This window comes from Crocodylus siamensis, chromosome 2 (genome assembly GCF_052110815.1).
Source record: "Crocodylus siamensis isolate JL-2025a chromosome 2, ASM5211081v1, whole genome shotgun sequence".
Lineage (NCBI taxonomy): Eukaryota > Metazoa > Chordata > Crocodylia > Crocodylidae > Crocodylus > Crocodylus siamensis.
Genome location: NC_143396.1, coordinates 170,442,511 through 170,645,067, shown reverse-complemented (window position 1 = coordinate 170,645,067; position 202,557 = coordinate 170,442,511). Strand labels below are relative to the sequence as shown.

General features: G+C 51.0%; 11 protein-coding genes across 34 annotated transcripts; 5 read left to right on the top strand and 6 right to left on the bottom strand.

Annotated features, from left to right (window-relative positions):
- Nucleotides 1-12,524: 12,524 nt before the first annotated feature.
- On the bottom strand, nucleotides 12,525-14,447 carry LRRC10B (leucine rich repeat containing 10B). Its single transcript, XM_090034908.1, has one exon. It carries the CDS (start codon nucleotides 14,445-14,447, stop codon nucleotides 13,548-13,550), a length of 900 nt encoding a protein of 299 aa, XP_089891034.1. The 3' UTR covers nucleotides 12,525-13,547.
- Nucleotides 14,448-17,037: 2,590 nt separating this feature from the next.
- Nucleotides 17,038-58,244, bottom strand: SAXO4 (stabilizer of axonemal microtubules 4). Of its 8 annotated transcripts, none has more exons than XM_090032263.1 (14): nucleotides 58,107-58,244; nucleotides 51,000-51,138; nucleotides 50,245-50,362; nucleotides 49,847-50,000; nucleotides 47,246-47,377; nucleotides 46,488-46,551; nucleotides 44,010-44,098; nucleotides 43,398-43,457; nucleotides 42,603-42,671; nucleotides 42,363-42,494; nucleotides 42,155-42,249; nucleotides 41,450-41,614; nucleotides 41,275-41,362; nucleotides 40,060-40,289 (listed from the first exon to the last, which is right to left on the bottom strand). In XM_090032263.1, exons 2-13 carry the CDS (start codon nucleotides 51,103-51,105, stop codon nucleotides 41,275-41,277), a joined length of 1,272 nt encoding a protein of 423 aa, XP_089888389.1. In that variant the 5' UTR covers nucleotides 51,106-51,138; nucleotides 58,107-58,244; the 3' UTR covers nucleotides 40,060-40,289. The 8 variants fall into 8 exon arrangements, with proteins under 8 accessions (XP_089888387.1, XP_089888389.1, XP_089888388.1 ...); XM_090032262.1 differs by having other exon boundaries at nucleotides 58,005-58,142; XM_090032258.1 differs by lacking the exon at nucleotides 58,107-58,244 and adding an exon at nucleotides 52,396-57,993.
- Nucleotides 58,131-61,597, bottom strand: SDHAF2 (succinate dehydrogenase complex assembly factor 2). The gene is made up of 4 exons (XM_090032265.1): nucleotides 61,465-61,597; nucleotides 61,200-61,396; nucleotides 58,837-58,946; nucleotides 58,131-58,414 (listed from the first exon to the last, which is right to left on the bottom strand). The coding sequence occupies exons 1-4, from the start codon at nucleotides 61,483-61,485 to the stop codon at nucleotides 58,284-58,286; spliced, it is 459 nt and encodes a 152-aa protein (XP_089888391.1). The 5' UTR covers nucleotides 61,486-61,597; the 3' UTR covers nucleotides 58,131-58,283.
- CPSF7 (cleavage and polyadenylation specific factor 7) lies at nucleotides 61,563-91,368 on the top strand. Of its 3 annotated transcripts, none has more exons than XM_090032256.1 (10): nucleotides 61,563-61,663; nucleotides 62,051-62,153; nucleotides 68,857-69,075; nucleotides 69,863-69,966; nucleotides 70,448-70,593; nucleotides 72,590-72,998; nucleotides 73,263-73,381; nucleotides 73,496-73,664; nucleotides 73,898-74,071; nucleotides 81,336-83,578. In XM_090032256.1, the coding sequence occupies exons 2-9, from the start codon at nucleotides 62,100-62,102 to the stop codon at nucleotides 74,064-74,066; spliced, it is 1,389 nt and encodes a 462-aa protein (XP_089888382.1). In that variant the 5' UTR covers nucleotides 61,563-61,663; nucleotides 62,051-62,099; the 3' UTR covers nucleotides 74,067-74,071; nucleotides 81,336-83,578. The 3 variants fall into 3 exon arrangements, with proteins under 3 accessions (XP_089888382.1, XP_089888381.1, XP_089888380.1); XM_090032255.1 differs by lacking the exon at nucleotides 81,336-83,578 and adding an exon at nucleotides 91,279-91,368 and having other exon boundaries at nucleotides 61,603-61,728; XM_090032254.1 differs by having other exon boundaries at nucleotides 61,603-61,728.
- On the top strand, nucleotides 83,733-93,455 carry LOC149871291 (fascin-like). Its single transcript, XM_090032266.1, is given in 7 exon segments — nucleotides 83,733-87,710; nucleotides 89,508-89,757; nucleotides 90,221-90,502; nucleotides 91,279-91,394; nucleotides 91,839-91,995; nucleotides 92,516-92,689; nucleotides 93,033-93,455. Coding segments are annotated over 7 exon segments (1,779 nt in total). The 5' UTR covers nucleotides 83,733-87,110; the 3' UTR covers nucleotides 93,233-93,455.
- Nucleotides 93,456-93,710: 255 nt separating this feature from the next.
- On the bottom strand, nucleotides 93,711-97,795 carry TMEM216 (transmembrane protein 216). Of its 6 annotated transcripts, none has more exons than XM_090032249.1 (5): nucleotides 97,694-97,785; nucleotides 95,906-96,007; nucleotides 95,407-95,499; nucleotides 94,831-95,032; nucleotides 93,711-94,423 (listed from the first exon to the last, which is right to left on the bottom strand). In XM_090032249.1, exons 1-5 carry the CDS (start codon nucleotides 97,704-97,706, stop codon nucleotides 94,408-94,410), a joined length of 426 nt encoding a protein of 141 aa, XP_089888375.1. In that variant the 5' UTR covers nucleotides 97,707-97,785; the 3' UTR covers nucleotides 93,711-94,407. The 6 variants fall into 6 exon arrangements, with proteins under 6 accessions (XP_089888375.1, XP_089888373.1, XP_089888374.1 ...); XM_090032247.1 differs by having other exon boundaries at nucleotides 95,960-96,007; nucleotides 97,694-97,721; XM_090032248.1 differs by lacking the exon at nucleotides 95,407-95,499 and having other exon boundaries at nucleotides 97,694-97,795.
- A 556-nt stretch (nucleotides 97,796-98,351) lies between these two features.
- Nucleotides 98,352-102,007, bottom strand: TMEM138 (transmembrane protein 138). Of its 3 annotated transcripts, none has more exons than XM_090032251.1 (5): nucleotides 101,837-102,007; nucleotides 101,331-101,563; nucleotides 101,084-101,255; nucleotides 98,881-98,956; nucleotides 98,352-98,598 (listed from the first exon to the last, which is right to left on the bottom strand). In XM_090032251.1, the coding sequence occupies exons 2-5, from the start codon at nucleotides 101,459-101,461 to the stop codon at nucleotides 98,486-98,488; spliced, it is 492 nt and encodes a 163-aa protein (XP_089888377.1). In that variant the 5' UTR covers nucleotides 101,462-101,563; nucleotides 101,837-102,007; the 3' UTR covers nucleotides 98,352-98,485. The 3 variants fall into 3 exon arrangements, with proteins under 3 accessions (XP_089888377.1, XP_089888376.1, XP_089888379.1); XM_090032250.1 differs by lacking the exon at nucleotides 101,837-102,007 and adding an exon at nucleotides 101,712-101,806; XM_090032253.1 differs by lacking the exon at nucleotides 101,837-102,007 and having other exon boundaries at nucleotides 101,331-101,693.
- Nucleotides 102,008-102,040: 33 nt separating this feature from the next.
- On the top strand, nucleotides 102,041-108,570 carry CYB561A3 (cytochrome b561 family member A3). The gene is made up of 6 exons (XM_090032243.1): nucleotides 102,041-102,353; nucleotides 106,343-106,549; nucleotides 106,639-106,847; nucleotides 106,990-107,144; nucleotides 107,661-107,817; nucleotides 108,453-108,570. The coding sequence occupies exons 1-6, from the start codon at nucleotides 102,269-102,271 to the stop codon at nucleotides 108,474-108,476; spliced, it is 837 nt and encodes a 278-aa protein (XP_089888369.1). The 5' UTR covers nucleotides 102,041-102,268; the 3' UTR covers nucleotides 108,477-108,570.
- A 6,242-nt stretch (nucleotides 108,571-114,812) lies between these two features.
- Nucleotides 114,813-135,227, bottom strand: TKFC (triokinase and FMN cyclase). Of its 5 annotated transcripts, XM_090032237.1 has the most exons (17): nucleotides 135,090-135,227; nucleotides 131,037-131,226; nucleotides 130,642-130,752; nucleotides 130,069-130,250; nucleotides 121,881-121,959; nucleotides 121,050-121,139; nucleotides 120,554-120,588; nucleotides 120,393-120,477; nucleotides 120,187-120,276; nucleotides 119,752-119,868; nucleotides 119,111-119,230; nucleotides 118,389-118,526; nucleotides 116,807-116,913; nucleotides 116,275-116,378; nucleotides 116,079-116,112; nucleotides 115,717-115,806; nucleotides 114,813-115,079 (listed from the first exon to the last, which is right to left on the bottom strand). In XM_090032237.1, exons 1-17 carry the CDS (start codon nucleotides 135,093-135,095, stop codon nucleotides 114,918-114,920), a joined length of 1,740 nt encoding a protein of 579 aa, XP_089888363.1. In that variant the 5' UTR covers nucleotides 135,096-135,227; the 3' UTR covers nucleotides 114,813-114,917. The 5 variants fall into 5 exon arrangements, with proteins under 5 accessions (XP_089888363.1, XP_089888366.1, XP_089888365.1 ...); XM_090032240.1 differs by lacking the exon at nucleotides 118,389-118,526; XM_090032239.1 differs by lacking the exon at nucleotides 119,752-119,868.
- A 114-nt stretch (nucleotides 135,228-135,341) lies between these two features.
- DDB1 (damage specific DNA binding protein 1) lies at nucleotides 135,342-165,748 on the top strand. The gene is made up of 27 exons (XM_090032236.1): nucleotides 135,342-135,499; nucleotides 135,641-135,789; nucleotides 137,164-137,280; nucleotides 138,654-138,875; nucleotides 148,788-148,902; nucleotides 149,012-149,109; nucleotides 150,602-150,760; nucleotides 151,194-151,277; nucleotides 151,432-151,548; nucleotides 151,975-152,077; nucleotides 152,276-152,351; nucleotides 152,431-152,539; nucleotides 154,148-154,326; nucleotides 154,421-154,584; nucleotides 154,679-154,786; nucleotides 156,143-156,350; nucleotides 156,884-156,979; nucleotides 157,257-157,368; nucleotides 159,178-159,301; nucleotides 159,673-159,837; nucleotides 160,692-160,786; nucleotides 160,938-161,108; nucleotides 161,817-161,926; nucleotides 162,151-162,320; nucleotides 162,601-162,703; nucleotides 163,377-163,500; nucleotides 163,718-165,748. Exons 1-27 carry the CDS (start codon nucleotides 135,439-135,441, stop codon nucleotides 163,799-163,801), a joined length of 3,423 nt encoding a protein of 1,140 aa, XP_089888362.1. The 5' UTR covers nucleotides 135,342-135,438; the 3' UTR covers nucleotides 163,802-165,748.
- Nucleotides 165,749-174,563: 8,815 nt separating this feature from the next.
- Nucleotides 174,564-191,669, top strand: VWCE (von Willebrand factor C and EGF domains). 4 transcript variants are annotated; one of them, XM_090032234.1, is made up of 20 exons: nucleotides 174,566-174,866; nucleotides 175,665-175,759; nucleotides 176,120-176,209; nucleotides 177,224-177,352; nucleotides 177,801-177,917; nucleotides 178,049-178,165; nucleotides 179,065-179,193; nucleotides 179,575-179,954; nucleotides 180,040-180,133; nucleotides 180,618-180,700; nucleotides 183,551-183,638; nucleotides 183,960-184,045; nucleotides 184,504-184,621; nucleotides 185,098-185,163; nucleotides 185,939-186,031; nucleotides 186,803-186,885; nucleotides 187,753-187,843; nucleotides 188,880-188,962; nucleotides 189,382-189,472; nucleotides 190,152-191,669. In XM_090032234.1, the coding sequence occupies exons 1-20, from the start codon at nucleotides 174,757-174,759 to the stop codon at nucleotides 190,730-190,732; spliced, it is 2,724 nt and encodes a 907-aa protein (XP_089888360.1). In that variant the 5' UTR covers nucleotides 174,566-174,756; the 3' UTR covers nucleotides 190,733-191,669. The 4 variants fall into 4 exon arrangements, 3 of the variants coding, with proteins under 3 accessions (XP_089888361.1, XP_089888360.1, XP_089888359.1); XM_090032233.1 differs by having other exon boundaries at nucleotides 185,098-185,183; nucleotides 185,935-186,031; XR_016440191.1 differs by lacking the exons at nucleotides 189,382-189,472; nucleotides 190,152-191,669 and having other exon boundaries at nucleotides 174,565-174,866; nucleotides 185,935-186,031; nucleotides 188,880-188,927.
- Nucleotides 191,670-202,557: the final 10,888 nt, after the last annotated feature.

The following is a 202,557-nucleotide window of genomic DNA, read 5'->3' as shown; positions in this document are numbered from 1 at the left end:
CCAGCACCATCCATAAGACCTGATTTTCTGACACAGGCCTCATCACAGGTGACTGGTAGGGGTGGCCCGTGCCCCACTCCCCAAGATTGTCTCCCAACTTGGCACCGCTCAGGACAGAAAACTGCAGCCCTGCATAGCTGGGCACAGAGGCCGTGACTCTTCCTGCAGGACCTGTGGCAGCCGCAGTTGAGGGTTGGGCGGGTTGGGGCCACCCCCCCACGCAGCGGGTGGAGGTAGCTTTACCTGTGTTCTGGCCAGTGGTCCACAGTTTTCCGGGCTGGCCACTTCTAGTCCGCAGTGTGCTCCCTCTCCCCCACCCCCCGGATTCAGGACACACCAGTCACCCCTGGCCCTCACTGCCTCATTTCTTGGGCTTGACCTATGAAGAGCAGGAGAGGGTGGGTGGATGGGCTTTATTTCCTTAGTACCATGACTGAGCAGAGTGATAAACCAGTGGTACTCAACCTCCAGCCTACAGCCCAAATCCAGCCCACAAGAGTGTGTCATCTGATCTGCAGAGCTCCCCCTGAGGCCAGAAATTTGGCAATGAGGGAACAATGGCAGCATTAATTTCCATGGCTTCTGGAGTCACAGCAATTAATACTGACACCACTCCCCTGTTGGCCAACTTCCAGGCCAGTGGGCCAGATGAGAGCCCTGCACCATTTATCCACCATGCAGATGGCCCTGTGCCATGCATCCGGCCTGAGGGGACAGACAGTTGAGCTCCACTGGTATAGACATAATCATACGGCCTCGAACCTTGGCGGAACAGCCATTCGTCAGTCTTCTAAGCCCCTTTCTGCACCATAGAGAGAAATATTTAGGGAGATGGAAAGATGAAAAATGTTGGAGATAGCTTAAGACGCTTTAGAAGAAAAGCAGGATAGCTGGGAGAAGGAGCAATGATTGGTTTGGGGAGCTGTACAGAGGGAAAGGAAACCGCTCTTCAGCCTGTGGGACACACTCTGAATGCCTGTAGAGAGTTCAGCATATTACTAACGCTATATACAGAGCACTAGTAACAAACAGGAGCAGCATTGGCTGGAAAAAACAAGTGTATTCCTCCTGTCCTTTGTTTACCCTTGCCAAGCTAGGTTTTTATGTTGAACTCCAGGGACAAGGAAAGCTTCGCTCCTCAATTCCACTGGGTACCAGCGAAGAGCAAGCTTAGTGCAGGCAGAAACACTGAGACCTAGTGCTTAGCCCACAATCTACTGCAGCAGAACAGGCTGCCCTCGTTGGCACAGCAATTAGCAATTTTGTTTCCACTTAGGCCCCTACTAGACAACCGTATGTTTGCAAGGAGCAGATGGAAATGACAGTGTGCTCCAAACAACTGTGCCCCTTCTCAGCACGCTTCAAACAGTCCACAAAGCAAGGCACCGTGTCAATAACAACCATCAGCCCAGCAAGCTGTAATGCAGATGATTTGCAGATGATTTTATTGGCTTTCTAGCACCCAAAATAGGCTGGAAAACTGCTTGTAGCTCAGGAGCATGAAAGATTCAGAGAACTTGTAATGCTGCTGCTTTCTGGGTTCAACAGAACAATACCTGAAGAGGAAAAGCGCTGCTACTGTAGATGAGACAGAGATGGAGCGAGTGTCGAGGTAACAGAAGTTATTGTGATTAATGTGAAGCATATGTTAGATGTAAAACAAACCCAGTTTTGTTAGACTACACCCAGTGGTGCTCAATGTTCTGGCTCTGTGGGCCAGATGAATGATACAGGGCCTGATCAACCCCCGTTCACCAGGATTAGGCCCTGCACTGCCTCCACTTGGCCCCACATGCTGGGATTGGAGCCCCACACCACCTCTATCCAGCCCCACATGCTGAGATCAGGCCCCAAGGCCTTGCACTGCCTCTGCCCAGCCCCAGGGCCCTGACTGGGCTCCAGGGCCCTGCCCAGCCTCCACATGCCAGGATCAGGCCATGCACTGCCCTGCAAGTCTGATCTGGTGCTGAGGGCCAGATCTGGACTACACAAGAAAAGAGGAAGAAACCTGAGGCACGTGAAGAACATGCAAGTAAATTCAAGCAGTTAAGTGCTCAAAGGAGAAAGAGGTAAGTTAGAACACAGACAAGTGTTCATTGCCAAAGACATTTAAGCAAGGCACAGCAACTTCATCCAAACCACTTTTCCTCAGCACAGAAATTGTGCAGGAAGCAGCCACACTAATGCAGAAATTATGCATGGTGTAATAAAAGGAATTGCTTTTCTCAGGCCTGCAAATCTGACACAGACAGAGCCAGGCTTGTCATTAAGCCACAGGTGACGGAACGGCATTTCTGACAGCAATGAGCTTTTGATTTATAGTCGGCAATAACAGTGCTTGAGAAACAAATAAATTATGTCCGAGCCAAGCATCTACTGATCTCTCATTAGGCTCAAAAACATAGTACGTAAGGTTTAACCTTTGTGACATAGCCCAGTAAATTTAAAATCCTAGCATACACTGTAAAGCATCATCCAGCATCTGACAGCTATGGACGACGGCCTTGTCCAGCACAAACTACCGTGGGGACTGTACCTATAAGTGAACCTTTGTGACGGATAAAGTAGCTTCAAAACATCAAGATTTTATTTTCTTTAAGATTTTTTTTCTGCTTGGGTTTTATTTTGGGGGAGGGGTGGGTTTTTTTGGAGGTTTTGCTTATTTGTTTTGGAGGGCATTTTTTTTTAATATTAGGACTTCAGACCTATACAACTCCATAGTGATTAGAAAGTAAACTTAGGGAGTGAAAGGTGAGAAAGGACCTGATCCAGAAATCACTGAAGTCATTCTTCTCATCTGAATGGGCCTTGGATCAGGCCCCCCAGTAAGAGAGGAATGGAGGATATTGAGTTAGGTTCTTTAAAACATTGTAGTTCTATTACTACTCCAATGTCTAATGAACAGGCTGGAGAGAGGGCGCTGTTGAAGATTCCCCTTTCATTAAAGTGTGAGAATGAAAAATAGACATTCTCTACCTAATCTCCAGCAAGACCAGAGTTGGCAGTCCTGGTACTTCACATATCCAGCATCAGAAGCTAAAAAGTACAGAAGCCCGATGTGTGTGGAGTCCTTTGCAGTTCCTTTAAACATAGCAGTGCGAGCAGCCACGCTTATGCCTGTTGTAAGAATTCAGAGGCAAGCAGTTCTGGGCCTGGAATCAAGTTTGAATCTGAGCCCAGACTCTCTGCTTCACTGAGCATCTGCTCAGCCAGGGTGGGGAGGAGATAGCTCTGGGAAAGTAGTTACAGCTCCATGATTGTCAGGAGGGGAAAAAAAAAACTACCCATAGCTACAGGAAGGGCTGATCTAACCTGTACCAGCTGAGCACGCTCACAGTGCAGCGGGTTCAGGCCAAGCCTTTGCACTGCCTCTCCTCTCTCTAGCACACCTTCTTCACTGGGACTGAAGAGCCCCTGCCAGCTGAGAGGTGCCCCTGCTGAAGAGTTTTGTCAGCTGACAAGACTGGGCTGCTTTCCAATCCCTTGAATGTATCAAATTGGTGCTATTTGTAGATCCAGTCGGGCTCCACTAAGGTAAATATTCTTTTCATCTTGATCCAGCAGTTGGCCCTAGTATTGGCACACCAAGAAAAATACCACCTACAGAATGAAATTGCCTCCAGTGAGAATTAGATCCCATGGGAAAAAGGATTGTCAGTGCAGTGCCCAGAATTACTACTTGGGTTAATTTACCAGCGAGAGGAAAATCCCGAAGAGGAAAACACAGGCTGAGTAGTCAAAGCTATAGGTGAGCAATACAATGTCTACCTCATGCTAAACTTTGAAAGCAATGGGCCACCTCGTCAGCTGGTGTAAGTCAGCATAGGTCCACTAAGGGTTTGACATGTGACATTATGCCCACCAGGTCTCATTCATTCAAAATACCGAGATGCCAAACCACTGTATTAGGCACCATCTAAAGAGTCATCATGATTTTTTTTCAATAGATTTTGACTAGTACAAATTCTTTTGCCCATGTTTTGACAACGCCATAGCATAAGATGAATTTCCAGACCAGACTGATGAGACACTTGGAAGACTCAACAGAGCTGCAGTCACTGTTCATGCCATCTGAGTGTTTGGGGAGTTGAAGGAGCTGCTGAGATCACATGCCAAAGGCACCCACCTCATCCCAATGAGAAATATAATCTGTGTTCCAGAAAATGCCATCCTGCAAGTAACATCAAGCTGGTTCTGGCCTAAGTCACGACAGCGATGAACAAGGAGCCAGCATAGAACTACTGTAGACAGCAGCCACATCTATGCAAGACGCTGACTGTGCAGTCATTACTGTTACAGTTGTTACATCTTTATGTCTTTTGTCACAGTTGTTGCCACACAATGCTACTGCACAATACTATTAGGCTACTGGGCACTCAGCATCTTGTGTAGACACAGACAGTGTGAATTAATCCTTGGTCTATTAAGCCTAATTTGTCCAAGTCTGTATAAATCTCTCATGAAATTAATGCACTGCTCTGGTAGCTACCAGCCAAAGGCAAGTCATTAGTGCAGACAAAGGAACATAGCTTATATACACAAGGCAAAAAAGTATTTGAAAATGGAAGAAATTTGTGTTCACAGATACCAGATAAGAATCAGACCCAGGGCCTACTGACTTTTATCTACAAATAGAGGCATTTAAGAATGAATCCTGCTCTGCTCTTCCAGAATGGAAGTCCTTTCCTCAAATATAGATAATGATGTCCATGTTAAGAGTTAAATCCAGGAAATAAACACTGTCCAATGTCAGGCTTGACTTCCACTTTATCACCCAAGTGAAAAAGATGCCTGTGGAAAACATGCTGTTAAGAAAAAAGCACCACTGATAGTAGGGATAACATTAGTGAAAGAAATTGATATTCAAGGCTATATATTAAACACTGAGAATCAAAAAGTGATCAGAAAATGACAGGCGACTAACAGGGATGAATAAAATAAACCTTCAGAATTAGTGAGAGGGAATGGACTGCATGCTAATAGAAATGACCCTCTTTCATCCCAGAGTAATGGAACCATGTACATGAATTCTCAGTTGTGAATGGTACAATCTGTAAAAGCAAGAAAAAAGGAAATGCCTTATCTACAGTTCCCTCAAGACACAGGGACAAAACATCAGCTGATGTAAATTAGTGTAGCTCTACTGAAGGCAGTTAATACCAATGGAGTCACTGGCCCATATAACTGAGTGGATTAATGATCCTGTGTGTGTATATCCAACACAAAGCCAGAAGGGAAGTCTCCTAGCTTTGAAGTGCTGAGAAGTTAGGTACCTGTTAAAGGATACTCACACGCCATGCACCCATTTGAAACACACTTACTGCTTAGGCTGCTTCTCCCTGTTTCCTGGTCAGTTCCTTTTAAAGAAGGAGACAAAAATAATCCCAACAGCCAATTAAGAAAACCAATACAGACCTCTCACCATTGTGAGGAGGAGGGGTGAGCAGTAATCCACTTCACTGAGAGCAACAATTACAGGCAAGTCATTTCCTATTCTCCAAAGATACCATCTCATTTGATTCCCCTTTTTGGATACTAAAATAAACTTACCAGAAATTAGAGGATATAATAACAGAGTAATAACAAAGGATGTGTGTCGTGAAAGGTAATAGATTTTTACACATGAAAGAACAAGACATGGCTGAAAAATCCAAGTGGAGGACAATTTTGAAAGAGATCCAAATGTCAAGAAAGGTCTAGGTAGCCAGAGGTTCGTGGCATCCCTAGCTTGGTATTGACTCGTAGGTCAGAGAAGGGCTGTTGTGAAAAGCCAAGCTTAGCAATACTGCTCAGTAAATTATGTGGAGAAGGCTGTGGATTGATGATTGCTTTCAAAACTACTTTTCCCAGAAAGGATTGGGCTTTGACAGGTCATAGCAGAAAATCCATCAAAGCCATTCAGACACATTCTCTTGGGAAAAGCAAAACCTGTCAGACCTACATGCAAAGAAACCTGTTGGACAGGTGTCCAGAATAAAATCCAGAGAAGAGAGAGCACAAAAGCATGATGCCAAGAACAGTAATGCTGTAATGTACAGAAGGACAAGTAGAGGTAAAGAGTTCTGAGAAATGTCTTACTCATGCACCCCCCAAAAAAGATGCCCTGCAAAGTGGTGGAAATAGGCCCCTCATCCTGCATGGCCCAGGGATGCAGACAACCAATCTGCCTTTGCCTGGATATTCCAAATGGAGCAACACCACAGGAACTGAATCTCCAGTTGTCTCAGCAACACCAGCATGTGAACACAAACATTCATTTCAAGATAAAAACAGCAAGGAGCATTCATCCAAAGAACCAGTAAAATATATTGGACCAGAGTAGCTCAAAACTGCTGCAGCCTCACTAAGAGCCAGGGCAAATGCCACCAAAGAGGCACCAAGTCCTCAAGCAGACATTTCAGCATCAGTGAAGGCAGTCAGGAAAACCATGGAATGCTAAGAAGGAACTGGGCACTATGAACTGGGGTCTCAGCTGCTGGTAACATAATCTCAATGGTGGCAGGGCACCAAGGATACATCTACACTGCAGAATGCAGCACAGCCTCCTGCAGAGATTCATAGGCTAGCTGGCTGCACATGAGCTGGCTCATGTATTGCATGGCAGCAGGGAGCCCTATACAGGCTAATTTACCCACCAGTAAGGTGAAGTAACCTACATGGCACTCCATGCTCCATAGCCAGACTACTTTGGGACTACAGCTAACTGAAGTAGCTCAACACTAGGGGGTAGACATTCTGTGAGATGTGTTATTTAGGGAGAACAGTCATTCCATATGCATTTGAACAAGCTGTCCTACTGAATTCATGAGTAGACAGAAAGGCAAACAGATATTATGACCTACTTGTTCATGTGGTACATGTCAGCAAGTGGGCCAGTTTGTCCAATATATCTTTAAGATAGACAACAAATACAAAAGTGGCAATGATACCACATGAAAAGCCAACAAGATTACAGTAGACTATCGGAGTTGTTTGCTTATGTGGAACATCACGGGCTATAAATATGCTGTGGATTATTATGGTGATGTGTTGGAACCAAAATCCTTACCCCTCCCCAATCAAAAGTATCATAACCTGAGAGCCATATTTGCTAGACATGGAATCCCAGAAGAGAGTCACTAAGACATCATCCCACATTATTCTGGAAAGGAATCTACAAAACTTGTCAATTCATGAGACTGTAAAAATTTTGCATTTAAACTGTGTGATCCAAAGAACAACAGTGTTGCTAAGGAACCTGTTCAAATTACATGATGTTGGTCAGAACCAAAGTTGATGACAAAGACCTCTTCTTTGATCTACTATCAGAACTTGCCTATTAACTTTAAAGCATGATTCTCCTCCTGAATACATCTGGATTGTTTCTGTGTAAAGGGCTGAAACAATCTGTATAAGGGATGGTTGTATGAAACCATTATATATGTTATATATGAAATAAATCAGTGTAATGGGTGTTTATCTCCAATTCAAATAATTGTTACAACAGAAATTGTATGTATAAGAGTCTGAAAAGAGATGTAACAAAATGTGCTACTCCTCTGCAGCAATCCTGTTACTTATGTTTACACTAAGTCCTTCCGAATCATGCCCTTCTAGAGAGGCTTCCTTTCTGCTAGGGAGCCTTATGTTTGCAGTCAGCAGGAGCAGATGGAAATAGAAACGTGCTCCTAACTGTGATTAAAACAAGACACAAAACACTGCATGCTGGATAGCTGAGAATATGCTGCTTATATATATGCAAACCCTATGCTATATACCGTGACCCACAAGATGCCCAGATGCCAAAGATACTTGTAATTACTGGCAAGGCTGTTGAGTTTCACTCAGTTTACAGAAGTGCAAGATCATTTCAGACCAGCTACAGATTCAATAGCTGTGTTACTGATTCCTATTACAAAATCACTCTCCCTGAATCGCATCTCATTGCTGTTCTTTCTGGATCACCTCCAACTGATGGCCCCTCAGGCCATGCAAAATCAGCAGACTTATGTCTCAAGGGAAGCACAGTGGCAGTGACAGATAGGAAGCAGCCCCAGACAGGAGAAGCATGGGGCGTACAGGCTAAAAGCCTGTCTAAAGAACTACAGAAAAAATGTGGCCACCTAGGAACCTGGTGGTTGTCACAACATTAAAGCCAATTAGACCTTCTAAGCAATTGCTGGACAGAATTCAGATGTTCTTCTCCAAGAAGCATAGGCCTCTTAGTGCCTTGCTACAGAGTAACTTTAGGTGGCTTCTGGAGCTCTTAACCTCTGAACTGATTGCACATTAACAACTTTAAGTGGCTTTAAGCACGCATTATTCATCTTAAAGTTACACACTCCAGGGCAGGATTATCTCTAGTCCACCTATTTTTGCTTCTGTGCAATGCCCCTTCCCCACTCTGAACTCTACTGTCCAGGGGGTGGTTCTGGCACCAAATCAGTTCCCTCCGCCCAGGGGTGTGACTTTCCCACCCCCCAGAGGGGCAACCCAGTGCAAACACTCAGCAGAGCACATGCACCTTTGGTGGAACTAAAAGAGAGCTTCTCCCAGATGTCTGCAGTAGAGTGTCAATGACTCACAGATGAGCATTTGTGTTTTCTTTCAGCAGAGGGCAGCAGTGCCCAAACATGCCAATTTCTATATATGCATATACATGTGAATGCTAGTGCCCTGTATTTCTAGAACATTTCATCCCAAAGACCTTCACAAATAATACAATACACACAACAGCAATGAAGCACACCCACCTTTCAGGTAGAAGTTAGAAGCCAGCACACTGGAGTATTGAGAAGCAGGACCAAGGACCTAATCCTACAATAAGGATGGTGGGAGCTTTAGTGTCCTATCAAAGCAGTCCTTGGTTTTCAAGGTCTGAACTGAGCCACCCACTCAGACTACTACATGTGGTTGGATTTCTCCAGTTTAGGGTTACCATATGTCAGGGTTTTCCCAGACATGCCTCTTTTTGGGTCCTCCGATTTCTATCCAGACAGTTTTTTGAAATAGGAAAAAACGTCTGGGATTTTGCTCTGCTCAGCATCAAAGTTTTTCCCAGTACTTCCTGGACAGCTAGGAGATGCTGCAGGGATGCGGGGAGCAGAGGGATGTGGATTGGGAGTGAGGGGCACCAGCAGAGCTGGGAGGCAGGGCCTGCAGGTCAGAGTGAGGGGCATTGGCAGGGCTGGGCAGGCTGTGGCCTAGGAGTGAGGGGCATGGCGGGGGCACAGACTGTGGGATTGGAGCATGGAGCACAGGCAGTGCCAGGGGGTTGCAGATTGGAAGTGAGAGGTATCAGCAGGGATTGTGGGGGTGGGGGAGGTGGGGAATGGACTGTGAGGGGGCAGGGTACTGTGGGTCAGGAGTGAGGGGCATCAGCAGAGCTGGGAGGACTATGATTTGGGAATGAGGGGCAGGGGTAGGGCACGAGCATATCACTGACCCCCCACAATCATGTTACCCACCCACCCTCATGCCCCGACAGGTGTCCTCTTTTTTGAAAATGGAAATATGGTAACCCTACTCCAGCTAGGATGCCAGCCTCTAGTGCTGGTCCACCTAACTGGATTGCAACTGACACTTAGACAACAAGGTCAGTGTTGGAGAACCTCCCCCAAAATGGCTGGCCAGACCCTAAGTATGGAGTTTCACAGTTCAGGAAGGCTGGACTGAAAGAGAACATGGAGGTCATGGAGTCCAGTCCCTTGGAACCACGGGCAACCAAGGCATACAATCCCTTTCACCAACTGACCAAGCTCCATCTTAAAATGAGTAAAATCTTGAAACTATTCTATATTGTACTTGACACAGTTTGCCAACTGCTGTGGGGAAATGGAAGTAACAGTATACAGAAGGGTGAAGGGAAGGGGCAGAAAGATTCCTGAGCTCAAAGCAGCACTGTAGTAAGACTCAAGAGAGCCGAACTGTCAGGAGTTACCCCCTGCCCATGCTTCCATTTCAGTATAACAGTTAACTTCTTCTTCTCCCAAACATAGTTTCAACCAGATTCTCTCTCCTTCTTTATGTCTGCCCCCTCACCTGACTTTCCAACCTCCCCTCATGATTTTCTGGCCCAATACCATGGGTACACAGCTGTGATGTCACATTCTCACATGCTTTCATAGCATCTGATGAAATGAGCTTCAGCCCATGAAAGCTTATGAGTGCACATATGTTTACTCTCTCTATATATATTGTAGATAGATAGATAGATAGATAGATAGACATACATAAACACACACACATACTCTCTCTCTCTCTTTGGTTAGTCTGTAAGATGCAAGTCTACCCTGCCTTCTACATCCTCAGGGGCCATGAGGACTTTCTTAGTGATCCAGAACAGGGGAATTGAGAGCATCATAATAGAAATAGTAAGCAATAAGGGTCAAAAGAAAATGGAAACTGGGAACTCAGAGAGAAATAGGCAATAGTTTTTTGAAAGGCCAAAAAACATGGCTCCCATTAAAGGCCAGCTATAGACTCAAAGTGATGTAATTTCTACCTCTCCCATTTAGGGGCCACTTCAGGCCAGGTCAGCCTCCACTGAACCCCACAAGGGTGTTCTCAATGGTGCCTCTTCCACGATGGCCTGTAATGGCAGCATGAAATTGTCAGGGCATAAAGACACCCCTCCCACTGTCCATAAAACAATGCCCTGCCTACCCTGAAACTTCTGGAGCATGGCAACAGTTCTACAGCTCCTGCACTGAGGGGTGTCCTTTGCAGGGGTACGCAGTGAAAGGATGAAAAGAGGAGATAAAATGGTGTACGAACAGAGACACAGAACAAAGCTGCTCCTCCATACCTCAGGGACTTAGGCACAACAGTAATTAATAATTATAATAAACCCCCAAAAGTGATACAGACACAATGACAGAGCAAGGCAATGAGCAACCCTGAGAAAGACATCCTGTTCCTGATACCAGCACTGGTCTGATGAACCTGTGCCCCATGTATCTGAACCTGCTCCAGAGACTTATTACTGCAGTACACCTAGAAAAGAGCAAAAAGGGATTAAATTAAATCCTAAATTAAATCAAGTGTTACTGTGATCATATGGAAGCAGAACACACACTGAATAATAGATACGTTGGTCTCACACTAACACAGTAAAAAGGTTTGAGTTGCCTACTGAAAACTCTACAGGCCTCTAAAATTTACTAGCTACTTTTTTCACATTACTAGAGCTATATGGGTGTTGAGGCTGGGGTCTAGTGTTTGTTGCACAGACAGTATACTGAATGGTTGAAGCATGATGGCAGGGCCATCAGAGCATTTTGTTGTGACTTCAGAAACATCAAATCAAGGACTCCTCCCCAAAGCTGGCCCCAGTCAAATCACCTGGAAAGAAGTCATTGAGGCTGGGGAGTCAGGGACAGCCAAATGGGGTGTTATCATATACTTCCTTGCATGCCACTGGCTATAAAAAACATGTCCTTATCCACAGCAGCCTGATGGGCAGGCTTTGATTGCATACAGCGGGGCATGACCCCTACAGAAACCTACACCACAGTCCATCCTATGCAGACAGCATTCCTGCATTTTGTAGACACTAGACAGAACTCTAAAAGACAAATCTATCGGCTACTGAGAAGAGAAAAATCAAAGCACGTGCAGCTAGATTGCTCTAAATCCCATCATGCTAGCAGAACACCTACAGTACAATATGTAACACAGACCCGAGATTCTGCCAAGTACTCAATCAGTGATTTCAGTGTGGAAGTAGACACCAGGACACATTCCACTGGAAACCCAGGCATGGGCAATTTTGTAATGGCCAAGACAGGGGAGCCTGAAACAGACAGGCACTTTTTGTCCTGCTGCATGAAATCCAAAGAGAAAAGGACTTCCTCAAGCAATCAGCAATAACCAACCTCTTTGCTGCAAAGCAAAGAAGAAAAAATAGCATAACTTTGAGTGAAAAAAAGAGAGATGGCAGAAATGCCTTACCAGCACATGGCTGCCACCACAGCATCCAAAAGGGGCTGGAATATAAAGTAAATGCACACTATAAAACCCTGTAACTGCTCAGAAACCACATCCAAGATGAAGATACTAAATGTGTATTCACTTGAGTGATGCTTGTGTTCTTTGCCAGGTCAATAAAGTTACTGAGATGGAAGGTGGTCTAGGAGTGAATGGAGCAGAGAAAGGTGAGGAGGGGAGATGGAAAGAATAAGGGACACTGAATTCAAGATCATGAACACAGGTAGTGGATTTTAGCGCAGGGAGAGGGAGGAGGAGCAGAGGTGACAGAAGACGGCAGAAGGAGATGCGGAGGGGAATGGAGGGGAAAGGAAGTGTGGTAGGAGGAGAGCAGAGTCCAGAGCTGGGCAAAGGAAACAGGATTCCCTAGAATGTTAAAAATAACGCAGTTGTCTGAGAAACCAGTTCTTTCACCAGGAAATATCATTCTGTTTACAACACTCTTTCAAAATAAACCACCCCAGCTAAGCTGGTTTCCTCCTCCCCAAACAGCCTCCCAAAGAATCAGCCTGATAGCCTCTTTCTCTCATACCGTATCTTCTCAGTTTTTGTGCATTTTTATTGCTTAGATTTGGTACAAATCTAGCTCACGGGGCGAGGCAGGGGAGATTGAGCCTGCCACCCCCAGGAGGAAAGGGAGAGAGTCCTGCTGCTGCCACCCCATTGCCCCAGACACACACAGTCCTGGTGGCCCAGTTCATACCAGCTTTTCCTTCTGTGCCCATTTAAGGGAATGGAAAGTCCAGGCAGCCTGTGAAGCAGCACACGGAGGCTCCTTTTCCCACCATACAAAGAGCAGAGGCAAAACCCTTTCCAGGACAGACAGTGAGCTCTGCGCACAAACAAGGCTTTTACATCAGCTTCTTTTCAAACCTGACAGCTGGAAGGAGCAGCTCGGGGGAGGTTTCTCTCCAAGTCTAATTCCAGTAGCAGGGTAGGAATCTCTGGGACGAGAAAAGGTTTTACATTTATATTCAAACCCTGCAGCCCTCCAGGGCAGAGAGTCCAAGGGAAATAATTTTAAAAAGCATGGCTTTTTCCTATAATGCATCCAAGGCCCATTGCGATGGGCCAGATGCTTCAGAGCAGGATTCACGTTTAGGTACGTAGCAGGCAGCCGCCATTTGTCATATCAAAGTCGATTCAGAATCATGCTTCCACCACAGGATGGCTACTTGGAGGAAGCCAACACAGCTCGATACCCCATCTCAAATGGGGAACATCCTTCCAAAGAACTGCACTACTGGGATTATCCATCGCTGCAGCATTGTGTGTTCCCCTCCCAATCCCCAAGCCCTGTGGGTAGGCAGGATGTCTAAAAGGGTACAGTGATTTCCTTGGACTCTGGTACACAGACAGTGGCCCTCTCTGCTGCCCTGGTCTGAGCAAAGAGACGGTGACCCCTTTGATCAGTGGGATGTCACTTGAAAGGAGAGAGAGACTCCCTGGACTGGTGGTCCTAGGTGGAAATTGGTGGTGCCCATGGTGGACCCAGAGAAGGTCCCAGCCCCTTGCAGGTGCACATGAGTGGATCCCACCAGATATTCTGAGCCACAACCCTGTTTTCAGAGGTACTCAGCTCAGGTCTCCTCTGGAGAACACTCCAAGGCAGAGAAACTGCCCTCAGCATCCTCCAGCAGAGAGGAGTCATTCTTCAGGGCCCCCCGCACAGCTTCTGAGCCATCCTCCTCCTGCTCCTCCTGCTCCTCCTGCTCCTCCTGCTCCCGGAGGCTCTGGAGACGCTCCTCCCTGGCCTCCATCAGCTCTTGGGCCCCATCGCCCACCAGGGTGACAGAGTCAGCGACACTGGGCGGCGCTTTCACCGGATTGTGGTCATAGGAAAAGAGCCGCAGCTGTTGCAGGTGGGCCAGGTCTGGGAACTCGACGATTTTGTTGCGGTCGAGGTCGAGGATGTGGAGCTGGGACATGCGGAGCAAAGGTGGTGGGAACTCCTCAAAGCGATTCCCATAGAGCCACAGGCCCCGGAGGCCAGACATCCGCGGCAGGCCGCTGGGCAGGGTTTTGAGCCTGTTGTCGCCCATCTGCAGGGACTGCAGTGCTGGCATCTGGAGCAGGGCCCGGGGGAAATGGTACAGATAGTTGCTCTCGATCCACAGGCAGCGCAGAGTCTGCAGCTGGGCGAACTCTGCCGGCAGCCCAAAGAGGCGGTTGCTGCCCAGGTAGAGGCGGGTGAGCCGAGGCAGGCGGCATAGCCCCTCGGGCACCTCCTCCAGCTTGTTGAAGTCCAGGGCCAGGATGCGCAGCTCCCGCAGCTCCTCGATCTCCTCGGGCAGCTCGCGCAGCCCCGTGCCGCTGATGTACAGCTTCTGCAGGCTGACCAGGGAGCACACGGGGCCTGGCAGCTGCTTCAGGTGCCGCCCGCTCAGCTCCAGCATCTGGTCCCCGCCTTTCAGCTGCTCCTCGGCCGCGGAGGGCAGCCGCTCCTCCCTGCCCGACGACCCCGCGCTGCCCATCCTCATGGCCCGGCGCTGCGCGGGCCGCCCCCGCCGCCGGGGCGCCCCCCTGGGGCCATGGCGAGCCCCTCGGTCCCCCGGGGCCGGGCCCCGCGCCCCCGCCCCCGGCCCCCCGCGCCGGCCTCGGCTGCGGCTCCGGCTCCGCGCTCCGGGGCTCCCGGCGCGCTCTGAGCGCGGCTCCCACACACCGGCCGGCGCCTAGCGACTCGTCGCCATGGCAACCCCCACGCGGGGCAGCCCGCCTATGGCGGGGCCGGGCGCGCCGCAGGGCGGGGCCAGATCGCGGCCACGCCCCGCCCGCACCTGCCGCCTGCGCCCCGCCCTGCACGTGGCGCCCGCGGGACCTGCGCGCACCCACGGGTACCCGCCCCGCCCCGCCGCGCGATGGCCGTCGCCGCCTGCGCCTCGCTCCCACCAGGGGTCCGGGGTCTCTCCACTTGTAGGCCCAGACAAATGCACACACCCACACACACCGCCACGCATGCACCCCCACGCAGGCACACACCCAGCCCGACACGGGTCCTCCCGCACGCACTCCCACATACACACGCATACACCCACACATACACCCTTACCCATACACCCACATATACACCCCCCCACAGACAACTCTGCCCAGACACCCCCATGCAGATGCACCCCCCCCCACAGAGACATACACGTACTTGCACATACACACACATACAACCCCACCCATACACCCACCCCCACGCAGACACACACCCTGGCACATATGCCCCCCCATACCACACCATAGACTCCCCCACACATACACCCACACATACACCCCCCACAAACACACACACCTCCACACATAAACACACCCACACAGACACCTCCCCACACCTCCCTGGAGGGCCCTCCTAGAAACAGCCCCAGCATCTGGCAGCGGTAAAGGACACTGTGGATGTCACTGGTGCTACGTTTGGTAGTTGTGTGCGTGGGTGTGTTCCTCAGGTTCATAGGAACTAGTGAGACCAAGATCTGTCCAGGATGGATTAGATAGGGATGATCCTGCCTTGAGTGATTTTCTGTGATTCTAGGATCTCCTGGCACAGATCTCCCACCCTCCACATGCCCATCACAGAGCCAAACACACCCCCATTACAGCCAGCAACACATACACACCTCTGCCTACGCCCAGCACAGTTCTAGCTACATCTGCTCTCTCCCCCACGTGCACCTTGCTACAGGCCCTTCCCAGATCGCATCCCCATCCCTTTTGATTTGTCAAAAAGCCTTTTGATTTGTGAAAGCTGCAAGGAGTTGCTCTTAAAATACTGTGAGGCAGAAGCAGGGCAGCATGATACCTTAAAGCAGTGAATCTCAACCAGGGTGTCACAGCACCCCAGGGTGCCACACAATTCTTTTAAGAGTGCCTCCAATATTAGCATTGTGATGTAATGCAAACGCCTACCTGTGATTCACAAAATAAACCCGAAGATTTCAAATAGAAATCCGTAGTGTCCACAGCACTCTCACCTGTTCTGGTTATTCTGAGTTCTTTGAAAGGGAGAATTGCGCTACAATTTCTCCATCATCAAAAAACAAGTGAAAGCTAAGAGCTGGCATTTTCCAAAGGGTGCCTTCAGCTTAATGAGGGGTGCTTATGAAAGCTTATGCTTGTCTGAACAAGGTAGCCTCTAAAGTTGCCCTGTCTTCTACCTGACTTTAGCTAACACAGCTAAAATAACCTAACTACGCTTGTGATTCATATAGTGATCTGGGAGCAGCGTGTCTCAACTCATGGAAAGTGGATAGCAAGAACAGGGCTGCGAACAAAGTGGGTCGCAAGAATAGAGTTGTAAGTGGGTTGCAAAAAAAGGGTCGTGAACAAACTTTAAAAATGGCTTCTTCTTTAAAGGAGAAAAACCCAGGAACCCGGGGCTTTTCCTTTGCAGGCTGGCAGAGTTCCAGCCTGCGAGGGGCTGCTTGGGGCTCCCCATGCCCCACACATCCCCCTCCCACTGAAGGCGGGGGGCAATGGGTCAGGAATGAGGGGTACTGGGTTAGGACTGGCCATTGAGGTTTACAAATGGATCCTGGTACAAAAAAGGTCAAGAGCTACTGATCTAGGAGTACCCCCAAATTTGTGTCTGCTTTGTCTGACCTCTGTTTATAGACTATTATCACTTCTGCCACTGCCTCAAAGCATTTTCCTTTTCTGACTAATATATCTTCCCTGGGGTTAACTGAAATGACCTCCCTTTTATCCACATTCCTTCAGACACAGTAGTACCACCCTCCATATTGTTGGCAGTAAATTCAGAAGGGGTCTAGACCTAGGTGTCAGCAGCCCATTATTGGCATTGGACCACACTGGTTCTTGAATATTCAGAACAATCTTTTCTCCTTTACACATCAAGCTGCTGGGCGCACATCAAATCATATCAACAGTCCCTGCTCAAACAGGCAGGCACATGAAAGGTCCCCCCTTCAATTTAATCTTGACTCTTCAAATATACATAAAGCACATTGGTGTTGTCCTCTCTACCCACAGGCAGACAGTGTGCATGGCTTGTAATGGATTTGAGCTTGTATGCAGCAGTCCCTTTTATCAGGGGAATAATTCCTTTATTGGTTAATGCTTCAATTCATTAGCATCATGATACCTTTCTAAGGGCACAGGCAAATTAACAAATTAAAATTAGTGCCAGAGAGTCAACAGTAACTTACCTGAGTGCCTGCACATTACATGACAGTCCTCTCCAAGGATCGTCACCTTGTGGTGGTGGAGAGGCTTGCATGTTCCTATGACCCTGAGAGTGTTGCGGTCTGGAGCTTGCACTCCTGGTAGGGTGACCTATGGTGGCAAGGTCAAGGGGGAAGTTCCAGGCAAAGAATGATCCAAGAAGTCCTCAACGATGGAGCAGGCAGGGGAAGGCTCCAGCCCCAACAGCTGTGAAGGTAGAAGAAGACTGCAACGGAGAAGTGGCCCCAGTTGTCATGGTTTGCCATGCCACTGAACACAGCCACCAACTGCCAAGACTGTGTGGGCATGACTGCACACCAGAGTCCCCACACTAAACATGCCATGTGCAGTCTTCTGTCAGGTCCAAAAGCCCTGTGGCGATGGAGGACTGGTGACAGGGGCAGGCCTGTGATACCTGGAGGGCCCCAACCAAGAATCTGCACACAGACGGTGGATGCATGATGGTCATCAGGCACCTGTGTCGGGACAGGGGTGTCCTTTGGCAGATGCATCTGTGACTAAGCAGTCCTTCTTAGGATACCCTCTTCTCACCCTGATGGGGAGGGGGCTAGAAAAAATGCCCCCAAAATAGGCTGTTCCATCTCTCCTGGCTGGGAATCCGCACCCAGCGGGATCACCATTCCTGCGGTCAAAATAAGAAAAAGTTAAACTTCAGACCCTGGAATGTGAGAACACTCAACAACCCAAAGAGTGATTGCCTGGAAAGATGAACTGCCATCAGGGCTCAGGAGCTAGTGAGGCACAACATCAACATTGCTGCTTTCAGTGAAACCTGGCTCACCAGGGAGGGACAGCTGAGGGAGGTCAGTGGAGGGTACACCTTCTTCTGGAAAAGGAAACCAGACTGCGACCCCCCGTATCCACAGAGTTAGTTTCGCCATCAGGAACAAGATTGCTGACATGCTCCCCGAACTCCCTTCAGGTGTCAATGAAAGGCTGATGACCCTTTGCCTGCACCTCTGCCAAAACCAGCATGCCACTGTCATCAGCACATACGCTCTAACTCTAGATTCCAATGAGGAAGTCAAGGAAAGGTTCTACTCCGATCTCAACAATGCCCTTGCCTCCATTCCCAGGGACGACAAGGTCATTCTCCTGGGCGACTTCAATGCCCAGGTTGGGCATGACCACAAAATCTGGAGCAGAACTATCAGCAGGGAAGGTGTGGGGAAAGCCAATGCCAGTGGTATCCTGCTCCTGACCAAATGCACTCAACACGGCCTGATCGTGATGAACACCATTTTCCACCAGAAAGACCAGCTCAAGACCATGTGGTGGCATCTGAGGTCAGAGCACTGGCACCTCTTGGACTACATCATCGTCCAAAGTAGAGAACTGAGGGATGTGCTTGTCACGAGGGCTATGAAGGGATCTGAAGACTGCTGGACAGACCACTGACTCGTGCGCTCGGTGATGAACACCTGCCTGGTGCCAAGACACCAGAAAACCTAGAAGGCTGCCCAGAGATGGCTGAATGTTAAAGCTCTGAAGGACCCTGGACAGTGGAAGAAATTCCAGGCCCAGTTATAGAAGATGTTTTGGATGGGGAATCCAGGAAAAAGATGACAAAGCTAAGATGAAAATACAAAGCGCCCGAGTGAGGGACTAACAATCAAGGGATGGGGGAGAGGAGGGGAACGCGACTAGGTTACATACGATACAATGTTAGCCAACTGAGCCCGGGGGTTGGGGGATGTGGGAAGGGGGGAAGGGGAGTCCGATCACGGGGGTCCTCTTCGGGTGGGGCGGGGTCGTCCGTAGCGGCAAAATCCTCTAGACGCGAAGCAAAGCGGGGGGGTTCAGGCGACGGCGTCCTCCAGGTCCGGTCCGGTGGCAGCTCGTCTGGTGGGGTCGGTGTACTGGCAGTGGCCCATGATGTGCTCCACGTAGATGTCGTGGGACCAGCAGATGGTGTCGGACACCATGAGGCAGTGCGTCAGCTTGGCATAGCGGCGGGAAATGCGGCAGGTGCAGAGGACGCTCTCGTTGCTGGGGTCCCAGGCTCCGAGCGTCCCCACGATGAGTGCGTCCACCATTACATCGTAGCCGCGGCCCCTCAGGGTGTCAGCCAGCGGGGCATGCCTCGCCCACTTGCGAGCCCAGGTGTCGGTGAAGGCTTGGCGCCGGTTCTCGAAGGGGATGGTGACGTCCACCATCGCAATCTTCTTGGCCTCGTGGTCTGTGACGACAATGTTGGGGCGCAGCTGGCTCTCGCAGCCTGGGACAGTGCAGTTCACGGAGATCTGCCCCGCCCCGGCTGGGATGGCCCGCGCCAGGTGGTCTTGGACAGCGGTGTGGCGCAGCTGCCAGGCTCTGGCGTGCGGCTTGCAGCCGCACAGCATGTAGGGGAGGGTCTCTGCCGCATAGCCGCACCAAACAAGTCCCTACTGCTGATGACATCTCCATCCATGTACACTGGGAGCAACCCAAGTCTGTTGTCCAAGATGCCTGCGCCCAGACTATTGGGTTTGCATCATGATGGAACCAGGACTGATTTGACGCCAATGATGCTATGATCCGCTATGTCCTTGAGCAGAAGTGTGCAGCCTTCATAGTAGCCAGGGTCAGGAGGGACCTCAACAGATCATCTACCCTGACCCCCTGCCACAGGCAGGAATGAATGCTGGGTTCACAAGACCCCAGACAGGTGATCATCCAACCTCCTCTTGAATTTGCTCAAGGTAGGGGCAAGAACCACTTCCCTAGAAAGTTGGTTCCAGATTTTGGCCACCCTAACTGTAAAACATTGCCTTCTGATCTCTAACCTAAACCTATTCTCCATCAGCTTATTACCATTGTTCCTCATCACCCGAGGTGGTGCTGGGGAGAATAGGGCTCTTCCTATTTGCTTATGATCTCCCTGATGAGTTTGTAGGCAGCCACCAGGTCCCCCCTCAGCCTCCTCTTCCCAAGGCTGAACAGGTTCAGGTCCTTCAGCCTGTCCTCATAGGGCCTGTCCTGCTGCCCTCTCACCAAGCGGGTGGCCCTCCTCTGAACCCTCTCCAAGCTGGCCACATCCATTTTAAAGTACTGTGCCCAGAACTGGATGCAGTACTCCAACTGCAACCTGACCAAAGTCGCATAGAGGGGGAGTATCACCTCTCTGGACCGGCTTGAGATGTATCTTTGGATGCATGACAAGATATGGCTGGCCTTGCTGGCTGTGGTCTGGCATTGGTGGCTCATGTTCATCTTGGAGTCAGTAATGACTCCAAGATCCCTTTCTGCCTCTGTGCTTTCAAGAGGGGAACTCCCCAGCCTGTATGTATGCTGTGGATTCCTTCTCCCAAGGTGCAGCACCCTGCATTTGTCTACATTGAACCCCATCCTATTCTCATCTGCCCACTTGTGTAGTCTGTCTAAATCTAGTTGCGGCCTCTCTCTCCCTTCAAGTGTGTCCACCTTGTCCCACATCTTAGTGTCATCAGCAAACTTGGACAACGTGCTTTCAACTCCCTCGTCCAAGTCACTGATGAAGATGTTCATCGCCTGGCAAAGCCATCCACAAACTCGACAAAAGACAGCAGTGTACCACCAGCTGCAAGCTGAGATCCAGCAACGCATCTGTGACATGAAGAACAATTGGTGGGTGGAGAACACACATGATCCAGGGCTATGCTGACCAGCATGACTTGTGTAACTTTTTCCAGGCTACCAAGACAACCTACGGACCATGCTCCATTGGACAAAACCCCCTATGAGCACAGGACGGCTCCCAGCTCCCCAAGGATGATAATGCCATCTGTCTGCATTGGAAGGAGCGTTTCAAACTCCTCCTTAACTGGGAGTCCACTGTAACAGAGGAGACCCTCCAAGCCATCCCACAATGCCCTGTGGTGGATTCCCTTGGTGATCTACCAACTATCAGAGAGCTGAAGTAGGCCATCCAACATATGAAAACCAACAAAGCTTGTGGGTCAGATGGTATACCCGCAGAGGTCTACCATGCTAGCAGCTTCTGGCTCACATCACGACTCTACCAGCTTATCCTCAACCTTTGGGATAAAGAGGACATCCCCAGGGATCTCAAGAATATGACCATCATGACCATATACAAGAAGGGGGACAAATCTGACTGTGGGAACTACAGGGGGATGTCCCGCCTTTCCATTGTGGGTAAGATCCTGGCCTGCATCCTCCTGAACCACCTTTGTCCCGTAGCCGAGCAGATGCTTCTGGAAACCCAGTGTGGCTTCCGACCATCCCGGGGCACTGCGGACATGGTTTCCATTGCCAGGCAGATCCAAGAAAAATGTTGGGAGCAAAATCAAGAACTGTTTCTCACCTTCATTGACCTCACCAGGGCATTCCATTCCTTAAATTGTGAAGCTCTGTGGACCACCCTCCAACGCCTTGGCTGCCCGCTGAAGTTTGTCACCATGCTGAAGCTCCTGCATGATGATATGACTGCCACTGTCCTGAGTAGAAGATCTGAAACTGATGCCTTCTGCATCTGGACTGGGGTCAGACAAGGTTGTGTGATTGCCCCCACCCTGTTCACTGTCTACCTGACCATCATCATCCACCTCATCTGAGATGATCTACCATCTGATGTCAGTGTCCAGTATCGACTGGATGGGAAGCTTTTCAATCTTGGGTGCTTCCGGGCAAAAATGAAACTCACTACCAAAGACATTCACGACCTTCAGTTTGCAGACAATTGCTGCACAAAGGCTCACTCTGCACAGGATGTGCAAGCAACCTTAGATCTCTTCAACACTTCATATATGAGACTTGGCCTGTCCTTGAACATCGCCAAGATGAAGGTTCTCCACCAACTCTCCCCAGGCCAGCTGAACATCCCTCACACTTTCTTTGTAGATGGGGAGGCTCTGGAGTACGTGGAGCACTTTCCATATCTCAGCAGCCACTTCTCTCAATGAGCTACCATTGATGAAGTCCAGCACTGAGGCCAACTGTGCCAGTGCCACATTCTTCAAGCTGCAACATCGTGTCTTCAAAAACAGAGACCGTGGGAAGTCGATGAAGGTCCTGGTTTACAAGGCTGTCATACTGACCACCCACCTCTACTGCAGTGAAACTTGAACTGTCTACCAATGCTACATTAAGACCCTCGAGAGCTTTCACCAGCGGTGCTTGTGTCAAATCCTGAGGATCAAATTGGAGGACTGCCAGACCAGTGTGAGCATCCTCCATTAAGCTGTGTCCACCAGCATTGAAGCATTGCTCTTGAGAAGTCAACTTCAATGGTGGGGCCACTGTGTCCAGATGTTCGAGAACTGCTTCCCTCTCCAGATTCTCTTTTCCTAGCTCTCCATTGGCCAACAGCCAAAGGGCGGCCAAAGAAAATGGTACAAAGGCACACTCAAGGTCGCCCTGAAGCATGGAGGCATCAACACCAATAGCTGGGAGGAGCAAGCTGCTGACCATTTGGTGTAGCACCACCTGGTCCATCAAGGCACACACCACTTTGAGGCCCAACGACTCGATATTGAGGCAAAACAGTGGCAATAAACAATAAACAGAGGAGAGAAAGGAGAAAGAGACCAACCCGGGGCTGTGAATCCCACTCCCCCATGCAACAACATGCCCCCATTGCTGAAGAATGTGTGTATCCACAGTTGGGCTCCTCAGTCACTTGAGGACCCATCAAGCCTGATGGATGTCATCCTGGACTCCAAGGGACTGCCAATGATGATATGAGAGCCAAACTGCGTTAATTTAGTTTTGTTTCACTGTGCATGTCTACACATTCATTAATGCACCCTAATTCCTGCACATTTAGTTTAGTACTTGTTTAATGAAGTACTAACTAAATGTGCAGTAACTAGCGTTATTGCGTAGTAGTGACGGCACATGGTTTTTTGTGCCACTTACTGCACAGCCTAATAACACTGCGCAGTAGGCTATTAGCACATTTTTAACTGCCACACCACTGTGCACTGTTATTAGCAGAGATCCTGGTTTTCTCTGATTTAAAAAAAATCCCAATTTTCAGATTTTAAAAAGTAACCTAAAACCCACATTTTTTCCATGATTAAAATAAAACATCACTAATATATAGATATAGTGGCATTTAATTTTAATCACAGAAAAATGTGCATTCTGGGTTACTTTTTTTAATCTGAAAATTGGGGATTTGTTTATGAGAGAAAACCAGGATCCTTGGTTATTAGGTTAATATGCAATAAGTGTCTGGTGTAGACACGGCCACCTGGAGAGGTAAGTGACTGTGGTTTACGTTTTCAGGGAAGTGCAGACACACCGATGATTACAGCAGAGCAACTGTCATGCAGTAAGTCCCTACTCCTTTTTAACTTGCTGGCATTTGTTCACTTGTCCATATGTTCAGGGGCGGAGGCTGTCTTTTTCTTGGCTCTTGTATAGTGGTGAACACCTGATCATCAATTAATTAACAGACAAATAATGAATGATGTTAGCCCTATGCTCTGCAAGAACTTCTTGTTACAAAGGAAGGAATAAGCGGGAATCCCTGCACAACTCTGCAAAGGCAGTTGGTTCCATCTGTAGGTCTGGTAGGTCTGTTGTGAACTCCTGTGACGGGAGGAAGAGATGTGTGTTGGCAAAAGTGTATCAGTTTCCCATCAGAGAAGGCCATTACTCAAGGCATGACCACATGCACATGCACACAAAGCTTATATACCTTCTAACACCCACTCACCTTACATATCTTCCTACACACACACAAGCTTATATACCTTACCTTTCTACACACACATACACTAAGCTTACATGCCTTCCAACACACACACCCTCTTACACACACACCTTACACAACTTCATACATACACAAAAGCTTATGTACCTTTCTACACAGAAATACTTGGCTGACATACTGTTCTACACACATACACACACTAGTCTTACATACCTTCCTAGAAACATACACACACTAAGCATACTTACCTTCCAACACACGGTAAGCTTACATGCCTACCCCCCCACACAAAGCTTATATACTTTCCTACACACACGTGCATGCACACACACGCACACTAATCTTACTTACATTCCTATACTCACACTATGCTTACATACCTTCCTACATATGCACACTAAATTTACATGCCTTCCTACACACACATACAAGCATACACACATACTAAAATTATATAGCTTCCTACATGCACAGACACACTAAGCTTATGTACCTTCCTACACATACATACACACCTTGGTACACATGCACACTAAGCTTACACACCTTCCTACACACACACAGACACACACACTAAAGCTTACATAACTTCCTGCAGACACACACGTGCACTAAGCTTATATACCTTCCTACAGACACACACACTAAGCTTACACACTTTCCTACACACACACCCTTTGTACACACACACTAAGCTTACACATGTTCCTATACACACACACACAAACACTAAGCTTACATACCTTCCTCCACACATAAACACACACACACACAACCCTTTGGCTTCTTTGACCATGGCATGCACCTCAGGGGCTGTGGCCTGCTAGGAAGATACAGCATCCACCTCACGCCAAAGGGGAAGAAGATCTTCTTGGCTAGAATGGCAGACCTCCTGGATAGACTTTTAGACTGAGATCACTGCGGGATGGGCCATCAACTACTAGCACAAACCAGAGAAATGGCAACCTTGAAACTAGCATCCCAAGGTACAATAGGAAACATTCTCTGACACTGGCCAATGGATAGGTTATTCCACAGCTCACCAGGAAGCCTAGGGCCTCCAATGGCAGCCTTAGTTGCCTGTACACTGTGACGGGCTAGCTGGCAGTGACCTAGCCCAAGAGGTTTTGAAAGGGCAAAAGATGATTGGAGGACTTGGGATTTCCTTTCCTCACCAATCTGGTCATGATTTCGCCCAGGGGTTTTGAAGGGGTAAAAGATGATTGGAGGACTTGGGAGCAGAGCTGGGAACCTCTCAGGTTGCTGCTCAGATCCTTGCTGGAGCTGGGGAACCTCTCCTGCTGGCCGCAGCCTTTCCTTGGGGATCCTCGAACCCAGTGGGGAGCCTCTCCTGCCAGCCGCATGCCATGCTGCTGAGGAACCCCGAGGAGAGGCTGCAGCCAGCAGGAGAGGCTCCCCCTGCTCCAGGAAGGATCTGAGCCACACCTGAGAGGTTTCCAGTTCTGCTTCCAGCTCCTCCAATCAGAGGCCAGGCAGCAAACGAGAGGCCGGGGCCCTGGGAAGGTCAAGACCCCTAGCAGGTAAGAGCAGTGCCACCAGCAGTGGCTGTGTCGCAACATTCCTGCCTGCCACATGTGAGATGTGGATTCAAGTCCCAGCTGAGGTGACTTGGGATGAGTGAGCTAACAATAAGCAAATCTTCTTGCAGTGAAAAGGGGTCATTGTGTTTTTCCCCCTCCAGATACCTGGGCCCTATATTTCCCTTGTCATTTTGTATTTTGTGCCTTTTTATATTTCACCAACCAATATTGTTTGCTCTGCTGTTTGTATTTTATATTTTGTTAACCCTGTCTTTTGTCAATGATTGTAAGTGTCTAACCTTTGTTGAATCCTGCCCCCTTGGGGCACTGTAGTGTCCACTATACCTTCTGATTTATGCCTGTTATGTTCCCAGTATTGTTCCCTCATTAAAAGGCATATGGTTAAGTCCCCATTGGTGGTCTGGCTCTGCTCTATAGGGGGAGGAGAGTCCCTATACCTCCCACAGCGCTTGTGCACCTGCTTTGATCCCTTCAGTTGGTGGGAGGGTACCTCTTGAAACACTGCCTGGGTTACAACACTAACACCAGAAGCCTGGGAAACAACCAGGAGGAACTGGCTCTCCTGCTAACCAACAACCAATATGATCTCATAGGGATCATGGAGACCTGATGGGACTCCACTTGTGATTGGATCACATAGGTGGATAGGGGGATACACCCTGTATAGGAGGGATAGTGTTGGGGAGAAGGGTAGAGGAGTTGCTCTCTATGTGAAGGAACATTACAACTCCATAGAAGCAAAGATTGGAAGCAAGGAAGGGCAACTTGAGTCCGTCTGGGTCAAGATACGGGGAGAGCATGGAGAAAGGGATTTGACCGTAGGAGTTTACTTATAGACCTCCAAACCAAGAGGAAGAGCTCGACTGGGAATTCTCTGGAGAACTGGCAGAGGCTGCACACTCTCAGAGCATGGCTGTCATAGGTGACTTCAACTACCCAGACATCTCGTGGCATGAGCACTCAGCAAGATCTGGTCACTCACAAAGCTTCCTCCCTTGCATTGAGGAACTCTATCTGGCTCAAGAAGTCAACCAGGGGCCAACCAGGGGCAAGGCACTCCTAGATTTGGTTCTGGCCAAACAGGATAACCTAGTAAGCAATCTGAAGATAGAAGGGAAACGGGGTAACAGTGACTATGAGATGATCACTTTCACCATCCAGTGTAAGTTAGGGAAATCAGCTAGTAGAGTAGAAATCCTTGTTTTTAGGAAAGCTGACTTTCACAAGCTCGGGAGACTAGTTGTTGAGGTCCTGCGGGACCATGATCCAATGAGGAAGAGAGTACAAGGAGAGTGTTCATTCCTCCAGGAAGCAATCCTAAAAGCTCAAAGGAAAGCCATTCCCTTTTGTAAGAAAGGCATCAAAAGGACTGGGAGGCCCCCTTGGCTCAATAGGTAAGTTATGGACCTCCTGAACTCAAAACAAGAAGCCTACAAGGGATGGAAGTCAGGAATAGCTACCAAAGAGGAGTACACAGCAATAGCCCGCACCTGTAGGGAGTGGATCAGGACACCAAAAGCACAAACCAAATACAAACTGGCCACCAAAATCAAGGACAACAAAAAGTCCTTCTTTAGCTATGTAGAGAGTAGGAGAAAAAATAAGGAAAGCATAGGGCACCTGATGACTGAAATGGAATGGCTGATAACCGACGCCCAGGCCAAAACCGAACACGTGAATGAATACTTCATGTCGGTATTCCACCAATCCAAGGGTGTTAGCCTGCTTGACAGGATATAGGATGATCATGGTGGGAACAACCACCCTGCCATAGTTGGTGTAGATCTTGTGGGCGGACCACCAGCAAAGACTAAATATCTACCAGTCAGCAGGACCAGGTGAACTACACACAAGAGTGCTAAAAGAACTGGCTAATGTCATCGTGCAACCTATAGCTAAGTTATTTGAAGATTTGTGGTGCTTAGGAGAGGTCCCAGGAGACTGAAAGAAAACCAGTGTGGTTCCTATCTTTAAGAAAGGGAGAAAGGAGGACCCCAGGAATTACAGGCTAATCAGTTTGACTTCAATCCTGGGTAAAATCCCAGAAAAAATTACCAGAGTCCATCGCTAACAGGCTAACAGAAGGTAACATTCTGAAGGATAGCCAACATGGCTTCATTATGAGCAGCTCATGCCAGACCAACCTCATCTCCTTCTACAATCAGATAACTTGCCACCTGGATAGGGGAAATGAGGTTAATGTCATATGCTTGGATTTCAAAAAGATCTTCGACCTGGTCTCCCATGATGTCCTCATGGTTAAATTGGAAAAATGCAGCCTCAACTACTTTACAGTCCAGTGGGTAGGTAATGGGCTCCATGGTAGGACCCAGAGAGTACTGATACACAGGACTGAGTTATCATGGTAGGTGACCAGTGGCATCCCTCAGGGCTTAGTACTCGGACCAATGCTTTTCAACATGTTCATCAATGATTTGGATTTGGGTATTAAAAGTGAGCTGGCAAAGTTTACTGACAACCCCAAACTATGGGAGGGTGTGGTCATGCTCCAGGACAGGCTGGCAATACAGGCCAACCTGGACAGGTTTGTGAGGTGGGCAGACCTCAACCTGATGTAGTTTAATACAGAGAAATGCAAAGTGCTCCATCTGGGGAGAAATAATCTGTAACACAGTGGCAGTGCTTCATTTGCCAGCACCACAACTGAACAAGACCTGGGTGTTGTGATAAACAACAAAATGAACATGGGCCACCAATGTGATGCTATAGCTGGCAGAGCAAATCAAACACTAGCATGCATCTACCGAGGCATCTCAGATGAGGCTAAGGACGTCATGCTCTACTCAGCCTTGGTGAGACTGCAGCTGGAGTACTGCATCCAGTTCCGGGTGCTGCACTTCAGGAAGGATGTGGAGAAGGTTGAGAGAGTCCAAAGGAGGGCTACACACATGATTAGAGGCCTGGAGGGCTACACACATGATTAGAGGCCTAGAGACCAAGTCATATGAGGAGAAGCTGAAAGACTTGGGACTGTTCAGCCTGGAGAAGAGATGATCAGAGGGGATTTGGTGGCAGCCTATAAGTATATCAGGGGAATACAACAGGGCCTGTGGGAGCAACTATTCACCAAGGCCCCCCAGGGGAGGACTAGAAATAATGGGCACAAGCTGATTGAAGATTACTTCAGACTTGACATAAGAAAAAACTTCTTTACTGAGGTTTTGGAACAGGCTCTCCCCAGAGGTGGTAGTCACCCACCCTGGCATTCTTTAAAAAGTGCCTTGATGCTCACCTTGCTGGGGTCATCTGACCCCAGCGGTCTTTCCTGCCCAAGTGTAGGGGGGCTGGACCCAATGATCTGTAAGGTCTCTTCCAGCCCCAAAAAGTATGAAACACACTAAGCTTATGTACCTTCCTCCACCCACCCACCCACACTAATTTTACGTAACTTCCCCACACACACACATGCGCACACACAAAGCTACATACCTTTCTCCATACACACACGCACACTAAGCTTATGTGCCTTCCTCCACCCACAGACACACACTAACATTACATACTTTTCTCCATACACACACACTAAGCTTACATACCTTCTGCTACACATACGCACACTAACCTTACACACACACACTTACCTTATGTATGTTCCTCCACACACATAGAGCTTATGTACCTTCCCCACCACCCACTAAGCTTATGTGTGTTCCTCCACACATGCGCACACACACACGCACGCACGCACACACACACACAGACTTATCTTACATACCTTCCTGAATGCAAACTCTGGCTTCCTGGGCAGACCTGTATGTATACCATATGAACTCACTCCAAGGTTGTTGGACAAATGTGCATACACCAACACACAGGCACATACAAGAGTTGTGCACTAATATGCACACAAAAAGCACACATGCTCACAGTGAATTTAGAGCCACACACAAATAGTGAGGTCAGCAACATACTCAACCATTCATCAATACACGTAAAGATACATGTGCATACACGTACACATGCTTAAAGACCCAGCACAAGTGTGTACAGCACAGATATACTACATTTCTCTTTTCTGATAAGGTTCAGATATCCTTCCCCTGCAAGCTGGCACGTGAAGGCCTACGCAGACCACAAATACTAATGCACACACACAAATGCACAGGTATCTGCTGTGACATTCAGTAAACTTCAGAGTATCCCAGCCTCATTTCTTTCAGAGACCAAAGCATTCTTTTCCCTTTGGAGATGTCAGATTTTTAACTGCCCTGGTGTGACCTTTGGGTTTAATGCTTTTTGAGAATGCAGCACAATATCTCTCCTAGGAAGCTGGTATTTCTGTTAAAAAATAGGGAGGATCCTGAGCTGATGCTCAGACAGAGTCAATTAATTTAATGGACTATGCTGATGTACACCAGCTGGCCTTTTCTTTAGTGCCTTCCTTGTCATTCTCAGTTCTTTGCTGCCTCAGTCCTTTTTCTTCTCACTTACATGTTCTTCCCTGGTGTCTCATTCATCTTCAGGGACCAAATCCTGTCTCCTCTTCTGTATCCAGGTTCTATCCAAAGAGATCTTTCCACCTCATTTTTTTATGTTCCTAATACCATTCCTAGTGGTACAGCAGAGATGCCAGTCTGCCTCATCCTCAGTTGGTGACAGGGTTTAGTAACCCCAGAGGATACCAGTTAGGGGACTTCATTGTCACAAAAGAGGACTGTGGGTAGAACCAAGACCCTGATCAGGCACCATAGCTAATGGGACTTCTAAGCCTCTGTCTGCCTCTATCTTTGCTCTTGCATCAACCCAAGAAAAATGACATGTGTGCCATTCAGCAGCTGCCCCTTCACTGACTCTTACTCATTCTGCCAGACTTTTTGTCCCTAGCTCCTCTTGCCTTAGTTGCCATTTCAAATCAGCTGCATTATCCAAAAGATCTTGCTCCAAAATTTATACTTGGACAGCCCTCCAGTGGCTGATGTCCAAATGACAATCTTTCACAGATCATTTAAGGCAGGGGTGGGCAATTATTTGGGCTGGAGGGCCACTTAAGAAGTTTCATAGACATTAGGGCTGGAAGGGACCTTGGAAGATCACCGAGTCCAGCCCCCTGCCCAAAGGGCAGGAAGTCAGCTGGGGTCATAGGATCCCAGCAAGATAAGCATCCAATTTACTCTTGAAGGTGTTCAGTGTAGGTGTTTGAACCACCTCCCATGGCAGGCTGTTCCAGACCTTGGGGGCTCGGACAGTAAAGAAATTCTTCCTTATGTCCAGCCTGAAATGGTCTTGCAGTAGTTTATGACTGTTCGACCTCGTCATCCCTTGGGGCGCTAGGTGAACAAACATTCCCCCAGATCCTGGTGGTCACCCCTGATAAACTTATAGGTGGCCATCAGATCACCCCTGAGCCTGCACTTTTCCTGGCTAAAGAGCCCCATGGCTCTCAGCCTGTCATCGTAAGGTCTGCTTTTCTGACCTCTGATCATGCGCATGGCTCTTCTCTGGACTCTCTCAAGCTTCTCCACATCTTTTTTGAATTGTGGAGCCCAAAACTGGACTCAGTACTCCAGCTGTGGCCTCACCAAGGCCAAGTACAAGGGGAGAATGACGTCCTGGGATTTGCTTGAGAAGCATCCATGGATACAAGCCAGTGTTTTGGTCGCTTTACTAGCCGCAGCATCGCATTGCAGGCTCATGTTCATCTTGTGGCTAATCATGACCCCAGGTCTCTTTCTTCCATAGTGCTAGCCAGCGTAGCACTGCTGAGCCTATAAGGATGCTGCAGGTTTTTTTCCCCAAGGTGGAGAACCTTGCATTTGGTGTTAAGCACCATCAGGTTCTCGTCCGCCCATATGCTGAGCCTGTCCAGGTCAGCCTGGATCACCCGCCTGTCTTTTGGTGTGGATGCTTTGCCCTAAAATTTGGTGTCATCGGTGAACTTGGCCAGTCCACTTCTGACTCCAATGTCTACATCATTAATGAAGATGTTGAACAATATGGGTCCCAGGACAGAGCCTTGAGGGACCCCACTGGTCACAGGGCACCACGATGAGTGACTGCCATCAATTACTACCCTCTGGGTCCGACCACGGAGCCAATTTCCCAGCCAGCGGATCATGGTGGACCCAAGGCCACAATTGGCCAGTTTCGCCAAGAGGTGATCATGAGATACCAGATCAAAGGCTTTTTTGAAGTCAAGATATATGACATCAATCCTTCTCCCTTGTCCAGGTGATAGGTCACCTGGTCATAGAAGGAAATGAGATTGGTCAGGCAAGACCTGCCCACAACAAACCTGGGCTGGCTATCCCTTAGGATGTTGGCGTCTGCCAGTCCATTAAGGATGGCCTCTTTAATAAACTTTTCTAAGATCTTCCCCAGGATAGAAGTCAGGCTGATGGGCCTGTAATTAGCTGGATCCACTTTCCTCCCTTTCTTGAAGATAGGCACCACATTGGCCTTCTTCCAGTCTTTGGGCACTACACCAAGGCACCAGAGATTTTCAAAGATCCGTGCCAGGGGCTGGGCGATGATGCTCGCCAGCTCCTTGAGTAACCTGGGGTGTAGATGGTCAGGGCCAGCTGACTTGAAGGTATCCAGCTTCTCAAGATGTTCCTTCACGAGGTCAGCATTAATGGAGGGCAGGAGATCTCCCTCACCCAGACCTCCCTGTGCATTGAGGATCACTCCCTTGAGGAGCAACCACTCTTCTTCAGCTCCCCTCTCCCTGGGGTTATGGTCCCTTAGGGCCTCATTGACAAGCCTCCTGAGCTTGTCAAAGTCGGCTTTCCTGAAGTCAAGGACTTCCATGTTGCTGACTGACTTGCCAGCTTTATGGCAGATGGTGAAGGTGATCAGCTCGTGGTCGCTGTCACCCAGCTTCCCCTCAATCACTAGGTCGCCGATTAGGTCATCCCCAGTAGCCAGTACCAGGTCGAGCAGTGCTTTGCCTCTTGTTGGACAATAGATTTCTTGAGTCAGGTAGAGGTCATCCATGCATGACAGGAAGCTTTGCGACCACTCGGATTTTGCTGAGTGATCCTCCCATGAGATGTCCGGGTAATTGAAATCATCCATGACAACCAAGGTCCTGGAGCATGCGGCCTCAGCCAGTTCCCGGGCAAACTCCTGGTCAAGCTCAGGACTTTGGGTGGGAGGTCTGTAGGAGACTTCCACTTGTGTCCCCTGTGCCGTGTTCCCCACGGATTTTAACCCAGAGGGTCTCCAGTCATCCACCCTGGTTGCCAATATTAGCTTTCAGGGACGCATAGCTTTCCTTAACATAGACAGCTACACCCCCACCCCTTTTATCTACCTGATCCCTCTTATACAGGGTATAGCCATCTATACCTGAGGTCCAGTCATGGGTGGAGTCCCACCAGGTCTCCATTATCCCTATGACATCATAATTATTTGCATTGAGCAGGAGGACGAGCTCCTCCTGCTTATTCCCTAAGCTCCTGGCATTTGTGTACAGGCAGGCAAGTGTCCCCTTGGGAGCTCTTGCCTTGCCCACAAATTGTACCAGGGCTGGGACAAGGGTGGGCTCCCTTAAGTGCCTTGGCCCACTGGCTTTGCAAGGGTTGCTCAGCAGGCCAGCAGTGGCCCCCCGTCCCCCAACAGGCTTAGTTTAAAGCCCGGTGGAGCAGGTCACCCAGTCTAGCTGAGAAGAGCCTCCTCCTCAGGGGAGAGAGGTGGAGGCCATCTCTTCCCAGCAGCTCGCTGCCTCTCTCACCAAAGAGCGGGCTGTGGTCATGGAAGCCAAAGCCTTCCCGATGACACCAGCGCCACAGTCTTTGGCTGACTACATGGATCCTCCTCTCCCTCTTCAGCCCATAGCCTGAGACTAGGAGGATTGATGAGAACACCACCTATGTCCCGAGACCCTTTAGCCCTGCTCCCAAATCCCTGTAGTGCCTCATGACCTAGCTGGGAGAGCTCTGAGTTGTGTCATTGGTGCTTACATGAATAAGGAGCATAGGATAGTGGTCTGTGGGCTGGAGGAGCTTTGGGATCTTCTCTGCAATATTCCCGGGCCCCCAGGGAAGCAGCAGACTTCCTGGACTAAGGGGTCGGGGCGGCAGATTGCCCCCTCAGTCCCCCTCAGGATGGAGGCTCCCAGAACAAACACCTTACGTCTTGGGGAGAGCAGGGATGGTAGCTGCAGTTGAACCTGTGTTGCCTGTGGGAGCTGGCAACTCAGCAGGCTCTGCTGGAGCAGTAAGAGGTGCGTACCTGTTGCTAAGCTCCGGCGGGGCAGGGGCCTTGGTGCGGCAGGTCTTAAGGCCCTTGACCACCTTGGTCCATGCCCCTGACTGGACAGAGTGGGAGGTCCCGGAGTCCTCCTTTGTCCTGGAGGGAGATAGTGGTCTACCCCCTGGCTTCCGGGGAGAAGGGCCTGGCAGTAGGAGTCAATCTCCTGCTTACAGTCCCTGATGGCATGCAGTCTCTGGACTGTGGCCTGGAGCTCCTCCAGCTGGCACACCAGAGACCCCAAAAGGGAGCAGGCCTCACACAGGTGAGCTGTTGCAGGATGGGGGGGTGAGGGCGGGAGGGAGCAATTGATCCTATCTGACCCCAGCACGGGCCCCCCACAGGCAGGACACACTCAGCTGGGCAGACAGGATGGGGCCACAGGCAGGTGGGGAATGATGTCCAGGAGTTGGACAGGTAGGAATTGCCAGGCCTGGGATCATGGGGCAGTGATAGCATGGGGCCAGGATTGTGGGCAGAGACATACAGGGGGTGGATTGCGATTCTGCCTTGGGCTTCATGCCCTGGCCCTGTGCTGTCACCACTCTACAATGCTGCCTGCCCGTCCTGCTCCCAGATGTCAGTCACTCCCCACCCAGAAGGGTCCCAGTCTGGTCTCCATGGAGATCCCACCTGCCCACCTATCCCACTCCTGGATGCCACTCCCAACCTGCTTGTAGCTCCATCCCATCTGCCCAGCCGAGCGCACCCTGCCTGTTGAGGTCCTAGATGTGTCTCCATGGAGACCCCACCTGCCTGCTCTGTCCAGCACCCCTGGCTGTGGGTGTGGGTTGGGCAGGCTGGGATGCCCAGGCAGCCGGGCCAGGTCTAGCCGCAGCAGTGGCAGCAGGGCACACATCTGCTCCCAGGTGGGGGCTGCCAGGAAGCCAAGTCCAACCGCCAAGCTGCCCCAACCCTGCAGCCCTGTGGACTACAGATCCTGGTGTGTCCTAGAGGTGGCTCTGGGATGAGGCAGGCTGCACTAGACAGCATCTCTGCACCTGAGGATGGCGGGACCAGTGCACGCACCACAGCCCAGGCTGTCTCGTGTGTCCCTTGGCTGGGTGGGGCCAAGGGATGCACCATGAGCCAGGCAGAATCCCTTGGTGGTTCAGATCAAGCCTGCAGGCCATATTTTGCCCTCCTCTGGTCTGTGGGCTGCCCCATCCAGCCAAAGTTCCCACTGATGTCAAGGGTGTAGGTTACAGCTGTGTTGGTCTAAGGACATAGGCATTCAAGGCTCTTTGGGTAAATCCAATATCTTGTATTAGACTAACTCAAATAGTTGGAAAAATTCTTCTTTGCAAGCTTTCAAGTATAAACACCCTTTGTCAGGCTGAGGAAAGGTGTTTGTACCCAAAAGCTTGCAAAGAAGAATTTTTCCAGCTATCTGAGTTGGTTTAATAGAAGATATCAGATTTACCCAAAGAACCTTGTCTGTCACTGATGTCAAGAGAAGTTTTTCAAACTATAGACCAAGGAAGGCCTTCTGACTTTTGCCAAAGGAAGGAAAATGTAAACATCTGTCTTGACATTTTCCTGCACAACTGCAGATGGGCATCCTTGTCCTGCACTGGCGATACGTAGGGGGTGCATGTGCACTCCCTGAGGGTGGCGGTGCACCCCCTGCAAAAAGGGAGACAGTGTCAGCAGTGCCTGCGGGTGGTCGCTGCTCACCACCCCCGCCACCAACACTGCCAGCAGCATCTGTGGGCGGTCCGCAATTGCCACCGGCTGCTGCTGACCCTGCCAGTGGCATCTGTGGGTGGTTGCTGACCACTGGGCAGCACTTGCCACACACCCTGCCCCCCGCTGCCAACAGCGCTGTGGCCACCTGCAGGAGCTCCCCACTTGCTGCCACAACACTCCTGCCACCGCCATCCGCAGGAGCTTGCCGTGCCCCACCAGCCTCCAGGAGCATGCGGCGTTCATGCTGCCCTCACAGGAAAGACCCTAACTCCAAATGCCTCACATCTTGTTGCATCAAATGTGATTGCTAACAGAACAGTACAGGACACACATAATACAGCCTTACAGGGACAGGGAATAGCCTTGTTAGGCAGGGTTTCCCAGCCTGCTTTTTTTCTCCCTCTCCCTGCTCCCCCTTCTGCCCAGGAGCTGGGCTTTGTCTCGCTCAGTCCCTTCCCCTCAGCCACACCCCTGGCCCCCTTCATGCGCTCCCCAGAGCCCTGCTGTCCTCTTGCAAGGAGAAGCCCCTCTGCTGCTCCCTCGCTGACCCCTTTCCCTTCCAACTGCCAAGCCCAACTGCCATGGAAAGTTCCGGCCCCAGTGTTCCGCCAGGGCCGGCCCCTTGCTCCAGGGGGCACAAGGCAGCACCTGCCATTGCCCATTCGCGCAGCCAGATGGAGGCAGGGAGCCTCGTGCCTGGTGTAATCCAGTCACCGACCAGGTGATAAGAGCAGCAGCTCTAGAAGAGCCCCGTTAAAGCCAGCGTTGTGCACAAACCCATGCGGACCCTAACCACCTCGTGACAAAACCATTGGCCCTCCCAGTCTCTAAACCCAATGATTCTCAACCATGGTGCCGGGGCACCCCTGGGTGCCATAAGGTCCTTTGAGAGGGGTCATAGGACATGTGAGGAGATAAACAAAAAAGGGCAGGCTTAAGGTCAAGGTGACAAGCAGAAGGGTTCAAATTGGGGAGGACAGTACCATAGGAAGGGGGGGGCAAGCCCTGGGTGCCAAAGTGAAGGGGCGCCAGCTAGGGTGGCCATCATAGAGGACAGACTGGTTGTCCTCTACTGATACAAAACCAGATGCCTTTATGTCCTCTATTTTTCTCTTGAAGGTAAATAGAGGACATAAAGGTGCATAATGGGGCAAAAGGGAAGGGAGGGGGCAGATCAAGGCAGAGGGAGAAAAAATTATTTGGTGGCGCGCCTCCCCAGCAGGTAAGTCCCACCCAGCTGGAGTCCCACTCAACTTACCCCAGCTCCTACCTCTATGGCACTGTCCCTCACTGCGGGGGCCTCAATCTACCCCCCGCCCCTCCCTCACGGAAAGACCTGCTGGGCTGGGGTGCACATGTACATGTGCATGGATGCGGGCATTCAGCCCCTGACCCCAGCGCCTCAGATCAACTCCAAGAGGCTCCAAGATCTACTGCAAGAGGCTTTGAAATCTACCGGTGAATCGAGATCCACTGGTTGGTGACCACTGCTCTAACTAGACAAAGGAAGGGTTCATAACTCCAGCGAACACAGTGGAACCTGAGGCACTGACAGATCCAGGACTGGATCCAGACCTATAAAAGGGGTACCTACATAGGAATTAGATGGGATTTAGGTACCTGTGTTGCAAAACGGCAGCCTATATCCCCACAACAGCCTATAACTCGGACTTCCCTGGTGAATAGCTACTGGGCTATGATGTCCCACCATCCCCCACCACCTGGCTTTGGATCCTGAGTGGACAGTGGTGCTGAGGCTCTGGAAAGCAACAAGGAGTTCAGACAAACCTGTGCCTAGCATTTTCTAGTGCCAGGCTCCAAATGACTCGGCCTTTCCAAGCAGTTTGAAGGATCCTAACTCTCCTCATGAGGGCCTGCCACTCACCCTTGTTTCTTTGAAACCAGGTGCCTAATTTTTAAGTATACCAAAGTCCAAGTTGGAGGCACCAAGGAGCGAACTGTGGATTTTTCATCAAATGATTTGCTCCAGGTCAGAGAAGGTATCCATGGAAAAAACAGAAATTACATCCACCTGCCCAGTATGCAGCAGCCAAAGAACCCTAGCCATAGGATGACCCCCTCAGGTCCTACTGATTTCATTTGGGGTTGCGGGTACTTAGAACCTCCAAAACTCAGACCCAGAAACCTCGGCAAACTGGGCCTGCCAATAAGTAATAAGGCCCAATTTTTAAATGCAGGAAAAAATGCAGAGGGAGAAACAACTGCCTCACCAGGTTGCCCGCCAGTACCCCACACCGCAGCCACCCTCGATATGACTGATTACAAGGACATAAGCACAGGCTAAGACAGTAGTGGTGAAAGCATACCATCTTTCCCAGTTCTTCTGTGCATCTAGCAAATGGAGCAGCAACAGCTCAAGTTTACTCCAAGCTTACCCTGTATGTATCAAGGGTTCAGGCATTAATCCTTTATGCACAAGACAGAAATATAAAGCATGCTTACTTATGACATATGTCTGTCACATGACCAACACTGAATCACCCATGTCTGCACATGCATATGTGTGGTACATAGATGTATGTGTGCAGGCACAACTAACACCTCCCAAATTTGTGCTTTAGGAGACACTGTTCCTTCCTGAGGACACCATCCAGCTCCTAGAGAAGTTGACAGCTATCTCTCTGTTAATTTCAATGGGAGTCAGAGCAGGGACTTAACTCCTGGCCATGCCAAAAACTGTGGAGCCACGAGGAACTCAGAACTCCCCCGTGTTCTCCCTGACCAGCCTGCTTTGATCCAGCCCCTTCCAGCTCTCTCCTTATCCCATGCACTCTGTGGCTGCCTCTCTAAGCTAGCTATTTTGGTACCAACTCCTCGGTCCTTTATATATCGTTGTCATGAGTAACACTCCTTCTGAATGACTCTCGCTCCAGATGGTTGTAAAGGTAACAGAGATTTTTTTTCAGTGCTATGCACAGCCATGTCTTTCTTCTCTGAGATTAAATCAACAGCCAGCATACGTTTCTGTTCCACACCCATCTGCTCCATTCACACGAGGAAGGCAGCTCCTGCTCCATGCTATGGATGGCCATGAAGCAGTGATCCGTCACCAAAAGCATCATCATTAGCCGTAGCAGAATGCGCAGGTGTACACACAAACATGCACACACGCAGTTGGGCTTCACGCCCCCATACATGCTGGCAGAATCTCCGCTATAAGCTAATGCAAGCAAACAGAATGAGATTCATCTTGGGAAAGCAGTTAATCCATCTGGAGAAATATAATCTTACGGACAGCACTCAGTTGGAAGGAAAGATGCCAGGAGCAGTAAAGCCAAGACAGAGATTGCTTTGTAGTCTTATGAAACAGCACTTCAGAATGGGCAGCAAAAATAAAAAGTTGGTGTAATTTGGGGCCATGTAGGCAAAGGAAGGGCATTGGACTGGGATTAGGGAGATCTGAGTTGTACTCCTTTGCCACTCATGCATGGCCTTGGGCATGTCACTTCACCTCTCTGTGCACTAGTTTCGTCATCTATATCGTTTTGCTGACATTCCACCCAAAAGTTTGTAGGTTCAGGGGTCTACATTCTCAGAGAGGCATTAACACAGGAGATAAGGGAAGCATAACATCAGAAATACAGGTGTACTGGAAAGAATGATTTATGAAGAGAGAGGAAAGGAGTAAAGGTCATATAGTCAGTTGAGTGATGTCATAAGTGAGGGATGGGATAGCAGGTTGGCAGTCCCCCGAAGGGCATGAATCTAGAGAAAGAGGAACTGCAGAAATCCTGGCATCTGGGGTGTGGAAACTAAGCTAAATTGGTCCTAGGAGGAGAATACAACATTGGTTGTGTATATCCAGACTCCTCCTGGATATAACCCCACTCACACTTTTCCTTATTATCCATGTGTTATGGGTGAGGCTGCAAGGCTACCATGACCAGTGAAGTTGCGATGTAGCAAAATTGGTAGGCAAAATAACACACCCCAGCCAGCCTCCCCACTCCAGGGAAAGTGAGAGATCAGGTGTCCACAGGCTGAAAGTGTGAGCTGCAGCCAGGTAGTGTTAGGTGTAACATGAGGCCTGTTCAGCAAGTGCTTGTTCTCAAAGCCACTGTAGCCCTTGTACCAGCTCATGAAACATTCACAAGGAAAGGAAAGTCTTCCTTCAGAGAGAAACATGAGAGCTGGAAAAAGGGTGGAGACATATCATAGCAAGCATTAGATGAGGGGAGAAAATTGAGACTGAGGACAGAGGTAGAGAGGAGGTGTATTAAATTCATAGGAGGTGAGCAGTCAATAGGACATTGAGCAGGGAAAGAGAGGCCTTCATCCTATGTCACACTGCTATGTGCTTGTTTCATGCTGCACTGGGGATGTGGAGACCCTACAATGCATGTGTGTGCACATACTACACACCATGCATGGAGTGTGGAAATCCTAGAGCGTATGAGTGTGCGCAAACAACACACCACACCTACTATATGTGTGCCTCACACTGTGCTGGCTGCCTGGATATCCCACTGTGCATGTACCTTATACTGTGCTGGTGCATGGACATCCTGCTGGGGTGTGCTTTACACCCTGATGGTGCAAGGACACCCTGCTGAATGTGTGTCTTACACCCAGCAGGAGGTGTAGGAGAACAGACCACCCTCCTGTGTCCATTCATGCTCCTCGGGTAATGTGTGCATGAGTCTAGGTTAGGCTGAGAATGTGAGGATCTAGCTACTGCATGTTAGAGCTGGGGAGGGCATCAATCACTTGGTCAAAAGAGAGCATGGAAATGCAGTGTGTATGCAGCTGTGCAATAGAACAGAACCAGGCAGAAACACAGGACTGTCTTATACTGTCTATTAACTTCTTCTACGCCACTGCCTCCTCCCTTTGCTGTTACCCAACCCCCAGGAGAAGGCAGTTTTGCAGCTCAGTCAAGCAGGGTTCCTTTTACAGTAGAAGGATCAGCTTGTTCATCCGACTCAAAAGGCATGGGGTGTTATTACTGCACAGGGGCACCTGAGTCAGGTAGCATCGGTCCCACAGCTGCAAACACTGGCGTGGAGCTCAAGCTGTGAACAAGAAAGGGAGGGGGCCTGAGCTGGAAGCAATTCAGCTGGAGCCAAAGTAGGGGCCTGGATTTACCCCAATGGTCCAAGAGGAGGGACTTAGTGAATGCTGAGGCATTACACCATGAATGGCTCTAGGTGCAGAATCCCCTCCCCTGCTCTCAGACCTCAGCCTCCTCTGCTGGCTCTCGCGTAACCACTAGTAACTCTGTTATGTTTCAGATGTAAAGTCTGGGTCCTCCAGGAAATGGGCCAATGGAGGCCTGGGGGTTGGGGAAGAGGAATTTCATGCAGTTAGAGTGGGAGACAGGCTGCCCTACTGACCCATTGGAAGAAGAGCAAGCCCTAATGGATCACCAACACTGAGCCAACAAAGGGGAAGTGACAAAAGGGGTGGCAGTGCGTCTAGGCCTGCAGTGTTAAGAGGAGCCACTGGGCCCTTGGAAAAATAAAGCCAATTGGGAATCTCTTGCCTCAGTGGGGGAATCCCAGCCCCAGAGCTCCTTGCCTCCACAGGGGACCCTGGCCCCTGAGTCTCCACTCCCAGTGGGAAGTCCTCCCCACCAAGTCCCCTGCCTCAGAGGGGAATCCCAGCCCTCTGGCACCAATCTGCAAGGAAGCAAAGATGAAGTGAAACAAAATCAATGAAGCCAGGCAAAGACAAGTTCCCAGAGTGACATGGAGAGGGCAAAATAGCCTTAAGTAATCCACAATGCCCCTCTTAAAGGCCAGGGGTGGTTGGAGTGGGGAGTGGCAACCTTTGCTACAACCATTTTGCTTCCCACTGATCATTAGGGTCCAGAATTGAAGAGAAAGCTGTAGGCTCTGCCTCTGAATTAAGTCCTTGATAAGGAAGGGTCCCTGGACAATTTTCCTCCCAATGGCAGTGCCTGACCCAGGACCCATGCGGGCCCCAGGGCTGAGAGCTCACAGGTCCTTGCTAAGCACCCCATTCCTCCTCATGCCCACACTGCTACATGTCTCTTACCTATTCAGGTACTGCAGTTTGGTGAAGAGCTGAGAAACGATAGTCATGAGGGCTATCACGATAAAATGGGTCCACTGTTGTGATTACCCTGGGCATAAAGATGGGAAGTGTCACAAAAAGGAGAAGAGGGCAAAGAGGCAGCATGAGGGAGAAGCACCCAGCTAGGGAATGGTACCTGCCAACGTGGGGATGGACCCGTCTCAGGGTCTCTGTAGGATTGGGGTCACTGCCCAGGTCAGTGACATGGTTGTTAGTGGTGAAGCCACCTGGCTGCTGGGGCTGGATCCCTCCCTGGGTCCATCCTTCTCTGTCTATCCCCTTCAGCGTCTTCTCATAAAACCTGCCCAAGACCAAAGAGGAGCAATTAATGTCCCATTCTGCTGGGTCTGTTTCCTCCTTGAAAACTACCCCCTTACACACACAAACACTGCAGAGCTGTGTGGGCAGCTCCCCTACCCCAGAGTATAGAAAAGAGACATATCACCACCTCCCACCAAAACAAGAGACACGCAAAGTCAGGTGCATGAAGGGAAAGGAAGCCTCCCAGGAGCAGAAGAGCCCAGGGAAATGCTTCCCTAAAGAGAACAGCTGGACAGAAAGAGCCAGAGGAGCTGATCTCAGAGGGAGTGGGAGGAAGCCAGAGACAGCTCTTTTGGAGTGAGGCAATGATGGAAGAGAGTCAGGGAACAGCACCCTTCAGAGACAGGAGTGGATCCAGGGGAGAGCTCTCCCCTGGAAGTGTGTGTGGAGGAAGTAAGGGCTCCCCATGAAGGCACAGCATAAGGGGAGGTGAGGAAAGGTCTCCCAGAGCCAGACAGTAGAGGCGAGACAGGTGTAGAGGTCTCCCTTGGGGAGAGCAGTGTCAGTGCTTCACACTCACATGGAGTTGTAGCTGGTCAGGTACTGGTTGGGCATGTCCGGATCATAAGGAGGTGTCACATACTTGCCATTGTTGATACTGAACCCTGAAAGCTCCTGTGAGGGAAGGTGACACAGCTGGGTTGAGCAGCACAAAGCTGGCCAGGCCTGAGGGACCAAGGGTGACTGCAAGGGGCTCAAGCCACATCTGCACTCACACAGTTACTCACCTTTTTTCCCACGTACTCCCGGCCCAGCAACTTGGTCTGGGTCTGCAGGGGCCTTTGGAGCCCCTGGAAATGGGAATGGCTCAGGGGACCAGAGTCTTCCACCCTTAGAGAGGGCACTGTCCCCTTTGGGTCCTGGAAGGTAAGAGAGGATCAGGTGAGTGAGACACAATCACAGGTTGGAGTGGAGGCATGGGGAGGGGTTTCAGGTGGGATGGAGGGACCAAGTAGGGAATCACTCACTATGACGCCCCGGCTGAACCCCGTCTCCCGCTCGGAACCCTTTGCTAGCACGGGTAGGAATTCATCACCCTGGCAGGAGTGGGACAAAGCAAAGGCAAGGCCAGCTGTGCAGTGTCCAGCAGGCAGAAGACACCAACGCCCTGTCCCCCCTTCTTCCCCCACCCGCCGCCGCTGCCCCACCGCTGCCATTCTCCAGGCTGTGTGGGGGGGTCACAGCCAGGCACAGCACTGCAGAGTACATCTAAATGCACAGCACTGGGGTTCAGGCTCCTCCAATAACAATGCTGGGGGCATGACCCAGAGAAAACCCTGACACAATACCCTCTGTGCCTGGGCAACAACCTCCTACACACACTATCCTCTGCCACTTTCATGTCACTGTGCATTCCTGCCACCCTCCTCCCCCACATCATGCCTTCCATTCCCAGAAGTGTCTATGGGAACCGGATCAGGCTCTCCATTGACACACCCATCTATGAGATGCTCACTCCTCTGCATTTCAGTGAGCCTCCACTGTGCCTTCCACTACTCCTTATGACTGAATGACACAACTCACACCTCCCTCCTTCCATCACATCCTTGTCTGTGTGTGTGACCCCCGGCATACTTTTCCCCCTTGGTTTCTGGGGGACACTTGTAGCCCTCTTCCTGATACTTGCCATCAAATTTCCCCTTCTCCTCCCTTCACTCCCCATCTCAACGATCTTCCAAGGTCCCTTCCAGCCCTAATGTCTATGAAATCTATGAAATCTCCCTCCACTTACAGCCTCCTGCCTCTGGCCCAGCCCTTCTTACGTGGGGGGTTGTAGAGGGTAAGAAGTCTGTCTTGGTGATGCTGATGCCAGGCTGACTCCTCTGTAACAGAAATACCAGGCAGTGAGACATCTTCCCTGAGCACGATTGATCCTGAGGTTCCCTAAGAAGGATGACCCAGGCCCAGGCAGTTTGTTCCCATGGAACCCAAAGGACAATCCTTTGTGACTAAAGACTCTGCCAGTGTATAAAGCAGACATGGGGGCCTGGGCTATGAGGAAGGAGACCTCCCCATATAGAGGAAGCAGTGAGAGTTGTGGGGTGACTGCATGTAAGAGGCAAGACTCCAACTGGCTGCTGCTTTGGCAGAGGTTCAGTGGTGGTCCTGACTGGGCACAGCAGCCCCAAGCCTTACTACAGCTCCCCCTCAGGGATGGTTCAGAATAAGACGGCAGATGGGAGGTTGCACCAGTCAAACTTCTGGGAAACCCAAAGGCTGGATGGCTGCCCCATCCAACTCCTGGGCAAGTTTTAGTTTCATGGCTGGATTGTACTAAGACACAAAGGAAGTGCTGTACTCCACTCAGCCCAGTACAGAGAAGGCCAAGGGGAGAGCTTGCTTTTGTGGGAAGAACCAGGGCCACAAGCACTCACCAGTGGATGTGGTACAATGAGGTTCCGGCGGACCTCCTCAGTGAATCCTGTCTCCTCCTTGACTCCAATGGTCTTCCTTTGTAGGAAATCTGTAATGAGAGGTGGGCATGGGAAGTATGGAGGGGACAGAAGAAACATTCGGTTGCTTATATTTCTATAGTGCAGACTGACACCAACAACGTTGAGCAACAGGCAGTACATCTAGGCCTCCTAAATTCATGCATCTCAGGGATTAAACTGATAACAAAAATCCTGATACTAAAACTATGCAGCTTTATGGCTGCAGCTAAAAAACTGTTTCTGCTGTCTGGGACTGCAGCCAACTCCCAAATCTCCATATAGTCCCATCATGATAAGGAGGTAGAGACACACACAAGTGTAAACATGAGGGCCCTGTCACACAACCCTTTAACTCTGATAATTTAATCAGCCCTTACAGAAATGTAAAAAAAGTATCAGATGCACATTACACAGCCCTACACCAGAGTAACTTACTCAAGTCCAATGTAGAGTTACCCCAAAAAGGGAAAAATTAGACTGATATAATTTACACCACTATGTTCTGTTAGTCTATAGCAGTGATTCTCAACCAAGGTGCCATAGCCTTGAGAGCCTTTCAAGGTTTCTGCAGGGTGCCACACAGTGTTAGCACTGTTAGGTGCACAAATATGATTCTCAAGATAAACCCAGAAATATCAAATAGGAAGCCATAGTGTCATAAACCTTCTGCCCTGATGTAGGCTTTCTGAGTTCTTTGCGACAGAAGAACTGCCCTAGTATGTTCCTGCAGTCAAAAAATGAGTTAAGAGTAAGAAGAGCTGGCATTTTCCAAGGGGTGCCTCAAGTCTAATGAGTGCCTTGAGTTTAGAAAGGTTGAGAACCACTAGTTTATAGTTTACTCCAGAGTAACCTTTGCCCACCACAAAGTGGCCATTATCTGCTCTTTTGCCACCTACTGGCAGGGCACTGTAGTAGCTGCCTACTGCATGCTGCTGCCTTGGGACAACTGTGTATTTATGTCCAATCAGGGAAATTTACATCTGTGCATAAAAACAGTGCAAATGAAACTGGTGTAAATATGTCATCTGCCCACACCTTGAGTGACATGGGCATCATAGGTACATGTACACTATATGAATGCAGCATATATTGCCACCTCAGTGCTGACCCTGACCTTGTTAGGTAGGGTACCAGAAGCAGGGAAGAGATGGAGGTGGGGAGAGATGGAGGTGGGGACCTTAGCACATGCTACAACTGTGCTAATGGCCAAACAAAAAAGGTAGAGTGCACAGGAGCTGGGAACATCAGAGAGAAAAACAATCATTATAAGGGACAACACACACAGATAAACCGAGCCTGATGGCCATGAAAAGAATACATGCAGGGGGGTGGAGGGGGTTGGAAGCTCTCAAGATGGCCCGTGGGTAGCTAAGATCACAGATAATGCTGAGCACTCCTCTACTGCTTCAAGGAGCAGCAGCACATGATGCTGCCTGGTGACAATGTAGATAATGAAGACAGCCGCAGGTGGAACCCAGGCACTGATGTTCCCTGCCACTGCTCTCAGGGTAGGTTCTACATGGGACTGCAAGGACCAAGGCCTATGTCAGCACAAATTGGGGAACTGGTTGGGGCTCTCTGTACCTGAGATACTGCCTAGTGACAATTCAGAGGGAAGTCCAGAATCCCCCCACAAGCCCAGGTTAGGGAGACTTATAGAAGCAAATACTTATCACCATTCCCAGGCACTTCTAGCCAATAGGACGTTCAAATGGAGGTCACTCTCTGACATAGGTTCCAGTAGCACCCCTGCCCCATTTCCTGAATATACCCAGTAGGGAGTTTAACCACCCCTTAAAGCTAGAAGGCCAGGATTGTGTGCTCACAGAAGGCAGAGGTGGGCTGCAGCCCAAGGATAACAAGTCATCTGACAATTCACACTGAGTTTTCCAGCCAAACAGATCATAGGGATTCCCAGAAATACTAAATAACATTTTCCCCATTACTGAAATGTAGCCACCTCTGGGGCAGCTGTTTAGCAGCTCATAGCAACGTTAGGATGGGACGCGCAGAGGAAGAGCATAGTCAAAAGAAATAGAGGGAATTTAGGGAGGAAGAAGGTAAACATCTGAACAGGAATTTGATCAGGATAATTTCAAAGTGCCAGAGGGTCTGCAAAAACCACAGGCAACCAGGATCCTGGTTTAGTGACTCAGCTAAAAAGCAACTCCATCCTTCAGCAGCACAGTGCCTACAGCACCCAGGTGGGGGGTTGCTTCTTTACCAAGTGCCTCTAATGAGCCCTCACTCCCCACCTGCAGGACCCAAGTCTTTTATTCATGCCCCGGCCAGACCTGGTGCCACTCAGTGCACAAGACAGAAGAAAGGGAAGGTAACACGGATACAGATAGAAAGCTGAGGAGTATGTGTCGACTCCCATGGGGTGATGTTCAGGAGGTGCAAAGGGAAAGACAGTACCTGGCTGCCTGGGCATCTCAAAGTGGAACTTGGAGTTATACTCTGTGGACATGTAGAGAGGTCCCTGCAAAGAGCAGCAGAGAGTGAGCAAACCCCAATGTGAGTGCACCCAGATAGGAGACCTCCCTACTGCTTGGAGGCTAGAGACTTCAGGCTGGGAAGGAAGGAGACAAACGAGGTTCAGCCAGGTTGGGTTCTTCCCCCTTTCCCAGGCCCCAGTTCAGGAGTGATGAGCAGGAATGGGATAAATACCCCCTCTGGCACCTAATACAATAAGTCCTGAGCCCATGCTCCTAGACTCAATGTCCTTGTCTGCTTGGCAATGAGAGGGCACATGGCCTCACCTTTTGGCATTCCGCATGTGACACTGTCCCTCAGTGCATACTCCTTACTGGGGCTCTGTTTTTTATTCAGGTGTCCCATGCTCCAGTAGCTCATGTTGCCACATTGTGCCCTGGACCAGATGTGATCTCACTGGGATTCTTGCATTCAGAGCTAGCCAGGGACTCACTTGGAGCCAACCCCTTCATGCCACTGCCTCAATGGGCCAGGGCACAATGATACTTGCTGGTACCTGCCTGTAGCATTTCTGCATCCCCTGGGCAGCAGTAGGAGCCAGACACAATCCTTCTCCTCCTCCACTCCAGCACTCAGGTACCTGGGCTGTGCTGCAGTGCCCAGGATGAACCTGAAATGACTCCCCTCCCCACCCCCTTCCATCCCCCATTGCTCTTGGTGCCCAAGAGAGCCCCACTCACATGTCTGGCATTCTCTCTGTCGACTGAGCCTTTCCCCTGCAGCGTGTGGAGGATGGGGGCATGTCTGGGCTCCAGCCCTGCTATGCCTTGTGGCCCGCCCTCTTCTCGTGTATCAAAGTGGACTTTCTTCACCTGCAGAATGAGCCCATCTGCTTATTCCTGAGGTGACACACAGCCAGGTCCCCCAGCAGCAGAGACAGGTGAGGCTGCACAGGCCCCACTGAGCCCCTCACTCCTCAAGGGGAAGGCAAACAAATAGAGAGGTAAGGGCAAGGGCAGTGCTTATGGAAGAAATGGCTTGTATTGGCCTTTGATTTAGAAGGCAGCAGGCTCCATTCCACCCCCCACCCCACCAGGTGTTAGGAGAGGGGAGGGTTGACCTAGAAAGGAGGTGGTAGTGCATGCATGACTGTGTGCATACCTGTATGTGTTAAACCAATAGCCCTAGAGACTGGAGGTATAAGTACCCCACACTCTGATGTTCCCCGCATCACTCTCACCAAGCTCCCTCCAGGGGTGAAAAGGCAGAACAGACCCTATCCCCGGTATCTCTGCTGAGGCTGCCTATACATGCCTCAGCTGGCTGGGTGGTATGCCTATTATGGGCCACCTTATAGCCTTTATTTCATTCAGGCCACCTAGCAGTCACCTCATCATTGAAAAGCTGGAGTCACTGCTAAGACAAAGGGACCCAGACACCAATGGAGTCTGCCTGTTGAAAGCAGAATTCAGTGCATGAAATGTCTCTGGACCCCAGGATGGCTTCAGGGATCTCATACCACTTTGTGCAGAAAATGTGGGTTATAACTTGCTGGCCCTTTCTCAATCCTCCCTTCACCCAAATTACACCCAACAAACTTCATGGGCAGGAAGACTGTGGTTACTGCTACTGTTGAGCTAAGAACAGATAGACTGTATGAATATTATTTTTAATCGCCCCACAGCTAACCTGTCCATCTCATCTGCCACTCTTTTGTCTACATAGGCTGTAAGCTCCCTGGGGCAGGAACTGTCATGGTTACATGGTCTAGCACAGGGGTAGGCAACGTTTTTTGGCCGGAGTGCCAAAAACCCCACAATGTCTACCACGGAAGGTGCCGAAGTGCCAACATGGAGCCCAGAGCAGCTGTTTGCAGCCTGCCAGCTGCAGCCAGCCCATGGAGACCTGCCTGCTTACAGCAGGGCTTCTAGCCTACCAGCTGCCTGCTGGGAGCAGCCTGGGCTCCCTTGCTGGCAGCAGCTGCTTAGAGCCTGGGCTGGTGGTGGTGTGCAGAGCAAAATGGCCTTGTGTGCCATATTCGGCACGTGTGCTGGGGTTTGCTGTCTAGCAAGTAGGGTACCAGTCCACGATTTGGAAGACCAGGGATCAGCTCCCTGTTATTCTGGACACAGTCTGCGGGACAATCACAAAAGCTGTGTCCACACCACAGAGTTAACCCAGGTGACTGAAATCCATATTGGACTAGCCTGGGGCAGCAGTCACCCTGCAGAGCCCTACTCAAATTACTGTGACCCTTGGTTTTCTCTGTCATCAGTATGACTTCCAGGAGTATACCCCCATAGTGCTTTGCAGTGAGCTGGATTGCTCTATGGTCCTTTTCCCGGGTCATTATAGGAGAAACTTGCTGACCCTTTGGAAAGCACAGAGGGGAATTGTGGAAAGGTGTGGAGAACTATCAGCATGCAAATATCTTGGTCTGTCTTCTTCCTGCAAAGCATATGGATTACCAATACAAATAAAAGCCTCACTCAGATTTCAGACAGATCAGCTTGCCTGGGTTCCAAACAACACAGACCTGAGGTCAAGGGGTTTTGTGTGTGGATGGGGGGTGGGGATTGGGCCCAAAATCAAGAAAGAGGTCCAGCCAACTCTATAGCAACAATGTACCCCAAACTGCTCTGTGCTTTGGTTTCCCTATCTGTACAAGAGGGACAATGGCATGGCCCTACCTTGCAGCAGTGCTAGGAGGACAAATACAATTAAGAGGGTGAGGGGCTGTGGGAATATCAGATGCTGTGGAAATGGAGAACATAAAAACACCGAGAATAGATCATGTATATAGAGCACCTAACATCATCCAGTCCAGCCTGGCTGGAGACTGCCAGTGCTGCTCCAAGGCTAAATAAAATAATGAGGAGTAATTAGCTCCTTTAGCCATCTCATTGCCACTTCATTAGAGTACAGCAGAAAGCATTAGAGCATATGATTAATTGCACCGAGCACCCAGGAGCAACCATCATGGAGCAGGACCCAAATAACACCAGGACCTGTACAAGCAGAAGACAAAAAGCCAGTCAGTCTGAGACGCACAGCAGGGAAAGCACAGGAGGAAAATTCTACTTCCTTTGTGGCACAGAGCTAATAAATCAAAAGGGTTACACTGTGTACAGCTATTAAAGGGTCCTTTTAACCTCTGCAGCCCCAAGATAAACTTTATGTGATAAAGCACGCACTCTTGCCTGGAACATGTCATCTCTGCAGCCCCAAATCCATGGAGCAACTACAAATTCAAGTCCAACTCTGTGCAGAGGAGAACGTTCAGTTGCATTCTCTGTGCGTGGTTAAGGGGCTCACTGCAGAGCCGTTCATGGGATACTTACTGCTTTGACAGTGGGACAGGAAATGGGCTTCTCCCGAACAAACCCACTCCCTGCCTGGTGGACGCTCCAAGGCAGTGGGCACTTGCCATCAGGCACCTGGAGGGGACGGAAGTGCTGGGTGGTCACTGACTCATAGTTATCCCGCAAGAGAAGCCTGGAGCAGGAGACAGAGTACAAACACAATGTCCTGAGCTATGGTCCACACTCTGGCTGCAGTCCTGTCTCTAGGCAGACAAGCCCATCTCAGTGAGCAGGGCCCTGGCCCTAGGGTACACCTAGGTTATGTCTTGATGAGATGACTGTCCCAATGGAAGATACAGGCCATAGGAAAGTGTCCGCACAGGTCTGAGCCCTGCCCTGCCCCCCTCCCCTCTTCAGGGTACAGGAAAGCTACCTACCCCATGGCTGGGTTATCCACTCTGTCTAGGCTGGACTTGTAGTAGACAACAGGCCGGTAATTCGATTTGTACCCAGTTCCCGAATGGCATCCAACACGAGGATGGAACTTCTCCTGACCTGTTCAACACAGCAGGGAAAGGCAGACATTACTTACCTAAGCAAGAAGTGTCTACAGAGAGTGAGGGGGAACTTGCCTATGCCTGGAGAGGCCTCCTGTGCTTCTTATGCCCTGGAAAGGATTCACTTTCTCAGGACAATTCCCAGCCTCTCAGTAGTGATGGCTCCTAGGTAGCTGTTTTCACCAGGCACTGAACGCAAGTGCCCTGGATCTGAAGGTTGGAGCAGACTATCAGACTCCTACTTTGGGTCCCAGAGGCAAAAGAACAGACAGGACTCATGCCAAAGGGCTGTGCCAGTTGCAAGGGCAGGGGTAGGACCAAGCCAATAGATGCTATGAAGGTGATTCAGGGCTTACTGGGTCACTGCTGGAGGCAGAGGGACTTAGCTAAGGAAATGGCCCTGCTCCTGGTCCCTAAGGTGTCTTGTGGGAGTGAAGTGCCATTAGATTGTTCCTTGGACACCTACATGAAGGATCCCTCCCCACACTAGGTTTGGGATAGCTCCACAGGGAGTCCTGGAGATTCAAGAGAGGATGTTCATATTACACACCAGGGTACCAGCATAGGTTTATTCTCTGTCACAGCCACACCAGCCACATGTCATGGAAGGCATGACTCCCCCCTGGGGCCCTTACCATAAGCCGTGCCATAGCTGGTGGCATAGAATTTCAGCGGGTCCATACTCCCTCCAGAGCTCGTCTTCACATAGGGGGAGACACTGCCCAGGGGTAGGCGTCCCATGGTGGGGGGAGCGATGGGTCTCTGGTGTGCAGGCTGCAGTGACAGAGACAGAGGACAATGTGCAGCTGAGCATAGGCACTGGCAAACAGGCTCCGCATACGGAAAGCTGTGCTTGGGTCAGCCCAGCTGCTTGTCTAGCATTTCCCTGGCAACAGAGCATGAGGTCATAACTCCAGCATTGTGATGTCAGAGCAGGGACAGGGAGAAAGTCCTGCTCTGAGCCCTGGAAGGTCAGCAAGCACAGGAACTGGCCCCAGACACATACCAGGGCATGCAGGCCCACAGAACCCCAGGGAAGCCAAACTTTCCAGAGGTCAGGAGGTCCCAGAGTCACAAAAGCACATGCCATAGCTCTAATTCTGCCAGGGCGGCTCTCCAGGAACTGCTGGGGTCCAGAAGTGATGGGAAACCCCTGAGAGCCCAATGGCTAAAATGCCACATGGAGCACTGATAAGTGGCCCTGCCTAGACACTTTTCCCTGGACCTCTACCTCTCCCCCTCTAAGCTTCCTCTGCTCCAGCTCCCAGTCTGTCACAGCCATCCTAGATCCCCTATCTCTTCTAGGCAAGCCTCTCTGAGTTTCTCCCCCACCCCCAACAGCTAAAGGCTCCCTGTGGCCCCCAACATAGACATCCCTGAACCTGATGCCCTTGAGAAAAGGGTTCCCACAGCAGGCCTCACTCCCCACCACCTACCCTTCCCAGGACTGGAGAATTTACTCCCTTGCAGGGTGGGTGCCAGCTGGCAGCTTTTCCTCTGTACGGAAAGGCTGCTCCAGCCTGGAAGAGTTCTGGGTATCTGCAAACAGCCTTCCTGTGGGGCAAAAAGGCCTTCTTCTCTTCTATCTTGACTAGATTTCTGGCCCAGCACAGCACAGATGTGCAGGGGGAGGGAGGGAGAAGGACTTGGTCCCCCACACAGATTCTTAAATACATCCCAATACAGAAGTGGTATTCATGGAGCATCTCAGCATGGGGGGGAGGGGGCGGGAGCATGGGTACGGGTACTGTGCTTGGACAGAGAAGGAGCACCCACAAACTCCAGAACCAGAGAAGGGACTGCTATGCCACCTCAGTCCTTCACCTCCCTGTCACCACAGAGAGACCCCAGGGGCTTTCTGCAAGGACGCAAACCCAACTCCCAGCCCTAGGGCAGAAAAGAGAAGGGGTAGTACTTTTTCAGGCCTCACCCCCAACCCAAGCCCCACCCACACATTCAAGTCACCAATCTGAAATCTGGCTATGTAGCAGTTCTCTACAGTTAGTGGTTGTAATACCAGTGTCTAAATACCTGGGTGTGTGCCAGCACTGTACCAACACAGAACAGAGATGATACCTGCCCTAAGTGGCTCACAGTCCTATCATCTTCTTTCTTATTAGCTGAAAATAGCAATGAAACAATATTGTCACCTGAATCATCATTAAGTTTCAGAGTCAATGATTTTAAAGGAAGGGTGACCTTCCCAGCTCTTGGAGACCACGTGTCTGGCAGTCTGGAGAGTCAGGCAGATGCTTGTGCATGGGCCACAGAAGAAATGTTTCTTACTGAAACTGAAGGGAGTTAGGGGTGGATCTGAATGAGGAAATTGCGGAGTGCAGCATGGAGGTACTGCTCCCAACCCCATGAACCTGGCTCCAACCCATGAGACTGAGGGAGAAGCTCCAGCTCTTCTTTCAGCTATGACAAGGAGATGTACAGAGGGCCACTGGACTGTTTGCCAGAGAGGGAAAGTCAGGGTTTTTGCCCCCCCAGGAAGCTGGCACTGCTGTGACAGCAGAGCAAGCATAGCTGGTCACCTCACAGGGCAGCTGCTCAGGTAGCCCTGGAAGATCCTAGTGCTCACTACTAGCATCACAGGGCATTTAGAGACATGCTTTGGCGGGGGACACTTTAGTGCAGATCCAATTAAAAGTGCCCAGTACATCACGTGTATCAGTGTCCCTGCACTGAAAAACAGCAGCGAGGGACTTTGAACTAAATAAAGCTTATTGAACCAGCTTTAAAGTGCCCCATGACTATTTTTCAGTGCAGGGACACTGATACGTGTGACACTGGAGTCTGCTGGATCGCAGTAAGTACCACACTCCAGACACAATTAATTGAGTCTTCTCTGATGCGTTGTAATTACAGTGTGTGGGAGCAGCCTCCCTGCACGTTTACAGGAGATCATGATTAGTCATTCCATTGATGCTGACTTTCAGTGCAGAAGCCATATTGCTGTGGAGTGGGGTTCAGTTCCCTAGGACAAGGCGTTCAGTCTGCAATTCTCAGGGAAAGCATGGGAAGCTCTACCAAAGCCCAGCTCCCCCCACCCCTGTGCTAAACAGTCTGAAACCCCAACCCACCCCTGGCTGCTCTTGGGCTCTGCCCCAGGCATGCTGCTTCCTTACCTCTCCTGGGAGATGCTCCTCCCGCTGGGCGACAGATGCAGTGACAAGAGGCCTGTGGCTGCTACAGAGGAACCTGCAGAAGCCAGGGCTGAGCAGAGGCTAGAAACCTGCTGGAGGAATGTGCAGGCCCGAACAATAGCCACATGCATCCTAGCAACAGAAGCATAGCAACCAGCAAGGAAAACAGGACAGCTTCCTACAGAAGTGGGGGAGGCCATGGCCAGAGGAAGGATCTTACAGCACTCTACAAGACCTTGGCAAGGGCTGGAGTCGCAAGGATTCCCAGCCTTGTACGCAGCCTGGATAGGACCCATGGTCACACATCTGCTGCCATCGTTTCCCATGAACTTGAGGAGCAGTGACAAGGAGAGGGGCCAGTGGGGCCCAGACCGCAGCAAGGGGGAGAGTACATTAGACAGGCCAAGCGAGGGGGGAGGATGAGCAGCCCAAGGAAACATGGCCAAGAGAGCACACTGTGGCTGTGCCAGTCTGCTATTCCCCAGCAAGCTGGGGCAGGTTTAAACTACCTCCTTCAGTATTTGGGAGGGCAGCGACACCCAGTGGTCAGTCCTGGATAGAACAGTTGACTGATAATAATCCTTTGACTCTAGTCCAGTGGTGCTCAATCTTTTGGCCCCACAGACCAAATGAGTGGTGCGGGGCCAGTCCACAGGCTGGACTAAGCCACACACACCAGGATCAGGCCCCGTGCTGTCTCTGCCAAGCTCTGCATGGCTGGATTGAGCACTACGCAACCTCAGTGGGCCCTTGTACACTCCAGCTGGGCCCCACACCACCCCTGCCTAGCTCTGGGATGTGAGCAGGCCCCATGTGCCAGGATGAGGCCCTGGCACTCCACACCACCCCCTGCATACCAGGATTGGTCTCCATGCTGACTCTGTGCACTGGAATCAGGCCCCAGATCCCACTGTGTGCCTGAGCTAGCATTTGGCTTGCAAGACTTTCTACAAGTCCAGAAATATGGCAGCAGGGAAGTGGCAATTGCTACTGCTGCCACCCCCTGCTGCCAAATATTTGGACCTGTGGGGAGCCCCAAATGACACAGCTCTGGAAGCCAAGCACCTGCTCTAGTCATGCTTTCCAGGGCCAGCAGATCTTCATGTTTGGGGGGCAGGGGGTAGATCATGGACTGTCTCCCATGAAGAGTAAGGAATTAGGGAGACACAGGGAGCCCTCTTCCCCCTGCCATTCCAGCTAGAGGTCTCTGCTTCCACCACCCTGCAAGGAAGATACTCAGACCCAGCAATCCAGAGCCATAGCATAGCCCTTCTATCTGTGGCCACTAAGGCCCTGGAAAGAGAAGGCCAACCCCTACTCCAGGGCTCCCAATTACATTCTTCCTGTGGGAAAAGAGGATAGGGGAAGGGAAAAACAGTGAGAGCAGTGAGAAAGGCAAGGCCTAGCCATCATGATAGAAGGAGGGTGGGAGAGTCAGCCAGGTCTGATGTCTCCTGGGGGAAAGGATCCCATATGGTATGGGGCATGGGGTAACTTGCCAGTCCTGGATGGTCAAGCACCATTGGCCTGACCATCAGAGAAACTGCAAAGCAGAGAAATTGTTGAGATATTAAGCCCATCACCCTCCTCATCCAACTTGTTCCTGTCAGCAGAGATGCAAACTGATCTCTAGGGCTAGGGACAGACATAAACCAGTTTAAGTGATCAGAAACTCGTTTAAACCTGTAACAGAGCAGATGTTCAGTGCACATAAACCAGTTTGAAAATGGCTGTAAGTGGTTTGAGATAAACCTGGTTGAATGTAGTATCAGACTTAACTGATTTGGGTCAAACTGTTTTATGCAATGTGGGTCCCAGACCCCTTCCTGGTTTAAGTTAAATCAGAGTTCCCCAGCATCCCACCATGCTGTCTGGGCTAGATGGGGCTCTCTGCTCCAGAGAGCTGGGCTGGCCCCTCCCCTCTGCTCCCTGGCTCCAGCTCCAGCTCCAGCAAAGAGCAGGTACAGCAGGGTCTGCCTGGCTTCCTCCTGCTCCCCCCTCCCTGTTCAAACAGGGATTCCCCTCTCCCTTCTGCCATACACAGACACCTCATTAGTTAGCATACCACATGCTGACTATGGTCCGTGTTGTGGGAGACAGGACAAAGGTAGACAGTACAGTGTTGGCTTAGTGCTTTTTGGAGCTAATCAACAGGTCAGCTGGTAATGTCTCTCCATTCCTTCCTTGGAAAAAGTTGTTTAAGAGCTTAAACTAATGAGAGAAGCTTTTGTTTTCTTAATGGGCTGATAAACACTGCGTTAAGGAGTGATAAACTCCGTGTTATATCTCAACTCCCTACTGTGCGGCTGGGGCTGGGGAGAAGGACCCCTCCCTAATCAGAGCTCCTGCCCAGGCCTGACCATGCCTTCCCCCCCTCACCTCAGCACTGTAGAAAGGGAGGGCTGCTCTGGTGCCCCTCAGATTCTAGCCTGACCCACTGCAGGCATGTACCAGCATTTCTTGAATGAAAAGGGAATGTCTATCCACCTCCAAATCAGTTCAAGCTCTGCGGTTAGACTAACCTGCAAAGATTGAATCAGTTCAGGCTCAGGCTTTTTGAATGTTTGTCCCTAGTCTAGCAGGAGTGGAGACCACAAAACTTACTCAACTGAAAGACGGGTCTTTGGAGAAAGGACTGCCTTCCTGTTCTGTGTTCATACAGGACAAAATTCAATGGGGTTCTGTGCCTAGACACACTGAAGCAGCCTAGAAATCCCCTGTTAAGCAACATGTAGCTGGTATATTGAAAACATAATGTATTTGCTCAAGTTGCATAGCACAGGGGATGGGATGGATCACTAACATCAGGTTGCTGCTTCCTGCATGAATTAAGTATTTTAAAAGAGTTGGCAGAAGACCAATAGGTGGTAAATACTCTTGCTGGTACAGCTTGGTCTCGTCTGGCTTGTGATGATGAGACTGATCGAAAGAGCAGCTAGAGCCACAGCACACATTAAGCTACACAGATTTTTGAGAGCCACCAGTGAGAAATGTGGCATGGTTGAAATGCTCAGAGATTCAGGATGAATTTCAATGAATGCCATGGGGCTACTCTTAAGTAGCTCTAACAGGGAAACATCATGCCTGAGGCTGATACTGTTGGGAAGTCCTTAAGGAAATGTAGCAAGAGGCAGGAAAACCAAGGACTTTCAACACAGAGGAACCTAGATAAAAAGGCAGCGGCTGTTGGCAAAGTGGCAGAACAGAATAATTAAGGAGCATAAATTAATCTGCCTGCTGAGATGCAAATAGGCAGGCAGAGCTGAAAGGGGCAGGGAACGACAGAATTCATCACAAAAAACTGCAAGGTTGAGCAGCCTCAGGCCAGGAATAGCACAAAGTCAGGAGCCTTTGTGAGTAGTATATGAAAGGGCAGACCCAGCTGCATCAGCAACCTGACATGCAGTCAGCAGATGCCTGCAGTCATCACACCCACTGGGTTCCCCACGCAGGACTGGCATGGCAGGGCACTCCTACAGTAAGAAGCCTCCAAGCATTGGCAGGGCCTGGGGTTCAGTAAGCAGGCTTCATCTTTCCTTGTCAGTGCTGCAAAAGGACACTAGAGGGTGCTCTACTGCTAGCTGAGCTATCAAGGCCCACCTGGTGGTGAATGATCCCATGGCATTCGCTGGAAAAGCAGAGCCATGAATCTTGCTGTCGCAGGCAAGTTCCGGTCTCCATTAATCACAGCCTGCTAATATTCTCTCCGGTGTTTCAATTAGACCTGGCACATAGCTACTGTTAAATAGCAGTGCCTCATCCCAGAGGTGACTGTATTCAGTTATGGGTGAATTAAAGCAGTACTGTTAATTGAACAGTACACTTCAGGATCTTCTTTTCCCTGAGCAGTTCTTGATGAAGGCGGCAAGTCTGGTGCATGGCCTGTGAGCCAGCTGGGGCACCTGCTCCATAGGAACAATGGAATCACAGGCGTAAATTTAACGCCTCTGTCTTAGACCCACCCATGATGGTATTTCCAGTAGGCAAGACAACATGCCAAACTGGAGTCTACCCAGCATAAAACAGCCAACCACCTCACACAGCAACGTGTCATGGCTTTGATGATGAGTACTCAGAGGCACCATTTGACATTTCATCTGACAAAGTATTCCCCCTTGTACCCTGGTACCATGCTGGTGCAGTGCTAGCAGACAGAACGCTCCCTTCCGAGTCAAATTTCTCCCCTTCTGGTACTTCAGACTCTTATTATCGCATTGCAATTGAAAGCCTTTCCTAATATGACTCAGCATTTTACCTCTACCCACAGCCCTCTGCATGATGCCCTTTGGACTATTTGTTGGCAGACACAGTCATTGGGGGTGGTAGCTTCTCTCCTTCCTACTTTCAAACCTCCCAGTCAGAGTATGCAAAAATACACTATACTCCCTATAGTGGAAGGATGCACAAGGAATGGCGAAAATGCTGCAGCCATGAGCGAGGTTCCCAGACACACAAAGAGGCATTCTGCAATGGGTCAGAACATGGTTATACCAATGCTTGTGGTACTGTTGCCTCAAGGGGTGGTATACACCATTCAGATACATGCAACCATTGCTGGGTTGGACTGCAGCACTACACCATGGTGGAACCAACCCATTCATAAATTCAAATGTCAAGGAGAGTGTTCAACTCTTTATTCAGTGGGGCGCAACCACTGAGTGGAGGATTCCATGTTGAGGGACATCAGCAGTGCAGATTTCCAAAGAAGTCCAGAGCCTCAGCCTCTACTTCCAGGGCTGAAAAGAAGGTCCTGGAGACAACAGGGTGCCTTCACTGGGGTGGCTCGAAGAGGTACTCCAGGTCTGGCTGACGCAGCCTCTGCTCTCTGTTCTTGTTCTTTGTGAATTCTTTCAACATCGCCATCACATCATTCTGAAACACCTCTGGGGTAGGCTTTGCTTCTGCAAGGAGAATGTCCTTAGGCTCACATCTTTGCCCATGCATTGTGCTGAGCCCTAATCCACCCCAGAGATGACAGCCCTGATTTTACTGTCTTTCTAAAACCTAGTTCACTAAATGCTGTGGGACCCACTAGCTCAAAGCAGATATCTGCTCTTCCTAATCCGAGCTCAGCTCTTGGTTACAGGAGGGTGCAGGCCCCCACAGCCCACATGAAAGGGATCAACTGGCAATTAGCATAAGCCTGGAAGTGTGAGGGTTGGGAGCCCCTGCCATTCTTTCAGTGTGACAGTCACTGCCACAGCTATTCCAGTCCATGAGCTCAGTGGAGCTCATGCATGCCCATTACCACAGAGGGCTTCCTGCTCTATGTCACCATGGGAGATGGAGCCTCTATCTAGATTGTGCTAGGCTGAAGCTGTACCTGTCGCCCAGTAGTAGATATCCCAGTCATTGCTGGGCTCATTGATTAGACGGTCATAGAGGTTCAGCTGTTGCTCAGTCATGCGGTGCAGATTCTCCTTTGCAAAGAGGCTATGACCAAGAGACAGAGAGGAGCTGAGAATTATTAGGAACAGAAAAAGTTCCAGACCAGATCAGACCTGGTGACCCTCTAGCATACTGGCTCTGCAAACAGCAGCCACCACATAATGCAAAAATAGACAAAAGAAACCCCAGAGTAGGGAGGTATGAAAGTACCCACCCCACAACTCATTAGGTCTCTCTACTAGTTGTGGATTAGCTGAAGTCCTGAAGCATGAGATTTATTGTCTCTGTCCAGATTCTTCAGTCATCCACCCAGGTAACTGTGGACCTGCTTGGTACACACATTAACACCTGACACCTCCTGGCATCTAGCTATGTTCTTGGCATTTAAAACTTCCTGATACAGTGAGTTCTACCAGCTCATTATATGCTGGGTGGAAACACCTACAGCTCCTTGAATAGGGTGTGAATTTGCTTTCAGCTTCATTTCATGCCCCTTTGCTATAGGGGGCAGAGAGCAGTGAGGTACCTTGTTGCACTTCTTTTGGCCACTTATTTCATTGACTCTCTCTGGATTTTACAATTCATTTCAAAGCTTGGGTGACAGTTGAATCATTCTTGTTTTCCCTCTAAGTCTTGTTACCTCACTCTTACTGGCACTGAACTTCCCCTGCTGTCAAGCTGCTCACTCGTCTCGCTCGGCCAAGCACTACTGAAGTTCCACTCAGCCTTCCCTAGTTTGACTACCCTCCACCAGGACTCTCTGCGGTGGCAACTTTTATTGGACCAACTGCATAGTTAGCAGAAACCACAGACGAGCTTTCAGGTAAACGGTGCCTTCTGTGGGCCCGAGAAAGACCTTGCTGCCCTTTTCTTGGATGCCTGTTATTTCACAAACTCCTATGTCCCCTTTTTTGGCCTGATTCCTAGGAACGGGAATCTCTGCTTTTCTTCCATAGTGGTGATTGTCAACCTTTTCAGGCTGAAGGACCCCCTTGATAGGTTCACAGACATACTCACTGACATGCACATACAGACACAGAGACACACATACAAATACAGGTGAGTGCACATACGCATATACAGACTCGGGGTGGGGGGGGGGAAGGCTTGATGCCAGCTCTTAGCTTTCACTCAGTTTTTTGCCTACAGGAAAATACTAGAGTGATTCTTCTGTTGCAAAGAACTCAGAAAAATCAAAACAGGTCAGAGTGTTTTTAACACCACGGATTCCTATTTGAAATCTCTGGGCTTATTGTGTGAAACATGTCTGCACGCCTAACAGTGCTAAAACTGACAGCACCCTGGTTTGAGAATCACTGTTTAAGAGTTTCTTCCTCCCCCAACCCTTCTCACTGCTCTACTCCAGAGGAAGGCCACTTTGTACCTGAAGGCTTGCCTAAGACATATAGAGGGGCTGATAAAATGTATCATTCCAGAAAACCTTTCACATACTTCCTCACTCATCAGGGCTACATCATCAACCCTCTAACCCGGCATAAATTCAATAACTCAGTACTGCTGGGCAGTTTTACACCCTCCAGCTCCAGAATAAACCCATCAGAGTCTGAGACCTGGAGCCCTTGGGTTCCTGGCACTCTGCGGGAAGTGGGGTGCCCAGGGGAGACCAAACCCGACACCAGAGTCTGTGTGTATGTGCACGCCTCTGTCTCTGTGCATGTCTGTCTGCCTGTGAGAAACTGTGTGTATGTGCATGTCTCTGCAGCTCTGTGTTTAGGTGCACATCTGGGTGAGCTTCTGTATCCAGAGCCATCCTCAGGGGTGCATGAGGCCGGGGCATATCAGCCTGTGCGGGGCTGGGCGGGTGGCAGCAAGTCACCGGAGCATGAAGCCAGCAGCATGCGGTAGCTGTGATGGAGCTGGTGGCGCGTGGCAGCCACAGCAGGGCCTGTAAAGCACTGTCCATGGGGGCCAGGGTGGTTGCCTCAATTCGCCCCTGCTAGGGACGGCCCCGCCTGTATCAGCATCTGTGTCTGTGGGCATCTGTGTTTTTGTGCCTGTGTGTGTATGTGTGCGCTTGTGTCTGCACATCTGTGTGTGTATCCATCTGTCTGTCTGTGCCTCTGCATGCACACACATCTCTCTCTGCATGCCTGTGCACCTGCCTGCATATGCTTCTGTGTCCACGTGTGTGAGCACATCTGTCTGTGCGCCTGTACTTTGCATGCACATCCCTGCATATCTCCGGGGGCGCTTGCGCACGCTTCTGTCTGCGCGTGTGCCTGAGGCCGGGGGGGGGGGGGGCGTAATCCGGGTGTGTGCGCGCCCATCACTGCGCACCTGAGCAGCAGACAGTTCTCCAGCATGCCGCGCTTGCGGCTCTCGTACAGCAGCCGGGCGCGCTTCGTGTCCAGCGGCTCGTGGGGACGCGCCCTCCAGGGCGGCAGCGGCATCTCCAGCACGTCCCGCCCGGAGCCGCTTCGGGCCTGGGCCGCCAGCAACATCGGGGCGGCCCTGCGGAGGCACAGGCAGGGCAACTGCCCGGTGGGGAGGTTATGAGTATGAGCCCGAGCCAACCTGGGGACCCCCAGAGCCCCCGCCTCACCTGTCTCAACGCCGCCGCCATCACGCCACTCCTGCCCTCCCGCAATCTATGACCGGCCGTTCTAGCCAGATCGCTCCGCCCAGACTCTATGGTGCCGCTACCAGCTGCCCCACTCCGCCCCGCCCTGCCCCGCGGGCGGGCCGGAAGGGGCGGGCCGTGGCGGCGGAAGGGGCGGGACGTGGCGGCGCTGGCTGTGGCGGTGAGAGCGGTTCGCGCGCTTCAGGCCTATTCGGGACGCGGCCTGCCCCCCTACTGTCCCCCTCGGTAACGGGGCCGGCTGCAGCCGCGGCCGCCTGCCCCCTTTCCGCGCGCCCCAAACGCGGGGTCTGGGTCATGCGAGGCGCCCCGAGGCCGTGCCCAGCGCGCGGGGCTGGTGGGGGGGGGGCGGGGACGGCTGTGCGCATGCGCGGCGGGGGGAGGGGAGGAGGGAGCCGCGAACCCCCTGGGGGGGCTGCGCGGGCGAGGTGGGGGAGGGGATGCGGGAGTGGTGGGGGTACTGGGGGACGTTGGTTTTGGGGGGGTGGGGGACGTGGCCCTGGCAGCGCCAGAGACTGACAGGCAGTTTCTTCCATTCCCCCCCGGGCAGTGACCTCTCTGCCTCCTGCTCCCCCACCCCGGCTCCGGCGCCCGGAAATATGTCGGAGGGGGTAGATCTGATTGACATCTACGCTGACGAAGAGTTCAACCAGGTAAGCGGAGCAGGACCCTGAGCGGGGCCCTGTCGGGAGTCTGGCAGCCAGGGGACAGGGGGGAGGAAGCCATGCTGAGCCCTACAGCAGGCAGGCAGACAAGGGGGCTCTTCTGCCAGCACAGGACCAAATTATCTGCTAGCATTTTCTCAGGTGTGAAGGTGGAGGTCTAGGAACAGCGTTAGTTTGCTGCAAGTCTTGACCAACGACCTCTAGGAAGCCTCTTAATGCAGGTTTTGCTTGTGGTGTTATATGGCAGGGAGGGGGGCAGCGTTGAGAGGTGGTAGGAGGAAGAGATTCGCGATGCCCCTGTCCAAAGCATTTGCAGAGCCCGGGTGATTTGAGAAACAGATTATCCTGCTTTGCAGAACAGGAGGGAAACGACATTTGGGTAAAGAGACAGGCAGCAAAAAGTAGGAGAGACGTGTATTGAGCAACCATAACATGCCTGTGTGGGTTGTAGGCATGTAAACACAGGACCTTCCTGGGCTGCCTTGGAGCAACTGGGATTCCTGAAACTTCACAGGTGGTTACCCACTTAGATACCTTTCAGTTAACTGGCTATGAGCAGAGAGGTGGCCATACTATGGGAAAGTCTCCTCGTAAGCAGACAGCTGAGAGTCTATCCTGGATTTACTAGTGTGCGCGTGAATAATGGGGGGAAATTTGAACAAGTGATGGAGAGCGGCAAAAAATGCAGGGGAGGAAGGAGGGTAGCTGAACACAACAGTGCAAGCGTATTGGAGTACAAGGAAGCAGATTTTGCAGAGTTGAGAAGTCTAGATACATGGATACAAGCATGGCTCTTTGAAGGTAAAGATGCTATGTAAATACAAAATCAGAGGCTGGAAGAAGGAAGATTGGAGGTTTGGTTGTTGCAACAAATTGGGCTTGCTTTCAAAAAGCAAAACATGAGGAACATAAAGTTGCCAGTTTTGCATTGAGGGTAATAAATTTGCTGTCCCAGAAAGGCAATGGGTTATCAAATGAGAACATGCTTTAGGGTTTTTTGGGGAAATTAACAGCTGCAAAAAGTATGGTGTCAAGGGGAATGTGAGAAGTTTTTCAACTGTCTGGGAAGAAATGGAAGTGCTCTTTGGATGAATTAAATGAGAACAAACTTAAGGCTGGTTATAAAAATTGCTAAAATACTGAACTTGAGCCATGTACCATTAGTATGGTTGCATTCCCACACAGAAATTGGTTTCAACGTAAAAAAAAAAATTCCTCCTTGGATACATTTATAGGGCATTGCCTGCAGCACTGGAAACATCCCACAATGTAGCAGATCCCCTGCAAGGCTCACTTGATCTTATGCTTTAATGTGACAGAATGGTATTCTGTGTTGTGCCCACTGAACTATATCAGCTCAGAAATACTCTCTAATTTGCATGCGTCCTTGCAATTGGCTTTTAACAAACAAAATCAAGACAATGCATATGACAGGAAAGTATTAAACCTGTTGCAGGTATTATCAAAACATGGTATCCTACAGATTTGGGTGGGAAACTTAATGAGTCATTGGGAATTTTTTTGAAAGGCCACTGGAGAAATACCAACAAGCTGAAGGAAAATAAGCATGGTACTGATCAGGGAAGGAAAAAAATGTGACCTTGGCAGTTAAGTTTGGAAAGTCCGGCAGTTCTTAATTTTTAAAAAACAGAATCTGTTTATCTCTCAGAAGATAGCAGAGATATGGACATTTGGCTTGCTGGGTTATAAAGGAACAGTCATACCCCCCCATGTTTAATAACAGCTATCATGGTCTTAAAACCTTCTTATGCTGTAATATTAACCCAGGTTAGCTTGACGGTGAGAATTTTCATATGGCTTCAAAAGTGGCTGGAAAGAAATTAACCAGGAAAGGTAATAAAATGCACGGTATTGAGTTGCAAGGGATGCATCTCTTGGGATACTGAAGGAATTGATGTTGGGTCTGATCTTGCTCAGCTCTTCCATAATTTTCTGTAGCTAGACAGTGGCAGTAATTACAGATCCTACCTTGAAAGGAAGGACAGAAATGCTGAAGCCCTGTGGGATTAAGTATAAGCAAAAGGTGAGAACTGGTGCTGAAAACAAATCCCTAATAAATTGGTGGGGGTTCTCCAACAGACAGTGTACAGAGTTGAGGAGTAGAGATGATCATTAAGTTGCAAGAAGCAAGATTTGTTTGATCAATATATTTTACTGGAAGAAAGATTAGACAAGCTTTTGGGCACAAAATGACAAAAATAAATAGAAATGATAAGTGCATAAAAGAGGTTATCAGAAGAGGTTTTGCACATCACGGCTGCAATAAAACTGCAATAGCATGGCCACAATAACATTACGTTAAGTTCCATTTTCTATAGCTTCTTGCATGACCAGGCTATAACACTTCATTTTCAGTGGGAGTAAGAAATTTGGAAAACAGTTATGTGGGGTGAGAGTAGCTTATGACAGCATAAGCAGGGGTCTGTTACCCTTCAGCTGGATCCCTGTCCTTTGGCAGAACACCATTTTTGCTTTATGATTCCTGAAACATCTTAGAATAGCATCTAAATGTTCTACAGAAATTGTTCAAATGCAAAATAATTTCTGTGTCATGAAGTGGATGGATTTGTGCATTTTTTTTTATTGCAGTATACACTTCCTTTAGCCCTTAATCCATGAATGATCAAAGCAACCTGTTGAGAAACTGTGGCATTTGTGTTGCAGAGGAGAACTGGCAAATAGGCAATGCAGAAAACATATTGTTGCCATGCATTGCAGGTTGGTGTGTGCTGTAAAGTGCTCTCTTTGTTCCTGTCAAGCAAGGTGCAAGTGGACTGCCCAGCATGTGAAAAGACTGGACTTTTCAAGGGGAAGAGGATACTAGGGTCATTACATCGCAGGGTGGCAGAGGGGGCAGGTGGAAAATAAACCCAGGGAAGATCTCCATGACCAGAATCCAGGCTGCAGAACGGTTTCCATTTTAACCTCTTTTGTATTTAATTACTTCAGTATTTTGAAATTCACCATTCAAGATAAAATTTCCAGGCCTGGTCTTTCACCAAATGTGATTGGTGAGGTACCTGCTAAAAATGAGTGCCAGAATACTTTCCCAGTTAAATTTTGGGTAAGGTTTTCTGCTCCATACTGCTGCAGTGACCCAAGGATAGAAAATGGAAACTTGGTATAGAAGTGGCCCTCATCAGTGAGAAGGGGTTTGTGGAACCAAATACAGATTACTTCTTGTCATGACCATTCAAAGGTTATATTTTGTTCCTCTAGTGCAAGGCTTACTGAGTGCTGTCCTGGATACACAATTTCCTCATCTTCAAGAAAAGCATAGGCTGAAGTTCTCAAATGCCCAGAATGTTTAAATATACTGTATGGAATTGCATGGAAGTTGTGTTAGTTTGTGGTCTGTCTACAAATCTTAGCTGTAGGGTACAACATGCAGCACTTACATTACTCCCTGCATGTCTTGATAGGTCCTCCAGAGATGGTGTGGAAGTTGTCTTCTCTCTAAGATGTCTGCAGAAGAGACAGAGCTCTTGCTAGCAGAAGGCTAGCATTGGAGAGGCAGACACGGGATAATGAGCCAACTATGGCCTTTCAGAAGGCACCTGCCAAAGCATAGCTGTTCCGTGCAACCTTCATTGTGGCATTTCCTAATTTAATACTACTTGCTGTGGAACCTGGGCACTTCATTGTCTCCTGGAATTATATGCACCTTGCCATTTTTTCTTACAGTTTTGGGTCCATGGTACTTAGTTTGGAGCTGGGACTGTCTTGTTTTTTGAACAGTGCCTGGCACGCAAGGGTCCTGGTTTGTGCCTGAGGCTCCTAAATGTTATTGTAATACAAATGCTAGTGGAACAATTTATAGTAATGGGTAATCCTCTGCATATGTTACATTCCAGGAAAGTCAGTCTGAAAAATATCCAGTAAACAGTACTCAACATACACCCCAGCTTAAATATAGCATTGGGAAATTGGGAATTTGAAGGCAGATCTAGGTCAATCACATTTGCAGCTAAGGAGCTTCCTAATTAACTGGCTCATCTCTAGAATTGGTCTGGGAAAGGTGTGGTGTGACACATCAAAGCCCAGGTGGTAGAGAAGACTATCCAAGTCAGTGACAAGAAACTGGCCTGTATTGGCAACAGAAACAAGCTGACAGGATGCTGCACTTGCATATCTGATACTGTAGGAAGAGAATTATTTGGCAAGGCCAGAGTTGGAGAATTAGCATACAATCCTGTGTTGTAATTACATGTGAAAGAAGGCAGAGCTGATCTGGTGTGTCCTTTCACTAACCCTTTGTGCCTTTATAAAGGTGGTTGTTCCCTACCTTAGAAATAACCACTTCTGTCCCTCCCTGTTTTTTGGGGAGAACTTTGAAGGTGGACCCATGAAATGATAGTGTTCTCATTTTTGGCATTAAATGGAACACAGTACTACGCGGTTAATTGATATGAAGGGGGAAGAGCTTCAAGGGCAGGCAAAGGGTTAAGCACACACTCTCCTCTGTATATCTGATTCTCTCTCTCTGTGTGGATGAGATAAGCCAAGAAGCAGAGGCAGCTCTCTGGTAAGACGGTGGCTCTGTTCCTGGATGCTTGCTACAATCCTGCTCTTATCACCGGGAGACTTTGATCTCCTTGCTTTACAAATTATGCTAATGCTTAGTTGTAGAGGCCTTGGGGTTTGACTTGGATGGAGAAGCTCAGCACAGAGGTCAGCTGAACTCAGCGCAAATGCAAATGAAAGGGAGTTCTGTCCTCTGGGAGGAGTAGCCAATTTTGTCTTGGATTCCACAGCCAGGGGAACATAGTAAGTGTGAGGTGCAGGCCATCTTCTCAGGGAGGAAGGGAAGCAAGGGATGTCAGTATAATCTTGTACTGTTTTTACAGAAGCATCCCTTTTCAAGGCAGAGGTGTGATGGTAGGGTGTTGTTTTAAATGCTGTGTTTTGCTATGGGCACTTCATTATTGAAAAGAGCAGTTTGTTGAGGGGGTACTTCAGAAGGCAGCTGGAGGGGCTGGCCTGTGTGGAAAAATTAAAACGTTGCTTTGGTGGGCTGAGGCCCTCTATCTCTGGAGCTGTCCACATGGCAACTTGGCAAAGTGGTTAACAGAATGTGAACAGCTTTGCAGGTAGACAAGGATGTGGCACTGATTCATGTTACAGAAGCAGTTGCAATTGGGGTGAGTGGAGTGGGATCTGAGCAGAAACATTTTAGACCAGATATCCAGAAAACAGTCCAAGTGCACAGAGACGTTTATGAAACATGGTCCTCAGATAGTTCCTAGAGACTCTTCAAATGAGACTGGACCCAGCCCTAGGAAAAATGTGTAGGGGATGTTCCTAGAGTAGTTCCTAAAAACAAACTAAGATACATCTTATCCTGGACTTCCATGATCAGTAGCTCAGACTGGGATCCACCAAATGAATCAGATCCTTGCACAACTGAAATCATTGGCATTAATGTCATGCCCTCAGGATGCATTTCGTCCTTTGCCAAAGGAACTGGAGTCTCCCACAGATCTCTTTCAGCTGATGCCAGGCCTGTGGCCTGTACTGGATTTACACTTCTGCTTCCATTGCTACAGTGCAGGAACAAAGGTACGCTTGATGAATTAAGAAAATTAAAAGGACAATAGCACTTGTAGCAGTAGTAGTTGAGATGAAACAATAAAATAAGGCTTGAAAGCGTAAGACAGAAGAGCATTGGGTGGAGTCAGGGGGAGGTTGTATTGAAAACCGCATAGCCCATGAGTTTGGATCACCGAAGTTAAGCAGGCTAAGCCTCAGTAGAAGGCCTTAAAGGAAGCCAAGTGCTCAAGTACTGCAGTAGGGGACATACTTTTCTCTGATTCTGGATTCAGCAGTTACAGTGATGTGCTTGTGGGATCAAAACCCAGCCCTGGCAACTCATGGTTGTAGTTGCCTTACGTTTCAGAAGAGCAGGAGCATTAGCCATGATTCCTTGACCAAGTTCTGCTCTGCCTTTGGGAATTTCCCCTATCATTTTGTTTGGACACAGCGTTCTTTAGTTCTGTCCTAAACTGCTGTCTTGTTCCTGACCCAGAACAAGTCGCATTTCCTTCCAGAAACAAACAGGCATTTACTGCTGACCCTTGTGGAGCCACCCCTACAGGGAACTATTCAGTTCTGCCTCTGGCCCTGACAGAGACACCGCCTCTGGTCCAGCTGTAGAGGTGATGTGGAGATGACTGGAGCCCAACTGGATTTATAAGCTGCTGTCAACGAACAACAAAAATCCTCTCCTGATTTGTAATCGAGTTCATTATTTGAAGTGTGTAGAATGCTGTGATGTGCAAGGGGCTTGGCAGATGTATCGGAAAACTAGGGTTGTCCCAAGCTGTTCAGATGACGGGGTCATAATGCGAAGTGGGGATTTGGAAGATGCTGAGAGCCCTGGCAGGATGTTGGAATGTCCTCCTCAGGGCCTAGTACTGTTCCCTCCCTTTGGCTTCAGAGGGAAGAGTTTCTCATGAGGCTCAATCTGGGAGGAGAAGAGAACAGCTCTTCCTATGTCATGGTCAGCTGAATGTTTAATTTGTATGACAGCAAATTAGAGCTGCGTGGGCAGGGCAGCCCTCTGGTACGCTGGACCATCCCTGGCCGTGGGTATGGCTGACTGTTGCTGAGCTGGCCCAGTGGGTTCTTTTGTGGCTCCTGGAAGAGCTTACTGGTCTCTTGCATCTCCCAGGACTCCGAGTTCAGTAATGCCGACCAGATGGACCTCTATGACGATGTGCTAGCAGCGAGCTCGCAGCCACCTGAAACCCGTACCAGCAGCTCAGAGCCACCGGTGGAGATTCGTCAGGAGCAATCTCCCAAGCCCAACAACAAGGCACCTGCCATCCTGTATACCTACAGCGGGCTGCGTAACAAGCGAGCTGCTGTCTACGTAGGCAGCTTCTCCTGGGTGAGTTGGGGACACTGATTCCAGCATGGGGTGCCGGGCAGAGGGAGGACACTTCTAGAATGCTTCCTGGGCTGCTGTCTTAGCTTTCAAGAAAATCAGATCAAGCTTGGTGAGATGGAATGAAACTGAAACCCTAACCATGTGGGGCCTGACTAGAAATCACATCCAGTGTACTTAGTGCTTAGGATCTAGTCCAGGGAAAAAGCAAATAACATGTCTGATAGCCTTGCGTTGTTATATGGTGTGTGTCTTAGCCTTCTGTAGAGCAGGTACATAAGCCACTGACCCGTTCGAGGCTAAACATTCCTTGGTGGTATTTCCAGCAGAGGGGCCAAGGATTGATAGTTCTAGACACTAAGCTGTGTCTGCTACCCACCCTGTCAGGTCCTTCTAGCTGAAGGTTGAGGCATGTTAGGTGGTGTCTGGAGAAACGTTGCTTTGGTGGGCTGAGGCCCTCTATCTCTGGAGCTGTCCACATGGTACTTTTTCCCAGACCTTATCATGGTAGTTTACAGATGCCTTCCTAGGGCTTTTGCAGTCTCACAGGCAGAAAGTTAGGGTGTTCATCTGTGTATCTCCTTTTCTCCCTTTGAGCACGTGTGGTGTATAGAAGTGCTGCCCCATATTGAAAGGCTTTTAAGATAGTCCTAGTAGAGCTTGAAGAGGGAGGGCCTTGATGTGTTTGAATGATAAGGCTGAAACGTGAATTGTGGACACAGACATCCCCCCTCTCCCTTGCCAATCAGGCCTTTTCTGATACTGTATTTTATTGCCTATTCTTACTCAGTGGACAACTGACCAGCAGCTGATCCAGATTATCCGTTCAGTTGGAGTCTACGACGTGGTAGAGCTGAAATTTGCAGAAAATCGAGCCAATGGCCAATCCAAAGGGTGAGAACTGCAGTAGGAAGTCCAAGGGCCTTCATCCCAATGGCTTGGTCCATAGAGCAAGTACTGCAAGGGGAAACTGTGGGGCTTTTGCTAGCAATGATTTGTCCCTGGGATTGCAGGGTTTACCCTATCTACCCTGTTAGTTAGCCATGCACTATTTGTCAGGATGCTGCCTGCTGGTGTCTGGAGGTGCCTGTGGGAGTCTAGCTGAGCCGAACAGGTCTAAGGAAGAAGTGATAGCTGATGGGGATACAGGTGGCTGGTGCTCAGCATGTGGAGGTTACTTCAGTTGTTAGCAAGGGATGAAGGTTGATGCTGTTTGCTGCCTGAGCATGGCAGCGGGTGTAGACAGAACCCCTATCCCCACTCCCCAATGGTAAATAGATTGCCTCACAAATGGTGGGATCCCTGACTCTGGGATGGGGATATCACACCACAGTGCAGTCAGGAATCTCCTTTCATACTGTGGCTCTCCCCTCAGGTATGCAGAGGTGGTAGTTGCCTCTGAGAATTCAGTCCACAAGCTCCTGGAGCTGCTACCTGGTAAAATTCTCAATGGGGACAAGGTGGAGGTGAGGCTAGCCACCCGGCAGAACCTGTCGCAGTTCGAGGCACAGGCACGGAAACGTAAGTTGAGGCAGGTGCGCCTCTCGGTGTGGGAGGGGTTGCTGGGTGTGCAAGGAAGGGAGACTCCCATTGGGCCCTGGAGATCCGGAGCAGAGCTTAATCAGTCTAAACCAAACCCTTGGGGTGGGAGGGTGAATTCTCCAGAGTCTGAGTGTTTTTCCAATTGCTGCTGAGTCTGACCAGATCCTGACCCGAGTCTTTATGATCCCCTTTTAGGTGCTCATACACTGCGAAGATCCCTCGTAGCCTCCTCCTCCTCCTCTCCAAACTGAATGGGCTTAAGCTCTTCAGCCTATCATCATAGCTAAGACCCTCCATATCTATTAGTAGCTCTTCTCTGGATCTTCTCCAGAATTTGTACATCCCTGCGGAGGTAAGGTGCCCAACACTGGATGCAGTGCTCCAGCTGGGGCCTCACCCTGGGCCTTGTACAATGGCCTTAGGTGGTCTCTCTTCTTCAGTCTGTATTGATCGGACAGCCTGGCCTAGTGCCAGGGGGTGCTGTGTAGCTGGAGGGATCATCTTTCCAAGGACACTTGTGATAAAAAGCTGACCACCTGTGGTCCTTGTAGATCTCATGGCACATTGAATAAGAGAGCAATTGTTACCCCCAAGTGCCTGGCCAAAATCTACTGGAGTAATGATGTCCTGTCTTCAGACTCCCCTTGCAGTTTTCTGCTGGATGCCAAAATCTCAATTTCCTGTTCTGAGCTGTTAGTTAATGGCATTGTGCACTATCAGACCTCTATCATATTCCACCCTAGAGGTAGCTGCTTTTTGGTGGAGAGTGTTAGCTTTACTTATGTCCCTTACTTCATGTGGGTATTGTGAGGCCTTAAGTTTTGTCTGCACTGGGGACTGGCCTGACCTGTTACTGTGCTGATAAAAAAAAAAACAGTATTGATGACTAATACTGTGTGCCGATGCAGCTTGTGCCTGCTTGAAACCAGGCTGAGCTGCTCCAATGATGGCAGTTCAGAGCGGTTTACCTTGCATATGCTTCAGCTGGGCAAAACAGCTATTATAGGCCAGGTTTCTGGTGCAGACAAAGCCCTAGTGACCCCCCAGCACTTTGATTCTGTGCTGGAAGGGGCTGAAGAAGGGAAAGTTTCTTTGATGCAGCGTAACCTCCTTTTGTCTTGATCCTAAAGCGTCCTTAGATATAGCTTAAAGTCCTCTTGGTTCCCTTAACTACCCACTTCCTTGTCTGCTGCAGACCAAAGCCTTTGAGACCTTGTCAGTATCAGCATGTAGTTACTTCCCCTGAATTCCTTGGTGGCCTTCAGAGTTTGGCTCTCCAGTGTGTCACCGTAAGTTGTCTCTACCTGACAGTCCTGCCAGGCCTTTTCCCATCCGCTCCCCTCAAGTACCACAGGCTCTCTGCATCACTCCTGGTACTGGTGGGATTTCATACTGCCATGCAGGCCCAAACCAGTGCTGGCATTAACCAACCAGTAAGAAAGCTCTGACTCGCCCAGTGCCCTGGGATCTCTCTCTGCTGTGACCTGTTGCCATTTCTCATGGCTCTTAGCTTCTGCCTGTATAACCCATTTGCTTTGCAACTTCTGTACCCTATGTTGCTATGGTCTGGGCCAGCCGGTCCAAGAACAAATTGTCTGTGGGACACTGCTGGAAAATTGATTAATGTCTTGATGGAGCGTGTTATGCCTTTTTGAGGCCCTTGGAAGTGGAGGCTACGTTTGGCTGGCTGGATCTTTCTCTCAGCACCTTGAGCTATGCTGAAATTGGATGTGTGGCAATTGGGGGAGGAGGGCTCTGATGGAGAGTTGGGGGGGGAAGCAGGGAGTGGCTTGGGGTTGAGGGGCCAGGACTTCCTTCTCCCTAGTCACTGAGTTGTTACATAATCCCACCCTGCCCTACCCATTATGCAGGGTTCTGGGGAATACTGGGACATCTGCTTCCATGAGTTTGACTTTGAGGGCTGGGACCGCCCTGGTGCTTACAGCCTATCTCCCTTGTTTGTGCTGACTGACAGGTGTGCCACCGAGGGCTCACTCCCGGGACTCCACCGATTCCATGGATGGCCGTGCCACCCCGACGGAGAATGCCATTCCGTCCACCCGCGTGGAGAAACCCCCTTCCATGTTGCCTTTCTTCAACCGCCCCCCAGCCCTCCTTCCCCTCATGGGCCTGCCACCCCCACCCATCCCACCCCCACCTCCGCTTTCCTCCAGTTTTGGAGTCCCACCTCCTCCACCAGGCATCCACTACCAGCATCTCATGCCTCCACCTCCTCGACTCCCCCCTCACTTGGCTGTGCCACCCCCTGGGGCTGTCCCTCCTGCCCTGCATCTCAACCCTGCCTTTTTCCCCCCACCAAATGCAACACTGGGCCCCCCACCTGATGCCTATGGCAAGGCTGTGGCACCATATAACCACAGCAGGTAAGAGCAGCTCAGGCCTGTACTGAGTGTGGTGAGGAGGGGCAAGGGCCTCACTATCCCATACCACAGACAAAAAAGGCCAAAGTAGTTGTTCCTGTGGGGAGGGGTTCTGGATTCCCAGCAGCACTTGAGGGTCTTACCCTCTATTAGCTGGTCATTGGCTTTCTCAACTACCTGGCAAGCACTCTGGGTTTGAGGCGCTTTGCCCCTTCACCACATCCCACCCCTGGCTTGACCAATAAGTGTGTGCTATGTTCTGTGCAGTCGGGAACTGGGCCATCCACCTCCCCCCGTGAGTGAAGCAGAGTTTGAGGAGATCATGAACAGGAACCGAGCGATTTCCAGCAGTGCCATTTCCAAAGCGGTGTCTGGAGCCAGTGCAGGTAACAGCTGCCAACTGCTTATCCCTCTGCCTACCTCCGTTGTCCCTGGACTGTGTTCTTGCTACGCACCTGCTATCCACATTTCTCTTAACCCTCTCTTCTGGGTTCCTGCAGGGGATTACAGCGATGCCATTGAGACTTTGCTCACAGCTCTCGCTGTCATCAAGCAATCCCGTGTAGCCAGTGACGAGCGATGCCGTGTCCTCATCTCCTCCCTCAAAGATTGTCTCCATGGGATTGAAGCCAAGTCGTACAGCACGGGTGCCAGTAGTAGCTCTTCCAGGTAAACCCTTGCTAGTGAAAGCCTGAAGTGAGAACACTTAGGACTCACTTGACTGAGTGTTTTTGTGGTACAAAAGGGTTTTAAGGCCCTGTCTAGGAGGTGGGGGGAGGGAGCTAGCAGTACAACTCATCAGGAAGCTGTGTTCCTCTTGATATCCTCAAGGGAGGGGGAAGAGGGTCACCATCTGGCAAAGAAAACTTGTGAGAGACTAGTGGTCTGGCCTTTTCTTCCAGAAAAAGACATCGGTCTCGGGAGAGGTCACCCAGCCGGTCCCGCGAGAGCAGCAGGAGGCACCGGGACCTGCTCCATAATGAGGATCGGCATGAGGATTACTTCCAAGAAAGGAACCGGGAGCACGAGCGACATCGGGACAGGGACAGAGAAAGGGACCGGCACCACTGAGATAGGTGAGCCCATCCTCCATCTGGCCCTAATGGGCTACAGGGCCACCCTCCCTTGGGTTCCATGGTAGTGCTCCTATGTGTGCTGAGCAGCCTCCACTATGTCCGGTTCCTCATCTCCATCCAAGGTTATCATGACAGCCTCATCCAGGCAGTAGCGTAGTGAGGTATCCATCCTTGGTCCACTAGATCCTAAGCCTCTAATCGTCATTCTTTCCCTGCAGTGTGCACCCAAGAGGGAAATAATTCTCAAGGGGAGAAGAAATGAGAATGGTCTGTTCTGATGGCCACTAAATGTTTAGTACCACAGTCCTTCACTGGTGTCTTCCACTGGAACTCCAGCCAGCTTTTGGTGCTGCATGCTAACAGGCCCACCTCACTTCCCCTGGAGTTTTACTTCATAGTTCCTTCCTGCATTTCTGTCTGTTCTACATGCTCTTTGCTGAAACAGTTAATGGCAGACAGCCATTTCCCTGCTTTCTGCAGACACTTCCTAGCATCAGTCCAAATAGTGCAAGGACAGGGCTTTCCCCAGTCAGATCTTGCTTTCCTTGGTGAGAAATGCTGTGGGAATGAAATTCCCTGTCAGAACGGGCCTGCCTTTGGATGAGCCTCCAGCTCCTTGCTAGTCCTCTTGCTACTGCTTCTGTTTTTCTAAGAAATGTGTGTCAGTTTGTACTGCTGAAGAATGACTTGGCTAGGGAGAGCTGGGTTTGCCCTGTGGTGTTGACTGGGCCTGGTGTAGAAGAAAGTGGTGTCAACAACTCCAGTGCCGAAGTCCTAAGGAATCTTATATTAAATTTTGGCTACCATCATACAACCATTTGCTGTTCCTTTTGCTCTGTTGGGTCCATGCAAGGACCCAAACACCATCCCTGACTTTTAGGAAAATGCCACATTTGCTGTAGAGAAGAACAATGGAGGGCACTCAGGATGGGTAAGAGAGCCCAGCCCTGCCAGCTGCATTACGAGGCATGAGTTGTACTTGTAGCTCTTTGAACCACATTTAAAGCCCTTAGACAAGATTAAAAAAAAGAGTGCCCATCAGATATGCCTTGAAGGGAGCAGGTCAAATCCAGAAAAGTTATCAGATCCAAGGACCTTCATACTGCTTCACTTTTGAGTTGCTCACTTAAGAGAAAACATGTCACTTAAAACAAGCTAATTCAGAAACTACAGATCCCCAGTCTAGTACGCATTCATGACGTTCCATCAGAGCTCTTCTGTCCTGTCAGATCATCATTCAGATTGTGCTGGTATTTGATGTCCACCCAGCCTCTAATTCTGTTGTTGAGCTGGATGGTTTTAAGGCTGCAGACTAGCCTCTGGTATTGTATAAAGAGGTCAAGACTTTTTTGAGGAAGTCCCATCATGTAAAGAAGGTCTCTCCATTTTAGGCTGCAGCACACTACCTAGTCTGCCCCTGAGATGAGGGGTGGGATGGCTTTGTGTCCCTAGGAGACTGTGTGGAAGAGGAAGCTTGGATTCTTTGTGCTGCTTGCCCTGTATTTCTTGACAATAAGAGGTGGTCTTCTCTTGAAATGGTTCGTCTGGTGTTTGAGTACCCTCTCCTCCCAGGGCTGTACTTGCAGTGTGAATTTGTTTCAGTATGACTTAAAGGCCTCAATATGGGGCCTAAATATGGCCTCTTTAGATTAAACATTTGTTCTCCAAGAAAATCTGTATTCAACCTCTGTTTGCTCCTAGAGCAGAGGTGGGCCCTCTGGCCTGTGGGCTAGATCCAGCCCAATTGATTTTATCTGGCCTGCAGGCAGGCAGTGCAAGCAGCAGCACTACACAGGAGGCACTGGGCAAGCCATGTTTGGGTCCTGGCTTCTGCTGGCAGACAGCATGGGCAGTGGCTCTGGCTCCAGCCTCTGTTGGCATCATGGGGGATTCGGGATGGGTGGAAGCAGCCCTGCCTGCCTAGCACCAGGTGGCAGCCTGGGAGCTGGAGTTTGGCCCACCCAGGGCCTGTGGGGCTGGACTGTATCTCCCAAATGCATGGGAGATGCTGGGTGGAAGCATCCCTGCCTGCCTGCCTGCCTCACACTGCAGTGCTAACAGAGGTCAGGGCCTGAGCATAGCTCACCCAGGGCCTGCTGCATGGAGTAGAGCAGCTGGGGCTACTTCCGCCCAGCATCCCCTGTGGAATACAAGCACAACTCATCCAACCTCTGCCTGCGAAGGATGGAACCAGGATGTGGGCCTCTGTACTGTCCTTTCCCATGCAACCATCAGGGATCCTGGGAGCTGCAGGATCGGGGTGTGGGGGCATGTGTGTGCACATTCATGTGCATGCCAGGAGCCCTGATGGAAGGGCAGAACAGCATGGAGGCTCGTGACCAAGCTCCATTCCCATGGACAGAGACTGGACCCAGCTGGGAGTGGCTTCTTTGTGGCGCCCCTCCAGGCTCTGCCAGCCAGCTCTGCATAACCATACAGCACCTCTCCCCCACTGCCAGCAGGTGCCAGGGCCAGTAAATGCAGGTAACTGCTGGGTGTCCTGATCAGTGCTGGGGAGCAGAGACCCCTGAGCTGCAGCCAGTGCCGAGGGAAGGGGCCCCACATTCACTGGCTTGACCTGGCCAGGCTTGGCTGGCTGTGCGCTAGAGCTGTGGATATGACTGTCAGGTGCCAACTCCACGCTCTGGGGTGAGTGGGTGGAGGGGGGAGCCAGGGTATGTTACAGCCCTGGGTGAGCTCATGCTCCATTCTGGTGCCAGCCCTGGCCTGACTGCGGGGAGCTTGTGCATGTGTGTATGTCCCTTAACAGCTTACCAAAACTGGTTAAGTGGCTCTCCAGCCCAAATAATTGCCCACCCCTGTTCTAGAGTGTCTGCATAGCCCAGGGAGAAGGGCTGGTCTTGTGGCTAAAGCAGTGAAGGGAAATGAAGTACCAGTCCCATTCCAAACATTGTTGCTGATTGCAGTGATCTTTGGCAAGTTGTTTTGCCTTGGTTTCCCACTGATCACTTGAGAATAGTATTTTCCTACCTCCTGAGGGCTTGGGGGCCTGGTTTGTTGCTCATAGAAGTCCTCTGATGTCCAAATGAAAAAAGCTCTAAAATTGGTCACTGTAGTCTGGTGTTGTTCACACTTTTGTGTAAAGTATTTTCAGGAGAAGTCCTCCTTCAACAGCAGGGAAGATGGATGTAAACTGATTTTTCAGTTGTATTTGGATTATTCTTTAAAGAAATGGACATTTTCATTGCTTGAGATAACCACTGAAATGTAGATTTATGACTATATAGAGCAGGGGTGGGCAAGATATGGCCCACATAGGAGCTTTATCCAGCCTGCCATAGGTCCCTTTGTCTTGCCTGGCCAAGGCACTGCTCAGCTGTGGTGCGTTCTGCTGCCCCTTGGGCAGACAGCAGAGCTGGTGTGACTCCATGACTGGACTGCCTTTTGAGGCAGCCCAGGTAGCAGTGGCTGCTTCTGACTGCCACTGCTGCTGGTCCCAGCCCCGCAGTATTGGTGGGAACCCACACGCATGGCCCCAACATGGCCCATCCCACACCTGCTCCAGACTTGCCTGTCCAGGCTGAGCAGCAGCAGTGGTGGCTGCTGGGCAGAAACTTGCTCTTGCTCTGTATATGGGTGGAAAAGCGGACCCTCTTCCCCCTTGCCACTGTCTGGCCCTTCCTGATTTTGGAGCCTGCACTGTGCTGGGCAGCCCTGCATCTCTGCTGTCGTCACCACCCCCTGGGCTTCCTTGTGGCTGCTCTGCACTGCCACCACTACCCCGCTGGGTAGCCTGGTGACAGAGACACAGGGCAGCCCAGCACAGCATGGGCTCCAAGCGGCTGCAACAAAAAGGCCTGGCAGTGGGGAGGGGGAGGGGCTGCTTTCCCCCATGCCAAGCAACAGTTCCTGCCTGGCACCTACTGCTGCTGCTGGTGCTTAGCTTGGATGGGTGAGTCTGGAGCAGGTGTGGGGTGGGCCAGGTCAAGGCTGCGCACGGTACTGTTGGGCTGGGACCAGTGGCGGTGGCAACTGAAAGGAGCTGCCACTGCCTGGGCTGCCTAGAAAGGCAGTCCAGCCATGGAGCTGTCTCAGCCCTGCTGCGGGCCCAGGGGGCAGCAGGCTGTGCCATGGCCAGGTGGTGTGGAGCAAGCACAGGGTGGGCTGGGGCTACGTGCTGTTGGCAGTGCCTTGGAGGTGCTGCAGGGTGCATAGGCTCCAGGTTGTTGAGGGGGCGGGTGCTCACTGGCTTAGAGGGGTTCATGCAGCAGGGGGCTCCCATGCACACCCACCATACCCACAAACCCCACAACCACACCGTTCCCCACAGTCACACAGCCCACAAACACTGCACCCTCCCCAAAAACCCCATACCCCCCACACAGACACCTGTGCACCTCTGTGGGGAGCCCCACTCATTGCTACATGTGTGCACATGTACCTACACATACCTCCAGTAACCCTTCCCCTGCACACACCCCGCAACCACCCAAAACCCCATACCCACACATACCCCCACACCCTACATACACCCACTCCCCCACAAACCCCATACCCCCTACACCCCCTGCAATATACAAGGGTAACACTTCATTTTGAGCAGTTGTGGAATCACCTCTATATACACAACACAAATCAGGACAAAAAAAAATATTTTTTTTAAAAATAAAATTAAAGTATGTTATTGTAGATGTTTGATTTTTAGTATATAAGTTGTTGTTTTTTTCCGGTTCCAAGATGGCAAACCCCCTCTCCAGTAGGGGGGCAAAGGGAGGGACTTCTGGTGGCAAAGGTCAGGGGTTGGGAGCAGGATTTCCTGTCCCAAGATGGTGGCAAGGTGCCTGTCAAGGGGCAGGGCCACACTTGTGGCCTCAATAGCTCACTGAAACCCATTAAGTGGCCCTCCAGCTGAAATAATTGCCCACCCCTGATATAGAGCCTTTAAGCCAGCAATTCCCAAACTATGGGTTGTGACCCCTAATGGGATATCAGCATCAGCAGATGGGGCCATAGGGGTGAGGGGCAATGGGTTGTGACTGAGGAGCCATGCTGAGGAAATGGGGCCATAAATGGGGTCATGCTGAGGAAAATTTTGGGAAGCACTGCTTTGAGCTATATTTCATAGACATTAGGGCAGGGGCAGGCAATTGTTTTTGGCAGAGGGATGCTTACTGCGTTTTGGCAGGCCGTTGCGGGCCTCATAATAGGCAGCCAGGAGCAGATAAATTATTAATTTTCTAAATTTTTTAGGGGCCCTGCAGGCCGGAGAGAATGGCTTGGCAGGCCACATCCAGCCCCTGGGCTGCATTTTGCCCACCCCTGTATTAGGTGCTAGAAGGGACCTCGTGAGATTTAAGTCCAGCCCCCCTGCCAGAGGCAGGAAGTCTGCAAGGACCAAATGATCCCAGCAAGATAAGCATCCAAATGCCTTTTGAATGAGTCCAGAGTAGGTGCTTGCATCACCTCTGGGGGGAGTCTGTTCCAGACCTTGGGCACTCGGACTGTGAAGAAGTTTTTCCTTATATCGAGTTTTAATTGGCCTTCTAGAAATTTGTGGCTGTTACACCTAGTTATCTCTTGGGGAGCCTGGGTGAACAACTGTTCTCCCAGATCCTGGTGTACCCCACCCCCCTTATATATAGGCTGCTACCAGGGCACCCCCCCCCCCCCCGGAGCCTTCTCTTCTCCAGGCTGAAGTGTCCCATGTCCCTCAGCCTCTCTTCGTAAGGCTTCCTATCTTGGCCTTTGATCATGCGGGTGACTCTCCTCTGGACTCTGTTGAGCTTATCTAGTTTCATAGTTTCTAGGGTCGGAAGGGACCTGAGTAGATCATCTAGTTCGACCCCTTGCCATGGCAGGAAAAAGTAGTGGGGTCAAACGACCCCAGCAAGGTGTTCATCTACATCCCTCCTGAAGTGGGGGGCCCAAAATTGGACGCAATACTCCAGCTGCAGCCTCACTAAAGCCAAGTAAAGCGGGAGGATGACGTCCCTGGTTTTGCTTGAAATGTATGCCAGAGTTTGGTTTGCTCTGCTGGCCACGGCATCACATTGGGGACTTCGCTTTCAATACTTATTTGAGCATTGCATGGATTAATGTTCTTAGATCCATACTCATTTTACATTTAACTATGTTCTAAAATGGAGAATAAGATACTGCATATTTATTGGATAATTCACTTTTTGTTCACAATTTGGGACAGGTAGCTTCATTGGGGGTTGTGACGGACCTGGGTACAGTATACAAAAACATGTATTATTTAAATAAAACAACTTCACATGTTTTGGATACATACAAACCTCTTATCAAAACATACTGTACATTTGCAACCAAATCAGTTATGCAATAATGATTAGCTGTAATTATTTCAGGTAAGCCTGAAAGAATTTTCAGATATGTCTAAGTGAACATGACTAAAATTTTAAGTTAGTACTCATTTAGGGTCTCTTGAACATAAGTCTCTCAAGTACTTGGGCTGTTCTTCATACTTTTAAAACTAGTACGTCTTATTCTCTCCTGTAGTGTTTTATTCAAGCTGAATTTCCGTAAGCCATGGATTCAGTGTGTGTGTGTGTGTGTGTGTGTGGTGTTTAAATGTTTTTTTCATTGAATTCTGATCTCATTTAAACAGGCTTGCTTTAAATAGAAAATCTTGTAATTTTGAATAACAAAATAAGGAAAAAATCTGACTTTGATCCTTTAAAAAAAAAAAAAAAAGTCTGGCTCCTATCACTCCTATTATGAAGCTTATAGTGTTTATTCCAGACCAGTCTAGAATACCCTGCAGTTATTGCATACTTCAATGAAAAGGATTCCCAATCAGTGTGCCGGTACATATTCTCTTGGGCTGTCTCTGGCCTTCTGACTGTCTGCCCCATATGAGTTAGGTCTCAATATGGTTCCTGGCAGAAGTGTGTGCACCATGGCAAACATCAGCGTCCTTGCTGGTATCCTAAGATGACTGACCATGAAGAGGGGAGAATGGTAAGCAGGGAGAAGCTCGCCTTCATGAACTCTCCCTGTGGATGGAGGACTTATCTCTAAGGCTGCTGATCCTGCACCTTAATTTTGCCAGCACCAAATGTGCATGAAGATGAATGTTTTAGAACAGCCACATAGTTTTCGGAGGAGTCTGGTGTGTGGGAGTAGGAAAGGAAGGGGCTCTTTCTTGTCTGCGATTTAAGAAACATGCTTGTGGCCAGATTTGCTATACAGACCCCATTTATTTCATTTGATACATGAGTTTATGGGTACTGTAGTAGTGAAAGACTCTAACCCGTTTGTCTTGTTTTGTCCCTTGCAGGAGTTTGGTTGGAAAGTAAATGTTTTTTTTTTTTAATGGACTTATATCTCCTCACCTCGATCAGGACTAAAGGATGGAGGCTGCTCCACCCCTACCCTCTCCCTCCCTCCTTCCCACCGTCCCCAGCTCCCTCCAGGCACCCAAGGAAAGACATGCTACCTGTTGGACTCTAGCCAGCACACTGTGGCCTTGGGACTCATGCTCTGCTTGTGCTTGTTGCTGCTGCTTCCTGGGGAAATGCTGGAAGACATGGAGTTGGGAAGGGATTGCATCAGGCCACTGTGACCAGGGACTGCTCCAATCCATGGATACTCGGACCCAAAGAGAAATGGTGCTTTTCCATGGAAGCTTGCGAGCTCTTTCCTCTCAGTGGCCTTCTAGGGGGTATCTGGAAGGGAACCAACCCCCCACCCCCCTTGTGTGCACTGAGGAAGGTTGGAGGTGCATGTACTGCAGCCCAGTGTCTGATGTGCTGGACTCACTGGGACCCTGTATCCAAGGCCTTCCACAATGCACTGTCTTCATGCCGTGTTTGGGGAGGCCCCCCTAAGAAGCATGAGCCTTCATCCCAAGCAGTTTGTCCTGTCCTCTAGCCCATCGTACACAGCTTAGATTGCAGTATATCCCCTGTCTTTGATATAGGGCAGGCTGGCTGTTGCTTCCCATCTGCTTTCTCTGCTCCACCTTTTGGTTCCTGAAGGCTTTTCCAAGTCCTCTCCTCCAGGCAAGTTTGCCTAAAACAGAGAAGAACTCTTGTAGAAAAGAGCCTCTTCCTGTCAGGGCCTGGAGGTGGCCTCCTTTCTGGACTCGGTATTATTGGCTCTCCATCTCTGTGCTTAAGCAATAACAGCTCTGCTTCACATTTTTTTGAATGGAAGTGATGGCCTCCTCCCCGAAAGAGCTCTTTCCTTGTTTTAGAGGAAGCACCTTGCGTAGAGACCTGAAGATTGCAATGTCAGTGGATGGAGGAGGGACAGGATTGGGCGCTGGCTGGAGAAGCTGGACTGCTGATAACCACGAGGGCTTTTTATCATTTCTACGTGACGTTATGTTGAGCCGGTTCTTTAGGGACAGACAGTTCCCCTCCCCAGCATCAACCACTGAGTTTTCTGGCCTCCTCTTAAGAAATGCTGTAGGAGTGGGAGCTTCCTCTCAAGCACTATGCCTGAGTCTTTAGGCAGTGCTGCTGCTTCTTTGCCATTGGTCTGCAATACCCAGTCATGGATGAAGGATGTGGAGCAGCCTAGCCAAGGGAGCCTCAGTGCCAGTTTCAAAATGTGGGGCTTGGAACAGCCAAGTGGTCCCAGTGGCGTGATGCCTAAAGGAGTGGGGAAATGTAACCGCCCATCATGGCTTGGTGTCTCGACTGGCAGGTCTGGAAAGCCAATGGGATATGAGGCTTAACAGCGACCTGCTTCCTTGAACAAAGGCTCATGTAGCCAGAGAGCAATCTACGGTTGTAAGACGACTTGCCACTATGCTGATCTGAGGAGGTGCCAGTGGAAACTATGTATCCCAGCATGCTGTTCTTCAGTAACCTGAGGGAGCTGAACCCCATAGATAAAGAGTGCATGCTGGGAGCTGTAGTCTCCAGCAGCTGCACCGCTCTCTGTGATTAAGACAGCAACCATCTACAGTACGTGACAGCTCCTGGCACATTGGATAGCCCTCACCTGGGCAAAGCTTGACTGTTCCCCTGCTGGAGAAGGGAGAGAGGATAACTTCCAGCAGAGGGTGCACAGCCCATCTGGGGGGGCTTGTCAGTGTAGAGTAGTACCTCCTTAGGAACTGTGGACTTTTGTGGGGAACCCAGTTTCTTGATGTCTTTTTAAAAACAAAAGCATATGTAAAGTAAACTGAGGTGACAGCTTAAAAGTAAAATATTGGGTTTGGGGGGGGAACCATTCAGCAGGAGAGAGTTCTGGTTTTGTTTTTTTTTTACTTAATGACGCAAATTTTTAGTTTATTTCAGAATAGTGGATAAAAAAAATTTAAAAAAGAAAAAGAAAAATTAACCAAGAAGTGAAGCTCTGAACCCACCCCCTTCCCTTCCCCTCCCCTCCCCTCCCCCCCTCCTTCTTTCTCGGTGACTTGATTTGTTTGTCTCTTTCTGATAGGTTGGAAATTGTGTAATAAACTTGATGACGTTGTCAATCTTTTATACTGCATTGTATGTTTTCTTTTTTTTCCTTTTGTAACAAAATATTTTAAATAATAAATGGGGTGTGAGCTGTTTTATGGAATCTGTATTGAATAAGATTGTCTCTCCGGTCCACGTGCTTTGAACAGGTTTGGGATTCTGGACTCCTGGTTTCATTCCCTGCTCCACCACTTACGTGACTGTCTGTCTTGTCTTTTAAGAGGTACCCAGCCCTTGGAACTGGGACAGGCATTTGGGGGTAGCCTTAGTGACTCCTGCTTGGCACCTCCCCCAACCAGCTTGTTCTGTGAAGCAGTGGATCCTAACGTTGGCCGTGTTCCCGTTGCAGGGAAAAGTGGTACCTTTCAGCGTGGCTCCTGCCCAGCTACCAGCCCCCTATGCCTGCATCTGTGGCTGAAAAATTACTGCTCCAGCTTCACCCTGGCCATCTTTTCAGGGAGGGGAGATTTTTTTTTTTCTTTGGCGGCGGGGGGGCTGTACCTGACATTATGAGCGGGAGAGCATCACTGAAATCTAGGCCTTCATCCCCCTGCTATCTACAAACCGGGAAGATATTTAGCTGATAAGAGGTGAGACAAATTTAGTGGCTATGAAATGCTTTAAGACCTGTTCTAAAGGGACAACAGAATAGCTAGGCTCTGACAAGGTGCTTCTTTCCAAGTGGCTAGAGTTTCTCAAGAGGGGAGACTTGCCACAGGTAAGTCTCTAAGTTGATCAGCCTTCTTCAATAGGTTATGTTCAGGGTGATATAGAGGTGGTTGGAAAGTGGTAACATTCTGGATATGTTGGGGTTAAAGTTAAAATAGTCCAAAAATCTGTAAGCCTGGGGTTTGCAATGAAATCCCAGAGTCTGGAGTCCAAACAAAGTTATCAACCCTAGTTGTGGCCAATCCACCCCATTTGGGTGGTTGAGAGCTGTCTTCTCTGTTACGAGCTTGAATGATGTGATGTGGATGATTTCTTATACTGAGGGTATAGCCCTTCAGGACTGTATCAAGGGATTGTGGCTTCTGTACTCGTGATGAATGTGTAGAGAAGTTGGCCTTTAATACATAATTATGGAATGTAGCTTACGATACTCTTTTCCTCAGATGCCCATCGTAGAGGTTAGGTTTCCAGCATGTAATGATTGACTATCGTCTGTAGGATGGTGTTGACTTGTGGTCCACAGTTGAGGTCATTGTTGGGTTTGGGCAAGAAGGCTGTGTTTTGGCTGGTGTTCTGTTCTAATTATTTCCAGAATGACTGGTTGATTTGAGAGGTAGTGTTAACTGTGTTAGTCTAAAGTCAGAAGGCAGGGGAGGGATGACAAAATGAACTCATGCTTACAAAAGCTTATGCATTTCAGATTTAGTTCATCTGTGAGGTGCATCTCTACCCTGCCTTCTGGTTGATTTAAGCATTTTTTTTAAATGTCAGAGCTCTAAAAATACACCATATAAATATTTTTTTAATCTGTCTCTGTTTCCCAGTTTTCAGATACTTTAAATAATTGCAGTGGTGGGTTTTTTTTTCTTTTTTTCCCAACTTCAATAGGATTTCTTGCCTGGGAATTTGTCAATGGCTTTCTCAGAACATTGTGTGGAATTTTCTACAGATGGAGTTACTGGTGCAGGGGGGACCTAATCTAAATCCTCCGTCATCTCCTTGCTGCTTGTACCATCTGGTGCTCTGGTCTTTCAATGAATGGAGGACGGACCCCTCATGGAGTTTCACGGGAAATGTTGGGTACTTTACCCGTGGACACCCCTATTCTCCCAAACTGTCCTATCTCAGGAATATCTTTTCTGATTTCCCTGGTGTAGTTTTCTAGCCAAAGAAGCTCATGCAAGTTGTGCAGGATGTATTGGATGGATTTAGCAACATTTAGAGGCAGTTCTTAAAGTACAGCAAAGAGCTAATCTTATCCTTTGGTACATGGCAAAGATAACGATAGTCTCCCTTCAGAAGTGGGTGAAAGGACTTCTGAGGATATTTGATAGTAAATGGAGGACAAATTCCTGGACCGTGTACTATACAGAAAGGCTAGCTGGGCTTCATGTTGAATTGCTATGATGGCTCCTAATGAAAGAAAGACTCTGAGGGCAGCCAGAGCTGTCTTTATCTGCACACAATGGTAGTAGAAGTTGTTATCAGTCCTTGGTTAGGAACTGTGCTGTTGGGGGGAGGGAGAGGTTTCAAGGTTCTGGACAATAGGCGCATCCACTGATTGTTGTAGTACCCTCCCCATGTTAACAGCTGCTCTGCTTGGGTCAGGAGGGAACAGTGGCCTTTGGCTTTCTCAGCAAGTGGTTCGAGTGGAGGCAGAAAGGGAGAGGTGTGGAGCATGTCTTGCGTGTGCTCCATGTGAAAACATTCTGTCTGCACAGCTGTGGCAGCTAAGGGCATGACAAGAACATTTGCCCCTCTCTAGGACAGGGCCAGCAGAGCCCCCTAAGTGTTCATGCAGCTGGGGTGACCAAAAGGGCTGCTGCTGGCTCGGCTCCTATTGTATGGGGCATCAGTATATCCCTGCCAGCAGGAAAAACCCTGCTGGTGTGCACCTTGTCTCTGATGAGGGCTCTGCTGGCTTTGTCTCTCCTCTTGGGTCCCAGGGCTCCCTCAAGACTTACTGTGACCTCTGAAAGGGACAGAAGGGGAGTCTGAGAAGGTGCTAGGACACAGCAGAGGTGTGGAGTATAGGAAGGAGTAGGGTTCTCCAGATGGGGCCAATGGCCTCTCACTGGGTAGTGCACAGTAGAGGTACTGATGTTTCACAAATTGTAGGGGACTGGATTACCATTATGGGGGTGAAAAGAAACAGCTCCTGTCCTAGCTGATAGTCTTGGTATCCAGCTCCTATAGGGTGCGTTCCTTCCTTTCAGCTGCTGAGGAGAAGGGACAGCTGCTTTGGGCATGTGGTAAAGGACCTTGTGGGAGAAGCTCAACCCCTCTGATTGCAAAGCTGGTCTGAGTAGAGTCCCCTGATGTCGGGAGGCTAAAGGCACTGCCTGAAGGGGAGAAGGAAGCTCCTGGAGTGGAACTGAAGGAGAAAGCAAATATTCCTTAGGAAGGATTTGCACAAAGGAAGGATCTCCATGCAGGCTCCCCCTATAGGCTTTGGTCTCTCAGCCTATGGGCACATTTCCCCTAGGTCAGAACAGGCCTCCCTTCTGCTTGCTCATGCTGTTGACCATGGCTGATCATCAGGCTGGAAGCAGTCTCCTGTGTGTTGGAAGCCACCTGCTGGGGAGAGGAAGAGATGAGGTGCTGAGCAGTAACACGAAAATGAGCTAAATGGCCAGGCTGCCAGCAGCAGGGAGCACTGCTGAAGGTCTCTGCCCCTACGTACGACAGGGTTCTGCAAGCAGCTCCCCTACTGGTTTAACTTGTGATGGCCTCAGATGCTGGAGAACAATTCTGTAGTGAGAGGGAAATGGGTTTCATGGTTCTCTTGGCTATTACAATGTAGCTGCACCTCCTTAAACACAACTGGTCACCAGAGCCACCTTTCTTCCACCTGGTGTATCTTGTGGGTCTGACCCATTGGTCCCTAGCTCACATGGGCTGGAGCATCTCCTTACCTGTTCCTAGCTTGGTCTAGAGCCACTTGGGCAGGGACCGGAATCCTGGGAATGAAGCATTGCAAAGGGATAGGGGGTGTCTGCCTCTTGCTTGGGTCTTTGGGGCTCTGGGAAGGTTGAGGTAGAAGCCCCAGACTCAGGGTCGTGGGGTTAACTCTCCTGGCATGGCCCCTTGCAGGCAAAGATATGTCTGGTCCAGGACTGGGCAGGGCCAGTGCAGTGGAGGGGTGTAGCCTGTGGTTGCCAGGCACCCATTGTTGTGGGTGGGGCCATACAGTGCTGCACCCACATGGTGGTGGCCAAGGTGTGAGGAGCAGGAGCAGCGTGAGCCCCATGGCAGCCTCTACTGAGTCCCCCTCGCTGCCCTGTGGCTTCATCAATGCGGCCAACCGGTACCTGAGTGCTGAGCCCTTCCGCTTCCAGGTGATGGCCACAAGCTCGGTGCTACGGCCCTCCCAGATCTGGATGCTGAGCTTCACATCCGCACAGGGGGCTGGGGCAGCGAGGCCTGTTGAGGGCGGGCAGCCCGTGCATCTGCTCAGCTCTTTGAAACGCTTCCTGGCAGCCGATGCCAATGGCAAGGTCACCTGCAAACAAGAGAGCCCGAGCTCTGGCTGCCTTTTCTTGCTGTGGCAGTACCCAGATGGCAAGGTGCGTAATTGGGCTGCCCCCAACCTGTGCCCAAGTAGGAGCTGAGGGTCCTATCTACAAGTCCTGCCAGGCAGCTCCTCTTTTCTTGTAGAGTGCCCACCCATGGTGCAGTCCCAACCGGACTGCAGTAAACCCGGTGACCCTCCTGTGCCCCGGAGAGTTATGGGGGAGGCATAGAGGGGCTCAGGCAGTAGCTGAAATAGGTTGGTTTCCTGGCTCCCTTTGAGTTTCCTGCCCTGGCACTGCATGAGGAGAGGGCTTCCTTCTGGCACAAAAGGAGCAGGGATGTGCTCTGATGCCCACCCGGCTGACCTCTCTGCTTTAGACAGGCCTGAGTGGTTTCAAGGGGGAGGTCACTGCCTGAGTGTGAGGGTAAGGGTACCTCTAACTCATGGGAGGAGAAGTTAGGGTTGCCAACTCTGAATCTCTTCTGGGAGGTTTCCAGAATGCGAACATGCCTGCGACACAACACAAATGTGCCCATGTGCTTGTGTATATCACAGTACCCTAAATCAGGAAGGAAAATGTGCATTACTATTACTTTTTAAAAACCCACTGGACTACTGCACAAATTAGATTCAACAAGTTAATATCTCTTTTAATGAATGCCCTATCATTTATCTCTCAGGTGACTCTCAGCAGTCTCCTGGAGATTTATATCTAATTCCTAGACACTCCAGGGGATCCTATAGGGGTGGCAACCCTAGGGGAAGTGTGGGGGGTTACGGTCCTTCCCCCTCCCCTATCTACTTGACCCTAGTCAGACAAGCCCCCACCAGTTCTGTCCCTCTCTTCTCCAGCTGGGTGGGGAAAAGCAGCCATAGCCACAGCGGTGGTTGATCATGCCACCACAACTGTCACAGCAGAAGCAGGTACTGCCCAAGGTGTGGAGAAGCACTGCTATGCCTCTGCCCCCAGGAATACCCTGGTGCTTACCCATATGCTCACAGGGTCCCTTTGCTGCAGGCTGAGGGCTAGAGGGGTTGGCCAGCTCAGGAAGTGGGAGCTGATTTTAGTACAGCCTTATCTGGGAGAGAGGCTGTGGGGGGCTCTTATCTGTTGGGCAGCAACCCCTTCCCCCCATCAGCTTCTGAGGGCACAAGTGGAGAATGGGGTGGCGGGCACCAGCCATAGCCACATCTGTGCCTTAGGTGCAAAGGTTGGGAAACCCAGATGGAGCTGGAGCTGTCCTGGCATAGGAGGTGGCTTGACTGTGCCACAAAGGGAGTGAGTGGTCTGAACATGGACTGAGGTGGTGCCAGGGGGCATGAGGGGTCTGCAGGGGTGGTGGGGTTGAGAGTGTCATGGGACCAAGTGGCTCTGACCCCTGGGGGACACTGAACTTGTGGCTGCATGTCAGACAGGAAAAAATCCTCCAGGGGAACTGGTATGCTCAAAAACATAGGACCCCCTGCCTTCCCCCTCAGCCCCACAGCCCATGCCAACCTTGTGGGATGCGCATAAGCCTTTGCACCTCCAGCCAAGTCTTCCAGGGTGAGAAGCCTGCTGGATCCCAGCATCAGTGATGGAGAGGGAAGGGAGCGCTGCCAGGACCTACCTCTGCTGCACTGCAGCCCTATAGGTATGGGATGACCCAGCTCAAGCCAGTTGTCTTTGCTCAGTCCCTCAGTCTGGAAGCACCTCCATGTGACTGGCATGGCTGAGCTATGCCTGGGCAGTACCACTTCCTTCTCCTCACTGGTGCCCCCTAGCCCTGGGGTAGATATGGTGTGGGTGCTCAGACAGACTCCTGGCAGGGTGGAACAGTCTCCATGACCCCAGACCCCTCCTGGGCAGGTGTCGCTGCAGTGTGAGGCCACCAAGCGCTACCTAGGCGGGGCAGAGGACAACATCACCTGCTTTGCCCAAGCTGCGAGCGAGGGTGAGAAGTGGAGCCTGCACCTGGCCCTGCACCCCACCATGCATGTGCAGAGCCCTGGCAAGCAGCGCTACCTGCGCTGCGATACACAGACAGGGCGTGTGCGCTGTGACCGTGACCTGCCCTGGGGTGCTGATGCCATCTTTACCTTCCATTTCGATCTCAAAGGTGGGTGTAGTGGAGTCTGTCTCTCCCTCCTGCTTGCTCTTGCCCTTGCCCCCCGCGAGGGACTGAGCAGGGACAGAGCCTAGTCAGGGGGAAAGGGCAGATAATTGGGGGAAAAGATGATAGCTGGGTGTGAAGGCGAGTGCGGGGGCTGATGGGTGCCTGGGGAGGGGTGTTGGAGAAGAGTGAAAGTAAGGTGGGGAGCAGGGCAATAAGGGTACAGTGGGAGTAGGGGATGGGGATGGGGGCAGGTGGGAGAGTAGCACTGGGTGCTAAGGGGGCAACAGAGAAGGGATGTGGGGAGCTGGGTACTGCAAGGAGGGAAGCATGTGTAATGCAATGATGGGTGCCAGCACTTGGTGTCCCTCAGTGAAGTAGAGCATGGGGGTGGGGGGTGGCAAGCAGCGCATTGGAGTCTGTCTGGTTCTCTTCCCACTTCACTGACATCTCTGCCTTGCTGCCCCAGAGAAGAAGTATGGGCTGCGCAGTGGGGCAGGGAGCATGCTGGCGGCTGATGGGTCATTGGTGGATGAGCCCTCTGCCCACTCACTCTACACACTGGAGCTGCAGGGTGGCCTAGTGGCCCTGCGGGATGTGGACGGCAAGTACCTGACAGATCGGGAGAGCGCTGTCAAGACCTTCAAGATAGACAGGCCTGGGCGTGACGAGCTCTTTGCCTTGGAGCCTAGCCCTGCTCTGGTCTCGCTTCGTACTTTTTCCAGTGGCCGCTATGTCTGCTGCCGGCCAGGTAAACAAGGGTGCTGGTGCTGCCCCTGTGGGCACTGCTGGGGGCTTGGTCTATGCACTAGGCTGCTCTTGATATAGGCAGAGCAGGTGCGCCTTGCCCCACCTGGGGTAGGAAGCTCTTCTGAAAGGGCCTAGGGCTACTGTTCTGAGCTGTCATTGGTGAGACCTAGGTTCACAGCTCCACCACCACCTGCACAGGTGGACTTGGGCGAGTCACTTCACCTCTGTGGGTCTCACTTGTACAGTCAAGTTGACAGTAGTGCCCTTCCTTTCTCTTCTCCTTTTCAGGGCAGGGGCTGTCTTTTGCTAGGTGCTTCAAGGATACTTTGCATGACAGTTGTGCCTAATACAAATTCTGCACAGCTTCCACCCCTTTCTCAGCAAGGCTCCCCTCTTTCCCAGGTTATGCCGAGTATGGGACACTGCCCCATGCGGCTGAGTTTGTGCATAGCACTGTGGTCTTTGCTGTCGATCCCTAAATTGTCAGGATTAGGTTTCAGAGTGAATTGACCACAAAAGATGACGAGGTCATTTTGTGCTTTCTGGACCTGCTGTTCTGGCTTTTTGCCCATTGGCAGGCTCAGTGTGCTCTCCATGCTGCCTTGGGCAGTGTGTGCTGCCACCATGGTTCCTCTAGGCTAGGCTTGAGCCCCTTTCCCTGTGCCATCTTTCCCAAGCCCCCATCCTCTGGTGGCTGAAGGAGCTGGTGGAGCTAGCAGTGGGGAAACAGTGGCCTGTCCCATCACCATATTTCCATGAGCTGCTTGTTGCCTGCAGGGGCTGATGTCTACGCCAACACCATGTCTGTGGGGAATACGGAGCTTTTCCAGTTACTGCTGAATGATGCCAAGCAGGCCTGTTTCCGCAGCTTCTCTGGTGCCTACCTGGCCACAGTGAGTGCACCCAAGGCTGGAAGTGGGGAGATGGGCAGAACCACCTGCATTGCTGGGCATTATACTGGCCACTGGTGCAGCACTGTGATTTGCCAGTGGGAGCCAAGCATGTCACTATCACCCTCCCTTGGAACAGGGAGACTCAAGTGATGGGCCTCACCGGGCAGAGTAATATTGCTTCTTCCCTGCCCTAGTACCGCAGCCCAGCCCATCACTTGCTGGGAAGGCACCACCAGCCCATTAAGCTCCTCCAGCTCAGGGTCTGGGGTAAGCTGATTCCCCATGGTGTCCCTTCCAGCCCTGGCCTGGGGTTGGCAGGGACTTGGCTCTTGCACCTGGGCCTGAGGAAGGTGCCTGGGTGGGGTGTGGGGGGTGTATGTGGAGGCTTTTGCCAGGTGCAGTCCTGGAGCACAGGCAAGTCTGAGCCCTGTGCCTTCCCCACAGAGCCCCAGTGATGGCATGGTGAGCTGCACCAACCAGTCCAAGCAAGTGTGGTTTGAGCTCCAGTACAAGGAGCAGCAGGTGACACTGAAAGCAGCTGATGGCAGATATGTGGCCCTAAGACCTAATGGGCAGATCCTACTGTTGCCTGAGGGAGCAGGTATGAAACTGGGTCCTTGGGGGCAGGAGGTGAAGGGATGCCTCTCAGCAGGGGAAAGGAAAGACTGTGGGGGGCCCTGCTTCAGATTTGGGGGTGGATCCCCCTTCCAGGCAGGAGTCTGCAAACCCAAGCATGAGGATCTGGGGTGTTACCCATCTGCTCGCTGTCACCTACAGCCAAGGCCTACCCTAGCTGTTGGGGGTCTGCCAGCCCCAGCAGGGCAGGGTGGAGCAGGGAGGTGGAGGCAGCACAGGCTAGGTCCTACCTGTTCTGTAATGAGAGCGTGCTTAGTCCAACAGCAACATCAGGGACCTTGGGTACCCAGTGGCTTTGCCCTTTCTGCCTTGGGAGCGCCACTGCTGTTGGCAGGAGGGCTCGGGCATGCCCCCTCACTGAAGGGAGGTTCCTGTGCTGGCCCTGTATCAAGCTCCATATGATGTGGCATTTCCAGGCCTTGTGGCCTCTGCCCCATGCCCCAAGCAGGCCTGTCTAGGCAGTCAGGGCTAACCTGTGCCTGCAGGCAAGAAGGAGGAGTTCCTGCTGCTGCTGGTGAACCGGCCCCAGCTGATCCTGCAGAGCGAGGCTGGCTTCGTGGGCCTGAGCCCCGGGACACAGCGCCTGGATGGGAACCGCCCAGCCCCTGTTGTCAACACCGTGACACTCAACGAGGACGGCTTCTACCACTTCCGCATCGGTGAGGGTGCATCTGCTTAGGGAATGGGTGCTAGGATACATCTGTGCCAGCAAGCAGGAGCACTGGCGTGTCTGTGCCAAGGCATAGTGTGTGGCTTCCCCACTAGAGCAAGGGGCACCATAGCAGTGGTTGTCCTTTCACTGGTGTCAACAGTCAACTGTTGGATTTTCCAGCTGGCCAAGTAGCTACTGCCCAGCCCTGCAGGGGAATATGGTGCCCTCATGTCCCAACAATGTAGCCAGGCCTGTGATGAGCTGTTCCCCAGGTTAGGGTACACTAAGCATCTCCTCCCATCCCCAGCACCCTGTGTCCTGACACTAACTGCCCCCCATTTGCCTTGCAGCTAACAAGTACTGGAGCATTGACAAGAATGGGCTGATCATGGTGAACGGCAACCAGGGCAGCAACTTTACACTTCAGTTTGTTGCCTCAGGCTGCCTGGTCATCAAGGCTCCCAACAACAAGTACCTGGTGGCAGAGGGTGGGGGCCGCCTGTGGACAGGGACAACTGATGTTGGGGCTGCCACACGCTTCCACTTCTGAGGCTCTGACAACCAGCCTGGAAATAAACCCCTTTTCTGTAGGCTGGTATGCTGCCTCCGAGATGCTGAGACCCCACCCCTCACTCCCATCCAGTGCCCAAGCACAGCCATCCCAGAGCTGTCCTGCTCTCCTGTTCACCCCTCTGTGGATGGATCCAATTGGGAGGGGGGGCATGGGGTGAAGACCTCAGGGTGTACACAGCAAGCTGGCATGTGGGGCACTGGCAGGCCTTGCCTGGCTCAGGCTGCCTGAGCCTGGCTCCTCAGGGTGGGGGGAGGGTTGATGATGCTTATCCAGGATAGACAGGTGCACTGGGCTCTGCAGAGCAGGGGGGCACCTCTGCACCTTGATGGGGCTGGGCCAGGCATGCTGCTGGTGGCTTGGTGTTGAATGCACCTGGGTGGGTAGCTGGCTCCCCACTGCCCCCTAATGGAAAGTCCTGCCCTTGTGATGGCTCCAAGCAGCACCCGTATAGAAAATAAATATTTATTTGGAAAATAGTCATTCCTCCAACGACGCAGTAGAAAAAAAAAAGTGCCACGAGTTACTGACACAGGGAATAACACTGAGTCTGGGGGAGGGGCACTGAGCCCTCCTCCCTAGCCCCTCAGAGGGGCAGAAAGGTCCCAGAGGGGGAGGGATAAGGCCATAAGGCCTCCCCTGTGGCCACTGCACACATGCAATAGACAGGACCACACCAAAATGCACACACCTGCAACAACGGAATGGGGGACACAGCAGCTACTGGCAGCACTGGGGGGGAGGGGGGAAAGGGAGCTGTACTACGTGGCCCCTGGCCTCATCCTAGGGCTGAGACACATCCCTACCCAAGCTACCGGGCCAGAGACTAGGTACCAGCTCCCCAAGTGGGCAGCCCCAGGAGCCCAGCTGGTGGGAGAGGGTGGTGCTTGGGGGTGGGGAGAGCTGCCTCATGCCCATGGGGGCTGCTGAGTCTGGGGTATGACGTTAGACCCTCTTCAGAAGGCTGATGGGGCTCTCTGCTCAGGAGGGCTCAGAGGTGGAATGAGGCTGCAGCCATGTGTAGCTCTGCTCCAAGGGCCTGAGCCTACCCCTTGGAGGTAGTGGTCAGCCCAGTGGCATGGAGAGGGGGCACCAGGGTGGGGAGGGCAGGAGCTACATCACCTCGCCTGTCACTGAGCAGCTCAGGCAGAGCCTCAGTATGAGTCCACGCTGCAGAGAGAAAGGGTGGTGTTAACAGCAGAGCCACAGCAGCATCTCCAAATCTAACATGAAAGGGCAACTCCCCCTACAATGGAAACCCTTAGCTCTTTCCCCATACTCTTGCTTCTCAACTTCCTGGGGAGGCAGCTGGCTGGGAGAGGGAAGTGTCACTACTACGTTTTGGGGAACAGATAGGGCAATCATGCTGGGAAAGGAATCCAGGAAGCCTGGCTCCTGGTCATACGCATGGCCTCCTTTCTCTGTACTGTCAGCCTTCTCTCTCCTACTTTTCCTTCAGGGCTACAGATTACAATCCAGACTCTTTCTTCAGCCATCCCCCAACTATTTCCACTGGGCTACACAGGTTCTTCCTCTCCCACATGACCCATTTCCCCCTACAGCAGAGGAGCAGTTACCTGGAGAAGGAGGCCAGGGTGAGGATGCCCAGGAGCAGCTCCACAGCATAGAAGAGCAGCAGGATGGCATTGAGGATGGCCTCCAGGCGCAGGGCATAGGTCTGCAGCAGCAGGTAGTAGGCTGCCATCACAGCCGCTGGGAAGGTCAGGGCCAGGCTGATGGAGAGTGGCACCTTCCGCTGGCACAGGTTCCCTTTGGAGCCTGTCATGAAATGCGGCTGTGAGCATCTCATGCACAGCCCATGTCATTCCCTACAAAGAGGTGATACTCGGGACCTGCCTGCCCACAGGGCCTGGGAATCAGGTAAAGGGTTCTTTGCCTTTATGGCACTGGCTCCAGGCCAGGAATGTGGAACTGGGAAATTCTTCCCTATGGTTCCTGTTCTTGTTGGATGCCCAGTTGGGTTCTTGTTGGGTGCACAATTGGCTGAGGTGAGGAGCCCCTTTGCTCTAGGACAGTGACCCTGTGGTGGGGACCAAAAGCCATTTGCCTGACAACTGCTTGTCACCAGCCCAAGCCCACCCCAGGCTCTTACCATGAAGTTGCACCTGGCCCTGTTCTTCCTAAATACTCACCAAAAAATATCCGCGTGACTTCGATGCCAAGGTAGAGGAAAAGCATGACCAGGTCCAGGGCCAGGTTGGCAGATGGGTAAGGTAACAGCAGCCCTGTGGCACAAAGGCCATCCCTTTCAGAAGGAGAGCAAGGCCACACCCCCACCCTTTCTCTCTGGGGTGCCACTGTCCCTTACCCACTGAATAAGATGATGAGCCCTAGGGAGAGGTTACAAAGCCCAGAGAAGACAGGCTGTCTAACAGTTCCTGCCTGAGCCAAACTGCAGAGTTCCTGACTTTCTCCCACTCCTCCCTGCTCAGGTGCAGCCCTGCAGGGGGCTGGGGCCACTGATGTGGATGGTTGGGCTGGAGTGGTGCTAGGGAAGCTTCTGTAAGTATGCAGGGGTCAGCTCATTCTGTTGCTCTCCCCTCAGCCTGTGGGCACAGTGGGCAGCATCTGATGCCCAATGCAATCAGTGGTGGGCTATAGCACATACAAGCACCTGGGAAGGGCTCTTACCCTTATAGACAAATATGAAGATCTCTAGGAGGAAGTAGGTCGCATAATACCAACCATTGAGGAACAGCAGGATTTCCAATGGGGTGGAGGAGAGCTGGCGACCTGGGGGGAGAAGGCAAGCAGAGCATGAACAGGTAGGGCACCTTAGCAAGGAGGAGGAAAGGGTCATATATATTTTCCCAAGATGCTGCTCCCTCCTTCTTGGCTGAGGAGCTGCATGGCTATCTGGGAACATCAAATGCATGGGGCTGAACAAGAGGAAAGGTGGTGAAGGCCCTGAACTGGGGTGCAGGGAATCTAGGATGTTCCTTCACCCCAGCTCCATGGGAACTGGGCAAGTTGCTGAGGGCTGGTGTTAAAAGGGTTCCTCAGCATCCTAAAATACAAGTAGGGGCCTAATGATGTCTTCAGAGGGCCTGGTGCTAACACCCTGGCAGAGGGTGGGGAACAAACCAATGTGACGGGCTCCTTACTCTAGCCCTGTTCATCTGCTGATCCCAAAGCACTTTGTGAAGGAAGGCAGCTACCCCCGTATTACAAGTGGGGAAACCGAGGCCCAGAGAAGTGAAGTAACTTGCCTTCAGATCTAAGGCAGAGCTAGGACCAGACTCCCATTCCCAGCCAGAAAGAAGGTGCTGGCCAAGGGGAACTGGGGCGCCTTCCTTGTCCACGCACGCCTCGGAGAAGCAGCATCTACAGACTCCCTGGATCCGCTCAAGGGGCAGCGGGTACTAACTGGCATTCCCTGCTCAGTGATCTCCCTTGGCACCCTCCTTACCAACCTCTGACCTGCACTCCCATTCCTGTGTTTTCATCCCTTATCCAAAACCTCTAGTCATCCTTCATGTAGTGGCTGCTCTCCACCCACTGAGGGGGCCTGTAGTTCCTGATGAGCCTGGGATCACTATCTCTGTGTAATGATAGGCCTAGCTCCCAACCCCAGCATCCTGGCCATGAGCATACACACAGGCTCCTGGGGCTGGAAGCTGAAGCCTGCCACCATCAGCCTGGAAAATAAGGTGCGTGTCTCGAGCAGTGAAGGCAAGTGACCGTCAGAACAGCTTTCCCCCAGCTTGTACCTCACCAGCTGCTGCTAAACCAAGGCCGAGGGTTTTCTTTGAGACTGGTACTGGTTCAAAACAGTTGTGCAGGGGAGGTCCTCTAGCCTTCGCCATTCAAGATAACAGACTGTAACCAAATGATCCCTTCCATCCCCCCCCCATCTGCAAAGAAACTGCGTTAGACAAATCTGACCCCAAGTTACTTTTCGTTTCCTCTTGCTAAGCTGTGGATAACATAACCCCCTTCCCGGTTCTCACTGTCCCTTTAGCCCATCAGCGCTTTAGGGCAAGGGGCTGCTCGTGCTGAGGCTGGGCGCTACCCCCCTAACAGATGTTAGCACCACAAGGGAGGTTCAGCAGCTGGTCCGCCCTCCTCCTCGCAGCAGCCGGGTGCTGTCGCAGGGTCCTCGCCCTGCTGGGCTCTGGAGCTGGGACTGGACACAAGCCCCTCCCGGGGGCAGCCCGCGCCAGGACCCGCGCCCCGTTTGCAGCCGCCGCGCCCAGCTCCGACGTCAGGCCCCAGGTCTTGCTCTGCCTTTCTCCGCTTGAGGCCAAGGCCCATCGCCCTCCCTCCCCCATCACTGCCCAGCGTTGGGAGCGGCTCCCAGGGGCTTTGGCCACTGGAGCTGCCGGGGGGGGGGAGGGCAGCGGGACGGGCGCAGAAGGGTCACGTGACCCCCACGGAGGCTGGAGGAGCTTGCCTTGGCCCCGCGCCCCCCGCACTTACTTCTGGGCGCCATCTTCCATCTCCATGGAAACCATGGCACGCAGCGCCGGCGCTTCCGGGAGCGCGGGGGACACGAGCGGCCCGCCTCCCCGCCTCGCTGGTTCCGGAGGACCCGCTCGGAGTCACGTGACACCTTCCCCTGCGCCGGCACGGCCACTGAGACGCCTTTCCCTGACCTCGGCCAGGCTGGAGGGGCGAAGCCAGAGCAGGGGTTTCAGCCTTTGGCCTCCTACAACAGTAGCCACTGAGAGTAGGGCAGGCCAGCATCTGGGAGACCCGCCTGCATGCACACACACCTGCACAAGAACCTAGACACACACACCATCAGGTTCTGGAAAACGGAGCCTTTTTAATTTTCTGCTCGTTTATAAAATAGGGGGTACAAAAGGAGGTGCTAACAAGGGCAGAGAGGCCCCAGGGCCATACAGCTAGCCTTGGCCTGCCCAGGACACCAAGTAGAAGGGGGGTTGGAGCTGCTGCTAGCAGGTGCCAGGGGCCGAAGGGCAAGCGACAGGCAGGGGGATGAGATAGGGGAGCTCCGGTACCAGCAAGAGCACAGCCACACATCTGGCCCTTGGTGTCAGTGCATGAGGAGGCAGCAGCTAGAGCCAGAGCAGGGCTGGGAGTGATCCACACTCTGGGGGGGAGAAGGAGCAGAGGGGTGTGAGCAAGGGGCAGATGCAGCATTGAGGTGCCGGCCTCGAGGGTGACTGTCCGCCTCTCTTGGAGGGTGCTGAGCAGCAAGGTGCATAGTGGGCAGACCATCCCCGAGTCTGGTGCCTGGGAGGACCATCAGGTGCGGATCTGAGCAAACTCTTTGCGCAGCCACATGGAGTCCTGGTAGAAGCGGGGGTCACCCAGGTGCACAGCTGTCCTCTTGTAGAAGTAGTAATACAGCACAGCCGCTGGTGGGAGCGAGAGTGGGTGAGAGCAAGCCTAGCAGCCCTCACTGCCTAAAGGGGCATGCCAGTGTGCTGGGAGGCCTCATACTCCCAGACAGAACTGGGGAGCCTGGCCAACCCACTGGTGTCTTAAACCCCAATCCCAGGCTGGGGGCACCATGGCCCACCCGACTGACAGCACAGTAGCTATGCTGTGTGTGCAGGGAGGGCTGTCAATGGCTCCCTGCACATCTGTCCATCCCTCTGCCCTGCATCAGTCTGCCCGCAGAGTAATCCACCCCTTACCCAGCCTCTGGAACACGAAGAGTGCCTGCAGCCCATCTGTCCACACAAAGTCATTGGAGTCCTTCCAGCGCAGGTTCTGAAAGAGATGCACATACACCAGGAGCAGAGGCCTGGGGGGGGGGCACATAAGCCCAGTGCCAGAGCACAGCACTCTGCCCACTGGTTCTCCTATAAGAACCCCAGCTCCCCCTCCAGGCTTTGTTCAGCCATCAACTCGTGTCACACTAACTGCAGCTCCTTGGTGAGGGGCATCTATGTCAGCTTCCCAGAGCCAGTTGGTGCCCCCTAGTGGGCAAGCAGGGTGAAAAATCCATCCACTGCCCTGATCTCTTTCCCTGCAAGAATAACTGGCTGTCTCTAAGCCCATTCTGATTGTAGACACAGAGCAGGACAGCCAGGGAGCAGCTCTCAAAGCATGTAGAGGTTAATCAGAGATCATCCTGGAAGCATCTCTCTGGGAATCCTCTTAAATCACCCTGTCCAGGCAGAGCCACAGGCAGCACCCACAACACAGAAGCCCTCCCCTGATCTAGGCAAAAGGCACCTCAGAGCAGTGGGGCTGTGGTCTAAGAACAGGGATCCGGGTGGAGGGAAGAGATGAAACAGGACACCGGGGTTCTACCCTCAGTTCTTTTTGCTTACTCTGTGGTCTTGGGTGCATTTACACACTCCCCCGCTGTGCCTTGGGATAACTTTTCAGCACCTCTTGCCAGGGCAGTAATCCCATGCAACACATCACACCTGCCATCAAGCCACTCTGACAGTGGATTAGCTTTACTTGGAGAATTGGTTACTACAGGGATCCAGAGCCAGCAGCAGCCCAGCATCCAGGGCAGGCTGCTCCCTTCTAGTCTGAGGACTCTCAGCCACTACTGTTCCACAACTCTTGTCTCTTTAAACATGATTCCCTTGCCGTATCCCACTTAGGAGGCACCCACAAGTGATCACTGGGATCAGCAGCTTGGCCCCTGTCAGGAGGGTGATCTCTAGCACTGGCTTTGATTCTCCATGGAGCAAGATCCTCATGAGCAGAAGGTAATGGAGTAGCAATAGTCCCAGCTGTCAGGCTTTGATGACCTGTTGCCAAGCTGACAGCCAGTTAGTTCTATAACCCTCCAGGCAGGAGGGAAACCCTCTGTTTCTCCACTGGGAGAGCTGCTTCCCTGTCAGCCTTGCTCTGGCACTGGCCACCAAGTGCTGCAGGGAGGAGGTGGGTTAATCCTCACATTTTGAACCAACAAACCCTCTCAGCTCTGTACAATGCCTGAACTGTTGAGTGACTTCCCCCAGCCCCAGCCCCAGCCCCCTTTCTCACTGTGACACCAAGAAAGCTCTGGACTGCCTGCAGTCACAGCACAGGACCAAGCCTGGGAAGCACTGCCAGCAATCAGCTTGCAGTCCCAGCCAGGATCATGCCCTCCAAAGCAGCAGCTGGCCAGACATTCAGTAATGGAGGAACGTTCCGCCCTGAACCTGGCAGACAGTATGAGTTTCTGCTTGGCCCTGCATTCAGCCTCTGGGAGGTGGAAGTGCAACACTGGGAGTAGAGAAGCAAACTTAGCCCCATCCAAGAAAGATTTTGTGCACCTGATGAGAGCAAGATCCTCCCTGTCACAAGGGAGACTAAGTGGAGCTCTCCCCAACCCTGCTGCTGCCCCCTGGGAGGAAAGGAAGGAAAGGGACTTGCATGCCCTTCCCTAACGCTCCAGAGCTTCTCCCTTGTTTGGAGCAAGGTATGACAAACATGTTCAGGGAGGTCCTGGGGGCACAGGGGATCTGATACTGCATGGCTACATGCAAATTCATTCTTCTCATGGCCCCAGTGTGTCTCCAGGTGAATCGGGAACATGGGGTCCTTCCAAGGTGCAGGAGTCCTGACCTCTCAGACTAAAAGGGCAGGGTAGGATCCAAGCAAAGCCTCAGCCTGGCAAGACTTCACAGGAGAGGTTATTTCTAGTGGGTGGCCAAAACAGGCTAGGTGCACCACAGGGAGATGCTGGGGCCTACGACTGAATCTGTAGATACCGGCCACTGTCAGAGGGGACTACCAGAGGAGGCAGATTCATCCCACAGGGTGTCAGGTACTGCTGGATGAGCTCAGCTCCTCTGGAGGAGGATGAAATCCCTGACTACACAGATCAGGGATTCTCATGCCCCTTGGCGAGACACCCTGATGCCAGAAGCTGGCACAGTCCTGCCCTACCATGACCCAGATGTGGAAGGAGATGCTCAGAGCCAGGTATGCTGCTGACAGGATGATGGTCCCTTTGAACTTGTGGAACAGCAGGTTGACCAGGCCAGCCTGGAAGACGAAAGTGTTGAAGAACATGAGGAAGATGATGATGACGTTGAAGAGGACGGCGATATCCTGGATGCTGTGGGGGAGAGAGAGGGCGGTGAACTCCCAGGCACCTGTGGGGACCCTGCCATCCCCCCTTGCCAGCACTCACATGAAGAGCACGAGCTGGATGACGGGCGCAGCACGCAGTAGCTCCGAGAAGGAGTTGACAAAGAGGTCGTAGAAGAGTAGTAGGAACTGCAGGGAGAGCACCATGCTGTAGCTGCTGGTCTGCAGCATCATCTTTCCCCGCGGGCCGCGTCCTCAGCGGTTGCATTCCGGGCTGTGGAGCCACCTCATTCCCGGGGCCCGGGGCCGCCTCGCCCTACAGACGCGCCCCGGAGCCTGAGGGGGGTGGGGAAGGGGCAGACGCGGGTGTTATTCCTGGCAAGGTCTGGGCCAGGGGGAAGAGGGGGACCCTTCCCTACCCCCTGCCCGTGCCCATGCCACTGCCTCGGCACAGGCGCCCCCTCCCACACGGGCCCGCACTAGCCTGGCGCTGCCATCTTGCATCCCCATGGCGACCGCGCCGCCATCCCGGGAGGCAGGCGGAGGGACCGGAACTGCCCCTTTGCCACTCTGCGGGCACTTCCGGGGACCGAGACATGGCGCTCTCACCTCTCTATGGTGCTAGAGGACCGGGGCCCCCGACTGTGGGGTCCCCGTGGCCCGGGCTTTGGACGGGCTAAAGGGACAGCGTTTGCCTTGGAGGCGGGCTCAAGCAGGAACCAGCCCGCCTTGAGTCAGGGGGTGGGGGCAGCCGGCTGCACGTGGCGCATTGGGGAGGGGGCGGACACCCGAGCAGCGGATCATACAGGGAGCAGAAAGCAGAGCAGCAGGCCAGGCGCGGGAGGGGGCGTGTGCAGAGCAATGGGGGCCCACTTCCGGTCCTAGCTAGGACCTGGAGGACTTGGATCATAGAGAGGGCGGGCGGGAGCAGCTCTGAGCCGCGTGCAGAAGTGCGGCGCGAAGACTCCATGTCCCGTGGTGCCTCGGGGCGCGAGGCGGAAGTGGCTGGGGGGCGGGGCAGCGGCCGAGAGGACTGCCTCCATGAGCCGGAACAGCTCCGTGGAGGGGTCCGCGGCCCCCTGGAACTACAGCCCCCAGCGTACCCCGCGCTGGACCCGGAAGCGAGGTGCGGCTGGGAGGGTGGGGTGTGGCATGGACTGGGAGGGGTTAGTGCAGAGTCAGGGCGAAAATAGGATCCCTGGTGTTGGTGACACTGGGCATAACCCTGGGTAACTCAGAGGGATGGAAGACCACGAGTGTCGATGAAGTCCTTCTGCTCCAGGCTCAGATGAGCCAAAGCCCCCCCTTGCCCAACCTTTGCAACCCTTTCTCTCAGGCGCCTGCAAATCTCCTGTCCTTCTGGAAAGCAGGCGAGCTAAAACTGTTATCTGTGGAATGCAAGGGCACCGCTGGGAGGGAGAAGGGAGGAGGGAGAGGGGGGCTAGTGGGGGAAAAACATTGACAGTGAAACTGACCGGGGTATAAAGATCTCGCTGTTGCAGGGTTAGGTGTGCAGGATTTGAGACAATACAGTCTCCCTGTGCCTTTTACTTGAGCTCAAATAAACTCTGTCTGCTTCTCCCCCAGTGTGTTTATTTGGTGCGACGCACACCGGGCAACGAACCCAATTGTTGCCTACCTCGGGCACCTTGTGCCGGCAACACTGGGGAGGCTGACCTCAAGGGGTCGGGATAGATTGGGGCGGTCAGTTGCAGGTCAGGAGGTCAAGGGTTGGAGGGCAGTGGGGTGCAGGCTGCTGTAGGACCATGGGTAACGGTGACCCCCGTGTCCAGGCAGGCGGGGCTGTCGCTCCTCTGAGGGTCCTGGCTCTGATATTATTTCTGTCCCCTTCTACTCCCTCACCCCGTGGTGCTGGTGTCTCCTGGGGGCTGTGTTACCCACTCCTGCACTCTTGCCATTTTCCACTTGTGCCTTGTGATTCCTCTTGTCCCATCTTTAAGGCCTGGGCCATGGGATCTGTGAGGCGGTGCCAGCTCCTCGCCTCTCAGCTGGGCTCTGAATGCACCTCTGGGTTTTGGGGCCAAGCTTGAGGATGTGACCCAAGGGCTTCCTTGAGAGTGCGGAGAGCAGAAGGCAACCAGGATGAGCCCCTTGTGCACTGCTATAATTTCTCAGGGCTGGGCTCAAGCGTTCAGTGCCTGCAATATGGAGGCGGTAAAGACAGATGCTGCCAGGGTTTTTTTGTCCTCTAGCAGATCCTTCCAGCTTCCTGTGAACACCTTGGCCCGCAGCCCTTTGGCTGGAAGTGTTTCAGTTCAAGGCCATGCTCCCTCCGCCCCCTGGAGGATTAGCAAAATGAGCTGGGAGCCAGGAGTCTGGGATGTTCTTTCTAACTGCTGCTGGGCTGGTACAGCACCTTCCATCCCCCTGGCACACAGCACTTCATGTCTCCCACCCCTCCTCGTGTGGGAGGCAAAAGTCACTACCCCTGTATTATTGATCCAAAAGCAAGGCTGAACATGTATAAGTGTCTTGTTTAAGGCTATAGAGTGACTGAGTGGTACTGCCTGCTGCCCACGTTTAGTATTACAGGGATCCAGCAGCCCATGGCGCCAGCTAACCCCTGCCTGGGGGCACTTGTTCTCTTATTAGATCACTTAGCAGCCTCCTCTCTTCCCTCCATGTCAATTTTCAGTTCAGCAAAGGACATGGAGGTCTGGGGTCCTTATCCATAACATAGACTTATATAGCATTAGTTCCCAAAAGCTTCCCAGAATTCAGGATCACCTGGACCTTGGCACTGTACGCACACAGTGGCTCTTCACCCTCCTAACATGTTGCTTGGACATGAAATGTGTCCAGGATCACTCTTTCAACCTTTGCCAGTCCAGCACTAGGAGTCCTTTGGCTGTGTGTCCTGGGCAAATACAGCTGTGTTTACACCTGATAGTGGGTGTGACTTAGGCTCCCAACACCTGCAAACCCCCAGAGGTGGCAGGGGAGGAGGAGAAATAACTCTTTTGGGGCTCCACATACTAAAACCCTGGTGCATTTTGCTGCTGTCCCTTCCCAGGGAGCAGTGGGAGGATACGGCCTTCTCTGCTGCTAAACTTGCCTCCTGCCTCCTCCCCTCCCTGCCTAGCAGCGCCCTTCCCCTCTTCACGTGGCATGGTGTATTTTTGGTAGAGGATGTAAAACTAAGCAAATGAGGGACATTCCAAGAGCTTCTGCTGGCTGCAGTGGTAGAACAACTCTGTGACCCTGTGTGGAGTGTGGCTCTGATACTGACCTTGCCCGGCTTCTGACGGTATGTGGGCTGCATAAGGCCAGGACTGGGTGGGTGGGCCGTTCTCAGAATTTATTATACTCCAGACAAGGGAACCTAGGTAAAATGTAGCAGGCTGTGACCCCCAGGATGCCATGCTGGGTGATGTAATGGATTGTCTAAAATCTCCAAGAGAAGAGCTGGGGGAACCCAGAATTGGAAAGGATGGGAGAGCGCTGTCAGAGTTATGGAGGGGCTCTGTGATGACGGGAATAGCAAGGGTGGGGTTGGGCAGGATTGAGGGGCATTGCCTGAACTGGGAGGTGAGCAGCAGTAGGGCTCCCCCATCTTTTATATGAGCCCCTCTGGAGCAAGTGCTCTGTTGCTGGTCTCTGGGATCTCCACGGTCGTCCTCCTCTGCAGTGTGTCTGGAAAGCAGAAGTGAGGAGGGCCTCATGACTGTTACAGGAAGCCCTGGCTGCAGGTGCAGCACGCGCTCTCCCCATCCCCACTAGGTGCTGCTTAGGGCATCCTGACTACTAGGCTGCAGCAGTCTCTGTATCTCTGAGAGGCCCAGAGAGGAAACTGAACTGTTTCTCTTTGGACTGGATTTGGTTCTGCCTCTGTTGAATTTGCCCATTTCAGCTGCATCTCAACTGTGTCCCTGCTCAGTATGCCAGGCCCATGGTGGGGGAAGTTTGATTCTGTGTGATAGCAGTGGTGGGGTGGGCACTCAGGAGCAAATGTTTCTGCTGCTGTGTCCTCCTTGGGCTACCCTGGATCAGGATTGACCAGGACACCTCTCCTCTCCCTGACAGCACTGTAGAGGCAATGAGGGAGAGGCAGAAGCAGTGCATCTGCCAACACCAAGAGGAGCAAAGGGACAGGTTCCTCCTGGTAAGCGGGGGTTCCTGCTGCCCTCAGACTTCCCCACTGCCCTCTACTAGGTGCCTCCCTCACCTCTTACTCTGTCTACCTCTCATTGGGGCTTCACCCTGTGAAATCGCACTGCAGGCATCTGATCATCTCCCTCCCTCGGCATTGTGTGGCAAAGGGGCAGTTCTGGGTGGTTTCAGGGCATCCTCTGCTCTCTCTCCCCACCCCGGCTCCCTGGCTGCCTTCAGCAGAGTAGGTTGGCTTGGAGGCTGTGCCTCCATGTGGTTCTGCTGCCATCAGGGTGGCACCGGGCAGCTGGCAGAGCTGGATGAAGGTTGGCTGGGCAGATGTGGGGGTTGCAGAGCCTGGTGGGGTGACTGGTAGGGGAAAGGGTGATGCAAAAAGCGGTTTGTTTCTCTGGAGGCCTGCAAAAAATCACAGACACACATACATAAAACGGCACAAAAGTGGCATTTGTTTGCAAACAAAGGTCAGAGCAGAGTCAGATACTCAGATTACTCTGACCCCGTATTGGTATTCGCAAGCGAAATTTATCTTCTCTCTCCTGGGCACGTGTGCAGAAACAGGAACTCTTACAGCTTACTTCCGTTTCATACAAACATACATGTAAGTTACATCACTACATACATCGCATGTATAGTATAATTAACTACTTAAGTATGCAGGGCGGAGAAGTAAATATGCATCAGCTAATTAAGCATGCTCAGAAACTACAATAGGTCACCAAAAGTTTACTCCCCCCCCACTTTTCAAGGACACAGATAATTGAATTTTGGCTCCTGCAATCCGCATGATAAAGACTTAAGGCAGGTGAGGGGGAGAAACTGCAATTAGCATAAGAAAGGCTGTAGCAAGGCTGGGAAAGAAAAAGTCCTTGGCAGTATTTCTTTCTTATCAGGTGCAAGATGCAAGCTGCGCATTTCTAACAATATTCTATTTCTAACAAGGGGGTGAGGGATTGGGCAGTGACTTTATCTTTGTTGCTTCCTCAGGTGTGGTCTCTTTCAGTGGCACGATGCCCACTTTGAGGTTCCTGCCTTTCTCAATCCTGCTGGGTATTGTGGGGATCCTTTGCGTGGGGCTCACAGGCTTCTGGTGCTACCACTGGCGTGGGGGCTTTGGCTGGGATGGCACTGCCAGGATGTTTAACTGGCACCCAGTCTTCATGGTGACGGGCATGGTGGTGCTATATGGTGCAGGTACGTGGGAGCCCTCCCCTCCTCAGCCATGGGACTACTCCTTTGCCAGGGGGGTGATGAACCTCCCTGTCTCTCTCCTTTCCCCTCAGCGGTGCTGGTATACCGCCTGCCCCTCTCCAGGAGGGGCTCCAAGCTGCCCTGGAAGCTGCTTCACGCAGCCCTGGCCCTGGTGGCCTTCCTCCTTGCCGTGTTGGGGCTTGTTGCTGTCTTCAGCTACCACAAAGCCCAGACCATTGCCAACATGTACTCGCTGCACAGCTGGGTGGGGCTGGCAGCTGTTGTGCTCTTCTTTTGCCAGGTAGGTGCTACCACCTGTGAATGTTCCTTTTTTCCCCCCTCAACCTCCTCCTCAGCTGCCCCTGGCTCTGCCACTGGCTGCCTTGGCCTCGGTCTGGTCCAGCTGGTACACTGAATCCTCATCCCTTTTGCCTCTCTTTTAGTGGCTTATGGGGTTCTCCACCTTCCTGCTACCCTGGGCTCCAACCTGGCTGAGGGGCCTCTACAAGCCCATTCATGTCTTCTTTGGGTGCATCATCTTCATGCTGGCCATAGCAGCCTGCATTTCTGGCATCAATGAGAAGCTGTTCTTCAGCCTGTGAGTGCTATAAGGGGTTGGGACTAGGAAGGGGGAGCAAGCTGGTGGGCTTCTGTTTGGTCTCCCTTCTCTCACCTGTGGGCTGGGCTGGGGAGTTGAGACCCACCTGGGATGAGTGGTGTATCAGCGCCAGGAGGCCTGCTCACTAGGCGACTCAATCCAGAACAGACAGAGAAGGGCAGGCTGGAGGTGGGTCCCAGGTACAGTGGCTGTAACCAAGGGGGCTGGAGTGATGCTGGTCTGGCTGGTGCAAACAGGCTTAAGACACAGAAGGGAAAGATGTCCAGAAGGGGTAGGGGCCTCCGCCCAGGCTGACGGGATTGCTGTTGCACCATGTTGCATGATCCAAGTGATTGGGTGGGGGGGAGAGTCCTCTCTGCTCCCCACTGTGGGGCCACCTTGGGAGTTTCTTCACACCATGAGCTACACATGCAGGTGGGATTTATAAGGGAGGGTGGTGGCTTGTGGTGGTGCTGTCTCTGAAGGAAGGCCATTGCTCCACCTCTTTCTTTTCAGGAACAATGCAACAGTTCTCTATTCCAGCCTGCCTCCTGAGGCCTGGTTTGCCAATAGCTTGGGGCTGCTGATTGTGGTCTTAGGGTGGATGGTGCTGTGGGCTCTTTCCAAGCCAGCCTGGAAGCGCCCAGAGTTGGATTCACCAGAGGCCCAGCAGGTAAAGAGACTGTATAGAGGGAAAATAACTACTGCTGTGGGGTGAAGTGAGGATGAGATAAGAAGCTGACCCTGGGGAAGTCTGCTGAGGGCAGAGGTGGGTTAGCTGGCCATGTGCTCTGGAAGAACTTGAGTGACACACCTCTAGGACTGAACAGTAGAGCTGTACTGCACTGGGCATGGGCCAGGAGTTGGGCAGCACCAGCATCTTTCTCCTACAAGAGATCTTGAGATCGACTGGGAGGCAGCGGGCTACCAGGTGTTCTTTCCCTGTGGGAGTCTCTTCAGGAACCACAAGAGCTCAATCCACTGCCAGGGCAACAGGATACTAGATGTTGTTCCCAGAAACTCATGGGGAGGTGGCACTGGCAGCTCCATGGCAGTAGGACAGTGAGTCCCAGTTGATAAATAGGATTGGACCTGGCCAGAGAGAAGCCATGGGGGTTCTGTGTAGTGAGGACTGAGGGGCAGGGCCAGTGGGTCAGGGGTGTGGGCTCAAAGGAGGAACCTGTCAGAGAGGCTGTTGCCACTGGAGGTTCAGTCATAGTGGAGAGGGCAGGGAAGTGGGCTGTGGCACTGAGTAAGAGCTGCAGAAGCGGATGGGGTGTGCCTTACTTATGGTCTGTCTCTCCACAGCCTCTGCTGGAAGAAGATAAATGAAGCAGCCATTTGAAGGAGGAGGGGCTGCTACTGTTGTGTGAACCCAGGGCAATTGGCTCCTCACTTCAATGACAGCTCTGTGCCTCACTTGCTGCTGTTGGCACTGACTTGTCTGGAGCCACAGGGAAAGGCCTGCTCTGTCCCAAATGCCCCTGCTCTTGCTCTGGTTTGGGCTCCCACTTCTCGGCCTCCTTTGGGGTCTGGCAAGCATCCTTGGGCTAGTCAGCCCCTCCTGCCATTGCCTCTGGTGACAAAGGGGTCTTGGTAGACTCTGGGCATTGGATCTTCTGGAAGGAGAGTGCTGAGTCCTCCATGCTTTTTCCCTGAGGTGGCTGGATGGATAGCAAGTCCAGTGCTGGGTTCTTGGCTGCCACAGCCTGGGTGACCCTGCAGCAGCAAGTCTGCTCTCAACTGACCAACTTCCCTTCTGTGCTGCTACCCATGTCCCCAGCTCCCTTGCCTGGGCGTCTTCCTGTGAAATTCTGGGAGAGTTACTTCTGTGATTGAAGGAAACCCTCAGTTTTGACCACTCCTCACCCCACCTCCAGCTAGACAGTGCTACAGGTCAGACCTCTGGGGCACCCACAGCTCCACTACAGGGGCCCTGGCAGAGCATCCTGGACATTGGCTAAGAATCCTGGCCTCTGCTTTCCAAGCTGAGTTGCTTCTGATCCCTGGAGCACCATGCTCCTACGTCGTTGTTATCAGCCTCTGTCCTCTGGGTTGGACATAACATATGTGGAAGTGAAGGCTTCTTGAACAAAACAGACCTGGAACCAGTTGGATAGGGGGCAATGACTGACATTCTCCCCTCCTCCCTGCAGCTGCTGCCACTTCCCACCCAGGCCTCACTCCACAAGGTCAGCCTCTGAGCTCTGCTGTCCCAGCTTGCTGTGGGGGAGGCACCTTTGTGGCAGGAAGGGGCTGCTGAGCCACCTCAGAAAAGGAAGCTGAGGGCCTGTGTCCATGGCTGGCTGCAATGGGCAGGCAGCCCAATGGCAGCAACCCTGAAGTCTGTGCTGGGGGCACTGGAGAGTCTGGCTGGGGCTAGATCACAGTTTCTGTAACCCCCATGTCCTGTTTCCCGGTTTTCAGCCCTCTTGTGCCAAGCACTTTTCCTCTGTCTTCCCCTCCCACCCTGCCCCTACTGCTGTCACACCAGCAGTCTCTGAGCACTCAGCCCTGTGAGGATTGATAGAGGCCTGCTGGGCTTGTTCCATGCTGGCTGTTCATGCTCCCCTCCTCCCCACTCAGTTCCCTCACCAACGTGCTGCTCTCATCGTGAAATCCTGCGTGGGGACAAACCAGGCCTTGTGGCTCCAAGCTCATGACTTAGGCTGCACCGAACTTTGGCCCAGCCCTTCCTCTTTGCTATGCCTACTCTTTCTCAGATCCCTACTTCAGCTGGCCTCTGTCCAGCTGTAGTAGAGGCAAGGGGGAGGAAAGCCAAGACTTCCCTGTCACTGCCCAGGCCTGCTTTCCGGGCTTGGGGGCTGGAGGATGGTTCTCTCCCCACACAGTGCTGGTTCTACCTGAGGATTATGAGTAAATGTGATACTTTATCCAGTCACTCCAGCTTTTGGGGGCTTCTGGTGTTCTGCGGGCATTGGCCATGGGTATTAGGAAAGGGTGAAAGTAGACTGGAAATCAGCTGAACAGCGATATGTTAGTGAAACTGGACTCAGTTTCCATGTGTTTGGTGGTGGCACCTGTTGCAAGCTCTTAAGAAAGTCCAGCAATGTGGGAGCTGGGAGCCAGACTTGTCTGTTTCAGGCACTGGACAGATTGGGGCTTATCATACAGGGAGTCTGTAGATCAGGTGAACATATTGTTCACCTAATTGAGGCTCAGGTAGAAGTTTCCTCTTCCCTCACCACACCCCCCCCCCGCCATGCCAGGGTGGGGTCTGTCCCTTCTCTGGGCTGCTGGCTGAGGAGCATGTGGGCTCAGATGTGTGTGCATTTCCCTGTAATTCATTGTTCTGAAGTGGGCTATGGGCTGGCAGCTCCTTGGCCTTTCCAGCCCTCTGCAGCTGTGGCTGAAGGTTTCCCTTCTTGGAAAGCTTGCTCCTGCCCCTGCAAAGGGTGGGATGTGCCTGGGGAGAATCTGCAGGGAGAGGCAGCAGTGGGAGAGGAGTGAAATGCCAAGGGAGGAACCTGGGACTTGGTTGGAGGTGGGAGCACTCCAGGAGTAGATGGAGAATGAAAGGCATTCCTCAAACAGGAGCAGCTTAATCCTGATGCCAGGGGGTTTGCCAGTAGCCGGAGGCTTAAGCAATATTTGCAGAGAGATGCAATTAGCCTCTGAGCCATAGCTTGTGGAAATGCCAAGTTTCTGTTCCCCAGGGGAAATCCCAAGATTTCAGCATTTAGTCCCAATTTGGGACAAAAATGTGACCTCAGAATTATTTTTTCATCGAATGAAATGTTGGGGACATATCTCCTTTTGACCTTGCTGCACTGTTCTGTTCCAATTCTTGGGCAATATTAAATAATAAATGTAAATTTAGTAAATTCCTGTGAAAACTCTGGTCATGAGTACATTCCTGGAGTCTGGTCCCCTCTTGCCAACTCAGCACTTCCTGACAAAGGTATAAATTGGACTTTTGACCAGGCAGTTGCCTTGGGCTGCAGAAGTCAAGTGTAGACAGACAGGAGTTCATAGATTTCATAGACATCAGGGCTGGAAGGGACCTCGGGAGATCATCGAGTCCAGCCCCCTACCCAAAGGGCAGGAAGTCAGCTGGGGTCATAGGATCCCAGCAAGATAAGCATCCAATTTATTCTTGAAGGTGTTCAATGTAGGTGTTTGAACCACCTCCCATGGCAGGCTGTTCCAGACCTTGGGGGCTTGGACAGTAAAGAAATTCTTCCTTATGTCCAGCCTGAAACGGTCTTGCAGGAGTTTGTGACCGTTCGACCTAGTCATCCCTTGGGGCGCTCTGGTGAACAAACGTTCCCCCAGATCCTGGTGGTCACCCCGATAAACTTATAGGTGGCCATCAGATCACCCCTGAGCCTGCGCTTTTCCAGGCTGAAGAGTCCCATGGCTCTCTGCCTATCATCGTAAGATCTGTTTTCCTGACCTCTGATCATGCGCGTGGCTCTCCTCTGGACTCTCTCAAGCTTCTCCACATCCTTTTTGAATTGTGGAGCCCAAAACTGGACGCAGTACTCCAGCTGCGGCCTCACCAAGGCCAAGTACAAGGGGAGAATGACGTCCCGGGATTTGCTCGAGAAGCATCTATGGATGCAAGCCAGTGTTTTGGTCACTTTATTAGCTGCAGCATCGCACTGCAGGCTCATGTTCATCTTGTGGTCAATGATGACCCCCAAGTCTCTTTCTTCTGTAGTGCTATCCAACGTAGGATGCTGCAGGTTTTTCCTCCCAGGGTGGAGAACCTTGCATTTTTCGGTGTTAAACACCATCAGGTTCTCATCCGCCCGTTTGCTGAGCTTGTCCAGGTCAGCCTGGATCACCTGCCTATCTTCTGGCGTGGTTGCTTTGCCCCAACGTTTGGTGTCATCGGCGAACTTGGCCAGTCCACTCCTGACTCCAATGTCCACATCATTAATGAAGATGTTGAACAGTATGGGTCCCAGGACAGAGCCTTGAGGGACCCCACTGGTCACAGGGCACCACGATGAGTGACTGCCATCAATTACAACCCTCTGGGTCCGACCATGGAGCCAATTTTCCAGCCAGCGGATTGTGGTGGAGCCAAGGCCACAACTGGCCAGTTTGGCCAAGAGGTGATCATGGGATACCAGATCAAAAGCTTTTATGAAGTCAAGATATATGACATCAATCTTTTCTCCCTCATCCAGGTGATAGGTCACCTGGTCATAGAAGGAAATGAGATTGGTCAAACAAGACCTACCCGCAACAAACCCGTGCTGGCTGTCCCTTAGAATGTTAGCCTGGGCCAGTCCATCAAGGATGGCCTCCTTAATAAACTTTTCTAAGATCTTCCCCAGGACAGAAGTCAGGCTAATGGGCCTGTAGTTAGCCGGATCCACTCTCCTCCCTTTCTTGAAGATCGGCACCACATTGGCCTTCCTCCAGTCTTCGGGCACTACACCAGAGCACCAGGAGTTTTCAAAGATCCGTGCCAGGGGCTGGGCTATGACGCTCGCCAGCTCCTTGAGTACCCTGGGGTGCAGATTGTCAGGGCTGGCTGACTTGAAGGTATCCAGCTTCTCAAGATGTTCCTTCACGAGGTCAGCATTTATGGAGGATAGGGGATCCCCATCACCCGGATCTCTGTCCCAAAGCAGGCATGGGCATCCCATGGGACTGATGAAAGACTGATGCAAAGTACCTATTTAATAGGTTGGCTTTGTCTTGGGCGTCAGTTGCCAGTTGCCACATCTGGGTTAGCAGGGGGTCCAACGTTGCCCTTGCTTTTCCTCCAGCTCCCCACATATCTGAAAAAGGACTTTTTGTTGTCCTTGATGCTTGAAGCTAGTTGGAGTTCAGTTGCAGCCTTGGCTTTCCTGGTTTGCTCCCTGCAGGACTGGACCAGTGCAGAATAATCCTTCTTGGAGGTGAATCCCGTCCTCCATCCTTTGTAGGCTTTCCTTTTTAGCCGCAGGAGGTCCGCTAGGTCCCTGGAGAGCCAGGAGGGCTGCTGTGCCTTCTTGCTGCCTTTCCTCCGTGTTGGAATAGATTTAGCTTGTGCATTGAGGATTGCTTCCTTGAGAAGCAGCCACTCTTCTTGAACGCCCATCTCCCTGGGGTCATGGTCCCTAAAGGCCTGACCGACAAGCCTCTTGAACTTGTCAAAGTCGGCTTTTCTGAAGTCAAGGACTTCTGTGTTGCTGACTGACTTGCCAGCTTTATGGCAGATGGTGAAGGTGATCAGCTCGTGGTCGCTGTCAGCCAGCTTCCCATCGATCACTAGGTCGCCGATTAGGTCGTCCCCCGTAGCCAGTACCAGGTCGAGCAGCGCTTTGCCTCTCGTTGGCCCATAGACTTCTTGAGTCAGGTAGAGGTCATCCACGCACGAGAGAAAGCTTTGCACCCACTCGGATTTTGCTGAGTGATCTTCCCACAAGATGTCCGGGTAACTGAAGTCACCCATGACAACCAAGGTCCTGGAGCAAGCGGCCTCAGTCAGTTCCTGGGCAAACTGGTCAAGCTCAGGACTTTGAGTGGGAGGTCTGTAGTAGACTCCCACTGTTGTGTCCCCTGTGCCGTATTCCCCACGAATTTTTACCCAGAGGGTCTCTAGTTGTCCATGCCGGTCGCCAACATCAGCTTGCAAGGACATGTAGCTTTCCTTCACATAGAGAGCTACACCCCCACCCCTTTTGTCAACACGATCCCTCCTGTACAGGGTATATAGCCCTCTATACCCGTGGTCCAGTCATGGGTGGAGTCCCACCAGGTCTCCGTTATCCCAATGACATCATAATTCTTTGCACTGAACAGGAGGACGAGCTCGTCCTGCTTGTTGCCCAGGCTCCTGGCATTAGTGTACAAGCAGGCAAGTGTCCCCTTGAGGGCTCTTGCCTTGCCCACAGATTGTGCCAGGACTGGGACAGGGGTGGGCTCCCTTAAGTGCCTTGATCTGCTGGCTTTGCAAGAGTTGAATCTATTCAGTCCCTGACTGCTTTTGCAGGCAGAGAAACTGGCATTGCTGGGTTTGAGCAGTGGGGCTGATGGGAACTAGAGAAAGTCCAGAGGGCTGTTATGGTATCAGCCGAGCACTTCCCCAGCCTGCAGGGAAGACTGGTTGACAGGCACAAGGGGTTAAAATTCCATCTCCATTCACTCCCTTGCACGGTTGAAGCATATTTTTTATTCCTAGGGGAATTCCTATGTCTCATGATTTTTCCCTTGGTTCTCTGTCTCTCGCTGGCTAAGAGCTTAGGGATTTTCAGTACCTTATGCATAGGTGCTGAGATGTGATCAGGTGACTGCTTTGAGGGACTGAAGCTTTTTCTGGCTTGAAGACTGTGCTTAATAAATGGTGCCTTGTTGGAATCAGAATAAGAATGAGACAAGATTTGGTGGTGGGGATCAAGCCTGGGTACTATGTCTGCTTTGGCTTGATGCCCTCAGTGCCTAGAACTGCAGGATGAAGCCAAGCAAATACAGAGCTTCTGCCTCAGCAAGTTTCCCCATGAGGGGAATTGGCGCTCAACACACCAATTCATCAGCTGTCAGTGCCACAGTGACCAGGGCCCCACAACTTTCCAGGGACCTGCTGTGACAAGTGAAGCAGCTCTTAAAGCAGGATGAAATCAAAGCAGGGATGGCTCTGAACCAGGGGCCTGCTAGAGCAGCCATTCTGAGCTAGGGCATAGCCAAAGAAAGGAACACACCATTGCCTCTGGAGGCAGGGATCTTTATTGCAGCCAGGGTTCTTCCGCCATGTGGCAGGAGGGTGGGTACCCAGGGGTCCTGGGATTGAGGGAGGAGCCAGGTGGGGCAAAGTTACGCACTCTGGCTCTGCAGCCCCTCCAACACAGCACGGAGCACGGCTGAAACTGCTACAGCCCCAGGGTCCGGCTGCAGTAGCTTGGCTGAGCTGATGTAACTGGCTCTGCCGGCACCTGCCTCCATATTCTTAGTGGCTTCTGCTGCAGCCTCTGCACTCTGCAGAAAGAGCAGGGAGAGGGGGGTTGTGCATGGGGTGTCCTGACCCTGTGTCTAGGCATGGGGGCTGTGGAGTTCTGTGCTCTGCCAGCTACACCGTGGTGCACACACAGCCAAGAGCCATGTTGGGAGTGCCTCCCTCCGCAGCCCCTCCAGCCCCCCTCACCTCTAACCTGCAACCCACCCCTACTAATGGAGTGTGGGACTACCCTCTACAGCTTTCCCAACCTGCTGCCAAGCACTAGCCCAGACCTGAATCCTCCATCTCCGTGGATCCTCCTCGATTCTTTCTTTTGCAGAAAACTTCACAAGTGTTTTCATGCCCACATGCAGTGAGGGCATGTTTCACGCCTCCAAAGCCGGGTGGCACAGTGCCCCCTGGCTGGATCTGTACTTAGCTCCTACTCACTAAGTCACCCACACTATTTCCTTCAGTCTCTCCTGGGTGTGCCCACCGTGGCCCAAGCAGGCCAGGGAGATGAAGCCTAGCTGGCAAGATGATGCCATACTTTACCCCTGTAGGGGGATACAAAGAACATGCTGTAGCCCCAAGAGCTGCTATCTCCTCCCCCATGCCTTTGGCCAGCTCCTGCCCCTGTCTCACTGGAGGCTCATTATAATGTGAAGACTCTCTTACCTGGACAGCCTTGGCCAGCACCTGGAACAGGTCGGCACCAGGGGCTTGCAAGGCATGCAGCTCCTCTGCAGCAGCACATAGTGAATCCAGCTGCATGAAATAAACAGGAGCAGCAGTGAGGGCAGGTGCAGCAGGGCCCCTGGGCCAAGGGACAAGCAGCAGGGACAGGGGCAGTGAGGGAGCAGGGGTGCAGTCCCTGTCTGAACCAGGGACAAACCCATTGAGAGTGAATGGTGTTCCCTGTCCTCCAAGCAGCCTGGGGTGGGAGCGGGCCCAAAATCTGGCCAGGTCTCTCTTGAGCTCCATCTTGTCCCAGCCATACTTCTTGCCTACAAGAGCAGGGGAAGGGGCAGGTCACTCACCATGGTCCTGTCCCCAGGCGCAGCTCCTCCATACCTGGTACAGAAAACAAAGGGCTCAGAAGTGAGCATGGGGCATACTACAGACCTGCCATAATAAGGGTGACAGCTCTATCTCCCACAGGCCTACTCACTGACTAAACGTCCCTAGGAACCACCTAACCCACCTGCCCCACCCCAACACAGCAGCCCTACTCACCGCTGCATGGCTTCAATGCCTGCGTCCATGGCATCAGCCCAGGCTGGAAGGTTGCTGCAATTCTGCAGTGGCCGTGCAGCTGCTGTAAGGAACAGCCCATACAGCTGCAAGAAAAAACACGAAGCCGATGATCAGCAGTGCTGCCTGCTGTGGGATGATGGACATGGGCACAGCAGGACTCATACCCCATCCCAGAGCTCATGAGCCCCCAGCTAAGGCAATGCAACCCACCCCACAGGGACTCCCCACCCCCTGGGGGAGAAGGGGAAACTGTGTGATGCACTGAATAGAGCTCAAACCGCACCATCCTTCCCACCCCTTGCAGGACTCTATGAATCACTGATAGGCTCCCCATCCCCTCACCTCAGCGGGTTCATACCTCCCCATTCTCCTAGTCCCTTCACCTGGCTCATATTCCCCCCCATCAAAGAGAAACCACCCACCTCCCCACACAGCTTGCCTCCCTCCGGCACTGAGTCAAATAATGCCAGAATTGGCTCAGCAGGGTTAAGCTTCCCCCAACAGCACTCACCACCCCTGAGGAGCCCCCCATTTTCTCCAGCAGCAGCTTGGCCAGGACAGAGAGGAGCTGGGATGGTTGGGCAGGTGGGGGTCTTGCATTCAACCATTCCTGTATAGCTAAACAGACATGGGAGCACCAATGAGAGAGGACAGGACTGGCATGGCCTTTGGGGTCAGTGACAGCCAGCTGAGCACCAGCTGGAACCCCCCCTGCTATCAAATGAGGGCAAGGGCTTCTGAGGCAAGGGATACCAAATGGGCTCCCTGTATCTCCATGTCTGACTGAAAGGGGATACAGTCGTTCTTTACAAGTATGTTTACAGGGTGTGGAGTCACATGCTTGCAGTCCCCAGACTGGGGCATATAGATCTCTCTTGTAGTCTAAATGGTGTCTGGTAATCCTAGGCCTTGTTTTGCTGGTCACCAGTTTGGGCCAGGAAGGAATTTTTCTCCCCACAGCAATGTTCCTGGCTTCTGGAGTTTCCCCCCACACCTTCCTCTAAAGCACTGGGATACTGGCCAGAGCTCAGGCTGAGGGCTTTGGACTGGGGGGTGCTGATCTTCCTGCTGGTACTAGAAACCCAGAGGTTCCTGCCTAGAGGGCTTTGCTTTTCCCTCGGGGGGAGGGGGTATTATATTGTGGTATGGACTGTAGGTGCCTTCCTCTGAACTGTAGGGCATAATCCTCTTCCTAGGATTTTTTGAGAATATCTCAACTACATTGTTTTCTGCCATTGCAGTCACAGGCTACTGGCTGCGCCCTCATCTCTCTGAGGCATGCTGTAAAGCGTTGCTGGTGTTTTGGGTTTGTCCCTTCTAATTGTGTCTGTATGTGGACAGGGAGAGAGCAGGGGCCAAAGTGGTGATTTGGGGGATACTGGGATACATGCGGAGACTGGATTCCATGACCCAGGAGACCTGTTCCAGCCCTGTGTTCTTATGGTCCAGTAACCAAAGGCATCAGGGGAGCCAGCCTTGGTTTAGTTGTGAGGAGAGGGGGGAGTGAAGAACAGGTGCCTGCCCCAGGACTTCTGTTCCTTGGGCAAGGTAGATGAGAAGCCACTGAAAATCCCTACCTCATGGGGCTGAAACAGGTTTTTGGAGGTGACATTGGAGTGGACAAGCAGATGGGAGTCCAGACACTCAGCACAGGCAGCACCAAGGCAGGTTCCCTTTCCCCCACACCCAGGCTTAGTGGCTCAGTCCTGGACTACACAGGCCCCCACAGGGTAAGTGGGGAAATCAGTCCTGAGGACATGCAGGGCCATTGCTCTCCCTGCCAAGGGGTCCCAGCTCTGGGTTGTGGCTGTGGAGACCCCCTGTCTCCACTCCTAAAGGGTCAGGCCATTCTAGCTTAGGCCAGATCAGAACCAGTGATTGTGGTGGGGAACATTCATGCCCTTCCCTGAGGCTCCTTCTGGCTTCTTTATATTCGTAGGGGAAGGCTGCCTCCTGCAGGCTGTCAGAGGCACAGCATAGGCCCACCCCGTTCTCCCTTGGCTTCCTGTCCTCACGTTTTGGCTTCCCTCCAACCCCAGCTGTTTTGGACTTGGATAGAGGGGAGTTTTTGGTCCCTGGACTTTGGCACTGACCTATGGCAGCCCTGGCATGTGTGTTCCCGCAGTCCCCATCCCCTGCTGCGCGGTCCAGCTCATTGAGCTTCTCCTGCATGGCCAGGAGTATGTCACACACCCGCTCCAGGACCAGGCGGGTATGCTGGCAGGAAGGTGCTGATGGGCACAGGAGGCAAAGGGCTGGTTAGATGGTGGACTTCCCCAAACCCCTTTCCCCTTTGGACCCAATATCTCCTGCCCCTGGATCAAGCAGCATGCTACAGACACAAAGGCTCCCTGCTCCTTAGCTGCGTGTAGGGAACCAGACTCGCCCCACCCTTTGCAGAGGAAACAGACACAGGGCACCAACTCGCCTAAGACAAAGCTGAGATTCATCAGCTTCAATGCGAACACGGTTCAGGGGTCCCTAGCTCCCAGCCTCCAGACCCCACCCCTTCCCAGAACTGAACAGAGATTCCCAGGAGTCCTGGTTTCCAGTCTCCCCTATTCTAACTCACTAGACCTCATCCCCTAGCAGAGCTAGCAGCAGAACTCAGGAGTTTGGCAAGTTTGTCCCGGACTGTGACCCCCAGGGCCTCTGCTCTTTCTCAAATGCAGGAACCCCAGCACTGCTCAGTGTCTCTGGCCCGGTCTGTCATGGTGCTGTGTGTGTGCCTACTCTGCCATCTGTAGGCAGATGATCCAGAGCCCAAGTCAGGCCCCACCCAGTCATAGCAGGCAGCATGGGCCTCACTCCATACCAGTGCCTGAGGCAGGCTCCTCTGACTCAGATCCTCCCCTGGGTGCTGGCATCTCTCGGCTCCGACCTGTCACAGGTGCTTTGGCTAGGTTGGGCCAGGCTACAGCAGTGGTCTCCGCATCTAGGGAGCAGAAAGATGGCAGAGTCAGACTGACAGGCAGAGCCCATGTCACCACCACCTGCCCCACCCCCCCTTCAATGGCGTAGGGCAGGGCAGGATATCAGCCTGGTTTGGCCAGGGAACACAGGGCTGCAGGTCTTCCCCCTGCCACTGTCTGCCTTTTGCTGGACCAGCTCCAGGTAGACAACCAATTTCCCAGGTATCCCACCACAACAGGCAACAAGAGCAGGGTCTAGAGGGGACAAAGCACCACGTGGAAGAAGCTCCCTGCCAGTGAGGTGCCACTGGGAAGCGCCCTCTGGCTCTTTGTTTCCCAACCTAAAGGCCATCTCCCAATTCCTGTGGGCCAGCTCATGGAGTGAAAATGGATCCTTTTCTCCTCTCCAAACAGCCCTGAGGCCAGTGGAAACCTCACTTTATCCAAGGCAAAGTCAGTGCCAGGGCATCCCTCCCCACAGGTACCCAAGTCCAGCTCTTTCCTCCACCTCAAGGCCAGGGGAAATGATGTCCCAGAGACTCACCAATCAGTCTCAAGAGTTTGTCATCCACCAGCAGTAGGGTGAGGGAGACACCAGCCATCTCCAGTGCTGTCATGAAGGAGCCAACCAGGGCTCGGGCAATGCAAACACCTCTGCTTTCTGCAGCACAGGATTGAGGAGAAACTAAGCTAGTGACCACCCAGGGGCAACGGGTGAAGGCCAGCCCAGGACAGGGCAAGTCACGGAACGGATCAGGAGGTTGATCCAGAGACCCAGGGTTGGGGAGAGAGGTGGAATACAGTGAGGGGTGGGTTGATCTCAGATATGTATGGAAGAGGACAGTGTCCAGGCTCTACCACCCCACTGAGAATGGTTGGAGACCTTAAGACTCCCAGCAATCCCTTGCCCATCCCTGTCCATTCAGCTCCCTGATCCATCCCACTGTGTTCCCTGCTTGGGGTCTGACTTGGCACTCACCCAGACAGTGCACAGCTGAGCCGGCCACCACACCTAGCTCCAGGCAGGACAGGCCACCCAGGTTATTTACCACAAGGACCACAGAGACACCTGAGTGGCAGAGGAGAGGGGTGAGACACCGGAGTCCCATCTTGAGGAAGGGATGCCCAGGCTGGAGGCTGAGGGGTGATGGGGGGAATGGGTTGTGGAGGCATATGGTTACTAACCAGAGTCCAAAGGCACATGGGAAGCATTGGAGGGGTTTGTCATGTGATTGAGCATTATCTCCACAATCTCATCAGCCGATGCCACCTGTCAGAGGGAAGGGGGCAGATATGAGCTGGGCAGACATGTTCTCATGGGCAGGCAGAAGGGGAGAGCCACCTACCTTCATCCTGCGCACACCCGCCTCACCATGAATCCCTGCGGAGAAAAGAAGCCATCAGCAAATCCATGGACCAACTGCCTGACCACCCCCCTGCCCCCCCACCAGACACTGAGTCAGCACCGTGGGAACAGGGGTAAAGCTGCTGGGTTGGGAGGCATTATCTGGGCTCCATGAGTAGCAGTAGGGCTTAGCAATACTGGAGCCCTACACACAGCAGCTGCATGTTTCAGAGCTGTCCGGGCTGGCACCTTGCAGGCCTTAAAGTTCGTTTGGTGCCAGGGACATGACCACCTCAGCTGTGTGGATGAGGGGCATCCAGATGCCTTCTGGCAGAAGGAACCCAGCCCTCAACCCAGAAGCAGGTGGGCTGGAGGGAGATAAAGGCAGAAAGGCACATGCCAAACTCAGTCAGACTCCAGTCAAATGAGCCTTTCTATAGGTGACAGACAGAAAGAGACAGACAGACAGGCTTCTGTCTGCAGAGGCATCTCCATACCCAGGCCCAGCTCCAGCTCGTCGGGTGCCAGTTGAAAGGTAGGCTGGGAACCAGGGACACTGCAGGGGGACAGGCTCACGCCCAAAGTGCCTGTATGGAGGGAGTGAAAGAGTTACGTCCTCCTTTTGCAGGGGAAGGATGAGGGGTGGTAACCAGGCTACAGAAACTAGAGCAGAATGGGCCCTAGGAGCTCACCCTGCTCTGAGCAGCTGCTGAGACCAGAGACATAGCAGGGTATGGAATGGGGTGCATAGCCTTTTCCTTCTGTGGGGCACCATATGCAGGCAGGTTGTTTGCTCCCTGGACTGTTTGTAGTGAAACAAGCATGGGAATCTTTGCGTGGTCCCCATGACAAAGCCCATCCCAAGGTGGCACTTGAGGCGGCCTGAGATCAAAGGCTGTATGAGGTAGGAGACAGCACCTGCCCTCACCCCCCAGGTCTTTGGATGCCCAGAGGTAGGCACAAAGGCAGGATGGGGAGCAGCTGTTTGATGTTTGTCCTGCTGCAACCACCTTGGGCTTCAGTGAGAGCTGTGGTTTCCAGTGCACCAATTATCCTCAATTCTCCACATCTCCTCCAGAGGACAGCAGGCAGAAGTGCCCTGCCAGAGCCTGGTGCTGCCAGCCATCCTGCCAACCCATGGAATAGTGCTGTGTAAGCCAGAGGCACCACTGGAGTTTGAGAACAGTATCTCCTGACCAACCTGCTGATCCACACAGGAAATTGTCCTGCCATATGCCCCTTACCCCCATCAGGTGGCTCTTGGGATGTCATGGGGGAGGTAGCACTCCCTAGCCTGTGCCAAAGAAACAGGGCTCATGCACACACACCCATGGCTCTCGCAGCAGCTGTCACCCTGGTGACGATCTCATCCAAGCTGGCACCTGCCTCTGCCAATGCCCCAGCCACCTGCAAATGTAAATGCCACCAGGTCAGTGCCATATCCCAAGTACTAGTTTGGGGTGTCATCCTCCTCTCCCCTGCTGGCTTAGAGCCCATTGGGTAGACCCATGTCTGGGGTAGCACTCAACAGGCAACAACAGTGCAGTCTGATGACTTCTGGCCTCAAGGCCTGAACTGAACCCTATGTGCCAGGCTCTATATACAAACAGAAGGGCCAATCCAAGGTCCACTTGAATGGCACAGCACTCAGGAGACCCAAGAGATCTGGGTTGTCATTCTCAATCTGTCACGGGCTCCCTGGATCACAGAATAATAGAAAATGAGGGTTGGAAAGGACCTCAGGAAGTCATCTAGTTCAACTCCCAGCTCAAAAGAAGATCATCCCAGCCAAGGCTTTGTCTAGTTGGGTCTTAAAAATCTCCAAGAATGGAGATGCCACCAACTCTCTGGGTAGCCTGTTCCAGTGCCTTATTACCCTCTTAGTGAGAAAGTTTTTCCTAGTATCTAACCTAAACTTCCCTTACTGGAACTTGAGACCATTGCTCCTCATTCTATCACTGGCCACCACTGAGAACAGTCTAGCTCATGGGCAGACAAAACACAGTTTGTGGGCCGAATATGGCCCACCAGGCCATTCTATCCAGCCCAGGGGCCCCTAAAAAATTAAGAAAAGTAGTATTTATCTGCTTCTGGCTGCCTGTCAAAGATGACAGGAGCCAGGGCAGTAGGACCCAGGGGAGCCAGCAGGAGCCAGCAACAAGGCTGGCCCAGCCCCAAGCCTCCTCCCACAACTGGAAGCCTCTACACCTGCCCCAGATTTCACTGCTTCCCTACACACCTGCCAGCTTTCAGCACCACATGGCCCCCAGCTGTATTGCCGGACCATGAAAGCACGGGGCCTGCAACAGTACCAGGAGTGGGAGGGTGTGTGTGTGTGTGTGTGTGTGTATGCATGCAACGAGGGCAGGAAAGAGACAGAGAGAGCAATGAGGGAGGGACACAGAGAGAGAAAGAGAGAGTGTGCGTGTTGTGTGTGTGTGCAGAGAGGGAGGGAGGGAGAGCATTCATAGGGCAAGTCTCCCTTGCACTGCCATACACATGCACCCACACCCCCCTCACACTGCCATACACGCAGACTCCCACACCTATCCCCTCACACACCCCAGCCACCCTTCCCCCACTAACCCCACACTCCACATATCCACACACACACAGCCCCCCACAAACATATACTCATCCCCCAATCCCCTCACAATATACACAAAAGTTCATTTTAAGCTACTGTATGATCACCTCTACATGCACTACACAAACGCATGTAAATCAGGACAATATATTTTTTAAATCAAATTAATGAATGTTGTAAATGTTTGATTTTTAGACTATAATTTGGCATTTTTCTTGTTCCGAGACAGCAGAATCTCTTGCAGAAAGGGACAGCAGGGGGAGAGACTTCTGGTGGCAAAGGTCGGGGCTTAGGGGGTAGGACTTCCGGTCTCAAGATGGTGACCAGGGGGTGGGGCACCCATCAGGGGGTGGGGCTACCCATGTGGCCCTCAACAGCTTGCCAAGAGACAATAAGCGGCCCTCCACCTGAAACAATTGCTTGCCCCATGTCCAGCTCCATCCTCTTTCAAACCCCGCTTCAGGTAGTTGAAGGCTGCTATTAAATCCCACCTCAGTCTTCTCCGCTCCAGATTAAATAAGTCCAGTTCCCTCAGCCTTTTCTTATAAACAGGGATCTGGATTTTTGGTTTGCCAGGGAAACACGTGGCAAAACATGGATTTTCTCCTTTAAACGACAAAAACCGAGAAAACCACAGGATTTCCTTTTCAGGCTGGCAGAGTTCCAGCAAGGAACTGTGCGGAGTGGGACCCAGGGTGCACTATGTGTATGTGTGCATGCATACTTGCACATGGTAGCCAGGCAGTGCAGTGGAGAACAATTCCCTCCAGGTAAGTCTATGGGGGAGAGAAGGGGGGGGCATAGGCAACATGTGGGGGAGTGAGGGAGGGACAGTTGATGCATTTGGGGGGGGGGCATGTGCCCCCTCAAAATTTCTGTGCCCACAGTGGGGCGTGGGGCTACTGCTTGGGCAGACCAGCTCCAGGGAGAAGCTGCATCCGCAGCCCAGCAGGCACAACCCAGTGGAGAAAGAAGCACCATGCTGCCATGGCAACCTACATGAGGTACTCCCTGCCTGCCTGGCAGCAGTGTGGGGCACAACTCCTCACCGCCACTGCTGCACCTCAGCTTGGTACCCATGGCAGTGCAGTACTCCCTCCTGTGCCAGGTCCTGCCTGCTGGGCTGCAGAAGTGGTTCCTGCCTGGAGGTGGTCCAGCCCTCCTGCATATCTGCAACCCACTGTAGGAGCAGAATCCTAGTGAGGCATATGCCCTCCTGCCCTGTCACCTGTGACCCCCCACAACGCATCACCTATGCCCACACTGCACAAACCTATCTCTTCCTCACACAACGAGGAGCTGGGGCCTGTGAACAGTGGGTTGGGAGTGAGGGGCACCAGCAAGGCTAGTGGGAAGAACAACTGTGGGTTGGGAATGAGGGGCACTGGCAGGGCAAGGGTGGCTATAGGTTGGAAGCAAGAAGCAACGGCAGGGGCAGGGTACTGGCATATCAGGGCTGCTCAGTGCTACAAAGCAGCAGGGGAGACAGCTGCAGCTGGACCTACGTCCTGGTGAGCAAAGGGGACAGGGGGAGCTCTGACTTTCTATGATAAAACACCAAACTCAAACACCAAAATATATAGGTATTTAGAATTCATTTTATTATGATTGAGGCACTGGTAAGCTGTTTCCCACCCCCTAACCATTTTTGTTGCCCGACATTAGACACTCTCCAATTTGTCTACATCCTCACTGCGGTGGGGGGCCCAAAACTGGACACAGTACTCCAGGTGTAGCCTCACCAGTGCCAAATAAAAGAGAAGAATCTCTTCCCTTGATCTGCTGGCAACGTTCCTACAAATGCAGCCCAGTATGCTGCGAACTTTACTGGCAACAAAAGCACACTGTTGCTTCATATAGTTTATAACCCCAGGTCATTTTCTGCAGAGCTGCTGTTTAGCCAGTTAGTCCCCAGCCTGTGCCAGCACATGGGTTTGTTCTTTGCACTTGTCCTTACTGAACCTCAGATTTCTTTTGGTCCAATCCTTCAATTTGTCTAGACCTCTCTCAATTCTAGCCCTACCCTGCCCCCACCCCCCCAGTGTATCCACTGCTCCCCACCAGGCTTGGTGATCTGCAAACTTGCTGATGCACTGCATCCCATCTCCCAGGTCGCTGATGAAGATGCCGAACAAAACCGGCCCCAGGACTGAACCCTGGGGACTTCACTTGATACCAACTACCGACTAGACATCGAGCCATTGACTACTACCCTATGAGCCTGATGATTTAGCCAGTTTTCTATCTACATTACAGTCTGTTCATCCAACCTGTACTTCCTTAGCTTGTTAGCACGAGTGTTGTGTAAGATGGTATCAAAAGTTTTCCTAAAGTCAAAGTATATCATGTCCAGGGCTCTTCCCACATCCACAAAGCCAGTCATCTCATCGTAGAAGACAATAAGGTTGGTCAGGCATGACTTGCCCATGGTGAGTCCATGCTGACTTTCCCTAATCACCACCTTCTCCTCCAAGTTCTTAGAAATGGATTCCTTGAGGACCTACTCCATGATTTTTCCAGGGACTAGGGTAAGGCTGACTGGTTTGTAGTTCCCCAAATCCTCTTTCTTCCCTTTCTTAAAGATAGGCACTATATTTGCCCTTTTCTAATCATCCAGGAACTCTCCCAATTGCCACAGGTTTCCAGAGATAATGGCCAACAGCTCTGCAATCCCATAGGCTGGCCAACTCCTCAGCTGCATCACATCCGTCCCCATGGACTTGTACATGTCCAACTTTTCTAAATAGTCCCTAACCCATCAGGGACTGTTTTGCTACTGTTGGCTGCTTACCTGCTCCCCAGCGAGATCACTTCATCTCACTGGGTCTTGATATTCTGTCCAGTGAGGGCAACAATACTGTTTATCTGTCTGGTCTATTTCAATTCCTCTCTTCAGCAGGGAAAGAAATGGTCTCTTGCTCTGCTTCCAGCCCAGGAAGGTTTTGATCTCCATTGCCTCTAGATGCTACTGAGAGCTGCTCTGGGACTGAATTCAGACCCTGCCTCATGGCAACATCACAGCCCCAGGTTACTGATAGGCTCTCATGCTGCTGTCTAGACATACAAATGAAATGGACCAGCCTGTCTGTAGTAGATGAGCAGAGAGGGGAGTGGTGATGGGGCAGGTCACAGCTCAACCATCGTGGTAGGAATAGGATACAGCAGGGGCAGCGCAAGGTGTCAAAGGCATGCAGTAAGGCAGCGGCCCTAGATTTTAGGAGGGCAGACTTCAACGAGATAAGGAGGATAGTTGGAGAAGCGCTGAGGTCCCGGAGGGGAGGGGAGCCAGGTGTCCAAGAAGAGTGGTCGCTCCTTAAGGAGATGATCCTCCAAGCCCAAAGGAAGGTAATCCCAATGAGGGTGAAAGGGAGCAGGAGAGCACACAAGCCTCCGTGGCTCACCAAAAGCATCCGGGAATGTCTCCTTGCTAAAAAGGAGGCTTACACCCAATGGAAAGAGGGGTCATCACCAGGGAGGACTATTTTGTAGTTGCTTGGGGATGTAGGGGGGTAGTTAGGAAGGTCAAGGCAGAGATGGAACTGGGATTAGCTTCCCAGATTAAGGACAATAAGAAGTCCTTTTTTAAATATGTAGGGGGTAAAATGAAGGTCCTGGGTAATGTGGGGCCCTTGCAGGACGCGATGGGAAACTTGGTCGTCACGCCAGACAGCAAAGCTAACATGTTTAACGATTTCTTTGCCTCCGTCTTCCTAAGTAGGGACCAGAACAGCCACCTCCCTGCTGGAACCCCCTCGGGCCCCAGGGGAGGTACACCTGGACCACGGGTTAGTGAGGATTTAGTTAGGGAGCTTCTGGAGGGGTTGGACGTATTCAAGTCAGCCGGTCTGAATGATCTCCACCCTAGAGTTCTAAAGGAACTGGCTGAGGCCATTGCAAGTCCCCTGGCACAACTTTACAAGCACTCATGGTGCTCTGGTGAGGTACCGGAGGACTGGAAGAGGGCCAACGTGGTTCCCATTTTCAAAAAAGGGAGGAAGGAGGACCTGAGAAACTATAGGCCGGTTAGTCTTACCTCGATCCTAGGCAAGCTGTTTGAGAAAATTATGCTGGCACACATCCAGGAGGGGCCAGCAGGGGACTGCATGCTTAGGGGCAACCAACATCGGTTCATTAGTGGCAGGTCCTGTCAGACCAACCTGGTGGCCTTTTACAATCAGATCAACAGATCATTACATGCAGGGGTAGCAGTGGATATAGTCTTCCTGGACTTCTGGAAGACTTTTGACACTGTCTCTCACCCTGTTCCGATTAAGAAACTTGGGGGTGGTGGTGTAGACACCCACACAGTCAAATGGGTCGCCAACTGGCTGGTGGGCCGCACCCAGAGGGTGGTAGTGGATGGGTCCTTCTCAACCTGGAAGGACATGGGCAGTGGGGCTCCGCAGGGCTCGGTCCTTGGGCCCGCACTGTTCAACATCTTCATCAGGGATTTGGACGAGGGGGTAAAAAGCACCCTGTTCAAATTTGCTGATGACACTAAGATGTGGGGGGACATGGGCACACTGGAAGGATGCAACAGGCTACAATCAGACCTAGACAGGTTACAGGGGTGGGCAGTCGAGAATAGGATGAGATTCAACACAGACAAGTGCAAGGTGATGCACCTCTGGAGGAACAACTGGCACCATACCTACAGGTTGGGGAACTCCCCTCTTGTCAGCACGGAGGCGGAAAAGGATCTGGGGGTCATCACTGACTCCAAGATGAACATGGGCCGGCAGTGTGGAGAGGCAGTTAGGAAGGCCAACCGCACCTTGGCATGCATCCACAGATGCATCTCACGCAGGTCCAAGGAGGTGATCCTCCCCCTCTATGCGGCACTGGTCGGGCCGCAGCTGAAGTATTGCGTCCAGTTCTGGGCGCCACACTTCAAGAGGGATGTCAACAGCATGGAGAGGGTCCAGGGGAGGGCCACTCATATGATCAGGGGACAACAGGGCAGGCCCTATGAGGAGAGGCTACGGGACCTGAACCTGTTCAGCTTCCAAAAGAGAAGGCTGAGGGGGGATCTAGTGGCCTGTTATAAACTAGTCAGGGGGGATCAGCAGGCATTGGGGGAGTCACTGTTCCCCCGAGCACCGCCAGGAGTGACCAGGAATAACGGTCACAAGCTGGCAGAGGGTAGGTTTAGGTTAGATATCAGGAGGCACTACTTCACAGTCAGGGCGTCTAGGGCCTGGAACCAACTTCCAAGAGAAGTGATGCAGGCTTCTACCCTGGGGGTGTTTAAGAGGAGGTTAGATGCACATTTTGCTGGGGTCGTTTGACCTCAGTATTCTTTCCTGCCATGGCAGGGGGTCGGACTAGATGATCTGCTCAGGTCCCTTCCAACCCTAGAAACTATGAAAATACAGCCCACTAGGCCATTCTATCTGGCCCATAGGGCACCAAAAACGTTTAGAGAATTAATATTTATCTGCTCCTGGCTGCCTGTCAAAGACAGGAGCCTGGGACAGTAGGACCCAGAGAAAGCCAGCAGGAGTCAGGAGAAAGGCCAGCCCTGTCCAGTCCCTCCCGCAGCTTCTTCCTATCCCCCTCTACCCAGAAGCCTCTGCCTGCAGCTGCTTTCCCTGCAGTAGCTGTACTAGCACCATGTGGCCCCTTGCTGCTTCGCTGGACTGTGGGAGCACAGGGACCAGGCAGGTACCCCGGGGCCAGGAGCAGGTGGGGTATGTGTCCATGCAATGAGGGAGGGAGAGACAGTGTGTGTATGTGGCCATGCAATGAGGAAGGGGGAGAGAGACAAAGAGAACGAGGGAAGCACACAGTGTGTGTGTGTGTGTGTGTGCAGTGAGGGAAGCACAGTGTGTGTGTGTGTGTGTGTGCAGTGAGGGAAGCACAGTGTGTGTGTATTTAGTGACGGCAGCACACAGTGTGTGTGCAAGTGTAATGAGGGAGGGAGAGGGAAAGTGTATGTGTGTGTTTGTAGGGCAAGTTCCACAAGGACAGCCCACCATAAACATGCACCTACCACCCCTTTGCACTGCCATACACGCAGACTCCCACGCCCACCCCAGCCACCCTCCCCCAACACAGCCTCCCACAAACCCCACCCCACATATCCACACACACCCCCCCACACGCTTCCTCACCCCACACCCACACATCTATCCCCCCCACAGACACACCCGCAGCCCCCCACAAACTTATATGGACCCATAATGCCCCCCCACAATATACAAGAATAAGACTTCATTTTAAGCTATTGTGCCTTCACCTCTACGCACACTACACAAACACATGTAAATCAGGACAAAAAATATTTTCTGAAATCTAATTAATGAACGTTTTAGATGTTCGCGTTTTAGATTATAATTTGTTTTTTCTGGTTCTGAGATGGCAAAACCCCTTGCTGAAAGGAGTATTTCTGGGGCCAAGGAGAGGGACTTCTGGTAGCAAAGGTTAGGGGGCGGGACTCCTGTTCCCAAGATGGTGACTGGGGACGGGGCACTTCTTAAGGGGTGGGGCTACCCATGCAGCCCTCAACGGCCTGCCAAAACTCGGTAAGTGGCCTGCCACTCAAAATAATTGCTTGCCCTTGGGATACAGAGACATGGAGCTAACAGCTGACCTGACAATACCTCCCAACCAAAGGGCCCTGGCTCCCTCCCCAGCTGACAATCCCTGGCAGTGCCCAGGAGCCTGAGATGAGTATAGCTACCTCTCTTAGGCAGGCACTTCCCATCAGATCACTAGAGGATTAGGCTTTGGAGGTTTTCCTGTGCACGGGACCCCCACAGCCTAAGCCGCACTTGAAACGGGGGGGGGGCCAAGTAGGTTTCATTTACAGTGGGCACTGCGACAGGAAATCATTATAGGGTTGCAGCCCAATTGCCCTAGTGTAGAAGCATCACACTGCACAGGCCCCTGGCACAACGGCAGGGCACTGAGGTTATTGCTTTACTCACCTTGTGGATGAGCACAGTGCCACACAGGCCTCTCCTCCCAGCCTTCTTCAGTGTGGTGAAAGCACTGTCATCACCAATCACCACCATCTGCACATCAGTTCCCTCCGCTCGTGCCTGCTCCAGGGCCAGCCCAAAATTCAGCTGGTCTCCAGTGTAGTTCTTCACAATCAGGAGGGTCCCGGCTGTAAGAGACAAGTGGAAAAGATACATGATGCAGTCTTACAGTGCAAATTACCCTACCTCAGGGTAAAATGACTTCTTACACACTGGTGTAAGCTATGCAGGCATAACCAGCTGCGTGTTTGATCCCCTGATCAGTTCTATCCCCCAGTAGCCCTTTGATCAGTGCAAACCACCTATCTTACCACTTAGTGGTCACGCCCTGTAACAACACCCCCACAAGCTGACTGCTTGCAGTAGAACTGGCAAATCCTTTCCTTCCCCTAGAAAAAAATTCAGGGTAAACCAATCCAGTTATGCTCCTGCACCCAGAGGGAGATGAAAGTCTGCAGCTACTTTCTGCCACTCTCTGGAAGAAGGGAACCCCATCCCACTTAGTGCCATGCCGAGTACCTGAACCAGCCTGCGTCACTGCCCGGATTGCTGCCAATATGCTGCCCACTGCAGGGGAGGCGAAGACCGCACCAGCCACCACACCAGTAAGCATTCCCTTCCCAATGTACCCTGTGGAGACAAAGTCCTGTCAGAAACAGGGCTGAGCTAAGAGCGCCTCCCTCTCAGTATGCACTACTTTTGCTCCGCCCTGCTTTCCATCATAGCTAGAGCAAGGTGACTCTCAGTAGGCACCTTGCCAGCATCAAGCAGGGTTCCCAATCCCCACCCCACTCCCTTGGGACTATGGCATATCAGCATTCCCAAAGACAGAACTCTAGGCCCCACACTTAAACAGTCCTGTGGCCTCCCAAGTATAACCCCAACCTGGTCCATCCCATCCCATCAACATGTACCTGCATGTGCGGGCTCATGTCCTGACCCCCCTCCAGAAAGCAGTGCCACTCGGCCTCGGACATTCTCCAGGTCAGATCGCAGTGCCACCCGATGCCCCTGCAGGAGCTGTATGGCTGGGTTACAGGCCACCAGCCCTGCCAGTGCATCATCCGCACAGCCTGGCACAGAGTTCACCAGTTTCTTGGAGACCTGGGAACAGCAGTGAAAGAAGGGAGTCACAGAATTCCTACCTACATCCCCGCCATGTATGGGACGATGGAGAAAACACAACATGGGGGTTCAGGCCTTGTGAGCATCTGGAGAAAGATGGGCTTTGGACACAATCACAGGTGCCCAACAAACAGGGCTTTCCTTGAAAGAGTAGCTGCCTCTGTGACCGGGCCTTTCCTCTCCAGGGGCTATAGCTCCAATTTATCTACAAGGCAGAAGCACTAATCAGCTCAGGAACAGAGGGCTAGGATGTGGGCCCTTCTTCTCTAGGAGGCACTGGCTCCCATCCTGCTCCATCTTGCAATATTAATAGCCAAAAAAAAAAATCAAATCAAGAAACATGAGTCAGACTCCCAAAACCCTGACACTGGCCCCTAAATCACAAGTTATTTCCACAGAGAAAATATATTACCATTTAGGTTTATATCTAGCCCAACACTATCTGCCTTGTGATTTTCTGAATGCTCAGATTTTTGTGTATATGAGCAATGCTAATTGTCACTCACTCCCAAATATACTGAGAAACATGTCCACCTCCCCAAAGCAATCTGTCCCGGTCACAGAAATTACAGTACGACCTCATTATAGCAAACCTTCTTTAAAACAAACCATAACTTTTAATTATCCAAACAGCTGGAGCCATTTTAAAAAAAAGAAATTATCTCAGTTAAAACAATCTTTTTTCCTGAGTACAGTTATTGTGGTATTGCTGCTGAACTTGTCCCTTTCACTGATGCTCTTTCAGTGAAAACAGGTCACAGTTGGCCCATTCAAATTAGATAATAACCAAATGCTGCACAAGCCACATGATCACTGCACCCAATCCACCAGCAGGAGAAAGCAGCTGCTATCCAGGAGATGTTTATGAAGCTAACAACTGAACAAGCAACCTGTCTCTCAAAACCAAGCTCCAAATCACAAATAACCTGCAATGTGAAAGGAAGTCACACAAACCACAGTCTGCAAAGAATATGGGCTATCCAAGACCATCAGCTGGACCAGCAGAGGAAAAATCTAGTTGATGACTGCCAAAAAGGAAATGCTGAAGTAGAGGAAACAAGATGGTGTTGGTTCCAGAGGAACATGCTCAGCTGGGAATTCCTGAAGCAAAACTATAGGAAATGCGTTTGAAATGGAGCACCTACATGAGCAAAAATGAGAGATATAAGATGCAAGAGCACACAAGCTAGGGAGGAAATGAGGGGGGTGTCTGATGAGAATGTGAGCAATCCACCTGATTTTGTCATCAATCTGTCAATCCTTCACAGGCTGTTTTCAGACAGGTGGCGGTACCTATGGATATGTTCACCCCCTCCCAAGAGGCATTTACCTGTGGCAGGGTGGGGAGGAACTGAGCCTGCCTGTATGAGCCCAGGCCAGCCAGTGGGGGTGCTCAAGCAGCCTTCAAGAAGCCACCTGAACAGCCCCTCTTCCCAACCCTGAGGCTGTCAGCAGGGAGAAAAGGGGAAGGGGAAGCAAGCCCCATAGAGCTGCAGGCTCACCTGGCTTGGGCTTGGGTGAGGGGCAGCAAGAGGAACAGAGCCCCCTTGCTTGCTCTAAAGCAGAGCACCTTAATCTAATACCTGATTTAATAAGAGCAATAACCCCAGTGCCCTGCTACTGTGCCAGAGGCCTGTGCAGTACAGGCTGTACACTTTATATGATCAGACATTTTAAAAGCACCCTGAAACCTCGCACATATGTTAATTCATGACTGTGGAACCCCTTTAGGGGCCAGATTGCAAAAAAAAGTCGTTCCTGTCTGTGCCTTGTGTGCAACTATAGTCGTTCCTTGGAATTGAGGCCGTGTTTGCACTGGATTAAAATGGAATGCATTGCTTCACATTTCTCTAGCTTTTTTTTCAGTCTATGCCAGGTAATTTTTCCAGGATATGAAATGCACAGTTATTGTACTGAGTTCAGCGTGTAGGTTTATGTTTTCACCTCTGGTATGATCTTAAACTGTTTGTTTTTTAAGAATCAAGTAAAAGAAAAGGAAACTTTATTAAATTAACACGCTGTATTAACTACTGTTCTGCTGGTCCCTGCAAATCAGGCATCTTATTAGCATTATTATAATGAAGCAAATGGATTAACCCTATCAGTACCTTTTTCCCCACAACTCCGTGTAGCCTTATTATAATAAGGTTGTATTGTAATCCTGCTTTTATATCCTCTAAGTTAACCTTGCTTCCCTAGTCTCTGCATCAGTCTTGCCCTCTTATCTATCTGGCACCCCCTCAGTGCCTTGCCTCCCATCCCAGCTCATCAGGCTTTGGGTTGGGGGAGTGGTGGAAGGGACTAGGTGGTGCTAGCAGGAGAGAACTGAGTTGCTTCCTTGTGTGTGAGAACAGGACCCCACTTGCCCCACCTCCTGGGGTAGAACAGCCAAAGAGGGCTTGCCTTAGGCAAGGCTGGAAAGGCTGGAACTCCTGACTTCATTCCTGCCCTGCTTCCAGCCAAGGAGTTTGAAAGTGCTGATGATGGCAAACACCGGATCAAATGCCCACAGGTACAGTTTGTTATACAGCCTGTTCCTTTGGCAGAAGTTAGGTAAACCAGGGGTACTCAACCCCCAGCTCAGGGGCTCCCCACAGGTCCAAAAATTTGGCAAGGAAGAAGCAATGGAAGTGGTGCAGGGCCCAATCCTGGAACGGGTGGCACCATGCTACTCATCTAGTCAGTGGGGTCAAGAGGTTGAGTACTACTCATGTAAACAGTTAAAGAACTAAACCCTTGAAAGGCACTAAAAAGCTAAACCAATCCAGCACCTACTGGGGGGCTGGGAAGCCCAGGGAACGGGGAAAGAGATACAGAGCTTTCTTCGTGGGGGTGAAGACCAGCTCCCAGGCCAGGGCCAGGGGGATGGCTGGCTCAGTGTGAGGGAAGAGGCAGAGGGATTTTCTCCCCTAGTCTTGCTGGCTCTGATCCAGACCCAGAATGGGAGGACCAAGTGGTTTTGGTGAGTGGGAATTGGATGCAGAGCCTTTTCCCCTCCCTGTTGAGTGTCTACTCCAGGGGTAATTAGTGATTTTTGCAAAGGGGGGCAAGGATTGAGGTGTTGTGCCATGTCAGGACTCCCCTGCACATTGCCTTGTCAAGGCTGAGGGCAGAGTTGGCTTCCTGCATGTTGCCTACTGCGACTGCTGGAGTGTGGGTTCCCCAGAGGGCACCACTCTGGCATCCCCTCCAAACTGGTGCCAGTGGCTGGTGCCCCCTCACCCTGCCCTAGTTATATTGCTGGGCTGTCTCCAAGGGAGGAGGAAATCATGGGGTACAGGCCTTTTTCCTCCAGGGCCTGTGGCTGTGTGTAGCAGGACAGGCAGTCACAAACGCTGCTGCACCACATACATCAAGTTACAGCCCACTTCAAAGGGAAGCATCTTGTTCAGGAAGCCAAGAGACAGCAGAGGAGGAAGGAAACCACATCTGTTGCTTGGCCAGTGGCTGTGCCCCGGCCTGCAAGGCACTACCTGTCATATCTATGGACAAACTTGCAGAGCACAGGTTGGACTCCTCAGCCATCTTATAACTCACCAATACCCCCCATCATCCTCTTATCGAGGGACTAGTGGTTAAGCTACCGCTCTTGTCTTCCCAAGACCTCCCAGCTCCCCTTTCCAGCACAGTCATTCCCGCCTTCACGCACCCCCAGGCAGTGGACCCAAGCCTGCTCAGCCCAGCTAAGACATGCCACGTTCCCGCACTGCAAGCCGCCTGTCCTTCCTCGGGGGACCAAGATCAGACGCTGCTCAGATGCAACGGCGGGCAGCAGGCAACTCCCCCGCCCCGCGCTGCAGCCCACGGCCCGGCCTGCCCGGACGCTGGGCACCGCGGCTCACCTGCATGGCGCAGGGCGGGGCAGAGGGGCACCCGGCACCCCGGCTACGCTGCAAGGAAGGAGCTCAGGAGCGGGAACACGCCCAGCGGCCCGCCCCATCCGCGGACTTCAGCCGGGTCCAAACTGCGCGGGGGGCGGGGCGTGTCCCCACGCGCACTTGGCCGGCTCAGGCTCAGGGCAGAGCAGGCGCGAGCCTAGGTCACGTGACTCCCCAGGAACCCGCGCCAGAGGCCGCTTCCGCCAACGGCCCCGCCCTTCCCCTCCCCCGCGCCTGCGCCTGCATCATCCTGCGCCTGCGCGCTCGGGCGCTACCGCCGCGCGGGGCCTGTGGGCCGCGCTCGCCCCTCGCGATGTCCTACAACTATGTGGTGACGGCGCAAAAGCCCACGGCCGTCAATGGCTGCGTCACCGGTACCGGCCTGCGCGCGGGGGGTCGGGGCGCGGTGCGGCCCGGTGGGGGTGGGGCGGGAGCCGTTGGCGCCGGGGGGAGGGGGAGCCGTTGGCGCCGGGGGGAGGGGGAGCCGTTGGCGCTGACCCACTCCTTCCCCGCAGGACACTTCACGTCGGCCGAGGACCTGAACCTGCTAATAGCTAAGAACACGCGGCTGGAGATCTATGCGGTCAGCGCCGAGGGGCTGCGGCCCGTCAAGGAGGTGGGCATGTATGGCAAGATCGCCGTCATGGAGCTCTTCCGCCGCAAGGTGAGCGCGGGGGCGGGGCGGGCCTCAGTTCCGCCGCGATTCAAACCTTGATTTAACTCGATGTGCATCGCTGGTCAGGGAGCCTCGAGCCGTCGTTATTTTCCACAGCAAGTGCATTCCTGTTGTTTGAACGCCTCTGCTCATTGCACTTCTGGAAACTTAGCACTTTTAGGGAGAGGGATGGGCTTGGCTCTGCCTGCGCAAACTGCCAAGAGACAATAGGGCTGATGAGAGATTGCAGACCCGACTATTACCCACCCATCTCCATATGCTGCTATTAACAAGTTTGTTATCTTTGGAGACAAATCCAGTTTGCGAACTGAAAATAAGCATCATAGAGATGCTTCATGGGATCTTCTAGAGCAGTGTTTCCTAACTGGTGTGCCCTCTGACATGTCCAGGTGTGCTGTGTCATTTGGGGCTGGAGCCATGCCTACTGCAGAAGCAGGCAGACAGAGTGTGGTTCCAGCCAGCGAGTCAAATGCCGCGCCACCCGTTTCCTGCAGCTCCGCTCTCACAACCCACCTTCCCATCCCTGTTCCTGGTCTGCGGCATCCAGCCACTCACCACCTGAATTTTTATGTCCCTTCCCATCCGCTATGTGGTGTTCAGCTGCTTGCCACCCTCCCTTGGTTTGTGCCACGGGGTGGAGGAGGCCATGTCAGTGTGCCACAGGGTGAAAAGGGTTGGGAAAAACTGTTCTAGAGCAGTGGTTTACCACCTTTTTTGTACCAGGACCCATTTGTAAACATCAATGGCCAGTCCTGACTCAGTGCTCCCAGGTCCCAGCTTCCTAATGTGTGGGGCGGGGGGCCCAAGCAGCCCCTCGCAGGCAGAAACTCTGCCAGCCCGTAAAAAAAGCCCGGGTTTCCCATACTTTTCTTTAAAGGAAAAATCATTTTTAAAGTTTGTTCACAACCCTTTCATATATTCTTGCAACCCACTTTTGGGTCATGACCCACAGGTTGGGAAATGCTGTTCTAGACTGAGCACTGAGTCCCATTTAGTATAGTTGCTTTTTGTCATCGTTACTAATCTGTAGTGGAGCCTCTAAGATTGGGTCCCTAATATAGTCCGTGACCTGTTTTGACCTATTTATAAAACTTTTCTAGAAAGGTTACATGAATATATCGTCTCAAATAGTATGTAATTAGAAGTTGTAATTCCCATTTCTTGATAATATCCTTGAGCTTTAACATATCTTTTAAAAAAAATCTAAAAGCATCTTCCAAAAAAATCAGAAAATGCAATTGAATAAAAAAATCTGATTTAACTAAAAAGAAAATCTGATCTTAAGAAATCATTGACTTTTATCCGCTGTTCCCACCACACGTGGCGATGTCCCCTGACTCTTTCGCTTTCCTGTGCGGGCAGGGGGAGAGCAAGGACCTGCTGTTCATCCTGACAGCCAAGTACAATGCCTGCATCCTGGAGTATAAGCAGAGTGGGGACAGCATGGACATCATCACCCACGCCCATGGCGATGTGCAGGTTAGTGGCTCCCTGGACAGATGCTGCTGCTGGTGCTTTGATTTGGCCCCCTGTGCGGCAGGGCCAGTTGCAGTCAGTTTCTGTTTAGCAGGACGTTTCCTTACCCTGCGCAAGCATGTGAATCTAGGCTCACACCTGTGTTCCTTGCTGCCTGAGAGCTCACAGTGCAAGAATCCGGTCCCACTGCTCACTGGGGTGGGCTCCTACTGCTTTTGGCAGGAGTCTGCGTGCAGCTGGTGCTGCTTTTTTTAATAATTTAGGAGACGGGGGCTCAACCTCTGGCCTACAGAGCCATCACATCAGCCCTGCAAGGCTCTCTACTGCTCATTAATTTGGTGGCTGGGGTCCCACAAGTCTTGGGGTCCCACCCAATTTCCCAAACCCCAAGACTTGTGCAGCTAGGTGGAGCTGGCATGTGCTCCCTTCCCCTCCTTGGGACCAGGCCCTGTGCCGTTTTCCCTACCCCCCACCACATGGCTAAGCCATGCCTCTTTCAGTCGGCACTAACAGCCCATTGGCCCTGCCCGTGGCGGTAGCTGCTGTGGCCAGAGCAGAGCGTGGAGCTCGGTTCTACCTCCTTCATGGGTGGCGTGGCTGGGATGGAGTCCATGGGGGGTGGGTGTGTGGACTCCATCCACTCAGCTTCAGGGTGCTTTTAAAATGTCTGATTGCACAAAAAGTGAACCCTTGTTAAATCAGGAATTAGATTAAGGTGCTCTGCTTTAGATCAGGCAGGGGGCTCTGTTCCCGCAGGAGCACAGGCATTGTCAGGGAGCCAGCCAGCTGCCTCCCCTCCCTCACCACAGACAAGCCTTCTGTGGCTCTGTCCTGCTTCTCACCTGGTCCCTGTGGCCATGTATTCCCACCCTGGTCCTGGGCCCATGTGCCACCGCAGCTGGGCAGCATCCTGAGCCCTGGCCCTGCCCAGCTCCCTCACTTGCCCCCCACAACTTACCTGCAGGGAGCTGCGAGAGCTGCTTTCCATGGTGTGTGGTTGCCACATGCATGTGTGCATGCATGTAGTGCCCCCTGCCCGAGATCGCCTTTCTTCCACTCTCAGCCCCTTGCAGGCTGGAACTCTGCCAGCCTGCAAGGGGAAACACACTGTTTCTCATGTTTTTCTGCTTTAAAGGAGAAATCCATGTTTTTCTCCTTTAAAAAGTAAAAATCCATGTTTTTCCATGGTGAATGGAAAACTCAGAGCTCTGGTGATGTCCAGGTCACTACTCACTTGCAGGATAATATGCAGAAATTTATTAAGGGACTTATGGGGAATACATCTGTACTGTGGGACACCCACTGCACCCCTCTTGCTCACTGAGTTTCTTCTTGTTTCTGGCCTGCGTTCCCTGATGCTGGTGTTTCTCTTCTAGGATCGTATTGGTCGTCCCTCAGAAACGGGTATAATTGGCATCATTGACCCAGAGTGCCGGATGATTGGACTGCGACTCTATGATGGCCTCTTCAAAGTCATCCCTCTGGATCGTGACAACAAGGAGTTAAAAGCCTTTAACATCCGTCTGGAGGAGCTGCAGGTCATCGATGTCAAGTTTCTCTATGGCTGCCAGGCCCCTACCATCTGCTTTGTTTACCAGGTACTGTGGAGGCTTGCTCAGTTTTTCCCTGAGGAAGGTGGACTTGACTGTTTCTGATGTCCTGGAATCTAAACTAAGCAACACTGTTGCATCATCATTTCCTCATTTGCAAACCAGCCAGCTGAATGGCTCAGGAGCTTAGTAACAGGCTGCGTTGCTCTTCATTTTTTGCCTTGTCATATTAGATATAGCCCAGGTCTCAGCCTGAAAGTCATTACTAACAGACAGCTGTTCCATGGCCTGAGTTTAGTGGTGGTCCAATACTAGGACAGACTGTGGCTAGGTCACACAATGAAAACCACTAGCCCAAGTCATGATCAGGGATCTTGGTTTTCTCTGATTAAAAACAAAAAATCCCCAGTTTTCGGAATAAAGTAAGTAACCGAAAATCCACATTTTTCTGTGATTAAAATGAAATGCCATTGATACATGTATTTTAGTGGTGTTTCATTTTAGTCACAGAAGAATACGGATTTGGGGAAATTGGGGTTTTTTTATCAGAGAAAACCAGGATACCTAGTCATAATATTATAACCAAGCTGATATGTAGCACCCTTCATCTGTGAATTTCAGGGTTGTTTCCAAAAGCAAGTGTTACTGCCCCTGTTTTGCTGATAGGAAAATTAAATTGAAGCCCAAGAAGTGAAGTGAGTTGGTCAAGGTCATGTGCAAGTCTGATTCAGAGCTGAGAATACAACACAGGTCTCGCTAATATGAGTCTGGCACTCTGTCCATCCGCCCCTCCCCCCCACCAGCTGAGTTAGATAGCAGTCTGGGTAGAGATGTGAAGGTTGGAACTAACAAGAGATCCTGCGATTCCCTTCCCATCATTAACGATTACTCTTCATGGGAAATTTTATCTTGCTGTTGCCTATGTCTTACATGTTAAGCTGGGTAGAGATATGCTGGGCTCTTAAACTTTTCACTAAAATAATGTAAAAAGGGGTGCACCAATAGAGATTTTTTGGGGCCAGTACTGATGGCCTATTTTTAATGAGCTGTATTGGCCAATACTGATTCGATTGCTGATATGCAGCCAGGCATCGTGGAGAGCATTGTCCAGCTGGTAAGTCTTGGGGAAAGGGCAAGGGGGGAGGGAAGGGGTGTGGAAGGGGCCAGATTGATGCCCCTGCGGTGAGGAAGACAGTGGAACTGGGGCAGGGGCAGGTGCTACACAGCTAGGGCAGAGCATGGGATGGAGCCACAAGCGACTTGTCCAGGGGAGACAGCTCCTGCCTCTGCATGCACCCTGGTTGGGCGTGGGGGGCTCTTCCCTCCAAACTGCATGTGGGACGAGAGTGTGCTGGGGCTGGGGAGGGGTCAAGCTCTTGTCAGCAGGGTGGGGGGCTGGGCTGGACTGCGCTCTGGGCAGGCAGCGGTGGTGCTGGGAGGGGGATCAGCTGCAGCCACTCCAGAATTTGCCATAGGGCCCCCCTATCCCAGCACTGTCACCACTGGCCCAGAGTGCAGCCCCAGCCCAACCTCCCCTTCCTGCTGCTGGGAAGAGCTCAGCACAGCCCCAGCCTGCAGCAGCAGCCCACCCTTGCCCTGCGTGCAGATCTGGGGGCACAGGCCCCCCATGCCCTCCCAGGGTGTATGCAGCAACAGGAGCTACACCTCTTCCCTGCATCCCGTAGCTCCATCCCGCACCCTGCCCCCCGCTATGCAGTGCCTGCCCCTGCCCTTGCCCCTTCTCTTCCTCAGTGCTGAGGCCTCAATCTGGCCTCGCCCCCTCCCCGCCAAACCTTCCCTCACATCAGACTTACCAGCCAGATCTCACTGCTCTCCATACTGCCAAGCTATGCTTCTGGCCGCCTGTATGCTGTGCTGCAGCTGCACGCATCCATGGGGCATTTATCAGAGACATTATCGGCCATGTAGCCAAAAAAAGCCAATTGCTGATGTCAATTTTCCTTATATCATTGCCGATCCAATATGGGACCAGTGTATTGGTGCACCTCTTGTAAAAAGTGTTTAAGAACTGGGTATTAAAGAAGTTACTTGCCAGGGCAAAGGGTTCTATTTCAGGACAAAGGAACAGTAAACAGGCCAGCTTACAAGCAAGTTTACTAAGGAAGGTGTGCTTGGGAGAAGGACAGTAGGAGAGCGGAGGCAGACAAGAGAGCTAGAGGAAGAGGTGGTGAGGCTCTGAAACTTCCTTCACCTTGAGGTGTTCATTGATTCAATGCTGGAGGAGACCTCCAAAACTGAAGAAGGAACTGCCAGAGGCAACGCTAGAGAAGGCAAAGGAGATGGACTCTAAGGAAAGTAGAAGTTGGAAGCTTGTGATCTCTGGTAGCAAGCAGAAGTCTTCATCCCTAACTGCAGCAGTTTCCTTGGAGAACAGATATGGAGCCTTAGCAACAGAGGGGGAGGAGTACAGGCCAGGCCTTCCCAAGTTGGGAATGATCAAGACAAACTCCATCAAGAAGAAGTGACGAGCGCTGGTGGTTGGAAACTTCCTTCTGCAAGGGGCAGAGACATCCATCTGCGGGCCTGACCTGTTGTCTCAGGAGGTCCACTGCTTGCTCAGGTCCGGGATCTGAGATGTCACAGAGGGATTACTGAGACTCATCTGGCCCTCTGATTACTACCCCTCACTGCTCATCCATGTGGGAACCAGTGATACTGCCAGGGGAGCCCTGAGCAGATCAAAAGTGACTATGGAGCTCTTGATGCAAGGGTGAAGTGGGGGATGGGGCTCAGATGGTATTCTCAATCCTTCTGGTCAAGGGAAAGGGCCCAGACAGAAGTGGGCACATCCTACAGATCAATGCATAGCTATGCAGGTGGTGTCGCCAGCAGGGCTTTAGCTTATTTGACCACAAGATGATGTTCCAAGAAGAAGGGTTGTCAGGAAGAGATGGGATTCACCTGACGAAGAATGGGAAGAGCATCTTCGCAAACAGGCTTGCTAATCTACTGAGAAAGGCTTTAAAGTAAGGTTACTGGGGGATGGACACCAAAGTCCTGGGAAGAGTGGCTAAGTAGGTGGCCTGGAAGAACCACAAGCAGGAGTGGACAACAGGGGAGGTGTTCTTGTTCTTTCTGAGAAATCAGGACAGTTGGCTAGTTACCTCGGGTGTCTGTACCCAAATGCACAGAGTCTGGAAAATAAGTAGGAAAAATTGGAAGTTCTTGCACAGTTACAGAACTGTGAGGTGATTGGAATAACAGAGACTTGGTGGGATAGCTTGCATGACTGGAGAACTGTCATGGATGAGTATAAACCAGGGATGGGCAATTATTTGGGCTCATGGGCCACATAGGTGGTTCTGGGGAGCAAGTCAGTGGCTCTCCCACCCCACAACAGCTTGGAGCCTGTGTGCCCTGCAGCTCTTCACCACCCTGGACTTTCACCCACTCTGGACACCCTGCCTGGAGCAGACCAGCATCCTACATGCACAGCCCCTACCCTGGACTGCCTGCCCACGCTGAGCAGCGAGAGTGGACAGGCAGAAGCTGTTGCTTGGCATGGGGGAAAAGAGCCCTCGTCCCTTCACTGCTGCTGGGCCCTTCTTGCTGCAGCCGCTGGCAGCCCATGCCCGGGCTGCTCTGTGGCTCCTCTCTGCCACTATCACTGCTGCCTTGGGGCCACCCAGCAGGGCAGTGGCGGCAGTGCAGAGGAGCTGCAGGGCAACCCAGGTGCGGACTCAGAGCAGCTGCAGCAACAAGGGCTTGGACGCGGTAAAGTGGAAGGGCTGCTTTTCCCTTGCACTGAGCTGCAGCTTTTACCTGGTGGCTGCTGCTGCTCAGCATGGGCGGGTGAGTCTGGAGCAGGTGTGGGGTTGTCCAGGGTTGGGGCTGTGCGTGCAGATTCTGGCTAGTCGAGCTGGTCCGTTCCACCAGGCTGAGTCCAGAGCGGGCTGGGGTTGGGGCTGTGTACATAGGTCTGTGCCAGTACTACAGGGCTGGGGCCAGTGGCGGTGGCAGCCAAAAGGAGCTGCCACCGCCACGTAAGCTGCCTAGAAAGACAGTTGAGCTGTGGAACTGCCCCAGCCACACTGTGTGCCCAGGAGATGGTGGGTCATGTCACAAGCCGGACAGTGCCTGGGCCAGGCAGGACTGAGGGACCTGCTGTGTGCCAGATAAAATCTCTCCGCAGACCAGATCTGGATTCGGCCTGTGGGCTGTATTTTGCCCTCCCCTGGTATAAACTGTTCAAGAAGAACAGGCGGGGAGAAGAGGAGGAGGAGTTGCACTTTATATAGAAGAGCCATATGATTATTCAGAGCTCCAGTATGAAACTGGAGATAGGCCTGTTGAAAGTCTCTGGGTTAGGGTAAGAGTGGGGAGAGCAATGAGGGTGATGTCAAAGTGGGTGTCTGCTGTAGACCACCAGACGAGGATGTGGTGGATGAGGCTTTCTTCAAACGAGTTCTCCATCATGCACTGGATCTCATGTGGGACTTGAATCACCCTTCCCCTGCTAGGAAGACACTACAGCTGTGCACAGGCAATGCAGGAAGTTTTTGAAGTGTTGGAGACAACTTCCTGGTGGAAGTGCTGGAACAGCCAATTAGGGGCCATGTACTTCTTGACCTGCTGCTCACAAACAGGGAAGACTTGGTGGGGATTGTAGTAGTAGTGGATGGCAGCTTGGGCAGCAGCGAACATGAGATGAATGAGTTCTGGATCCTGAGGAAAAGAGAGCAGCAGAGTAAGGACCCTGGACTTCAGAAAAGCAGGCTTTGACTTTCTCAGGGAACTCGTGGGCAGGATCCCCTGGGAAGCCAGTCTAAGGGGTAGAGGAGTCCAGGAGCACTGGCTACTTTCAGTAAGTCTTGCTGAGTGCAGAAACAAGCCACCCTAATGCACAGGAAGACTATCAAGTATGGCAGAAGACCAGCTTGGCTTAGCAGGGAACTCTTTAGTAAGGTAAATCACAAAAAGAAAGCTTATAGGAAGTTGAAACTTGGACAAACAATTAGGGAGGCATATAAGAGAACTGCCTGGGCGTGCAGGGATGAACTTGGGAAGGCCAAAGCGGAATTGGAGTTGTAGCTAGCAAGAGATGTGAAAGGTAACAGGAAGGGTTTGTATAAGTATGTCAGCAACAAAAGGAGGATCAGGAAAGTGTAGATCCCTTATTGAATGGGGGAGGCAACCTAGTGACAGAGGATGGAGAAAAGGCTGAAGTACTGAGTCAGAAGCAGACTAGCCAAGTTCACTGATGATACCAAACTTTGGGGTGAAGCATCCACACCTGAGGACAGGGGGGTAATCCAGTCTGACCTTGACAGGCTCAGGAAATGGACGGATGTGAACCTGATGGTGTTTAACACCAAAAAATGTAAGGTTCTCCACCTGTGGAGGAAAAACCTGCAGCATGTTTATAGGCTCGGCAGTGCCACACTGACTAGCACTATGGACGAGAGGGACTTGGGGGTCAGGATTGACCACAAGATGACCATGAGCCTTCAATGTGATACTGCAGCTAGTAAAGTGAGCAAAACCGTGGCTTGCATCCATAGATGCTTCTCAAGCAAATCCCAGGACGTCATTCTCCCATTGTACTCGGCCGTGGTGAGGCTGCAGCTAGAGTACTGCGTCCAGTTTTGGGCTCCACAATTCATGAAGGATGTAGAGAAGCTTGAGAGAGTCCAGAGGGGAGCCATACGTATGATCAGAGGTCAGGAAAACAGACCATATGATGAGAGGCTGAGAGCTATGGGACTCTTCAGCTTGGAAAAGTGTGGGCTCAGGGGCAATCTGATGGCCACCTATAAGTTTGTTCACCAGAGCGCCCCAAGGGATGACAAGGTCAAATGGGTATAAACTCTTGCAAGACCATTTCAGGCTGGACATAAGGAAGAATTTCTTTACTTCCCGAGCCCCCAAGGTTTGGATTAGCCTGCCGCCAGAGGTGATTCAAGCACCTACTTTGACCGCCTTCAAGAGAAATTTTGACGTTTTTCTTGCTGAGATCCTATGACCCCAGCTGACTTCCTGCCCCTGGTGCAGGAAGCTGGACTCGATGATCTTCCGAGGTCCCTTCCAGCCCTAATGTCTATGAAATCTATGAAAAAATGTGGAGGATTGGACCAAAAGAAATCTCATGAGGTTCAATAAGGACATATGCAAAGTCCTCCACTTAGGATGGAACAGTCCCACACAGCGGTACATGTTAGGTTGTGATTGCCTAGGCAGCAGCTCTGCAAAAAGGGGCCTGGGGGTTACAGTAGACAGTAAGCTGAATATGAGCCAACAGTATTCCTGTCACCAACTTGCCATCACCCCAAGGGTAATGCTTGCCAAGCTCAGTGTCTTTGTCCTTTTAGGTCTCTTGTCAGGCTTTATTCATAGATTCATAGGTTGTTAGGGGCTGGAAGGCAATATAGGGCCTTAAGGGCCAAGTTTGAGAACTGCTCTGCCCCTGTGCTCCTGCCTTACATCTCTGGAGATTAATCAGTCATTATTAGAGCTGCATCCCTGTGTTGTGGCTGTGTGTGCTGGCCTTGGCTCCTGGCATCTCCTGGAGTCGATCTGTTATCAGTATAGGAAAAGTTGAACAGACAGGCTTCTTCTTACCCATTTACTGCCAGACGTGCTTTCTCCTCAGCTTGCTGCTGGATCTAGTTTCCTGGAAGCTTTTAAGGCTTCTGCCCCATCCCTGAAGCCAATCATCAGCTGTCATTGCTGCACAGCTAGGGCTGTTCCCTTCTGCTACAAGGAAGAATGGCCTAGAATCAGCTGGCTTCTGCCTCACTTGAGAAGCTTCTAAGGAGCCATAGCCATACCTTCACCAGGATTTCTGGTTTGAGCCAATGGCCATTTGTAACACTGGTTCCCAGCTCTGCCGCTCACCCCGTGCTGCCAGGAATGAGTGGAGATGCCCATCCTGCTCTGGTGCTGGGGCTGGGCGTCTGGTAAGCCTCGGGGCTCCAGTTGGCTAAGGCAAGGCAGTGAGCAGGGCTTCTTTCCCTCTCTTCTCCCCGGCTCTGCCACAGTTTCTTTGTTCTGAAGAAGGCTAATGGCATACTGGGCTGCATTGGTAGGAGTGTTGCCAGCAGGTCAGGGGAAGTTATTATTCTCTGTTCAGCACTAGTGAGGCTACATCTGGAGTATTGTGTCCAGTTTTGGGACCCCCCACTACAGAAAGGATGTAAAGTTGGAGAGAGTCCAGCAGAGGACAATGAAAATGGTTCAGGGACTGGGGTACGTTACCTTTGAGGAGAGGCTAAGGGAAGTGGGCTTATTTAATCTAGAGCAGTGGTCACCAATGAGTGGATCTTGATCCACCGGTAGATCTTGGAGCGTCTTGTGGTAGATCTTGGGGCCTCTTGGAGTCGATCTGAGGCTGAGGTGGGGGCCTGATTGTCCTTGTGCATGCATGCACGTGCCCCAGCCCAGCAGGTCTGTCCATGGGGGGGGAAGAGGTGAGGCTGTGATCAAGGCCCCTGTGGTGAGGGACTGTGTTGCAGGGACAGGAGCAGAGGTAAGTTGAGTGGGGCTGGGTGGGACTTACCTGCTGGGAAGGTGCACACCCAAATAATTTTTTCTCCCTCAGCCTCTATCTGCTCCCCCCCACCCCCTTCCCTCCCCACAGACTTACCCGTTGGACACGGGGCGGTGGGTGACAGCAGTGTGCGGTAGACCTTGGGTTGCTTTTAAATGATCTCCTGCTTAAAAAGATTGGAGACCACTGGTCTAGAGAAGAGAAGACTAAGAGGGATTTAATAACAGCCTTTAACTACCTGAAGGGGGTTACCAAAGAGGATGGAGCTAGACTGTTCTCAGTGGTGGCAGGTGACAGAACAAGGAGCAATGGTCTTAAGTTGCAGCAAGGGAAGTTTAGGTTAGATACTAGGAAAAATCTTCCCACTAAGAGTGTAGTAAAACACTGGAACAGGTTACCCAAAGAGGTGGTGGAATCTCCATCATTGAAGGTTTTTAAGACCCAGCTAGACAAAGCTTTGGCTGGACTGATATAGTTGGGGATGGTCCTGATTGGAGCAGGGTGTTGGACTAGATGACCTCCCAAGGTCCCTTCCAGCCCTAATTTTCTGTGATTGTATTAATATCCTGTTCATAATAAACAGGCAGTGCTAGTGCAAGGATTGATTATTGGCTTGGTTGTCTCTGCCAAATGCTCTTTATGCAGTGTAGTAGATTTTGCCCATGCAGCAGGTAAGAACCATCCCCCCCGACTCATTAATTCTTGTGTAAAATATTTGGGTTGTTTTGGTCATTCTGCATCCAAGTTGTGTGTAGAGGTACAAGGGTGTTTCCAAATGCTTCTTCTGTTTCATTTCTCTTCAGATGGATTAATTCTGATCACAGGATTTGGTTCAAGTAGAATCACAATGAACCTTCTTAAATGTGTTGGGTGTATATTTTATGACAGAGATAGATACCACAAATATGAATTATTCCATACAGAAGGCTTGCAGTTGCAGGCACTCAGAGTAGGACAAGAAATGCCAGCGTTAACTTTTATTTTTTACTTTGACAAGAATCTGTTGAGACAGTGGCTGCTTGCTCACTAGATTTATGCCTTGAACATTTCTGGCTAAAATTTGCCTCACACTTTAGTCCCATTGAATCCGTATCTCCAGGACAACCGCAATAATGCAAGCTGGATTCTCTAAGAGTATTGTCACCAGAACTGCTTGCTATACTTCAGTTGCAGAGTATTTGAGGCTTGAGTCAGAAGAACCCAGCTTAACTTTGAGTTTGCGTTTGCAGAGTTGGCAGTTACAAAGTAAAAATGTTGTCTCATATTGTGGAGATTTGATCTGGAAAGTGCTGACGTAGTAAATGCAGAGCCAAACAGCACCTTTTCTTTTTAACAAAATCATTTTGGAGAAATTCAAACTAGTGACCTTCACTCAGCAGTTTGGGGCATCTGGACCATTACAATGCAGTCTTTTAATTCTAAGATTCTGTACTACTTCTGAAATATTAATAGTATTGTACAGTCTTCTTGCAGTTTTGTAGAACGGAATATTAATGTGCATTAGGCAAACAAGAGTCCAGAAAAATCATTTCTGTGAAAAGTAGGTGGCCGTATTTAAGTAATAGACTATGCAATACTTTAATAGGGCTAGGTTGTGTAAAGTCATGGTTAGGATTTTTGTGGTCTACATCCTGTTTGTACGTGAGGTTCTTACAGTCAGCTGCAATGCCTGCTTTTTTTGGCTCAAGCTGTAGAGATGTACGCTTTTAGCTCAGGAGATCTGTGGCTCAATCCCAGGCAGGTTGGATAAGATTAAGGCTGTGACGTTTGCTTGCCTTCCTAAACTGCCAAACTCTGAGCTTTGTTAATTAACTACTAGTCCTTCAACATGCACGTATGGAAGACTGCCTGCTGGCTGACAAAAAAAAAAAGCCCAGAGGTGACCTAGACATCAGTTAGCTAGTGAATGCTGTGATCACTGCTTTTTGTGCTTATGGATATCATTTCAGTGTAACCATGTGCTCTTCTCTCATCTTAGACTACAAGTTGTTTGGGATAGGGGCCATCTTCCTGTACAGTGTTTGTAAAAGTTGGAGCCAGTCTAGTACAAACCATTATGGCTGTAGTATAAAACAACCATTGAAGAAAAGGTATGCTTTGGAAAGGGACTGTCTGTCAGTAAAGAGAAGTCATGACAAAGAAAATAGTATAATAAGAGATGGAATAAATTATTTTCCTTGCCTGATATGCTAGAGTCCTAGAAGGCACTGCATCTGTTATTAAGTTTGTTTAAAAAATGTATCTGAGGGCATCTAAAACTGCAGTTAGAATAGAAATGCTTAGACAATTTTGTAAGTTGGTGCTATGCTGATGTTAGTTGTGAGTATTCAGACTATTTTCCATTCTTCAGTGTGAAGCATCCCCTTTAGCGGCAGTAACTCTGGGCTCATGATCAAACACCCACCTTGTTTTGACTGGTTGTGACAATGACACCTACTGTTTCCATTTCACAGGACCCCCAAGGTCGCCATGTCAAGACATATGAGGTGTCCTTGAGAGAGAAGGAGTTTAACAAAGGTCCCTGGAAGCAAGAAAATGTAGAGGCCGAAGCATCCATGGTGATTGCAGGTTGGTCCTCCTTTACCAAAGATCTTGCTTCCCATGTCTTGCCTCTGCCATGCTGCATCACCCTGTTTGTACCCATTTTCTAATGAGATTCTGCATTCTCCTTCTGCAGTGCCTGAGCCTTTTGGAGGTGCTATCATCATTGGGCAGGAGTCCATCACATACCACAATGGCGATAAATATCTTGCTATAGCTCCTCCTATCATCAAGGTGAGAGAGCTCCTCTTTGGAATTTTGAATATATCTTTGGCAGTGCTGATACTTAGGACCAGATGTACAGCTAGTTCTCACTTTCCACATTGTGCTGCATCCTGCAGAGATGGCTTTGACTCAGGCCCATGTATATTGAGCATTCCCAGATTTAGGAGTTTAACTGGTCTTTTTTCCTCAGTTGCCTGTGGAACCTTTACTCCTATGTGACAGCTTAGGGTATGGCTGGGGTGTGCATGATTTGGGTGTCTGGTAGGGTGGTTAGTTCCTACCCTTTGGTGTTTGATGAATATGTCAGGGGGTGGCATGTTTATTTGGCCCTGTTGGCCCCCTGTTATAGCCATGAATAGGGAGGGCTAAACTTTGCATTGGAGTTGGGGAAAAACGCCATGAAGCTCAGAACTTCCTGGATCCCAAAACAAGGGGTTAATTGGAAAGTAATGTGAGATTCAGGTATTGGTTCATACCAAAGAAACTGTACCTGTTGTAGTGTGAGTTACAAACCAGTCCCTGCTGGTCTCAGATACAACACTTGAGCATGAAGGAATGCTCCCACTGGGAAGAGAAGAGCTGCGGACCTGAGGATAGAGCCAGGGGCATGATTGTAGGCAGCAGGGTATGACAGTCCCTGGGTGCAAACTACATGGAAAGCATAGGCTGGATATGGGGGCCATGAGAGGGGTTGTGCTTTCAACTGAGAGGAAATTGAAGATGTGAGAAATGCTTGTTCAAAGGGGGAACCATTAATTGGTTAAAAATGCCTATAAATGCTATGCAAAGAAACACTGGCATCAGGTCTTGAGTACTTATAGGTATGAGGATGAGGCTGTTCAGAGCCCTGTGCTTTCATGCCTGTCAGATTGGTATGAAGAACCCCACGATGCCCATGCTTTGCTGACTTGTAACACTGGACCTTGTCCTGCAGAGTCATTGTAGACATGATGCCTTTGAAGCCAATGTGATGTTTGTCTACATCAGGCCTGCAGGAGGAGGATGCAGGTTTTCAAGCCAGGTGTCTTGACAAGCATCCATCACACAGCAGCACACACAGAGTTCATGGCCCTAAGACAAAGCAGCCTTGGAGCTATCTAGGCCCAAGATAGCATCTACTATCATCTGAAAATAGCATTTTTTGATTGATCAGCTTGAAGTGCTTAGCTGGGGGAATAGGTTTTCCGCTGGCACTGCCCCTGAGAAGAGGAGCATGAGGTGCTTCAGCCCACACTACTTTTCAGAGACTTTCCCAAGCAATGAAAAAGTGGGAAAGTTCGATTTCTGATGTGGATGTAGTTACCAGTTCAGTGCTCTGGGAGGATTTCAGTCCATTTTTCCCTGGGTGAGGGGAATGCATCCCCTCATAGTGGACACATTTGGGGGTGTTCTCATTCTTTTCTGGCATATTGAATAGTGGCTCCTGCTGGGGGCTTGATATGAAGTTAGAGGGCTCCAGTAGTGACACTGTTCTTGTGATTCCACCCTCCCGTGTACACAGCAAAGTACAATTGTATGCCACAATCGTGTGGATGCCAACGGGTCCCGTTACCTCCTGGGGGACATGGAGGGTCGTCTCTTCATGCTGCTTCTGGAGAAGGAGGAACAGATGGATGGCACAGTCACCTTGAAGGACCTGCGAGTGGAGCTGCTTGGGGAGGTAATCCAGCTGTATAGTGTGCAGTGCTTGCGGCCTTGAGTGCTTGATGATTTTGTAGCAGAATGGGTTGTTTGGAGATGCAGATGGTGAGGAAGGGGAGTCCTTGTTTGAGGCTGGGTTGGGGTGACATTTGGTGACCTACTGAAGCCTCTGAAGCATTAGCAGCCGGATTTGGGGTAGAGAAGTAAAGCGTTGGTATTGCAAACTACACTGTCTTTTGGGGTTCACATTGGCATTGGTGCTTGGGACCAATTCTGGGGGAAGTGGGTGGATTCTGTAAAGGGATTTCTCCTCAGGGGCTTGTCCCTCTCCTCCCCATCGTGTAGAGCTGGAGTTGGGGATTGGCACTTGGAGGGTTTGTGGTGGGGAAATACCATGCATCTGTTACATACTGTGTCACTGTACTGTTTGGTTTGTCTGTCTCCTTGCCCAGACGTCCATTGCAGAGTGTCTGACCTACCTAGACAATGGTGTTGTTTTTGTTGGCTCTCGGCTTGGGGATTCCCAGCTTGTGAAGGTAGGCAGCAGCTCTTTCCCTATCATATTCCATTGGCATCTGCATTTGTTTGCCTTCATGTCACTTTCCCATTGCCTGTCCCAGGCTCCTCACGTCTCCTCTCTTCTCCTGTCTGTGTCCTGGTTCATACCGGTGTGATTTTGTTTGTTTACAGCTCAATGTGGACAGTAATGAACAGGGCTCCTATGTGGTGGCCATGGAGACCTTCACCAACCTGGGCCCCATCGTGGACATGTGTGTGGTTGATCTGGAGAGACAAGGCCAAGGGCAGGTAATGTATAGGTGCTGCCTCACCTTTGTTAGTGCTAGAGGTGTCTGAGCTCAACAGGGGCATGCATCTTTGGCATGTGTGTCCCCTGCAGAGGAGGAATGCCTTTGCTCCATATTGGGCATTTGGATAAAAACTTTGGAATGCAAAGCAGTGGTGGTGGAAAGGCAGCTTCCCAGAGCCGCTTTCTTGTGAGGGAAAGTTATCCCTTCTGTGACACTGGTTCATGTAGGGTGGGAAATAATTGAACGCAAATGAAAGGGGTAATGCTTTTACTTCAAAAAGCTGCCTTTGTGAGGTAGGTGTGGCATGGTCCCATCATCCTACTGAGTCCCCACATAAATGCCTCTTAAAGTGATGTCTTGATGGGGGTGTTAGTGAAACACTCCCAATGGGTAATACTGATTGAGGTTTCATTTTTCTTTCCAGTTAGTAACATGCTCTGGTGCCTTTAAGGAGGGCTCCCTGAGGATCATCAGGAATGGGATTGGGATACATGAACATGCCAGCATTGACCTACTGGGGATTAAAGGTTTGTGAGCCTTTATGGACTACAGTGCGCGTGCACTGACCTATAGCTCTCTGTCTGTTTTACAACTGTGCTTGGTTGTGACCCATGGAGGTTTAGAAACTTGTCCTTCATGCCCACTGGGGGGTGTAATGAGGATCAAAACATCTTTGCCTTACACTGGGATGTTTTTTTCTCAAGTAAAAGTAATCTCTACTGCAGGCTTGTGGCCCCTGAGGTCAGACTCTCATCGTGAAACTGATAACACCTTGGTGCTGTCTTTTGTCGGCCAGACGAGGTAAAAGTGGGCAGGGATCCTCTGGTGGGCTTTAGGCTATGATTGTTTTGCACCTGGTTTACTGGGGTCTCACTCACAGGGTTCTGATGTTAAATGGAGAGGAAGTGGAGGAAACAGAGTTGACAGGATTTGTAGATGATCAACAGACCTTTTTCTGTGGCAACGTGGCCCATCAACAACTAATCCAGGTAATGTTCAGGCTGGCAAGAGAGGAAGGGGTTTCTTCAGTTATGTGATTCCACAGCCCTTCCAATTTTGGGAGCATTACAGTAAGAAGCTGATAGAATGAATGGACAAAATACAGCCTGCGGGCTAGATCTGACCTGCCAGCTGATTGAATATGGCCTGCAGGCAGGCACCCACCAATTTAATTCTGGCCTGGCCCACAGCTGCTCCTGCTGTGCTCTGTGCAGGACTGAGCCCCACCTGCTCTCTAGCAGGGCAGCACACACTGCACTCGCATCCATGCCCACTTGAGGGCTGTGGCCAGCACCCACAACTTCTGGGCAGGGCTGCTGCCACCTGGGAAACTACTCAGCTTTTCTCTAACCACGCCCCCCACCTTCCCCTCAGTCTCCTCCTTTCCCTGTTGCAGTGCTTCAGCCAGCAGGTATGGAGGAGTAGTGGGAGCACGGGGCCAGAGTGTGGGGCTGGGGCCCAAGGGCAAGTAGGAATGCGGACTGGGGGTGGTGGGAAACAGGCAGGGTTTGGCCCCACAAGTGCCAGGGAGTAGCCAGGAGCCAGAGGCTGTGTGGGAGTGATGCAGACTGTACTTGCACCATCCCAGCAAGCTCTGGTGCATGCACCATTTGCCTGCCCTCCTTTCCCCACCCCTAGTCAGCTCCCAGGACCTACGCTCAGGCCACCCCCCCAATATGCACGCCAACCCCACCCCACAACAGCCCCTCTACCTCCCCACTCCCTCCACACAATAAACAAGAGTAAGACTTTATTTTGAGATATTGTGCAGTCATCTCTATATGCTACTCAAACACATATAAATCAGGACAAAAATATTTCTTGAAATAAAATATGTTATAGTAGATGTTTAATTTTTAGTATAGGATTTGTTTTTTATTTATACTTCGCTAAAATGATTTCTTCTGAAACATTTTGTGCATGAACCTCGACTTGATTGGTTTGGTGTTGTTCTTGCTGTGGTCTGAAACCTCCACTGATTGGTTGAGGGTGATGGGGCAGGTAGTCAGAGGGGTCACAACCCCTTTCTACCTGATGGGTTGTGTCTGTGCCTTGTGGCATCAAGGGCAGAACTTCTGGAGCCCCATGCATCTTCAGGGCAGGCCCTATGGAGGGGTAGTGTTTCTCAGTCAAGGGGTGGACCTTGTGATGTCAGGGGGCAGGAGACTCTGGGACCAACATGGCAGTGAGTAGGACTGTCAGGTGGGGCTTATGTCATGGACCATGTGACAGGATGGGACTTCTGGTTCCAAGATGGGAACTATGCTTCCCCCCTCCCACACCCCCCCAGAATACTTCTGGGGTAAGGGAAACGTCCCAAGATGTTGACCAGGGGGAGGGCACTTGTCACACTGCTAAGCCCAGCCCTTTGACAAGGGGTGTACTGTTGAGTCCTGGACAGCTCACCAAAACTTGTTAAGCTTCCATCCAACTGAAATAGTTGCTCACCCCTGTAATAGAATATGTTCCCAGCTGGGAGGTGGGGGGAGGGGGAAGATTTTCCGTTTGGACTGAGTTGTGTCATGCAGGGGGAATGGAGAGGAAGGAGGTGGCTTAAGTGCCCTTGTTTTAGCAGAGTATGTTTTTTGCCTCTGCAGATCACATCCGCTTCTGTGCGGCTGGTAAGCCAAGAGCCCAAAGCCCTGGTGAGTGAATGGAAAGAGCCCAATGGAAAGAACATCAGCGTGGCTTCCTGTAACAGCAGCCAGGTGGTGGTGGCTGTGGGGCGAGCACTGTATTATCTGGAGATCCATCCACAGGAACTCAGCCAGATAAGGTGGGTAAGATTTTTTTTTTCCCCTTCCCCAAGTCCAGGTTCCTCTGACCCCATGGTCTAGTATTGACAAGTCTGTTTCTTTCCTTTGTGTTAGCTGCACAGAAATGGAACATGAAGTGGCCTGCTTGGATATCACGCCCTTGGGGGACGCAAACGGCATGTCCCCTCTGTGTGCCATTGGCTTGTGGACTGACATCTCTGCCCGTATCTTAAAGCTGCCTTCGTTTGAGCTGCTGCACAAGGAGATGCTGGGAGGAGGTAGGCCCCCCCCTTGCCAGTGTTCTGCATTGAGAGCAGTGAGTGATGCTAACATGATGCTTATGGAGCCTTCTGTGTCCTTCTCCCCTTGCAGAGATCATTCCCCGCTCCATTCTGATGACCACCTTTGAGAGCAGTCATTATCTTCTCTGTGCCCTGGGTGATGGGGCTCTTTTCTACTTTGGGCTCAGCCTCGAGACTGGTGAGTACATAGCCCCTCCTAGCCTACACTGTGTGGGGATGCAGTTGATCAGATCTTACCTTGGCTCAGGGGTGGGCAAACTAAAGCCAGCCAGGCCATTCTATCTAGCTCGTGGGGCATCTAAAAAATTTAGAAAATATTTATCTGCTCCTTGCTGTTAAAGATGACAGGAGCCAGGGGCAGTAGGAACCATGGGAAGACAGCAGCAAGACTCAGGAGCAACCCCCCCCACCCCCCCAGCCATTTCCCTGCTTCCCTGCCTGTGCACTGCTCCAGCACCACGTAGCTCCCAGCTGTATTGCTTGACTGCAGGAACACAGGGCCTGTGCCGCTCCAGCGGGTGGGGGTGTGTGGGTGGGGGTGTGTGGATTTGTGGGGTGAGTTCCACACACATACCCCACCATACATATGCACCCACACCCCTCCTCACACTGCCATACATGCAGACCCTGACACCCCTTCTGCCACACACCCACAGCCCCCTACAAACCTATACCCACTTCCCATGTCCCCCATTAATATACAAGCGAAAGACTTCATTTTAAGCTATTGTGCAGTCACCTCTGTGCACTACACAAATGCATGTAAATCAGGACAAAAATATTTTTTGAAATCAAATTAATGAATGTTGTAGATGTTTGCTTTTTAGAATATAATTTGGTATTTTTCTGGTACCAAGACAGCAAAACTGAAATGAGTACTTCTGGGGGCAAGGGGAGGGACTTCTGGTGGCAAAAATCAGGGGCTAGGGGGCGGGACTTCTAGTCACAAGATGGCAGCCAGGGGGCAGGGCACCTGTCAAGGAGTGGGGCTATCCGTGCGGCCTTCGACAGCTTGCCAAAACTCCGTAAATGGCCCTCGGCCCAAAATAATTGTCTGCCTCTGCCGTGGCTGCTTTTAACACTCCTTTCTCTTCCAAACCCTTTCGCTTGTCCTAGTCCCTCTTCTCTTTCGTGTTCGCTAATGTGACATTCAGGTAAGACGGCATTGCCTTTTGGTAACAACTCTGAAATCTCTGAGCAATCTGAAGAGCTGATTGTTTTGCCAGGACCTTCAGAGTCATTTAGGTTCCTGTTGCAGTAGAAAAGTAGCTTCTGTGGTCTGTTCTTTGAAGGAGGGAGTTGCCCTTCCTTAGAGGCCCTCACTGGACTCCTAGGATGTCTGGATTATGGCAGACCCTTTGACAGTTGCCTTTTGCCAGCAGCAGGCTAACTCGGGTGTCGCTGGCTCTGGATGGGTCTCTGCCTGCCAGCATACATCACAGCTGAACCATGCTGTCACCTTGCATCTGAAAGCTCCTGCTCCCTCCCCACTTTGGAAGGACTGATCCCAACAAGAGTTGATTCTTTTCTGTAGGGTTGCTGAGTGACCGTAAGAAGGTGACCTTAGGTACCCAGCCCACTGTCCTAAGGACCTTCCGTTCTCTCTCCACCACCAATGTCTTTGCCTGCTCTGATCGCCCCACCGTGATCTACAGCAGCAACCACAAGCTGGTCTTCTCCAATGTCAACCTCAAGGAAGTGAACTACATGTGCCCCCTCAACTCGGATGGGTACCCTGACAGGTAGATGGTGCCTCTCTTGCATGCTGGGGGGGAGGGGCTTTTGGATCCTTGAAGGGGCCCAGCAACTTTCTTTTATCTGAGCTAGTGATGCAAAGGTGGTAGAGTCACAGCCCATTTGGGGAGTGCTGTCTCCCCAGGTTGGTGTGCAGTTCAGTGGAGAATGGAAAGGAGAAGCTCATCTACAGTGCTGTCAACTCACCCTTTCCACTTCATCACTTACGTGTAACAACACCAGTCCCAGCTTCTCCAGAGATGCTAGGCAGAAGACCCTCTCCCCTGTTTTCCAGATGGTCTCACACTCACCATTACTTGCCTATGCCTCCCCTTGTTAGGCTTAAATTCTCTTGCTTGTTCAAGGGATGGGGATAATCCTTAGTGCTGAGAGATCAGTGCTCAGTTGTTATTGCAGTTCTCCTGTAATCATCAAAGTGGGGAGGAGTCCTATAGCCCCAGACTCCTTGGAGTTGAGGGATCCCTCCTCCATGGGTATTTGCCTTACAAGGCCCCTTGTTGACAGTCTCCACCCCTTACAGCCTGGCATTGGCCAACAACAGCACCCTGACAATCGGCACCATTGACGAGATCCAGAAGCTGCATATCCGTACAGTTCCCCTGTATGAATCTCCCAGGTAAGCAGTGAGGTTTTGAGGTCTGAGCCCTGTACATGAAGAGGAGAGGTGAGATATGACTCCTCTGAGGAAAGAGGTGAGCTCTGCAGACTGCTTTTATCGTAAGGTATGGAAGTGGGCTTGGCAGCTGAAGTTCAGAGAGCAACCAGGGAAATAAGGGAAGAAGGGAACAAAATGCTCTCCTCAAGTGACTGACTAACTGTCCCAGGAGGGTCAGTTGTCCCTTTCCCTCTCACTGAGTTTCTCCTTCTCACCAGTTGCTTTATTTTTCCTGTAGGAAGATCTGCTACCAGGAGGTGTCTCAGTGCTTTGGTGTACTCTCAAGTCGCATTGAGGTGCAGGATGCCAGCGGGGGCACCACCGCACTTAGACCCAGTGCCAGCACCCAGGTGAGAGGAAGCTTTTGGAAGCCCTGTGGTCTTAGGGAGCTGGGTTGCTGAAACTGGATTTTTGGTACTGAGGCTGCCCAAGCCAGTATGTATCTTGCTTAGTAGTCTGATCATCTCAGGCCTTAAGTTCATGGTCTCCCCAGGGCAATGTGGGAAGCAGGTGGAGTAGTAAGTTTCCTCTGATGGGTAGACTCTTGGCTGGGTGAGCTGGTGGCTAGATCCTTCTGCATCTTTAAATTGTTCCATCTCTGGCACACCTGGCCTATCTGACACAAACAGTCCTATTCTCTTAGTCCTGCTCCTTTGATCACCTAGGTTTTGCCAGACTTTGCCCCTTCAATCTCTCATCCCCACTGTAACAAGGGGCTGTCTTGAGGCCAGTCACAATGTCAGCCTGCCCATCTGTCTAGGGCAGTTTGCCTTGTCTTTCCTGCCACGCCTTAATATAATGATACCAGACGTAATAATGCCCTAGGCATTGGGGCATAAAATGGGCAGCCTCCTGCATTATACTTGTCTCTCTGATCCTCCCTTTATACTGTGTCCCTTGCTTCACAGATGGCATCCAAAATCCACTGTTACTCCCCCAGCCCCTTAACTGGCCCAACTTGGCCTCAGGTGTCCTCAGACATGCCTGGGCCTCAACTCACGCCCCCTCACTGGGACCTGAACTCCTGCTACTCCAGTCAGCCCATATGCAGTCCTTCAGGCCCCATAAGGCCCTACTCTACACTGCTGTAAGCCACTGTTCCACCTTCTTACCGGGGCTGCAGGGCCGTACATCTCTTAGACCTCAGGTGCTTGTTGACATAGCTCTCTCAGGTGTTTGTCAGTCTTAGCCTATGGCCCATTCAGACCTGAGGTGTCTGTCGACATACCTGGACTCTTCCCAGGCCCCATTCAATCGGCCCGGGCCCTGTGTCAGGCCCCACTCAGTGGGCCCGGGCCCGTGTGCTTTTCTGTTCCTTTTAGCCTTTCCCTTCCACAGAGTACCTGCGATGCAGCAGGGGCTGAGACTTCCTGGCACCCCATACTTGCCCTTCACTGGGGAGGTACAGGTGTAGCATTTCCTGGAAGCAGCCCTACCACACTGTTCAACCCCAGCACAGTGTAATTTTAGGTCATTCCCTAGTTCTTGGGACCCTTTTCCATCCCCTTAGTGCCTACCCTTGACATCCAGGTGTTCTGAGAGCAGCGGCTTCAGCTAGGCAGTGCTCTGCCTCTGGTTCCGTGCAGCAACTGCTGGCTATACTGCTCAGGGCCTGCTCTTATTCTCTAGCAGGTAGGCCCTCCTTCCAATCGAGCAGCCTCCTGCTGGCCATGTGACTCTCCTCATGGCAATGCTCTGCTGCCTGCTCAGGCCCATGAAGTGGTAGGCACCAAAAGTGTTCTGCTACACCCACTACACTTTGAGCTCTTCCCTCCCTATGACTGAGGCCAGAGCCTTTCTCTCCCATCAGTTGTAACAGATCCTTTCTGCTGCTTCAGAGGATTTTGAAGAGTCATGTAGTAGCTGTTATACCCCCTTCCTTCCTCCATAGTCATGCACAGAATGTGCTCTTGTGTTGTCCTGTCCAATCCTGTCCTGAGCTGGTGCATCCTGATTTTGCCCACAGGACAGTTCTCCCACACCTGGTGCCCACTTGGGCAAGAGACCTGTCTCATTTCTCAGGGGTTAGATTTTGTCTGTCTCCATGCTTCTGCTTTGCTTTTGGAGCTTTCCTGTTTTTGTTTGTTCCCTCTGTTCTTCAAGTGCCCCAGCCCAACGGCAAGTAGCATGAAGGTATGATTGATTTTTCTCTATCCCAGGCCCTGTCCAGCAGTGTCAGCTCCAGCAAGCTGTTCTCTAGCAGCACTGCCCCACATGAGACCTCCTTCGGCGAGGAGGTGGAAGTGCACAATCTACTCATCATAGACCAGCACACCTTTGAAGGTATTGATCCCAAATGCACCCTTTGCCTCCTCCCAATCCCTGCTCACTTGCCGAATTGGCACTCTTCCCCTGCGACTTGTTTGGTAGTGTCATGGTTGGTCATCTTATGCTCTTCCTTGTAATAAAGCTTCTCTTGGAAAGAGCTGGGGAACCACAGAATAGTCTGCAGGAGGGGATGGACATGAGGCTGAGATCTTGATATTAAGTGAAGGCACTGGAGAGACAGACTGGTGTGGAACCTGTGGGACATGAGGCAGGTGTTTCCAGGACAGCATTTTTCTCTGTGGTTGAGCATGTGAACAGGCTGCCCCAGTGATGTACACATGGGGAGGCTTCCTGCCATGACCCAATTTCTCTTTTCCAATACTCAGTGCTGCATGCTCATCAGTTCCTGCAGAATGAATATGCCCTAAGCCTGGTATCCTGCAAGCTGGGTAAGGACCCCAACACATATTTCATCGTGGGGACAGCCATGGTGTATCCTGAAGAAGCAGAGCCCAAGCAGGGCCGTATTGTTGTCTTCCATTACTCTGATGGTAAGAGCAAGATGCCTTAGTTCCTAGGAGGGATTTCATCTTCCATCAGTTCTCTCATTGCTTGGGGGAGATGATTCATATGGGCATGAATACAAGGGTGTTGCTGGTGGCAGGCACCTTGCTTTTTTTTCTCACAGGCCCCCTCATGTCAGTCCCCAGCCTGTACGAGTGCATGGGATTGTTTCATCCTAAGTGCAGGACTTTGCACTTGTCCTTGTTGAACCTCATGGGATTTCTTTTGGCCCAATCTTTCAATTTGTCAAGGTTACTCTCTGTCCCAGCCCTACTTTCCAGTGTACCTACTGCTCTCCCCAGCTTGGTGTCATCTGCAAACTTGCTGAGGGTTCACTCCATTCCACCTCTCAGATGGTTAATGAAGATAATGAACAAAACTGGCCCCAGGACCAACCCCTGAGGCACTCCACTTGATACATGCCACCAACTAGAGATCGAGCCATTGATCACAACAAGTTGAGCTTGACGATCCAGCCAGCTTTCTGTCACCTTACAGTCCATTCATCCAACCCGTACTACCTTAGTTGGCTTGCAAGAATGCTGTGGGAGACTATCAACAGCCTTGTCATAAGGATCTTTAAGCTATGGGTTGATGATACTGCTATGAACTGCACTTCAAGCTATGATAACTTACCCTCTTCTGGCGGGGCATAGCAATCCCTTCCAAAAGCTCTAACCCAAAAATTTTAATCTGTCCCTCCTCTGCTGTCCTTAGCGTACAGTTTGCTCACAAACTGTCTGAGAAATGAGTTTTGCTCCTGTATCACAGAGTAGGGTCCCATTGAGTGTCTAGTGTCACACAGAGACAGTAACTAAATCAATCTTTTGGTGCATTCTAGGAAAGCTGCAGAGTCTGGCTGAGAAGGAAGTGAAAGGTGCTGTGTATTCTATGGTGGAGTTCAATGGCAAGCTCTTAGCCAGCATCAACAGCACGGTAAGACTCCTGTAAGCCCTCGGAGAGGAGCTTCTTCCAGAAGAGGGAGACCATTTCACCAGTTGAAAGTGTTCCTGTGTTCCCTGGTGTGGGTGTTCTGCAATGTGCCCTTGTGGTCTCCAGCTCATGGCCTGTGCATCTGCTCCCTCAGGTCCGTTTGTATGAGTGGACTGCAGAAAAGGAGCTGCGCACAGAGTGTAACCATTACAACAACATCATGGCGCTCTATGTGAAGACCAAGGGGGACTTCATTCTGGTTGGAGATCTGATGCGTTCTGTCCTGCTTCTTGCCTACAAACCAATGGAGGGAAACTTTGAGGAGGTATGGGTGCTCTTTTTACCTTTGATGCAAAGGACAGAAAGTCTAGGTCATCTCTTGCAACAAGGGGACTGGAGAGCAGCTTGTGGGATGATGGAAGGAGAGGGGAAGTTGGCCTTTTACTTCTTGCTGGCCCTGTGAGGTAGGTTGCTTGGGAAATCTGTCACAGGCCTTGAAGAGGGAGCTTCGGGTGATGCTTGATCTCTACCTGTGGTGGTGTGGGAGAGGTGTCCTGGCTTCCTTCTGTGTAGTGCAAGTGATGTCTTGTAGAGGCCTGACCCCTTTGTAAACAATGTGATTTTTGTCTAGCCCAAATCCTTGTTCTTTGAGGAATGTCCTTTGTGGGCTGTATTCACGTGTGGTCTTTCCTGAGACCAGCCTCTCTTTAAATCCAAAGGCTACACTGTCCTGGGCCTCTTGAGAAAGAGTCATCTCTGTGGGGAAACTGGTGTGAAGTCCCTCCCCTGAACAAGCAGTGTGTTGGTACTGCCCAGGGGGGCCGGTGCATCTGTACAAAGGTCTTCTCTAGCTCTGATATGGACTGATGTTAACCTTTCCCACATAACTTTATCAACCAGTCTGTCAGGCCAATACCGCTGTGGTATTGAGTAGGGTGGCAGGGCTTCATTTAGGATACGGAGAAAAAATATGCAGAACAGTGTTTCTGGGATTTCTGATTATTTCCCCTGCTTTGCATTATTCCCCTTTAAGATTGCCCGAGACTTTAACCCAAACTGGATGAGCGCTGTAGAGATCTTGGATGATGACAACTTTTTGGGAGCAGAGAACGCCTTTAACCTGTTTGTGTGCCAGAAGGACAGGTAAGTTGGCTATGGGTGTAATGCAGTGCCTGGCAGAGGACAAGGATTCTCATGGCACCTTCTTCTTGGTTGATGCTAGTAGGCAGGGACTTCTCTTGTGTGCATGTGGGGCTGTGACCATGAGATCATATACGTGTTGATGTGGGAGGATCATACAGGTAGAGGGCAAGGGGCATTTCTCTCTGTCTCGCTCCAGTTACCTAGCAGAGTGTCTTGTATTTCAGTGCTGCCACAACTGATGAGGAGCGCCAGCACTTGCAGGAGGTGGGGCTGTTCCATCTTGGGGAGTTCGTCAATGTTTTCTGCCATGGTTCCTTGGTCATGCAGAACCTGGGCGAGACGTCCACACCAACACAGGGCTCAGTGCTTTTTGGCACAGTCAACGGGATGATCGGTAAGGGGAGAGCCTGCCAAAGCACTACAGTCACCAGCTCCCCACCTGGGGGAGGGTGAGGTGTACGTCCCTTTCTCTGTCGCTGAGATCGGTAGCATGGGGATCTTGGTGCACTAGTATGGCTTGGAAGAAATCATGTCTAGCTTGGCCAGTGGCTGCACTGAATTCAGTGGCAGCTCTGTACTGAACCTACCTATTAAGAGCTCTGATGGCCTAAGGGCTGCCAGGGAGGACTTGACACTGGGGAGTTACCATCTCATTGCCCTCTCATCCTTTGCAGGGCTGGTGACCTCGCTGTCTGAAAGCTGGTACAACCTCCTCCTGGATATGCAGAACAGACTCAATAAGGTCATTAAGAGCGTGGGCAAGATTGAGCACTCCTTATATCCTTTCTGTGCTCCCACTCAGCCCAGTGCCATCTGTAGTAGCAGATCAAAGAGCTTCTCTGTGATGCTTCCTGCTGCACAAATCATGACTGTGTTAGCCTGTGTTAGGGACCGAAGTAGCATATTATAGAATGCTGACATATGTAACAATTAGCCAAAGCCAAGACTAGTTTTAAGCAGCCACAGGAGTTTTAGAGCTCCAGGAATTTTTGTCCGTTCCTCAGGTGATGCTTTGACCCTCTGGAATAAACTACATTCACTTGGAGTTGGTAGTTTCTGGGGCATTTCTTATGCCTGATGGACAGCCAGAGAAATGATGGTGTCCCTAATACATTGGTGCCAAGGGAAAGAGAGAGATGCTTTGATTCTGATACTTTGGAAGAAATCTTTCAGTCAGGCACTGTGTATTAATTGTATTATAGTGATATCCAAAGGCATCAGTTGGGATCAGGAAGTCCATTGTGCTAGGCATATAGCCCTTATGAGAGAGAGAGAGAGAGAAAGAGGAATAGACTGCCATAATATAACTCAAACCCTATACTCGTGTTGGGGTTTGGAAGTAGAACAGTGTGTGCTGAAAAAGCTGCTGTGTATGTACCTGGTAGGCCAAGGTTGTATTCTGAATAGTGTCAGTGTAATGCCAAGCTGCATTTCTCCTTGACTCTGGCACCTGGAGATCATTTCACACCGAACGCAAGACGGAACCAGCCACAGGGTTCATTGATGGTGACTTGATTGAAAGCTTCTTGGACATTAGCCGCCCCAAAATGCAGGAGGTTGTGGCAAACCTACAGGTGAGATTAGAGGGGGATGAGGGAAGGGGCAGGCTTGGGCTTTGGGGCAATTCTGGGTGAGCAGCAGGGGATCTTGCAAATCACATTGCTGCTCAACCTTTGTGTGGAGCCCCCTCCCTGTGCCCTACCAGAAGGTACCAGCCTTGGAGGTCTTTGTTCCTCCTCGCCCCCTGGCTGCGCTGGTCTCTTGTGTCCTAACCTTCTTCCCCTGGTGCAGATTGATGATGGCAGCGGCATGAAGAGGGAGGCCACCGTGGATGATCTGATCAAGATTGTGGAGGAGTTGACTCGGATCCATTAGTAGGATTTTGGAGTTGTCCCCTAGCACCTTCCTCCGTGTAGAAAAATGGAGTCTTTTCCCACCTGCAGCCAGAGGCCCCTCTCCAGTTGCACTGTGACACCAGAGGCTGTGGTTACTTGCCTGGGTGGAAGTAAGGAAACCTCTCTGACCTGAAGTCATCTTGCAAAGGGTTTGGGGATGCAATATTGGGCAGACGCCATGTCATTTCCTGCTTGGACTCACCAATCCTGTGGATCTGAGCTCCCAACCCCAGGCTTGTGATGGCAGATTGCTCCTTTTGGGTAAATTGCTAGTGCTTGGCTTCTGGGGTGTTGCTGCCTAAATTCCCCCATGATTTACCCATTCACTGTTATCCTTAGTATCTTTTTATTTGGGAGGGAGGGTTGCATTTATTGTGTTTTTGAAGTGACAGCTGTCTCTGTCTCCATTGGGGCCTGTGGTGGGACTGGAACGGGTGGACAAAATACAACCCACAGGCTGGATATGGCCCATGGATGCCCCAGCAGTTCTCCACTTGGGGCCGTGCCGTGCCCTGCCCACTCGCACCAGGCTCCTGCTGGTGCCCACTAGCTCAGGCTATGGCAAATGCACAGCTTCTGCTGGAATTATTCCTGGTGTGGCTGCAGCTGAGTGCTGCTCTGTGCTCCCTGCCTCCAGCAGAGGCTCCTGCTTTTCATCCCCCCTGCAACACCAAGTGGGCAGTTTCAGCTGGGCAGCTCCTACCCCAGTGCGGGAGGCTCCAGTTTCAACTCCCAGCCACTTTCGGGTGGAAGAAAGCCAGGATCTGGAGCCAGAGCCCCACACACCTGCTGGGAGTAGCACAGCACAGTGGGACAAGAGTGGGAGGAGTAGCTGCTGCTGGAGGTTGTGGGGTGCAGAGAAGCACCCGCCTGGCTGCAGCTGCACTGGATACAGCCCACCAGAAGCTGCTCCTGCCCCTGCTGCACCACACTGCTGTGCCGCACCATTCCAGGTGGGTGGGTGAGCAGCTTCAACTGGGTGGCTCCTGCTCTAGCACCGGGGCTCTGGCTTCAGCTCCTGGCTGCTGTCCCTGGAGATGGAGCCAGAGCCCCGTGTACTGGGGTAGGAGCAGAGCAGCTTCCAGCAGGCTGTTCCCAGGGTAGCAGCAGCCAGCCATGTGCTGTTCTGGGCCCTACAACTTCTGCGCCCCCTGCCTTCAGCAGCAGCTTTCGCTTCTGCCGCACTGTACCATGCCACTCCTGGTGGGTGTGGGGCTCCAGATTCTGGAAATGGAGGCAGGGGGCTCAGAGCAGCACCTGCCCAGGTTGTGGGCACCAGTGTAAGCACAGTGCAGGCTGCCCCGGTGAGAGCAGGTGGGGTTTGGCCCCATGTGGAGTGCCACAGGGGCAGCATGGACACTGCCCAGGGCAGCTCTGTGTGTGCCCCCTACCTCATCCCTCCCCAACCACAGCAGGCTCCTGGGACCTAGGCATCTCCCCCCTACCTCCACACACAGACATACACAGAGGCACAGGCCCCCTTTCACACCCTACAGGGCAGGGGCATCTGATCCCAGTCCCTCCCACCACTCTCACTTCACTCCTGAACACTGCTCCCACCCACCCACAGCCCCATAGGGAGTTTTGGTCAGTTGTTGGTGGGGGTGGCAGTGCTGACACAGCCCATAACAGCTGATCAAAACTCCATATGTGGCCCTTGGGCCCAAATAATTGCCTACCCCTTGGCTGGAGGGTCATCTCTGGTACTGGGGTGACCAGGGGAACACCTGTGTCAGCTTGCAGAGGTGCCTGTTTGTGTGGGTAGTGAAGTTGAGAGGGTGGAGAAGGACTCTCTCTCTCTCCTCTCCCCCCTACCCACTGCAGCCCCCCACAGGATTCATGGGTCACTCAGGGAGGAAGGGCCTGGAAAGCTAAATCAGCTGTTGGTTTCAGAGTTTTACCAAATAAAGTAGAGTCCAAGAGGAAAGGCTGGCTTCTGTTATCTCCTTGTCCCTCTTCTCTGCCATTAGACAGTCTTCCTGCAGCACCTTCCCTGGTGTGTGCCATTTCTGTAGGGGTCACATCTGTCATGTTACATGGGGAATGCTCATTCCAGATGTTTGTTCTTATTTGTTTCTCCAAAACTGACTCTTTGGGCTGAAACTCAGCCCAGAAACTTTGCTTAGGGCTCCCAGCAAAGATCAGTGCCCACTGGGTAGATCAACACTAGATAAACAGGAGAACAGTTTCCAGGCACGATTCTGTGTACCATACTGTCTCTAAAGGGATCTCAGACTTGTTTCTGGATTACGCATTTAGACACTGACATTACTGAGCACATCCCAGCACACTGCTACTCTAGATCTAGATGTATACCTGTGTGTACAGTGCTCTTGAGTATAGCAGAATATTCATGAAATAGTTTTGCTTTTTTGACCCTGCTGTCTGAAGAGCTTGGATCTCTTGGCTATTGCTGCTCTACACTTTCCTCCCTCTCCAGGCATCTGTTAAAGAATATTGTGGATCTTGCTTTCTGCAGCTGGTGGAATTCTCTCTCAGACAATCTTGAGAAGATGGAGTTGAAACTGGAAGCTTGATATGCTAAACGCTCAGAACCAGGAGTCGCAGGTTCTAAACCAGGGATGGGCAAAATACAGTCTGCAGGCCAGATACAGCCAACCAACTGACTGGATCTGCCTGCGGCTGCTCCCATGGTGATTCATGGGGCTGAGGCCCACCCACTTCTGTAGAGGCAGCTTGTGCTGTGCTTCCATATGTGCCTGCTGACTCAGTCTGGCCCCAGCCAGCATGTGTAGCTTCCAGTGGGGTTGTTCCCGGTGCAGCTTTGTTCCCTTCTGGTTCTGTCTCTTCTGTTTAGGGAGCAAATGTACTGTGTTTTTAGTGATGTATACAGTAAGATTCTTGCCCATTTGCAGAACGGTGGGGCAGACAGTCCTATCTGGAAGCTCTGCTACTAGGCCAGATTCAGCTCTGTATCTGTACAGACGGGAAAATGAATGGTTATTAACCACATTTTCCAGGTGGGGAACTAAGGTACAGCAACTAATCAAGTTACCAATACAGTGTCAGTGGAACAGACAGACCCTGATCTTCTGTCCCCCAAGCTGTGCTGAAAAAAAAATCACCTTTGCCCTTTTCCTTGTCAGATACAGCTGATGTCTGGTCTATGCAACAAAGCTCTGCTGGCAGAACTCAAGTTTTAGCTGCAGACATTTACCACTTACATATATACACGGGTTTTCTAAGACATCAAAACCATTGTTTCTGCCAGAGATACAAGTCACCTCATGAAAAACTACAAAGTTGCAAGAGAGAAAAACATAGGCTACTCTGCTGTCCAAAGTGGAAGCCCCCATGCCTACCATCACCTTTCATGTAGAGACTGATATGGATGACCTTTTCTCACTTTCTTGCAAGAGTAGAGAACGGCAGTGAAGTGTGATAGGCCATCCTTTATGGCAGTGTTTCTCAATCCATGGGTCATGACCCAAAAGTGGATTGCAAGGATATTTCAAAGGGTTGCGAGCAAGTGCCAGAAAAACATGCAACTGCGGGTTTCCCCTTGCGGGCTGGCAGCTTTCCAGCCCTGCAAATGGCTGCCTGGGGCATAGCCAGTGTGCAGCCAGGCAGCACTGTGGGAGCAGCCCCAGCAGCCGGATGAAGGTAAGTGTATGGGAGTGGGGCTTGGGGACTATTGGGGTGGGTGGGGATGGGTACGTGAGGCCGAGCAGGTGCCCACCGGCACTGTGGGAAGGAGGCTAGGTGGGGCTGAGTGCAGAAGCTGTGGCAGGGTGGGGCATTGTAGGTCAGGCACCAGCAGGACCAAGGCGTGCAAGTCAGGACAAGCCATCAATCTTTGCGAATGGGTCCCGGTACAAAAAAGGTTGAGAACCACTACTCTATGATATGCTGTGGTACTCAAGATTTTCTTTTTGTTGGAGTCAATGGAAACATAAAACAGGCCCAGCAAGAGGGACACACGCTGTTATGGGGAAACAATGCTGAACCCAGTTCAACTTGATAGACAAAGCTGTTACATCAGCTGCAGGGTGACGCATCCTAAAATCTATTGGGGAAAACCACATAGCTAGGGAGGAGAAGATGGGAAGGTGAATGAGCAGGCTGTTAGAGAAGGTGTTTCTAGCATGGCCCTCCAAAACAGATGGTGCTGGTGACCAGCAAGGGCCAGGCCAGAACGCTGGACTGAATGGACAAGCTCAAAGGGATTCTGATGTTTATCAAGGCCCATGCATACAGATGTGGGAAAAAAACCCAAACCAGCACTTTACTTTCATCCCAGTGTGTCCCTGCACCAAGTGCAGCCCATGCCCAGAAGAGGCACTGTGTTACTTTGACCCAGCTTACCCAATGTCAGGCACTTCAGCAGGGTGTTTTGACACTTTTATCTAATAGCTGATTGAATCAGCTATTAAAAGCACCAAAAAGGCCTGCTGAAGTGCCCAATCTATATAGAAACGGGAGCTGGGTCAAAGTAATGCACTTTCTTTTCTGGTAAAGTGCTGCTTTTGTTATTTTAAGTCTGTCAGTGCCTATTAAAGGGAAACTTTGGAAACCAGGAGTCCCTTGTGCCAGCTCAGCTAATTAGGATTGCTGATCTGACCCACGAGAGACCAGATACTATCTAGTATATGTACAATGGAAGCTTTATGGATTAAGTGCCTTCCCAGAGGCTTCTGAGATCAATCTACCTGGCATATTAGTCATGGTAGATAAAAAAAACAGTTATTTAAAATATCTATTTAAATAATATATTTAAATAAAACAATTTAAATACCTATTCAAAATTATAAAGATAGGTTAAATCTTACATTTATTATAATTCAAACTTAGATGCTTTACATTGTTTAATTCATTAGCTGAAGTCTTAAAGAAAATCAAACCTCTGAATGGCTGGAAATCACTAGTTCAGCACTGCCTAGTTTATTGAAATGCTAAGCTAAACCATTGTTTTGCATCTGTAACTATACATAGGCTATATTTTCTTAACTACAGTTTATTGGTCATTGAATTTGAACAAGCTCAAAACTAAGATACCAATTAGGAGTTGAAAAACCAGCAATGCTTCTTTCCTCCCTCTATGAATAAAGACTTAGTAAAGGAGGATGAAATTTATTAGTTCTAAGATATTGAAGAAAGTGGTAACCAAAAAAAATCACTTTAGTTTCCTTACTATGGATAAGTTTCATAAATTAGCTTTAAATGTAAGGTCAAAGTAATTTAAAAAAATGTTTTTGTGCATTTTTAGTTGAATTCCAGTTCCCATCCAAATAGCTTGTAGTCATAAGTTATGACTACAAAATTAATAATCATTTAGTGAAGAAAAGTACAGCAATCTCCATTTTCCAGCATAATACAAATGTAAACAATTGAGAATGTAAATAAATGTATGTTCAGCTTTTTAACGGCTTAAAGGCATCTGTTTTAGGTAACTAATTGTGGTACTCATATGCTCGATTGTGCTGACAGCACAGAAAACAGACATGAAGTTGACAAAAGAGAAACCTAAGTGTTCTGACTGCATGGTTGCTACTGAGCTGCTGAAACAGGGAGACGTGGTTTCATGACATTGTCAAGATAATAAAACACCTGTGCTGCAAACCACAAAACGGTGTCAAAAGGTGAGCGGCTGGCTCAACAAGGCAGAAGCTTAGGGCAGCTGGCCCAACAAGGCAGAAGCTCAAGGTGGCTTGACAAATTTTTAACCACAACAAGATACAATATGAACTTAGCTGCTCAATGCGGTTAAGGTCTCCTAACCACAGGTAGAATAGCCACTTAGCCAATCACAAGAAAAGTTAATCCAAATTTGGTTCTAAATTCTGCTTGAATGCGAATAAATTTGGGATGAAATTGGAGCAAAGTGTGCAGATCTTCGGGTTCCCATAGAAGCATACTGCTGGGGGAACAGATAACTTAAGCTTTGTGGGTGCTGCAGAACTGAAGGCTTAGCTGATCTTCTCCAGGCATCTGTAAGGGTGTCCTTAGAAATTGCGCATAAGAGGTAACAAGGCTTGAACATGCTATATTGGATGTTGTGAGTATGCTCTAAGTTTTTCTTTCTCTTTTAAATAAAACAAAGCTTGCCTCAAAGCTACTTTAGGTAACTCATCCACTTGACCCAATTACGGGTACAACACTAATAGTTTTGGTTACAGAGGAGAAGTATTAAATGTAATCTAAAGGCTATATTTATCAGTATGTTTTTAATAAGTGCCAAGTAATGGAAATCAAAATGAAAAGTCTTCCTTTAAAATATACAGATACAAAACAAGATTCAAATAGATGATCTAAATAAAGATCTCCTGTTTGCCAAGTCCTTGCTCCTGCTTCTAGAGACATAATGACATGTCTGGAGTGCCTGGTGCAGCAGCCATGCACAGGGGCAGCATTGACTCTTCATTGCTGCTGCTTCCAGTGCAGTTGTGCAGCTGCAGTGGTAGCTGGTTACCCTGCCCTAAGCTACTGCTTGTCTCTATCCTGCTTACTCCCAAACCATCTACAACCAGTGTCTGAAGAATACTGTAAGATCACAAGTGACATCAAACTAGCATTGATTAAGCTGGTGGGTATCAGACAAGCCTGAAAAGGCAATATGGAGAATGGATCGATGTCCATTTAATAGCATAGGGGGTGACTATATTCTTTTGTTCTGTGTGTTGCCAAGTCACTGTACAAGGGGGCTGACAAAGGAGATGTATCACTTCCCAAAAGCAATGGCTAGAGGTTTATCAGGACTCATGGATTCTGTCTCCAGCCTGGCCATGGATTTAGATAAATGGCAGGTTTTCCCCTTTGGTTTTCTCTTCTGCAGGAAGTGGACATTTGGTTCAAATGCAGTGTGAATTTTAACTTGCGCAAAATGTTTTGAGATCTTTCAATGGGGAAAAAGGCACAAAACAGAAACCCTCCTTGTCAGGAACTGTGATCTAACAGATAGGATGCCGGGCTGGGAGCTCTGTCCCCAGTTCAGATTCTGGGCAGTTCACTTCACCCATCTGTACTGCTCATTCTGCTACTTAGACCAGGGGTTGGCAACCTGTGGCCCCAAGGGCTGAATCCAGCCTGCCAGGTGATCATTTTACTTTTTCCAGCCTGCGAAGCCTGGCTAATCAGTTACAGTTCAGTGGTGTCAGCTGGTTCTGAAGCTTGCCTTGAACTAAATTGTATTGTTGTGGCCTGCTGCTTCCAAAATGTTGCTAACCCCTGTTTTAGACAGCCAGCTCTTCAGAACAGGGGTTTTTGCTGCATGAATGTACCACCTCATCCTATAAAGGTGAGATTAGCCTCAGGGTGCTACAACCATATAAGTAAATGCCCAAAAATGCACCTCTTGAAATAAAAGCATTTAAATACATCCTTGTACTTCGACAGTGGCAGAAGAAAAAGCCAGGAGAAGCAAACAGATGTAGGTATAGATGGCAGTTTGAAAACATGAGCTTCTGTAAAAGCTCATAGACCCATATTCACAAATCTTAACTGGTTGGCAAGGTTTGCTTTGCCATTGGCTCTTTGAAGTTGCTACTACTAAGATGGTTGTATTTGGAAATGTATTTAGAAACACTATTTTTAGGACCAGAAAGTGGACCGTGACCCTTCTAAATGAGTCTGGACTCTGTGCTTAAACAAATAAAATGCTCACAGACAAATCAGTTTCTTCATTAGCTCTAGCTTTTGATCATTGCGTTTCTCTCCTCCCGGGGTGACTTTTGACCTGTTTTCAATATGGTTACTCTGCCTGTTGCTTGGGGTAGGATCTCCTCCTCCTCCAGCATTTTCCAAACATCTGAAAGCTGAATCCTCCTTAGGGAAATAAAATCAATTACGCTCCCCTTCAGCTGTGCCATATGTCTTGTGTAAATATATGAATTTATGCATTTCTAGCATGTGTGCTCCCACCCAGAGACACGCATTTAGGAAAACATTGCTGAAGATGTTCAAAGCTTACAAGAAGGGAGAAAAGTGTCGTTGTGAACTGTGAATTAGTTAAAACACATTTCAACTATGAATATTCTTAAGTACTTTTTGTTGAGTGGAGCTTCACAGTTAAGAGAGGTGGCTTCAGGCTCTCTGCAAACTTAGGTGAAATTGCTGCATCAGTTATGCATGGGTCATGTTTTGAAAGGTTTATTTGAAACTAGATCAGGGTCAGCAACCTTTGGCCAGCATGAGCCATACTTCACAACTCAGCCACTGCTGTAGGCTGCAAGTCTCTGCCCTCTGGAGCAGCCAGCTGTCTGCGTTTACCCTTGTGGCTGATCCCCACCCTCTCTATGGCAAGAAAAAGTGCAGATGCAGTAGGCTTCACAGCAGAGGAAAATGCTGCAAAGGGCATGGGTAGCATGGCACAGCTCTGTGCCTGATCAGACCTTTGCAGGCTGGATTGGATCTCTTTGGGAGCCGGATCCAATCATGGACTGTGGGTTACCACCCCCTTGTTTTAGATGAAAGCTGGAGAAGTGAGGTACACATGTCCATGCACAAAATGAAGAAAGATCCTTACCCTTTGCACAATGCCTTAATGTTCAGTCTTTCCATGGCCCACTTGGACTCATTAGAGAGGTGCCCTGTGAATTACACCTTCTAGCTTCCATGTATTGTTCTTTGAAAGAAGAAAGTAGTAAGGATTGGTTCCTAGCCATTGTGCTTTTGTGTGCGCTTAACTTTTCTTTTCCTTTATAAACATTGGAAACATCAAGTGTGGTCTTCCATGTTTTTGTTGATGGTCTCAGATGCGCATAGTTTTTGTGGTCTTTTATTGAAAGAGTGGTGGTATCAAATCTTTACCAAAATCCCACCCCCCAGTGTTTAGAAGGCCTATGAGTTAAGTTGAGCTGTAAACTATTTGAATACAACTTTCAATTTTAATTTGGTTATTTAGAGAGCACTGCCTTTATCCCTGTGATGGGCTCCAACATTTTTGCTGAAGATTTTTTTGGGTGCAGTGAGACCTACATTTTTAGGGCAAGAAAACAGCAGGAATGGGACAGGTGGAAGCTAGAATTCTGTTACAAAAACTCCTGTATTATTTTCCTTACAGGTCACCTGTGAAAATGATTTCTGAAAATTTCAGCTTGTTGCCCATTCTGGCAGCTTGTTTGCTACACAGTGTTGTCCTTTCAGTAGTGGTTATCTTACAATAGCACCTAACACCAAAGGGTTGTGAGCCCTGCTGGGGCCCTCCAGGGGCAAATGAAATATGAGCAGTACAACCCTGACCTCCCATCTGCTTTTGCTGGCTAAAAGTCCTGCTCTGCTGTTTGCAGGCACAGGGCGTGTGTTCATCCCAAACCACTGGCCAGTTTCCAATTGTGCGATTGCTGTCAGACTCCCTCCATGCCTTCTGCACTATCCACTGACTGGCAGCATCCTTGTCTTAAACTGTGGTGTGGCATTGCTTTTAAACATGTGCTCCATTCCACCCCAGAGGTGGCTGCGTTTCACAGGAGGGCACAGTGGGGTTCTGCATAGCATTGTGGCGTGTAACTGAACAGCCTAATGTAAAATGTCAGCTATAATTTGTCAGAAAAATCCTCCCTGATCTAGGCAAAGAGGTGGTGGGGGTGGGGGGTTGTTTCTCACTGGCAACTGGAGATGAAACAGCAGTTGGATCCTTCATCTCTGCTCTTGATGCATCCCTTAGCCTGAGCGTGGTCATCTTGGCCTCCACCTTGCTGAGCCAGGTGTGGTCTGTTACCTGGGGCCGTGCTGCTGAACATCTGGGTTGGGATAAGCCACGGAGAAGAGCCTGTCAGCTCCCTGCCAAGGTGGGATGGGACCCTCAGGGGCTCTACTGCATGATTGGGAAAGTGGCCGGGTGGGCTAGCAAAGCAGGAGAGCTGGGTTGTGCTGCTGGCTGTGCCCTGTTCTCCTTGCTCATCTGTTTCCATTCCCACTGGTCCAGTTAAGGCTACAAGCTCTGCAGGCAGGGACTGCAGTTCTTCCTTTTTTCTTTTGTCACCAACCCTTGTGCCCGTGAGCCCTTCACTGGCCTCCAGCTGGGCCTTTCCATCAGCAGCTGGATTCTGAGGGTGGGAAGGCAAGGGGCAAGGGGCTGGGGAAGGCCGAGAGCAGTGGGGCAATGAGAGGGAAAGGAACACTGTGGGGTTGGCAACTTCGGACTAGATGACCTCCTGAGGTCCTTTTCCATGGGCAAGTGGTGTCACCATCATCGGGGGGCATGTGCCCCCTCAGCGACCAGTCAGTGACTGGCTAATCTTCCCAAATTGGGGGGGGGGGGGGGGGCTCTGGCTGATCGGGAAGCAGCTGCGGCACTCCCAGAAGTGGCCGTGGTGCTTCATCTGGCACCCACTTCCTGGCCTGCACCAGCAGGGAGGGCACTGGCACTCCCATCTGGCCTGTCAGGGGGTGCACCCCCGCTCTCAGGGGGTGCATGTGCACCCACTACATGTCACCACTGCCCTTTCCAGCTCTCATTTTTTCTAGTGAGAGGGGACTGCTTCTGGCTGGGGGTGTGCGTAGCCCCCTGGTAGCAAGGTGCTGCCACCTGGGTGCCCCCCTGGGATCCCGGCTGCCCTCAGCTGGAAGCCTTGGGCACCTGCAGGGCACAGGTGTGGTGATGCCATGCAGGGACCTCCTTTCCCTCTGCCTGGCCCCCCCCCCAGCGCCCTTGGGGCTGGCACCCCTGCCGCATGAGCGCCGGCGGCTCCACTTTGGCCCCTTTCTGTGCCGCAAGCTCCTCTCTGGTGGGCTGGGCAAGCCGCCCAGGGCCCGCAGGAGGGGTGGGGCAGCCAGGCCGCAGCTGTGCCAGATGTGGGAAAGGAGACACGGGGGTGGCGGAGCCTCCTTCCCCCGCGCACAACGGGGGGGCAGCCGCCGCCCCCCGCATTGTTCGGGGCAGGGCGAGGAGGAGGGTCCCGGGCAGCAGCATGTAGGGGGCAGGGAGGCAGGAAGGCGATCCCAGGCGGTGCCGGACCCGGGCGGGAGGCGCCGGGCATGTTGGCCAGGCTGCTCCTGCGGGCTGCCTGCGTGCTGGCCGCGCTGCCGGCCGCCCAGGCCAGGCTCTATCCCGGGAGGAAGAAGCCGGGCAGCTTTGCCGTGGAGAGGTATCGAAAGGATCCCTTCCCCCCCGCCCTTCCGGGGGAGCCCGTGTAAACGCGCGGAGCGGAGTGACTCCGGCTGGGGCGCGGCGGTGCGTGCCCCCACCTCCCCGGCCTCTGCCAGGCTTGTGCTCAGCCTGCGCCTTTGCTCTAGGGGTTGCGTGCACCCTGCCCTGGGTGCATGGGTGGCACTGGGTCCCTTGTGCCAGTCTGTCTGCCCACCTTGTGCTCCAGGGGCTCCACTCTGACCCTGCGTCCATCTGGGCTGCTCCGGTCACACTCCACAGCTACCCCCTGCCTGAGTGCTGGGCGCCATGTGCCATGCCGGGCCGCACGGGCACGTGTGTCTGTGGTGCGCGCCACTGCTCCAGCTGTGGGTCTGTCTGCCTGTCGCACTCGCTGCTGTGGGGCGCGTGCCCGTCTGGCTGCGCAGCCTCCCGGCACCAGCCCCTGAGGGAGCGGGCAGGAAGCCTGTAGGGCCCTCGAGCGGGCAGGATGTCGGCCCCCAGCACTGAGTTCACGCCCTTGTTTTCAACAAGGCTGGTCTCAGTGGGGCCCTGGGCAGAGCTGTTTCTTTTGCAAGTCGCCCATCTCAGAAGTGTTCCCGCTCTCTCCCTGGTGGGAGCCGACTCCCGTGGCAGCTTTGGTTCCCTCCTCGTGTCTGGCAGCCACAGTGGACCGAGGCAGGGCTCAGCTGGCCCTTCCCAACTGCCTCAATGTCCTTCTTCCTACCTTTGACCCGCGGCGTGTGGCCCAGGCGGGGCGTGGGGGTCCTCCAAGAATTTCAACGTCTCTCCGTCCCAGGCGCCGCATGGGACCACACGTCTGCTTCTCGGGCTTTGGAAGTGGATGCTGCCCTGGGTGGATGCCGTCCCCAGGCAGCGGGCAGTGTACCCTGCGTGAGTATGCACCGTGGTGCCTTGTCATCCACCATCACCCTGTGAAGCCCCCGACATCTGACGCATTGCCTGTCTGTGGTGTAGAAGTCCCCGCAGGGGTTGATTGTCTCCTGGTGACTGAGCTGCCATAAGCAGAAGCACCCATCTGAGCTCCTATCTCTCCCCCAATTCCTCCTTGTACACCTCCAGGCAGAGGCCCCTGTGAAGACCCCTCATCCCCCAGCTGGCCTTTCCTTAGTCAGGCTGTGTGAGAATTGCTTCTTTAGGTTGGAGTGGGAGGAGGGGAGGAAGAGGATCCCTGTGGGCTCTCCTCACATCCTAACCAGTCTGTCTCTTGGCACTGCCTTTCTTTTCCCGTAGCTCTCTGCTCCTTTGGCTGTGGCAGCGGTCTCTGCATTGCTCCCAACGTCTGCTCCTGCCCGGATGGCAAGCAGGGCATCACTTGCTTAGGTAACTGGACCTGCTCCTTCTTGCCTTCTGGCTGCACATAGCCATGTACCTGTCGCTGCAGGTGCTTGTAGGAGACAGGCTCTTTCAAGTCAAGTGGTGGAAATGGGAGGTGGAGGGAGAGGGCGGGTGCATAGGGAGCCAGGACTCCTGGCATCTCTTCCCTGCTCTGCTATGGACTTGCTGTGGTTGCTCAGAAAAGTCACTTCTGTCTCTTGCTACCTGCTCCGCAGATTCTGCAGTCATATAGGGCAGGTTACTCAGCCCCAGCCTTTCCCAGGTGGGGGTGCCCTGGGGAGCAGGGCAGGAATGCTGGGTGGTGGTGAGAGCTTCTGGCTACTCCAGCCCCAGCCTCTTCCAGTAGTGGTTGCTCTAAGGCAGTGTTTCTCAACCTGTGGGTCGCAAGAACATATGAAAGGGTTGCAAACAAAAATGGATCAACAAACTTTAAAAATGGATTCTCATTTACAGAAAAAAAGTGGGAAACAGTGGCTTTTCCCTTGCAGGCTTGAAGAATTGCAGTCTGCAAGGGGCTGCTTGGGCCCCCACCTGTGTCCCACACACCCACCCCTTCCCCACACACTGGGGGGCTGGGACCTGGGGGCAGCGGGTCAGGAGTGAGGGGCACTGAGCCGGGACTGGCCACTGACATTTACAAATGGGTCCTGGTACAAAAAATGTTGAGAACCACTGCTCTAAGGAACAGGTGTTGTGTGCACTTAGCTTTTCCAGTGTCAGCCCTTATGAGCACCCTGCACAGCACAGGGGTACATAACTTTCAGTAACCCTTGTCCCTGTGGAGGAGCCTGTGCCCCTTCCCAGAGTTGGGACAGCTGGGCACAGGCCTTGTCAAGGCCTCGCTGCTGGAAGATGTGTTTGGCCCCTTTATTTGCATCCAGGGGAATGATCCCATTGAGAATTGCTCCTGACAGCGTGGTGCCATCTCTCCTTGTCTATGGGTACACTGGCCACATGCCTGGTCTCCTGTGGTGCCCTCATGGTGCGTGTGTGTTTCAGATCCACCCAGTGCCTGTGGTGAGTATGGCTGCGACCTCACCTGTAACCATGGTGGCTGCCAGGAGGTGGCTCGTGTCTGCCCGCTGGGTTTCTCCATGGTGGAGACGGCCAATGGTGTGCGCTGCACAGGTGAGAACTAGCCAGCTTGCCTACCAGTCTGACAGCAGGCTGATCCCTAATTGGAGCCCTCCCTCTGGCCTTGAGGCACCTCTCTGTCATGGAAAAGTAGGTCTCAAGGGCACCTGTGTGCTGGCTGCATGGGGTATGGTGCGGTGACTGAGCTTCAGGGCAGTGCTTTGGCTGGCTCATTTTGCTTGAGGTCCAAAGGTTGGGGGTTCAGTCATTGCACTGGGACACAAGAGCACTTGGATCTTCTGCAGAGGCAACCACTGGCAAACTGCAGGATCATTTGCCTTCCCCATGCAGCTGAGAAGTGGGTTTATGCCAGCACCCCTTCTGGTGGGTGTCCAAGCAAGGTTGCCAAGTGCCCCTGAGTCGAGAGGGTGTACCGAGGGGTGGCTCTGCATGCTTGTGGTGTGCCCCAGGTGTACAGCCCTGATCTTGCCCTCTCTCCTAGACATCAATGAGTGCCTGAGTGCCTCTTGCGAGGGGCTGTGTGTCAACACTGAGGGTGGCTTCGTGTGTGAGTGTGGCCTAGGCATGCAGCTCTCTTCTGACCGCCATAGCTGCCAGGGTGAGTTCCTAGGGTGCTTTCCAGGAGGGACTTTGTGGGATTTTGGAGCCAGCCAAATTGGATGTGAGGTCTGGGGTCTCCAGGCTTGGGGGTGGAGATGACTTCTGGTAGCTTCATTATCTTCCTCTCAGACACAGATGAGTGCATGGCCACCCCATGCCAGCACCGGTGCAAGAACAGCATTGGCAGCTACCGCTGCTCCTGCCACCCTGGCTACCACCTACATGGCAACAGGCATTCCTGTGTGGGTGAGTGCCCTGTCCTCTCCCTAGTGATCCACCCTGCCCAGCCCTCCCCACTCCACCTAGGGCCTTCCCTGTCCTGTTCCCTACCTTGTTGTGTGCCCCCTGAAACCCATTCTTCAGTCAGACTTGGGTGCCAGGGTGCTTGCGCTCTTGAGGGAGGGGCATGAGTCCCTTTAATCCTTTGTTACCACCAAACAGGAAACCAAGACACAGAAGTGAAGGGCTTTCCCCAGAGTCAGGCCCAAGGAGTATCAAGTCTCAGGGAACAGTGGCTGAGGTGAAGGTCGGGCCCTCTGAGCTTTTGGGCAGCTCTGTCTACTGCATGCAGGCAGGGAATGACTCAGTGGGTCTGGCTTGTTCTTGGTGTAGAGACCATGGTGGCTGCTACCGTGCCCTTTTTCACTACCTATAGCAAACCAGCCCCTTGTTGACCACCCACTGGCCTGGGGCCTGGGCTTGTGTTGTACTGGGTACTGTACAAACACTGAACAGAAAAGGCAGTGCCTGGCCCAAGGAGTGCACTCTCTGCATGCCTCTGGAGACTCCTCTGATCCCAGATTGCTCTGAAATGGCCTTGTCTGTGCCAGACACTGGACAAGATTATGCCAGGTCTGGTGACCCTTACTGTTGGTCCCTGGAGTTCCCCCTGCTTGACATGTCTTTCAGCTACCCAGTACCAGATTCGTGCTCAGGGCCCAGCTCTGGAGTCTTTTGCCTCACCTCCACCCTAGCAGAAAAGACAGGCCTGGGTTTGGCAGGCTGGCGAGGCCCCTTGTGCCCAGACCTTGGCTGAAGTGCACAGTCCCTGGGCTCCTACCCAGCTCCCCAGGTACCTCTCCCTCCCTGCTTTGTGCTGCTTCCAAGCCTTTTCTGATGCTTGGGTCTTTCCCCTTGATTACCAGATGTGAATGAGTGCCGCTGGCCCAGTGAGAAGCGCGCCTGCCAGCACTCCTGCCACAACACTCCAGGCAGCTTCCTGTGCACCTGCCGCCCAGGCTACCGGCTCAGCGGGGACAGGGTGTCATGCGAAGGTAAGGGGCAAACCCTTCTCCCTGGGGTGCATGGTCCTGCTGGGGAGGTCCTTGGACACTGAGGGGCCTCCTAGCAAGTGTTGCCTTCTGCCCTCTGCTGCTGAAGGCAGGGAGGGATCTTTCCCACCCCATAGCTCAGTGGAGTGGAGGGCTTAGTAATCAGGTGCGAGGGCAGGCTTGGTCTCCTGCCCCTGTTCATAACTGATGATGATCACTCTGAGTGGCAGGGGCCATGGGGGTGGTCTGGTTCTTATGTCCTGGGTGTACCCTCCAGGAAGAGCTGATGACCCTGGATACTGGGCTCACACCACACCAATTAGTGGGGTCCCTGCATCCCACGCCAGCTCTTCCCAAAGGGATCTACCTTGTGTTTCCTTTTAGGCTTCCCAAAAACCATTCTGGCTCCGTCTCCCATCCTCCAGTCTCTGCAGCACCCTCCAACGCTCCTGCTGCTCCCCCCTGACTCTGGGAGACACCTAATGGCTCCTAAAGGGTCCCCGCCTTCCCGAGCCCCTGCCTTTGCTCCTGCTCCTGTACCCAGCACCCAGACCCCTTCCCCACTGCCGCCAGCAACCTCCTCCCTGATGTGGAATTTCCTGCCGCCATCACTGCTCCAGGAGGGTCCATTGCCCTCAAGTCGTCCTGCTGCTGCTCCACCACCCTCCCCTGATGCTCCACCTTCCCCATGCTGGCATCAGGGGGCACTATGGGAGCATGGTAGCCGCTGGATGGAGCCCAGCTGCCTGAGCTGTACTTGCAAGGTATGTACCTTTCTGGTGGGACCCATCTTCCTCAGCTGTGGTTTTGCCATCCCCCTGCCTTTTTAATCCGGCTTTTTTGTTGCAGGGGGGCCATGTGTTGTGTGAAGTGGTGACCTGCAGGATCTCCTGTTCCCACCCAGTGCCCCCAAAGGATGGGGAGTGCTGCCCCAGCTGCACAGGTAAGGTTCACCTTCCCTTGGGGGCTTGTTTTACCTGGGAAAACCCAAGTAGCCCTAGGTGGGCCTAGGTGGTTCTTTGCCTGCTGGCTTTTGCCCAAGAAAGGTAAGACTTTTGCATTCCCTAGAGCAGTGGTCTCCAAAGTGGGTGCGCAAGACGATCCATTGGGGTGCGGGAAGAAAATATTAGAACTTCTATTTATATATATATTTATATAAATATACATATATTGGGGGTGCATGCTCAAAACTTTTTTACTGATAGGGGTACGTGAATTTAAATATACATATATTAGGGATGCGTGCTCAAAAATTTTTTACTGATAGGGGTGCACGAGCAAAGAAGTTTGGAGACCACTGCGCTAGAGGACTAGACTGAGTAGTAGCATAGGCTAGCTTGTCTTCCCCTACCCTCTGCCTTGTAGACACTCTAAGGAGGGAGGCTACAGCATGCTTCCCACTGCCATTGCTTTCCTGTCTCTTTCAGGCTGTCTGTACAATGGGGTCACCCGGGCTGAAGGGGATGTGTTTTCTCTCTCCAGTGGGAACTGCACCGTGTGTGTGTGCCTGGTGAGTGTTGCCCCACTTTGGGGGACTCTGGACACTTGCTCCCCTTGAGCTCTGGGGGCTGCATGTGTTGGAAGAGTATTGGTGGTGTGAGCCAATATCATCAGAGCACTGCATGAGGGACAGCCTTGGATTCTGCCATTGAGATGGCTCCACCACTACCTTCCCCTCCAATGGGAAGACAGGTCATGATCCCAGTGTAGGAGTCTCCAACTGGGCAGGGCAGGTAGTAGCTAGGGATCTTCTGAGGAGGTTTTAATTTGGAGGAATGGTGTAGGATCTGACCTGGAATAATGGAGTTTTGTTGGGGGGACATGAAGCAAATGACTTAAGATGATGCCTCAAGAGGGCAGTGCCAGGCCATTGAGCAGAGTTGCTGGAACTAGTGCCCAGGGGCTGCTTCTGAGTCTACAGCTGCAATTTTCCCATGTTCCTAGAAAGAAAGACCCTTTGGTGATGGTCAGATCCTATCCTCAAAGTAACAGCTAGTGCTGGGATCTCACTGTCCCAGCAAATCCTGAAATCTCCTACCTCTGCTGGTGTGAGGTTTGTTTGATGTTACTGGGGCAGGGCAGGTTTGTGGTGATGGGGATTTGCCTTTGGGCTTGTTGCCTGCCCTGGAACTCCAGTCATCAGTGCCTGGAAGGACTTAGAGCTGTGGGAGGGTAAGTGTGAGCAGGGACAGGTTGGAGGTGGCAGGTTTCGCAACACAGTATCTTCCCTCACCCGGTGGGCAGGAGGTGATGAAGCGGCCCTTCTTTTTAGGCAGCAAGATTAATAAAAACCAGTGAGTTACACAAAAACATATTAAAACTGATTCAAAAAATATGTTTTTAAAACATTTTAAATGAAATGTATTTTTCTTCATAAAAATAAGCATTTCAAATTTAAAATTTTGAATGCGCCAGCCTATGTTAAGGCCTAATCTACTAAAATCTTGTAAAAAATATTAAAAATGTATTTGCTGCCCACGTCTTTTAAAGACGGTCAAGCCACTCTAGTGATGAAAGTTGATAGCTAAGCCCCTGGAACTAGAGTTTGTTGAAGTATTAAACCAGTTGTTGGCAGCAGTGGCCTTTTGTGCAGGTGCAGAGAGAATATTTTTGACGCTTCAGTTTATTTAACTAGTTCAGTTCAACAACTAAGTCATTCATAGATAAACTGATTTGGAACTGAAGAAGTGGAAAACCTTTGTTTTCCTTATGTCCTGTGAGTGAAAGGTGTGTGTGAAAGGATGAGATCTGTTAGTTCTAAAACCTGCAGGACACGGTGATCATGTCATGCAGACAGTTGATTAATGAATTATGTATTATGCTCCTTGTAACTTATTTTAAATGCAAATTGTTTTGATAAATTCACTTTCTTTTTCTTATGTGTCCAGGACATTTAAGATGGTTTTATAAAACTAATAGAAAATAGATTTAAAAAGGTGGTGTGCTGCAGTTTTGATTGAATCCAGATTTCAATCTCTATATATCTTGAGACAAAAAATGAGTAAAATTTAATGCATCACCTAGTAACAAAGAATTGCATCATTCTCTGTTTATTATCATAATAAAAGTAATGTAAGAATTAAGATTCAAATATATTATATGAAACGATTCCATAGCTGAAATTGGGCAAGCTCTAGTCTAGTCCATGGGCCATGATCTGGCCCATGAGGCTATGTCATCTGGCCTATGGATCTCCCTACAGATCCAAATATTGGCAGTGGGGGAACAATGGTTGCATTAATTGCAGCTCCCCTGTTGCCAAATTTCTGGATGGGTGGGAAGCCCCATGGTCCAGATGACATGGCCTATGGACTAGATGGTACCAGTGTGCAGTGGAGCTGGGTCAAGCTAGTGAGCGGCCAGATCTGGTGCGTGAGATCAGGGTGTGTGTTGTGGTGTGCATGACCAAGCCAACACTCTGGATCGCATCCATAGATCACGTCACTTATCTCATCTGTGGGGCCAGAAGGCTGAGCATCACTGGCTTAAATAATACAGATGTAGATAGCATAACTTTGACACAAGCAAAAAGATGGCTGAATTTAACATAAAGGTCGTATTTATTTACAACTTAAGATGTCTGAAACAACATGCTGAAACCACATGTGCTAAACAAATAAATTTACAATGCAGCATGTTTGAATGTTTGCTGGCCATGGAGAACTACTCTTTCTGTAGATAAAAGTGTCCCATTTACAGGCCATCAAGGCAGGGCTCCACTATTTCTTTACCCTCCTCCTCACAAGAAGGAGGTGGTATGGTCAGCATGACACTCTGGGCACCTTTGCACCCAGGGAGGTCGTGGTACCAATTGGCTAGGAGTCTATGTGGACCTAAGTGCCACACTAGAAGTGGGAACAATAAATGGAAACCCATCGCCCTCACTTGGGATTAAACCAACGTCCTTCCAGTCAGTAGCCAATTGCCCTATCAACTTTTGCAGCTTTCTGTCTTTACAAAATGAAATAAAATTAACAAATGCAAAACCAAATAAAAACAGGTGATTTAAATAAAGTTTATTTAAATGAATGTAATATTTGAATCACTTTATTCAATCCACTACTTAAATGATCTTGATTTAAATTATTTAATTCAATCAATCAGTAGAACATTTAAGTTGATCAGTTAAATTACACTTGCTGATTTAAATCGTGATTAAAAGGGGAAGGTTGAATTGTTTTGATTTACATTACCACCAGCCAAACTAGGTAAATTAATGTGGCTCAAAAGGAGTGGCCACAAGAGGTGAGAGCTGCGCAGCCCTGAAGATGTCAGATGCTGTCATTGCCATGTCCCTGGCACAAAGCCCCTCCACCTCATCCTTGCCTATTCCATTCCCTTTGGTTTCTCTCTCTTCCAGGCTGGCAATGTTTCCTGTATCTCTCCTGAGTGCCCTCCAGGCTCCTGCCACAGCCCTGTCCAGTCTGATTGCTGCTCCTGTCAGCCAGGTTAGTCCCTTAGCAACCTCAGCAACTTCAGGGGGCTCCAGGGTGTACCACTGGGGTGGCTAGGACATGGAGGAGAAGGAATGTTGAAGCCTGGTGTGTGCTTCATTGATAGCTGCATGAAAGATGCATGATCAGTCATGAGGCAGCATTGTTGAATGGTCAAAGCATGGGACTCCAGGTTCTTTCCCCAGTGGGGGCCCTCGGGGAAGGTACTGATACTCTCTGCCTCAGTTTCCCTTTTGGGAGATGGCTCCAGCCAGCACTGTTTCTGGGTGCCTCACCTGCAGCTGTGGGGCTGACAGTCTCTCTCCTCCCCTGCAGCTAAGTGCAAGTTCCATGGTCGCACGTATGCACACGGGGAGGAGTTCAGCTTGGATGGGGATGACTGCACCACCTGTGTCTGTCGGGTAGGCCTCATGCAGGGGCTTAGTGTGGGGGAACTGTAGCAGCCTGGGGACTGCATTCAGTATGGGAGAGAGGGCAGATTCAGACCAGACTCTGGTGCCAAGGAAAGGCACAGCCTAGCAGAGCTCCTGGAGATGCCTCAAAGCACTGGGCAGCTAAGGGCCCTGACTCCTGAAGCAGTCTATTTTGTGAGACTGACTGGGGGTGGGGGAGGATGAGAAGTCTCTTTTCTGAGGAGGGACTAGGACAGGGGTCTGGAGTCTCTGCCAAGACTGGCTCAGCTGGAGTCCTCTGTGTAAAAGCTCTGGCAGGGCCTGGTTTTAGAGACCCATTCAGTGGGAGGAAGGACGAAGAGGTGGAACTGGAAGCAGCCCTTAGAGTTGCCTGGCCCTTCTCCACTGATGGCTCTAAGCCAGCATAGTGCCATTGCATGGTGTGACACATGCTGCTCTCTCTCCAGAGTGGAGAGGTGGAGTGCTCCTTCACCCCTTGCCCCGTGCTGGAGTGTCCTCGCCAGGACTGGCTGTTGGTACCAGGGCAGTGCTGCTTTTCTTGCCAAGAACCTGTGCCTGTGTCAGGTGAGGGGGAAGGTGTGTGACAAACGGTGAAGGGGAAGGCTTAGGTCATGTGTGCATGCGATGGGCACAGGATGAGAGGATACACGTGTATGCTTAGGAGGGGTGAGAAGCAAAGAGGTATAAGGTGGGGGTGTAGGGTGTGTATGAGAGGTGGGTGTGAAGCTGGGAGGTGTAGGAATATGTGCGTCTGAGATGGCAGAATAGTATGTATAAGAGAGACGTGTGGGGCAAGGAAGGATGTGTGCATGTGACACAGGCAGGGTTGGGGAAGTGTATGCATGTGTGGTAGGCTAGACTGGGGAGGTGCAAATGGTGGGGGAGTGTCACTGGTGGGGAGCAAACAAGTCAAACGCACACAGTGTGTTGTCTTCATCTCTTCAGCCCTGTCCTGGACGCTCTGTCCTGAAGTGCTGTGGCCTTCCTGCCAGCTCTAACCTTATCTCTGAAGCTGCCTCTTTTCCTTCATCTGTGGCTAGGTTGCTTCGTGGATGACAATGGGGTTGAGTTTCCCATCGGACAGATCTGGTCTCCGGGTGATCCCTGTGAGTTATGCATCTGCCAGGTGAATGAGAACCTGCTCTACTTCACTTCCTTTACTTGTCTGTCTGGCATCCCTTGCACACAGCTCCCCCTGCCTGCCCCTCCTGAGCTAGCCATCACATGCAGTCTCACCTAGCCAGGGCTGGTGCCAAGTTCCAGGACTTGGGTAGAATGTGGCAGGGCAGCCTCAGCCTGGTAGGTCAGAGGTGTGTATAACAGAGCATACACCAACTGCAGATGTTTCCTCAGCCTGACAAAGGGTATTTATACCTAAAAGCATGCAAAGAAGAGTTTTTCCAACTATTTGCGTTGATCTAATAAAAGATATCAGATTTACCCGAAGAACCTTGTCTGCCTATGTCCTTAGACCAACACAGCTACAACCTATGCCCCGGAAACATTGATAGAGAGGCATTCTTGAAATATCAGTGTTCAAAGTAACAATGCCACAATGAATTTGTAATATCATCTGGAATTCTTACCTTATCCAGAGGTTCCCCAGACTGTCATAGGGGCTGCTGCAGGCTGTGGCTCCTTACACTAATACCTTTAATCTGATGTAGCATCCTCCCTGTAGAAAGACCCCCACAGCTCTGTATGGGCATGCAGAAGTGGGGTTTGCTTGCCTGTCACTGAAATGCAGCCACCTCTGGGGTAGAATATGGTTGCTATTTAACAGCATACAGCATACTTCTTTATGAAGGGGCTGGCTGTGTGGAATGGCTGGCATAGGGGTTGGCCATAGGTTTCTCTCAAGTGTTTCTCATTTGCAGGCAGACGGCTTGGTGAGCTGCAAGCGGACAGAGTGTTTGGAGACGTGTCCTCATCCCATTCAGATTCCAGGACAGTGCTGCCCAGACTGCTCAGCAGGTGACGGGGCTTGGGGTCAGGAAGCTATCTGCTCTAGTGAGCTGCCTAGCATAAGCCACTAAGAACACCCTCCAGAAGGGAGAAGTCCACATCAGATCCTTAGAGGAGGAAATGAAAATAGTCACCCTACACCAGAGCCCCAGGTTAAACAACCAGCGAAAGGGGATGCCTCCCTCCATTGCCTAGCTGGCTCTTGGCCTCTTTACTTAGGCAGATGTCAGCTAGGCCACTTGGGGCATGTCTGCACCATCTTCATCAGTGCCAGGGAGCCCCACCCACCCTGTGCCTGTCAAGTGCTGAGAACAGGTAATGGAGTCATACACCCAAAGCCTCAGGCAGACTTCTTGGTATGTACCAAGCCCTGCTTTCACAGTGACTACTACATTTGGCATGTACAAAGCAGGATGGAATAAATGGGGCATGTTTTTTCAGCAGTCTTGCCTTGCACAGTCAGAGTCATTATAGACAGGCCCTTTGTGGTTCTTGGGAGAATGAGAACCAGCCCCGCCAGCAGCTCTAAGACATCAACAGCTTCAGTCACCATCAACACAGGTCTGAATCTGAACTGATGACCAAGCCCTGAATAGGTATTCGTCCCATTACCTATCCCCCTGTCTTGGTGGAGGAAGCTCAGTATATGTCCCCTGCAGGCTTGGTCCCTGCTCTTGGTCTCTCCACCCATCCGGGTGTGCCATGGTCTCCCTGGAAGAGGCTTGACTTTCTGGCGGGCGGTGATGTGAACATGCCTTTCCTTCTTTCTTCTCTCTGAAGGCTGCACCTATATGGGAAGGGTCTTCTACAACAACGAGACATTCCCTTCTGTCCTAGATCCCTGCCTTAGCTGCATCTGTCTGGTAAGAGTTTTGCTTTCCACACTGACTCGCCTGTAGACAAAGCTGCTTTTAGGGCTGTGTTCAACCCGATTCTGAACCATCCATACCCCAACAGTCCAAAGGTAGTCCCAGATCTGTACAAAATGGAGCAGTTTATGGCTGTAAGAGTTAGGCAGGCAACCACTGAAGTCCCCAGCCCCATGAGAAAGGTCAAGTGGGGTAAGGTCCAGCAACCTGAGGAATGTTTTAATTAAAATTTGTTGAAAAATGGGGGAGGATGGAGACCAGAAGAAAGCTTCAGTAAAAATGGGACAGGGGGAGAGGTGAATTGAGGGTGGAGGTGAAGTTTTCTTTAAACTTACTGTGACAATTTTCAAGTTCTTCAGTAGAAATTTGAAAACCAAAATATTTTGATTTGGAAATGCCAGTTTTGTGATTTATGTGAGGTGTAGTTTGGGTGCCTTGTGCTCCCATTTTCCTCTATAGGCAGGACTTACTGGTCAAACTACACTTCCCATGACACACCATGGCCTTCCCTGTTGGGGGGGGCAGTTGCATCTTGGGAGCCCCTGGTCATGGTGTATTGTGGGGACATAGTGCAGCTGGGGAGGCCAGTACACAGAAAGGAATGAGGGCATGAAACAACTGAACTGCATACTATGAGCCACTGCAAGATCAGGTTTCTAATAAAAATATTTGAGTTTTAGATCATTCAACGTCTTTTTGGATGAAGAATTTTGGAAACACTCATTTTCTGTCAAACCAATTTTAATGATGTGGCCCATTTCATCCCTGGTCAGTCCCAGCTGCACAGTCACCTGCCCACCTGGGTCTGCCATTAAAACAGAGGTCCTCTGTCTTCCTGCCTTTCTCTCTCATGTCCTGCAGCTTGGCTCTGTGGCTTGCTCTCCTGTGGACTGTACTGTCTTTTGTACATACCCATTCCACCCTGAAGGGGAATGCTGTCCTGTCTGTAATGGTGAGTACCACAGCCTCAGAGATCTCCTCTCTCTGAACTACAGTGGGTGCTCAGCATCTATGGTCTCCTCATGTGAGGAAGTGGTTTGGGTCCAATCAGTATGGAGACATTTCTGGAGAGCTCATGGGCTTTCCCAGGGCCTGAGTGTGGTGCTAGGACAAGGGTGCTGAACTGCTGGCTCACAGCACCATGTCCTTCAGCCTCGTGGGCTCCCAATGGGTCTGGAAATTTGGTGGTGGGACAGCAGTGATACTGTTCCCTCGCTGCCAAATCTCTGGACCTATGGGGAGCCCTAGGCCTTGCATGCTGGATCTAGCCAGGTGGCGGCAATACCTTGTCCCCTTGACCCAATCCCAGCACACAGGGCAGCAGGGGGTGGTGCCAGGTCACAGGACATAAGCCAGCCTGCAGAAGAGACCTGGCATCACTCATCTGGTCTGCAGGGCCAAAAGGTAAGCACCACTGTGCTAGGGGGTGCCAGTGGTATAGGCAGGGATGCAGTAGGGACTGCTGAGCCCAGTTTCCCATTATGACATAGAGCACTGTGCTTTTGGATGAGACATTGATTGAAGGATCTGGCCATGTTGGGATCCTTTATATTTCCATTGCCTTTTTTGTAAGGTTAAGGATGCTACTTCTGTTTCCTATACCCTGTCCTGTCAGTGTGAATTAGGTAACATATTCTTCTTCACTGCCTGTCCTAAACTCCTGCACAGTATTGCTGCGGGCTGTTGGATGTCTGGTACATCCTCTCCTCAGAAGTGGCAGTATTTCAGCTTCAAATACCAAGCAGGATCAGGGCCACCTTGTGATAGGCTGTGTAGAAACTCACTGTAAACTCTACAGGGCAGGGGCTGCCCTTTTCTGTCTGAATGAGATGAGCAGAAGGGACTTGCCTTAGGTCACACAGCAGATTGGTGGAACGAATTGCCGGTTGTCTCTACCCACCAGACCATGCTGCCCTGTGTTTGCGACCATCAATCCAGTGTATTATTCTTACTCTGGTATTAAAGCTTGATTCATCTCGACCCTGTAGATTGTAACTATGAAGGCAGGAAGGTGGTGAATGGACAGATGTTTGTACCAGAGGCGGAGCCCTGTATTCACTGCATCTGCCAGGTGAGTCAGGAACCTGGGGAGGGAGAGGGGATTGCCCTGTGAGGATTGGGAGGTGAGTGGGAAGGGGCATGAATCAGTCAAGAGCCTCATGGACTGAGTTGCCTTGAGGTGCTATCCCAAGAGATCTCTAGGAAGGCTGCAGTGAAAGGTGTTGGCAATACCCAGCTCTGCTGAGAGCAGTCATCTGGCCCTTACAGTACTGGTAGGCATTTGGCATGTGCCGCTGGCCTGGTCAAGGGAGCAGGGAAAGCAAGAGCTTTGATGGAAGAGCCCAGCTTCTCCCCCATGCTGTAGGTCAGTATCATTTTTCAAGGCCAAGAGGAAAGGAAGATAGCAAGAAGGAAGGGAAACAATGTGTGAGGATCAGAGGGATTTCATGGGATGATGTGTCTCTCCTCTTCCTTTGCCTCCTTTTTCAGTTTGGGGAGGTGAGCTGTGAGAAGAGACCTTGCCCCATTTCCTGCACAGAGTCTTCCACAACCCCCACTGACTGCTGCCTGGGCTGCCAAGGTAACAACACTCGTAACACCAAGAACTTGGTCAGCTCGATGCCCTCAGGGTGTATAACCCAACTAACACCATGTGGATTAGCTCTGTAGCCCCTCCTCCCCCACTTGTAGTGATGACCCTTAATGGGTCATTGTCAAAGGCTGAGAAACTGTAGAGGGGAAACTGTGAGCCCCTGGTCCCTCAGCTCAGAGGCAGCAGGTGATCCATAAACCTCTATATGTGACATGACTGCTGAATGGGGGCAGAGAACATGGCAATCATGCAAGGCCTCTTGGGTCCTGTCTGGCCTGGGCTTTCATCAGGATATGGTGGGTGACTGATATGACTTGACACCCCCTCATGATAGACCTCGCAATAGCTCTACAAGTACCATAAGTTAGTGCTGTTGTCCAGTGTGGTTGAATCCATACCAACAAAGACAGCCTTGTACCATGTCCCTACACAGCTGCAGACCTGGAATGTGTTGTGATGCACGAGAACAATGACTGGCTTTGCTGTTCTGGTGACAGAGCAGGGAACCAGGCTGTGTGTTTGTGCTTACAAGAGTCTCTGGTCTCAGATCCTTACTTTCTTCCCTTCCCTGGATGGACAAGACTCCCACAGAACATAGACCCAAGGGAGGGGGATGGATTTGTAATGGAGCTAGTGTTAATGCTGGTCCTGTCTCCATTCACTGCAGTCAGCCAGGTTCTTCTGCAGAGCAGTCGTGGCCCTGGACAACTGGATGATGTGGAGTCCAGGCTATCCCAAGCACACAGTCCCCGAGAGGACTTTGTGGCCCTGCCAAGTGGCAGCAACTGCAGCCTCTGTCCTAGTGTCCATCCTCCAGCTTCTCCCAGCCGCCTTGCCCAGCTCCTTGCAGGAAGCAACATGCCCACTCAGCATGCTGGACCCACAAATGTGGCTGGACCTCATCCTGCTGGGACAGGGGCGCTTGGGCCACTTCTGAAGAGGTTAGGAGGCACAGTATCCCCTCTAACTGGGCCAAGCTCTCCAGAATCCCATAAGTCTGCTCCTGGCCTTTTCATTCTGAAAGAAACTTTTGGGTCTGTCACTGCAACTCCAACCCCTTCCCAACCTCCTGCACCCCCCAGCCCAGATCCCACAGGTGACCATCTACCCTCTGAAGGTAGCTGTAGCTCAGGGCCTGTTCCTCAGAAACCTTCTCTGCTCCCATCAGGAGGAGTAGAGGAGCCTGTGGATAGGGAGGCTGGAGTGCCTCCAAGTGAGGAGAGTAAACCTGGCCCTCTGACTCCATAGTGCTCCTCGCTAAGGGGCTAGGGAGTGCCAGGCCCAGTTGGAGCTGTTTGAGGAGGAGGAGGCAACTTGCAAAAGGTTACAGGCCTTATTTAGCAGGTAGGGGCACAGAGGGGCCATGTCATTCTGTGCCAGGGCCATGGGAAGGGCAGTGTTACCTCCACAGCTGTGAGTGGGCTCAGTCCTTTACTCTGCTGGTGCCCCAAGGCTGTTTCCTCCCTATATCCTGTGGGAGTGGAGGTGTCTCAAAAGAAGCCGTGCCATACTACTGGGAGGAGACAATACGTTCCTGCTGTGGTGGCTTGAGTAGTCCTAAGTGACCATGGGGCATTGTGACACTCCAGGAGTGCACATTCCCCACCTGAGATTCCAGTTCAGTCACCACCTCAGTCCTTCTGGCTTGTTGGCCTTCTCTGAGCAGGTGATGATGGGGAAGTGTCAAGAGCCACCCAGGTCTGGTTCCCCTCCACTTTATGGGACATACCCTGGTGGCCCTAGGGGATCCCTGTGCAGGGCTCACAGACTGGTAACTTTCCCAACCCAAGAAAGCCTCTACTTTGGGGTGCTCCCTGCCTTGGTCAGGCCCAGGGTCCCTGAATCCAGCCCCCATATCTCCAGCCTCAGACAGGCCCAGGTTTCTGCATTTGGCCTTTGGCATTCCTACCATTACTTACAAACACAGGGTCAAGAGTACAAGCTGCCCAAAAGATTTGAACACCCACTTTCTAGTAAGCATCCAGATTCCCTGAGCAGCTCTGAAATCTCCCTCTGACTTTTCTGATCCTTTGGAGCTGGCAGAGGGTCTCTTTGCCTCTTAGATGGGGGTCGGGCAAGCTGGATTTCCCAAGTGGCTTACAGTGGACGGGTGTCTGATCTGCCTTTAGGGACAGGCTGCCCCTCCTCTAACCTGATTATTAATAAAGTTTTCATTATTATTTAACCCAAGGATTCCTTCCTGCTGCCTATGGTGGGCCCTGCCTGGGTGGACTCAGTGAATCTGGGGCTGACACCTCTGACATTATACAGCTGGTGCTTGCCTTTGAATGTTCCCTTCTCCTGGTGCTGTTTCCTCCATCCAACCTGGATTTGGCTTCCCCAGCTGGTCTTTGTACAGGGGATGACCCCAGGAAGGTGGTAGAGCTGCAGGAATATAGAGCTGGATATCCATTTCTGGCATTTCACCGTCTCCTCATCTCTTTGTTGAGATGAACCTGTGGCACCCTGTGGCTGGAAACCAGTTCCTATTACAGCTGTGTGTGATCTGGGAAGAACGGTAGAAGCCTTTGATGGCATTTCTTCTCAGGGCAGAACTCACTACGACCTTACCTTCGTTCACTTTTACTCTGTGGGGGAAGGTGTCTGCCCCACAGGACCCTGACTATGGGTCCTTCCACAGAGGCTATGATACCAGTTCTTGTCACTGGATGTCAACACAGGCTGAGGGATTTCATGGAAAGGGAGGCTGCTCTTCAGCCAGAGGCTGAGCTGACCAATGTGGCCTGGCTCCACAGAGTGCCTGTGCTCCAGGGTCAACTAATGTGTCTTTCCTTTGCTCAGGCAAGGGAGCACCTGGGACCACAGCCACCTTTCTTGGGCACTTGCATCTTCCTTGTGCCAGCATGTATATATTCACATGGCTGAACCTAGGGCTCAAGGGGTTAATGAGCTTGGCATGAAGGTCTGAGCTTATGCTTGGAACTACTTTGGTTTAATCTCACCTTCTACTTCCAACCCGGTTCTAACCCCACTCCCTGCCATGGACCTTTCCCCCTATCTCCCAGGAAAGGGTATTATTATAATTGGTCATCTGAATTGGGGTAGTGCCTAGCAGCCCAAGGCATGGACCAGGATGCCATGGCACTAAGTGCTATACAGCCAGAACAAAAAGCCAGTCTCTGAATTTCCAAGAATTTACATTCTGAACTTAAGACAGGAGAAAACACGTGCCTGCCAACAGACAAGGGAGAACAGGAAAGCAAAGAGATAGCTTTGGTCAGTATGATTGGCAGTGAGTTTGGTATTCTGAGTGTCCTGGGCCCTGTTAGGTCCTTTGCAGAGGTAGAGAGTCTGCCCTGAAAGTAGGTTTAGGGCTGGGGCTAGCAGTAGATTAGCACTAGGATTGGGATGAGCCCTGGAGCTGGCTTCATGGTTATTGTGCACTAGAGCATAAAGTGAAGTGTTCTATAGCATGTGGGCTAGGTAATAGCTTTCCATCCATCCCTAATGCCTATTTTATATCTAACCTTGCCCCTGACGAGCTGTATTCCAGAGTCACTAGCATCTGTTCCACAGCCCCTTACTGACCCCCTGTTTTAAAACAGTTTCAGCCAGTAGCTTATGGTGCACAGAAAAATCCAAATGCCACCACAGAATCCATGGCTTATCCTGTGTTTGCTTATATCCCAAAGGTGTGAAAAAACCAAACTATTTGGAAAGTTTTCTTTTGTTCAAAATGTTGAGTGAAACCAGGCATATTTTCACCAGAAGAAGAGTGTTTTTGAAACAAAAATGCTGTGAGTTCAAGGTGAGAGCCACTGAGAGTCAGAATCTAGTATTTCTGGTAGCAATCAAGATTGGTCGGTAATAGGGGGAGGTTTGGACTTTAGTGCTTCTGATGTCCTTGTGACCTATGTGCACTTGAGTATATATATGTATTCACCAAATGACCAAGTGGTGGTGAATTTTTACACAGCATACCAGCAGCCTGTGCAACTGTCACAATAAATCTTTGAGTCTTTGTGTTTGGCAGGATCCAAAAAATGACCTGGTATTTTCCTGGATGCTGAAAATAACCAGAGTTATATAACGACAGGCTAAAGAAATATAGTTGGGCTGTAAATTCTCCCACTTCAGGGGACCAGGCAGCCTCAAACAGGGAGCAGGAAGAAGCTTGTGCCATGGGCAGGTTATTCCACAATTACTATTTGGATCTCTCCTCTGAAGCAGCTGGTGTTTGGCTGCGGGAGACACAACCCTAGGCTACCTGAGATGCAGGTCAGATCTAGTGTGGCAATTCCTATGGTTATGAAGTGGTGTGAAAAATGTCTCCAAGCTCTCTTTGCTCTGCACCCCAACTCAGAGAGCCCCTCAACCTCACTCCAACCCTGCTGTACCCACTTCTCAGGCTTGCCTCACCATTCACCCTCGTATGTTGGAGGAACAGTAAGTACAGGATCCTCTCCTGGCCCCAAAGTACATGCCAGACGTATGAGCTGACCCAGCTGGGGCTTTCCCCAGATTAAGGAAGAGCACTAATATCCAGGCCAGGAAGTCAGTCCAGCTAGAAGGGTTGAACAGCAACCTTTGGGCACTGGAGCAGCCTGAGCCTGAAGATGCTAGAAAGCAGGGCAAGCCTGTGCAGTAAGTAAGTAAGTCCTGAGAGCTGGGGAGCACCCTCTGGGCCTGCAGCCTGGAGAGCTCCTGAGGAAAGCAGTAACACCAGTGCCTTTCACAGATATTGTCAGGCCTGGGAGAAGTTGGTAAGTCTCCCATGCCCTCCCTCACGCTTCCTTTGTGGCTACTGAAGTTAGGATCCTAACTATTTTTAGTAATATGTCTGCATTTTAAGCTAGAGTAATATATTCCAGCATGGTTTTAATGTTAAAAAAACAAGTTTTATGAAAAAGCCATTCGTGACCCTTTAAAAAAAAAAAGCCAATCTGGGCCTCCCAGAATCCCTGTGCTTGGCACAAAATTCCTGGTTTTTCCTTCCTTGTGGGCAGAACTGAATTGCCAGCCTCTGAAGATCCGAAATCATGAGTCAGACTCCCAAATAATGATGAGGTTGTTTTTCCAAATTATGATTAAAAAAAAATCAAATAATTTGTCTTTGAAATTCTAACCCCACACCTCCGAGTCGCACACACATTGCCCATGTGTATGATAACTTCAGGTTGAGAAGTCCTATACTGCACATGAAAATGTGCATCTCTCCCAGACTGCCCAAATGGAGACTGCCCTGACCTATGCTTACTTGCCCCTATACTATGGGGACCTGCCTTACATTCTCTATTACTGTCCTTTTTTCCCTCCTCCTTTCCCACCTCGTCTCCATTTCCACTTCTGTAGTGAGGGCTACAAAATGGAGTGAGGGGATATGAGCAGTTAGCAGCTCAGAAACGGGAAGCACAGCTCTAAGGGAGCCCAGAGGCAGCAAGAGGCAGGATAGTTCTGTTGCTCGTCCCTGGCCATAATTCTCGAGCTGTGTGCAGTAGGGAGAAGTGCAGAAATGAAGGAGCATTGGGTACCATCGTTCCTCTAGAAAGCACAAAAACCCCATGACTGGGGATGAGTTTGTTGAGGTTGGGAATATTGTTGTCACATAGGCTGCTGGGAATAAACTCCCTTTCCCTCTGCCACCTATCTGATGAGTGGGAGCTGCCAGCTCATCTCTTCTTGCTGCTACTGTCTTCTGCACCTACACCTCTTAATGGCTCAGGGTCCTCACCTTCCCCATACGGCATAAAACAGGGTCTCCTCAGTTGTTCCTATAGGCCCTGTGCCTGACAACTGTCTGATCTAGCTGTCCTGAACAATACATTTTGTTTATGGGCAATGGTCTCAGCCTCATTGAAAGATTACATACACCCAAAATACTTGCAGGGTTTCCATTTTCTGTTCACAAGGACTTTTACCTCCTTTCTATATCCCCCCTTAGTAGCCACCATAAACCGTGCTGCTAAATGTTCAATAGTTTGAATTTTGGAAGCTCAAGTGAGATTATACCTCTTTTGAAGGTGAGCGTAGTCTGGGATCTGCCTACCTAAGAGATCACCTTTCTCCCCTTGCCATATGTCTGTGGTTGAGATCAGATGAGGGGTTTTTTTGCCTTTTCCCAGCCTCACAAACTGGTGACCCTCATCACTCCAGTTACTCCAGTAAGATACAGGCTTTGTTAACCCTTGTCACAGGCCAGCTGGGCACTGAGTATATCAGTTTAGTTGCAGACTGAGCACTGCAACTTTATTAGCCACTGGGCTATTTTGGTTCGGGACCGAGGAGGTGGTGTTGGGAAGGAAAACAATGACAAATTTCACTTATAAAAAAGAATAAATTTTACTTATGACAACAAAAGATACAGTTTGCACATACGACAGTTAGTAAAAAGGTTAAGCTAATGAACAGACAACATAACAATACAGAATAAAATTGACAGTGATAATAAAACAGATAAAGAAATTAACTAAGAGTTCTCACTTGGTTAGTAGCTTATCGGTAGTCCCTCGGTTAGAAGATGCACATCAAGTTGATACAGCGAAGTCAGATGTCTCTGAACTGGGCTGTCGGAAGGAGAACTGGGGCCGGCTCTTCAGTCAGGATCTGGCCTTCGCTCTCACAGGGAGTAAGAGAGATCCGTGGGGGTGTGGGACAGCAGTGACTCTTCTGTTCTGCCCTTCCAAAGGGTTACTTAACATGCGTGTTCTTTTATATCTTATTTCTGCTATTTTTTTGGCTATATAGCCATTCATAGTGTTACTTTATAGCTGTTATCTTACGGGGTTAAAGGTTAGAAATCATTACAATAAGTTACTGCTTTTTTTAAAGTTCATGCTGTCTGGAGAGTAGTACAAAAAGCTATATATAAATCTTCTTTCAGACAGACAGGAAACTGCTCTTATGAACTACTTCAGATACCTAAAAAAACAGATTTTCCTTTCAAAGTTGCTCGTTTAACGCTTCTGGTTCTGGCCTTCACAACCCACCACTAACAATGCTGCATTATGCATTTCCCCATGAAGAGGAGGCAGTTTTGTCCTTCCTGGAGATGGTTTCTGTTGTGAATAAAGCTGAAAACCAGTTATCTACCCTGCTCTACCCCACTGCCTATGGCTCCATTAGAGGCGTTGCTATAGCTCCTTGCTCCTCATCCTATCTGGACTCTAGGCTGAGCTCTCTTTGGTGCTCTCAGGCATCACATTCCTATTTGGCGTTTCTTTTCCAATAGTCTCAGGTGACAGTATGAGGGGCAAAGACCAAGTGGTGGGATGTACCTTTCTACATTGATTTGCCAGTAAGTTTAAGCAGAGACCAGCATCCAGCTGGAACTCCCAGGGAAATATGTGTTGTCAATGCCACCAAACATGATAAAGCTCCTTTTCTGTTCATCTTTAGAGAAGGGGAATAGGAGGCAATGGCAAATGTATGGCATGTGAAGGAAAGAGAAGAACTTGTAAGCTCTGGGACAGAGTCACAATGCAGCACTTTGCAGTGAAGTTGGACTCCTCCTCATCTCAGAGTGGAGAAAGGCCTGGATAGCTGGGGATAAGAAGGGGCTACAGCTGAGTAATGGCTTTTGTCTCGATATCACGTTGGGTTACTTCAGTCTCAAAAGCTGAAGTAGCCCAACATTCTGCTGACAAACAGCTGGATGGCAGATATCTAGGTAAAACTCAGGTACAGTTGGCCTTACCTCTCTTGACCCAAAAGGTGACACTCTGTGTGTGGGACACTCCTCCCTCTTGGAGCCAATCTAACATCAGTAACCCAGCATGGCAGTAGGTAGTGTAGGAAGGCTTTACCTGCCTCTTGTCAGACAAGACATAACACCAAGGCCCTGAGGATAATTCGGTAGTAAAATTATATAGGACACTGAACCCTCTGTCTCAGACTGAGGGGGCTGTTCCCTGGATTCCTCATCTAATCTCAGCCACAGATGTATGGCAAGCAGAAAAAGGTGGTTTATTAGGCAGGCAGATCCCAGACCACTCTCACCTTCAAAAGAGATCTAATCTCACTTGGGGATTATCTCTTATCTCTGCAATCAAACTACTGGACATTTAGCACTATAATTTATGGTGGCTACTAGGGGGGCAATAGAAAGGAGGTAAGAATCTGTGTAAACCCCACAAGTGTCTTGGGTATATATGATCTCCACAGGCAGGCAAGGTTCTTTGGGTAGATGTAATATCTTTTTTTAGACCAACTGAGTAGTTGGCAAAAAGTTCATTTTTTGGGTGCATGATTTTAGAGGATGGATTAACTAAAGATGAACTGCCTACCCAAGCAAAGTGGGGAAGAAAAATCAAAGCAAACACAACAACCAAATGAGAACAACATAAAAGCTTAACAGAGATAGCAGTTAAACAGTCTGAGAAGAGTTTTGAAAATGGGGAGTGCCCAGAGAGACCTGCTGAGGTGAGTCTACAACACAGAATGAAGATTGCAGAATCATAGAAAATTAGAATATCATAGAAAATTAGGGCTGGAAGGGACCTCAGGAGGTCATCTAGTCCAACCTCCTGCTCAAAGCAGTACCATCCCCAACTAGATCATCTCAGCCAAGGCTTAATTTAGCCAGGTCTTAAAAACCTCCAAGAATGGAGAGTCTACCACCTCTCTGGGTAATCTGTTTCAGTGCTTTAGTACCCTGCTAGTGAGAAAATTCTTCCTAATCTAACCTAAACTTCCCTTGCTGCAACTTGAGAGCATTGCTCCTTGTTCTGTCATTTGCCACTATTAAGAACAGTTTAGCTCCCTCCTCTTTTGAACCATCCTTCAGGTAGTTGAAGTCTACTATTAAATCCCCTTTCAGTATTCTCTTCTCTATACTAAATAAACCCAGTTCCCTCACCTTATCTTCATAAGTTATGTGCCCCAGACCCCATACCATTTTTGTTGACTCTCCAATTTGCCCACATCTTTTTTGTAGTGAGAAGCCCAAAACTGGACACAGTACTCTGTTTCACTTGACAATTATTTGACATATCAGCTGGTCCTGGAATTTCCTAGAGGAAAATAGTAACTCCTGGAAGGTCTGGAAGAGGGTTCTCTTCTAAGGTGGATGCTATCCTTAGCTACAGTGTGACCTGAAAAGACTGGAGAAAGTAGAAGTAATGATAAGGGTGAATTTGCAAAAGACAGAATCAGATTTCTAGGCCAGATCGTTGCTAGAGAAGGGGCCAGACCACATCAAAGAAAGTGTAAATAGCAACTCAGATGAAGGAGCCTCAGTGAGTAATGAAGCAGATATGCTGGAGGGTAGGGCTAGGATTCAGAATGACCTAGACAAATAGAAGGATTGGGCCAAAAGGAATCTCATGAGGTTTAACAAGGACAAATGCAAAGTCCTGCACTTGATGGAACAATCCCATGCACTAGCACAGGCTGGGGGCTGACTGGCTGGGCAGCAGCTCTGCAGAAAAGGATTTGGGGGTTACAGTAGACAATACACTGAATATGAGCCAGCAGTGTGTCCTTATTGCCAAGAAGGCAAACAGCATACTGGGCTGCATTGGTAGGAGTGTGGTCAGCAGGTCAAGGGAAGTGATTATTCCCCTCTATTCAGCACTGGTGAGGCCACTGCTGGAGTACTGTGTTCAGTTTTGGGCTCCCCACTACAAAAAAGATGTGGAAAAGTTGGAGAGAGTGCAGTGGGGTAACAAAATGGTGAGGGGTCAGGGGCACAAAACTTATGATGAGAGGCTGAGGGAAGTGGGTTTATTTCATCTGAAGAGAAGACCAAGGGGGGATTTAATAGCAGCTTTCAACTACTTGAAGGCGGGTTCGAAAGAAAATGGAGTTAGCCTGTTCTCAGTGGTAGCAGATGACAGAGCAAGGAGCAATGGTCTCAAATTGCAGCAAGGAAGTTTAGGTTACATATTAGGAAGAATTTTCTTACTAGGAAGGTAGTAAAACACTGGGACAGGTTACCCAGCAAGAATGTGGACTCTCCATCCTTGGAGGTTTTTAAGACCTGGCTAGACAAAGCTTTGGCTGGGATGATCTAGTTGGGGATGGTCCTGCTTTGAGCAGGAGGTTAGATTAGATGACCTCTTGAGGTCCCTTCCAGCCCTAATTTTCTATGATTATATGATTCGTGGCATACCTGGGAAAGTTCATACTTCACTTGCCAAAGTAGGCAAAGTCATTGTGAAAATTTCTGAGTCTATAATATTCCAGGTATTGGGAACTAGAGAGAAGCAGGTAATCGGAGAGAATAAGCACTAAGAGCTCAGTTCTCCATCAGTTTTGGCTGTGTAGAATGAATCAGTCTCACATGAGACTGTTTGGAGGCATTACTTTACGGTTAGGGCTGCCAGGCTCTGGAATGGGCTCCCAAGGGAGGTAGTGCTCTCCCCCCACCTTGGGGGTCTTCAAGAGGAGGTTGGATAGATATCTGGCTGGGATATTATGATACCAGCACTCATTCCTGCCTAGAGCAGGGGGTTGGACTTGGTGACATGTTCAGGTCCCTTCCAACTCTAGAAACTATGAAATTACTATGAGACTCAGGAGGTTTTTATTCTTGATTGCTCTTTTATCTTTTTGTAACTTAAGCTCACCCCAGCAGGTGGACTATCCAGGGTTTTGATCCTAGACACATCATAACTAGAGAGTCAACAGGAGGAGCTGCTCATAGGAGATTGTTGTAGATATAGTACTTGCTACATTGCAAGTTGTAGAAACACTTACAAGAACTGGAGGGGGCTGGGGGGAGCGGAGCAAGAAACAGAAAAGATACTGAGCTAAGTCATAACTAAGTGCAGGGAGGAGTGGGCAAAAAAATAAATTCAAAATCTCTGAAAACACAGTGGCCTGTATGAGAGATAGCAAGGCATTACAAATTGTAGGGAAAGCCCTAGCAGTTTGTTTGGTGGCCTGGGCAACTATAACTATAACAGAAAGCTGGAAAATTATTTTTTTTGCCCACATAAGAATCAACCCATTGAAAAAGTTACTTCTAGCAAAAGATCATAGTAGAGTGCATGCTTTTTTAAAATATGAAAAATGAATCCTAGTTTTTGGCAACTGATCATTTCTCAAGATTCATGGGAATTACTAGGTTGTTCAATATCACATCAAGGGCAATGGTGGAAAAGTTAAAACCCATGTTTGCCTGGTGTGAGGTACTGGAACAGGCCATCTCTGATGTTAATCTGTTTTTCTGCCTTATGCAGCATCCAGTTCCCCCAGAATAACTGCAAGACGGCACATAATGAGCACATCCCCACAAGTGGGACCTTACGTTTCCCTTGGGATAAATAGTAGCGGCACATATTTGTGCCACTGTTACTTGTCCCCAGGAATGCCCCTGCATGCATGCTGTGGCACATGGCAATTTGCCCTTGGTGGGGAAGGGGAGTCAATGCCTAGGCTGGCCCCAGCAGCTTTACCTGGTGTCCTGGAGGCCTCCAAGGGCTGCAGCAGCAGCTATCTGAGTGTGCAGAGCCTGGCTGGCAGCTGGAGTGTGGCTCTAGCCAGCCAGACTCCAGTTTCAGGCGGTGCACGCTGACTGCTGTCACATGTGCTGCACTGCTTTTTTTTGCTATTTTTTTTAGAGATTCTGGGATTTCCTGGTATCTAATTTTGCTGCCACACTGCAAATATGCAGCCCTGCATATCAGAATGGATTAACATGCACTGCAAAAGTTTTGTGGCGCCTCAAAAGGCTCTGAGACACTACAAACTGCACATTCCTGCTTGTGGGGACATGGCCAATGAGAAGGACAGTAAAAGAACTTCTTTCTGATCCTCATGTCTCTTTGCTGGAAAACTGGCCAGTACTGATGGCAAATGGGTTCACCCCTCTGGAACTGCTCAGGGGAAGGAAGTGGAGAAACCACTACCTTCTGTAGCTTGATGCCTCAGATCTACAAAAAAAGGAAAACCAATTAAAAAAATTGCCAGAAGAGGGACTTTGAGAAGTATCATTGATTCAAATCAGAGGATTGGTTGAATTTAGAAGGTAACATATGAGTGGAAGATTTTCAGGAAGAGGGGCAGCTGTGGGCATGTGCCAGAACCCCTAGATTCCTCTCTGTTAGTGTTCCCACAGGAATCATTTGTTGGAAATAGAGATCTTTTCAAAGGTGCTTCAAGGTGTCATGCCATGTTAACACTATTAGGTGTGTGCAACCATCATTCATAATAAGATAAACCCAGAGATTTCAAATAGGAATTCATAGTGTTAAAAACATTCTGCCCTGCTGTGGCCTTTCTGAATTCTTTGCAACAGAAGAATTGCTCTGTTATTTTTGTATAGTAAAAAAACAAGCGAAAACTAAGAGCTGGCATTTTCCAAGGGGTGCCTTGAGTCACTGAAGAGTGCCTTGGATCTAAATTTGTTTGAGAACCACTGGCATAGAAGAAAGAAGTCAGAGTGTGTAAGCTGAAAGTAAAGTACATCAGTCATTCATCCTGATTGTGGTGTGGTGGATCGTCACAGCTGGCTCTAAATCAGCTTCGCTCAGGAATATCTCAACTCCAGATTGGATGCTGTATACAAGTCTTGTGTGGGTGGTATAAACATCCCCACCACTGACCTTGTAAGGTATGCTATGACTAGGGATGTCAACAGTTAAACAACAATTATATTTATACTGTTTATAGCTTTCCATTTACTATTTGCTGACTTGCAGAGGAATGGCCCCAGCCCCAGCCCCAGCCCCTCATGTCCTTGCTGTGTGCATGGCTCTGCATGAACCCCAGGCCACTGGCAAGGAGCCACAGGCAGGGGATGGTGGGCACAGGTAAGCCATTGGGGGCTCTGCCCAGCTGTAGAGCCATGGCTGCTTCTTGCCCCCATGGGCAGGGGCTGGGGCTACAGTGCAGCCAGGGATGCAGACTTCTCTTGTGCCTGATTCCCACTACCATGGGGAGGGAGGGAGGGAGGTGCTGGGCCCCACACAGAGATCAGGGGGAGCCTTTCCACCACAGCAGTGAGACTCCTGGCCACAGGCTGAGTCTGCTTGGCCTTCCTGCAGTGGCAGGGCCCAGGAAGTGCAACGGGCTGTCTGTGCCTCCCACTGCACTTGGTGTTGCTGTGGCTGGGACTTGGAAGACTCTTTTGTGCTGCCAGGCTGGGCCCTCCCCAGCTGCCCTGGGGGAAA

What these genes read in the sequence shown, in the direction of transcription:
- LRRC10B (XM_090034908.1), bottom strand. Translation starts at nt 14,447, where the DNA reads ATGAGGATGGGCAGCGCGGGGTCGTCGGGCAGGGAGGAGCGGCTGCCC.
- SAXO4 (XM_090032263.1), bottom strand. Translation starts at nt 51,105, where the DNA reads ATGGGACGCCTACCCCTGGGCAGTGTCTCCCCCTATGTGAAGACGAGC. An exon ending in TCATTGTACCACATCCACTG is followed by an intron (nt 43,458 to 44,009) that starts GTGAGTGCTTGT and finishes TTTCTGTTACAG; the next exon opens with AGGAGTCAGCCTGGCATCAG. An exon ending in GGTTCAGCCGGGGCGTCATA is followed by an intron (nt 42,495 to 42,602) that starts GTGAGTGATTCC and finishes CTTACCTTCCAG; the next exon opens with GACCCAAAGGGGACAGTGCC.
- SDHAF2 (XM_090032265.1), bottom strand. Translation starts at nt 61,485, where the DNA reads ATGGCGGCGGCGTTGAGACAG. An exon ending in TGGCGGCGGCGTTGAGACAG is followed by an intron (nt 61,397 to 61,464) that starts GTGAGGCGGGGG and finishes CCCACCGGGCAG; the next exon opens with TTGCCCTGCCTGTGCCTCCG. An exon ending in TATCTACTACTGGGCGACAG is followed by an intron (nt 58,415 to 58,836) that starts GTACAGCTTCAG and finishes TTCTCCTTGCAG; the next exon opens with AAGCAAAGCCTACCCCAGAG.
- CPSF7 (XM_090032255.1), top strand. Translation starts at nt 62,100, where the DNA reads ATGTCGGAGGGGGTAGATCTGATTGACATCTACGCTGACGAAGAGTTC. An exon ending in CTGACGAAGAGTTCAACCAG is followed by an intron (nt 62,154 to 68,856) that starts GTAAGCGGAGCA and finishes TGCATCTCCCAG; the next exon opens with GACTCCGAGTTCAGTAATGC. An exon ending in ACGTAGGCAGCTTCTCCTGG is followed by an intron (nt 69,076 to 69,862) that starts GTGAGTTGGGGA and finishes ATTCTTACTCAG; the next exon opens with TGGACAACTGACCAGCAGCT.
- TMEM216 (XM_090032244.1), bottom strand. Translation starts at nt 96,149, where the DNA reads ATGCATTTGATGTTCCCAGATAGCCATGCAGCTCCTCAGCCAAGAAGG. An exon ending in CTTCATATTTGTCTATAAGG is followed by an intron (nt 95,500 to 95,905) that starts GTAAGAGCCCTT and finishes TTTGTGCCACAG; the next exon opens with GGCTGCTGTTACCTTACCCA. An exon ending in AGTCACGCGGATATTTTTTG is followed by an intron (nt 95,033 to 95,406) that starts GTGAGTATTTAG and finishes ATTTCATGACAG; the next exon opens with GCTCCAAAGGGAACCTGTGC.
- TMEM138 (XM_090032251.1), bottom strand. Translation starts at nt 101,461, where the DNA reads ATGATGCTGCAGACCAGCAGCTACAGCATGGTGCTCTCCCTGCAGTTC. An exon ending in ATCCAGCTCGTGCTCTTCAT is followed by an intron (nt 101,256 to 101,330) that starts GTGAGTGCTGGC and finishes TCTCCCCCACAG; the next exon opens with CATCCAGGATATCGCCGTCC. An exon ending in CTTCGTGTTCCAGAGGCTGG is followed by an intron (nt 98,599 to 98,880) that starts GTAAGGGGTGGA and finishes CGCTCCCACCAG; the next exon opens with CGGCTGTGCTGTATTACTAC.
- CYB561A3 (XM_090032243.1), top strand. Translation starts at nt 102,269, where the DNA reads ATGAGCCGGAACAGCTCCGTGGAGGGGTCCGCGGCCCCCTGGAACTAC. An exon ending in GGTGGTGCTATATGGTGCAG is followed by an intron (nt 106,550 to 106,638) that starts GTACGTGGGAGC and finishes CTTTCCCCTCAG; the next exon opens with CGGTGCTGGTATACCGCCTG. An exon ending in ATTCACCAGAGGCCCAGCAG is followed by an intron (nt 107,818 to 108,452) that starts GTAAAGAGACTG and finishes GTCTCTCCACAG; the next exon opens with CCTCTGCTGGAAGAAGATAA.
- TKFC (XM_090032237.1), bottom strand. An exon ending in GCACTGTGCTCATCCACAAG is followed by an intron (nt 121,960 to 130,068) that starts GTGAGTAAAGCA and finishes TTACATTTGCAG; the next exon opens with GTGGCTGGGGCATTGGCAGA. An exon ending in CGCCTGGGGACAGGACCATG is followed by an intron (nt 115,807 to 116,078) that starts GTGAGTGACCTG and finishes TATTTCATGCAG; the next exon opens with CTGGATTCACTATGTGCTGC.
- DDB1 (XM_090032236.1), top strand. Translation starts at nt 135,439, where the DNA reads ATGTCCTACAACTATGTGGTGACGGCGCAAAAGCCCACGGCCGTCAAT. An exon ending in TGACCTACTGGGGATTAAAG is followed by an intron (nt 152,078 to 152,275) that starts GTTTGTGAGCCT and finishes TCTCTACTGCAG; the next exon opens with GCTTGTGGCCCCTGAGGTCA. An exon ending in GACCCAGTGCCAGCACCCAG is followed by an intron (nt 157,369 to 159,177) that starts GTGAGAGGAAGC and finishes TCTCTATCCCAG; the next exon opens with GCCCTGTCCAGCAGTGTCAG.
- VWCE (XM_090032233.1), top strand. Translation starts at nt 174,757, where the DNA reads ATGTTGGCCAGGCTGCTCCTGCGGGCTGCCTGCGTGCTGGCCGCGCTG. An exon ending in GGACAGGGTGTCATGCGAAG is followed by an intron (nt 179,194 to 179,574) that starts GTAAGGGGCAAA and finishes GTTTCCTTTTAG; the next exon opens with GCTTCCCAAAAACCATTCTG. An exon ending in GCACCGTGTGTGTGTGCCTG is followed by an intron (nt 180,701 to 183,550) that starts GTGAGTGTTGCC and finishes TCTCTCTTCCAG; the next exon opens with GCTGGCAATGTTTCCTGTAT.